This window comes from Triturus cristatus, chromosome 4_1 (genome assembly GCF_964204655.1).
Source record: "Triturus cristatus chromosome 4_1, aTriCri1.1, whole genome shotgun sequence".
NCBI classification, from domain to species: Eukaryota; Metazoa; Chordata; class Amphibia; order Caudata; family Salamandridae; genus Triturus; species Triturus cristatus.
In genome coordinates, this window is record NC_140585.1 from 1185189045 (window position 1) to 1185477402 (window position 288358).

At 47.8% G+C, this 288358-nt stretch overlaps 1 protein-coding gene across 1 annotated transcript; it reads left to right on the plus strand.

Annotated features, from left to right (window-relative positions):
* The first annotated feature begins 30477 nt into the window (after positions 1-30477).
* LOC146856328 (uncharacterized) lies at positions 30478-176323 on the plus strand. Its single transcript, XM_085651241.1, has 5 exons — positions 30478-30487; positions 52476-52549; positions 123287-123560; positions 124890-125321; positions 175968-176323. The coding sequence occupies exons 1-5, from the start codon at positions 30478-30480 to the stop codon at positions 176321-176323; spliced, it is 1146 nt and encodes a 381-aa protein (XP_085507367.1).
* Positions 176324-288358: the final 112035 nt, after the last annotated feature.

The following is a 288358-nucleotide window of genomic DNA, read 5'->3' on the forward strand; positions in this document are numbered from 1 at the left end:
ACTCCCTCTCATGCTCCGGGCCTCTAAATACTTTAGCAACATTTTGCGTTAAAACCTGTAGCTGTGCCGCCAGGTAGTACAATTCAAAATCAGGGACCGCCAATCCTCCCTCGAATTTGGGTCGCACCAAAGTAGCCAGAGCCACCCTCCTCCGTCTACCCCCCCACAGGAAGCCTACCACCAGTGTCCTCAGCTCTGCAAAAACCCGCTGGGGGACCCAGACCGGCAGGGTGCGGAAATAATAAAGCAGCCGTGGCAGGGCCACCATCTTTAACAGCGCCATGCGACCCAGCACCGACAGCGGTAGGGAGGTCCAAAAGGTCATGCATCCCCTCAGAGCCCGCACACTATGCCCTATGTTACCATCCATCAAGTCCCCGATGTCGCGGTAGATCCGAACCCCAAGTAGGTGAAGCACGTGGCCTCCCACACCACCTCCACAGTGAGTGGGGGGTATGGCACATCCGCCCGCAGCGGGAAGACACAAGTTTTAGTCCAATTGACCTTGAGGCCCGACAGCCCCCCAAAGCCCGACAGCAACTCCATAACCCCCCCCCCCCAGGGCTTCCTCTGAGTTCTCGAGATACAGCAAGAGATCGTCAGCGTACAACGAAATATAGTGCGTCGTTTCCCCACACCGGACCCCACCGTACCGTGATCCCGTCCTCGCCCGCGTCGCCAACGGCTCCATTGCCAGGGCAAACAACAGGGGAGACAACGAACAGCCCTGTCTCGTGCCCCTGTGCACCGGATATTCTGAGGAAACCACCGATCCCAGGCGTACTCGGGCCGAAGCAGAGGAATACAGGACCCTCGTCCGCCGCCCAAAACCATCCCCCAGACCCATTCGCTCCAGTACCGCATCAAGGTAGCCCCACTCTATGCAGACGAAGGCCTTTTCAATATCCACAGATAACACTACCGGTTTCTGGGTAGGGTCCCAAACACTGTCCATTATGCGGACCAGGCGCCGAATATTCATGGCCGTGCTCCTAGTGGGGATAAATCCAGCTTGGTCGTCATGAACCAGCCGGGTCATGTGTGGGAGCAATCTAGTAGCCAGGATGCGACTCAATATTTTATAGTCGACCGTCAGCATGGACAATGGCCTATACGAAGTCACATCAGAAGCGTCCCTGCCCGGCTTCAGCAACGGTACCACCAGCGCCTCCCTCATCGACTGGGGCAATCTCCCTAGCGTCAAGGCCTCCGCATAGACCAGCAGGAGCCTGGGCGCCAGTACATCTACATACTGCGCATAAAATTCGATCGGCAGGCCATCTACCCCTGGCGTTTTGTTTCTAGCCATGTGCTTGATAGCCACCCTGATTTCCGAGAGCGTGACAGGTCCACCCAGTTCTTTCGCAGTCTCGGCCTCCAGCCTCGGGAGGTGAGTAGTCTCCAGTAAGTCGGCCGGTGGACGGCCCTCCCCCACCGCTGGCTCTCATAGAGGCCCGTATAATACGACCGGAAGCGCTCCAGCACCGCTGTTTGCGTGTAGACTACCTCCCCTGTCTCCGTGCGAATGCTCATGACCGGGCAACCTCTAGGTTCCGGATTAGCCAGCCGGGCCAGGAGCGTCCCAACCTTATCCCTCTCCGCATGCACTCTGGCTGCGTACTGCTTGTAATCAAAGCACCTCAGCCGCTCCGTCTCAGTCGCAACCAACTCCTTCGCCTCTAGCAGCCTATCCTGTAGTTCCGGTCGCTCAGGCCTGCGCCGCTCCAAGTCCCGCAGCAACCCCTCCGCCTTCGCCAGGTCAGCCAGGACTGTCGTCCGCACATTCGAGAACCGGCCCATACAAACACCTCTGGTCACCACCTTCATTGCATCCCATTCAATCGCTCTCGTGGCAGTGGACCCTTCATTCTCCCTAAAGTAAAGCTCAATGCCCTGCAGGACAGCATCACTAAACACCGGATCTTCTAAGGTCGCTGGCTGTAGCCTCCACGTCGGGATTGCCGACCGCGGCCTCTGCCACTGCAGCGTCAGCAACAGCGGATTATGATCGGAGATGGTCCTAGTCAAATACTCCGTGTGCGCCATTTTGGGAGCCAGGGAGCCACTACACAGAATGGCGTCTATCCTAACGTGCAGCGCATGTAAAGCGGAAAAAAAGGAGTAGTCCCTATCGCCAGGATGCTGCTCCCTCCACACATCGACCAATCCCCACCTCTCCTGCCAGTCCGCCCTGTGCGCCGCTAACCGGCGCACCGGGGAGTCGGCCAGGGGCGGATGCGACCTATCCAATGCAACATCAGTTATGGAATTAAAGTCCCCTCCTATCAGAATGGGGCCCGCTAGGAAGTGCGCCAGCGATCCCGTCAGGCCAGCAAAGAAGCGTGCCTGATCCACATTAGGAGCATAGAGACTACACAGAACCACATCCTGGCCATACAACCGCCCCTCCACCACCACATATCTACCCTCAGGGTCTACCAACTGAGTCGTAGCCTGGAATGGGATCCCCGCTCTCACCCACACCAATACTCCCCTGGCAAACGCCGAGTACGTGGTGCCAAACACCTGGCCATGCCATCTCCTCTGCAGCGCAGTATGTTCCTGCCTGGTTAAATGAGTCTCTTGTAGGAAAGCAATTTGGATGCCTCGCCTCACCAGCTGAGCATGCACCTTATACCTCCTCGTCATGGTCCGGAGTCCACGGACATTCCACGAGAGGCATTTCAAATTAGGCAATGTCCCCATTGTAGCCAGTCCTCAACCAATGAACCAGTGCCCAATGACCACCCCCAGCCATGCAGTATTGCCCCTTAACCAAAACTCCCCAACAAACTCCCCCCACCCCTCTCCCCAGAACAGGACCCAATAACACTATATCAGCCCCCATCCAAACCTGCAACCCTCCAAACATTCCCTACTCTGCGGCCGTCACCACAGCAAGCCTTAAGGGCCACGAGAGGGTGCTTCAGAGCCGACCCGGGGCAGGCCCAGCCCTCGCCCCCAGCTCACGATCCCACAGGTCTCTCAACACAGTACCTTCCAAATCGCAGAGCATCAGGGCGCCCCTCCGGACTCGGGGCTGCGAATAAAATCCCCTACTCCAAGTGTTAGTCGTTGAAGAGTCCATCCGCCATCTGTGGGGTGACTGCCGGCCTCCCTGAGCTCTCAGCCTCCGAGACTTCACCACCGGACTGCCCGCCATCGTCACCAGATTCTGTGCCCACCGATGTCCTGTCCTGCGAGGAGCCCGTTATGATCGCTGTCGCCGCCAGCGCTCCCCGCCGGTCGTCCGCCATCTGGTCGTCCCGCACCCCTCTCCGGAGGTTATCTCGTTTGCGGATGCGTTGGGATTTCCGCACCCTCACCGGCTGGCTCTTCGCCCTCGCGCCTTTCCCCGTGCGGTCCGTACCAGCGCGATGCAACTCAAGCCATGCCCACGCCTCGTCAGGGGTCTGGAAGAAGTGAGCCGTTCCGTCCACAATCACTCTTAGTTTCGCCGGGAAAAGCAAGGAATATTGTAGACCCTCGGCCCTCAGTTCCTTTTTCACCGCCAAAAAGGAGGCCCTACTTTTCTGGACCTCCTGCATATAGTCAGGAAACACCATTACTGGGCTGTTCGCCACCTGAAATGGGCCCTCTGATCGTGCCCTCTGGATCAGCAAATCTCTGTCCTTGTAATGCAATAGTCTGACCAACATCGGCCTGGGTGGGCGGCCCGGCAGCGGCGGGCGGGCCGGAACCCTATGTGCGCGCTCCAAGGAGAAGAAGGTGGAGAGCCCCTCCGGAGCCACCACCGTTTTAAACCAGTTCTCCATGTATGCCACCGCATCCCCTCCTTCGCTGTTTTCCGGAAGGCCCACCACCCTTACGTTGTTCCTTCGATTACGGCCTTCGGCATCCTCCGCCCGCCTCTCCAGCGTCGCCAAACGGCTCAGGATATCAGCGAGTTTGTGGTCCGCGGCCACCACCGCCGGCCGGAGCTCCTGTAGCTGCATCTCATTGTCCTTAACTCGGTCCGACAATTTGGCATGGTCCGCCCGCAAGAGACCCAGCCCAGTGGCGACCTGCGCTATATCGTTGTGCAGTGCCTCCTTGGTCACCGTGATCGCCTCCAGGATGCCATCCAGCCGTTTGTTCAGGCGCCGTTCCAGCACTGATCCCTCCGGGTCAGCCTGGGCCCCGCCATCCGTGGCCTGTGCCGGCCCCCGACCGTGCCCCACCGGCATCTGCAGCGCGGAGCCCTTAGTCGCCATCTGCTCGATGGGCACCCCCGATCAAGGTGAGCGCGAGGGTCCCACGCTCAACTGTGCCAGAGTCCGCCGCCCGGCCTGGCCGCCACCCACGAGGGCCACCACAATCGCAGCCCGTGTGTTTCCCTCTGGCAGCCAGAGGGCCCCTCCTGGGTCGCCGCCTCCAGCCCCGGCAGCACTCGCCACTCTCCAGCCGCCGATGAGGGCCACGCAGTCCAGGGCCTTCCACCGTTCCCCACAGCGTCGGCAGCCGCTCTGGACCTCCTTGTCTTTAGGCCCTCATCAAAGCCATCCAGGGCTATCCGCCCAGCGGGGTCAGCCCCGTGTCCCAGGGGGGGCGCCCCTCTGCGCCCGCCCGCCGCTCTCCTCCGTCCCCGCACTGTCAGCCTCCGCTCAGCGCCGGGACCCGCACCACTCCGTAGCCGCCGGCGGGGACCGTCAGTCCGCCCCGATGCCGGGCGCGCTGTCCAACAACGCCCTGTCAGGCTTAGCCCCTCCCGGGCAACACCGCACTCGCTCCGGCTGCCTCCGCCGTCCCGGGTCCCAGCCAGGCTCCTCGCCAGCCCAGGCAGGCGTCTCTCTCCACGTGGGGGGAGGGGGGCAGCTCCGGCGCTCCGCGCCTCACCCAGCGAGAGGAGCCCCGACCCCCAGCCCGCAATACCAGGGGCACCGGAAAGTCTTCCTCCTGCAGCCCAGCTGGGGTAGTCCCCTTCTCCTTCCGGCCCCGATCCTCCGTCCTCCACCCTCAAGACTCTGAGGTCGAGGTTGCCGCCATCTTGCCTGCCGTTCTCCGCGCTCCGCAGCCCCGGCGACAGGCTCCAGCACCGCTCCTAGCCCTCCTCAATCTCGTTGCCAGTAGCCCCGGCAGCCCTGGTGCTCCGCGCCGGCAGTCCGTCCCACTTGGAGCCCCTTACGGCAGGTATATCAGGATTAATGCCGGGATCAGGCTCGGAGCTACAGGCTCACGCCGCCATCCCGATCGGCGTCCAAGCCACGCCCCCGTTTCATGCAATATCCATTACAAATGTTTCATTTAGATCCAAACAGGATCTCAGATATGAGGATGGAGAGGGTGCCACAGTGATTATTTGCAGTAGTATTAGTGAGCTTCTACTGTGTCACAATATTGAAAAAATACATCACTATCCCTAAGTTTTTATTGGCATTTCTCATTACATCAGTACATTTTCAGTCAAGTACATTACAGTAATATTCGCGATCAGCTCTGCTGCATGCAGTGTTACAACCGCTATAACTCACGTATTTTGATTCTAAAAGTATTTACGATATAAATTACAGCATAATTCTATATATACCAATTACCAACTGTTACATAGTCATGACATTTAACTTAACGTATCCCTCCGCCCTCCCCTCCCCTAAGGTCGTGTTGTAGTGTGTCATTTTGGGAAGAATGGATGAAATCATTCTGTGTGTTTCACATTTCTATGGAACCCTCAACTATGGAAGAGTCTTGTAGTGTTGGGACAACTATTGTCTCCCCTATTCCTGACTGGACTGTGGCTGTCTCTTCTTCTGAAGTCATTCTTTTTAAGATATATCTTCGAGCATGAGAAACCAGCCCCTCACATCTTCCTCAAGTTTTTCATCTCTTCTAACTTTTCTCATTCGGAGAGGCTCCGCCGTGGCTCACTCGTATGTATCTTTAACCCAGCTCTCAGGTGCAGGGGGGTTCAGGCTGTGCCATTCAATTGCTATTCTTCGTTTTGTTAACACCAACCCCAACTGAAGAAATTTTCTGCTCAATTTTTTGTTCTTGGGCATGGGGAGGAATCCCAAAATAATGGTCCTAAGATTAAGTGTTTTTTTTCCATCCTGTGGCTGTCTGCAAACTGTCTATCACTTTCTTCAAATAGGGTGAGAGTTCTGGGCAATCCCATACCATGTGCATGAAGTGGGCATCCGCACCCTTACATCAAGGACAATGACTCTGCCGATCCGGGTAGATTTTATGCAGTACTCGCGGGGTCAGATACGTTTGGTGAATTAAGTTCTATTGAGTGAGTTTAAACCTAGTATTTGAGCTAATCAATTTGAGTCCCTAGTGTACCTTCTTCCAATCCATCGGCATTAGGAGTTTGCCCAGTGCGACGTCCCATTTACTGTGAATGGGAAGAGGACCGGTGGGAGTGTCTTCAATAAGTGCTTTATATTATGTGTGAGACAAGTCTACGCCCTCCCACCAGACTGGATATCGTCTGCAGGACTGCCGTAGTGGGTGGCTCCTGCGGAAACACCGGCCATAGGTGACGGGCTACCGCCGAGATCTTTGCGTATTGTTGGTATTGTCCCTGCCAAACCCAAAAGCAGTCTCTGCCTCTCCTCTTGTTATAAACCACTGTGAGGTATACAAATCCCCCATCACGTGAGAGCCTCCCTCAATCCATTTGTTAATTGTCATTGTTAAGCCTATCTGTTTGAAGGGTTGCACACTTCATAATGGTGCATCAGGGGCATAAGGCGCCCGTTTAATTACTCTTTGAACTGCAGTTTCCCAGGTAGCGGCACCATGTCTGATAATGTACGGGAAGGATTCAGGGACCCTAGACCCCAGGATGAGGAGTTCAAGTAAGGGGGTCTCCCGGTGAGTCCCTGCAATCAGTTGTTTCTCCCAATTATCTTGCTCATCTAACGATTGCACTGCATGTTGGAGCTGTGTAGCCATGAAGTACAGGTCCAGACGAGGGACTTCCAGTCGCCCCTGTTCCCATTTTCTCTGTAGGGTACCCAATTTTATCCGTTTTCTCTTTGATCCCCATAAAAGCTCTACCATCAGGCACTCCAACTGTAAGAAATACCCATGCGGAATACTATATAAGATGTTCTGGAGGGCGTGTAAACAGCGTGGTAGGATGACCATTTTGGTCAATGCTGTTCTGCCCATTAGTGACAATGGCAACTCCTTCCAGAATGCAATCGATTTCTTAATACTCTCTATGCACTTCATTATGTTCTTTTCCAAATAAGCTGTTTGTGTGTGTGCCAACTTGATCTACAGGTATCGTACCACGTCACAGACCCACTTCATTCCCACCAGAGGCAGTTCGACTTCACTTTTCCCTGCCAGGCTGCCCATGGGAAAAAGCTTGGATTTCCGTAGGTTATGATGTAATCTGGACAGTGCCCTGAATCTCTCCAGTTCCGTGATAAGTACTGGTACTGCTTCTTTAGGGTGGCGAAGGTATACCAATGTGTCTTCGGCATACATAGATACTATGTGATTCGTGGCCCCCAGGCGGATCCCCCAGCCTTCCATCCTTTCCCGGAGAGTAATTGCTAGAGGCTCCATCGCAATGGCGAACAAATGCCGGGACAGGGGGCAACCCTGCCTGGTACCCCTCTGCAGCACAAAACTATTCATCACTTGGTCTCAAAGCCGCACTCTCACTGTTGGTCCTTTGTATAGGATCTTTATCCATTCTATATATTTCTCTCCGAGTCCCATCCCTTCAAGTACCGCCCAGATATAGTCCCATTCAGTGGCGGCTCCCCCATTGGGGCGTGGGGGCGTCGCCCCACTGCTTTCTCGCAGTGCAAGAAGGCAGAAACATAAATGGTAACAAGCATTTGCAATGCAATAGGTCTCGCATTTACTTGAGTTTGAGCTATTGGCATTGTAAATGACAATGCCTTTTATTTATGTTTTGGTTTTTAAAACAGATAAATAAAAGGCATTGTCATTTACAATGCCAATAGCTTAAACTAGGGTAAATGGGAAACCTATTGCATTGCAAATGCTTGTTCTCTTCTGCACACACAAAACATCAATCCTTATAGTGATAGCCAGGGACAGCTTTTAGCGCTAGTGGGGCACAATTGGGTTGCAGTTGAAGTCAGTGTGAGTTTCTCTCTGTGGGGCAGTATGATGTTCAGTGGGGGAAAGGATGTGGCACTCTGCCGATGACAGAAACTGCAAGGCTCTGAGACAAATAGCTTGTGATAGCACTTTTAAGCATATTTGGGACATTTTGCAAATGGCAAAGTTTTCAGGTGAATGTATAGTGTTGACCAATAACAACTGAGCGCATGTGTGCATTGTCAATTTAAATAAATGTGGAAAAATACTAGCTGTAGCGTGGTCTTTTGCTTGTGGCAAAAATAAATGTGGATAAATACAGAAAAAATGCCTGAAAAATAAATATGGATAAATACAGACGGAAATGGCAAAAAAATAAATACCATAAAACCGGGAGCCCTACTTATAAGTATTTAGGTAAGCAGCACAATATCCTATAACTGTTGCATGGCTAAACACTTATAAGGTCTCAAAGGCGAGAACTATTGGCTATGCCAATGCTTGTTTTCTGATGCCGTGAACTGCTCCAAGATTGTTAGGAGGACGCCTGCCTTGCCACCGGAGACATCTTCACCTATCTCTGGAAGGACCGCACTAGCAAAGCATTGCATGGACTTGCCCCTCATGGTCTGTTCTTCCATCACGAAAAACAAGAGCTTGAGTTTTCTTCCATCTGTGCGGTTACTATGTAACCTTCTAGCCATCATCGGTATTTAGAAAACAAAATAAGGACAAAAGCAGAGAATGGAAGCCCTCAGCCTTGGGTACCAGAAAATGCTTCATTGTGCCAGTGGAGGCCATTGGCAGCTGCTCCACAGCTCTGCTCATACCTCACACTTGCAGTCACCATGACATTTCACAAGAGCAGGCGGATGGAAAGAGAGTAATGTTTAAAGGGTACTAGAATGTTTAACTGGGGAGAGAAGACTGAACCCAACATTGCACCACGAGCACATCAACCAAAAGGATTCTTCCTCCCAATTACCCGTTCCAGAATGGAAACCATGCAGATGTTATTGTTGCCTCCATGTCTGTCCTCTAATGTAGGCGTGTGGTTGTGGTAGCTGCAGCAGTGTTTCAGGCCACTCCGGTCTGAAAAGACCACTATCTCTTGTGCTTCACTACCCTTGTTGACTTGCGATGGACGCCTTGCTGTTTGGTGCCTGGGATAGGTTAAGGGAACCACCGTCATTTTGATTTTTTGCTGAACCAATAAAACTAGCTGGACAATTACAAGTTGGACACTTTCATTAATTATTATTTTTTGGTCCTTCACAACAGATCCATCTCAATATGTACACTCGAGCAATATGATTACCATGAATCTGGCGGACTGTTTTATTTGTGGACAATTGACTCACTAGTGCAATACAGCAAGTTTTTATAGAAAAGAAAAAAAAAATAACAATTGTTAACTCGCAGATTCTACACATATTGCCGGAGTTTTCCATGTTTATGCATTTACATATGGGTCTTTCGATGAGCGACGGGGCCACAAAATGTTCTGCTTTTTCCACCATCTCCAGCATGCCTCCTTGACAATGTGATGTTGTTTCCACCTGCAGTTCTGTGAACCTGTAGTCCTGCTGTTCTGCGTCGCCCCAAATCGTTCACCATTTTCAATCACAACGACAGTTACTGCTCAGTGCTCACCGTTCTTGTGATCTATAACGCATTCAATGGCGTTGCTTGGAGCTGTGGTATAAAGGAGACACCTGGAGCTGTCTTTGGGAGTACCCACGTTTGGAGAAGTTTTCCGAAATTTCTAAAACGTCTCTCTTATTGTGAGGGAGAGAATTCCACCGCTAGAGGGCGGGTGCTTGGTTTGTTCTGCACCAAATTATGATGACGTGTAAGCCTGGCTAAATGACGCGTGGCAGGTCCTGTGTGTTTGCTTTGCTCACTCCTTTGTTACTAGTCCTTAGCGCCATGAAGTCTTTTTAAACAGCCGAGCGCTTTATGAATATATATATATATATTTTTAATAGCTTCACATTTTCTCCTAATATGCATCGTAGCGTTTTTCTATGATATGCCGCTCGTTTAAAAATTAAACCCATGAATAATGGCCTTATTTATTACTGGGCTTCAGTGCTGAATTTGAACCCGTGGTTGCGGGGGCGGTTAAAGTGAAATGGGTCATCCAAATTAAAAGCGTGAGAGCATGGTCTGAGATACAGAAAGGGAGGTGAGTGGTGAGAGATGAATGTGTGAGGCTCGTGCATTTCAAAACGGAATGCGAAGGAATGATAGAGGAGCTTGAGTAAGAATGGACATGACAGACAAGAGAAACTGGAGCAGTTTCATAAAACGAGAACGCTAGGTGAGTGCCTAGACTCCCACCACTAGCCGCTCTAATACCACCAGTGCAAGCAGCTAATGTGGCACCATGGCTAGTGGGGAATGGTACAGAGAGAGGCGCCTTCGCCTAAGTTGGAAAACATTCTGTACCAGTCCTAGGTGGTGGAGAGGGAGGTACAAGTAGGAGAAAGGTGGGAATGACGCAGGAGGCAGATAGATGTGTGGGGTGGGAGAGTGGGGTAAATGAGAAGAGTGTGATGAAATATATGCATGAGACTAGATCAGGAGGGGAAATAGAGAGCGAGCATGTGAGGAAGTGAAGATGGAAAGAGAAAAGTAACGGCCGCGCGGCCGTGAAAACGAAAGTAATAGCGATCGCGATCAAAGCGAAAGTGATCGCGATCAAAGCGAAAGTGATCGCGATCGCTTGGACGGGAGCGCTGTGTGGCAAGCACGTGAGTGGTGCGTGCGCAGCAGTGATTGGCAGCTGCGCGTGTGCACGCTCACGTGCACTCAAGCTTTAGGCCACAGGCAGCACTTTAAAAATCCCAACTACAAAATGTCTCTCCAAGCCAGCGCATGCGCTGGCCTCAGCGAGACCTAAAAACGACCATTTTATGTTTCTGCTTCTCGCACTGCGAGAGCAGAAGTGCCTGGTTGGGGTGGGTGGATGGACGGTCCTGCTGAGGGCAGGGGGGGAGTGGCTTGCCCACTGTTGTGCGTACTGACTGTTTGGTTGGCCCTGGGGCCGACCAAGCAGTCAATACCCACAACAATGGGCAAGCCACTCCCCCCTGCCCTCTAACAGGACCGCCCACTCTCCCTTATTCTCTATGTAGGCAGCCTACATAGAGAAAATGGCCCGGCTGGGGCGCGCTCCGCTGCGCCTTACCGGTTGTGATTGGCGGAGGGAGGCTGCCTGTGATGACGCTGAGACCTGGTGCTGGAGGAAATCAAATTGGAAAATGCGGGAGTTGGGACTCGGGACCCATCTGAGGTGGCGCTGCCACGCGGGATGGTAAGTTTTTAAAAAAAAATTTTTATTAAACCCCTCCCGCCTACCCCCCGTGACGACCTCGTCCATAGTCAATTCCAAAACTGTTAGGGCAGATAGGTTCCTGGTAAGAGAAATGTACGGACGGACTCTTTTAGCTGTGGGGACGGAGGCAGCTTAACACGGCAGGAATGCATTTTATGTCCACCTGCAACACATAAAAAACATGGCCTGGTCCTGCGGTCTAAAATATAGGGTAAGCCTGTGGGACACTGGTGGATTCGGATAGGCAGAAATCGGGTGTCACGGATAGAAATCGATAAACAAATTTGTTATGAGACTTCTGGGTGCTTTGATGATTTGTTAAGAAAATGTCTGATGGGTCGAAAAATATAATAAAAGGTAAGCCAACTTCTACATAAGGACAGTCTAGGGAAGGCGGCGTGCGCTGAACTGTGATTTCAGTAACCATGTGTGAGTTGGCCTTCTGTTTTAGTGGTTGGCGTGCAGCGGTTACGCTGGTAAACATGAAAGACACAGCTCTGCAGAGAAAAATACTGTCACCCTAAACATAAGTGATTAAAACGTGATCTTCCCATGCGCCTCTCTTCTCTGGGTGTGAGGGTGTTTGCTGGGGGTGGAGAGGGGAGGAAGCTGACGGATAACCATTCCCTTGTAGTGGGATCAGCAAATTAGCGAGGGTGGGGGGGATTGTAAGGATTTCTTTCGCCATAAAAGTGAATCCCTGAGATGAAAGCCTAGCCAGGCACACAAAACACAAAGAGATCGCATACGGCAAACTTGTACGTCCCAGGCAACGAGTGGGTTAATTAGTTGTGCTTGTGGGATGAAAAGAAGAGAAAAAAAGTGACTGAGAAAGATTTGTTTTTATTATTATTCAAGCGTCTGGAAAAGTGGTTGTTATTGAAGACTTGCTGGGTTCTACACTGCATTGTAATAACGCATAGGCCTACATGTCTGTGCACACACACACCGGCGCCTTTCTGCACTTGCCACTGTGCACTACGAGACCAGACATATGGTTTGTTGTGTCGCAACGCCACAAGGAGGACACAGTACACGGTATGGTGTATACAAACTTTATTCTTCTTCTCTCCGCGTGCCCACGTCTGCCCTGCTCCTCTGCTTCCTGCCTTCTGTCCCCTCCCCACACCCTGACCGGATGTGGTGTCCGGTGACCTCCCTGCCCTTCGTCCAGTTCAGGGTCCTAGTGTCCATTCCCAGAACACTACATCTCCCCCCTTTGTCACAAAGTCATGACGAGAAATAGCAGTCGGAAATCAGAGATGCGCAAGTTTGGTGAATGATAGTTCTAGTTAGATAACGTTTGATAACATAGATGGAACATAGATCGATACATAGATAGATACATCGAATAGGTGTATCACATTTCTTCTATTAGTCTTTTCGGTCTATTTGTTGTTCTTCTTGGCCGTTGCCCCATGTCCTGGCCCCCTGCTGTCTCCCGGTCACCTTCTGTTTCTGTGTCGTGTCGTTCCCGCTCTGCAGTTCCTTCTGTGCTTGGTATTTGCTCTTCTTTCACCTCCTCTTTTAGTCCTTTGAAGTGTGAGCTGTTTCACGTGATCCTTTGGCGTCCTGACTCTGCCATGATCATTGTTCCCTTCACCTTGGTTATTGTCAGCGGATCATGTGAAAATGTGCTGTCAGACTTCCGGTGCTGTCGCTGTCGCACTATCACGGCGTCTCCCTCTTGTAGGTGTGACGTGGTGGCATTTCGTCTGCTGTCCGCATACTCTTTCATTCTTTCTTTGGCCTCCTTGTCTCTGTCTGCTATGCTCTCATGCCCTGATGTTGTTGTTGTCTCTACTTGCGGGAGTCTTGTCCTGCTTGTCCTTCCCAATACTAGCTCCGCTGGGCATTTTCCTGTGGAGCCATGTGGTGTGTTCCTGTAGTCGCGTAGCACCTGGCAGAGTGCTTGGCCTAGCGAGATCTGTGACAGTTTCGCTCTCTGAACCGCCTTCTTGATGTTCCCCATGAACCTTTCGACCATGCCATTTGCCTGGGGCCACAGCGGTGTTATTTTCTTATGTTGTATTCCGAGGTATGTCATGAATCTTCTGAATTCATCCCCTGAGAATGGGGGACCGTTGTCTGTTTTCAACGTTTCTGGGGAGTCCCATGCTGCAAAGATGTCATCCAAGATCGGTAAAGTTGCTGTTGCTGACGTTGAGGAGACTGGCCTCACGATGGGGAACCTGGAGTACTCATCAATGACCACCAGTAGATAATTTCCTGTATCCAGCGGTCCAAAGAAATCAGCTGCTAATGTTGTCCATACCGCTCTTGGCAGTTCTGACATGTGCAGTGGTTCTCGCCTTGCTGGCTGTCCTGTCCCTTGACAGAGGTGACAGGTCGCGATGGTGTCTTCCACTAGATGGTCTAGCCCAGGGAACCATACTTTCTCTCTCAGCAATTTCTTGGTTGCAACGATGCCTCTGTGCGATTCATGTGCAATGTTGACTACTTGGCACCGTAGTGAATACGGTATCACTATCCTGGTGCCTCGCATTATTATGCCCTGACTTGCTTCCGACAGTTCTTCACTTATTTTCTGCAATGCAAGCATCTCTTCTTTGTTCACTCCCCTTCTCCATGTGGAGTTGTTGTTCACATGTCTCCACCGTTGTTGTCTCATTGTCTCTTTGGCCATTTGTAGCGTGGCGTCTTCCTCAGTCTCCTTTCCTATCTCCGCTAGTGTTATTGGTGCTGGAGCGCTTTGTTTTAGCAAGAAGTTGAGGTATTCCTCTGCTACTGACGCTTTCTCTTCTCCATTCGGTAATGGGTGTCTCGACATGTAGTCTGCTGGATTGTGCTCACATGCATAGTGCGGAAAAGGGAACATGTCCAAATGAAGTCATGTCAATATACTCCATACACAAGTACAGTGACCACCAAGGATGCCACAAACGATGCAGGTGGAGACATTGCCCAGCATGCATGGCCAAAGTTGAAGGGATCCGTCACACACCCAGCAAATGTAGACACAGCTCAGAACAACATTTTGAAAACACCCTGCAGGGAAGATGTCAGGCTCCACAGAGGAAGGAACACACCTTGGGACAATGGCACCATGCAGTAACAGCTAACATGACCAAAGATTATTTGCAAATACCTTCTGATGGCACATAGATACCAGGGTAGACCCCATGAGCAGCACACTACTACATTTCCCAGACACCTAACACATTATCACCACCCAAAATCATGTAGCAGCATCACCAACAGCAATTCCAGAAAAGCATTCGTGTTCAAAGGGAAAAAAAAACTGCTTTATTCAGCATGAAAAATATTTGTCTCGTAAAAGTGCAATATTTACAATGCCCATAGGGCAGTCCATAGTTCACATCCTGGTGGGGGACACATTGGGACGCGTGTCCCCTAGCTTGCCTGCACTTTTCAAAGTTCCTTTACTTCCACAGGAGGGGATGCATCATGTGGGGGGGAAGGACAAGGCACCACAGGGACAGGAGGGGCAAGGGTAGGTGTTGTGGGTGCAGGGATGGAGGACTCCACCACAGGGGTGGGGCAGCGCCAAAGGTGGTGGTGAGGATGGTGCTGTACACGGTTGCAAGGTCCCCCAGTGTCTCCCCTGCACCCGAAGGAACCACAGGCCCCAAGGAGTGGGGGGGGTCGGAGGGATGGGTTGCAGCGCTACTGGGGGAGGGTGTTGACAGGGGGGTGGACTCAACTACCCTGCCCGGGTCCTTGCGCCGGCGCTTGCGGGGTGGTTCCACACTGGGGCTGATGGAGAGACTGGCCAGGAAGGACTCCTTGTCCGACCGTTGGGCAGGAGAGCTGAGGGGTGTGGATTTGGAGGAAGTGGGAAGTGAGGACTGCGGACTCCCACTGTGGCTGCGTGTTTTCCGTTGGTCCCCCGACCCAGTGGGTGTGCCTACTTCACCCTGTGCGTGCGTGACGGGAGGTGTGCGCTTTGGCTTCCCTGGAGGTGTGCTGCCTGTGTCTGGTGGGGTGCGTGCATGGGGACGTCTGGGTGTGCTGTGAACAGGCATGGGAGTGGGTATTGCGGATGGTGCAGGGGTAGGGGGGGACGCAGCGCTGCAGGAGACCCACTGCTGCAGTCAGTGTCGAGTCTATGGACCTCAGCAACATGCGTTGGTCAGACATCGCAGCTGACATGCCCTCCATGTACGCCTCCATCTGAGTGAGCACTCGGGTGTGGCCATGGAGGACATTAAGCATCGATGTTTGACCAACCTGCAACTGCCGCAGAATGTCCACAGACTCGGCATTTACGGCAGCAGTGGAGACAGGGGCAGGGGGTGCGGTGCCTGGCACGAAGGAGACATGCGGTCGCCTAGCACGGCTGGAAGGGACCTAAGCAAGTGGGAGGCCGGTGATGGGAATGGAGGGGGCGGCGATGGATGGAGTGCTGCTTTCAGCTGTCAGAGCAGCCTCCGCCCCCTCTGGGAGCTCAGCCTCGGACCCGTCTGCGTCATAGTCGGTCATGGGGCTGGACAGGTCCTCCGCTTCACTCCCCTCGGCCTCCGTGCCACTCGCCGCGCCGGACTCGACAGCACTGCTGGCACTGGTGCTCGTTCCCTCCTCAAGGTCCGTGCCAGTGTCTCCCTCGGTGTCCCCCGACGATGCTGTGGGCAAGGTGAAGAGACAGGAAATAATCAGACACCTGTATACATATGTCACATGATTCAAGTCTACATAGGTCACAGTGCATAGCATGAAAAGCAACATGAGTAACATCTACAATACTACACACATATGTAGGCCCTGCACCACACAGTAGGTTGACCCACCATGCCACTGACAAACAATGGTGAGAATGACACAACAGCAAAGAACTTGATATCAAATGAGACAGAGGAGCCAGGCTCTGGGGACACTCGAGCACAGCATCTGCACCACACACCGTTGCCAGAAAAGGGATGAGCAGGAAACATGTCTTTTAAGTTTTGGTACATGCTGCATAGCAAATACATTAAACCATGCCCAACATGACTGGCTCACTGCATGTCGAGTGTATGTCCAGCCAAACTACACACACAGGCCAGACCTGGCAAGGAGACATAAGGTATGGACATGTAGGCCTTGCCCACACAAACCCCCCCCCCACCTGAGACAATGTGAGTGAGACAGAGGAAGTACTCACACCTCTTACTCTGGGATGAAAACACATGCCCTGAAATAAATCCATTATGTACACTAAATACCCCTCGTGCGCCTGTCCACATATATCATTGACAAACAACCTTCATCAGACAGTGGTACACAGACACACAGGCACTGGCCACTATGAGTATGCACAAGCCAAATTGAGTCACCCTGTACAGTGGACACATGTAGCACACTTCACGTAAGTACAAAGTAGGCTAGGGTACAATGCCACAGCACACAACCTATGCTGAAGACACAGAGAATGTCCACATTGTTGGATGACACACACGATACCTAGGAAAAGGTGCCCCAGGGGACTGTAGTGCCCACACTCCTCCATGGTCCTGGATGGATATGACTGCAACTGAATTACCCGTCCCTGCACTATGCATATCTCCCACTCATGCACATCATGTCTGAGGGCACAACATTGGTCATGCCTGCTGTAAGGTAGTACACTTCTAAGACACACTCCTATGTCGGGAATCACCATCAGTGCCAACTAACATGGACCCCACTATGACTGAACTGGACAGGGCACAGGCAAGGTGCCAAAACCTGTTACACACCACCCCCATACATGATGCTGCAAGCATTGGGCACTTGGATTAACTGGCAGCCTAGATAACCTTGTGCAAGAGTGTCTACACACAGACCAGGGAACACATGTCAAGGAGGGGAAGGGAGGAAGAACAGCACCGGTTTACTTTGGGGAACAGGATCTGCACTGCACATTTAAACCCTGGCAGTGTATCCATGCAACTGCGCACTTACAAAAGCTGGTGACACACAACAAAAACACATCTACCTACCCCCTTCCTGCTGCTGCTTCTCCTGTAAGCGCCTATCCACGTCCGGGAATACCACCGCCAGCACACGCTTCTGGATGTGGGTCAGGCGATGGCGCCCACGGTTATTGTGGCTCTCAGGTGAGTCCCCCAGCAGGACCCGTGCAATCCTCCTCGTCCAGCACCGGATGTCCTGCCAGCGTTTCCTCACCTGGGCAAGGCGCCGCTTCCGACCCTCCACCTTCCTCACGGCACTGACGGCTCTTTTCCAGATCTCCCCCTTGGCATAGACGCCTACCTGTGAGGATGCAAAAGTGAGAATACTTTAATACACAAGCTAAATGTCACAGAGACACACATTAGAAAAATGTGGCAGGTTTGAACAGGGCATAGTATGCAGCCAACTCCTTGCAAATTTGTCATAGGGACATTATCCTCTGGGGAAGGGCAAATGCACTATGTGTCATTGAAAGTACACAGTTGGCATGAGGGGTGCGACACAATCAATGATCCAGGATCACACTGTGCATCACAAGCTACACCAGGATTCTGTACAGCACCTTAAAGCAATCACATGCCCCAGGCCACTGACGCAACCTCAGCAAAGTACACAGACACGCACAGACACAGGAGAATCAACTGCCATTGCCAAATGCAGGTACAAACCTCACTCTGCACATGTGCCACTAGACTGGGGGGTGTCACAGGTGTGGGGCTGGCTCACCACGGCAGACACACAGCACTGCTCCCTGCTCACATCAGATGGGCAGGGTATATCCATCCCTCGTGCAGCTGGGCTGCAACACACCACATAGACACTCACCCACATGACAGGGGCCTTACACACACACACCAATGTCCAGGGGATGACCACATCATTTGAAGACTCTCACCACAGGTACACTGAACAAACACACATCTGTGGGTACTGTCACCTGTCACACTCTGGGGACCACCGAATCACATCAGGACTGTAGAAACAACATTCCCAGGAGGATTAGCCAGGCTGAATGTGGCATGCACCATGCAGTGATTGTCACAGTAAGCACTATGCAAGTGAGGAGTGCACACAGGGAGTGCTGCCGTAGGGGTACGCCATAGTAATACGGACTGTACATGCGTGTGTACGGTCCCTATCACTATGGGAGTGCTTGTGTATGCGTACGCCATAGGAATACGGACCGTACACGCGTGTGTACGGTCCGTATTCCGTAGTCTCTGGTAAAGGTTCAAGGCAGGGACGTATCCGGCGCACAGCTCACAATCCTCGAGCTGGGGGATAGGGTTGTTGTCGATGGGGTCCAGCGGGACCGTGGAAGTCTGTGGAAGCCGCGAGTCACTCAGCGGGCTCAAGTACAAGTTCGGAGGTCTTACGATCTTCGGGGAGCCGCGAGTCACTCAGCAGGGCTCAGGTACAAGTTCGGAGGTCTTACAATCTTCAGGGAGCCGCGAGTCACTCAGCAGGGCTCAGGTACAAGTTCGGAGGTCTTACGATCTTCAGGGAGCCGCGAGTCACTCAGCAGGGCTCAGGTACAAGTTCGGAGGTCTTACGATCTTCAGGGAGCCGCGAGTCACTCAGCAGGGCTCAGGTGGTTCCAAGTTCCAGGAGCCGCGACCGCGTCAGCAGGCTCTCGTCGTTCCAGTGTCGAATCTGCCGGACAGACCCAGAGCACCCCTTGTTATAGGTCGACCCCTCTTTGATGTCCGGAGTCTGTCCAGGCAGGGGTCTGGTCGCCTGGGGGTTGCTTGTCGAGGTTTCCTGACATTGTCTTTTGATCCTTTCAGGGCCGGGTCGGGAGGAGTCCCAGACACCCAGCAGGCATGGAGCCAGCCCTCAGGGAGGCCGGAGGGCCGATCGAAACCCATCGTCCCAGGGGAGTTCAGAGGTGCGATAGAAACTGCTCCTCCCTCTCTCATCCCCTGGCAAGCGTGATGTCCTCCAGCCGGAGTGGCGCCGCTAGGCCCGGGTCGCGCTGGGGCCGGGCGGCCATCTTGGTGCCTGAAGTGGGCACGCGGGCCCGGGGTGGCCGAAAGGAGAGAGGCCATGGACGAGGATGCCCGGGTCGGGTGCGTGTATTCTGGTGGGAAGGATCGGCTAGGCCGTGTGCTTGGGGCTGCAGGTACCAGGTTATGTGGTGCGGGGGCAAGTAGGGCCATGCTTACGAGGCCGGGTCCAACAGGGAACTACACATATGACCCCATTGCTGAATTTCAATTTTTTTCTACTTCTCTCAAATCTATAGCTTTCCTAGATCACCCGAGGGTTTCACACTGGTTTCCACTACTAACTGGAAGTAGGTTGAGAGCACATAAAATAGGGAAGATAGGACCACCTCTGCGAAAAATGCAAAAACTGTGATACAAAAGTAGTTTTTCTGATTCAGCTCTGCATATCCCCGAAATATGAGAAGATGGTGAATTTAGCACAGTAAACTGTTTGTAAATGCCACGTCTAGGAAGAAATAGCAGACACTTTTATCTGGAGTACTTTTTCCCTATTTGTTTTTAAAACTCAAAATTATGGTATATTTTACCTATTTTCTCGGTCCCCTCCAGGGGAATTGACAAACACTGGGTACATTTAGAATCCCCAGGAGGCTGGAAAAAAAGGACACACGTTTGGCATTTGTACCTTATAACTAAGGAAAAAAAGTTATGGTCCCCTAAGTGGGAACTAGCCAAATAGCCAAAAAAGCACTCAGCACTGGGGGAAAAAGGCCCTGAATATAAGGGGTTAAAAACGTGTTTGATCATTATCTACCTTAATGAGATATGCCTGTTAAATAATTCATATTACATAGAATATTTTAAGTCAGTGGCTTCACATCAGTGCATTATTCATTGACAGTTACCTGGTGATACCTGCCCCTGATAATGTATACACAACCAGGTGATATTCGCCACACTTTACACTTATTCCTGAAAATAGCAGAATAGCTTACACCATGAGAACAACGCTCACATTCATACTGGCCTTAAACAGTTGGTAGGTGAGCCATCCATTCATTGTACATTCTTGTATAATGTACAGTGTCTCAGAATATCCACTGAACTTCTTCAAATAAATATCTTCACCATATAAGATCATGCGCAGTGGGAGGGGGGTTAGCATACCATACACCCAACTCCACGGTGTCTAACCCATCGCAGTCTGCCCTCTGTGGTTAGCTTGCGGCCAGATCATGCCTGTCTTTTTTGTTCTCTGTTAACCTGCCCTTGCCTTCTCCCTGCTGCCCTCAGTGGTTTGCTTGCTGCCCTCTGCCCCCTGTCCCCTGCCACTTGTCTTCCATTCTCTTTGATTATACGTCTAACCAAACCCTCCACAGTTCCCTTCCTTCCTTCTTTGGTCTTTTATGCTGCCATTGTCCATCCTGCCTGCCCTCCCTGGTCATCTTGTTGTCCCCCTTGCACCTTTCCCCTTCCCTCTGTTCTCTGTGAGTGTGCCCCTGACACAATCCTCCATAGTTCATACTGCTTCCACTGCCCCTCCATCCTGGCTCCATTGCTGCCCTTGCCTCTGCCCCCATTCTCCGTTTCTGAGCCACTGTCCTCTCTATCCCTGATCTACTGAACTGCCAAAGTTATTAAATGTATAGAGCGCACATTTACCCTGAGGTATCTTGGTGCTAACTGCACTGGAGCACGGCCTGAAATGCCTATAATTTCTGGAAAGCCATGGTTTAAGATCTTTCCTGAAAGCAAGTAGGGTATTCCAAAGTTTGGTTGTAACAGTGGCAAAGCTTTTTCCATCCCAATTAGCTTTCCTAATTCTGGGGGTCGTGAGTGTTTTGGCACCCAAGGAGCGCAGTGGTCTAATAGGAATATACCACTGAAAAATAGTTCTCAGAATCTCAGTGCCTGCATTGTGAAGTGCTTAATGGGTAATGCAAAGTGCTTTGAATTTAGTCCGACTTCTCACTGGGAGCCATTGACGCCTCCGGATTCCAGGGGAAATTGAATGCAATTTAGGCACTCCTAATATCATTTTTGCTGCTGCGTTTTGTACCATCTGAAGTCTGTTGGTATGTTTTTCCTGCATGTTCATATAGAGTCAGTTACAATAGTCTAGTTTGGAGTGTACTAGAGCGGCGATAAATGTTTTTGGGATATTTGTAGGAATGTAGGGGAGGATTTTTCTGATCATTCTGAAGGTGTAAATGGATGAAGAGACTTCATCCGGTACCTGTGCGCTGTAGTGAAGGCTGTTATCAATTAGTATATCCTTGGCTTTGGGTCCTGGAATGGAGGGGGGGCCTAGCTCAGCCGTCAACCAAGAGGGAGACCAGGCTGGCGAAAGGTTGCCAAATGTTATCACCTCTGTTTTGCCCAAGTTCAGCAGCAGACAGTGCCCGCTCGTCCATGAGCTTATATCTCTCATACAGTCCTAGAAGCGCGGTGAGTTTCTAGGGTCATCGCTGAATGCTGACACAGCTAATTGAGTGTCATCAGCATAAGACATTATTGAAAAGTCTATACTTTTGATAAGAGTAGCCAATTCAGAAACATAGATGTTATAAAGTGTGGGGTTCAGTGAAGATCCCTGAGGGACCCTGCAAGGAAGTGAAAAATGTGAGGACTCGTAAGAGCCCATGGCCACTGATTGTTTCCTATTAGACAGGAAAGAGGTCAGGAGGGACAGCGCCTTGTCCTTAACACCATATTCTACCAGAATCTTATGATCAACTGTATCAAAGGCTGCTGACATGTCGGGGAGGAAAGGGCTGCAGAACTTCCTTTGTCTAGTGCAGCCCTCGTGTTTATGTTTATGTTTGTTAGTTTTATAAAGCGCATAGCTGCCCGAGGGATTCCCAGCGCTATGGAGCAGGAGTGAGCATGATCCGGGGATCAACCTAGGAATAGCCAGGTTTTCAGTTTCTTTCTGAAGGCCATCTCATCTAGGATGAGTCTTAAAAATCTGCTGGCATAGAGTTCCATAGTTTCAGCACTAAATGCGTAAATTATCTTCCTCCCCATCTGGATTTCCCAATACTGGTGGTTTGGGCCAGGTGCTCTGAGGAGGATCTTAGGGCTCTTTCTGGTATACAGGGTGTGATCAAGGTCCTTAGTACGGTTGGTTCTTTTCCATTTAGTGCCCTGTGTGAGATGCACAGCGTTTTAAACTTGATCCTGGCCTGCACTGGCAGCCAATCGAGTGATCTCAGAGCCTGATTTGTGTCTTGGTGTGTTTCTAAGTAGTCTGGCTGCCGCATTTTATACGACCTGTAGTCTATTCAGCACATACTCGAGTGAACACAGGAAGAGAGAGTTTCTGTAATTGAGGCGCAAGACCACCAGAGCTTGCATCACGATTCTCTGGGCCTCCTCTGAGATGAGGTCCATGATTTTTCGGAGCATCCTCAGGGTCCGAAACAGGTGGCTGCTAGTTTCATGGCTTGGAACTCCATTGTGAGGGTGCAGTCTTGCCACACTCCTAGGTTTTTTATGGAGTTCTTATGCCCCTGGGGTGTCCTAGTTCTTTTGTCCAGTTCATAGTGTCTTGCGGTGTCAACTTGTTGCCTAGGAACATTAGTTCTGTTTGTCCCCCATTAAGTTTTAACCTGCTGCGTGTCATCCATCTGGCTACCTTTTCCATATAGAGAGACACTAAATTATGCTTAGAGTCAGAGCCCTCTGTTACTGAGACTATCAGTTTTGTGTCATCTGCATATGTTATGATTGACAACCCAAGTTCCTGGACAGTTTTGGCTAGAGGTTGCAGGTACAGGTTAAACAGTGTGGGGCTGAGGGAGGAGCCCTGTGGCAACCCACACGTGACCTTGAAGTTGTCCGAGAAGTGTCCACCTTCTGTGATTTGGAAGTATCTGTCCTTCAAAAATGATACTATCCACCTTGACACTTGGCCTTGGATCCTTGCTCTCTCTAACCTGAGAGTGAGTGTCTCGAGATCCACCGTGTCGAATGCTGCGTTCAGGTCGAGCAGCAGGATGGCGGCATCACCCTCTTGGTCAACAATTCTCTTCAGTTTATCTGTGACAAGCAGTAGGGCAGAATCGGTGCTGTGTGCTGGCCTGAAGCCCATTTGAGTCTGGTGAAGAATCTCATTCTCCTCTAAGAACTGAGACAGCATGTGGTTAACATGTTTTTCAGCCATTTTTCCCAAAATGGGAAGGAGTGATATGGGGTGGAAATTCCCTAGATCTTTTGGGTCTAAATGAGGCTTTTTGAGCAAAGGGCGAACTATGGCTTGTTTCCAGGATTTCGTCACTAACCCTTGTCTGAGGGAAAGGTTAAGTAACTCTGTGGCTGTTGTCGGGATGGTATCTCCCCCCCTGTTTATAGGATGTGGGGGGGGAATGGGATCTACCGGGGACCCTGATTTAATGCCTTGTAAGATCTTAGTTTGTAGTGTCTCTGTTCATTTCTGGAAAAGCATTTATTGTAGGTCTCGCTGTGGGCTCAGCAGCTGACTTGTTTCCATGAGGGTCTTGTTTTTGAAAAAAGCTGCCATTTTGTTGCATCTCTCCTTAGAGGAAGAATTTGGGGAGGCCTCCGGTTCTATTTATGTGAGGGATTTCACTACTTTAAAAAGTTCTCTGGAAGAGTTAGTGTATGTCTTTATTTTTTCCTTGAATTATCTAACTTGAGCTATGTTGATTTCATTATGGTAGTGTCTGATCTCTTTTTTGTATTGTCCCTTTAAGGTGATATCATGTGATTTCCTCCAGGTTCTTTCGTTTTTTTACAGGTTCTTTTTAGGGAGGCCAGATGACTATTAAACCATTTTTTCCTTTGTAGTTGGTTTGTTCCTATTCTCACTTTATTGCCACAGTGCTCTACCGATTTCGTAAGCCATTCGTCCCAGATTGCATCTGCACCCTCCCTGGAACGGAAACAAGCATCCTAGGACCGGTTTCGGGGTTTCACCCCTCTTCATCCAGGATAGCTTGATTCCAGTGGCACAGTGAGCCCAGGACCCACGTCTGGGCATACCTGGCGCACTTAGGGCAAGAAAGCAAAAGACACACAATTAGTGGACGGAATGCAGAACAAATCAAAACATTCACCCCAGTCAAGAGATCTGGGTTAAATCCATCATTTTTTTGCTCACCATGCCACCCCAGTTTAGCCCTGGCCATATGCAAATCAGTCTTGACCCTGTGCCTCATGGAAACAGTTCAGCCCGAACTGCCAAGCCAGGTCCTCCCTGGACCGGGAACAAACATCCTAGGACCGGTTTCAGGGTTTCACCCCTCTTCAGCCAGGATAGCTTGATTCCAGTGGCACAGTGAGCCCAGGACCCACGTCTGGGCATACCTGGCACACTTAGGGCGCAAAAGACACTCAGTTATGAATAAAGCATCCAGCTGCTCTTCCTCAATTAAGCATCTTATCTCGATTTTATGTGCTGGGATGGACCTACAATTTGTTAATCCCATTTTCCAACTAGCTTTTTCCTTTAAGTTCATCGGGGGCCCTGTGAGCGGTCATTTTCCTCCCTTATTGACCATCTACAGTGAGCACATATGGCCTTGCTGCATATCAGGTTTTGCAGCGTGATCGAGTGCTTACATAGGGGGCTGGGAGCTGGTCTCAGCTCTATCATGTCTAGCACTGTGTATCTTATTGCCCCCTGGGCGTCTGGTTGAAAATGGGCAGGATTTGTGGTCCCTTGGCCCCGGCCAGATGCGGACGGGCGCAGACGGGCTTGCCTTAGGCGGGCCCACTACACGTGTCTGCTGCATGTCCGCACCTGCATCCAACTAAGTAGGTAGCCGGTCCGCACAACTAGAGGGCTACCTGCTCCACGTCCCCCGCCGGAAATGCCAAAACGGAAGTGGGAACGTGGAACGTGCTCTCTACCTTCCGCACAAATGGCACATCAGCTGCGACGGACCAGAGTAGGGAGGACGTGAATGCTGAGAAGTAGGTAGGTGTTTGCAAAAAGTCCTGAATAACTGTGTATTAAAATACCAATGTTGGTTGCTAAAATCACTTAAAACAATTTAAGAGTCACCTTCGCGAATGGCTATGGTGTCAAGATGCCGGCAGACTCTGCTCCTGTCCGCTGCGCAGCCGCACCTGCATCCAACTAAGTAGGTAGCCGGTCCCCACAACTAGAGCGATACCTGCTCCCCTTCCCGCGCTGGAAATGCCCTTACCTCCTCTGTGACGTTAATAAGGGCTGTTTCTGTACTATGCCCAAGTCTAAAACTAATTTGGGCCAAGAATATGTTTTTTGTGGATGAATTAAGCTAGCTGTGTATTCATTGTTTTCTCCATAATATTTTCCGGGAGTGGAAGACAGGAAGTGGGGCGATAGCTCATGGGGTCAGCCGGATTCAGGCTAGGCTTATTTGTTAGGGGAATGATGGATACTTTTTTCCAGATAGATGCCCTCCGTTGTAGACCATGCCCCTTGTTCTGTGTGTGTGTGCACCTTCCACATCTCTCCATAGTTTGTTGTGGTGCCACTGTCCCTGTGCTGCCACTTGCTTCCAGTGGGAAACAGCGAACACATCGCATGCGATATATCGCATGCCATTACAATGCGGTCATTACAACGACTGTGTTGTTATATCACAAACCATTACATTGCAAGTCGTTACGACGACTTGCTGTAGGGGGCAGAAGGTGTTGGATCTACAATCCAACACCTTCCCTGCTGTTGCACAAACTGGAGTAGGAATAGTAAATTATACTATTCCTAAGTCCAGTGCGGCCCCTACAGCAAGTTATTGTAACGACTTGTGATGTAATGGTTCATGACGTAATAACGCGGTCATTGTAACAACCGCGATGTAATGGTATGCGTAGTAAAGAGATGTATTCCTTCCATTGCAACCCCTGCCCTCTTCCTCATACCACCTCTCTCCCTGGTGTCTTTTGCACCGTTCATTGCTGACTTTGCCCCTGATCCTTTAACCCTGTCTCACCATTCTCCATGTGCCCCTGTACTGCCACTTCCCACCATTACTGTCAGTGCCCCCTGCCTACCACCCCCCTTGTTCTCATGTGCATGCCACTGTTCCCTCACTTTCTTGGTTATTGTGCTGCCACTGCCCCTCCCATCAGCCCTCCATTTCTATAGCTATCCTTTTCCCCAGTTCTTTCACCATGTGCATACTATTGCCTCCTCCCTCCCTGGTCTGTTATGCTGCCACTGCCCCTTCTTCCTGCCCTCCAAGTTGCCCTTACCACCCTCACTCATGCCCTGCCATTGTCTGTGTGTGCCTGTGTCACCTACCTCCTTAGACCGATTTACTTCCACTGCTGCTGTAGTGTCATTGCCCTAATTTGCTCTCCCTGTTGCCCTCCTCTGCCTCCCATTTTCCATGTGTGTGCCCCTGCCACCTTCCTTCCTGGCCTATTGTGGAGCCACTGCCCCTGTCCTCTCATACTGCCAGTACCCCCTCTCACTCCCCCTCTTTGGACTTGTGCATGGTTCTGCCTGTTCCCTTCATGTCTATTGTGTTGGTGCTGTGCTGCTACTGTCCTCCATTGATGTCCTACCCCGTGCCTGCAGCCCCGACCCCGGTCTCCTTTTTCAAGTCCATGCACCCTCCCTCCCTAGTCCATTTGGCTGTCCCAGTTCCAGTACTGCAAATGAACTCTGCTGCTGCTCCTGCCCCCTCCACCCTGGCCCCAATCTCAAGGTAGATGCCCGTGACCCCTCCATCTCTGGTCTGTTTCACTGTCACTGCTCTCTGTTTCTGCCTCAACACCTGCCTCACTTCCCATCTCCCCTGTTATCCAAGTCCATGCCGGAGCCTCCTCCCTCCTTGGTTCTTTGCACTGCTGCTGCACCTGTGTTGCTACTGCCCTCTGTTGCTGTCTGTGTCCCTGCCCCATACACCCTACCCCCATTTTTCATGTGCATGCCCCTAACCATTCCCTCCATGGTCTGCAAACATGCCCTTGTTGCTTCACCAGTCCCCAATGCCCTCTCGACTCTCTTCTTCTCCCAGTGCATGCCCCTGTCCCCTCTCTTTCTAGTCTTTTGTGCAGCCACTGCCATCTATAGCTGCCCGTGCCAACCTCCCCTCATTCATCATGTGTGTGTGCCTCCCCCTCCTTCCCTGGTCAAATGTGCTACAACTACCCTGAGGCTGTCCCCTCTTCTAGTCTGTAATTCTCCATGTGTGTGCCTCTGCCCCCTCCCTTGCTGCTGTGCTGTGCTGCCACTGGCTCTGTACCCAACTGCTCTCTATTCTTGCCACTTCCTCCTCCCTATGACCCCCGTTCTTTGTGCACATCTCCCTGCAAACTCTCTCCCTACTCTGGTATACTGCAATTGCCCTATGTTGCGGCCACTGCCCCTCCCGCTCCCCATCCCCGTGCCTCTGTTCTCTGTGTGCATAGCCCTGCCGCTGTCTTCCCTGGTCCCACCACTACAATCCCCACCTTTCTTCTCCACGTGGATGCCCGTGCCCCCCACCCTTCCTAGTCTTTTATGCTATCTCTGACCAAGTCATTAGATTTCCTTTACGTCTTAAATGCTCAGTAATGGGCACTATAATATCATGGCACCCATGAAATGACTATACACACTGAAATACAGCCCTAAATCTTATGAACCTCCATGACAGAATAGTTTAACCTCAGGACCACGTGGTCGTACCAATTCCTTTTTTTACATTTTGTTTACACTGGATTCTAATGAGGTTCTCTGGTGGCAGCAGGAGCAGTACTATGCCGCTAAAGAGCCTGAGGAGAACTCAGCATTTTAAATTGTACTTACCTGCTGTGTGCCACAGGTTACAAGCTGAAAAACATCATTGATAATGTGACTCAGCCCGTGGGTCGATTAAGAGACAGCATGGCCTGATTTGGCTGTGAGACAGTGAGACAGTGGTAGGAACATACAGCTTGCTATATCTGGGTGGTTTAGAATGTGAGATGCCAAGATGGCTGCAAGGCTTGTTTTTTTTTCTTCCAAACCCATCATGGTAATCTCGGCTGAGTGCTACGTGTCTTCCCAATCTTCGTAGTCCCTGACTCCTCCTTTTCTAGACTGTTGTGCAGCCACTGCCAAGGTGGCTAACTGCCCTCCTCTGCTGCCCCTCCCTCTGCCCCTTGATTCCCCAATTTGCATGCCCCTACCCCCACATTCTCTGGTCTGTTGTGCTGCCACTGTCCCTGTGCTGTCACTGTCCTCTAATACTGCCCTTGCCTCTTAACTCCCTGCCCCTTGGCCCCAGCTCTCTTTGTGTGTACCCCGTTTCCTCCCTTCCTGGTCCGTTACACGGCCACTGCTCCTGCTCCTCTGCTGCCAGAGCCCTCCCTTGCTAACACCGACCCTGCACCCTCCCCATTCTCAGTGTCCATGTAATTGCCCACTCCCTCCCAGGTCTGTGGTTCTGCCACTGCCCTGTCCTGAGTAGTCCTCATTTGCTGTCCCTGGCCCCAGCCCTCGCCCCATGTCCATTGGCAGCCACTGTCTCTGTGCTGTCACTGCCTGCGGTTGCCATCCCCGCCCCTCCCCTTTCACCGTGTGCATTCCCCTGCACCCTCCTTGGTCTGTTGTGCATCCACAGTCCCAATGCATAAGTGCCCTCTCATGCCCCTCCCTCCACACACTGTTCTCCGAGTGCATGCCCCTGCTCCCTCCTTCGCTGGGCTGTGGTGCTGCCATTGCCCTACATTGATGCCCCCTGCCCTCCTCCCTCCAACTCATTCTGTGTGTTCATGCCCCTGCTACCCTGGTCTGTTGTGCTGGCACTGCCTTAGTGCTACTGCCCTCTGCTGCCCCTGCCCCCTCCATTTCTAGTCTATTGTGCTACCGCTGGCCCTGTGCTGTACTGACCTAATTTGCTCTCCCTGCTGACTCCCTGGTCGCCAAGTGTGTTCCCCTGCCCCATCTCTCCCTGGTCTGTATAACTGCCATTGCCCCTGTGCTACCAATGCCCTCCATTGCTGCTACAACCACCGCCTTCATTACCATGCCCCATGTTATCCGTGTGCATGCCCCTGCCACATCCCTCCCTAGTCCACTGTTCTGCCACTGTCTTCCATTTCTGCCCTTGTGACTTACCCCCTCCCACTTGACCCTCAGTTACCCTTCCATGTGCCCCTCCTTCCTGCCTCTGTCCCTGTTCCATTGCGCTGCTGCTCCATCTGGTGTGTCACTGCCACTCCCCCTCCACCCTGCCCCCATTCTCCATGTGCATGCCTTACCCACTCCCTCCCTGTTTTGTTGTGCTGCCACTGCCCCTGTGATGAATTGTACTCCTTTGCTGCCCGCCACCCTTCCTCCCTGTCCTCTGTGTGCATATGCATGCCCACTCCTTTCCTGGTCCATTATGCTGCCACTGCCCAACACCTGCCCCTGCCCTCTGTCACTGCTCCTGCCTCAATCCCTGGCCCCCGTTCTCCATGTGTGTGCTCACGTTCCCATCCACCCTGGTCTGTTAAGCTGCCACTGTGCTTCCCCTGTCCCCCTTTGGTACCTCCCACTCATTTTGATTGTGTTACTATTGTGCTGTACTCTGGTTGTTGGTTTGTGTCCTGGGAAGATATTATGGGTTTGTTCTTTTGCTAATTGTATTTGTGTTACATTACTGTGTGTGCTTTGTTGCACTCAACACTTACTTTAGAAATGTTATAAATGCTGTTATATTTCAAGGGACAAGCTGCACATTCCTTTAAAGTTCTATTGGCCATCAACCACTTTTTAAAGAGACAGTACAAACCCTCCATCATTTTGGCTGTTTGAAAAACCGTTCTGATTGAAACTGTGGCAGAAATGTATCTTAAATTAGAATCTTCAGTGCATAGTTTATATAATATAACCAACCCACAACTTTCTGCTTTTGAGATCCATGCAGGGCCACATGTTTTAAATGCCATCCTGCTGACATAGTCGTCCATCCTCCCAAAGTTGATAAATACCATTCTGCCAAACCTGCTCAATTATACAAACAGATGTTTTGTATTTTTTATTCAGTAACAATAAAGGCCTTCTCCTCCTTTGTACCCTGGATCTGTAAGAGCATTGCCGTGTGCATCAGCATTACCCAAAACTGCACCAATTTCTAAAACAGCTGATGACACAATTCTTTGAAGTAATCTACATTAAAATACAGTCACTGTAAACTTCCACTCATAGAAACTAGCCCCGCTACCAATAACGCATTGAGAGTATCTTTGCCTTTGTAATTGAACAGGGGATTGCTGCCTTTCGGCTAGATTCATGCTGTTCAAATACCACCTATATGCAGTGCTTAATTTGAGGTGATGGTTGCAGGTGAGGCCCACCATCACTCACCTTCTGAGACCCAGGCTTATATTTCATTATTAGACTTTGACCCAGAAGAAGATAGAGAAAGGGAGAAAAAAGAGAAGGAAGAAGGAAGAGAAAGGATGAAAAAGAATGACATAGAGAGAAAGCGAGAATTAAAAAAAATCCTGCAAGAATGAGATAAAGGGGCAAGGAATGTAGAGTAGTGGATTAAGGAAGCATGAGGGAATATCAAGACTGAAATTCTTTGGTATTCCGCATCCCTGGCGCTCGGTAGCACCATCCATGTGCGTCTAACCAAAACTGTGGGCCTGGGAACTTTATCTTTTACAAATTAAGCACTGCCTACGTACACATATACTTACATAAACACATAAATACATAAATGACTCGAACTAGACAAAATGCAAACCTAGCAGAATAAAGTAAGGGCATATTTCAATTTAAGAAGTGTGATTAAATTACTTCTGTTGCTTCTCTCACCGTGGTTTTTCATCCTCCGACATTAGTAAGTAGTGGGACACCGGTACGGGGATTTGTTGAGGATAGGGATTGGACGAAATTTAAGCGGCGCATGGGACTGTTAGTAAGATCTGATGTGGGAGATGAAGAGAAACAGGTAATAGCCAATCAGGCTGCACAGTGGGCCCGTAATCCTATTTATAATGTAGAGGATGTCTGGGCATCTATGTGAGATTTTAAGCTCATTATACAGCAGCATGCTCTTAAATACATGTCCGCTTCTTTGATTGGTCTTTGGCAACAGTACTTTGAAGCGGAAGCACCTCAAATTTTATATGACATTAGAGATCAAGTCTTTGCTAATGTCACAACAATAATAGCTTATGGGGAAGAATACATGAGAAAAGTCCCAGGTCGGTGTCCCAGTTTCCAATGAGAGAGGTTCATCCTATATATTACCCAGGCATCCCAGAGATACCAGAGTTAACGGATGGGCGAGCTAATGTTACTCGAGCGGCAGGAGCAGCCCAGTTTCAAGAACAATGGGTTTATACTCTGTGGAAAAGAAGTGAGGTTTTATCTCTTAAGACTCATTTGCCAGATCCTAGAAAAAATGCTACAGCTTAGTATAAAGAATTGACTGAATCTGCTTCTTCGATGGTAATGACTCTCACTGATATTGAAATGTTTTTTGGTCTTCTTGTTCTGGTTGCTATTTGGAGAAAGGTCCATACTTCGGATCATGTTCCGGAGCTGGGTGGTACATGGGATCAAATTAAGGCATGGGACCATGAAAGAAAGCCAGGTGATAAGCCCCGAGCGGAAATTTCAGCGTTGCCAGGCCGCATTATTACGTATATGCATTCTCTTATTCAGCTGAGAAAGGTAGACTCGGATAAATTGTCGGCTTGTCGACAAAAAAAGAAGAGAGTGTGTCTGATTTCTTCACCCACTTTGAAGATACGTTTTTGGATTACAGTGGGCAGGATTTGTCTATTGAGGGAGGTGTTCGGTTGTTTGTTAATAGAATTGTTTCTAATTTGCTTCCTGAAATTGCGACTCAATTGCAGGTTTCTGAAAGTACTCACTCTACCTCTTCTCCCTCTGTTATTTTGAATATGGCACAGTATTATGAGCATAGGGATAATGAGGAAAAGGAGAGGACAGAGAAAAGGCATAAGGATTTGTAGACGAAGATGTTGTTACAACAGGCTTCATGGGTGAATGGGAGAGGACGTGGGGGTCCTGCCCAACAGCTTCCACCCTCTAGTAGGCAGCCAACAACCACACCTTTGGGTCCGAATCAGTGTGCGTACTGAAAAGAGGAGGGACATTGGCTTAGCGAGTGTCCTGTGCTTTTGCAGAAGGTAGAGGTCCAGAGAGGACGAGGTTCCTGTGGACGGGGTCATGAAGCTGGTGTGGCTGATAGGGCACAGAACACTGCATCCTCAAAGGGTCGTTCTGATAATAATTATTTTGATGACCCTCATATTACCAGTATTACCATGATGATTATGACATGGAGGAAGTGACAGGAATGTCTTACAGCTAGGACATTGAGGGATAGAGTGGGGGACCAGTTATGATGCCTGTAGACCAGCGTGGTCCTTATGTAACAGCAGAACTGCAAGGTTCGACTACTGAATTTTTGGTGGACACAGGTGTGACAAAAAGTTCTAGTTCTTGAAATATGGTCCCTGGGGTGGCTCTGTCTGGCCATAATAATGTTTCGATAGGTCTTTCTGGTGTACCGGTTGTAAGCCCCATTTCAAGACCCCTTGCGTTTACTATTGGTCCTTTCACTGTGAATTCGCCATTCTTGTTGACATCCAACTGTGGTGAAAATTTGATGGGTCTGAATTTGTTGAAGAAATTGCATGCTACTACTTATTGTTCCCCGGCAGGTGTTTATAGGACAAAGTGACCAGATGTAGTACATTCTAAACAGTGTTTCTCCAAAGATGCGCCTCTTCCTGTTGAATTTGCTGATGTGCCACCCACTTTGTGGGCGACAGGTGATACAGACTTGGGACTGCTGCAGACACCTCCAGTCTCGATACAGGTTAAAAGTGGTGCTATTTTGCCCCGTATCCCTAAGTTTAAAATACCACAGGCAGGAGAGGGAGCCCTATTGCAAATTATTCAGGATTTGATTAAGAAGTGAGTGGTTGAAGAGACGACTCCCAATATTTGTAATAGCCCTATCCTTTCAATTCTTAAATGGACACCCTTAGGTTCCCTTGATGAGCATGAAGATGTTTACAGTTTTGTGATTGATTTGCGCAAAGTTAATAAAATAGTCGTTCCTCAGTTTCCAGTGGTCCCTGACATCACTACTCTTTTGACAATAATTCCTTCTACTGCTAAATTCTTCTCTTTCATTAACTTGAAAAATACATTTATAGTATTCCTATTCATCCAGATAGCAGGTACTTGTTTGGGTTCACACTAGCCGGCAGAAGCTTTAGGTTCTGTCGAGCTCCTCAGGGAGAGTCCAAGTATTTACAGTCAGGCTTTTAAGTCCCAATTGGATTCCCTTTCGCTTTCAGCAGGTAATGCATTGGTGCAGTATGTTGACAATCTTCTCATTGCTTCTGACTCAGAACAGTGTTGTCGAGCTAGTACAGTTAAATTGTTGTTGCATTTGGCTCAACATGGACATAAGGTGTCTCTTTCCAAATTTCAATATTGTCGACAGAAGGTCACCTATTTAGGTCACCTACTGTCGAAGGAGGGTAGTAGATTGATCCCGGTGCGCATCAGTACCATTGTTAAAATGCCCATCCCACAAACTCAGAAACATGTGCATGCTTTTATAGGTATCACTTCCTAGTGCCGGCAGTGGATACCTAACTACTCTTTATTAATCAAACCCTTGCTTGCACTAACCACTAAAGACGTGCACAAGCCCCTACCTTGGACGCCTGAATGTCACCAGTCTTCTAAGCAATTGAAAACTGCGCTTTGTTCAGCTCCAGTACTTGGCACCCCTGACTATAACAAACCGTTTGTGTTGTTCGTCCATGAGATGGCTGGTTGCGCACTTTCTGTGTTAACGCAACAATTTGGAGATAAGCAACAGCCGTGTGCGTATTTCTCTGCTGTTCTTGACCCTGTTGCACAAGCTCTCCCGAGCTGTGTAAGAGCGGTCACGGCCGTGGTAGTCTCCATAAGATAATCAGTTGGACTCGTACTTGACACTGATCTCACAGTCATGGTACCCCATGCTGTGGATACACTTTTGAATAAGACTAAGACACACTACCTCATCAGTGCACATCTGATTGGCTATAAATTAACATTGTTTGCTAAACACATCATGATCAAAAGATGTGCCAATCTGAATCCAGCCACGTTACTGCCCCTCTCTTCTGAGAATGATGAGATTGATAAACATGACTATATCTCCGGATGGAAGAAAAGACGAAAGGACGGGTAGACTTGACTGATGTTCCCTTATCTGACCCACAAGGGGAACTATATGTTGATGGCTCTTGTTTTAAATGACCAGATAGCACTACAACTGCTGCGTACACTATCACCACTCTGCGTACAGTAGTTGAGACATCACGAGTTCCCTGTCAATCGGCCCAAGCTGCTGAGCTTGTTGCCTTACTACGAGCTTGCGAATTGAGTGAGGGACTGGTTGTCAATATTTACACTGACAGCCGGTATGCCTTTGGAGTTGCACATAACTTTGGGCGACTCTGGGCTGAGAAAGGGTTTCTTACTTCGCATGGCACAAAATTCAGCATGGGCACCTTATATTGAGGCGTTTGTCTGCTTTGACACTCCGTAAGGAATTAGCCATAGTAAAATGTAATGCCCATTGGAAAGTCACTGATGATGTAGGTAGGGGAAATGCTTTTGTAGATCAGATAGCTATGGAAACAGCCTGGACTAAAATGAAAAGAATGTTCGTAGCCGGTCCCGCTAGGTGGGTGCCTGAAGTTAATATGTGTGAGGATACACTTGAGAATGTGAAAGATATACAAAGTGAGGCCATGACAGAGGAATTAGCAATGTGGCAAGAAAGTACAGCACATCTGAAAGATTACGGTTGCTGGATTGATAGCAGAGATGGATGTTGCCAGATGCATGTGTTCTTCCTGTAGTCACGATGGCCCATGGCCCAGCCCATATTAGTGCTAAGGGTATTTGCAAGTTGTTAGACCCTGTGTAGGAGAGTAGGATCTGCTTCACATGGGTACCCCCACTTTTTGCTGGTGTTTCACTGTTTTTCGACCTTAGTCTGGCTGTGGCCCTGCTAATGAGGACCACAGCCTAGCTACTTCCTCTCTAAAATGGTTTCCATGTACATTAGGTACATATCTAATTGGATTCTGGAGTGCCTTATAAGCCCCTAGTATATGGTACACAATGTGCCTAGGGCATAGGTACCTCAGAGGCCTACTAGGGGCTGCAGCATGTATTATGCCACCCCTGGGAAGCACTCCAAAATGACACCACAGGTCTGCTACTGCAGCCTGAGTAAGGGTGTGCTTACACACCTTACTGTGGTATAGGCTATCTATATCACTACCTTATACAGACACATGTAAACCTATAAGCCACTCCTATGGCAGGCCTTGACAATCCTGAAGGCAGAGTGCTTGGTTTTATGTGAGAGGATGCCCAAGCATGAGCTGAGCCCCTCTGCAGCATTCGGAAATACTCCCTTATGGCTGTTCTGTGATACAGCCATACTATATACTCTTAAGTGCATTATAACCTCGCGGTAAATGCTAACTTTGGAATGGCTGCATCAAAACATGTAGTGTTTGGTGTCAAACGCTTTGGCATACTACCCCCCCCCCCCCCGCCAGTCGTGGCGGCGGGGTAGCATTCCACCCTTCTAGAGCGAGAGACATGTTCACACTGGCTAAACCCATTTAAAACTTTCCAAAGCCCTGGCATCACAAAATGGATGCCAATGCCACAGACACGGGTCTGGCCTCCTGCTGCTGAGGGAAACTCTGGCAGGGGAGGCCTGGACAATAGGTTTCCTGTCCATGAGCACCTCCTGCACCGAAGATTGTTGGCCTCCACTCCACAAGTGACCCATGGGCCAGCTTCAAGTGCGACCGCTCGAGGCTCCTTCACGATCACTAGCCCGTTGGCTAGCAGGTCCCCACGAAGGCAACTCCTTTTCTAATTGGGCGTTCCTGGTCGCTCCAGATGTGCCCTGACTTACCCTTGCTGGGTGAGTCCCTCAGACCTTGATGGTCTGCACCGCAGTCCTTTCTCTGCATTCCTGTGACTTGCCGTTGCCAAGGCTTGTTGGGTCCTTTTTGGTCGCCGACACCGCAGCACTCGACAGACTTCATGGGACAGCTCGAATCCGGCTCGTGGACTTCGTCGACACCTCCTGGACCTCGTGGCTGAAGAGTCAAGACACCCATCAACTCACCTGAAGCACCCGACATATGTGGGCATTAGTCCATCCTGCACTAGGTCACTGGCAAGTGACCCAGACTCTGTCCCCTCTGCTTTCAGGTTCCTTACATCCTAGATCCAGGCTTGGATCTCTCCGGGGACTTCTCCTCTTCACGGTAGCAGCAGTTCTTAGCAGGCGTCCAGCGATTCTAGAGGCAATAGGCCTAGTGTCTATTCCAGTCGTAGTTCTTATACCACTTTTTTAGTATATGGTTTGGTACACCCCTAGGGCCCAAACGTGTATTTGTGCTTTTACTGATGCTTGATCACTTGTAACTTTAGTACTTCGAACTCCAGTCTCATAAAGAGACTAGAGGGGTGTGTTTAACCTTAAATACATATATTTTGAATATATACCTGGTGTGGTTGTCTTTTCATTTGATCATTCAAGAGATTATAGACTGGTAAAACAAGCTGCTTTACATTCCTTCAAGACTTAGCCTGAAGGCTGCTCTCCATAGCTACCACTAGGATAGCTTTCAATAAAGGTTGTCTTTAACCTATCACCATAAGGGGTTGTTTGGACTTATACAAGGTGCCCACTAGAACTAGCGGACATCATATATCAGGCCAACTTCTCACATTGGTGTGCAGCGTGTGGGATTCCAGCTTGCTATTGTTTTACCAGATAATCTCAATTGAATTGATCAACTGAAGACCACTAAAGGTACCTGAGGTACATACAATATCAAGTTTAGCTACAGTAAGTTCTACCAAACTTAGAGTTGATTGATTGATTGATAAGGGATTTGTATTGCGCTACTTTGCCCAAGGGCGTCAAGGCGCAGATGATGGAAAACAATCAGTCAAATAGCAGGAAAGAGACATTAGGGATAGGCCTCAGAGAAGAGCAGAGTTTTAAGTGCTCGACGAAACAAAATAAGGGATTCCTGATTCCTAAGGTCAGGGGGAAGCTCATTCGAAAGTCTGGGGGTAAGGGCGAAAAAGGCCCTGCCTCCCCACCTTGCTTTCGCAACGCGGGGGACGGTTAACAACTTCAGACTAGTGGATCGCAGGGCCCTGCCTGGGGTGTAGTAGGACAAGAGAGACCTGATGCCCTCGGCCCTTGCGTCATGAAGAGCCCGATGAGTAAGGATCAGAGTTTTGAATTTTATCCTGGCATGCACCGGTAGCCAGTGAAGATGTTTCCTGATCGTGGTTCCAGAGGAGCGCCTAGGGGCATTAACAACGAACCTTGCTGCCGCGTTCTGAACCACTTGCAACCGAAGGACCAATTTGTTGTTCATCCCGAGGTAGAGGGCATTACAATAGTCCAGGCGCGAAGATAAAAGGGCAACCGAGACTAGTTTCCGGGCGTCGGGCGTGAGGTAGTGGGTGAGCTTTCTCAACACCCTTAGAACCCCACAGCAGGTGGAGACAGTCCTATTCACCTGCTTGTCAAAGGTGAGAGAGGTGTCGAATAGGACTCCCAAATTACGGGCAGCCAGGGATGGCTGGGGGCAGACTCCCAGAGTCGATGGCCACCAGTCGGCTAACCACACCTCGTTGTTGCTCCCGAACACCAGAATCTCCGTCTTTTCCCCATTCAATTTTAGGAAGCTAGATGTCATCCAGCCTGCCACGGCCTCCATACAGTTCCTAAAATTTAGGGCTGTAGATCCAATAGATTGTGACAGGGAGACCATAATTTGGGTGTCATTGGCGTACGAGAGTACTTCCAGACCAAAAGATCTAACAAGCCTAGCAAGTGGGGCCACATAAACGTTGAAAAGAGTCGGGCTCAGAGAAGAGCCCTGCGGGACCCCACAATGCAAGGGCTTGGCAGTGGAGAGGAAGTCACCCAATTTGACCCTTTGCTCCCTGTTATTGAGGAAGGAGGTAAGCAGACTGAGGGCCAGACCTTCCACCCCCATCTCACTGAGACGGGAGGCCAAGATGGTGGGGGACAGGGTGTCAAAAGCCGCGGTAAGGTCGAGCAGGATCAGCAGCGTAGTCTGACCCCTATCGACCTTGGTGCGGATGTTGCTAACCACCACCGTAAGGGCTGACTCAGTGCTGTGCTCCTTTCTGAAACCATGCTGAGATGGATCAAGCAGGCGGGTTTTATCAAGAAAGGAGCTAATATGGAAATTCAGATGAGCCTCCAACATCTTGGCCGGGGCAGGAAGGAGAGAGATGGGGCGAAAGTTTTTTAAGGCCTCAGGGTCCAGGGTGGTCTTCTTCAGAAGGGGCTTTACAATAGCTGTTTTCCAGGAGGATGGGAAAATCCCACTGGATATGGCCCTATTCATGACTGCCAGCATGGGGGGCATTAAGGTAGCCTTACAATTTTTTGAGATTTTAAGTGGGCAGGGGTCAAGAGGCGAACCTGATTTAAGGGAGTCCAAAAGTCTCTCTAAGTCCAAGGCCGTAAGGGGAGGAAAACTGGAATAGGTGTCCGCAGGGAGAACAGTATTCCCCAAGTCCGAGGAGAAAGGCCGTGTAAGATTATCTGCCTGGAGGGCTGTGTGAATATTTAAAATTTTAGTGTGAAAAAAGGAGGAGATCTGATCACAGAGTTCTTGTGAGGGAACTATAGGGTCTGGGTGATGAATAAGAGATAAGGTGTCCACAATTTTAAACAAGTCTCCAGGGGAGGTAAGAGAGGAGGTAAGGTTGGAGAAATAGGATTGCTTTTCAACCAGCACCGCCGCTTTATAGATCTTAAGAAGCTTTCTATGTTTGGTCCGGCCTTCGGCAACGGGCTGGGATCTCCAAAGCCTTTCTTGCCTCCTGCATGCCTGCCTCTGAGTTCTAAGGGAGTCAGAATACCAAGGGGCCATAGGGCGTTTCCTAGCACAGTATACTGATTTAAGAGTTGTCTGTTAAGGGATAGCACACCCTTTTTACAACTCAAGAGAGTTTAGTAGGCCACACTAGTGTAGGTAGTGCAATACACCACACCACATTTGTAATGTCTAACCAGCCAAGAACCAGTGGGTCCCTACCAGGAACCAGTGAGCTCCTTCCCTATAAATATGAGGATCTCTCCTTTGCTCAGCTTAGGGCCTTATGTACCATTAGGAAGCTGAAGACAGGCAAAAGCCCATCCACCCAGCATCTCACAAAGATAATGAAACTGGATAATATCACAAGTCCTAGTGGGCCTGTAGATGGAGACAGTGTGGGTGGGGCAGCACCTGAGGGTGGGTCCAGGGGTGGAAACTCCCCTGACCCTAACTCAAATGCTGACCAGACTGGTGACAATGACCAGACTCTGATGAACACAGATCATCAGGATGAGGATGAGGATGATGACAATAATGCCACTTCCTTCATTCCTCCTGGTAGGCCTGAACACAGGGTTAGAAAGGATAGATCTCTGTCAAGGGGATCTATTCAGTCTAACTCCTCTATTGGAACCTCTGTTTCTTCTCGCAGAGGGAGGAAAATCTCACAGGAGAGAAGAGAAAGACTGCTGAAGTATGAGCAAGACAAATTCAACCTCAGAAAGCAGCAGATGGCCTTAGATAGGGAAGCCCTGGAGCTCTACAGTGCTGGTAAAAAGGAGGGACTAGAGTCCCTTGGTGGCAGCAATTTCCCTAGAGATAGGGAGAGGTTTTATGACCATAGAAACCTAAGTAAGATTGTCCCTCCCTACCAGAGTGGGCATGACATCCACAAATGGATAACTGCCTTGGAGAGGGCCTGTAAAGTACATAAGGTCCCTCAAGGTCAGTGGGCAGCAATCGTATGGCTCTCCTTTGCAGACAAAGGTAGAGACCAGCTCCTCACTGTAAGAGAATAGGATGCTGATGACTACAAAGTCTTGAAAAGTGCTCTGATATATGGTTTTGGCCTAACCACTGAACAATACCGGTTAAAGTTCAGAGATACCCAAAAGGCACAAAATCAGGACTGGGTTGACTTTGTTGACTGTGCTTCTAAGGCTCTGGAAGGTTGGTTATTGGACAGTAAAGTGTGTGACTTCATAGGATTGTACAATCTGATAATGAGGGAGCAGATTCTTAATAACTGTCAAAATCAGCTGTTGCACCAGTACCTGGTAGACTCGGATCTGAAATCTCCCCAAGAATTGGGAAAGAAGGCAGACAAATGGGTCAGAACTAGGGTGAGGCAGAAAGTACAGAACCAAGGTGATGACCCTAAGAAGCAAGATTCCAAAAACTCTGATAAGGGTGGGGACAAGGGTAAAGACCAGAAGTCTTCACAAGGGCCCTAAACATATTCTTCGGGGGGATTCACAGGCTAACAAAGGGAAAGGCCAAAAGAAGCCCTGGTGCAAAATCTATAAGCAGAAAACTCACTGGACTAGTGACTGCACCAAGGCTAAAGGAAATACTCCAACCACCACCAATGCCCCTAAGGCACTTGTTCCCCCTAGTACAGTTACAATTGGTGGTGGGAAGACACATAATAAGGGTGTAGTAGGGTTGACCCTGGGTTCTGAGATGGACTCTGACCTAGTCAGAGTTCCAACTCAGGCTGTGCTTGTCAGTGATGGGGGCATGGATATGTCCCCCTTTGTGTGCCCCAGTAACCTGGGCAAATACAGACAGCAGCCTTTAATTAATGGAGTAGAAGCTTGGGCATTCAGATACACAGGAGCAAGTGTCACAGTGGTGACAAAGGATCTTGTGGATCCTGGGCAGATTATACTTGGTGAAATGTACCAAGTGACCAATGCTAGCAATGTCAGAACAGACCATTCTCTGGAAGTTGTTAACTTCTCCTGGGGAGGGTTAACTTGCCTTAAGAAGGTTGTGGTAAGTGCGGACCTACCAGTACAGTGCTTGCTTGGCAATGACCTGGAAACTTCAGCTTGGGCTGAAGTGGAGCTCAGGACACATGCAGAAATCTTAGGGATCACTGCACATGTCTTTGCTCTGACTAGGTCACAGGCAAAAATGTCGAAAGCTGGACAGGCCCTGGATTCTGGAATAATGGACCAGGTGCCTCACAAGAGGAGGAGCAGTAGGGTTAAGGCAGAGCCTTCCCACCTGACTCAGGATACTGATCGGTCTCCTCAGGGAGATGATCTTGAGCCTGCAGAAGGAACTGTCCCAGAGGAGCTTGAACCTGACCAGGTTGAGTTCTTGGGGACAGGGGGCCCTTCCAGGTCTGATCTGAGCCAGGAGCAGAAAACCTGCCCCTCTCTTGAAACCCTCAGACAGCAAGCTGCTGATGAGGCTGTTGGGAATGCTAGTGGCACACATAAAGTTTATTGGGATGATGGACTCCTATACTCAGAGAGTAGAGACCCCAAGCCTGGTGCATCCAGGAGGTTGGTTATAAGTTTAGGGGTTTCCTATTGACACTAGCCGATGATATTCCCCTAGCAGGACACTTAGGCCAGAACAAGACTTGGGACAGAATTGTTCCTCACTTTCACTGGCCCCACATGTCTGAAGACACAAAGGAGTTTTGTCGCTCCTGTGTAACCTGCCAAGCCAGTGGCAAAGCAGGTGGCACTACAAAGGCCCCTCTGATACCACTACCTGTGGTGGGGGTTCCCTTTGAGAGGGTTGGGATTGACATTGTTGGTCCCATGGATCCTCAAACAGCATCTGGGCACAGATTTATACTGGTGGTAGTGGATCATGCCACCAGGTATCCAGAAGCAATTCCCCTAAGGACTACTACAGCACCTGTAGTGGCAAGAACTCTCTTGAGTGTGTTCTCAAGAGTAGGTTCTCCTAAGGAGGTAGTATCTGACAGAGATGGAAACTTTATGTCTAGTTACTTAACTGCTATGTGGAAGGAGTGTGGAGTGAATTACAAATTCACCACACCCTATCACCCACAATGCAATGGTTTAGTTGAGAGATTCAACAAAACCTTAACGGGCATGATCAAAGGACTCCCAGAGAAGCTTAGGCAAAAATGGGACCTGCTCTTGCCCTGCCTTTTATTTGCATACAGGGAGGTGCCTCAGAAGGGGGTTGGCTACAGCCCATTTGAACTTCTGTTTGGTCACCCTGTCAGGGGTCCATTGTGTTTGGTGAAGGAAGGATGGGAGTTACCTCTCAAGACCCCAAAGCAAGACATAGTGGACTATGTACTTGGTCTCCGCTCCCCGATGGCTGAGTACATGAAAAAGGCAAACAAAAACCTTGAGGCTAGTCAGGAACTGCAAAAAAGCCTGGCATGACCAAAAGGCTGTACTGACTGTTTATCAGCCAGGACAGAAAGTGTGGGTGTTGGAGCCTGTGGCCCCAGCAGCTCTCCAGGACAAGTGGAGTGGACCCCACACTATTGTTGAACAGAAAGGGGAGGTTACCTACTTGTTAGACCTTGGAACCCCTAGGAGTCCCCATAGGGTTCTCCATGTCAACAGGCTAAAGCCATATGTGGACAGGGCTGACATGGGCTTGCTCATGGCAACTGATGAGGGACAGGAGGAAGAGAGTGACCCACTCCCTGATCTCCTCTCACAGAACCCTGATGATGGGTCAGTTGATGGTGTAGCCTTGCTAGGCAGCCTCACTGCCCAGCAGCAAACTGATTGCAGACAGGGTCTCAATCAGTTCAGACACATGTTCTCACTGACTCCAAGTCAGACAACCTGGTGCACTCATGAAGTGGACACTGGGGACAGTCTGCCTATTAAAAATAAGATTTATAGGCAACCTGACCATGCCAGGGACTGTTTCAGGACAGAAGTCCAGAAAATGTTGGATTTGGGTGTGATGGAACCCTCAGATAGCCCTTGGGCTAGTCCAGTGGTCCTTGTGCCAAAATCTCACACCAGTGGTGCGAAAAGAGAGATGAGGTTGTGTGTGGACTACAGGGGTCTCAATGCAGTCACTAGGATTGATGCCCATCCAATACCAAGGGCAGATGAGCTTATAGATACTTTGGCCTCAGTCAAGTACCTTAGCACATTTGACTTGACAGCTGGCTACTGGCAGATCAGACTAGCTGATGATGCAAAGCCAAAGACAGCATTTTCTACCCCTAGTGGGCACTAACAATTTGTGGTAATGCCCTTTGGTTTGAAGAATACACCTGCCACTTTCCAAAGGTTGGTGAATACAGTTCTCACAGGCCTGGAAGCCTTTAGTGCAGCATATTTAGATGATATTGCTGTCTTTAGCTCCACCTGGGAGGATCACCTGGTCCTCCTAAGGAATGTTTTGGAGGCCCTGCAAAAAAGCAGGCCTAACTATCAAGGCTACTAAGTGCCAGATAGGGCAGAGTCAGATTGTGTACCTGGGCCACCTTGTAGGTGGAGGCCAGGTTCTACCATTGCAGAGCAAGATCCAGACCATAATGGAATGGACTGCTCCAACTACCCAGACTCAGGTGAGAGCCTTACTTAGGCCTGACTGGGTACTATAGGAGATTTGTCAAAGGGTATGGATCAATAGTGACACCCTTGAATGACTTAACTTCTAAGAAAATGCCCAAAAAGGTTCAGTGGACAGCCAGCTGTTAAAAGGCATTTGATGACCTGAAGCAGGCCATGTGTACTGCTCCCATTCTACAGAGTCCTGACTACTCCAAAAAGTTCATTGTTCAAACTGATGCATCTGAATTGGCGGTTGGAGCTGTACTGTCACAATTGAATGAAGAAGGTCAGGACCAGCCAGTAGCTTTCATAAGCAGAAGGCTGACCCCTAGAGAGAAACGTTGGTCAGCCATTGAGAGGGAGGCCTTTGCTGTGGTTTGGGCTCTGATGAAGTTGAGGCCATACTTGTTTGGTACTCACTTACTTGTTCAGACTGACCATAAGCCCGTCTTATGGCTAAAACAAATGAAGGGTGAAACCCCCAAACTGCTTAGGTGGTCCATTTCCCTACAGGGGATGGACTTTACAGTGGAACATAGACCTGGGAGTAACCATGCCAATGCAGATGGACTCTCTAGGTATTTCCACTTAGAACATGAAGACTCAACTGGTCAAGGTTAGTTTAATGTCCCTGCGTTTAGGGGTGGGGGGGGGGGTTGTGTAGGAGAGTAGGATCTGTTTCACATGGCTACCCCCACTTTTTGATGGTGTTTCACTGTTTTTCGACCTTAGTCTGGCTGTGGCCCTGCTAATCAGGACCACAGCCTAGCTGCTTCCTCTCGAAAATGGTTTCCATGTACATTAGGTACATATCTAATTGGATTCTGGAGTGCCTTATAAGCCCCTGGTATATATGGTATACTATGTATCTAGGGCATAGGTACCTCAGAGGCCTACCAGGGGCTACAGCATGTATTATGCCACCCCTGGGAAGCACTCCAAAATGACACCACAAGTCTGCTACTGCAGCCTGGGTAAGGGTGTGCTTATACCCCTTACTGTGGTATAGGCTACCTATATCACTAACTTATACAGACACATATAAACCTATAAGCCACTCCTATGGCAGGCCTTGACAATCCTGAAGGCAGAGTGCTTGGTTTTATGTGAGAGGGTGCCCAAGCATGAGCTGAGCCCCTCTGCAGCATTCGGAAATACTTCCTAATGGCTGTTCTGTGATACAGCCATACCATATACTCTTAAGTGTATTATAACCTCACTGTAAATGCTAACTTTGGAATGGCTGCATCAAAACATGTTGTCTTTGGTGTCAAACGCTTTGGAATACTACCCCCACCAGTCCTGGTGGCAGGGGTAGCATTCCACCCTTCTAGAGGGAGAGACATGTTCACACTGGCTAAACTCGATGAAAACTTTCCAAAGCCATGCCACTGCCACAGACACGGGTCTGGCCTCCTGCTGCTGAGGGAAACTCCAGCAGGGGAGGCCTGGACAATAGGTTTCCTGTCACAGGGAGGTGTAACCACCTCCCCAGACAGGCAGATGTGTACTGGGGCAGGGTGGGTGCATTCAGAGAATGCTTTTGAGACTCTGCCTGGGGCACATAAGGTGTCTCTGTGCATAGCCCAGTTCAAACCGGTTGCAGGGGCACTCACCCCCTGCTCTGGCGTGAAACTGGACAAAGGGGAAGGGGTGGGGCCTTAGAGTTAGTCCATCCCCTAAACTTAGTATAAGTATATGAATCCAGTCCCTAGGACTTTAGATTACCCTGGACGAAACTCTGAAACATATATCCTGGACCTTCGACTTTCTATTTCGACTAGAAGACGGAAGAAATCTCCCTTGGGGTCAAGGAGGGACTCCCCTGGTTGGCAGGCACCAAAGAAGCAACTGACCATTCTGCAATTCTGAAGCTCCCACCGGACACCAAAGGCTCTGCATCCCCAGAGGTGGATTTCCAGACTTCCCCGAGGCTACCCTGAGTCCACATCAAAGCTGAAGCCCGTGGCTATCGTGGGTGACGTGGAACCGTGAACCCTGTACACCGTGAACTTTTGCAGCAACACTATCTTCCTGGTCATCCTCGAAGTTGTGCTTTGGGCTCCGAGTAGCCCCAGCCTTGAGCACCTTCTGCACCGGAGATTGTTGGCCTCCACTCCACAAGTGACCCGTGGGCCAGCTTCAAGTGTGACCACTTGAGGCTCCTTTGCAATCACTAGTCCGTTAGCTAGCAGGTCCCCACGAACGCAACTCCTTTTCTAATTGGGCGTTCCTGGTTGCTCCAGATGTGCCCTGACTTACCCTCGCTGGGTGAGTCCCTCAGAGCTTGCTGGTCTGCACCGCAGTCCTTTCTCTGCATTCCTGTGACTTGCCGTTACAGATTATCACAATACATATTATTGTCACAAGCTGGATATCCCTTTCTCTGTGGCTTCCTGTAATATAAACAAGGACCAGAATACACCAATCCAAACTCACCCCTTACCTCTACAAATTGGGCTGGGCGGGTATACGTATAATTGACGAGGGACAATGGGTAAGCAGTCCATAACGTGGCTGAAGAGTCAAGACACCCATCAACTCACCTGAAACACCCAAAATCTGTGGGCATTGGTCCATCCTGCCCTTGAAAAACTGGCCATAGACAGTCTCAGCAACAACAAAAATATAGTCATAATCAAACCCGCCGATAAGGGTGGAGGTATAGTTGTTATGGATCATGATAAATGTGAAGTAGAAATTCTCCGCCAGCTTACTAATACCAGCCATTATCGTCAGTTGTCTTCTGATCCACTCACTTCCATTCAAAATACAATATCAGTTGTCACCTCTCAGGCTCTTCAGGAAGGTATCATTAATAAAAAAGTACATGCTTTTTTAAATAACTTACATCCCAGGACACCGGTTATTTATACCTTACCTAAAGTGCACAAGAATTCATCCGCCCCACCAGGTCGACCAATAGTCTCTGGGTGTGGCTCCATTTTGGAACCTCTGGGTAAATTTATTGATGCCATCCTTAAAGATTTTGTACCATTCACGAATACCTTTGACAAAGACAGTACTCATTTGATCAACATTGTAGAGGATCTTCCATACAATATAGATACTGATTTTATGGCCGGCCTTGATATAGAATCGCTGTACACTAACATCCCCCAAGCTGATGGTCTGGCCGTTATTGAACATCTTTTGAATACACGGGAGAGACCAGTGCAGATTCCTACCGAGGTCATAATCCAAGTACTCAATATTGCATTGACCAAGAACTATTTTCTGTACAAAGAGACATTTTACCTTCAAATCAAAGGTGTCTCTATGGGTGCTTGTTTTGCTCCGAATTTTTCGGTTCTGTATGTCCATCATTTGGAGTCTACTGTTTTTTTGTCTGCCCGTAATCCTTTCCTGAATAAGATTCTTTTATGGCGTCAACATATCGACGATATTTTGCTTTTATGGCAAGGACAACAAGAAGACCTTTCCTCCTTTGTCATTTGGCTTAACGATAACCAACCTCATCTCACATTCACTTCTGATATCTGAAAAAATGACCTGCCCTTTCTGGACCTTACATTACATGCAGAGGACGGTACCAAAGGCACAATTTTGTACCGCAAACTGACGGAAAGAAATACTTTGCTCCTATATTCCAGCTACCACCCACGGGGCTTACAGAATGGATTACCGTATGGGCAATTTTTGCGCATACGACGTAATTGTAAATGGCGAAAAGATTATTTTCGCGAGGCTGCCATCCTTTCTGAAAAATTGACTAACAGAGGTTACCTTAAACATCTTGTTAAAAGAGCACTCAAATGTGCATGGTATAGCCATAGGGAGATTATCCTTGCCCCATCTACAAAACGGGAAAATACACGCATTCCATTTGTTTCCACCTACAGCCCCTGTAGCAACAAGGTTGGCACAATAATCAAAAAGAACTGGACACTGCTTCGCTCCTTGACACCTTTTTCTGAACCACCATTGTTGTCTTATAAAAGAGGTAATAATCTCGCAGACAAATTGGTTCATGCCATTACATGGCCGCACATGGAAAAGAAAGACCCATCTATTACTACACTATGGGGCCTACCGCCCATTGTTGGCCATTTTAAATCACAAAATTGTAATGTTTGCGAACTCACCAATAAGTAACACCAAGGTTATTGTTACTTGTGAGCGCACATACCAACTTAAGCATTTTTCAAACTGTCGTACCAAAAACGTGATTTATGCGATTCGCTGCCCATGTGACCTATTATACATAGGGCAAACGACACAAATGGTGAAAGAACGCATTTCTCAACACAAGAGTCGCATCAGATGCAATATAACTACGGCCCCAATGGTAACACACTACAAAGAAAACAATCATTTGGAAACTGAGATGACTTGGCAAGTCATAGACTGTCCATCCCTACTGCTTCGTGGTGAGAATTTGCAACTTCTACTCAATAAATCTGAATGCCATTGGATTGCACGTTGCAATTCTGTCACTAAAGGCTTGAATTCTCTTGATGAATGGAACACTGTTACCAGTACAATGTAGATCTTGTGCAAGAGTAATATACTATAATTTGCATTTAATCCAGTTATTGCGTTTTGGTTTCCCCTGCGCATAATGTCATGATGTATAAGACCTGGTTTTGTATCCCTGTTTTCTATCTTTGTAATTCCCCCTTTTTAGGTCTCGGCTAGCGAAGCAGCGCTTGCGCAGTCTCGCTTGCGAGAGATAATGACTTGGAGTAGAGGGGCTTGAACCCGCCCCTCTTCTCCCCTGTTCTCCATTGGCTGGCCTCTTGAATGCTGGCCAGCCATTGGAGAAGAGGTCCGTCACTCCGAACAGGCCCCGTCCTTTTCGGATTCGGGGGCGTGTTTTTTTCAAGAAGTCTAATTATCTCCTCCAGCCAATGGCAAGAGGAGAACACGCCCCCGAATCCGAAAACGACACTGCGTTTCTCAGAGGCATTTCTGCTTCGCCTCGGAGAAAGGCAGTGGTGTGCTTGTCCTCTCAGCTCCATAACAGGGTTTGTGAATCCAGACGGGCGCCTCCTCCGCATTGCAAAGCTGCGATTGGCACAGCGCTGGCCGGCTGCCACCTGGCTGCTAAGAGCCGCTGCCTCTAATCCCCGGGAGCCCTCTTCCCAAGGAAAGAAACAACTTTATTGTTAGATCATCAGTAAACCTAATGGTGTGCATGTTTATCTTGTACTCCCATGACTGCGTTGACGCCTTTGTAAACTAGGCTGCGCACGATTTTTGGTGGTCGGAGGCCATTGCGTCAACAATTGACCTAGCGAGGTACGTCTTTAACTGTAACCCACACACTGCGTTGCCCCGCTGATTCCTGCCCAAAACTCAGTTTGTGTGTGCAGCAGCATTATGACAATAATTAATCTGCGTTGCTAGCTAATTTAACGTTACCTCGCATTATAGCTTTTTCTCGCTGATACGTGACGAAGACTTCGGTCCCGTTTCTTTTTTTGTGTGCGCGGCGGCCATGCTTGTTTAAGGTGTATCAATTTAAGACTACGAACATGGAGTCCTACTTGTACGGCCATTCGGAGATCGGTTTACAGAAACGAGGTTCAAGAAAGTAGGCAAGAGATTCTATTCATGTTAAAACTAAATAAAAAAAGTACGATAGCATATAGGCGGTTTAGCAGGCAGCAGCACTGTCCTAAAATAACGAATACCAGATATAGACCGATTACCCATCATCTAATCAAAGCTACGCATACATGCCAACATTTCAGAAGAGCAAAGTGGGAGATATTTTAGAAAAAAAACGGGAGAATGGGGCCTTGAATCGGTTTACTGGCATGTATGGGCTTTGGAAGCGTGCTGCTTCAGGATCGGACATTTGAAACGCAAATGCACGTTTTTTTTCTTCATGGAGCGCAATGGCAGGCAGAGAGGGGGTGATGCAAGCAAGTGTTGTGCACTGGCCTGGCAGTGCATACACCCCCCCCCACCCCGTGTGTGGCAGCCCGGGCTGAAAGAGCTTCCCGGGCCCAACACAGCGCCCCTGGGTACTTCACAGGTCTTTTAAAGACCATTCGATTGTTAATGAGGCTTTGTTGGTTTTTAACCCCTTCTAGAGCCCCTGCACCCCACTCTAACTATTGCTGGAAGAATTAGCACCTTACACAACACCAAGCCCTGTCAGCTGAAATCCCGAGGAATCGGGTTTCTGGACGCTTGAATCGGGACGCGGGAGACTAGTTTTCAAATCGGTAGTCTCCCGCCTGAATCGGGAGGGTTGGCATGTCTGCTGCTACGGGCCTACGACACAGTTGAGCGGGATACGCAGTGTGATAACGTCTTAAGTTGGGCTGAAAGGTGTAGGCCACGCTTACTGGGGGAAACCACTTGGGTGTACTGCAATCTTTTTCTTTATGTGAATCATGTCTTTGAGTCCCAATGAGTGACAGACGCATGCATCGCACACTGTAGAACAGATATTTATTCTTTGAAGCATGCTCCATTGGTTAGTCACTTGCTCAGCTAGCTCAACGCTCGAGGATGAGACTTTTGTGGTGGCATACCTATGGGTTATTGTTCTCAGTCATGGTACCATATTATGTCCTGTCACTATCAGTTGCATGCAGATTGAGGTATTTACACATTATGAGTGCTTGTCTGATGTAGATGGGGTGAATACATTTACTGTAGTTAAAGGCATAGTAATGCTCAGAAAGCAGCTTGCAGCTACAGCAGAGATATTAATTGACCCACAATAGGTTTTTTTCGATCAAGCCCTGTTTGTGGAGCAGTCTTAGGCTATTGTTTGAGAGTTGATGCTGTGTGGTTGTGTCTACTGTTCATCATTGCTGTCTTAGTGAATTGTTGGCGCTGTCCGTGGTTCGTTGGCAGTATCAATGTTGGGTACTGTTGTTTGTCACTGGTGTCTCTAGTATTCAAGTATGGTTGTGCTTCAAATTAATAACTCCAGTTTCTCCATGTAAGTATTTTACTCTCTCATGGTAGTGAGTTTGAGCAGTGAAGGCTTTATGTTCAGAGGTTAATTGATTAGAAATGTAGATTCAAACGAAGCAATAAATAACACACTCACAATGGAATGTCCAGTCCAAACTATCAGCTTGTGAAGAGCAGCTTTACAGTTGAGTAAAATCTATCAGTTAAAATTCAGTACTGTGGAAGAAATTTGCTCCTTAAGTACTTGATATTTTAAATAACAAAAGTTTGTCTCGCTCATATTATCTTCCCCTCCCCCCGCCCCCACAGGAACCCTTATCCTGCCTCAGAAACCTTTCAGTTAATCTGTAAATTGTTATTAGTCATTTATTTTTTAAATGCTTAATTTTTAGTGATAAATGCAAAGATCTAGAAACAACGGTGCCACTTCTTCTTTGGCTTCCAAGATCAATGTGTATGTGTCTAGATCTATGTGTGTGTGTGTGTGGTTCTGTATGTGTGTGCGTGTGGCTGTGTGTGTATGTGGCTCTGTGTATAAATGTGTGGCTCTGTGTGTGTGTGACTTTGTGTGTGGGGCTCTGTGTAAGTGTGGGGGGCTGTGTGTGTGTGTGTGGGAGGCTCTATGTGGTGCCTCTGTGTGTGTTGCTCTGTGTGGGTGGCTTTTTTTGTAGGTGGCTCTATGCGTGGGTGGCTCTGTGTGTGGATGGCTCTATTTTTGTGTGGGTTGCTCTATGTGGATAGCTCTATGTAGGTGGCTCTGTGTGTGTGGGTGGCTCTGTGTGTGTGGGTGGCTTTGTGTGTGTGGCTCTGTGTGTAGGTGCAAATGCAATAGGTCTCGCATTTGAGAGAGATTAAGCTATTGACATTGTAAATAACAATGGTGTTTCTTTAAATGTTTTAAAAATAAAACCATAAACAAAAATAATGTCATGAGCAGTGCCAATAGCTTTAACTTTAACAATGCCGAGACCATTGCATTGTAAATGCTTGTTTCAAATTGTCATTCTTTCCAAACTGGTGTAGGTATTCCAAACAGATAACACTGTACCTTTTGATAATTGTTGTCCACTCTATTTTCCAATTTTTAAATGTACTGGTCCAAGTTGTCCAGATGTAAATCGATGATCAAATACTGTAATTATTACCTTTACGTATATGCGTGCAATAATTCGCCATTGCTTTCTATTGTGATTTCAATCCCGTGCCTATCTCCTTAGGTACTTGATTGAACCATTTTGTGGTTATCATTACACATCTTTAATTTAAACATGGACAATACGGTTGGATATCCAATGTGATGTTTGTTTACTGCATTTTTTCGAAATATTTTTTTCAAAATATAGCTTTATTGAATATGCTGACATGCCAATCGGAAGTATATGTATTCTATGCACTGATCGGGTGTCCCTTTTCCTTTTCTCTTTAAACTTTGGCCGATTTCTTCTTGCCTTGGTAATTGTCCCTTTCTGTCCTTTCCCCTATCACATGTTCCTTCGAGACACTCGGTCCCCGCTTTTGTGCTCTAGTCCTTTAATTAGGTTTCTGGCCATCACGGTTCTGTGACCGGCCCTAGTCGTCAGGACCTGATTCCTTTGTCCTTTCTTCATTTTTGCATCATTCCCGCTCCTCCCCCGTATTTGGATTCAGTCCCCCTGGGGCATTTTGTCCCCGTTTTTGCCACGTTCTAGTTTTTCCATGGAGACTCTTCCTCGGAACTATTTCCTGAAACACTTGGATTTCCGCCATACTGCGGATTTCTACCCAGTCGCTTGGATTACTGCCAGTGCGCATATCTGTTACATTGTAATTAACGAATCTTGATCTCCACTCCGTGTTCCTGCTTCATTTTCTGGTAGGTGCCATTAGAAATTGGTCTGTCGGACTGTCCCGATGTTTTAAAATAATTTTTCATTCATAATCCCCGTTCTTTTTCCCATCCTGCAGGTCACTTCCTCCACTTGCGTGTACCCTCATCCCTTCTTCTCTTTTCCCTCTTCTTGAAGCTGGACTACGTGTTGGTAAGTCCCCATTCTCTCAGTTTTTCTCCGCCCTTGCCCTCTTTTCCTTTCATCCCGAATTTTGGCCCTGACGTTGTCCAATTGTTTCTCCTTAGGAGTTTGTCCCTGAAATTAGACCTACCTGTGGAAATCGTTATTCTCTGAACCCCATTTATTGATATCAGGTACCCTACACCCCCCCCCCCCTTTTTATTTCACTTCTTCCTCCTTTCTTTCTTTACACTATTATCTTGGGTGTATTGTATTGATTTTCTTCCTATCTCCTTATATCTATAGAGCACTTTTAAAGAGTTATGTAACCTTCGTCCTGATGATGACCTTGAGTGATAGAGGTTGAAACGCCGTCGACCCTACAACGCAATTTATGGCTTGTTTAATGGTCAACTTCGAAATGGAGAAATCATGTCTATGAATGCATAATAATTTTGTTGACTTACACTATTGTATTGACTGTTTTGCGCCGCTGGTCGTTGTTTTTTCACCACAGTTGTCACTGCGCCGTTTATTCACCCTACACTTTCAGTGCACTTTGGTTGATATGGTTACTGCAATTTAATTTGTATTTATGTGCTCCTATGTGTGGAATAACATCCTTTCATTCTCCTTGGTCTCCCTTGTCCTTCCTTGTGCTATAGGATTGATTACTTATTGAACAGTCCCTTTATTTGAATTACCTGTTGAGACATTGTTTATTGTTGCCATATATTACCCGGTCTCAATTGGGTATACAGGTGTACTCCTGTTTTTGTTTGACTTGACAATCCTGAAGGCAGAGTGCTTGGTTTTATGTGATAGGGTGCCCAAGCATGAGCTGAGCCCCTCTGCAGCATTCGGAAATACTTCCTTATGGCTGTTCTGTGATACAGCCATACCATATCCTCTTAAGTGCATTATAACCTCACGGTAAATGCTAACTTTGGAATGGCTGCATCAAAACATGTTGTGTTTGGTGTCAAACGCTTTGGAATACTACCCCCCGCCAGTCCTGGTGGCAGGGGTAGCATTCCACCCTTCTAGAGTGAGAGACATGTTCATCCCCTAAACTTAGTATAAGTATAGGAATCCAGTCCCTAGGACTTTAGATTACCCTGTACGAAACTCTGAAACATATATCCTGGACCTTCGACTTTCTATTTCGACTAGAAGACGGAAGAAATCTCCCTTGGGGTTAAGGAGGGACTCCCCTGGTTGGCAGGCACCAAAGAAGCAACTGACCAGTCTGCAATTCTGAAGCTCCCACCGGACACCAAAGGCTCTGCATCCCCAGAGATGGATTTCCAGACTTCCCCGAGGCTACCCTGAGTCCACATCAAAGCTGAAGCCCGTGGCTATCATGGGTGACGTGGAACCGTGAACCCTGTACACCGTGAACTTTTGCAGCAACACTATCTTCCTGGTCATCCTCGAAGTTGTGCTTTGGGCTCCGAGTAGCCCCAGCCTTGAGCACCTTCTGCACCGAAGATTGTTGGCCTCCACTCCACAAGTGACCCGTGGGCCAGCTTCAAGTGTGACCACTTGAGGCTCCTTTGCAATCACTAGTCCGTTAGCTAGCAGGTCCCCACGAACACAACTCCTTTTCTAATTGGGCGTTCCTGGTTGCTCCAGATGTGCCCTGACTTACCCTCGCTGGGTGAGTCCCTCAGAGCTTGCTGGTCTGCACCGCAGTCTTTTCTATGCATTCCTGTGACTTGCCGTTGCCAAGGCTTGTTGGGTCCTTTATGGTCGCCGACACCGCAACACTCGACGGACTTCATGGGACAGCTTGAATTCGGCTCATGGACTTCGTCAACACCTCCTGGACCTCGTGGCTGAAGAGTCAAGACACCCATCAACTCACCTGAAGCACCCAACATCTGTGGGCATTGGTCCATCCTGCCCTAGGTCACTGGCAAGTGACTCAGACTCTGTCCCCTCTGCTTTAAGGTTCCTTACATCCTAAATCCAGGCTTGGATCTCTCCGGACACTTCTCCTCTTCACGGCATCAGCAGTTCTTTGCAGGCTTCCATTGAAATCGACGACGCGACCCGACACCAAAAGACACCTATGCACCCGGCATCCCTGGGTGAGGTAACTCGAGTACTCCGGTGCTCTCGTGGGTGCTAGCCCTAGAACTTCTTAAGTCCAAAAGGGTTTGGTCCTGACTCGATTAGAAGTGTCCCTAATGTTTCCACACTGCATACAGCTCCCGTGGGTACCCTGTGTCACTACCTTGGGTGGTTCCTTGGGGTCCCAGCGATTCTAGAGGCAATAGGCCTAGTGCCTATTCCAGTCGTGGTTCTTGTACCACTTTTTTAGTATATGGTTTGGTACGCCCCTAGGACCCAAACATGTATTTGTGCTTTTACTGATGCTTGATCACTTGTAACTTTAGTACTTCAAACTCCAGTCTCATAATGAGACTAGAGGGGTGTGTTTAGCCTTAAATACATATAATTTTAATATATACCTGATGTGGTTGTCTTTTCATTTGATCATTCACGATATTATAGACTGGTAAAACAAGCTGCTTTACATTCCTTGAACACTTAGCCTGAAGGCTGCTCTCCTAGGATAGCTTTCAATAAAGGTTGTCTTTAACCTATCACCATAAGGGGTTGTTTGGACTGAGACAAGGTGCCCACTAGAACTAGTGGACATCATATATCAGGCCACCTTTTCACACCCTGTATGGCAGAGTGATAATATTTCAAAAACAGCTGCACATCTAGTGAAGTACTGTATGGTGTGCATGATGCCCAATCCTGGAAAACGTACCCCTACACCACCTGGTAATTTCCCACCACCCACTTTTCCTTTGGAGGTGCTTCAGATGGATTATATAGAACTAGACAGATGCAATAATTTGAAGCATGTTCTGGTGGTTTTCTGTGCATTCAGTAAATGGGTTAAGGCTTATTCCACTAAAGACAATACAGCCATTACAACTGCAAAGGTACTCCTGAAGGAGTTCTTTCCTCGTTTTGGCTTGTCCCGTTTGATCTGGAGTGATAACGGAAGTCATTTTAATGTCAAAGTGATTCAGTTAATTTGTGATGGTTTACACCTAAAACAGAGGTTCCATGCTGCCAACCACCCACATTCAGCAGGTTTGGTTGTAAAGTACAATGGTACTCTCAAACTGAAATTGGCTAAAATACAGGAGACAACAGGGTTACAGTGGCCAGATGCTTTAACATTAGCTCTTGTGTCGACAAGAACAACAGTCCATTCTAGGACAGGATTGTCACCCTAAGAGGTTGTGTTTGGACACCCGGCAAATGTCTGGTACGTCCTGCGCTCTCGGCGGTTTTCCGATATTGAGTACCCGTTGTTGGTTGACTATCGTGCTCAGTTGACTGAAGGTTTGCGTTCTATTCACCAACAGGTCCGGGAAGCCCTGCCAGCTACACCACAGAGGCCCGGACATGATATTCAGCCTGGCGACTTCGTGCTGGTGAGGAAATTCCAGTGGAAGAAGAGTTTGGAGCCATGGTGGAAGGGACTGGAGCAGGTCCTACTGGCTACATGCACAGCTGTCTAAGTCGCCGGCCAAAAGAACAGGGTGCACGCAACTCATTGTCGCAGGATACCTCTAACCTTGCCCTACGATCAATGGGTGAGGGATGGAATAGGGGACTTCGAGTGTGAGACGGTGCCTCAGTTTGTCCCCTTTAGTGACACAAAGCTGACCTGGACCAAAGCGGATGAGGAAAATGAAGAAATGCTGAATGCAGCAGTTCCTCCTGAAATACGGGCTATCTAAGAGCCCCTTTTCATTGATCCCTCTGTGCCTGAAGTCACTAGGTACAATCTACGCCCTTGGCTGAAGAACAGTGCACCAAAGGAGAAGTCAGATTAGTTAAGATGGACTGTGTAATTTAGGGTGTACTTTGCTATAGTACCAACTGAGTTAGTTTAGGGTGATGTGAGATTTGTGCGGGGAACTACCTTTACAACGCAACTTTTACAACGCTATGCTATTACAACGCATTTTTTACAACGCAAAAGCTTTTACAACGCATGCTTTTACAACGCATGCTATTATATGGTAAGTACTTTTACAACGCATATACCATTACAACGCATTCTTATAAAATGCCTTTACAACGTATGCATTTACAACGCATGCATTTACAACGCATGATGTTATATGGTAAGTACTTTTACAACGCATATACTATTACAACGCATTTTTTAATTTTGGGATTTTAATTTAAATAAATATATATCGTATAATTTAATTTTTTTTTATAAAAAATAAAATTAAAAAAGTGAGTAGTTTAACATAATATTAATACTTGAGTATTTTGCTAATATAAAAGAGTATTTTTTAAGTTAAATTAATACTTTAGTATTTTTCAAAATAGAAAGAGTATATTTTAATTTAATTTTAAAAATATAAGTGTGAGTAGTTTAACTAAAGATTAATACTTGAGTATTTTTCTAATATAAAAGAGTATTTTTTAAGTTAAATTAATACTTGAGTATTTTTACCTAAATGTTAATACTTGAGTATTTTTCTAATAAAAAAGAGTATTTTTTAAGTTAAATTAATACTTGAGTATTTTACAAAATAGAAAGAGTATATTTTAATTTAATTTTAAAAATATAAGTGTGAGTAGTTTAACTAAATGTTAATACTTGAGTATTTTTCTAATATAAAAGAGTATTAATAATAATAATAAAAGAATTGTATTATGAGGATTTAATATTTGATTAATTTTAATTTAAATTAAATATGTAAATAAAATTGAAATAAGGATTATTATTAAATATTAATACTAGACCAATAATTTAAAATTAATAACAGTAAATTATAGAAAAAATTAGTATTAAGAAAGATTAATACTAGAGTATTTTTAAGTTTCTTATATAAAGTTTAATGTTTGTCCAAAAAACAGGAAGAGTACTTTTGGAGTATTATAATAAAAAATTAGAGAAATGTTAAAAAAAAATATATATATTTTTAATATTAAAAGAGTCATAAGAAATGCATTTCAAAAATAATAATACCTTAAGAAAAAAGAGCAGGAAAAAAAGAACTTACTTTAAAAAAAAATTCCCACGCTTTTGCATTGAAGTCTATGAGCTTATTTGTCCTTCATTTATTTTGGCAGCTTCAGAATATAGAACCCGCGGAACAAGAAAAGAAGGATCAGAAAGCGAAGAAAGAGCAAGTTTTGAAGGAAAAAGAAAATAGAGTCGAGGTAAGGAACACATTTAGTAAATTTACATTAAAAAAGTTACATTTTTAATGAATAAATTACAATGTAAAAAATAATAACAGTAAACAAATAATGTTTTCAAAATATTTATTTATTGAAAAATCCTTAAAAAATAAACCATATTTTTATTTATTTTTGCATAGCAAGTAACATTTTTTAGAAAACATATAAATATTTTAATTACATTTTTAAACATTTATTTACAGATTAGTTAAATAAAGTAGTCCGTTATAAATATTGATGCACGCGATGACGTAATGACGTGAGCGTTGACGTAATGCGCCATTTTGAAGAGCATCGGAGGAGGAAGCAGCAGGAAGCTGATCTGCGTCCAGGTAGGAAATATTTTCACTTTAAATTATAGATTAAACCTTTAATAGTGATACATATATAGTGAGGAAAGAATAAGGAGAGGTTGCGGGAAAACTAATTGATGTTTTAAATGTTTTTAAACATGTCCACAATAATGTCATTAATGTATGCCTATGTCGGGTCGCGAAAAGTTATTTGTTTATTAAAAAAATGTATGTAACTTGTAAAAAATTTAGAGTTACTGTTCACAAAGTTTATTTCTTTACTTCGGAACTAAAAAAAGTGATTTTGATCTTCATTTCTAAGTGAAAAAAAAAGTAGCGTACTCGTAAATTTTGGGAATTAATGATTGAATACAAATTGGTGTTTATGCAGCAATGTGCATTTTGGATTATGGCTTGACATGTACAATTTAGATTGGTTTGAGTTTTGGTGATTTTTTAGGTCGGAAATTAAAAACGAAGTTTTGTGTAATTATATTAATGGCGTTCGGATGTTGAAAAATTGGTCCAATACTATGGGACAGTAAATTTGTTGACATTGGTAGTTTTGATAGAAATGAAGATTTGAAAAAAAAAAAAAAGGACCCGACTTGTATGTTTGAATTTTTTTTTAGAAAAACATTGTATGCCAATTGTAATTTGAAAAATATTTAAATTTGAATCAAAGCAAGAAAGTAAGTAAAAAACTAATTTTAGAAAGAAAGAATGTTAGAAAGATTTTCCAGGTAGTCTATAGCCACACACAACGAAAATTGTTGTACAATAGCCAATAGTCTCTCCGACATTTCCCTTGTTTTGACTGTTACTCGTGGGTTTAGACTACCTGCGAGTGTTTGGGCTATTCTCATTTCTTGAAAACTTTGCTCCTTCTTCAAAGTTTCCAAAAAAGAGTAGAAGTTTGGATGAGGTTTGCCAATTGTGTGGTTGAAGGAGTTATGCCATCCCTCAATGGCATTGTTTGTTTTTGCTTCTCCCTCTAAACAACTCGTGTAGCAGTTCCACCACTCCACATGGAATCGTGGCTTCCTCCTGCGACCCGATCTGCTTAGGTGTCCAATCCATGTGTCCTCGAAATAATTTAGAATGGGTGCCAATTTTTCTTCGTTACTCGTATAATAAACAGATTCTATAATTGCAGTGTAGTACTCGTCCACACTATCGGGAGCAACAAAACAAAGTGCAGTTAATTTTTTTAGTTCAAATTGTAGTTTGCTATCACGAGAATATTCTGCAACTAGGGATGTTTTTTGTAATTTACGCCAAAATGCCTGGGAAAAATGAAAAAAACATCCCTGAATTTGGGTATCCGTGTACGTTTTAGTGATCACATTGATCATGCTCAATTCAAAATCAATAATTATTTTCCGAGGACTTTGAGATGTTTTACTTTTAATCACTGATAAAAGTTCAGTGTATGTTGCAGAAGTCTTATCAGGTAGCAAACTATATACTAAGGGAATTACACTATTGTTAATTTTGGCATGTATAGTGTAAATTTGAGTGAAAGGATGGGGTGTACTTTTAAACGTCCCATCCATCATCCAAATTTCACTACTTTCTAACTTAGCAAGGTTACGTGGGGTACTAAAAATGAGAATTCGTTTCTGAGGGTTTTCGTTGTCATGCAGAAGGAAAGGTTCATCAGAAAAAGAAATAGAAAGATCATGTGGAATTCTAATGTCAGAGAAAGAATGTGGTGTAGATAATTGAATGTTACTTGCCTGCTTTTGTCTTTGAATAATTCTTCTCAAATTAGGAATTATAGGCATGTTACTAGCAACATGACTGGGGACATGCTGTGCAACCTCTCTTAAAATTGATCCTGTAGAATCATTGGAGGTGCTTGCAATAGCTTTCATTTCGTTCACTGTTTCTCTAATTTCTACCTCCATTGCAGAGGCAGAGTGGTTATGTTCTGTGGTTTTCACAACTAAATTATCAACAGTAACCGCTCTGCCACTGCAATGGGTAGTGTAGTATTGCACACACCTCCAATGATTTCTAGTTAAACTTATTCTTTCCTTACTATATATGTATCCTCCATGGTTTAATAAATTTTTGCCCTTCCTGGATTTAATATACTTTGCAGCTTCCAGACTAGACATTATCTGAAAAGATAAGAGAAGAAAAACAAATTAGTCTGAAAAATTAAATGACATACCTAAAATATAACAGTTACACTATCCAAAACTCTCCCTACTGCTGCACCTTCCTGGAGTTGGAATAGTAAATTGCACCCCTACACCATCCAACACTTTCCCTACTGCTGCACCTTCCTGGAGTTGGAATAGTAAATTGCACCCCTACACCATCCAATACTTTCCCTACTGCTGCACCTTCCTGGAGTTGGAATAGTAAATTGCACCCCTACACCATCCAACACTTTCCCTACTGCTGCACCTTCCTGGAGTTGGAATAGTAAATTGCACCCCTACACCATCCAATACTTTCCCTACTGCTGCACCTTCCTGGAGTTGGAATAGTAAATTGCACCCCTACACAATCCAACACTTTCCCTACTGCTGCACCTTCCTGGAGTTGGAATAGTAAATTGCACCCCTACACCATCCAACACTTTCCCTACTGCTGCACCTTCCTGGAGTTGGAATAGTAAATTGCACCCCAACACCATCCAACACTTTCCCTACTGCTGCACCTTCCTGGAGTTGGAATAGTAAATTGCACCCCTACACCATCCAACACTTTCCCTACTGCTGCACCTTCCTGGAGTTGGAATAGTAAATTGCACCCCTACACCATCCCACACTTTCCCTACTGCTGCACCTTCCTGGAGTTGGAATAGTAAATTTCACCCCTACACCATCCAATACTTTCCCTACTGCTGCACCTTCCTGGAGTTGGAATAGTAAATTGCACCCCTACACCATCCAACACTTTCCCTACTGCTGCACCTTCCTGGAGTTGGAATAGTAAATTGCACCCCTACACCATCCAACATTTTCCCTACTGCTGCACCTTCCTGGAGTTGGAATAGTAAATTGCACCCCAACACCATCCAACACTTTCCCTACTGCTGCACCTTCCTGGAGTTGGAATAGTAAATTGCACCCCTACACCATCCAACACTTTCCCTACTGCTGCACCTTCCTGGAGTTGGAATAGTAAATTGCACCCCTACACCATCCAACACTTTCCCTACTGCTGCACCTTCCTGGAGTTGGAATAGTAAATTGCACCCCAACACCATCCAACAGTTTCCCTACTGCTGCACCTTTTTGGAGTTGGAATAGTAAATTACACCCCTACACCATCCAATACTTTCCCTACTGCTGCACCTTCCTGGAGTTGGAATAGTAAATTGCACCCCTACACCATCCAACACTTTCCCTACTGCTGCACCTTCCTGGAGTTGGAATAGTAAATTGCACCCCTACACCATCCAACAGTTTCCCTACTGCTGCACCTTTTTGGAGTTGGAATAGTAAATTGCACCCCTACACCATCCAACACTTTCCCTACTGCTGCACCTTCCTGGAGTTGGAATAGTAAATTGCACCCCTACACCATCCAACACTTTCCCTACTGCTGCACCTTCCTGGAGTTGGAATAGTAAATTGCACCCCTACACCATCCAACACTTTCCCTACTGCTGCACCTTCCTGGAGTTGGAATAGTAAATTGCACCCCTACACCATCCAACACTTTCCCTACTGCTACACCTACCTGGAGTTGGAATAGTAAATTGCACCCCTACACCATCCAACACTTTCCCTACTGCTGCACCAACCTTGAGTTCTGAAAAAAAATTCTTCAAACTGCAACTCTTTTTATAATTATTGTTGAATTTTATTTACATTAACAATTAAATGGTTAGTCTAACATATTGAAGGTTTAAAAACAATGCTGTATAACAATACCTTGTTTTTTTGAAAATGCTTTTCTTGGTGAGGCTTGTAAAGTTGAATTGGCCTGTTGGCTGGAGTTGTAAGGTATGTGATCGAAAGAATCTTTCAGCAACGAAACATACAATTGTCTTTTGAAAAAAAAGAGGAAAAAAAAAAACTTAACGTTGTTTTAAAATGTAAATTCAGATTAACTTTTAAAAATTATGACATAGAATATAACTAATACTACATAACACTTTCCTAACTACTGCATCTTCCTGGAGTTAAAATAGAGAAATGTACCCCTACACCATCCAACACTTTCTCTACTGCTGCACCTTCCTGGAGTTAGAATATTTAATTGTACCCCTACACTATCCATCAGTTATCCTATTTCTGCACTTTAGTGGAGTAACAATTGCAAAAGGAATGACTATTAAATTGTGGAAATTATAACACTGATAATGTAAAATACCTTTTTCAGTTGTTGTTTGTTCTCGTGCCTTTAAGGTAATGCTTGCTGCAGGATAAAGTTATTTTTTTGTAACCGATTTACTCTGGAAAAAAAATATTTTTTATAAATTAATGTTACTTAGCCAACGTTGGTTAAAAAAAACAACCCATTTTTTAAAAATATGATATTTGACAAATGAGTATGAGTAACAATTGGTTAAGCAAAACATAATACACATTGAATGCATTTTAAAATAAGAGTAATAATGGATACACCTACACTACCACTCTATTACTGTACTGCTGAACATTCTGAGACTAAGAAAATTAATAGTTACCTCAGTAACATGAAACGCTTTTTCACATGTAGTACCTAACTGAAGTCTTATTAGTAATTGTTACCCCTGCACCATGGTATAATTTCGTTTTTGATGTAGTGAGAATGAGGAAAAAAAAATTTACCTTTGCAATACAACACTTTAGCAAATGCTAAAAATATATTTTTAAAGTAAAAAAATTTAAATTAAATTACTTTTACCTTCACAATAGTAAAGGTGAGTCGATTACGTGGAGGTGATGCAAAATTAGGTACACCAATTCTTGATTCTCAATGTTTTGCAAGTTTCTGTTTTTGGAAAAGAAAGTAGTTGTTTTAAGTTGGTATATATTTTTAGTGATAACAAATTAGAAACAGTACATTTTAAAAGTTAATATTAAAAATTTTAAAATACATTTTGTATGGAAAGCAAACATATTTTACGCAAAACCATGGTATAAAAATATTTTACTGACTTACTAGTAGTTGTCTACTAATAATGCTTTTCCGAACGAATTCAGTGCTCTCTCTGAGGAGGTCGCAGTGGAGGTGACAGAGGGTCAGGTTTTGACGTCTGGTCTCTCTGGTAGTTGATAATCAACTGATTGCAAAATGGTGTCTTCCTGGTATTTATAAGTTTTACTCTGTGTCACTATTAATTTTTTTAAAAACTGCGTTCGTTGTGTTTTTTTTTATACTTTATTTTACTGTGGAAAATGATAATTTAAAAAAGCATTTAAAAATGTATTGTTTTCATTCATTTGCTCCGTTTTGGCATCCATTTTGGAACATGTCTTTTGGTATTGTTTTCATAGAAAGTGTTGTAAGACAAGTTTTACAAGTGAGATGAATAAAATGGCGCCTATGTGTATGTGTCTTCTGTTTTACTCTGTTTACTTACTTTCCGATGTAATCATGATAAAAATGTGTATGTACTGTTGTTAAATCTTTCGTTCTTTTTGTAAAACTTTGAAATGTGTGAAAACGGAATTTTAGGGGGGATTTTGAGTATTAATTTTAATACTCGAGTATTAATTTTAATACTCGAGTATTAATTTGGTAATGCATTTCAGTAGATTTACGTACAGTTTTGCTCCACATTTTAATACACTTCCCCACCCTAAAACCCCTAATTTCCCTGCATCCCGTGCCAGATTTTATTGTACTTTTAAATAAAAATTAAAAAAAAATGCGTTGTAATGGTATGCGTTGTAATAGATTTCGTTGTAACAGCACTTTTCAGTATTTTAATAGGTTTTGCATTGTAAAAGTATTCGTTGTAAAGTAATGCGTTTTAGTAGTACTTGCGTTGTAAAAAATGCGTTGTAATGGTATGCGTTGTAATAGCATGCGTTGTAACGTCATACATCCATTTGTGCACTGTTTGAACATTAGACAGGATAGATCGAAAGTATCCCCTTGGGGGTACATTATCCTGGTCGACGTGGAAATACGAGCCTAGGAAAGAGCAAGCTCCACCGCCGGTGTTCAAGAGCGCCAACGTTTTGATGGACAATAGGAGCCTGTACCAGTGAGGCTCTGACGGACATTGGGAACTTGTATATTCCTCTTGCTGGCATTTTTCCCCCTTACTTTATCATTTGCTAGGCACCTCTTTGGCAGAATGGTTGCATATGAGGAGCAGCCAGTGATTTCCCTTGTTCGTACATGCATATTTTGGTCTACCATGAAAAAGATATTATGTGCTCTTCTTGTGATAGTACTGCTATTGATTCTGGGTGGGGTGTACTAAACATAAGGTTATTTCTCAAATACACACAAAAAAAGCAGCCAGAGTAAAGTATTTCTAAACACACATAAAAGATTTTTTGGCGAGGGTACAGCTTGTTATTCCACCGAATCTGTCACAAGTTTATGGACTGCTTACCCATTGTCACTCGTCAATTATACGTATACCCGCCCAGCCCAATTTGTAGAGGTAAGGGGTGAGTTTGGATTGGTATATTCTGGTCCTTGTTTATATTACAGGAAGCCACAGGGAAAGGGATATCCAGCTTGTGACAATAATATGTATTGTGATAATCTGTATATGAGAGAGCAGAACATTACGTTAGTGGGCTGGCATTACCAAGATTTAATGGTCACCCGGAAAGCTGGTTATTATCCTGCATGTTGCCCGACAGTAAACAGTACTGACACATTTTTGTGTGTCAATTGGAATGATATTGTTTAAAAATATGATGTCTTTAGTGAAAAAGAAGGATCTGAGTATTTTTGGAATGAACACCAGTATGCTTCTGTAGATTATCAAGGTCCACTCTATGCACATCCAGGATTTTAATTTCTGTCTAATGGTACTTATTCAAATGTTTATAACGGTACAGATGATGTTGCTCCAGGGATGATGCTCCCTCTAGGTGTGCCTTGTAAGTACAGTAAGCCAAATATAAGATGGGTAAAAAGAACGTTGACTGCAGAGTTCTGTGATGGAGTGACAGATTTGGAAGTCAATAATTATAGTATTGGTATCACCTGTGGGTATATTCTTTCCTCCATTATTACCTTTGGTGGTACTGCAATGGATAGGGGTGAAAAAGCTAGAGAATATTTTGGATGTAAGTTGCAGACACTGTCTAACTCCACAGTAGCTGCTTTGCGTGTCATCACCACCCAATTGGAAAGTATGCAGACATATTCTGAGCAAACTAGATATGCTGTTGATTTCATCCTAACTAAGAGAGGTGGTGTGTCCGTGGTAGTGGGAGACCAGTGTGTAGTCGGGATCACATATATGGAAAGAATATTTTCAAACACATTTTAGACAACAATTATTAAAGGAATGGAGAGTGGGAACTGGAGTTGGTCACTTCTTTGGTGGATGTAGTTGGATCCTTGAAAAGGTGATTTATTTAATTGTGATTTTGATTTCTTGCTGTGTCTAGGTTCAGTGTCTTCCCTTATGTTGTTCTAATTGCACCACCTTACTCGCTCCTAAGAGAATATCGATTCATGATACTAATGCTACAAATATGATTCAAAAGGAGGTAGAAGACCTCATTCAAATAGATGAGGGTATTTTGAGACTTCTTCCGTCCTTACTGTTTCCCTTCCCGAAGCTGAAAATATGGAGTGCTCGTCAACTAATTTATTCATGATTTATTGCATAACATGTCTTTTTGCTATTACACAAAGGTGCCGATCACGATCCGGTAAAAAACGGGTACGACCGTCGGACGGAGCATATTCTCCGTCCGACGCGTACCCGGTCGAAGAAATATACAAACATGGAATTACGATTCGCACGGAAATACCATTTCCGTACAAATCGTACAAAACCCCGACCGACGAAAATAAACATACAAATGTGATCCGGGAAAGCGCCGACGTGACGTCGGGACGCACGCAGCCTGCCATTCACGAACCAGGAATTACGATTCGCACCGACGTCATCCCGCACTGTGAATATTTTCCGGCAGCCAAAAACTGCCGGGAAATCAGGACGACGCGAACAAGGAGTACCTGCACGCGACGGACAGACATGGACCCGAACCTACGTGTCATCCCGGCCCTCATAGCAGTCGACCTCCTCTACAGGTTACGACGCAGACGCCGCAGAAGGTCAGAACAACAAAGGGAGGGGGGAAAGGGGGGGGGGCAGGACCAGGGGCAGGCCACAAAACCCCCACCAAAGTCACACAGCACACATGCCCTGGACCTACCTGACCCCCAGGCCCTGGTCACTACGAGGGGGTGGGGGCGTGTCCAGCAAAGCCAGCGTCCGCCACAACGGAAGTGCTTGACGACGCGAACCGGCAACACAACAATACAGGTACGTCCCATACCCACGCCTTAAGAGCGTGGGTACGAGTCGTACCACGCCCACACCTACGTCATCCCAACAATGGCGGGACGGCTGTACCCACGTGGCAAAGGCCTGGGTACGGGCCGCACAAGCATCACATAGCGTGGGGACGGATATGTACGGACCGTACCCCCACCCCGTATGCATGGAGCGTACCCCCAACCCCAACAGTGTAAGTACGACCTGTACCCTCACCCGCGTACGTATGGAGCGTACCCCCGACAGTGTAAGTAAGACCTGTACCCTCACCCGCGTACATATGGAGCATACCCCCACCCCAACAGTGTAAGTACGACCCATACCCACACCCGCGTACGTATGGAGCATATCCCCAACCCCAACAGTGTAAGTACGACCCGTACCCACACCCACGTACGTATGGAGCGTACCCCCCACCCCAACAGTGTAAGTACGACCCGTACCCACACCCGCGTACGTATGGAGCGTACCCCCAACCCCAACAGTGTAAGTACGACCCGTACCCTCACCCGTGTACGTATGGAGCGTACCCCCCACCCCAACAGTGTAAGTACAACCCGTAACCACACCCGCACACGTATGGAGCGTACCCCCAACCCCAACAGTGTAAGTACGACCCATACCCACACCCACGTACGTATGGAGCCTACCCCCTACCCCAACAGTGTAAGTACGACCTGTACCCTCACCCGCGTACGTATGGAGCGTACCCCCCACCCCAACCGTGTATGTACGGACCCTACCCCCACCTCGTATGCATGGAGCGAACCCACTCCTGTGTATGTTCTAAGCGTACATATCCTGAAATAGGAGGGGTGTGTGCAGAGTCCTCCCAGCAGTGCCCAGTCACAAGAGTGGTGTGTGCAGAGTCCTCCCAGCAGTGCCCAGAGACAGGAGGGGTGTGTGCAGAGTCCTCCCAGCAGTGCCCAGAGACAGGAGGGGTGTGTGCAGAGTCCTCCCAGCAGCGCCCAGAGACAGGAGGGGTGGGTGCAGAGTCCTCCCAGCAGTGCCCAGACACAGGAGGGGTGTGTGCCTATCACTCCCAGCAGTGCCCAGAGACAGGAGGGGTGTGTGCAGAGTCCTCCCAGCAGTGCCCTGTCACAAGAGTGGTGTGTGCAGAGTCCTCCCAGCAGTGCCCAGAGACAGGAGGGGTGTGTGCAGAGTCCTCCCAGCAGTGCCCAGAGACAGGAGGGGTGTGTGCAGAGTCCTCCCAGCAGTGCCCAGAGACAGGAGGGGTGGGTGCAGAGTCCTCCCAGCAGTGCCCAGACACAGGAGGGGTGTGTGCCTATCACTCCCAGCAGTGCCCAGAGACAGGAGGGGTGGGTGTAGAGTCCTCCCAGCAGTGCCCAGTCACAAGAGTGGTGTGTGCAGAGTCCTCCCAGCAGTGCCCAGAGACAGGCGGGGTGTGTGCCTATCACTCACAGCAGTGCCCAGACACAGGAGGGGTGTGTGCCTATCACTCCCAGCAGTGCCCAGAGACAGGAGGGGTGTGTGCAGAGTCCTCCCAGCAGTGCCCAGACACAGGAGGGGTGTGTGCCTATCACTCCCAGCAGTGCCCAGAGACAGGAGGGGTGGGTGCAGAGTCCTCCCAGCAGTGCCCAGACACAGGAGGGGTGTGTGCCTATCACTCCCAGCAGTGCCCAGAGACAGGAGGGGTGGGTGCAGAGTCCTCCCAGCAGTGCCCAGACACAGGAGGGGTGTGTGCAGAGTCCTCCCAGCAGTGCCCAGACACAGGAGGGGTGGGTGCAGAGTCCTCCCAGCAGTGCCCAGACACAGGAGGGGTGTGTGCCTATCACTCCCAGCAGTGCCCAGACACAGGAGGGGTGTGTGCCCATCACTCCCAGCAGTGCCCAGACACAGGAGGGGTGTGTGCCTATCACTCCCAGCAGTGCCCAGACACAGGAGGGGTGTGTGCAGAGTCCTCCCAGCAGTGCCCAGACACAGGAGGGGTGTGTGCCCATCACTCCCAGCAGTGCCCAGACACAGGAGGGGTGTGTGCCTATCACTCCCAGCAGTGCCCAGACACAGGAGGGGTGGGTGCCTAACACTCACAGCAGTGCCCCTGCAAAGAAAAGGGTGGAGTACCCACAGATCCAACGCCCACAAATGTCAGTCAGGTGCACAAAGATCCTGCAGTACATGTACCACATGTGTGCGAGGCTGGAAGTACACATATGCATAGCGCCTAAAAGAATACATGTACACATGAAGTCATGGCAACAGTCTACATACACAAGTACAGTGACCACCAAGGACGCCACGAATGATGCAGGTGGAGACATCGCTCAGCATGCATGGGCCAAGTCTAACGAGTCCGTCACACACCCAGCCAATGTAGACACAGCTCAGCACCACATATTAGAAATACCCTGCAGGGAAGAAGTCAGGTTACACAGAGGAAGGAACACACCTTGGGACGAGGTCCTCCCAGCAGTGCCCAGACACAGGAGGGGTGTGTGCCTATCACTCCCAGCAGTGCCCAGAGACAGGAGGGGTGTGTGCAGAGTCCTCCCAGCAGTGCCCAGAGACAGGAGGGGTGTGTGCATAGTCCTCCCAGCAGTGCCCAGACACAGGAGTGGTGTGTGCCTATCACTCCCAGCAGTGCCCAGAGACAGGAGGGGTGGGTGCAGAGTCCTCCCAGCAGTGCCCAGACACAGGAGGGGTGTGTGCCTATCACTCCCAGCAGTGCCCAGAGACAGGAGGGGTGGGTGCAGAGTCCTCCCAGCAGTGCCTGCCCAGACACAGGAGGGGTGTGTGCCTATCACTCCCAGCAGTGCCCAGAGACAGGAGGGGTGTGTGCAGAGTCCTCCTAGCAGTGCCCAGAGACAGGAGGGGTGTGTGCAGAGTCCTCCCAGCAGTGCCCAGACACAGGAGGGGTGTGTGCCTATCACTCCCAGCAGTGCCTAGAGACAGGAGGGGTGGGTGCAGAGTCCTCCCAGCAGTGCCCAGACACAGGAGGGGTGTGTGCAGAGTCCTCCCAGCAGTGCCCAGAGACAGGAGGGGTGGGTGCAGAGTCCTCCCAGCAGTGCCCAGACACAGGAGGGGTGTGTGCCTATCACTCCCAGCAGTGCCCAGAGACAGGAGGGGTGGGTGCAGAGTCCTCCCAGCAGTGCCCAGACACAGGAGGGGTGTGTGCCCATCATTCCCAGCAGTGCCCAGACACAGGAGGGGTGTGTGCCTATCACTCCCAGCAGTGCCCAGACACAGGAGGGGTGGGTGCAGAGTCCTCCCAGCAGTGCCCAGACACAGGAGGGGTGTGTGCCCATCACTCCCAGCAGTGCCCAGACACAGGAGGGGTGTGTGCCTATCACTCCCAGCAGTGCCCAGGGACAGGAGGGGTGTGTGCAGAGTCCTCCCAGCAGTGCCCAGACACAGGAGGGGTGTGTGCCTATCACTCCCAGCAGTGGCCAGAGACAGGAGGGGTGGGTGCAGAGTCCTCCCAGCAGTGCCCAGACACAGGAGGGGTGTGTGCCCATCACTCCCAGCAGTGCCCAGAGACAGGAGGGGTGGGTGCAGAGTCCTCCCAGTAGTGCCCAGACACAGGAGGGGTGTGTGCAGAGTCCTCCCAGCAGTGCCCAGACACAGGAGGGGTGGGTGCAGAGTCCTCCCAGCAGTGCCCAGACACAGGAGGGGTGTGTGCCTATCACTCCCAGCAGTGCCCAGACACAGGAGGGGTGTGTGCCCATCACTCCCAGCAGTGCCCAGACACAGGAGGGGTGTGTGCCTATCACTCCCAGCAGTGCCCAGACACAGGAGGGGTGTGTGCAGAGTCCTCCCAGCAGTGCCCAGACACAGGAGGGGTGTGTGCCCATCACTCCCAGCAGTGCCCAGACACAGGAGGGGTGTGTGCCTATCACTCCCAGCAGTGCCCAGACACAGGAGGGGTGGGTGCCTAACACTCACAGCAGTGCCCCTGCAAAGAAAAGGGTGGAGTACCCACAGATCCAACGCCCACAAATGTCAGTCAGGTGCACAAAGATCCTGCAGTACATGTACCACATGTGTGCGAGGCTGGAAGTACACATATGCATAGCGCCTAAAAGAATACATGTACACATGAAGTCATGGCAACAGTCTACATACACAAGTACAGTGACCACCAAGGACGCCACGAATGATGCAGGTGGAGACATCGCTCAGCATGCATGGGCCAAGTCTAACGAGTCCGTCACACACCCAGCCAATGTAGACACAGCTCAGCACCACATATTGGAAATACCCTGCAGGGAAGAAGTCAGGTTACACAGAGGAAGGAACACACCTTGGGACGAGGTCCTCCCAGCAGTGCCCAGACACAGGAGGGGTGTGTGCCTATCACTCCCAGCAGTGCCCAGAGACAGGAGGGGTGTGTGCAGAGTCCTCCCAGCAGTGCCCAGAGACAGGAGGGGTGTGTGCATAGTCCTCCCAGCAGTGCCCAGACACAGGAGGGGTGTGTGCCTATCACTCCCAGCAGTGCCCAGAGACAGGAGGGGTGGGTGCAGAGTCCTCCCAGCAGTGCCCAGACACAGGAGGGGTGTGTGCCTATCACTCCCAGCAGTGCCCAGAGACAGGAGGGGTGGGTGCGGAGTCCTCCCAGCAGTGCCCAGACACAGGAGGGGTGTGTGCCTATCACTCCCAGCAGTGCCCAGAGACAGGAGGGGTGTGTGCAGAGTCCTCCTAGCAGTGCCCAGAGACAGGAGGGGTGTGTGCAGAGTCCTCCCAGCAGTGCCCAGACACAGGAGGGGTGTGTGCCTATCACTCCCAGCAGTGCCCAGAGACAGGAGGGGTGGGTGCAGAGTCCTCCCAGCAGTGCCCAGCCACAGGAGGGGTGTGTGCAGAGTCCTCCCAGCAGTGCCCAGAGACAGGAGGGGTGGGTGCAGAGTCCTCCCAGCAGTGCCCAGACACAGGAGGGGTGTGTGCAGAGTCCTCCCAGCAGTGCCCAGACACAGGAGGGGTGGGTGCAGAGTCCTCCCAGCAGTGCCCAGACACAGGAGGGGTGTGTGCCTATCACTTCCAGCAGTGCCCAGAGACAGGAGGGGTGGGTGCAGAGTCCTCCCAGCAGTGCCCAGACACAGGAGGGGTGTGTGCCCATCACTCCCAGCAGTGCCCAGACACAGGAGGGGTGTGTGCCTATCACTCCCAGCAGTGCCCAGACACAGGAGGGGTGAGTGCAGAGTCCTCCCAGCAGTGCCCAGACACAGGAGGGGTGTGTGCCCATCACTCCCAGCAGTGCCCAGACACAGGAGGGGTGTGTGCCTATCACTCCCAGCAGTGCCCAGACACAGGAGGGGTGGGTGCCTAACACTCAGAGCAGTGCCCCTGCAAAGAAAAGTGTGGAGTACCCACAGATCCAACGCCCACAAATGTCAGTCAGGTGCACAAAGATCCTGCAGTACATGTACCACATGTGTGCGAGGCTGGAAGTACACATATGCATAGCGCCTAAAAGAATACATGTACACATGAAGTCATGGCAACAGTCTACATACACAAGTACAGTGACCACCAAGGACGCCACGAATGATGCAGGTGGAGACATCGCTCAGCATGCATGGGCCAAGTCTAACGAGTCCGTCACACACCCAGCCAATGTAGACACAGCTCAGCACCACATATTGGAAATACCCTGCAGGGAAGAAGTCAGGTTACACAGAGGAAGGAACACACCTTGGGACGATGTCACCATGCAGTAACTGCTTACATGAACAAAGTTATTTAGCCAACAGCTTGTGATGGCACACAGATACCAGGATCCACCCTATGACCAGCACAAGACGACAATTCCCACAAACCCAACACATAATCACCACCCAAAATAATGGGGCAGGTCGACCAACAGCAATACCAGACAGACAGTAGTGTACTAAGGAAAAATAAATTGCTTTAATCAGCATCCAAAAATATGTTTGTCCCTTGACAGTTCAAAAAGTACAATGCCCATAGGGCAATCCAAAGTTCCAATCCAGGTGGAGGACACAGTGGGACGCGTGTCCCCTAGCTTGCCTGCACAGTCAGACTCCTTCATCTTCCAGAGCGGGGAGGGCATCCTGTGGGGGGGAAGGACCAGGCACCGCAGGGACATGAGGGCGAAGGGTAGGCGTCGTGGGTGCAGGGATGGAGGACTCCACCAAAGGGGGTGGGGCAGGGCCAAAGGCGGAGGCCAGGATGGCACTGCACACCTTAGCAAGGTCCTCCAGCGACTCCCCTGCACCCGAAGGAACCACAGGCCCCAAGGAGGGGGGGGGGCGGAGGGATGGGTCGCAGCGCCACTGGGGGAGGGTGGGGACAGGGGGGGGACTCAACCACCCTGACCGGGGACTCCCTTGACCGCTTGCGGTGTGGTGTCACAGTGGGGCTCAGGGACAGAGCGGCCATGAAGGAGTCTTTGCCGGATATGTAGCCAGGAGAGCTGAGGGGAGGGGATTTGTTGGGAGTGGATTTGGTGGAATGCGTACTCCCACTCTGGCTGCGAGGCTTACGTTTGCCCCCCGACCCAGTGGGTGTGCCTACTTCACCCTGTGTGTGTGTGCCAGGAGGTGTGCGTATGACCTTCCCTGCTGGTGTGGTGCCTGTGTCTGTTGTGGTGGGTGCATGCTGACGTCTCGGTGTACGTGGGACAGGCATGGGAGTGGGAAGTGTGGATGGTTCAGGGGTAGGGGGTTGGACGTAGCGCTGTAGGAGACCCACTGCTGCAGTCAGTGTCGAGTCAATGGACCTCAGCAAGTTGCGTTGGTCAGCCTGCGATGAAAAAATGCCCTCCAAGTATGCCTCCATGTTGTTCAGCACTTGGCTGTGGCCATGGAGGACATTAAGCATCGCAGCCTGACCAACCTGCAACTGCCGCTGGATGTCCACAGACTCGGCATTGGCGGCAGCAGTGGAGACAGGGGCAGGGGGTGCCTGGCAGGAAGGAGACATGTGGTGACCGGGCACGCTGGGAAAGGACACGAGCAAGTGGGAGGCGGCTGATGGCAATGAAGGGGGCAGGGTGAGATGTTGTGCCGCTGTTGGCTGCTGGTGCAGCCTCCGCCCACTCGGAGAGATCATCCTCGGACCCGTCAGCTTCATATTCTGTCGTGCCAGTGGACAGGTCCTCGGCCTCACTCTCCTCCGCCTCAGTTCCACTCAATGTGCCAGCCACGATGTCAACGCTGGCACTGGTGCTCGGTCCCTCCGCTCCGTCTGTGCTCATGTCTTCCTCCGTGTCCCCCGACGATGCTGTGGGCAAGGTGAAGAGACAGCAATTAATCACACACCTGTATACATATGTCATATGAGTCCAATCTACATAGGTTACAGTGCATAGCCTGAAAAGAAAGATCAGTAACATCTACAAAACAAGGTACAGATGTAGGGCATGCAACACACAGTTGGTTGACGCACCATGCCACTATGAGTACGCATACGCGAGAACACCCATAGTGAAAGTGAGCGTACAGGCGTGTGTACGGTCCGTATCACTATGGGTGTTCTCGCGTATGCGTACTCATAGTGGTACGGACCGTACACACGCCTGTACGCTCACTATCACTATGGGTGTTCTCGCGTATGCGTACTCATAGTGGTACAGACCGTACACACGCCTGTACGCTCACTATCGCTATGGGTGTTCTCGCGTATGCGTACCCATAGTGGTACGGACCGTACACACGCCTGTACGCTCACTTTCACTATGGGTGTTCTCGCGTATGTGTACCGATAGTGATATGGACCGTACACACGCCTGTACGCTCACTATCACTATGGGTGTTCTCGCGTATGTGTACCGATAGTGGTACGGACCGTACACGCGTGCGTACGCTCACTTTCACTATGGGTGTTCTCGCGCATGTGTACCCATAGTGATACGGACCGTACACGCGTGCGTACGCTCACTATCACTATGGGTGTTCTCGCGTATGTGTACCCATAGTGATACGGACCGTACACACGCCTGTACGCTCACTATCACTATGGGTGTTCACGCGTATGTGTACCCATAGTGATACGGACCGTACACACGCCTGTACGCTCACTATCACTATGGGTGTTCACGCGTATGTGTACCCATAGTGGTATGGACCATACACACGCCTGTACGCTCACTTTCACTATGGGTGTTCTCGCGTATGTGTACCGATAGTGATATGGACCGTACACACGCCTGTACGATCACTATCACTATGGGTCTTCTCACGTATGCGTACTCATAGTGGTACGGACCATACACACGCCTGTACGCTCACTATCACTATGGGTGTTCTCGCGTATGCGTACTCATAGTGGTACGGACCGTACACGCGTGCGTACGCTCACTATCACTATGGGTGTTCACGCATATGTGTACCCATAGTGGTACGGACCGTACACGCGTGCGTACGCTCACTATCACTATGGGTGTTCTCGCATATGCGTACTCATAGTGGTACGGACGGTACACACGCCTGTACGCTCACTTTCACTATGGGTGTTCTCGCGTATGTGTACCCATAGTGATACGGACCGTACACGCGTGCGTACGCTCACTATCACTATGGGTACACATACGGCAGCACTCCCATAGTGATAGGGAACGTACACAGGCCCTCTGAGCGAATGTACGGTACCTTTCACACATCACAGTGGTGACAGGCAGCACACCGGAAGGAATAGGGCTGACATACTTGTCCATGGATGGACATCAAGGCATTGTCTGGGCAGTACTACATGTGTGGGGCACAGGTGTGACAGGCTGTGATGTGGCACATTACTCCTGAGTCGAGAAGGCACCAGATGTATGATGAGATGTGTACAGATGTTATGTGTGACGGTGCAATGTGTGCCAGGCATGCCCTTAACTCCTTTGACATGTGTGCATGTCCTACTGCACACTTGGGATGAGCGTCACTGGCATGGCACAGTCAACAACACACACAAGTGTCCCCTGATGCCCGCTACAGGGGTTACCACACCAGACATGTCAGTACCCACGGTGCACGATGTGACTATGTCATGTATGTGTGGGGTGTCCCCATTAGCTTGATGTTGGTGCTCCCTCAAAAGCATCAGCTGTTGCAGCAACCAACATGTGTCTGTGTGTAGATGGACATGGCACACTGTTACGCACACCAGGCCACATGTGGTATCGGATGTGAGGTGTGTATTTATGCATGGGACACGGAGTAGCGTAACAAGGACATGTCTGCATCCTCTCTATGAATGTGTGGTGAGTCATTACATGTACACCTTATTGGCAAGGTGTGTGGGCTGTCCTAGTGTCATGTTATGTGACCTGTGGCTCTAGTGTTCCGCTACTAGTCTCTGAAATCGACAGTCTACTTCAGATGATGTGTTGATGTATGTCACTCCTGTGTTGCATCTGGCTGTTCACTTACACTGGGACACAGCTAATCCCATGCCATGGCATGTGGAGGTTCACAATCTCCGTGTGTAGCTGGGTCTTGGTAGGAGTGTCACCTGGCAGCCATACGTTTCCAGGGCATGTGGCACATACCTGACTTCGTATGTCGCATATGTGTATTGTCAGATTAACATGTGCTTAGCACCAAAAAATTGTTGTTGTAGTGCACTCACTCTTCCTTGTCACTTCCAAATTACTGCAGAGCGCCGCCTCTTCCCCGAGCAATTCCGGACTTGGCTGACATGCGGGAGAATGACTGTATCCGGTGCTACCGCTTCCCCCAACCGTTGATTGAGGAGTTGACGGCGAGGCTGGCACCAAACCTGCAACCGCTGCACAGGTATCCTACAGCACTGACACCCAAGCTGAAGGTAATGGCAGCCCTACATTTTCTTGCCACGGGTACCTTTCAAAATACCATAGCTCATGTTGGTGGCATGTCCCAGAGCATGTTCTGCCGTGTGCTGCATGATTTCTTAGAGGCCATGTTGCTTCACCTGGATGAGTTAATCCATTTCCCAACCCCTGAAATGTTGACTGGGGTCAAGCGTGGATTCTATGCCCTGGGAGGGATGCCCCATGTCATTGGGTCCATAGATGGGACACATATGGCTTTGGTACCACCACAGGCACAGGAGGTAGCGTCCAGGAATCACAAGCACTACCACTCCATCAATGCCCTTGTGGTGTGTCTGTCCAACATGGTGATTTCACATGTCTGTGCTCGTTTTCCAGGATCAGCACACGATGCCTACATCATGAGGCGTAGCAGGGTGCCTGAGATGATGACGCAGCTGCGCAACGAAAGAGCATGTGTTGTTGGTGGGTACACTCTGTCTGTCCTGTATTTTGCGTAGACTTCCAGCACGACCGCTTCTCCTGTCCTACTTAAGTCCATGTGCACACCTCTCCGCAACCCCATCACGCCGGCCCAGCTCCACTACAACACCGCCCATGGCCGGACAAGGCGAGTGATAGAGAGGACATTTGGCCTCCTGAAGAGCCGATTCAGATGCCTCCACAAGACCGGCGGCGCCCTCCCATATGCCCCGGCGAAGGTCTGCAAAATCTTCATGGTCTGCTGCATGCTGCACAACATGGCAGTTGAGAAAGCTGTGCCACTCATCCTGGATCAAGATGATCAGGACCATCCACCCGTGGAGGACCAAGGTCTTGGCAATGGGGCTAGTGATGTGGAGGATGTGGTTCCGCAAGTGGACATCCGGAGTTGGCTCATACGCGACTTCTTTGCTTAGTGGTGAGTACCAGTGTCTGTGTGTGCACGCATTGGTCCCCGTGTGGCATGTGTTGCCATGTGTGTGTCCATCTGCATGTATGGCACGTGAGTCAGAGGTGTGTGTGGATGTGTCACTGGAGTGATGGTGCCAGTGATGGGTGTATTTCCCCAGTCATAATTGTGACCTAGCATGTTGTCATCCTTACATGTGTCGAGTACATGCACATGCAAGTGGCTGTGCTTTTTGTGGCTGACTTCTTGTGTCTCTCTCATCCCTAGGTACTTGCGCATGCCGTCTGCTGGTTGCATTGTTGTGGCACTGCTATTCCTCATGGACACGTCATCGTGTGCTGACTCAGCGTTACACGCACGGACAAGTTTGGAAGTCTCCGTAGGGTAAGGGATGCATCAGGGGTGTATTGGGTGTGGCAGTTGTTTACGATGTGTGCACACTGCCCCTGTCGATGTTTGGTTCCTCTGCAGACATGTCGCATCACCATGGGACACATGACATGCAGCTGGGTACACCTGAATAGATGGTCAGACTTGTTGACAGTCATCAGTGATGGGATTGTGGATTGTGATGATGGCATCTATGTGTGTTACACTGCCCTCGGACACATACGGTTTGCATTGGCTTGACATGGTGTGGGACTTCCACATCAGCGGATCAATGGTGTATGGCAGCCTCTCCGTGAGCAGCAGGGGGTGTTTAGCTGTTAGCCGACACTTGCGTGCCAGTTCCATGGCTATCACGCATTTGTGCTGCAGAAGGGGGGTTCCAGTGTTGGACCCACATGTTATTCCACATGACCCGTTCATGTGTACTCCGAGTTGCCTCTGCAATCCCGAATACATGACTAATAAAGGTGTCCCTATGCCTCCAAGGTGCCTCTTCTCAGTCAATGCTGGTGTGTTGCCACGGTGCATCCGGCATGTCTGGCATGGTTTTCCGTGATAGTGGCTATGTGTCTATGTGTAGAGTAGCAAGATGCAAGCTGTTTGTGTGGGATTAGACTGTGTATTGTGCATGATGTCCATGACTGTGTGGGTATTGTGACATGTGCCATCCCCATGCATCCAACGTTGGCCAGGCCACCATTCTCTGCATCCACCTGACTCAAGCTTGCAGGACATGGTTCTGCCACCTGTCCACACATACCTGGGTGCCCCACAGGACACTCCACATGATCCCTGACCTCTGCGCATGGCTGTCGCTGTACTCAATATGTCTGTCGGCACGGTTGTGCGGCCACCCCCTCAGCTGGTTGGGCCCATCACGGGTGTGTATGGTGCTCCATGTCTGTCTTGCCTAATACAATGTGACCCATGTGTGTCCTGTGCCAGACTCAGGCCCCAGTGTGTGGATGGTTGAAGTCAAATGAGAACTCAGGCATGGTTAGACTTTACAAGACACATGTAAGGTAATAATGCAATATGTAGGCATCTTCTCTTTATGGTGTAACTTTTTATTTTGGTGGGGGTACGGGGGGGGGTATGACATGAGGGGCTTTCCGGGTGTGTGGAATCCAAAGTTCACTAGGGGAGTTGGTGTCCTTGCCATTTGAAATCCTCGGAGTCCATGCCACAGTCTTTGTCAACATTGGTCAGACAGTGACCAGCAAGTCCATGTGGCAGAGAATGTCTTTTGCTGCTGTGCTGCTGTTGGTCCAGTGGGCCAGGTGCCAGGCCAGGTGTCCTAGGATATGGTGCTGTTGCGCTGACCCTCACGGTCTTTTCCGTGGACGACCCGCCCTCCTGCGGGGACCCTCAGAAGCAGGCCGTGACGATGTTTGGGATGCTCCGTCGGATGTCTCCTCCTCCTCCTCATCCCTCCCTGTGGGTGGTGATTTTCTACGCCTGCTGGCACAGGGAGGGTTGCCCATGTTGTCGGCTATCCGACGGAGTGTACTGTGAATTCCCATGAACACCGTCACAAGCTCAGCCTGTCTGTCCTCCATCCGCCGTTGGTGTCGCAGTAGACAGGCATGTTGCTCCGCATGTTGCTGGGCCTGTGGGTCTTGATCTCCTCGAGGATGGACACAACCTGGGCCATGCCCGTGGTGTCCTGCCGGTATGTGTCCAGGATGTTTCTGACATGGGAATATACCGGTTCGCAGCCAACCAGTCAGGCTCGCGCCTCCGCCATCCTCCACTCCCACCACCCCTGCCCACTTGCACCTGGCCTGCCCTTGTGGGCACATCGGATCTCCGGGACCCCTGAGGGGTGGCATTGGCGTTGTCGCCTGCCTCCTCCTGGGTGCCCGGTACACCGTGTCCCTCCTGGCCAGCCTGGCTGCATTGTGGTGGTGGGGCAGGGATCCTGGGTGTCTCCTGGGATGTGGCAGGAGTGGGGGTGGTGGTTGGCCCAGTTGTACCTGACGCAGGTGCTGCAGGTGGTTGGACACCAGAGGGGCCAGGTTGGTCGGGGTCGGGTTCGTCCACAGAGTGGTGAGAGTCGTCGCTGCCGGTGGGTCCGTCATCCCGCCGAGCCGGGTCCTGTGAGTCTTCCCCCCCCAGTGTTGGGGGGTGATCCACGACGTTGACCTGTGTGTGAGAGAGACAATGTTAATTTTGTTCCATGCAACATCCATGTTTCATTCGTTTCTAAGTTGGCACATTTCCTCTGGGAATTTGGATATGTCTTGCATTTCACTCACAGTGCACTTGTGCATGGGTATGTCCCTTGGCCACAGCTTTTGCGACTTTACCTATGTGTGGCACAGTCTTACTTGCTGCGTCAATTGTGACTGCAGTCAGCAGTGGAATGAGCAGGTGTGGCGAGCCATGCATTGGCGCCTTCCGTGTTGCACTGTACGTGGGCACATGGAGTTGTTCCACACACTTAGATAATGCAGGTAGCTGGCGTTGTGCTCGTGCACAGGTTGACACATGGCCCAGTGTTTTGCCATGGAGAAGAGGGAGGATTCAGGCACTGGCCACCCTTGTCTACATGCACGCAGTCCACCTGCTGACGAGCAGACATTCCCACACCCGCCATGGCTGAATTGGTCTCCCTCTGTGTCCATTTCTCACTCCCTCTCTGTCCCACTCTCCCTCCGTCTGTGTGTCAGCCTCCTCCCTCTGTCCGTCTCCCTGTGTCTCCCTCCCTCTCTCTCCCCCTCTCCCTCCCTCTGTGTGTCACCCTCTGTCACCTCAGCCCAGCTTCCTAGGCACACACTTTTTGCAGATCTTTGACTGGCCCTTGGCTTGTTGATGTGAGTTTGTTTCTGATCAGCAGGCACCCATTGGGTGTAGTGTCTGTGTCTTCGCTGCTGCTGTGGTGGTGTGTGCTGCCACTCTTTCACAGTGTTGGCTGTTCATTAGCTGCTGTCATGTGCAAAAACGTGCCGTCACCCCCATGTGTTAATGCAAGGCGTCCGCCATTTGCTGGCAAGTCTTTCCTGTGTGGGGACACACTGTTTGTCTGGCTGTGACCTAGGCCATATGGGCAGGGGGCATTGTTGTCTGCTTCTGAGTTGCACTATGTGATTTTTGTGGCCCACACTCCCGCCATCCAGCTTACCGTGTCTTGTGTTGGTGTTTTCTGTGGCCTGTGACTTTGCATTGTCCAGCTGGGTGCATGGGGCATGGTGGCGCCAGTGGCATGTGCGTGTTCATGGAGTGTGGTTGAGTCATGCAATAGCTTGGGGTGGTTGCGTGCCTGTTTGTGAGTTTGGTTGTGGATGACGTTCCCCCCATGTGAGGTGAGTTGTTTGTGTACTCACCCGGGTCTCGGAGTCCGTCTAATCCGTCCACTGACACCACCGGCAGTATGGCCATCACCCTCTCCTCCCAGGGATGGTAGTGTATGGGTCTGCGGGGCGGCCCTCCTCCAGTGACGTTGGCCTGGTTGTGGTCGTCGGTCATTTTGACTCGGACCCTCCTCCGCAGATCGTACCACCTGGCTTGGCATTCATGCCTGGTCCTTCTGGTGGCCGCAACAGCATTCACAGCATCCACAATCCTCTGCCACATGGCTGTTTTTTCGGTCATGCAGGTCTGGGTGACCAATGTTCCAAAGAGGTGTGGCTCGACTCTGAGGATTTCGTCGACAAGGACCTCCAACTCTTGGCTAGTGAACTTTGGATTCTTGTTAGTGGGCATGGTGAGGGGTGTGGGTGTGGATGGGGGGGGGGAGTGTGTGGATGGTTGTGGGTGTGTGTGTGTGGTTGTGCAGGTGTGTGTGTGAATGTGATGAGGGGGTGTTTGTGAAGGTGTGTGTGTGAAGGTGTGCAAGTGTAAGGTGTAGTAAAGGTTCTAGTATGGTGCTGTAGGTTGTCTGCGGGGTCTGGCAGCAGTGAGTCTGTTGCAAAGGCTCATGGTTTGTGTGTGTGGGCCCTTTTTATTGGTCCATTGGTGGGTGTGGCTGTGTTTGAAGTTTGGGTGGGTGTGTTATAAGGAGTGGTTGTGTTTTGGGCCTCTGTTTTGGATTTTGGCAGTTGCAGGTCAGTGAATGTGTTGTTTTTGTGCTTGTTGGACATGTTTTGTGGCTTTGTGCCATTCGAATGGTGTATTCTTGTGTTGTTTTGCTTTGTCCTGGTTGTGTACGTACGTTTTTAGCGTGTGTACGGTGTGTACTTCGGGAATTTTGTTGTACAGTGCTGTCCTTGTGTCTGGCTTGGTACGACTCGTACATGCGCGATGTTGTGTGAAGGTGCTGGTGTTGGGGCCTGGGGTGCGCTCCGTACTTACAATGTTGTGGTGGGGGTACGCTCCATGCATACGCGGGTGAGGGAACGGGTCGTACATACACTGTTGGGGTGGGGGTACGCTCCATACGTACATGGGTGAGGGTACGGGTCGTACATACACGGTTGGGGTGGGGGTACGGTCCGTACATACATGGTTGGAGTGGGGGTACGCTCCATGCATACGCGGGTGGGGATACGGGTCGTACATACACTGTTGGGGTGGGGGTATGCTCCATACGTATGCGGGTGAGGGTACGGTCTGTACATACACAGTTGGGGTGGGGGTACGCTCCATGCATACGCGGGTGGGGGTACGGGTCGTACATACACTGTTGGGGTGGGGGTACGCTCCATACGTACACGGGTGAGGGTACGGGTCGTACATACACGGTTGGGGTGGGGTACGCTCCATACGTACACGGGTGAGGGTACGGTCCGTACATACACGGTTGGGGTGGTGGTACGCTCCATACGTACGCGGGTGAGGGTACGGGTTGTACATACACGGTTAGTGTGGGGGTACGCTCCGTGAGTACGCGGGTGAGGGTACGGTCCGTACATACACGGTTGGGGTGGGGGTACGCTCCATGTATACGCGGGTGGGGGTACGGGTCGTACATACACTGTTGGGGTGGGGGTATGCTCCATACGTACGCGGGTGAGGGTACGGTCCGTACATACACAGTTGGGGTGGGGGTACGGTCCGTACATACACTGTTGGGGTGGGGGTACGCTCCATACGTACGCGGGTGAGGGTACGGTCCGTACATACACGGTTGGGGTGGGGGTACGGTCCGTACATACACTGTTGGGGTGGGGGTACGCTCCATACGTACGCGGGTGAGGGTACGGGTCGTACATACACTGTTGGGGTGGGGGTACGCTCCATGCATACGCGGGTGAGGGTACGGGTCATACATTCACGGTTGGGGTGGGGGTACGCTCCATACATTCACGGGTGGGGGTACGTCTCGTACATACACGGGTGTACATACATGGGTGGGGATTCGACTCGTACATAGGAGGGCTGGGGGGGTGTTTGGCTCGTATGCGGGCACATGTCTCCATGGTTGCTATGGGAGTTCGGTGCGGACGGTGTTTTTTCCATAGGGTTGTAACATCGGACGCACGGGATGGATCGTAATTCCGCGGTCGGACTTCACTTTTCACATTTGTATGGTAAATCATCCGGGGACGTGTCGGACACATTTTCCGACCCGAGGACGTGTGAGGAATGATTCCCAATGCGATTCGTATGGACTTTTTCCAATGCGAATCGTGATTGCAAGTTTGTACGGCACTTGTACGATTCGTACGGTAAAAAGACCGGATACGAGTCGTACGGGGAATTTTTTTTTCCGGATCGTGATCGGCACCAAAATGTTTAGCTCATGCTAAAAGGAGTGTCTGTTGGAATAGAAAAATATGTTTAGCATTGTTTTACGGAAGTTAGCATTCGCTGTGCCATTATGTGTATGGGCGCCATTTTGTATCATGATCAAAATGAATTAATTCTTAGCCATTTCTGAGAAACACCCTTCTCGAGGTTATGTTTCTTTAGAGCTGAGTTTTGCTACACTAATTCTACACTGTTCTTATTAGCGCATACCTTTCCTTTAGATGTAAGCCTTCTCCCACTTATCTAGTGGTGATCATGCAGAGTGACCTTGAATAGTAGATAATGTGTGACTGGCCTCAGAATCAAAACTTACACTCCTTTGTAATTTACTGTCCAGCTGCATCTCTCTGGATAATTCCATGGTGGGGGCGCTTTCATTGGTTTCGAAGTGTACATAAAGTATCGGTATGCTTGCTGATGTCAGTCCGTCTACAGCACTCCTAGCGACTGGGCAGACAGGGCTCCGCTCTGAATGTACTTTGAATAAACTGTTATTGGTTTGTATTCTCTACTGTCTGACCGACTGTTCATTTGGTGCAGAAGGCTGCAAGGGGGTCGTGAGTGACCCGGATGACCCGAATCGGGTCACTTCCTTCACAGGAGTCGCAAGAGGACCTCCAGCAGCTAACCAAAGTCAGAGGCCCACGATGCAGGAGATGCAGGGAGGACTCTGTTCTCCGCGAAGTGAGGTGCTGTAGGCTGGAGCGTCTTGTAGCCTGCAGATCTCTGGAGTGCAGTGCCAACAAGCCTTGGCAACAGCAAGTTGATGCAGTGCACAGGGGTTTGGTCCCAGCAGCACAGACTAGGAATACTGTTCTCCAAATTGGTAAGACAGGTCAGGCCTCTAGGGAGCCACATAACCACCACCTGTGTTGCTGAGCCTTTGGATGTCCATGGGACGTCAGGAGCAGCAGATCGGTCAGCTTCATTGCGTTGCCTACAGATACAGGCGAGTGTCTTATTCACTCCATTGGAGATTTCTTTGGATGTCCTTGATGCCCACCGGTCTTTTAGAGAACTCGGAGGAAGCACAGCACAGATGATGTAGAAGACTTGAAGAACAGCGAGACCAGGGGCAGCAGGGGAGCCCTTAAATACCCTAAGGAAAGGGTTGGGATGACTCAGGGGTCTCTCCCAGAAGAGGAGATGGATAGAGGGAAATCACTCCCCTGTCCTTTGTCCAGTTTTGTGCCTGAGCGGGAGCCAAGGTTTCTGAACTGGGTAAAACTGGAGTACGCAAGGAGGGCACTATCTGTGCCCTAGAAAGCAGTCTGGTAGCACTGGTTAGCGCCCCCACCCCAGCTCAATACACTAAGTCTTGACCAGGAAGTGGTCACATCTCCGTGTGACAGGAAATATATTGTTCTACCTTTCCTTGCTTGAAGTGGCTAAGCAGCATGAGGGCTGATTTGTGTCTGTCGTCCACAGCAACACTAGCTTGCTTGCAAACCCTGAAAGGCTGTTACCCAGAGTAAAGGGGGTCCCCTATGCGGCCTCCCAGTACATGGGATCATACTTCCAACACTGGAATCAGTGTTAGGGTATGATTCCAACATGTTTGATACCTAACATGACCATGTTCTGTGCAACCACGCCAAGAAATTGCTATGGTTCCCTGACAGAAGCAACTGTAGATAATTTTGTTAAGCTCCCAGGTTCTGAGGGGTAATGGATTACCCCATTGTTTACAATTGATTATATAGTTAGGCATCTTGTTATTACTGATGTCCACTATATGTCTTAAAATGGCTGACCACACTTACAAACCTGGAGAATCAACTCCGGGGTTTGTAGCTATGTCCTGCTCATGCAGGGGCACCCTCACATGTATAACCAAACACCTTGCCCTCAGGACTGAATAGCCTGCCATAGGGGTAACTTATAGGTTTTAAGTACAGTGACCTCAGATATAAGGAAACTTATATCTGTTGTGACAGGTGCACGCATCAACTCACACAGGTTGTAATGGCAGGCCAGCAGTCACAGTTTAAGTGGCACAATACATGTTTAGCCCATGATAGACCGCTGGTGTACCTATGCCCTGGGTACCTCTGTACCATATACTTGGGAGGTACAAAAGTACTTACCAGCACCATTTTGGGAGACATAGCACACTTGCTGGGGTACTTCTTAGCAAGTTCCCAGCAGGCTAGTTCAAAACCACACTGACACCAGGCAAAAAGTTAGGGTAAGCATGAAAGCAGATCCTACTTTCCTACAGGGTTCTAGGTTTTTCACATTTAAGTAAGAGATACTCTTCCCACTCAAGGAGTCCTTGTTCCCTCCGAACTATGAGCATTTCAGTGTATCTCTTATTGGCTGCGGCTACTTCAGAGTTGTTGATATGCTGTAACATTCTGTGTCCGCCAATTGCCTCAATCCCTCTTCCAGATAAAAAAAATCCAATGCACGAGTAGTTCTGGCTAAAGACAGCAAACATTAAGTACATTAAACCAGAAAAACACACACAAAAGGGAGTAAATATAAATATTTGCGTCGTATTATTCAGTCAGAGTTTACAGAACCCAATGGAGTCTGGATATTAAGCTGTAATATTTATATATGGTCACCTGGTATTTCCCTACAGCAATATAGAAGCAGTACGAGTGTTCCAAGAACTTCATAGAGAACTGATGTATTTTACACTTAGACTTCGATGTGACATTGGTGTAAAGAAATATATTAACCCAGATGAAGTCCTCTCGGAGGACAAAACGTGTTTGCCGGGCTGTTTCTTTGATGTATTGAAGAATAATAAAGAGAATTGTTATGAGGCTTCATAAGATGGCTCCCATGTTATTTTGATTTTGGAGAAAAGTAAATTGATATTGACACTATTGAACTATGTGCACTGCGTGAACGGAGGAGAGAAGAAACAAAGAGACAAAGCTCTAGAGTACCATTTTTGGACTCTTGAGGCACTCCCTTTTGTGTGTTTTCCCTCTTCCAGATACACCTGTTTATTAAGCACAACAATATACCCCCTTTATCCAATTAGCAGATAACCACACTCAGATCAGATTTAAGATTCTCAAGCGCAAGGGGATATCCACATTTTTAATAACTGCAAGCATGCAGTAACAGCTGTCTCCAATCTCCCTATTCCGAATTCCACCAGATACTTTGAAATCAAAAAATGCACCAGTTGCACGACTGATTTCTGCATCTATTGCCTCATCTGTCCGTGTAACCTTTTATACATTGGTAGCCCGATTCACAAGGCTTTGAAGCATATACTTGAACATCTCATAACAATCAGACACAACAACCAGCAATACCCAGTCGCAAGACACTTTTTTGAGGTACATTTTGGTAAAGAAAAACTTCTATGCTTTGAGGTTTTGGATACAGTTGTACTGACCAGTAGGGGAGATGATAGGGTCAAGACACTCCGGCAACTGGAATCTAAATTAATTCTTGATTTCCATAATGTAACCCTGCATGGCTTGAATTCTGATGAAGAACTGTCGGTACATTTACAATAGAGTTCACTATTATTGATGTCTGTCCTTCCTTGTAGCTTCTTGGAAGTGTTTCATGTTTTCTATGGTTTTAACTTCACTGCAATTTGGTCTCTTTTTCACCCAGGTCCCCGCAAACTATATTACGGGGCGCTGCAACCTAGACTGCACTTCGGATATGATGAATAATTTATAGTCTGCACTGGCACTTTATTCACATGGCATCTGTCGCTTTGACCCATGTGATCACGGCACATCTTAGAACCCTGCACTTACACAGTCTTATTTGCACTTCTTGAATATGGTCTAACTACTAATGAAGCTAGGATACTGCCCAATTGGGCAAGACTCAGTATTGGACTCACTATAATGCAACCTGGTGTTGGCCGTTATTTGGATGTGCACCCTGAACCTAGCATGACACAGCCCACGTGAGCTAGAGTGTGGTATGCAGTTTGTATGATCCTGATATTATTTGCCTTTACTTTAACCGGTGATTCAGTGTTGACACATTATATGTGGTCCCGACCTATTCCAATAGCACAAACACCTTTCACTATTGGGCAGGTGGCAAGTGGCGTAGTGGTCACCATTTGCCTAGACTCAACCCGCTATCTACATGTCTTGACCAGCCACTTTTGAGCATTTATTTTTTGGGAAGTTGATCCATATCTGTGGGATTGTGGCAGCCTGTGTGATATTAAGGCACTAGCCTATTGGATGTATTCAGCAGGGATGACATATTGTGGTTATTCCAAGTTGACCAGGAACCGCGTGACATGATATAGATGCGCCATTGGTGGGGGCACTGCGCGTGTTATATATATATATCTTTTGGTTGCTTTACTGAGACATTACGCTTTGCAAACTGTGGGGCAAATCAGACTGGTATGACGATTGGGATTATTTAGATTTATGCCAGTACAAACGACAGTTATATGTCTGCTATTTAAACTGGGGGCAATGGTGGTGCTGTGTGTTACCAGAGCACTTCTAGTATCCCCTTGCCTGTCTCCCCCTCTAAAGACTTAGAGAACCAGCAGGGCCCTGTGACTGAAGTTGGCGATGGAGGACCTTTACATAGGACTGAGGATTCTGGAGTAAGTAATGTGCCCCTACCTGAGGATCGGGCATTGGCTCGCCGTCCATTAGGGTCAAAACAACTACTGTTGTCTAACAGAGTGCTGAGCGCTAGTCAGATTGAAGGCCCGCAAGAGGGTACTGCTGCTCTAGATTTAACCTCAATATACCATACAAGGGGGAATCATGACACAATAAATAGGGGAAATATTCTCAAATTGATCAACACCTTACAAGGCTTTTCTTAAGTAACTTCAAATGACTTGCTTAGTATAAGTTTTCACCAACGGGGGATATGCAGGGGAGGGAGCAGATATTAACACTATGAAATAGCAAAGCAATGGGGGATGTGGCTAACCGCCTAAGATGGCGGACACACTCCGATGAGACTCCGGACCTCAGGGGTAATTATCCTGATAGTCGCTGAACCGGGGGCTCATTATATCACTGCAGGCACGGGAGGGATGCCGTCACAGCCTCTGGAAGAGATCCTGTAGTCCCTGTAAAACTGGGAGCCGCTGGTGCGGCCGGCCGCTACACTCGGCTGTGACTGCGGGGCTTGCGGCCTACCCATGGAGTAATTTTCGGCCGGTGAGCTGCACCTGAGGCCCGCACCCTGCGGCCTGGACACTGTGCGGGTCGCTGCGGACACCAGATGATACCAATCGGCCGGTGGATGGGGCCGGTATTGTAGAGCTGCCGTGCTGGGGAATGCCACGGCGGGGCCGGATCGCCGGTGCAGCGTGACCTGTGCCAGAGGGCGACTGCTGAGAAATGGTGAGGGGGCGCTTCGTGGCTGGCCCTGTGGGAGCGGTGGTGGCTACCAGCACTGAGGCCCCTGCTGAGTGGAGGTTCGCTGGGGCGGGGCCTGTGTGGCGGTGGGACTGGACTTGCAGAGCGGCGGATGGTGGTCTGAGGGCGGAGGAGGGCGTCTAGTAGTGTTACATGGAGCTTTGCAGGAGCCTGTTTTTTCCCCCCTTTGCCATGCTGATGCTATTACTTTGTGGGGGGGAGATGGTAGTGGACACTCCCCTTGGATGCTGTGGGTGCCTGCTGCGTGAGGGGTGTGAGGAACGCACCAACATACACCCACGGCCTCGCCCTGCGTGTTGTCCTGAACTGTCCCTTGCACACGCTCGAGATTGAATACGGGCGGCAGAGTGGGAACATCCAGGGCCTCGGGAACGGCGGAGAGAGCAAAGCATTGGCCTAGCCTTGTGGAGCGGTAGGGCTGCTACAGGGGGTCGCGGTGGGGACCTGGAGGTGGTCTTTCCTGTGTATTCTGGTTGTTGGAGCGCAGAATGGCAGAGGACCGCGGACAGACCTGAGTGGAGCTGCGCTCGGCGGGCTCACTGGAACCACCGACGTAAGCCACTGAGGCTATCACCGACCGGTGGTGAAGTAGGGTGAGTGACACACAGAAGACCTCGCTCATTTCATGTAGGGGATCACCTGGCAGACTTAAAGGGCAACACTGCCTACCTACACCCACATATCGAATAGCAGAACTTGAGGGAGACTTGGGCGAGTGGACCTGGGAGTATCCGTGGTAACACCCGTGAACCCGCTGGGTGTGATCAGTAGGAACCTGCCGTCATTGGAACTCATACCATCCAGGACTGCGCCATTGGGTTGGAGCTACGCTGAACCGCATCTGCTATACCGATATATTCCCCTCACGCACTGCCAGCGCTCGTTAATGCCTGACAGCCATCATGGGAAGACTTGAAGGGAAGGTACTGGACACTACCACGGCTGCAGGGGGCCCTCCGGGATGCCCGGGGATATGGATAGGCCCCCATCTCCTGGCGCCTCCTCCTCAGAGCCGGGCAATCTACCCTCTGACAAACTCGACCTGATTCTAAAGGAGGTCAGAGATTCGCGCAGAGCAATAGAGCAGCAAATTGGGTCTCTCACGACTGGCCTAAACCTCCTTCGAGCGGATCATGGGAAACTCGCTGATGCAGTCCGTGAACAGGAGAAAACATTATCCAACATGGATCCTAAACTTGCAGAATATGATACGCAAATAACACAGCTGCAGCAGCAGGTCGCGGCTTGCGGGACAGAGTGGAAGATGCGGAGGGAAGAAATTGATGCAATAACATACGCGTGATTGGTCTTCCGGAACGTAGTGAAGGCACCAAACCGGCAGACTTTATGGAAACATGTTTCCGAGAACATGTGGCTTCAGATGGCCTATCACCAATACTTTTGCGTGGAAAGGGCACATAGAATTCCTACTGAAGCGCCAAGGGCGGGTTCGCCCCCCAGACCGTTGATAGTCAAAATACTTAATTACAGGGACCGTGATGTACTCCTGCAAAAGGCAAGAGAAAAACAACAGATCCAATACGAAAACTAGAAGATTTCGCTTTACCCCGACTATACCGTAATGGTGCAGCACCAACAGTCCTCTTATCAAGCAGTCAAGAAGAAATTACGTGCTGCCCAACTCAAATATGCACTCCTATTCCCAGCACGTCTAAAAATAATTCACAACCAGAAAACGTATTTCTTCGACAGCCCTAATGATGCGGACGAATGGCTGGAGGTAATGGGCCTGGAATCTAGTCAGGACAGACAATCCGGCTCATCGCGACGTGGCCTCACTCACTCACAGAAAAGCGAAACCCAGCGTTGCGCTAAGAGCAAGTCAAACACCAAGATAGTTGGCCCAACATGTGACCAGTGGTTGACCGGCAGAGCAGAGGCGCTGGCCCTGGCTGGCTCCTTTTGGGAGGACAACGCCAAGATCTTGTCAGACTCAGAAGACAGCAATACCATTCACTCAGACTTGGATCACAGCATCACCCTGTTCCCCTCCGTTACACCCCAAACTGTGGATGATTTAGTAGACAATTGACATGGCCCACTATGTCGCTTTGACTGAACACGTTGAAGAAATACTAAAAACTTTAGTGGGACTACACAGCAAACCTGTATCCTTTTGGTCCTTAGCTTAATTACGCTGTATGTTGAAAGTGTGGGATTGACCATAAGGTTACACCCCGACATGCTATACTGCTCCTCCTCATAATTGTGTAACCGGAGCATACAAAACATGATAATAGCCTTTACTTACAGCCGGAAAGGCCCACCGCTTTTCGGATTAAAACCCCAGAGGCCCCCTACTAGGCGATTATGATTGTTTACTGATATATCATGTTTATCCCCCTGGGCTCTGTCGAGGTACCGGAGCTCAGTAGCTGAACTATTCTAATATGGCTGGTGGCAACGACCCTCCACATGGCAAACGCACCGTAGTATTGTATACAAATGTTGCAGTTAATTGTTTGGCCCAGAGCTGTTCAATGGCTGTGCTGAGTATTTTTGATTTAAGGGGAAGGGGTGCTCCTGGTCTGCTAGTATTAATTGGCTCTGTGTTAGGAGGAGTCCTGTTCACATTACCCACCTATGTCCAATAACATCACTAATTTGGGTTCTTATGACCTGTTGACCTGGAATGTGCGTGGTCTGGGGGCAGTGCATAAAAGGCACCGAGTTCATGCCTGTCTTCTAAGGCGGAAGGCCCATATTGTCTTCCTTCAGGAATCACACCTTACTGACTCTGAAGCCTTGAAGACTCGCAAAAAATGGAGAGGTCACATGTTCTCCACTAATTACTTGGCCTTTGCACGTGGAACAACAATATGGATTCCCCATGGGGTCCCTTTCAAAGAATTAGATTGCCACGTAGAAGATCAGGGTAGATATATACTGTTGAGGGGTACACTGGACGGGCTACCTGTGGTACTGGGCAGTATTTATGCTCCGAACTTCGATCAAGACAATTTCTTTCAACGATTAAGCACTGCTCTAGTTGGGTGGGACACGATTACCTGGATCCTGGGTTGGGATTGTAATGCCGTTCTAGATGTAGAGTGAGATAGATCTCATCCACCATTAAATGGCGCTGGCGCCCGCAAACAAGCTGATCTTCTCACACCCTGGTTGAATGGTTGGGAACTGACTGATATTTGGCGGATTTTGCACCCTACACACAGGGAATATTCCTTTTATTCACCAGTCCACCAACTTCACACCAGGATTGACAGGTTCTTAGGGTCTCGCATACTTACTGCACAAATACACCACTCCACTTATTTAGCTAAGACCTTCTCTGACCACAACCCTTTGGAACTCATGCTCACATGGGGTAGAGTCCCCACCCCAGTCCCCACTTGGAAACTATGGCTTCAGCTCCTTGAAGATACTCTGTTCCGTAACACTATCCACGACCATCACAAATTATTTGTCCGAAAACTGGAGTACAGCCTCCTCCAACCTCATTGATTGGGATGCGCTTAAGGTGGTGGTGCGGGGTTCAGTAATTGGGACTATAGTAGGGGCTAGACAGGAAATACACCAATGCCTCCTTGATATAGAAGCCCAAATGACAGACCTGGAGCAAGCAGCGGTGTCGAACCCAGAAAAAGGGAGTCCTTGCAGGAGGCCCTCATTTGACATGCAGAGATACTAGAAGATCTCCGTGTCATAGATCACCAGGCCTTTACATAGCAGAAGCATACTGAGGCCGACAAGTCTGGTACGTTGCTGGCCCGGAATCTGCAGGACAACCTGAAATCGCCAATGATCACCAGCATTCTGGCACCCATCAGGGGTCTGGTGCATACCCAAATCTTGATAAACGAGGCTTTTTGTTGCTACCTCAGTGGGCTCTATGCTGCCCCCACACATACTAATGACACGCTATTAGAGGACTTCTTAAACAAACTAACGTTCCCCAGTATTACAGATGACGCAAAGGAAGAGCTTTCTGGTCCCATCACCCAGCATGAAATAAAAGCGGCGATCAAGGGCCTCAGCCATAATAAATCCCCCGGGCTTGATGACCTACCCATAGAGTTTTACGAAACTTACTCAGACACTCGTGTCTCAAAATTTGAAGAACTATATAAGACGGCCCTAGAAATTGGTCATTTACCACAATCCACTATGCAAGCTCTGGTCGTCTCCCTCCCCAAACAGGGACGAGATGGCACTGACTTATCCAGCTACCAGCCCTTATCGCTTCTAGCGACTGAATATAAAATCCTTAGTAAGACCTTGGCCAACCGCCTACTACCCGCCCTAAATACCATAATACAAAGGGATCAATGCGGATTTCTCCCGGCCTGCAGTACTTCGCTAAACACCAGACGGCTACAACACGTCATGGCGGCTACTCCACTGGAATACACCAATGCAGGCTGCCTAGCATTAGATTTTCGCCAGGCCTTCAACTTGGAGATATATGTTTGCAGCCTTGTGCCGATACGGACTCCCTCCAGGGTATCTCCAATGGGTACGTCTGTTCTACACCAATCCCACTGCCAGAGCACGTACTGGGAAGCATATTTCCCACGAATACACCATACATAGAGGCGCACGACAGGGGTGCCCTCTATCCCCCATATTGTTTGTCTTGGCGCTGGAGCCCCTAGAGATAGCGCTTCGGCAATCGGCCGAGAGGCTAGGGATACCGCTCGATGGTACTGCGCATTTAATTTCAATATACGCAGGTGACATCCTCATTTATTTATGCGACATGACAGCTAGTGCGGAACCCCTTCCCAGTATATTCTCTACCTTTGAGCGTCAAACTCCTTTTATTTTCGTGACGGACCTCGCCCAGACACACTTCCTTTTGGCACCTACAACTTGCCGATAACGTACACTACCTTTATATATCTGGGGATCCGTGTATACAGGGCGCACTCGGATCAACTTGATGGTACTTTAATGAGGACAATTACAGCCATACGCTCAAGTATATCTTTTTGGACTTCCCTGCCACTATCGGCGATGGGGCGGATAGGCATTTCCAAAATGGTGATGCTCCCCCGTCTTCTATATTTCTTTGTTAGTTTGCCCCTAATAGTACCACAAGCTGTATTCAAAACATTAGATGTACTTCTTCTGCAGCTTATATGGGGGAAAGGTCGGCGCAGGGTTAGCCTCAAGAAATTGCAGCTGGAACCTCACAAAGGCAGATTAGGGGTTCCAGACTTCAGGGCCTACTACTATGCATGCCAACTGCAGTGGTTATCCTTCTGGACAGCAGGGAGAAATCTGCAGGAAATAGGCTACGGACCCCGAGATTTAGAGAGCGGGACACTTCACAGACTCTTGCTCCCCAAAATCAAACCCCCGTTGCAGAGACCCCCCCTTACTAACAACCGCACTCCAATGTTGGCAGAAGGCCCTACAATATACCTCGGGGACAGCCCCATACATGAGGAATATCCCGTTATTAGGTATACCACTTCCTGGGGGGAGGCTAACGAAGGTAAGACTACAGGACTGGGGGGAGGCGGGAGCGGAAGAGATCGGCTCGCTCTTTGGGGATGGCACTCTACTAGATCATGACATGTTTGTGCAAGCCACAGGAGCAACAGATTGCCATTATCTGCTATACGCTGCAGTCGCCCACTACACTAGAGAGACTTGGCCACCCCAGCGCATTGAACCTCCACAACATGAGCTAGTACACTTGCTTTACTACATGGGGAAGGGAGGCCACCTAGTGAAATGGCTGTACACTGGTATCAGGGCGCAAGCCTCCATCACTCTCACTGATCTCTGGGCAAAGTGGGCAGAAGACACAGACACGGATGTAACCAACAAAGCCTGGGCGAGTATTCTAGAACACCCCAAACGGGTATCCCGTAACGCCCGACTTAAATTTATACACACTATGGTGCTACATAGGAAATATTTAACCCCGAAGAGAATCCAGCGTATGTTCCCTGAGGCCCAAAATTGCTGCCCCCGATGCAGGGCAGAGGAAGCGGGATTTATCCACATGTTATGGGCTTGCCCCCGCCTCGGCGCTTACTGGGGTAGGGTTTGAAGAACACCTAAAGAGAGCACACATTTAACGATTTGTGACAGTACTGTGGAATGCCTACTGGGTCTCCGCAAACGTACTAAGGTTCCAGTTGCGATTCCTTGACTTAGCTCTTATCTTAGCCATACAAGGGATTACCATGAGATGGAAATCTCCTCGATGCCCTCCATTAACAATGTGGCAGGAGAATACGATACAATGGTGTGGGGCCAAGAGTGCGGCAATTAGACGAGAGGAGGCGAGAGGTTTACAAAAGCACTCCATCTCCCTAGAATGGGACCGCATGCTAGAAGATTTTAGAAAGTCTGATCTTACACCTGGGCCCGTCACTCCTACTCCATAATATATCCGTAATGCCACATCACATGCGACACAGACTAGTTAAGGCCATCTTCGAACCCAGGCAGCGCGCCACCAACAACTGGTAGCAAAGTGACCTCGACAGATGTATGGTGATAGGCTGAATGATACAACAACAAAAAAGCAGACCAAGAGAGAGGGTGGTGGGAGGGTAAGGGAATGTTTTAGTTAATGTAATAGGTTAAATTGTATTTCAAACTGTAATTGCTGCAGGTAATAACGTTGTACCTAATAAGCATGCGTTACTGGTTGTACATGTGCACAGAATTTACTTTGATGTATTGTGATCTAGACTCAAACGTCTTATCCGACAAATTTGAAATTATTTGGCTAAGATGCCTCAACAAAAAATGAAAATGCCGTACTGTACCTAGTAATAACATTGGAACCATTTTTCTGGTGCTCAATAAAGTTTGCATTAAAAAAAAAAATGAAATAGCAAAGCAATAATAGACCATTTACTTAGGCATGATAAAACTATTGCGTCCTGGGGTGCTTCAGTTGATAAACAATTTGCTGGGTCCTATCCACCAATGTTCATGGCAGGTTTGGAAATGTATCAAAATCAGAGCGCCAGAGTGTGACTAAGCCACCAGCCTCTTTAAATGGGAGCTTGTGGCCTTACACTCCCTCTTCCACCCATAGCTGATCTTAGAAAACTAAGGTTCCAAGTAACACCATGCCATGCTGTAGTGGGGGATGCTCCATTCTTGTCCCATTTGCCCTGCTCATTACATTTGCTAAACACGCATTCAAATGTTGCTTTTAAAGCTTTCCAACAGCAAGCCCATTCAGGAAGGGATCTCATTGGTACTGCTGGGCAACCAAGCAGTCACTTATAAGTAATACAGAGATCCCAGCATGTAGTGCTTCATTGCATGCAAATAATAAGTCGAAATATTGCGGGTTTAAGCAAGAAAATGGAAGATCAAGACTGGGTTGCGTATATGAAGTTGCAGGATATATGCTGTTTTCAAGAAGCCTGGGCAGTGGAAACTATTGACTTAGAGGGGTTTGTGTCTATTAACACACCTGCTATAGCCCATTTGATAGGAAGGGCAAAGGGAGACCTACACATTTGGGTTAGGGCGTCATGCACACTTAATGCTATATTATCCTTCTCTTCTATAGGTAGAAATATTCAGCAGTTGAGGCTCGAAAGAGGCATACACTAAACCCTGTCTGGGAGGTGGTCGCTCCTCCCTGTGACAGGATATCTTTTGTTATACCTTCCCATGCTCGAGCTTGGCTCAGCAGTAGGAGGGAAGAAACATGTCTCTGGTCGGCAGCAGCCCTAGCTTGCTGTCTGGTTCTGGAAGCACTGAGGGCCTCCTATGTTTCGAAACATGTTTGATACCAAACATGAGAGGGTTCATTCCAGCCAGTTTAGAGATGGTCATCGCGTAATGACCCATGGCCACTCTATATATCGTAATGGCTGATGCACTTACAACCCACGAGAATGGACTCCGAAGGTTGTAGGGGTGTCCAACTCATGCAGCGACACCCTCGCACTTAGAATTGAGGACCCTGCGTTCAGTACTGAAAGGCTTGCCTTAGGGGTGACTTATAGGTTTTAAGTGCAGTGACCTCAGATATAAGGAAACGTATATCTGTCGTAAGTGGTGCTTGCACCAGCTTACAAGGGCTGTAATGGTAGGCCTGTAGCCAAAATTTGAGTGGTCTTCCTTGGCTGGAAAAATATATGCTTCAGCCTATGGGAGACCCCTAGTGTACCTATGCCCTGGGTACCTTGGTACCATATACTAGGGACTTATAAGGGTGCTCCAGTGGCCAATCTGGGGTGTACCCAAGTACTCACCATATCCCATTTAGGAGAGAAAGCACAGAAACTGTGGTCCTGATTAGCAGGATCCTAGTCAGGCTAGTCAAAAACAGCATAACACCAGGCACAAAGTGGAGGTAATCATACATAAAAGCAGATCCTACTTCCCTACACACGTTAGTTTGGTTGCTTTTGTGTTTCAACCTGACAAAGACTGTGGTTATTGTTGGAGAAGGGTTTTCACTCCCTTCAATCAGAAATCCAATTTGTAACACCTACTTTAGTAGATTCCCAAATAATGATCCCCAGGTTGGTTAGATAATGGTCCAAACCAACAACAAATAAAAGATTTCAAAATGATCTCTCAGCCTCCATCCAATGTTCTGAGAGCCTGATATTGTTAGGGATGTTGGCGTAGTACGAATGGGGAAGATCCCCTAGCCGGCTGCTCTGTGAGTAATTTTAAGTATACATTACATCCACTGTAGGCTGGTCTCATCACTTCAGAGCACAGGACTTTAGTTATCGCTATTCCGAGAGGCATACTAAGATTATCAAAGTAAATCATCAGCATTTGTGGGTGTTACATCTGGCATGTCTGTATCTTTTACTGTTGATTACACTGAGATCAAGTGTCCAACAGTGCTGTCTGATTTTGTGCCAGTGGGAACTTTCAGCTGCCAGTGACAGCAGGTATTGCAGCACCCTTTTCATTATGTACTTTTGCTTGCAATGGTTGTCCAGCTGATTGGGTCTGTGTTTCTGGCGTCATCTGCTCTTAGGTGGTTGAGGCCCCATAGTGAAAGGAGGCCCCGGGTCACCATTGGGCATTTCTCCCCAGGCTTCTATTGGATCTATGAAGAAGCTTATTTAGCATATACCTCCTCACCCATGTTGTGCAGTCTGTATTTGACCATCAGGAAAGAGGCTGTCTGTTGTTACTCTGCTGCAGTATAATCTGGGAACATTATAAGATATTTTCTACTCTGTAGTGTATGGCTTTCCTGACCTTTCTTGGGATCATGTCCGTGTCTCTAAAGTTCGATATTTGGGTAACCGTTGGCCTCAGTAGCCCCCCTGGTAGCAGCAATTCAACAGGGGCCTTGTGGGGTCTCTTGACTATCTAGAAACTTAATTGGCCTTGGGGTGCACTGCTTGATAGAGCCAGTCCTCCAGTCACATTGCTGATGCTTTCAGGTAGGCCCACTACGACTATGTTGCTTCACCTGTCCCACCCTTCTGAAACTTCTGCCCTATATTCTAAAAATCTCATAAGTTTGGTTAGATTCGATATTTGTGTTTGTATCGTTTCATTGATAGGCGGAAGTCCACTCTGCAGATTTTCATTGTCCTTCATGCACTCTGGAAGTTTCCTCTTGTCATCCCTTAAAAGACCAACATCCACCATCTTAGAGTCAATTTCTGCTTGTGGACCAACCTGAACGTTGCTTTGGCTTCAAGTACTTTATTGAGTTTCACTTGCACAGCCCTCAGGTGCTACATAATTACCTGGTAGCCCTACTATAGACTCCAAATCTGCATATATGTGGACCCAGGATGTGCAGCCCAGTTCGTGTGTTTGGTCTTTGTTTGATTTAGGTCTACCAGTCATACAAATCTTAACATTGGTTCTTGGATGTGGGCTTATCTGTGATGGGTCCCTGGAAGCAGATGCTGATAATTGCGTCAGCTGTCTCATCAGCACGTTAGCCCTGGACCATCCAAGAAGCTCTTATGAAGAAGAGGTCTTATTCGGGTTGATGTTCCAGCGTGCTACCTCTCAGTGTGCTTGCGCTGTGCTGGCTTACCCAATCTAGTGTTTTATTTTGACTCTATGGTACTCTAGGGCTTCACCACATAGCAGTCTTTGGTAATGGTAGTCAATGATAGTAAAACATGTGTCAGGGATTGCTTTTATTCATTTCAGGTTGGCTTGGATGGTGTTTTACCAATCCAAAGCTGTAATACTGTGCCTGGAGTAATAAACAGCTTTTGTCATTGTACAGCTCTGCGTGGATGGTACTGTGCTAATCCTCTGCTTAAAGACTTTGCTGTGGAAATGATAAAAGACTTTGTCCCATTGTAGCTCGGCATGGATGGCACTGTGGAAAGGTTTATGAGGACCTTGAACAAAGCCCTCCACATTGCAGTAGACCAAACCATGGACCTGGAATAGAGTTTGCACCAATTTCTAAGTGTATAACTGCAACACCCCTCACTGCAGACCCAATGCATCCCAATACTCCTGATGTTACAAAGGCATGTAAAGGACAGCATTTCGGCCAGCCCAGGCTGGAGTCTGGCCACGCTGGAAGCAACAGGCATGCAAGTAAGGCACCGGAAAACCAAGAAAGACTAAGCAAGGAAGTCTGTGGAAAGACATGTAGATGTGGGGGACGAAGTCCTGGTGAGGGACTGCCACCCGGGTTGGAAGTTGTCCACCACGCTCTAGAGGAGCGTGTACAGTGACAAAAGTGAATGGTACTAAAATAACTGCCTAGCGAGGGCATTAGGTCACCACATGAAACATGTCATGAGATGGACCAACTGATGCACATGAGAAAGAGGAAGAAGAGCACAAGGACATACCAGGGACTGACACCCATACATCAGAAGGTGCAGAGTCAACGGAGGGCTCTGGAGGCCAGGGGGGTCCCCCAACAAGGGGCTCAGAGAGGGAATGTGACCCACACAACATCAAGAGTGCTATTGGCTTCACTGATTGGGAAAAGCTAATCATAAGGACTGAGACCCAATCTGACCCCCCAATGAGAGACTCTGTGATTGTGTTTCCTGCCATCTCACGTTGGATGGAATGTACTGAGCTACCCGGGCAATACGATATGCCTTGATGTCCGCACGCACCACTATGTCTGGTCAGGTCGGGGTCATTCCCGAAGTAGTAATTGCCGTGCAGTGCGATTCCTTTGCTCACGCCGAGTGAGTGGTTTGATCTGTGCTGAATACTTACCGGGCAGGGGTGGCACCCCAGCACAGTGTCAGCATCACCGTACTAAAATGCATCAGTCATTCATATTATAGCACTCTGAAACCACACCACGAGGCGCACTCTACGATGAGCTGCAGGAAGCTGCACTGGAGATGTGTGTGCTCTGTCAGAAAACACTGGTATAACTCAATCTTTTTTACTTTGATTCAGTGAGAAAATCTACATTACTTGTGTTCTTGGAGACAGTTAGATGTATTGCGTGGCTGAAGTGATCATAAGTTGGAAAGGGTATGTCAAAGGATTGAGGGTAGGTGTAATCCCCCACCTGGTCAAGGAATTGATCAAAGGAACTGATTATCTGGAGTTCCCCCTACTTTTATCCTAAGCCAGGGGAGATTGCGCTGAGAAGGATTGGTTGGAGGAGGCACATCGTCAGGGGGAAACTCTTGTTGGGGGTAAGACCAAGGGGAAAATGTGTAGGAATAAAAAACGTGCAATTAATAAGTTCTATGTGCTAGCAGGAGACCCTAATCCTCCTCTGTTTTTTTACCTACAGTTGAACAGTGGGGGGAAGCAGTGTAGCTTCGGAGCTGTCCAGAGGGAGGAAGCCAACCTAGTACAGGCATGTGCCATGTAGTGGCAGAAGAAAAAGGACAGTTTGGTCTCCCAACTGGCCATCCCCTTCCCTTTAGGAACCAGGTTCTCCATTTGGCCCATTGTTAGGTTGGGGGTAGACATTACGAGAGGAAAAAAAATGGAGGAATATTTGTTAAGAAGATTATATTGGCCACAGTGTTTTCCGATATCTGTTGGTTTTGTGCTTTCTGAGGCAGGTGTCAGGTGGTTAACCCACTCACGCATCCAAAGCACCCTTAAGACCGCTACCCATTATCAACTTCCCCTTTACGAGGGTTGGGATGGCCCTCATGGGTTCCTGGTAGCCTCGGTCTGCGGCTATCAACACATATTAGTCCTTGTGGAATATGCAACAAGATATTCTGAGGCATTACCACTATCCAGTATGAACACTGCCTCATATGTACTGAGTTCTTCCCCAGGATGTGAATTCCAAAGCAGCTCTTCACCGATCAAGGGACCCCATTCATGTTGAAGTTAATGTCTCATGTATGTAAGATACTGGGGATTAAACAAATCTGGACTTCTGTTTACCACCCCCAAACGGAGGGCCTGGTCGAGCAGTATAACCGCACTATCAAGACCATTCTAAAGAAATTGGTCTCAGACACAGAGGGATTGGGATATAAACTTGCCACATGTCCTGTTCGCCATCTGTAGGCTAGGCCTGGGCGGAGTTCTTAGAGCTTTGCGTACCAAAAAACTCTGCCACGCTACGCGGAGTTCCGCAAGTGGCGGGGTGCATTTGTCACGCCGTTCGCACTGATTTTCAGCACCAGGTGTTTGTCCCGCAGAGTAAAATTAGTGCACCATGTGCATCGCATGAGGGCGCTGCTTCTTTTCTGCTGCTTGAGTAGATTTTCTACTCGAGCTGCAACTTTCTCAACGTGAACGGAAGATTACTCAACGCGAGCGGTCGCGAACATCTGCAACTGCCCACGTTGAGAAATCTCGCTGTGATGTGGATTATCCTCGCTCCTGGTCGCCAACTTGACGTTGGTGAGCACGAGCGATAAAAACTCAACTCAGAGTCGGAGCCCAGTCCTCCACTGGCTACAGTCCCTTCGAGCTAGTTTATGACCGTCAGCCAAGAATATTGTTGGACATGGCAGCTGAGTGTTGGGAATGGGAGGAAGATGAAGGTCTATGGTTACTGGAATATGTGGCCAGCCTCAAGGCAAAGGGTACCAACCCCTGGGAGGAGATTAGATAAACTATGGCAAAAGCACAGCAAAAAAAAGGTATTAAGTCCATTAGGTTCTGCATCGATTTCTGCCAACTCAACAGTGAGTCCAAATGTAATAATATTCTATGCCCCATGTGGACAAGCTGCATGAGATCCTAGGAAAAGCCGCACATATAACCACTCTCGATGCACCAGATCTTTCTGGGAATCTGTTGAAGTTTCAGTTCAGGTCTTATAACTATCCCCACTGTGCAGCCCTTCATGAGAGAGAAATGTGGGTACCATCCATGGTAAAGGGTGGGGGGGCTAGAGCAAGATAAAGCACACCTCTAAACTGGCTCACAGAACCCTGCTCTTCCATCTACCCCACCTCAGCACCACAAATGGGCCAAGAAACCCGATACGCACAAGTCAAGGGGGTAACCTAGAAGCCCCAGACTCTCCAAAACAAGGAGTGACCCTCCTCCTCGCTACAGATGGCGCCTGAAAGGCACAGACCCTCGGAGTCAATGGGTGCTGCTCCTCCTTGCCATAGAATGCACCTAGAAGACCCGGGCTCTTGAAGACAAGAGGTGCAATGTCGCAATCTCTCCAGAAACTATTTATTTCTCTCAAGAATCGCGCAGGCGGTGATTTCACAATAGGGACAAAGGTCACATTTCATAACCACGAAGAAAGAAGTTGAAGATCAAGAACTTCTAACACCCTTTGCATAATGATAGTAAAATAGGCTCTATCTTCTGTGGCAGGCCCGCGGGTACGGGATATTCCAGTGTCTGGGGAGGTATCCAGACCACTGGCAGCTTGGAGGTCTTCCTTTCAGTTGTCCTCTTGGTAAGGTTGTGGAATCTTACCCCCAGCATCACAGCTCCCATCATTAGAGTCTGTGCTGAAGAACTCATGAAGGAAATTAACCCTAGAGTAGGGCAGGCTCTGGCTAGGAAGACAGCCATGTTGAATCAACAAGGGGGGGGGTCAAGGCTTGTGATGCTCAGGAACGTAAGGACACCTGGGATCCTCTTCTCCACGGCCTAGAGGTGAACGGCTGCAGAGGTGTCTTTAGGCGTTGGGTTTCTCTTAGTAGTCGTGGTCGAGGGGGTCTTCGTGCAGAGGCTGCCGGGCACATGTCGGGGAGACCACGAGGGGTGAAATCACGATGGACTTGAGCTTTGGAGGGCTGGGGAACCTTGTAGGCACCGTTGGCCCACTTCAACTCGGGCCCGAGATGACGGTTGCAGTTGTTGCCTTAGTGTCGGGTTTTGACGGTTCCGTAGGCCTCAGAGTCTTCTCCTTTGGAGTTCTTTAGAACAGGTCAGCTGTTCACTAGAGTTCTTGATCTTTATTGAATGCAGGCAGTCCTCCCAGGTTTTGGAACTGCAGGACAAGTCATTTTTGGTGTAGGGTCGACAGAGAACAGCAGACAGGACAGCTGGGATGGAGCCAAGTCAGGTTCTCTCTTCAGTCCTCTGCTTTTGCAGCTCTTCGTGTACTTCTTCTTAGGTCATCAGGATCTGTTTCTCTGGAGCCAGGGACTCCCCTAAATATGGAATTTTGGGGTGTTAGGGGAGTGTAGGGTAGTAGTCAATGGGCTACTGATGCTTGGGGTCAGTACTCCCCGTTATGACCACTTCCTGTGGGAAGTGGGCATAACCCTGTCTCAGAATTCCAAAGTATGCTATCATAAACATGGCTACTTTTGAAAAGTTGACTCCACTTCACAGTAGCCCACCTTAGGGGTGGTACTAACCTGGGAGTGGCACGCCTATCTGACTAGCTCATTTTCTTGCCTATATGGCGCCAAGGAGGCTCTGGATAGGGGTTGGCTTCTTCTCCTTTGAGAGGAGTAAGATTTGCATTCCAAAGGTGGCAGCTTCTTTGAAGCTCACCGGCCCAACAAGGATAATCAGCAGCTCATCCTGGGGAGGAGGTGTTACTCCCTCTTCTCAAACAGCCTTTCCTCCTAGGTCTCCTGAGAGTAAAGGGCTCTCGTACTAGGAGGTCAGAACAGCTTCTCAGGTGGCAGGCTGGCAGAAAACAATCAGCAAGAACACCAGAGGCTGGTACGTTTTCAGGAGGCACCTCTAAGGTGCCCTCTGAGTGCACGTATTAATAAATTCAACATTGGCATCAGTGTGGGTTTACCAATACGAGCTGTTTGATACCAAACATACCTATTTTCAGTGAAGCCATCATGTAACTGTGGAACCTATTTTTACCAGTGTCCAACACTGTCACGTGGTCGCTAGGAACATTGTCGACATCTTTAAGTTAGCATGAGCCCGGTAGCCATGATGCTGCTTTTGCGCACGTTCCTACATGCCTTTATTTTTGAACCGCTCTGTTTATACCTTTCACATGAAAACTCTCTGCTGTGCTCGTTCTCTGCCCGTTCCTGGAGCTTAGTCTGAACATTGTGAGCAAGGTCGATAAACACTGCCCCTTGTTATTCTGTTCTGGTCTGGCCCTAGCACCTAGATAAAACACTCTAGGAGTGGGCCCTTTTCAGGGAGAAGAGCAACATGCAACTGTGATGTAGAAATACGATTTATGGCCTGGGGTAAGGGGTCTTCTGACAAAGCCCAGAGATCTTCTATTATATAATAATCCTTTTTCTTACCAAGGGGAGAGAGCATAGGCACTATAGTCCTTTCCCCATAGTCTTTGTATAATAGTTCTGTGTATGTGCAGAATCCCTGAAACAACACATGTTTTAAAATGGCTTCTTCGGTTACTGGTACTGGCAGTAATGAAACTGACCGGCACAGGAGCATATCTGCTCAAGCACGTATGCCCTTGCATGTAATACTAACCACCCTGCCTTAGAGCTGTCAGGCCTGCTGTACAGGTGACTTACAAGTATCACATGAAGGGATAGGAGACATGGCACGCAGGGATGTGTGACATCTCGTCTTTGCACATTTGTCTGCACCAAGACATGAAGCCTGCAACGGCACTCGTACCTGTGCTTGGTGAGGGATCCCTTAGGGTGACACGATTCATGCTGCAGCCCATAGGGACCTTCTTTAGTACCTTAGGCCCTACGTACCAGGGTCCCATTTACTAGGAACTTACAGAGGGTGCTAAAGGTTTTGCCAATTGGAGGAAGAACTGTAAAGTTTTGGGAAAGAGCTCTGATCCTGGGGACCTGGATAGCAGGAACCCAGTGCACTTTCAGTCGAAATCACATTATTTACTAGACAAAAGTGGGGGTAACCATGTTAAAAAGAGGCCCTTCGCTACACCCCAAAAATCTGTTTGTCATGAAACAAGAGTTGGAATCAACTCCAAAGTAGAACAGCTTTGGGAGCGTAACCTGAAATCACGATGACACCCTTTCACCTTCACAGGAGAGCAAGAGTGATGGAACGAGGCCAAGTCTCACTTGGACTTCTTGTGTTTTTTCTGAGATTTGATAGTGGACTTACACTGTGCAAACAACCTGTTGTAGGACCAATCTCAGGAGCAGCTCAGGGACCTACCTTTAGACCTTAATCTATACCGCGCAGGGTATTGCTGTGCCTCGCGAAAAAAGTACTTTGCTGCCAGGTTTTGAATGGCCATAGGGTCGTGTTCCGATCCCAGGAACATGGAAACCACATGTGGGTCAGTGACAGACATTTATTTAGACATTTCCCACAGGATTAACCCCTTCAGCGCTGCGCGGATTCCCCCGCGGTGCTGAAGGGTTCGAGCACGGGCGGGGCCATGACGGAACGGTTCCGTCATGAGCATGGAAGGGGTTAAAACCCTGTAGATTAGGCAGGTAACATAGTTACCCTGTATACTGAGAATTTTCAGAAGAAATTGTTAATGGAAAGAGTCTGAAAGAGATCAGTTTTCACTCCAGAGCCACATCTGTTTGTGAATTGATGTCAGCGCACATGGATGGTGCCTATATAGCCCCGCGCAAGCTACAACTGTCGCGGAAACGATCTCAACATGGAGCTGCTGGTGCAGCTTCAGGGGCATAGCTTCAGGAGGTTGCGAGGGGTGTTACACCCCCTAAAAATGTATTCTGTAGTAAATAGTTGGGTAAAAGTACTTTCAGTCTGGTAATGTGAGGTGTCCGTCGTATTTCACCTGTAATTTATACATACAGACTGATATAAACACCCACACTCTCGTCTCTGTCTCAAAGGTCTTAAAGAAATGTGGGTTAGTGTGAAAAATATTGTTTTAAACTGCTAACAATACACATTGCCTCTTAAGCACCTCTTTTGCTCTGCTTCTCATATAATGTATTTTAACAAGCCGTTAGTCTACTAATTCAAACAAAAGAGTTTATGTACAGCAGAAATGCTGAACTCGCACATTTGAAGGTGCTCTCGTATGTGATAATGAAGAAAATGGCGGCTCAATGAATTAAATTATTTGCCCACGATCACATCATTTGAAACCAGTTTATGGGTCAAGAGCATTGCCTAGGTGTGGCCTTTGTGTGACGCATGCGCACACGCAGACACACAGGTGTCCACAAACCAACACATGACAGACACCCATGTCACATGGTTCACCAGACATCCTCACACACACTACTAACACCACTCACAGCTCTCCGTTTTCTGTAGTCAGACTTGTGTTTGCAGTGTGGCGTTTTCCCGCCATATCGGACTTTTAGCTTCACACTTAATGCCGATCATAAAAGGAGGGCCATGCTGACATCTCCAGGCCTGCTTTGTCTTTGCCTTGAAGGGATATCGTTTTGTGGTCATAGTGAACATAATGAAAAAATCAGAACTACAAGTACCAGAATGCAATTTTAAATAAATTAACTGCCTATATATCTTTTACGTTGGTCTGTGCTAGGTGGGGTTAGTTCCAGTACTGTTTTGTCTTGCATTCTGATATGTTTAGCATTTCCCTTTCGTTATCGAAAACTACAGGTGTAACATTTTAAAGTATAAATTGATGATGTATTTAAACGCGATCAGAGGTGGATAACTCGTGTTCTGGTTTCTGCACAGATCTGTAAATATTCCGTTTCTGGAAGCCTTGGGCATACGATCAGTGCTTGTTTATTACACTGCTGCTGCTCTGTCGTTCAATCGCATTATTCCCCGTTGATCTTTTAATATGTTATATCATTAAATCTTTTAGATTAAACGTTTCAGTTTTCTCCTTGAAATACACTCTCCTACTTTCAGGCCCAAAGTATTTACACGTTTTAAGAACAAATATACTCCCGTGGAACAGAAAACAAAGAGTTCAAACCTCGTGATCGAGGGCGTTCAGCAACAAACACACATCCATTTCACTTTGCACCTCATTACGTGAATAAACCGTAAAAACACGGCCACACAACAAGTACCTACTTACTGAGGGAGCAGCAGTGTATTAATTATCCCAGCCCACCTGGTGACGCCACCGAGCCCCAGTACCACCGGTATTAACACAGTAGTAGTAGTAGCAGCAGCAGGTCAGGGTGGGAGCAGTTAAGCAAAACAAACCTTTACATCCGAGGACTTCATCCAAACAACACAACCGGGATCTGGTCAAACTGTTCCAGCCGGGAGTACTTTTTTTTCCCCCCAATGTAAACAAAATGTAAATCTTAATTCATTTCTAATGTGTGTAAATTGGGTTATAAACTCACACAGAAACGTACGTCAAAACATTAGTGAAGTAAGTCAGTTTAGTTATTCAACCCTAGGATATATGTTGTTAAACTGGTCACTACACTTATGTAATATAATTTACATTTTTTCAAACAGATTTTCCAGTTTTAGTTGATCAGGGAGATGTTTAGTTGGCTTTTAATCGCGTGAGTGCATTTCTAGCCCAAAACGCTGGTTTTGATTTAAGTAGCTACGGACTATCTGGTATTTCCTTTCACAAAAATATGTTTTCTGAAGCTGCCAAAGAAATTACAATTATTTACCAATTAATTATTAATTAACAATACATTAATTAGCAATAACAACAAATAAAATGAAATAATACATTATTTATATTTACTATATTTAACTAACTAATAACAATTAATTACCAATTATTAATTAATTAACAATTAATTAATAATAAATACAAATAAATAAAAATGATCATTAGTTATTTTTATTTTATTACATCCCACCCTATTCCCCTATAAACCCACAACCCACTACACATAAAAATTCACATAATTAATTTAATTATCAATTAATCACTTAATAAAATTAAATCACCAATTAATTAGTAAATAACAATACATTAATTAGCAATAACAACAAATAAAATGAAATAATAAATTATTTATATTTACTATATTTAACTAACTAATAACAATTAATTACCAATTATTAATTAATTAACAATTAATTAATAATAAATACAAATAAATAAAAATGATCATTAGTTATTTTTATTTTATTACATCCCACCCTATTCCCCTATAAACCCACAACCCACTACACATAAAAATTCACATAATTAATTTAATTATCAATTAATCACTTAATAAAATTAAATCACCAATTAATTAGTAAATAACAATTAATTAACAATATCAATAAATAAATATTAATAATAAACTAATTTTAACTTATATAATTAACCAATTAATAAAATTATTTTACAATTAATAATTAACAATTAATTAATCAAATAATATAAATAATTTACAATTAATAATTAATTAATTAATTAATCATAAATACCAATTAAACAATACATATTAATTCATTAATTATAAATAAATTACTTCCCACCCTATTCCCCTATGAACCCACAACCCGCTCTGATACTAAAACGCTAAATTAAATTAAAAATAATTATTAATCTCTAAACATTTATTTTTAAATGTATTATAAAATACATTACAATAATCTTTAACATACAAATAAAATACATATTAAAATAGATAACACTAAAAAAATATCGATATTATTGAGATCGAAATTTTTGCTTACGATATTACTTACATCTATATTAATTACTTCGAGATTATTTACTTCGATATTACTTACCTTGGGGTCGATATTCTGTCCATCGATATTCTTGACTTCGATATTCTTTCCCTACGATATTAAAAACTCGATATACTTGTAGGTCGAAATTAAAAAGTCGATAATTTGGCTAACCACCTCCGAAATGGAGTGCAATTTTGACAAAAATTAGTTTGGAGGTTAAGGATGGTGGCCCTGGGGCAGTTGAATCTTTCAGATCACTGCTTACCCTCACCAAGCAAGTCTTGCTCGAGCATAAAGCTAGCAGGGGTAGGTTAGTGCAAGATGTTCATTACAACTGGTATGAAAAGAAGAAAGCGCTTACTTCCACACTAAGAAATAGAAGGAAGACGCCAGCGGGTGTGGTAAAATTAATGGAAGCTCGAAGAGTCTATAAACACCTTATCCGATACAAAAAGAAGATCCATTGTATCAAAGCTTGGAAAGCCTTGCCGTATGCAATTGACACAAGGGATGCTAAAAGGTTTTGGGGGATTGGAGGATGGGGTAGCTCAGGTATGTGCAAGAATCTAGAACACAATATAAGTTCCTAATGATGGGTAGTGCATTTTTCTTCATTATGTCAAGTAATCTTGGTGGATGGCGCAGGTGAGGAAAAACAATCCCAAAGACCTGTGTTCATAAACAAACCGTAAGTGTCGCACCATGGAGGAATTATCTCCCTGATGGTGTTGCATTTAGTAAATTGGAGATGGCGCAGGCCATTCAGTATCAAAAGCCAGGAAAGGATCCAGGCCCTGATCAGGTTCCCACAGATGTTTTCAAACAGAATCTAGATGTGTGGTTGGGCCCATGACATATGTTTTTAATACCATTTTACTGGAAGAAGTGGTCCCTGACTCATTTAAAACATCTATTAGAGTCCCTATTTACAAAAAAGGGCCTAGGGACAACCTCTCGAACTACTGTCCACTTTCATTACTGGATGGTGTGCATAACATTTTTGGCAAATTACTGTTGACCTGCCTGCTAACATGGATGGAAATCCAAGGCATATTGTCTCCTCTGCACGCTGGCTTCTCCAGGTGCCAAGGCAAAATTGATCAAGTTTTGCCCTGGTATCTGATCTGTTAAAATTACGTTATCTTAAGGAATGTATCCACTTTTTTAACTTTTATCGATTTAAATACCGCTTTTGATAGCGTGGATCGGACTACAGTCTGGCTGATCTGGAAGATCATCAGGTTCCTAAGTACTTACTGAAGTTGTTAACAAGTCTTCATATCGGAAACACAGCAGCCATAAAATATGACCCTAAAGATGAGTGCAGAAATATATTTGGAATACGTTCAGGGGTCATAACGGGATGTGTGCTAGCCCCAGCCCTTTTTAACATCTACATCAACAATATAGGGGAGACAGTTATCAATCTTGCACAGGATGTACCTCAGCTGGGAAACTAACAAATCCCAATTCTTATGTTCGCGGATGATGCGGTTCTCTCGGTACGCACCGAACTGTAAATGCACCACCTATTGGAAGGCTTGAACACTTTTGCACTTCCAGAAAATTAACAATAAATGTAAAAAAAAGCAAGTTTATTATAATAAAGCCAAGGGCCAATCTAAAATTAAAATCAACTTTTATGATTTATGGCAATCAAGTAGAACAGGTACGAACTTTTGATTATCTAGGCATATGGATTGATGACAGTTACTCTGGGGCAGTCAAGTTATAAAGTACAAAATAGTTTTTTCCCAACAATGTGGTGCAGTAAGGAGATAGTGAGCAAGTGCAATCTTTGTTTGATAAAACCAACCCTGACAGCTTATAAAGCCAAATCATTAGCCCCAAGTATCTATGGTGCAGGTATATGGGGATATACTGATGTAAAGGACATTTAAGTAGTAGAAAATGCCTTCCTGAGGCGTTTCTTGCACCTTGGCCCAGGAACTCCAATGGTGCCACTCAGAGCTGAGCTTGGAATAAGGTCTGTGGTAGACTATATTGATTTTCGCCCTGTAAGCTACTAGACCTGTCTTTGGCCAACACTGGATCTTGTAGAGTACCAAAAGGGTCTGAGGGACATTTTGTGTTTAACAAACTGCAACAAATTGCAGTGTTTTAGGCATATGTAGCAATTATTAAAAGCAAATGGTTGTTTAGACCTTTGGTCTCATCCCAAAAACATAAGTAAATGTATATTACCATTGGTGAAAAGGATATACTGGGATTTTATGTGGCTAAAATCTGCGGATACAAGTAGTGTTTTGTTAACTAAATATTTGGTGCTAAAGGACGACTTTGTTTGGAAACCTATATAGGTGCCGATCACGATCCGGTAAAAAATTCCCCCGTGCGACTCGTATCGGGTCTTTTTACCGTACGAATCGTACAAGTGCCGTACGAACTGGCAATCACGATTCGCATGGTAAAAAGTCCATACGAACCGCACTGGGAATCATTCCCCACACGTCCTCGGGTCGGAAAATGTGTCCGACACGTCCTCGGACGATTTACCTTACAAACGTGAAAATCCAAGTCCGACCGAGGAATCACGATCCATCCCGTGCGTCCGAGGTTACAACCGTATGGAAAAAACACCGTCCGCACCGAACTCCTACAGCAACCATGGAGACATGTGCCCGCATACGCGCCCAACACTCCCCCCAGCCCCCGTACGTCCGACACGTACCCCCCGTATATGTATACCCCCACCTGTCTAGGTACACCCCAGTACGTTCCAGTCAAACCCCCACCCCAGTAGGTGTCATAGCCCCGTCTACCTACACCCCAGTACGTTCCAGTCGTACCCCCACCCCAGTACGTGTCGTACCCCCGTGTACCTACACCCCAGTACGTTCGAGCCACACCCCCACCCCAGTACGTGTCATAGCCCCGTCTACCCACACCCCAGTACGTTCCAGTCGTACCCCCACCCCAGTACGTGTCGTACCCCCGTGTACCTACACCCCAGTACGTTCGAGCCACACCCCCACCCCAGTACGTGTCATAGCCCCGTCTACCCACACCCCAGTACGTTCCAGTCGTACCCCCACCCCAGTACGTGTCGTACCCCCCGTGTACCTACACCCCAGTATGTTCGAGCCCCACCCCCACCCCAGTACGTGTCATACCCCCCGTGTACCTACACCCCAGTACGTTCCAGTCGTACCCCCACCCCTGGACGTGTCGTACCACCGTGAACCTACACCCCAGTACGTTCGAGTCGTACCCCCACCCCAGTACGTGTCGTACCACCGTCAATGTACACCCCCCCACCCCAGTACGTGTCGTACCACCGTCAATGTACACCCCCCACCCCTGTACGTGTCGTACCACCGTCCATGTACACCCCAGTACGTTCCAGTCGTACCCCCACCCCAGTACGTGTCGTACCACCGTCAATGTACACCCCGCCACCCCAGTACGTGTCGTACCACCGTCAATGTACACCCCCCACCCCTGTTCGTGTCGTACCACCGTCCATGTACACCCCAGTACGTTCCAGTCGTACCCCCACCCCAGTACGTGTCGTACCACCGTCAATGTACACCCCCCCACCCCAGTACGTGTCGTACCACCGTCCATGTACACCCCAGTACGTTCCAGTCGTACCCCCACCCCAGTACGTGTCGTACCACCGTGAACCTACACCCCAGTACGTTCGAGCCCCACCCCCACCCCAGTACGTGTCATAGCCCCGTCTACCCACACCCCAGTACGTTCCAGTCGTACCCCCACCCCAGTACGTGTCGTACCACCGTCAATGTACACCCCCCCACCCCTGTACGTGTCGTACCACCGTCTATGTACACCCCAGTACGTTCCAGTCGTACCCCCACCCCAGTACGTGTCGTACCACCGTCAATGTACACCCCCCACCCCTGTACGTGTCGTACCACCGTCCATGTACACCCCAGTACGTTCCAGTCGTACCCCCACCCCAGTACGTGTCGTACCACCGTCAATGTACACCCCCCACCCCTGTACGTGTCGTACCACCGTCCATGTACACCCCAGTACGTTCCAGTCGTACCCCCACCCCAGTACGTGTCGTACCACCGTCAATGTACACCCCCCCACCCCAGTACGTGTCGTACCACCGTCAATGTACACCCCCCCACCCCTGTACGTGTCGTACCACCGTCCATGTACACCCCAGTACGTTCCAGTCGTACCCCCACCCCAGTACGTGTCGTACCACCGTCAATGTACACCCCCCACCCCTGTACGTGTCGTACCACCGTCCATGTACACCCCAGTACGTTCCAGTCGTACCCCCACCCCAGTACGTGTCGTACCACCGTCAATGTACACCCCCCACCCCTGTACGTGTCGTACCACCGTCCATGTACACCCCAGTACGTTCCAGTCGTACCCCCACCCCAGTACGTGTCGTACCACCGTCAATGTACACCCCCCCACCCCAGTACGTGTCGTACCACCGTCAATGTACACCCCCCCACCCCTGTACGTGTCGTACCACCGTCCATGTACACCCCAGTACGTTCCAGTCGTACCCCCACCCCAGTACGTGTCGTACCACTGTCAATGTACACCCCCCACCCCAGTACGTGTCGTACCACCGTCCATGTACACCCCAGTACGTTCCAGTCGTACCCCCACCCCAGTACGTGTCGTACCACCGTGAACCTACACCCCAGTACGTTCGCGCCCCACCCCCACCCCAGTACGTGTCATAGCCCCGTCTACCCACACCCCAGTACGTTCCAGTCGTACCCCCACCCCAGTACGTGTCGTACCACCGTCAATGTACACCCCCCCACCCCTGTACGTGTCGTACCACCGTCTATGTACACCCCAGTACGTTCCAGTCGTACCCCCACCCCAGTACGTGTCGTACCACCGTGAACCTACACCCCAGTACGTTCGAGCCCCACCCCCACCCCAGTACGTGTCATACCCCCCGTGTACGTACACCCCAGTACGTTCCAGTCGTACCCCCACCCCTGGACGTGTCGTACCCCCCGTGTACCTACACCCCAGTACGTTCCAGTCCTACCCCCACCCCAGTACGTGTCATACCCCCCGTGTACCTACACCCCAGTACGTTCCAGTCCTACCCCCACCCCAGTACGTGTCGTACCCCCCGTGTACCTACACCCCAGTACGTTCCAGTCGTACCCCCACCCCAGTACGTGTCGTACCCCCCGTGTACCTACACCCCAGTACGTTCGAGCCACACCCCCACCCCAGTACGTGTCATACCCCCCGTGTACCTACACCCCAGTACGTTTGAGCCACACCCCCACCCCAGTACGTGTCATACCCCCGTGTACCTACACCCCAGTACGTTCCAGTCGTACCCCCACCCCAGTACGTGTCATACCCCCCGTGTACCTACACCCCAGTACGTTCCAGTCGTACCCCCACCCCAGTACGTGTCGTACCCCCCGTGTACCTACACCCCAGTACGTTCGAGCCACACCCCCACCCCAGTACGTGTCATACCCCCCGTGTACCTACACCCCAGTACGTTTGAGCCACACCCCCACCCCAGTACGTGTCATACCCCCGTGTACCTACACCCCAGTACGTTCCAGTCGTACCCCCACCCCAGTACGTGTCATACCCCCCGTGTACCTACACCCCAGTACGTTCCAGTCGTACCCCCACCCCAGTACGTGTCGTACCCCCCGTGTACCTACACCCCAGTACGTTCGAGCCACACCCCCACCCCAGTACGTGTCATACCCCCCGTGTACCTACACCTCAGTACGTTCCAGTCGTACCCCCACCCCAGTACGTGTCGTACCACCGTCTATGTACACCCCAGTACGTTCGAGCCCCACCCCCACCCCAGTACGTGTCATACCCCCCGTGTACCTACACCCCAGTACGTTCCTGGCGCACCCCCAACACAACCTCCTAAGTACGGAGCGCACCCCATGCCCCAACATCACAACCGCATGTACGAGTCGTACAAAGCCACACACAAGGACATAATCGTACAACCAAATGGCCCATGTACACACCGTACACACGCTCAAAACGCACGTACACAACAAGGACAAAACAAAACAACACAAGAATACACCATTCGAAAGGCACACAGCCACTAAACATGGCCAACAACCACTAAAATAACACAATCACTGACCTGCAACTGTCAAAAACAAACAGAGGCCCAATACACCACCACTCCTTATAACACACCCACCCAAAATTCAAACACTGCCACACCCACCCATGGACCAATGAAAAGGGCCCACACACACAAACCATGAGCCTTTGCAACAGACTCACTGCTGCCAGACACCACAGAACCAGACTACAAGCTACACCACATCTTCACTTGCACACCTTCACACGACCACCCTCACAAACACCCTCTCATCACATTCACACACACACACAACCATCCACACCCCCCCCCAACATCCACACACCCCCCACACCCACACCATCCCCACCCACACCCCTCACCATGCCCACTACCAAGAATCCAAAGTTCAGTCACCGAGAGTTGGAGGTCCTTGTTGATCAAATCCTCAGAGTCGAGCCACAGATCTTTGGAACATTGGTCAGAAGCACCAGCCAGGCAGCCAAAACAGCCATGTGGCAGACCATCGTCGATGCTGTGAATGCTGTTGCGGACACCAGGAGGACCAAGCAGGATTGCCAGAACAGGTGGTACGATCTGCGGAGGAGGGTCAGAGCCAAGAGGCAGGAGGAACACGACCAGGCCAACGCCACCGGAGGAGGGCCCTCCCGCAGAGCCGTACAGTACCATCCCTGGGAGGAGAGGGTGATGGCCATACTGCCGGTGGAGGCAGTTGAAGGAGTAGAAGGACTCTGAGACCCGGGTGAGTACACAAACAACGCACCTCACATGGGGGGAACTGCAACCACAACCAAAATTAATAACAGGCACGCAACCACCACAAGCCATCGCATGACTCAACCACACTCCATGAGCAGGCACATGCCACTGCTGCCACCATGCCCCATGCACCCAGCTGGACAATGTCAAGTCACAGGCCACAGAAGACAACAACACATGACACGGTAACCCGGATGGCGGGAGGCTGGGCACCAAGAATCACATAGTGCGACTCCAAAGCAGACAACAATGCCCTCTGCCCATATGGCCTAGGTCACAGCCAGACAAACACTGTGTCCCAACACAGGAATGACTTGCCAGCAAATGGCGGACGCCTTGCATCAACACATGGGGGTGAAGGCACTGTTTTGCACATGACAGCAGCTAATGAACAGCCAACATTGTGAAAGAGTGGCAGCACACACCACCACAGCAGCAGCGCACAGACACACAGCAGACAAAATGGGTGCCTGGAGATCAGAAACAAACTCACATCAACAGGCCAAGGGCCACTCAAAGATCTGCTAACAGTGTGTGCCCAGGAAGCTGGGCCAAGGTGACAGAGGGTGACACACGGAGGGAGGGAGAGGGGGACACAGAGGGAGGGAGAGGGGGACTGAGAGGGAGGGAGACGGACAGAGGGAGGAGGCTGACACACAGAGGGAGGGAGAGGGGGACAGAGAGGGAGGGAGAGGGGGACAGAGAGGGAGGGAGACACAGGAAGATGGACAGAGGGAGGAGGCTGACACACAGAGGGAGGGAGAGGGGGACAGAGAGGGAGGGAGAGGGGGACAGAGAAAGAGGGAGACGCAGGGAGAGCAAATCAGTCCTTTGGTGTGTGGGAATGTCTGCTCGTCAGCAGGTGGACTGCGTGCATGTAGACAAGGGTGGCCAGTGCCAGAACCCCCCCTCTTCATCATGGCAAAACGCAGGGCCATGTCACAACCTGTACACGAGCACAAGGACAGCCACCTGCATCATATAAGTGTGTGGATCCACTCCATGTGCACATGTACAGTGCTACAAGGAAGGCGCAAATGCATGGCTCGCCACACATGCACACTCCACTGCTGACTGCAGTCACACTTGACGCAGCAAGTAAGACTGTGCCACACATAGTTAAAGGGGCCAAATTGGTGCCCAAGGGACACACCCATGCACAAGTGCACTGTGAGTGGAATGCAAGACAGATCCTAATTCCAAGAGGAAATGTGCCAACTTTGTAACGGATGAAACATGGATGTTGCATGGATCAAAATTAACATTTTCTCTCTCACACACAGGTCAACGTCGTGCTGCACCCCCCAACACTGGGGGGGAACACTCACAGGACCCGGATCTGCAGGAGACCGATCCCACCGGCAGCGACCACTCTCACCACTCTGCGGACGACCCCGACCGACCTGGCCCCTCTGGTGTCCAACCACCTGCAGCACCTGCGTCAGGTACAACTGTGCCAACCACCACCCCCACTCCTGCCACATCCCAGGAGACACCCAGGATCCCTGCCCCAACACCACAATGCAGCCAGGCTCGCCAGGAGGGACACGGTGTCCCGGGCACCCAGGAGGAGGCAGGCGACAACGCCAATGCCACCCCTCAGGGGTCCCGGAGACGCGATGTTCCCACAAGTGCAGGCCAGACGCAAGTGGGCAGGGGTGGTGGGAGTGGAGGACGGCGGAGGCGCGAGCCTGACCAGTTGGCTGGGGATCCGGTATTTTCCCATGTCCGTAACATCCTGGACTCATACCGGCAGGACACCACGGGCATGGCCCAGGTTGTGTCCGTCCTCGAGGGGATCAAGGTCCAGCAGGCCCAGCAACATGCGGAGCTAATAGCCTGTCTACAGGTACACCAACGGAGGATGGAGGACAGACAGGCTGAGCAAGTGACGGCGTCCCAGGGGATTCACGCTGAACTCCGTCGGATGGCCGACACCATGGCCGACCCTCCCTGTGCCAGAAGGCGGAGAACATCACCACCCACAGGGAGGGATCATGAGGAGGAGGAGGAAACATCCGACGGAGCATCCCAGACGTCGTCACGGCCTGCTGCTGAGGTTCCCCGCAGGAAGCCGGGTCGTCCACGGAAAGGACCGTGAGGGTGGCTGCTACATCACCATCTCCCAGGACACCTGGCCTGGCACCTGGCCCACTGGAGCAACAGCATCACAGCATCAAGAGACATTCTCTGCCACATGGCCCTGCTGGTCACTGGCTGACCAATGTTGACAAAGACTGTGGCATGGACTCTGAGGATTTCCAATGGCAAGGACACCAACTCCCCTACTGAACTTTGGATTCCCTGATCCCGGAAAGCCCCTCACTTTGCCCCCCCCCCCCAATAATAAATCACACTATTAAGAGTAGATGCCTGCTGGTAGCATTATTACCTAACATGTGTCTTGTACAGTCTAAACATGCCTGAGTCATCTGTTCACTTCAACCATCCACACCCTGGGGCCTGAGTCTGGCACAGGACACATGGGTCACAGTTTATTAGGCAAGACAGACATGGAGCACCATACACACCCGTGATGGTCAGAACCAGCTGAGGGGGTGGCCGAACAACCGTGCTGACAGACACATTGAGTATAGCAACAGTCATGCGCAGAGGTCAGGGATCCTGGCCCGTGTCCTGGGGGGCACCCAGGTATGTGTAGACAGGTGGCAGAACCATGTCCTGCAAGCTTGAGTCCGGTGGATGCAGAGAATGGGGTCATGGACAACGTTGGATGCATGGGGATGGCACATGTCACAATACCCACACAGTCATGGACATCATGCCCAATACACAGTCTCAGCACACACACACAGCTTGCATCTTGCCACTCGACACATTGACACATAGCCACAATCAGGGAATACCATGCCAGACATGCAGGATGCACCGTGCCAACACACCAGCATTGACTGAGAAGAGGCACCTTGGAGGCATAGGGACACCTTTATTAGTCATGTTTTTGGGATTGCAGAGGCAACTTGAAGTACACATGAACACATCATGTGGAGTAACATGTGGCTCCAACACTGGCACCCCCCTTCTGCAGCACAAATGCGTGATAGCCATGGAACTGGCACACAAGCGTCGGCTAACAGCTAAACACCCACAGCTGCTCACGGAGAGCCTGCCATACACCATACATCCGCTGATGTGGAAGTCCCACGCCATGTCAAGACAATGTTAACCGTATGTGTCCGAGGGCAGTGACACACACATTGATGCCATCATCACAATCCACTATCCCATCACTGATGACTGACAACCAGGCAGCCCATCTATTCAGGTGTACCCAGCTGCATGTCGTATCCCATGGGGATGCCACATGTCTGCAGAGGAACCAAACCCCGACCGGGGCAGTGTGCACACATCGTGAACAACTGCCACACCCAATACACCCCAGATGCATCCCTTACCCCATGGAGACTTCCAAACGTGTCCGTGCCTGTAACGCTGAGTCAGCCCACGATGTCATGTCCATGAGGAATAGCAGTGCCACAACAATGCAACCAGCAAACGGCATGCGCAGGTACCTGGGGAAGAGAGACACACAAGAAGTCAGCCACAAAAAGCACAGCCACTTGCATGTGCAGTTACTCGACACATGTATGGATGACAACATGCTAGGTCACAATTATGACTGGGGAAATACTACCATCACTGCCACCATCACTCCAGTGACACACCCACACACACCTCTGACCCACGTGCCATACATGCAGGTGGAGACACACATCACAACGCATGCCACACGGGGACCAATGCGTGCACACTCAGACCCTGGTACTCACCACTAAGCAAAGAAGTCGCGTATGAGCCGAGTCCGGATGTCCTCTTGCGGCTCCACATCCTCCACATCACTAGCCCCATTGCCAAGCCCTTCGTCCTCCACGGGTGGATGGTCCTCGTCATGTTGATTCAGGATGAGTGGCACAGCTCTTTCAACTGCCATGTTGTGCAGCATGCAGCAGACCATGAAGATCTTGCAGACCTTCGCCGGGGCATAAGGGAGTGCACCGCCGGTCTTGTGGAGGCACCGGAATCGGCTCTTCAGCATGCCAAACGTCCTCTCTATCACTCGCCTTGTCCGGCCATGGGCGGTGTTATAGCGGAGCTGGGCCGGCGTGATGGGGTTGCGGAGAGGTGTCAGCAGCCAAGGCATGTTGGGATAGCCAGCGTCCCCTACATGGGAAGCACATGGACATCGTTAGAACTGGTGTAGCGGTCGTGCTGGTCGGCTATACAGAATACAGGACAGACAGACTGTACCCACCAACAACACATGCCCGTTCGTTGCGCAGCTGCATCATCATATCAGGCATCCCGCTACGCCTCATGATGTAGGCATCGTGTGCTGATCCTGGGAAACGAGCACAGACATGTGAAATCACCATATTGGACAGACACACCACAAGGGCATTGATGGAGTGGTAGTGCTTCCGATTGCGGTACGCCACCTCCCGTGCGTGTGGTGGTACCAAACCTACATGTGTCCCATCTATTGACCCAATGACATGGGGCATCCCTCCCAGGGCATAGAATCCACGCTTGACCTCAGTCATCTGTTCAGGGGTTGGGAACTTGATGAAGTCATCCAGGTGAATCAACATGGCCTCCAAGAAATCATGCAGCACACCGCTGAACATGCTCTGGGACATGCCACCAACATGAGCTATGGTATTTTGGAAGGTACCCGTGGCCAGAAAATGTAGGGCAGCCATTACCTTCAGCTGGGGTGTCAGTGCCGTAGGATACCTGTGCTGCGGTTGCAGGTGTGGTGCCAGTCTCGCCGTCAGCTCCAGAATCAACGGTTGGGTGAAGCGGTAGAGCCGGATCCTGTCATTCTCCTGCATGGTAGCCAAGTCTGGAATTCTTCGGGCAACAGGAGGCGCTCTGCAGTAATTTTGAAGTGACAAGGAAGAGTGAGTGCACTACGAGAACAACTCATGTCTACTGAGCACATGTAAATCTGGCAATACACACATGCCACATAGGGAGTCAGGCATGTGCTACATGCCCAGGACACGTATGGATGCAAGGTGACACTCCTTCCAAGACCCAGCTACACACGGTGATTGAGAACCTCCCCATGCCACGCCATGGAAATAGCTGTGTCCCAGTGCAAGTGCACTGCCCGACGCAAGACAGGAGTGACATACACCCACACATCAGCAGAAGTGTGATGCCGATTGCAGAGACTGGTAGCGGAACACTGGAGCCACAGGTCACATGACATTACACTAGTCCAGCCCACACACCTTGCCATGAAGGTGCACATGTCATGACTCACCACACATTCCTTGTGAGTTTGCTGACATGGCCTTGTCACGCTACTCCGTGTCCCATGCATACATGTGCACCTCACATCTGATAACACATGTGGCATGGTGTTGGGAACAGTGTGCAATGACAATCTACACACAGCCACATGTTGGTTGCTGCAACGGCTGCAGCTTTTGAGGGTGCTACAACATCAACCTGATGTAAATCCCGGACACATATATGACATAGTCACATTGTGCACTGTGGGTAGTGACAAGTCATGTGTCATGACCCCTGTACCGGGCATTATGGGACACTTCCGTGTGTTGGTGTCCGTGCCATGCCAGTGACGCTCACCCCAAGTGCGCAGTCCCACATGCACACATGTCAAAGGAGTCAAGGGCATGCCTGGCACACATTGCACCCTCACACAGTACACATGTACACATCTCATCATACATCTGGTGCCTTCTCCACTCAGGAGGCATGTTCCACATCACAGCCTGTGACACCTGTGCCCCACACATGTAGTAATGCACAGACGATGCCTTGATGTCCATTCCTGGACAAGTATGTCCATCCATGGACAAGTATGTCCGCCCTATTCCTACATGTGTGTCGCCTATCACCACAGTGATGTGTAAAAACCGCCGTACTGCTGCTGAGAGGGCCTGTGCATGTTCCCAAATCACTGTGGGAGTGCTGCCGTATGTGTACCCATCGTGATGGCGAGCGTACAGGCATTTGTACGGTCCGTAGCACTACGGGTACGCATACGCGTGCAGACCCATAGTGATAGTGAGCGTAGATGCGTGTGTACGTTCCGTACCACTACGGGTACGCATACGCGTGCAGACCCATAGTGATAGTGAGCGTAGATGCGTGTGTACGTTCCGTACCACTACGGGTACGCATACGCGTGCAGACCCATAGTGATAGTGAGCGTAGATGCGTGTGTACGGCCCTATCACTATGGGTCTGCACGCGTATGCGTACCCGTAGTGGTACGGACCGTACACACGCATGTACGCTCACTATCACTATGGGTCTGCACGCGTATGCGTACCCGTAGTGGTATGGACCGTACACACGCATGTACGCTCACTATCACTATGGGTCTGCACGCGTATGCGTACCCGTAGTGGTACGGACCGTACACACGCATGTACGCTCACTATCACTATGGGTCTGCACGCGTATGCGTACCCGTAGTGGTACGGAACGTACACACGCATCTACGCTCACTATCACTATGGGTCTGCACGCGTATGCGTACCCGTAGTGGTACGGACCGTACACACGCATGTACGCTCACTATCACTATGGGTCTGCACGCGTATGCGTACCCGTAGTGGTACGGACCATACACACGCATGTACGCTCACTATCACTATGGGTCTGCACGCGTATGCGTACCCGTAGTGGTACGGACCGTACACTCGCATGTACGCTCACTATCACTAGGAGTACGCATACGCGTGCAGACCCATAGTGATATAGAGCGTACATGCGTGTGTACGGTCCGTAACACTACGGGTACGCATACGCGTGCAGACCCATAGTGATATAGAGCGTACATGCGTGTGTACGGTCCGTAACACTACGGGTACGCATACGCGTGCAGACCCATAGTGATGGAGAGCGTAGGCATGCATGTACGGGCCGTTGCCATGCATTTGGGGTGCCCTAGGGCCCCGAAACACACCGTACCTGTGTGTGATGCTCCAAATTACATAGGGGACAAGTATTAAGGCCTACATGCATGCTGGTTGTCATGGAGACCAAGTTCAAAATTCGAAATTGTTCTGGAAGGTGCACAGCAGAAGTCAGTTGGAATTCTTCTACTTTGTTGCAATGTGTTTGTGGGGCTGACATCATGCAGGAGAATGAAACCGATAGAGAACCCACAGACTGCTAGGTTTGAAGGGATTGGTGGAAACATAGGATGCAAATGTGAGTGACCAATCACTCTGTACTCCTGTGCATGAGACTGGGCAGAAGGGCACATATAAGGCAGCCAGGTCCCATGAGGGAGCACTTGCCTGCACATCTTTGCATTCGTCGACCCAGCTGCTGCTACTGATTCCCTGGAACCATGTCAAGGGCTGTGGAGAGGACACAGCCATTCACCCTGGAGGAGAACATGGCTCTGCTGGATGTGATCCTCCCACAGTACTCCATGCTGTATGGGCGACCAGGGTATCAGGTGAGTGCATAGGCCACTGCCACAGACTGTCCCTATGTTGTGACTGTGACTTCTGCCATTGCGTCCAGGTGTAACACACATGCCATGTACTGTCGGGGGGGTCCCAGGGGGGGGGTGCCTGATGTCTCCCAGCAGTGCCCTGAGACAGGAGGGGTGGGGGCCTATCACTCACAGCAGTGCCCTGAGACAGGAGGGGTGGGGGCCTATCACTCACAGCAGTGCCCTGAGACAGGAGGGGTGGGGGCCTATCACTCACAGCAGTGCCCTGAGACAGGAGGGGTGGGGGCCTATCACTCACAGCAGTGCCCTGAGACAGGAGGGGTGGGGGCCTATCACTCACAGCAGTGCCCTGAGACAGGAGGGGTGGGTGTGATGCACAGTGTGAGCCTTGATCATTGATTGTGACATTGCCATCATTCCACCTGTGTACCCACTGTGGCACGTACTGCTTTTTCCCTCACCAGGGGATGATGTCCCTATGACAAAGGTGCAATGCGTTGGCTGCATGACATGCCTTGTTGTAACCAGCTAATTTGTACCCATATGTCTCTCTGTGACATGTGGCTGGTGTATTGATGTGGTGTCACTTGTTCCTCCTCACAGGTAGGCGCCACTGCCAAGGAGCAGATCTGGCTGACCACCGTCAGTGCCGTGAGGGGTGTGGATGGTCGGAGGCGGAGCCTGCCCCAGGTGAGGAAACGCTGGCAGGATATCCGGTGCTGGACGCGGAGGATTGCACGTCTCCTGCTGGGGGACTCACCTGAGAGCCACAAGAACCGCGGCCGCCGCCGTCTGAGCCACCTCCACAGGCGTGTGCTGCCGGTGGTCTTTCCAGACCTGGAGAGGCGCTTACAGGCGATGCAGCAGCTGGAAGGGGGTAGGTACATGTGTGTTTGTTGTGTGTCACCGGCATTTGTAAGGGCACAGTAGCATGAATTCACTGGCAGGGTTTAAAGGTGCTGTGCAGATCCTGTTTGCCCCAGTATAGCGCTGTGCCCCTGCCACCCTTCCCCTCCTTGCAATGTGTTCCCTGGTCTGTGTGTAGTCACTCCTTCACAAGGTAATGTAGGCTGGCGCTTTGTCCACGAGAACAATGACTGTAGCATCATGTGTGGGGGTGGTGTGTAACAGGTTGTGGGACCTTGCCTGTGCACTGTCAAGTTCACTGCATGTGGGTTCCATGTCAGTTGGCACTGATGCTGACTCCAGACATGGGAGTTGGTCTCTCATGTGTCATGCCTTACAGCGCGCATGTCCTATGTAGTGGCCTGTGACATGATGTGCATGAGTGTGCGATACACATATTGCAGGGATGGTGACGTGTGTTGCAGTCATTACCATTCAGTAGCATGTAGTTGTGTGCCCACTACTGTCCCCTGGGGCAGCTCTTCCTCAGTGGTGTATGTGTCATCATAAACGTGGCCAATCTCAGTGTCTACAGCGTAGGTTGTGCTCTGTGCCATTGTCCCCTGTCACCATGTATATTGATGTGCTATTTTGTACAGGTGTCCACTGTGCAGCCTGACCTGATTGTCCTTCTTCATACTCACAGTTGCCAGTGCCTGTGTGTCTTGTTATACTCATCTGAGGATGGGCACTGGTACCTCATTATTTGTACAGGCGCACCTTGGCTGTTTGGCGTCCAATCTTGCTTTTTGCCTGCCCCTGTGTGTATCACCCAGACTATGAGATGTTGGTGCCACCTGTGTCTCAACAATTTGCCTCGTGTAGGGTCTTGTTGGGGCGGGCAATGCCTATGTGTCAAATCCTGATTTCCACTTGCTGGGTCTGGGCAGTGTGTGATGTGTCTGGACACACACGCAATGTGCAGTGACCGAGTCATGTTGGGCATGTTTTCAGCATTACCTATGCAGCATGTGTCTCAAGTTCATGGATATGGTCCCTGGTCATCGGTATTTTCGCCAACGCTGTGTGGTGCAGATGCAGTGCTGGATTGTCCCCAGGGCCTGGGTGCTATGTCAGACTCCGTTTCCTGTCTTTAGCTATTGTCTCATGCTCTCCATGGTATTTCAGTGGCATGGTGGCTCAACCAACTGTGTGTTTCATGCCCTACATCGGTACCCTGTTCAGTAGATGTTAGGGATCTTCCTTTTCAGGCTATGCAATGTTACCTATGTAGATTGGACTCATGTAACAGATGTGTACAGGTGTCTGATTAATTTCTGTCTCTCCACCCTGCCCACAGCATCGTCGGGGGACACAGAGGGAGACATGGACACAGACCAGGCGGAGGGACCGAGCACCAGTGCCAGCCGTGACATCGGGTCTGGCACATCGAGTGGGACAGAGGCGGAGGAGAGTGTGGCCGAGGACCTGTCGACTGGCACATCAGACTACGAAGCTGACAGGTCCGAGGAGGATGTCTCCGAGTGGGCAGAGGCTGCACCAGCAGCTGACAGCGGAACAACACCTCGCACCGCCCCCTCAGTTTCCATCAGCCGCCTCCCACTTGCTCGTGTCCCTTCCCAGCGTGCCCGGTCACAGCATGTCTCCTTCCTGCCAGGCACCGCACCCCCTGCCCCTGTCTCCACTGCTGCCGCCAATGCAGAGTCTGTGGACATCCAGCGGCAACTGCAGGTTGGTCAGGCTGCGATCCTTAATGTCCTCCATGCCCACGGCAAAACCCTCACCAACATCGAGGCTTTCTTGGAGGGCATTCATTCATCGCAGGCTGACCAACGCAACTTGCTGAGGTCCATAGACTCCACACTGACTGCAGCAGTGGGTCTCCTGCAGCGCGACCTCCCCCCACCTACCCCTGCCCCATCCACACTTCCCACTCCCATGCCTGTCCCACGTACACCCAGACGTCGGCATGCACCCACATCAACGGACACGGGCACCACACCAGCAGGGAAGGTCCACCGCACTCCTCCTGACACGCACACACAGGGTGAGGTAGGCACACCCACTGGGTCGGGGGGCAAACGTGTGACACGCAGCCATAGTGGGAGTCCGCATTCCACCCAGTCCACTCCCTCCAAATCCCCTCCCCTCAGCTCTCCTGGCCACATCTCCCCCAAGGACTCCTTCATGGCCGCTCTGTCCCTGAGCCCCACGGTTACACCACCACGCAAGTGGTCAAGGAGGTCCCCGGTCAGGGTGGTTGAGTCTCCCCCCCTGTCTCCACCCTCCCCCAGTGGCGCTGCGACCCATCCCTCTGACCCCCCCCCCCCTCCTTGGGGCCTGAGGTCCCTTCGGGTGCAGGGGACTCCCTGGAGGACCTTGCAAAGGTGTGTAGTGCCATCCTGGCCTCCGCCTTTGGCCCTGCCCCACCCCCTGTGGTGGAGTCCTCCATCCCTGCACCCACAACGCCGCCCCTTTGCCCTGATGTCCCTGCGGTGCCTGTTGCTTCCCCCCCCCCTGATGCCCTCACCAGTGTGGAAGACGATGCCATTTGACTGTGCAGGCAAGGTAGGGGACACGCATCCCACTGTGTCCCCCATCCAGCTGAGAATCATTGACTGCCCTATGGGCTTTGTGAAGATTGAACTGCCTGCGATCCACGGACATTGTGCTCATGCTGAATAAAGCTTAATTTTTTTTTCATTATCACACTACTGCTATGCTGGTATTGGTGTTGGTGGGGCTGCTACATGGTTTTGGGTGGTGTGTAAGGGTTTGGGTGTGTGGGATGTGTAGTAGTGTACTGCTCATTGGTGGGACCCTGGGATCTGTGTGCCATCACAAGGTGTTGGCTAACTTTCTTTGTTCATGTAAGCAGTTACTGCATGGTGCACTTGTCCCAGGGTGTATTCCTTCCTCTGTGTACCCAGCTTTCTTCCCTGCAGGGTGTTCCCAATGTTTAGCGCAGAGCTGTGTCTACATGAGCTGTGTGTGTGACGGAGCCCTTCTACTTTGGCCATGCATGCAGGGCCATGTCTCCACCTGCAACAATCGTGGCATCCTTGGTGATCACTGTACTTGTGTGTGGAGTCTGTTGACATGAGTTCATGGGGACATGTTCCCTTGTAGCCAGTATGCATGTGGATAATTCTGGCCTCACACACATGTGTTACACCCCTCCTGTCTCAGGGCACTGCTGGGAGGACTCCACACACACCCCTCCTGTCTCAGGGCACTGCTGGGAGGACTCCACACCCACCCCTCCTGTCTCAGGGCACTGCTGGGAGGACTCTGCACACACCCCTCCTGTCTCAGGGCACTGCTGGGAGTGATAGGCACCCACCCCTCCTGTCTCAGGGCACTGCTGGGAGGACTCCACACCCACCCCTCCTGTCTCAGGGCACTGCTGGGAGGACTCCACACACACCCCTCCTGTCTCAGGGCACTGCTGGGAGGACTCTGCACCCACCCCTCCTGTCTCAGGGCACTGCTGGGAGTGATAGGCACCCACCCCTCCTGTCTCAGGGCACTGCTGGGAGGACTCTGCACACACCCCTCCTGTCTCAGGGCACTGCTGGGAGGACTCCACACCCACCCCTCCTGTCTCAGGGCACTGCTGGGAGGACTCTGCACACACCCCTCCTGTCTCAGGGCACTGCTGGGAGTGATTGGCACCCACCCCTCCTGTCTCAGGGCACTGCTGAGAGGACTCTGCACCCACCCCTCCTGTCTCAGGGCACTGCTGGGAGGACTCTGCACACACCCCTCCTGTCTCAGGGCACTGCTGGGAGGACTCTGCACCCACCCCTCCTGTCTCAGGGCACTGCTGGGAGTGATAGGCACCCACCCCTCCTGTCTCAGGGCACTGCTGGGAGGACTCTGCACACACCCCTCCTGTCTCAGGGCACTGCTGGGTGGACTCTGCACACACACCTCCGATTTCAGGATATGTACGCTTGGAACATACACGGTGGGGGTACGCTCAATGCATTCGAGGTGAGGGTACGAGTCTACTTACACTGGTGTGGTGGGGGTACGCTCCATGCATACGCGGGTGGGGGTACGGGTCGTACTTACACTGTTGGGCTGGGGGGTACGCTCCATGCATACGCGGGTGGGGGTACGGGTCGTACTTACACTGTGGGCTGGGGGGTACGCTCCTTGCATACGCGGGTGAGGGTTCGAGTCGTACTTACACTGTTGGCATGGGGGGTACGCTCCATGCATACGCGGGTGGGGGTACGGGTCGTACTTACACTGTTGAGCTGGGGGGTACGCTCCATGCATACGCGGGTGGGGGTACGGGTCGTACTTACACTGTTGGGCTGGGGGGTACGCTCCTTGCATACGCGGGTGAGGGTTCGAGTCGTACTTACACTGTTGGCATGGGGGGTACGCTCCATGCATACGCGGGTGGGGGTACGGGTCGTACTTACACTGTTGGGCTGGGGGGTACGCTCCTTGCATACGCGGGTGAGGGTTCGAGTCGTACTTACACTGTTGGCATGGGGGGTACGCTCCATGCATACGCGGGTGGGGGTACGGGTCGTACTTACACTGTTGGGCTGGGGGGTACGCTCCATGCATACGCGGGTGGGGGTACGGGTCGTACTTACACTGTTGGGCTGGGGGGTACGCTCCTTGCATACGCGGGTGAGGGTTCGAGTCGTACTTACACTGTTGGCATGGGGGGTACGCTCCATGCATACGCGGGTGGGGGTACGGGTCGTACTTACACTGTTGGGCTGGGGGGTACGCTCCATGCATACGTGGGTGGGGGTACGGGTCGTACTTACACTGTTGGCATGGGGGGTACGCTCCATGCATACGCGGGTGAGGGTACGGGTCGAACTTACACTGTTGGGGTGGGGGTACGCTCCGTACGTCCGCGGGTGGGGGTACGGGTCATACTAACACTGTTGGCATGGGGGGTACGCTCCTTGCATACGCGGGTGGGGGTACGGGTCGTACTTACACTGTTGGGCTGGGGGGTACGCTCCTTGCATACGCGGGTGAGGGTTCGCGTCGTACTTGCACTGTTGGCATGGGGGGTACGCTCCATGCATACGCGGGTGGGGGTACGGGTCGTACTTGCACTGTTGGGCTGGGGGGTACGCTCCTTGCATACGGGGTGGGGGTAGGGTCCGTACATATCCGTCCCCACGCTATGTGATGTTTGTGCGGCCCGTACCCAGGCCTTTGCCACGTGGGTGCGATCCGTCCCGCCATTGTTGGGGTGACGTGTGTGGGCGTGGTCCGACTCGTACCCACGCTCTTCAGGCGTGGGTACGGGACGTACCTGTCTGGTTGTGTTGCCGGTTCGCGTGGTGACGGACTTCCGTTGTGGCGGTCGCTGGCTTATCAGGACACGCCCCCACCCCCTCGTGGTGACCAGGGCATGGGAGTCAGGTATGTCCAGGCCATGTGTGGTGTGTGACTTATGTGGTTGTTTTGTGGCCTGCCCTCGTCGTGCCACCCCCACCCCACCCCACTTTCCCCCCTCCCTTAGTTATTCTGACCTTCTGCGGCGTCTGCGTCGTAACCTGTAGAGGAGGTGTACTGCTATGAGGGCAGGGATGACTCGTAGGTTCGGGTCCATGTCTGTCCGTCGCGTACTGGTACTCCTTGCTCGCGTCGTCCTGTCGCGTACGGGTCCTCCTTGATCGCGTCGTCCTGTCGCGTACGGGTCCTCCTTGGTGGCGTCGTCCTGTGTGTCCGTCACGTACTGGTCCTCCTTGTTCGCGTCGTCGTCTGTCCGTCGCGTACTGGTGGTCCTTGTTCGCGTCGTCCTGATTTCCCGGCAGTTTTTGGCTGCCGCAAAATATTCACCGTGCGGGGTGACGTCGGTGTGAATCGTGATTCCTGGGTCGTGAATGGCTGGCTGCGAGCGTCCCGACGTCAGGTCGGCGCTTTCCCGGATCGCATTGGTAGGTGTTTTTTTGTTCGGTCGGGCTTTTTTACGATTCGTACGGTAATGGTGTACCCGTGCGAATCGTAATTCCTTGTTTGTGAAAATTGACGACCGGGTACGCGTCGGGCGGAGATTGTGCTCCGTCCGACGGTTCGTACCCGGTTTTTGCAGGATCGTGATCGGCACCATAGACTTTATTTTTCTGCCTAAAAGAAGGGATATTTTAATTAGTTTTGAGCAAGCCACAGTCTTACATGGCAGCAATCTAAGGACCTCACTCAATTCTGCCACTAGACTCATCACTGGCTCAAAAAGATATAACCACGTCACCACGGATCTTAAATCCCTTACGTGGCTCCCTTACGAAGCAAGAATCCAACACAAAATTGCCTGCTTGACTCATAAAGCCCCTCACAATACCCCCAACTATCTCGCTCAGAAGCTTGAGTATTCTGGCGGATCCGGAACATCCAGAAGCTCCAAAACCTTTCTTCCGGAACCTCATAGATTCCACAAGAAGAAAACCTACAACCGTGTCCTCTCTGGGATTGCCCCAAGAATCTGGAGCTCACTAACTCTCAAAATCAGACCGAATCCCTCTGTCATATCAGTCACGAAAACAGTCAAGGAACTCCCTATGAACAAACTCCTTCCCCAGATCCTAGTCTCCTCAGGCGCTCACATGATTACTTATCTACGATTACTTTTTTGCGCTTTTCCAAGCAGTAATGTCTTTACTTCCCTGATACTCCACACTGCCTGATATTTGCATTGGTCTGAACTATGACAATATGACGGAACTATGATACTCGGTTGTTAGTTCATTTTGAATTTTTACTGTATCGGATATTACTGTTTTACTACTCTGCTTGCTGAATCTCTGGAAAGCGCTTTGATACCTGCAAGGGTCATGTTCGCACTATAAAAAACTATTCAAATAAATAAATAAATCATATCAATGGCAAAACATCGGAGAAATTGAACCTGGCTTTATGTTGACCAAAAAGTGTCTTGCCACTGGATGGGTCACATCATTATTCTTGATAGCACAAAAGTGCTTAAATATCCTCTTGTAGATGGGAAATTTTGGACTGCCTACATACCGCAGTCCACACATATATTCTAGCACATATATGCAAAAGCCTGACCTGCAAGATAAATGTTTGGTAATCCTGCATTGAAAATCCACTCCTTGCTTCATCCAAAAAGGTCCTGTGTTGGTTCTTGGAAATTACTGTGTGCTAAATAATCCCTCAAAGATTTAGCCTTTCTAAAAGTAATAGAATGATGAGGGGTGATCAAGGAATAGATCATATTTTCAGATCTTAAAACACCCCAATATTTACAAAAAATCTGTCCAATCTTAGTGGCCTGAGTTTTATAGCTTGCAATGAAGTATATCTGAATTTGATGCTGTCCTAAACAGAATGTCCTCTCGTCTTTTCTGTTTCATTTTTTAGTGGCCTGTGTAATACCTTGCGTGGTTACCCAAGTTTGTTCAAAGCAGGCTAACATGATCTGTTCCTCCTTCTTATACACTTTGTCTACACTGCAGTTTATTCTTACGTTGAGCAGCTCCCCACATGGGATGCTCCACTTCAAATTAGTGGGATGATGACAATCCGCGTGCAAAATACTGAGACCTGAAGTTTCTCTTCTGTATAGTTGTGTGGTCAATTTACTATTTTCTATCAGCAGAATGTCAAGACACTCAATCCTGTCGGTATCCATTTTTTATGTAACACTCAAATAGAGGTCATTTTGTTGCAGACAATCTATGAAATAAACTGCGTATCCCCTGTCGCCTTTCCAGGTCAGGAAGAGGTCATCAATATACTATATCCAGATTGGTATAAAAGATGTCATATGTGGATTGGCTTCAGTCCTGACCACCTGCTTCTTCCACCAGCCCAAAAACAAATTTGCAATGCTGGGAACGTAGCAGGTGCTTATAGCTGTCCCAAAAATGTGTCGGTAATAGGTGATGGCACAGGGTCACAGGGCAGCAGAGTGTCTCATGGAACCGTACCAGGAATCTAGCACGAAAGGTAAACCTAGACCAAAGAAGACACAATAAGAGCTTGAGGTTTTTGCAATACCTACAGCTCGGATTTTGTGCTCTTCTTGTGGGGTGGGGTAAAAGACATCACATTGCCATGGAATGATTGGATGCAGGTATGGGGAGGTTTTGGCTTTAAGGGGGCCCACGCATCATCACTTTACACCATTCTTACACATTCAACATTGACAATACATCAATACAAATGTGTAAATCGATGTACAGGATGTGTTACATCAGGCACTGAGGGTTACAAGGAGTAAGAGTCACATGTCCTTCATAGCTCACTGTGCTAGATTCTTTGTTACTTGCAGTTCATAAATTGTAATCCTTCTAATATATGTGTTAAAAAGGCAAAGGCAGTAACTCACTTACCTATCTACCTAAAATAAAAATGTAATCTGCACGTTACATGATATGCTTTGCAGGAGACACCTTAACTCTCCATGCTACGATAATTCAAAACTGGGACTAGACAAAACACAGATCTCTCCAGCCAATATGTTAACCTCCAGAGTTATCTTACCATTATTATTATTCATTGAGATTTAATGGACACACAAACATCTCTGCAGCAGGTGCCTTAACCCCATAAGATATTTTAAAATGCAGACTTTGTAACCAATTAAGCTAATTTCCAATTTTTGAAACTTCTTGTGATGTCACTTCCTTTGATGTTTGGGGCTGAGATGCCAGTTCCGGTGATGCCACGTGCTAAATGTCGTCCCTTAATGCCACACACTATGATGCCACGTGCCATGATGTCATTTACGTCCTGCCTAAGTTAGTCCCCATCTTCTCTTTTTTAGGATTTCTGCCATGGTCACACCCAAATGCCATGCTGGGACCGCAGCTGCATCCAAAATAAATGTACATAGAAGACCTCATCCTCCCCCAAACCGGTCACTCAGCCCCAACCCCTCGCCCTTTGGTGTTCTTCTAAATTTTACACTCTGCTCCTAACAACTCATGAAGCTTCTGCACTTTGTACCCAGAGTGTACTCTCTCTTTCAGCTGGTGTCTTTCAGTCACTGCTTAGCCATCTGTTAAAGCTGAGCTGATGGTGGAAGGGCCTTGTTTGGGGGATCACAGCCTGTCGGTCGAAATAATACTTTATGACTCCTATGGCTCACTATGAAAACAGGGAGACACACTCATGTGCAAATACAATAAAAAATAAAGGTGTAAAATGCTTTCTAAAAGGTTTCATGTACATTGACGCTGGGGTGTGTGATAGAAGCATGTGTAAGGATATTGACATTTGCATAGTACCCCGTGGCACTCCTGAGACATGGTGGACTGCACCTGCTGAACAATTGAAACCTACTCTCCAGGATAGAGACTCATGGGGGGCATTAGACAATTGGCAAATACAGGAGTATCCTGGGGGACGCTGTCATTCTCAAAGCACCTTTCATGGAGCCCCCTTCATTACATCACTGTTCAGCGGTCAGCGGCCTTGGTATGACAGAAATTCGAGGAGGGCACACAAGCTGCAATCATGCTTTCAGAGACTGGCACTTATGTTATTGCTGCCTGCAGGCTTCAGTCCAGGAGAAAGCACTGCTCAGGTAGCTTTCACCTGACTTTGCCTTACGCACTGACAAGCTACTTTCGTGTAGGGGAAGAATTGTTGTGTGGGCTTAGAACAGTGTCAATCTGCAAAGCGTTTTCGCTCAAACTTGGGCAGTTAAGCAGTGTCCATCTGCCCTCTTGCTCGCTCTTCATCTGTTTACCTAAACCAGGTGACCATGTCACAGTGACTCCTTTCAGTCCGAAATCAGATTGCCAACCTTTCCTGCCTTGTGCTACCAATGAGTGAGTGGATACTGGACCCTGGACGAGGAGCAATATGGCACTACAAAAATCTCTTACATACCAAGCAATTAGTTGTGGAAATAGCCATAACGAGGCCTGGTTCACATACAGGAAGTACATGCACGTGCCTATGTATTTTACATTTAGGTCACCGTGAAAGTGCATGGCAACGCTCCTTCACTCATAGGGCTGTTTGTAAATGACAATGGCAATAGTGCTTTAAAAGCAGCATATTTATTTCTGCAGTTCAATGAATATGTGCTGGAGATAGACAAAATAGAGTCTGCAAAAGCAAAGAGATGGAGGGAAAGCGATTAGGAGAGCCTAAACCAAGATAAAATAGAAAATTGCAAATGTAAGTGAAAGAAAATATTGGTGTTACATTCTGAATGAAGACGATTGAAGCAGTGGCCCAAAAAATTCAGAACTACTGAGCACACACATTTAAATTTCTTTTACTATGGGAGCAGTGAATATAGATCTACAATTGAATGGCAGAAGTATGACTAGGGAAGGAAGATTAGGGATATGTGGATAGAGAGATATTTATGGCAGAAAGAGATTTAGGATAGCCAAAAGTAGTGTGGTGAAAATGCGATACATCAAGGGGAATGAAAAAAATGAGTATTATTACAGAAAACTTGAGTAAGAATTTGAGCTTACATTCAGCTAATTGCAAAGTAATGTATTTTCTACTACAATCCCTAAATATGAGTGATAGTTGAGAGTCTGTTTATTGACACCCATCACACAGATGCTTGATTTTATGGTTCTCAAACTCAATGGTTTTGGAACAGTTTAAGCAAGTGAAGGATTACAAGTGTAGATCTAGACAGGTGCGCAGAAAGGAACACAAGATTTATTTTCTCTTAGAGGTGTTGCGTCCAAGGCTACCATAGCATTACAAATGAAAAGGCATGTTTTTTCAGAGGGTATAATGGTTGTGATCAGCCTTCAAGGTGCAAGGAAGAAAAGTATAAAGTTTGGTACTCAGTAAGCTCTTTCACTCCTTCTTCCATATCAAATGCTAAAGAATGGGTGGTTACAGACCTGCTGGTATGAATGCATTTTTTTAACTAAAGAAAATCAGGCTGCAGTAGTTAAACATCATATGTATAATGCACAGCGTTATTATATTTTTTTAAATAAACAAATTGCAAACATCCAAGAGAGAATACACAAAGGTGCTGTGCACAACCTTTTTTGTTCAACAACAAGCCTGTCTGCATTGAAGCCTGGCCCTTTATTCCCATTGCACATCATATCCAGACATTCAAGAAGTATCACAAATTTCACAATATACTGTACCAAGTAGCTGGATGAGAACGGTCAAACTAGACAATAGATGGACAGTTTGATTTTGGATAACTGATAATGACATGTTGAAGCGACATCAAAAAAATGTCAGGCCAAGTAATGGAAATTTAGTCTTGCCAAGTTTCCACTTTCAGATTTCCAATACCACAGTGGCGGCTTTGAGAGATTTTACTACCCAAATGGAAAGTATGCTGGTGTATTTGGAACAGACTAGATATGCAGTAGATTTTATATTGTCCAAGTCTGGTGGTGTTTGCGCTTTAACCTCTTCAGCGCTGCGCGGATTCCTGCGCAGTGCTGAAAGATCTGAGCGCGGGCGGGGCCATGACGGAACGGTTCCGTCATAAGCACAGCCCAACCGGCGTGCATGACGGAACCGTTCCGTCATCGGCATCGAAGAGGTTAATTGGTGATCAGTGTGTTATGGGCATAGAAATCTTTGAGAGAAACTTAACACAGCACATTTTGGACCTCATTGAAAATGTCAAGGGTATGGAAAGTGGGATTTGGAGTTAGTCTCTGTTTGGTAGTTGGGGTTGGATTTTCAAGGAACCGATTTACCTCATAGTTGTGTTGGTGTCTTGCTGCATCCTTAGTCAATGTCTTCCTTTCTGTTGTTCCTATTGTGCCTCTGTTTTTACGCCCAAACAGAAAATATCAGCTCATGCTACAAATGCCGCTATGATGTTGCAGACTGACATTGATGATTTAATGCATATTGATGAAGGAATATTTGAGGATTCCTCCCTTCTCGCTGTACCCCTTTCTAATGACGATTGTCAGGAATGCCCATAATTCCTTCTCATTTACATTTCGATTATGATGTTTCATTACTTTCTGATATGCTTATATTGCTACAGTACTATTGTCTTTATATCCTTTTATTCCCTTTTTACTTCTTAGAAAATATTTTTAGCTCATGCTAAAAGGAGGATTTGTTAGATTAGGTCCATTAATGCTCATGCAATTTCATGTTTTAGTTAGCATTCGCTACACCATTTTCTTTGCAGGCACCATTTTAGGCTGTTCGAAACTGATCTCCTCTATTTTTGAGAAATGGTCTTTACTAAGTTTTGTTTCTGAACATGTTAGGTTTTGTTTTGGTAATGAATAGACTGTTCATGTTAGCACATATCTTTCTCACTGATAGAGGCCCTCTCCCACTTGTATAGTGGCAGGCCCAGGGTGAAACAAGTTGAGATGGTATGAACGGCTTGTTTTCCCAATGGGGCAACTCCAAGTTCCATCAGACAGCAGGACGCCTCTGCAGACAGTGCACTGTTTGTGCACAATACAACACTGGGAAAGGTATACCCACCCCACCTGGCAGCTTTCCACCTCCACATGGGCCTTTTGACAGCCTCCAGCTAGACTTCAAGATGCCTCCCACTCAAAAGTACAAGTACGTGTTGGTCATCGTGTGTGTGCTCAGTAAGTGGGCAGAGGCTACCCACCAAAAAACTGTGATGCACAAACTGTTGCCAAATGTCTTTTGAAAGAATTGATTCCATGTTCTGGGGTACCAGCACCTCTGAGCTCAGACAATGGACCTGTGGTAATTTCCCACGTGATAGGAGAATATGCAAAGGGCTTGGGGTTACACAGAAGTTGCACTGTGCGTATCACCTACCAGCAGCAGGAGCAGTGGAGAGAAAAATTGTGTGCTTAAGAACAAAATAGGGAGGCTTTATGCATCCACTGAACTATCCTGGGTAGATGCACTGCCACTGGCTCTGTTGGCAATGAAAAGCACCCATGACAGAGTGACTAAACTGATCCCACGCGAGATTCTGCTTGGCTGACCCATGAACATTCCAGGCCACATGTCTATTGGGCCACTGTCAATATTAGATGATTTCTGTTATACTACTTTAAGAAATTAAAAAGACATTGCATTATCTTCATTGTCAGGTTCTCCAGGCTCTCCTAGGGGCAGGCACACCACAGGCGCATGGACTTCAGTAAGGAGATTGGGTTTGGATAAAAGCCCACACCAGACGACACTGCCTCCAGCCAAGTTGGAAGGTCCTCAACCAAGTTCTTCTGACATCCACCACTGCAATCAAGTGTGAAGGGCTGGCTTCCTGGATACACAGCTCCCACACCAATAAAGCTGCCAGACTGGAAGAAGAATGCCAAGCACCACCTGCACTACCAGCAGCTCCAGCTGTACCCTGCAGATACAACCCCTGCTCCAACGAAGCAGCAAGTAGGAGTTAAAGAGGGCCACCTGTGCTGCACACTGTCACAGGATCAGCGGAATACAAGCGGGCCCAGTGTCTTGATACCTACCTTTCAAGGATCTTCGTGTTTCTCCAAGTATCCTGTGTGCATTAAGTGCTGGCTAACCTCTGATGCTAGACAAAGGGGGTACCAGCGGCTAAAGAAATAGCATTTTCATCCATATTCAACAAAAGATTAGGCCTGGGCGGTAAATTCCGTTCCGCTCGCGGAATTTGCGGAATTTGGGTAATTCCACGTTCCGCAGAGAACGCGAAATTGCCCAAAATTCTGCTTTCCGCAACTTCGCGAAATTTTTTGCTTGTTCGCGTTCTCAAAAAGCGTGTTCGCGACATATTTCTCCCCGAGCACGCAAACAGAGATCGTGAACAGGAAAAAAGCATCGCGAGCAAGCAATTCCGCGTGTTCGTGGAATTTCTGCGTGTTCGCGGAGATTTTTTACCGTTTCGCGGAGATTTGCGTAACGCGATTACGCAAATTCCGCCCACCCCTACAAAAGATGCTAATGCCCGCCTCAATACGAGCATGGGACCTGCTAGGTAGTTATAAAGATTTACTCACTCCACCCAAGAACGACAACGTTCCCAATTTCATCATTTGAAACCAGTGGCTAGGGCAATGCAGAGAACAAGGAAAGAGGAAAGTGGCTAGCAGTGTTGACAGCAGTACTGAACAATACTAAGATACTGTACGAAGAGCCCCAATTAAACATGACAGAGCAAGACAACATGGGTAGGTTCTGGTGGAGGAAAGAAGAAAAAGGACTTTGGGATGAGTATGAAGGCAACAAATATGTAGAAATGTTGAATGAATGAATGAATGAATGAATGAATGAATGAATGAATGAATGAATGAATGAATGAATGAATGAAGAAGGTATTTAGTAGAGCGCACTGTGGCCAAGCGGCTTCCTGGCGCTAAAACCTGATCAAGACTCACATAAATCCATCCGAAGAATTAGGGAGAAAAAGCCTGAGAGAAAAGGAAGGTCTTTAAAGCTTTGCGAAAATGGGAATAAATGGGGATAGAGCGAATAGAGAGAGGAAGACTGTTCCAGAGCTGGGGGGCCAAAACCGAAAAGCGAGTGCCCCCGGTTCTGGATTTGCGGAAGCGAGGGATGTACAGGAGAGACAGAGAAGAAGAACGAAGGGTGCGACAAGGGGCATAGGAAGAGATGAGAGAGGTGATGAAAAGAGGAGCAGAACGGGAATGAGCCTGAAAGGCTAGACAGGCCAATTTAAAAAATGATCGGAAGTGGACGGGAAGCCAGTGAAGGGATTTGAGTACAGGAGTGATGTGAGAAGATTTGGGAAGGGAAAAGATGAGGCGGGCAGCTTGGTTTTGAATGGCCTGAAGTCGGCGAGATTGAGTGGCAGGGATGCCTACATACAGGCCATTTCCGTAGTCAATGCGGGAGATGACAAGAGCCAAGACTATAGTTTTGAGGGCATCGATAGAAAAGAACCGTGAGATCTTCCGGATGAGACGGAGGGACAAAAAACAAGAAGATACAACGGAGCTGATCTGACTATGCATCGAAAGGTCATGACTGACTTTGATGCCAAGGGTGCGGACAGAGGAAACGGGTGAGGGAGGGGGACCGAAAGAGAGGGGCCAATGTGCAGGGGACCAGGGATTAGAGGGGCCACCCGTGAGGACAAGTTCCGTCTTGTCAGGGTTGAGTTTCAGATGATTGGCGCTCATCCACTCAGAAATGAAAACTAAAGTGGAACAAAATTTGGGAAGGGAGTCAGGAGAGGAGGACAAGTCAAAGATGAGCTGAAGGTCATCGGCATAGTTATATACAGAGACCCCCTGCTCAAGAACGGAAGTGATGAGGGGTTGGATGTAAAGATTGAAGAGTAGGGGGGAAAGAGAGGAGCCTTGGGGAACACCACAGGTAACCGGGCGGGAAGGGGCCGAAAAGCCAGAGAGATGGACCGCCTGGGACCTGTCCTGAAGAAAGGACGCAATCCAGGAGAAGGCCACACCCCGAATACCAGCTGATCTGACACGGTCGAGAAGGATGGAGTGGTCGACCGTGTCAAATGCAGCGGACAAATCGAGGAGGACCAAGGCTTGGGGGAGTTTGAGATCAGCTTTCCCCTTGAGCTCATCCAGGACCGCGAGGACCACCACCTCCGTGGAATGGCCCGGACGGAATCCGGCCTGGTGAGATGCCAGCAGGCCATTCTGCTCGACATAAGAAGAGAGACAGGAGGTGACATGTGCTTCAAGAATTTTACCAAGATATGGGAGAAGGGAAATAGGGCGAAAGTTGGAAAGAAGAGAGGGATCCAAACCAGTTTTTTTTAAGGATAGGAAGGACAATAGCAGATTTGAAAGAGGAAGGGACAGAACCCAAAGCCAAAGAAGAATTGAGAAGAGTAAGAGGGGGAACAGGGCAGCTGGTGAGTAGAATGTTGAGAATGCGGGCTGGCGCACAATCGGCAGGAGAACCTGACCTGACTTTGGCCAGGAGTTTAGAAAATAATTCAGGAGAAATAGGAGGAAAGGAGACAAAAGAAGAGAGAGGAGGGGGGGGAGAAGAGAGCAGGCAAGGTTGGGGGACAGAGGGGATGTTGGCTTTGATCTTCAAGATTTTGTCAATGAAAAAATCATTGAGTGAGGAACAAAGGGTTTGTGAGGGAACGGGGCCGGGGGTAGAGCGATCGGAAGTGGCTAGGGCGTGAACCAGGGAAAATATTTCCCGAGGTTTATTGGCAGCCAAAGCCACTCTCCCAGTAAAGTAAGAGGTTTTGGCAGCAGTGATCGCTCTTTTGTATTTCGTGAGAAGTGATTTGTATTTGACGCGTCGAGAAGGACTGTAGTTGCGTCTCCAAAGGCGTTCCGACCGCCTGAGATCGAGTTTGAGCGCTTTAAGCTCAGGAGAGAACCATTTATGAGCGTCGTGGGGGCGGACCGTTTTGACCTTTCTGAGCGGAGCAACTAGGTCGCAAGCAGAAGCGAGCCAAGTGCGAACGGTCTCAGCTTGGAAATCAAGAGAGAGATCGTTAAGAGCCGGAACAGAAGAGGCCAAAGTGAGCGTGAGGGCGTCGAGATCAATCGAGTTCCAGTTACGGGCTAAAAGATTTTTAGGAAGGGGGGGCTTAGCAGCCATGCCCAGTAAAATGGAAAACGAGATATTAAAATGATCCGACCAAACACAGGGGGAAATAAGGAGAGAAGAAATATTAGAACAGGTAGACCAGATTTGGTCTAAGGTGGTGCCCCGAACATGGGTGGGAGCTGTGACATAGGGTGTAAAGTTGAGGCAATGAAGAGTGGCAGAAAAATCTTTAGAGACAGGGTCTTCCCTAATATCGCCTGGCCAGAAGTTAAAATCGCCGAGCAAGAGGACCGAGGAGTTATTGACCACCAAGGTGGCCAGAAGGTCCTGGAGGGAAGGAACAAAGGAAGGCATAGGTTGGGGGGGCGGTACACGAGAACCACAGTGAGAGGCACCGAGAGATTAAGTGAGCGGGCCACCAGGTAGTCCACATTGGGTATAGGAGGATGAGTGAGGATTTGGAATTTAAGAGAGGAGCGAATGAGCATCGCCACTCCTCCGCCGGCTTTGCCTGCCGGGCGATCGGCTCGAAGGGCATAGTGAGAGTCGGGGAGGATGGCCAAGAGATCAGGGAGGGAGTCAGAAGAAAACCATGTTTCGGTCAGACAGAGAATGTCAAGGGAGTTTGAAGTCAAAAGATTAAAGAGGGCCGTCTGATGCTTGACCGCAGAACGGGTATTGAGAAGATGGACAGAAGCAGTGGTAGGAGTAGAATGAGAGGTGAACACGTTGGGGATGGGGCAGGGAGTGATGGGTACCGGATAGGAAGGGGGAGAGGAGAGAATACCATGTGAGTCGAGAAGCTGGAGGAGAGAGGGAGGCGGGGGAAGAGAAGACGATAGCGCTATGAGCTGGGTGGCCGAGTACGCCACTACAGGGGCAGAGTGTGAAGCCCCTGGTCCCGGCCCGTCGCGGACGGGCGCAGACGGGCTTAACTTAGGCGCAACTTCGGCGCGCCTTCGTCGCGCCCGCTGCGCTCGTCCGCTGCGCTGCCGAGGATAGGTGGCCATGTTATAGGGGCACATGAAGGAAAAAGGTCAGTGGGCGTGGCAGGGAGGGAGGAGCCAAACAACCGCGACGCGGCGCCCGGACCCGGCCAAGATGGAGGACCAGCCCGTCCCGCACCGAGAAGCAGGTGAGGGGGGGGCGGTCAGCAGCGGCGGTCTGGGGCGCGTGCGGGGGCAGGGCTGCAGGGAAGATCCAAGAGCGCTGGGCGCTGGAGCGAGAGCTCGGGAAAGTGCAAGTGCAGGCACAAAGAATTAAAAGCAGCAAAGTCTCGTGAGGCGATGTTGCTCCCGGAGACGCTTCGGGAGATTAGTGGCAGGAAGCAGGAGTGAAGGCACTCTCTAGCGTCCGCCAGAAGTACTTGCCAGGGAGGGAGGAGCCAAACAACCGCGACACGGCGCCCGGACCCGGCCAAGATGGAGGACCAGCCCGTCCCGCACCGAGAAGCAGGTGAGGGGGGGGCGGTCAGCAGCGGCGGTCTGGGGCGCGTGCGGGGGCAGGGCTGCAGGGAAGATCCAAGAGCGCTGGGCGCTGGAGCGAGAGCTCGGGAAAGTGCAAGTGCAGGCACAAAGAATTAAAAGCAGCAAAGTCTCGTGAGGCGATGTTGCTCCCGGAGACGCTTCGGGAGATTAGTGGCAGGAAGCAGGAGTGAAGGCACTCTCTAGCGTCCGCCAGAAGTACTTGCCAGGGAGGGAGGAGCCAAACAACCGCGACGCGGCGCCCGGACCCGGCCAAGATGGAGAACCAGCCCGCCCCGCACCGAGAAGCAGGTGAGGGGGGGCGGTCAGCAGCGGCGGTCTGGGGCGCGTGCGGGGGCAGGGCTGCAGGGAAGATCTAAGAGCGCTGGGCGCTGGAGCGAGAGCTCGGGAAAGTGCAAGTGCAGGCACAAAGAATTAAAAGCAGCAAAGTCTCGTGAGGCGATGTTGCTCCCGGAGACGCTTCGGGAGATTAGTGGCAGGAAGCAGGAGAGCTTAAATGTATGCGCTTATAATGAACATATCAGGATGCTATGTCTGCACACATCTGCCAACAGGCACAGGGGATAGGATGAGTTACAATGCTGTACCATTTTCAAAATATGTTGGATGTGCTCTAGTAAGAGACATGCTTATTAGGCACTACATGTCGATAGCGGTAGGACGCACAAGGAAAGATAGCACAGTTTCTGCTGAGCAAGCAACAACAGCCCCTAGGCCAAATAAACTACTCTGCATGAACATGCAGCCAACAAGGAAAGATCAGGTGATTTGAGATGCTTTCGACTAAACACCAAGAGAAGGAGAGGGGAAGTGGGAGGAGAAAGCATGATGGAATCCCTTAGGGAAGCAGCAGGGGGAGGAACTAAAGATACCAAGACACAGAGTAGAACAAAAGATCACTGCCGGTCTTGCATACAAAATGCCAAAGAAGAGTCTTGTAAAGGCCCCATGCACAATATAGCAACTAGTGGGAGGCAAGAAGGAATGGAAGAAATTTATGTTTGAGTGCACCATCAAGGAGCTGGCAGGGCGGAAGGAGTGTGAGAAAAGAAACAACGAATGTGAGAAGTTGTCCTGGCATATGCTGGTCACTAGTTATAGTGGCCACCTTGCACCAGTCCAATTCAACTCTTATGGTAGATAGGTTTAAGACAACCTTTTAAAGAAAGCTATCCTAGTGGTAGCTGTGGAGAGCAGCCTTCAGGCTAAGTCTCAGAGGAATGTAAAGCAGCTTGTTTTACCTTATAATCTCTTGAATTACCAAATGAAAGGACACCACACAGGTTTACATATCAAATATATATGTATTTATTACTAGACACACTCTGCTAATCTCTTTATGAGATTAGAAGTCAGGAACATATGCAAATATCAACGTTTCACAATAAGTTAAGCACAAATGTGGCTGGGGCCCTAGGGGCGTACCAGACCATATACTAAAAAAGAGGTTTAGGAATGTCGACTTGAAAGGGGACAAGGCCTAGGGCCTGCAGAATCGCTGGAGCCTCACTAATCCACCAAAGGCAGGTAAGTAAAGGACCCACAGGAGACGCGTGCAGTGTGAGAACACAGCTGTGGGTTCCCTATTGATTTCAATGGAGCAAGTCGCGGTTGGATTTTTAAAGTTTTAGGGTACTTCTAGAGAGTCTACAAGCAAGCCACTTACAAGGTAAGTAGTTTGAGGGCCAACACCCACAGGAGCACTGGAGTGCACGAGTTACCTCACCCAGGGAAGCCGGGTGCATAGGTGTCTTTTGGTGTCCGGTTGCGTCGTCGTTTTCAATGCAAGCCGAAGACGTTTTGCTGCTTGTGAAGACTGGAGAAGTGTCCGGTGGAATCCAAGGCTGGATTCAAGATGAAGAAGACCTGAAAGCAGAAGGGACAGTGTTCACAGTCACTTGCCAGTGACTCGGGGCCAGGAAGATGGATGCCCACTGAAGTCGGGTGATTTCAGGTGATTAAGGGTGTATTGACTCTTCAGCCACGAGCTCCAAGAGGCATCGACGATGACCAGGAGCTGGATTCGGAGTGTCCCATAAAGTCTGCAGCTTACTGAGGTATCGGCAACCGGATTGGAGCCAACAAGCCTTAGCAACAGCAAGTCTTGAGGAAATTGAAGAAAGTCAGCGGTGCAGACCAGCAAGGGGACCCACAAGCCAGCCGGTAAGGGATTGCAAAGACACCTCATGAGGATTCGCTTCACAAGAGCCCACGGTCACTCAGGATGAGGTAGGCCTTTGATTTTCAAGGGAAATCCTGCTGGAGGCTTGGACCACACGTGGACCAATGAACAAGTTTGTAGAACATCGTGAAGGGGTTGCACTCAACAATAATACACAGTACCCGGGTATTGCTGTTCCTCATCACTCGTGGGGTCCACTCACCTCAGCTCTGCTGGGGACTCACAATGGCTATTGATAAGTCAGGAAATCTACTTCTGGGGCTGCAGGAACTTCGGACTCCAGCAGGAGCGGGAAAGTTTGCGACCCTTGATTCAAGTTTTTGATGCCTGCCAAGCAGGAGAGTCAGTCCTTGACTCCAAGGGAGGTTCTTCAGTCTTCCAAAGGTAGTGGAATATCCAAGGGCCAGGATTATTCTTGTAGAGCGTCGTCCAGGGATATCTGATTTGCAATGGCAAGTTTTCCCTAACTTATACTAACGGAAAGGGAGGGACTATCTCTATGAATACTCCTCTGGAAGGGTCAGGGGAGTGGGTGGTTACACCCACTTCCCTTTGTCCAGTTTCATGCCAGAGCAGGGGCAGGTAGCCCCTGAACTGGTTTGAGCTGGCATATGCACAGAAGAGCCTACTGCTCCCCCAGTGCAGGACTTCAAAGCACTCTAGGAGTGCACCCACCCAGCCCTAACACACTAAATCCTGTCTGGAAGGTGGTTACACCTCCCTGTGACAGGATGCCTATTGTTGGGCCTCCTCCACTGCGAGTTTCAGTCAGCAGCAGGAGGGCAGCCCAGTGTCTGTGCTGGTGGCATCCATTTTGTGATGCCAGGGTTCTTTCAGATTTCTACTGTGTTTCCAAAGTAGGTACATGTTTTCCCCTCTAGAAGGGTGGTATCATACTCCCACACCAGTTACTGGTGTGGGGGTATGATTCCAAGTTGTTTGACACCAAACACAACTTGTTTTGATGCAGTCATTCCAAAGTTAGCATTTAACGCTAGGTTATAATGTACTTAAGAGTATATGGTTTAACCGCATCCACAAACAGCCAGAGAGAATAGACTCTGCCAGCTGCAGAGGGGCCCTGTGCATGCAGAGGCACCCCCTCACATTGTAAACCAAGCACCCTGCCCTCAGGATTGATAGGGTCTGCCTTAGGGGTGACTGATAGGTTTATATGTGTGTGTAAGGTGAGATATAGGAACCTATACCTCAGTGAGGAGTGCTAACACTACCTCACCCAGGCTGCAGTAGCAGGCCTGTGGTGTCAGATTTAGTCTGCTTCCCAGGGGTGGCATAATATATGCTTTAGCCCCTGGTAGGCCTGTGAAGTACCTATGCCCTTGGTACCCAAGGTACCATATACTAGGGGCTCATAAGGTACCACAGTATCCAATCACTAGTGCATCTAATATGCAATACAAGTTGTTTAGAGAGAACAGAGAGACTGGGGCCCTGATTAGCAGGGACCCAGCCAGACTATAGCCAGAAACCAGTGTTAACATCAGAAAAAAAGTGGGGGCAACATAAGTGCAGATCCTACTCTCTGACAACGAGGCACTAAGAATAGGAACAGACACAGACAGGCCAGCTGTTTTTGTGGGTGAGATCTCCTACACAACCCCCCAAATGCAGGGACACTAAACTAACCTTGACCAGTTGAGTCTTCGTGTTCTAAGTGGAAATACCTTGAGAGTCCATCTGCATTGGCATGTTGGGTCCCAGGTCTATGTTCCACTGTATAGTCCATCCCCTGTAGGGAAATGGACCACCTTAGCAATTTAGGGTTTTCACCTTTCATCTGTTTAAGCCATAGGAGGGGCTTGTGGTCAGTCTGAACTATGAAGTGAGTTCCAAACAAGTATGGCCTCAGCTTCTTCAGGGCCCACACCACAGCAAAGGCCTCCCTCTCTATAGCTGACCAACGTTTCTCTCTAGGGGTCAGCCTTCTGCTTATAAAAGATACTGGCTGGTCTTGACCTTCATCATTCAGTTGAGACAGTACAGCTCCCACACCCAGCTCAGATGCATCTGTTTGGACAATTAACTTTTTTTTGTAGTCTGGACTCTGTAAGATGGGGGCAGTGCACATGGCCTGCTTTAGGTCATCAAATGCCTTTTGACAGCTAGCTCTTCACTGAACCTTATTTGGCATTTTATTTGAGGTAAGATCATTTAAGGGGGTCACTATAGATCCATATCCCTTCACAAACCTCCTATAGTATCCAGTCAAGCCTTAGAAGGCTCTCACCTGTGTCTAGGTGGTTGGAGCAACCCATTCCATTATGGTTTGGATTTTGCTCTGTAAAGGCTGAACCTGGCCTTCACCTACAAGGTGGCCCAGGTAGTCAACCTGACTCTGCCCTATCTGGCACTTAGTGGCCTTGATAGTGAGGCCTGCTGTTTGCAGGGCCTCCAAAACATTTCTGAGGTGGACCAGGTGATCCTTCCAGGTGGAACTAAAGACAGCAATATCATCTAGATAAGCTAAGCAATAAGTTTCCAGAACTTTGTTCACCAACCTCTGAAAAGTGGCAGGTGCATTTTTCAAACCAAAGGGCATCACCACAAAGTGGTAGTGCCCACCAAGGGTTGAAAATGCTGTTTTGGCCTTGGCATCATCAGCTAACTTGATTTGCCAGTAGCCAGTTGTTTGGTTAAATGTACTCAGATATTTGGCTGAGGCCAAAGTATCTATCAGCTCATCTGCCCTGGGAATTGGATAGGCATCAGTCCTGGTGACTGCATTGAGGCCTCTGTAGTCTACACAAAACCTCATTTATTTCTTACCACCCTGGGTATGAGGTTTAGGCACAAGGACTACTGGACTAGCCCAAGGGCTATCTGAAGGCTCAATTACACCTAGTTCCAACATTTTCTGGACTTCAGTCCTGATGCAGTCCCTGACATGGTTAGGTTGCCTGTAGATTTTACTCTTGACAGGCAGATTGTCTCCAGTGTCCACCTCATGGGTGCACCAGGAAGTCTGACTAGGGGTCAGGCTAAAGACATGTCTGAACTGCTGCAGAACTTGTCTGCATTCAGTTTGCTGATGGTCAATGAGGCTGCTTGCCAAAGCAACACCATCTACTGACCCATCATCAGGGTTCTGTGAGAGCAGGTCAGGTAGAGTGGCACTCTCCTCCTGCTCCTCATCAGTTGCCATGAGCAAGCCCATGTCAGCCCTGTGAACATATGGTTTCAATCTGTTGACATGGAGCACCCTAAGGGGGCTCCTGGGAGTTCCAAGATTCACCAAGTAGGTGACTTCTCCCTTTTGCTCAACAATTGTATGGGGGCCACTCCACTTGTCTTGAAGAGCTGCTGGGGTCACAGGCTCCAAGACCCATAGTTTCTGCCCTGGCTGGTATACAGTCAGCACAGCCTTTTGGTCATGCCAAGTTTTTTGTAGTTCTTGGCTTGCCTCCAGGTTTTTGGTTGCCTTCTTCATGTATTCAGCCATCCGGGAGCGGAGACCAAGTACATAGTCCATTACATCCTGTTTGGGAGGTTTGAGAGGTAACTCCCAGCCCCCCTTCACCAAACATAATGGACCTCTTACAGGATGCCCAAACAGAAGTTCAAAAGGGCTGTAGGCAACCCCCTTCTGTGGAATCTCCCTATATGCAAACAGAAGGCAGGGAAGTAAAATGTCCCATTTTCGCCTAAGCTTTTCTGGGCGGCCTTTAATCATTCCCTTTAGGGTTTTGTTGAACCTTTCAACTAACCCATTGCATTGTGGGTGATAGCGAGTAGTGAACTTGTAGTTTACACCACACTCCTTCCACATTGCTTTTAGATACCCTGACATGAAGTTTGTACCTCTGTCAGATATAACCTCCTTAGGGAAACCCACTCTGGAGAAAACCCACTCTGGAGGGCTCTTGCCACCACAGGGGCTGTGGTGGTCCTGAGGTGAATTGCTTCTGGGTACCTGGTGGCATGATCCAATACCACCAGGATAAACCTGTGCCCAGATGCTGTTGTAGGGTCAAGGGGATGAACAATGTCAATCCCTACCCTTTCAAAGGGTACTCCCACCACAGGTAGTGGTATCAAGGGGGCCTTTGTTGTGCCACCTGACTTGCCACTGGCTTGGCAAGTGACACAGGAGCGACAAAACTCCTTGGTGTCCTCTGACATGTATGGCCAATTGAAATGTGGAACTAGCCTGTCCCAGGTCTTGTTTTGGCCCAAGTGTCCTGCTAAAGGGATGTCATGTGCTAGGGTCAAGAGGAAACCCCTAAACTTCTGAGGTATTGCCAACCTCCTGGTGGCTCCAGAGGTAGGATCTCTAGCCTCAGAATATAGGACTCCCTCATCCCAATAAACTTTAAGGAACCCACTAGCACTCCCAGCAGCCTCAGCAGCAGCCTGCTGTCTGAGGGGTTCAAGAGAGGGGCAGCACTGTTGCTCCTTACTCAGATCTTCCCTGGAAGGTCCCCCTGCCCCCAAGAACTCGACCTGATCAGGCTCAAGTCCCTCTGGGGCAGTTCCTTTTTTAGGATATGCTTCTCCTCACTCAGGAGGGGAATCTGAAATCTGAGACAGAGGGGAAGGCATTGACTTAACCCTACTGCTCCTCCTCTTGGGAAGCACCTGGTCCATACTTTCAGGATCCAGAGCTGGTTCAGTTTGATGCATTTTGGCTTGGGACCTGGTCACAGCAAATACCTCTTCAGGTATGCCCAACATCTCAGCATGAGTTCATAACTTTACTTCAGACCAGGCTGAAGCCTCCATATCATTGCCCAATAGACATTCGACAGGGAGGTCTGCACTGACTACTACCTTCTTGAGGCCAGTTACACCTCCCCAGTAGAAATTCACAACTGCCAGACTATGGTTGGTCCACACATTGCTTGCATTGATAACCTGGTACATTTCACCCAGGATGATCTGCCCAGGGTCCACAAGATCCTCTGCCACCATGGTGACACTAGCACCTGTGTCCCTGAATGCCAAAGCCTGTTTACCATTTATTATAGGCTGCTGTTTGTATTTGCCCAGATTACTGGGGCTCACTAGGAAGGACATATCAATGTCTCCATCACAAATCAGCAGTGCCTGAGTGGGTACTCTGACTAGGCCAGAGTCCACTTCAGAACCCAGGGTCAACCCTAATACACCCTTATTCTGAGTACCACCTCCACCAGCAGCTGAACTAGGGGGAACATATGCCTTAGGGGCAGGAGTGGTGGTGGTTTGGTCTTTGGACTTGTTACAATCAGAAGTCCAGTGCCTTTTCTGTTTACAGAATTTGCACCAGGGCTTCTGTTGGCCTTTTCCCTTTGTAGACTGTGAATCCCCACCAGATGCAGATTTGTGGGGCCCTTGTGAAGACTTCTGGTCTTTTGACTTATCCCCACCTTTCTCAGAACCTTTAGGGTCCTGCTTCTTAGTGTCACCCCCTTGGTTCTGGGTTTTCTACCTCACCCTGGTTCTGACCCATTTGTCAGCCTTCTTTCAAAATTCTTGGGGAGAGGTCAGATCAGAGTCCACCAGGTATTGATGCAACAACTGGTTTTGGCAATTATTATGGATCTGTTCTCTCATCATAAGATTATACAATCTTTAAAATCAGTAACTCTACTACCAACCAGCCAACCCTCCAGAGCCTTGGTTGCACAATCTACAAAGTCTGTCCAGTCCTGATTCTGTGCTTTCTGGGTATCTCTGAACTTCAACCTGTACTGCTCAGTGGTTAAGCCAAACCCATCTATTAATGCACTTTTCAGGACTTCATAGTCATCAGCATCCTCTGCTCTAACAGTGAGGAGCTTGTCTCTAACTTTATCTGAAAAGGAGAGCCACAGGATTGCTGCCCACTGTTTCTGGGGGACCTGTTGTACTCTACAGGCCCTCTCCATAGCAGTTATCCATTTATGGATATCATCCCCACTCTGGTAGGGAGGAACAACCTTGGACAGGTTCCTATGGTCTGGAATGTAATCTCTGACTCTAGGGACACTGTTAGTGCCACCAGGGGGTTCTAACTAGGGGTGGGCGGAATTTGCGAAAGCGACTTTCGCAAATTATCGCGAAACTGTTAAAAATCTCCGCAAACAAGCGGAAATATCGCGAAAATGCAGAAGTTTTTCCCCGCCCGTTCGAGATATTTTCTGCATGGTTGCGGGCCGCTAACTTACCCCTGCGGTAGCTCGCGGGCGCGGCCTTCTTGTTTTCAGTTGCATGATCGCGAGAAGAAAGACGTGATCGCGCGACACATGACGTCACTGCTGGCGCGAACTGTCGCGAGACAGCGCAAATGGCTAAAACAATACAACATCTCATGGAGAACGCGACCGGATCGGGAAAACTTGTAGGCGAACGCGGGGATTCAGGTAAGGCGATCGCGCGCGCGCGAGAATGTATTATTTTACAGCGCGAGCAAGAACCAAATTATCGCAAAGCTGCGGAATGCGGAAATTTTGACATTTCCGCGCTCTCCGCGGAACGCGGAAATGCCAAATTATCGCAAATTCCGCAAATGGAACAGAAATTTTGCCCAGTCCTAGTTCTAACCCCTCTTTTCTAGAAGCTGTCTGGAGCTCAAAGGCTTCTTTATCTAATGCCAACTGCTTGGCCTTAAGGGAAAACCTTGCTTCCTCATACTGCAGCAGTGTGTGCATTCTTTTAGTGGAGGTCTCTCTTCTATTAAAGTATGAGCTCCTCCGATAGACAGATTCTCTGCCAGAGTGATGTGAGTGGTCAGCGTTCCTAGAAAAGGACCTAGGCCTCTCCTCCACTCTGTCAGTTCTCTTAGGGAGAATTCCTCTGCCCTGTTCAGACCCATGTGGGTCTGGCCCTTCAATCACAGAGTCCTGGTCATCTTGATTTTCATCATCTGACCTAGACACTGTAATTGACCCACTCCCTGATTCAGATCTGTTAGCTCCTGGAGCCAACCTCAGATCATCTGCTGTCAGCAGATCTATCAGGCTTAGTGTGGAGGAACTCTGTCCTAGCTTCAGGTGTCTTGCAACACACATGGCCTTCAAGTCAAAGAAGGTCATGTCCTTATACTGAGGCTGGGTGGACCCACTGGCTCCATCCCTTGAGGACATTCTAGTGCTGTGCAGTGTTGGACTACCTACACTAGTTTGTGGCCTACTGATCCTAGCTTCAGCTGTAGCAAGGGTGTGCTATCCCTTCACTCACAGCTCTAAGTTCAGTAGAACTTATTGATACTAAGCTTGACTTTTATATGTACCTTGAGTACCTTTAGTGGTTTTCAGTTAGTAATTCAAATAGAGATTTTCTGGTAAAACAATGGCAAGCTGGAATCCCACACGCTGCCCACCAATGTGAGAAGTTGGCCTGGCATATGCTGGTTGTTAGAAATGGGGGTCTCTAGTTGGCAATGGCTGGCCACTGTCCATGTAGGGACCCTTCTTCCTAAGTCAGAGTAAGCAGACTACACCCTTTGACAACCCCTGCTCAAACCTGTGGTAATGTAGCACAAGCAACTAGGCTTATCTCAGAGGCAGTGTGTGAAGCATTTATGACCATACACAGTAACACAGTGAAGAACACTACAAAGGGACACCACTCAAGTAGTTATAAAAATAAGTATCTTTATATATAGACTTAACACAAGACCAATACCAGTACAAATACATAATACTAGAAAAATAGGGTTATTCTTAAAATGCTGCAAAAATAGTTCAAGGTGTGCAAAGAGGAGTTCAGTTCAAGGCAGTGGTCTCTGCAACCCTTTTACTCACAAGATACCTGGATTCTGTAGCAAAGCAACAAAAATGTCGCTAAGGAGTTGTAGCGATGATTTTCCTCACGCTAACCAGCGTTGAATCCTTGCCACAAGGGAGGATGATGCGCTGATTTGTGTGCAGGACAAAGCGACAAACTTCTGCACGCTAAGCCGGCGATGTGATAAAATCCTTGCCGATAAGGGAGGATGATGCGCCGAGCCTGTTGCGTGTGCGATCTTGTAGAGATGGAAGAAAATGGCGCTCCACGAGGGAGTGACGATCCTGATGCGCTGAAAATGGCGAACGCTCGGCGTCCGCTCTGCGATGTCGTGAAGCGATGAACTCAATGCGATGATCTTTGGTTAGCGAGCGCTTTCAGGCCCGCAAACATGCAATGCGATAAATTTCAGGTTAGCGAGCCATTGGCAGCCTGCAGACAGGTGATGCGATGATCTCCGGTAGCGAGCACTCAGCGGCAGCAGCGCGATGATTTTCCTTACGCTCTCCAGCTGCGGCGGCTCGCTAACAGGCGTTAACAACGATTTTCAGCACTCTCTTCTCCACAGTAGAACTAGAGGCCCTGGAACTCACAGGAGCCTCACCTGCAGATATAAATCCTCGCTGGGAGGAAACAGGAGGCTGGTGGTGGAGTCTGGTGTGCCTGAGACTCCTGCAGGAGACTAGCTCTCTTCTAGCCCTTGGGTGATTGCTGTAGCAAAAATAAAAGTTCCTTCAAAGTCTTTTTCCTCTTCTTCCAAGTCCAGTAGTAACCACTGCAGGCCAGTCCAAGAAATAGCACACAAGCACAAGGACAGTCCTTCTCCTGCAGATTCCTTCAGTTACACGGACAGAGGTTCTTCTTGTTGTCCAGGAGCAATACCAATTGTAGGGGTTTGGGCACAGATATTTATACCCCAACAAACTTTGTTCTCAAGAGTCACAAGTCACTGAACCCAGCCAGAACCAGTTCTGCCCAGCCCTGGAGCACTTTGTTTATCAGGCTGCATCTTTCCTTTCAGAAAGAGGGGGTCTGCCATCAGACGCACAGTGGGAGGTGGAGCCAGCATTCACCTTGCCAGGCACAGCCCTATTCAGGTCCAGGAGCTACCCCTCCCCATACTCCAATGCAGATCTCTCTATTCAACCCAGGTCTGACTCAGCCTGCCCTGTCCCTCCAAAACCAGACAGCCAATACACATAACAGCAGGGCACACTGGAAGGCTTAGGCAAGAAAATACTTTCTAAAAGTGGTATTTTCAAACACAGAACATAAAAATAAACTTCACTAAAAGATGTATTTTAATATTCTGAGCTCAAGCATACTAAAACCTCCCATTCTGGACTATGGAGATCAGGTAGCCTTACAGTAGTGAAAAACTAAATTGGGTGTAATTCACTACCAGGGCACGCTACACACATCAGAGCATGTCCTACCTTACAAATACAATGCACCCTACCATAGGGGTGGCTTACATGATGCCAAGGAAAGGTTCAGGGGCTGTGAAGTGGGTGCACTTCACAGCCAAGATGGCAGTTCTAGACTGCACACAGACATTGCAGTGGCAGGTCTGAGACACAGTTTACAAGCTGCTTCTGTGGGTGGCGAAAACCAGCGCTGCAGGCCCACCAGGAGCATTTGGTTTACCAGCCCTGGACACACACAGGCCACGCTACTAGGGACTAACAGGTAAACCAAATAAGCCAAATAAGCCAATCATGGATATACCAATTCACATGTTATCTTTACACAGGGAGCATTCGCGCTGTGGCACTGAATGGCAGTGGCACAGCACCCAGAGCATCTATTACCAGCATAAACAGAGGAGACAACAGCCAAAAATGGAAGGGAGACCCACGCCCCAGTTATAGTGGCCACCTTGCACCAGTCCAATTCGACTCTTATGGTAGATAGGTTTAAGACAACCTTTTAAAGAAAGCTATCCTAGTGGTAGCTGTGGAGAGCAGCCTTCAAGCTAAGTCTCAGAGGAATGTAAAGCAGCTTGTTTTACCTTATAATCTCTTGAATTACCAAATGAAAGGACACCACACAGGTATATATATCAGATATATATGTATTTATTACTAGACACACTCTACTAATCTCTTTATGAGATTAGAAGTCAGGAACATATGCAAATATCAACGTTTTACAATAAGTTAAGCACAAATATGGCTGGGGCCCAATGGGCGTACCAGACCATATACTAAAAAAGAGGTTTAGGAATGTCGACTTGCAAGGGGACAAGGGCTAGGGCCTGCATAATTGCTGGGGACTCACTAATCCACCTAAGGCAGGTAAGGAAAAGGACCCACAGGAGACGCGTGCAGTGTGAGAACACAGCCGCGGGTTCCCTATTGATTTCAATGGAGCAAGTCGTGGTTGGATTTTTAAAGTTTTAGGGTACTTCTAGAGAGTCTACAAGCAAGCCACTTACAAGGTAAGTAGTTTGAGGGCCAACACCCACAGGAGCACCGGAGTGCACGAGCTACCTCTCCCAGGGAAGTCGAGTGCATAGGTATCTTTTGGTGTCGGGTCGCGTCGTTTTCAATGGAAGCCGAAGACGTTTTGCTGCTTGTGAAGACTGGAGAAGTGTCCGGTGGAATCCAAGGCTGGATTCAAGATGAAGAAGACCTGAAAGCAGAAGGGACAGTGTTCACAGTCACTTGCCAGTGACCCGGGGCAAGGAAGATGGATGCCCACGGAAGTTGGGTGAATTCAGGTGATCAAGGGTGTTTTGACTCTTCAGCCACAAGGTCCAGGAGGTGTCGACGATGACCAGGAGCTGGATTCGGAGTGTCCTACAAAGTCTGCAGCTTACTGAGGTGTCGGCAACCAGATTGGAGCCAACAAGCCTTGGCAACAGCAAGTCTTGTGGAAATTGAAGAAAGTCAGCGGTGCAGACCAGCAAGGTCTGAGGGACTCACCCAGCAAAGGTAAGTCAGGGCAGGCCTCGAGCAACCAGGGCAGCCCTTTGGTTTGATAAGAAATTCTTCAGCCGGCAAGGGATCGCGAAGACTTCTCATGAGAATTCGCTTCACAGGAGCCCACGGTCACTTGGGATGAGGTAGGCCTCTGATTTTCAATGAAAATCTTGCTGGAGGCTTGGGCCACACGTGGTCCAATGCACAAGTTCATAGAATGTCGTGAAGGGGTTGCACTCGACAATAGTGCACGGTACCCGGGTATTGCTGTTCCTCGTCACTCGTGAGGTCCACTCGCCTCGGCTCTGCTGGGGACTCACAATGGCCATCGAGAAGTCAGGAAATCTGCTTCTGGGGCTGCAGGGACTTCGGACTCCAGCGGGAGTGGGAAAGTTTGCGACCATTGATTCAAGTCTTTGGTGCCTGCCAAGCAGGGGAGTCACTCCTTGACTCCAAAGGAGATTCTTCAGTCTTCCAAAGGTAGTGGAACGTCGAAGGGCCAGGATTCTTCTTGTAGAGCGTCGTCCAGGGATATCTGATTTGCAATGGCAAGGTTTCCCTATCTTATACTAAAGGAAAGGGAGGGACTAGATCTATGACCACTCCTCTGGGAGGGTCAGGGGAGTGGGTGGTTACACCCACTTCCCTTAGTCCAGTTTCACGCCAGAGCAGGGGCAGGTAGCCCCTGAACCGGTTTGAGCTGGCATATGCACAGAGGAGCCTATTGCTCCCCCAGTGCAGGACTTCAAAGCACTCTAGGAGTTCACCCACCCAGCCCCAATACACTCAATCCTGTCTGGAAGGTGGTTACACCTCCCTGTGACAGGATGCCTATTGTTGGGCCTACTCCACTGCGAGTTTCAGTCAGCAGCAGGAGGGCAGCCCAGTGTCTGTGCTGGTGGCATCCATTTTGTGATGCCAAGGCTCTTTCAGATTTCTAACGTGTTTCCACAGTAGGTACATGTCTTCCCCTCTAGAAAGGTGGGATCATACTCCCACACCAGTTACTGGTTTGGGGGTATGATTCCAAGTTGTTTGACACCAAACACGACATGTTTTGATGCAGTCATTCCAAAGTTAGCATTTAACGCTAGGTTATAATGCACTTAAGAGTATATGGTTAACCGCATCCACAAACAGCCACAGAGAATAGACTCTGCCAGCTGCAGAGATGCCCTTCTCATGCAGAGGCACCCCCTCACATTGTAAACCAAGCACCCTGCCCTCAGGATTGATAGGGACTGCCTTAGGGGTGACTGATAGGTTTATATGTGTGTGTAAGGTGAGATATAGGAACCTATACCTCAGTGAGGAGTGCTAACACTACCTCACCCAGGCTGCAGAAGCAGGCCTGCGTCGTCAGATTTAGTCTGCTTCCCAGGGGTGGCATAATACATGCTTCAGCCCCTGGTAGGCCTGTGAAGTACCTATGCCCTTGGTACCTAAGGTACCATATACTAGGGGCTCATAAGGTACCACAGTATCCAATCACTAGTGCATCTAATATGCACTCCAAGTTGTTTAGAGAGAACAGAGAGACTGGAGCCCTGATTAGCAGGGACCCAGCCAGACTATAGCCAGAAACCAGTGTTAACATCAGAAAAAAAGTGGGGGCAACATAAGTGCAGATCCTACTCTCTGACAATGAGGCACCATGAATAGGAACAGACACAGACAGGCCAGCTGTTTTTGTGGGTGAGAGAAAGTGCTCACACATTATAAGAAGGGCAAGAGTGCGAAAGAGCCTACAGCGATCACCAGGTTTAGTGGAGTATAAGGGATTGTTTTTCGTCTGCAGTGAGTGGCCATACTTCCATTTGCCCCTGAATGAAACACCAGTTGCTACCCTGCCTCTACCCTGCCATAGAGGACCCATTTTACTGACCTATTACAAATACAACACCAGGGTCACCACCCAGCAAGGAGAAAAAGGACATCAGAGTGGGAAGACAATGAGATGATAGGCATTGGTGTAATGATACCCTGTGCAAGAATACTATACACAACAAATCGAATACACCAGCTAGGAAGGATGATTGAAATTTAGCAAGCTCAACAGCAGCAGCTCTAGGTAACATTACTGAGGAGCTTACCGCCATGAGAGTTGTAGTTTTTCACAACTGCATTGCGGTAGACATCATTCTTGCCAAGTAAGGAGGGGTGTGTTGGGTCATCCACCAAACGTGCTTCCCTTATATACCAGATAGCAGCAACAACATAAATAAGACGATCAATAACATAAATAAAGGATGAAGCACATGGCATACACACAGGGGGAATGTGGGAACAAGTGTCTTTCACTAGCCTGCCGCCGCTGCACCCGCTGATACTTCCCTTGCCGGCCTGCAGGAGGGGCCGTGATGACATGTACAGGTGCCTGAGCACCATAAAAACAGCCCGGAAGAGGCTGGGCTGGGCCACCCCCCTGATATTTGCTTTTGGAGATCTGCAAGCACACTTGAGGGAGTAGTGCCATTTCAAACACTGTGATTCTCTTGTTTTCATTGATTTTTTCTTGGGGAAGGTCGCAAAAAATCCACCACACCAGGGGAGAGAATCACAAGCTCCAGGCTCCCCGGTTCTACTGATATTGCCTGGTAGAGTCTGGATTGGGCCACCCCACTTAATTCTGGACACTGGACCCTGTAAGTGGGCATGCTGCAGTGGTATATTCCTTGACCCTGTGGCCCTCCAGTACTCTGGGAACTGTTCTTCCCTACGTAACCTGCTAGTTTTGACCTGTAGATTGGTGGCAATTAGACTCTTGAGCATGGGGAAGAGAAAGGCGGAAACCATTAATGGGGCTGATAAAAGGCTGAGAGACAGCAAATCTATATTGTCCTTTTTGAACCAGGCCGTGGGGGTGCTATCGGATAAGATCACCAGTGCCGAAATAGAGCTGTCGGTCAACCACCATGCCATAACACAAGATGCAGAGGCTCAAATTGAGGAGGGTGCTGACTCTATCAATGCATCCCCTATGCTTCCCTCTATCACCGAAGCCCCATTGACGGGCCCTTCTAGCACTCAGGAATCACAGCCCACATCCAGTGACACCACACCAAAATGTTCTGATACACTTTGTAAAACGGGTGCCAGACGCAAAACATCTATTCCAGGTCAGCCTTTACCTGCTAAACCAACTAGGAAGGTTATAACTGGTCCTAGGAAGACTCCAGTTACACCTGCACTCAACAATCCCACAGCTTGTGGGCAGGATACATTTGAGGGTTCCCTTGTGGCACTTTTTAAAAACATGGAAAAAAGATCTCTGCAGCTTTAAATGCCTTTGATACTTGGATAACTGCACTGGAGCAAATAGTGGGATCGTTAAAAGGGTCTGTGGATAACCTACACACAAACATTAGCAGCTGACTCAATGACTTTCCCAGAACTATGCTGAACACAGGTACTAGAACTCTCTTAAGTGGTGCCAATGGCAATTTAGGAGCCGGAGCATCCCCTCAGCCCCAGGCTCAAGCTCTATCCACAGCCTTATTACAACCGCCCTCAAATGCCTGTACTCATCATCAAATTGCTCCACCTTGTATAACCAAGGGCAATCCTGGTCAGCCAGCTTCCGTTACAGGACAGCTGCTTACTCAGAGAAATTACACTACTCAGTATCCACCACTCTTGGCACATCCCAAATTGCCCCTCTAGTGAATCACCCCACTAACGTTACCATCCAACTGCCTCCGGTGGTCACCCCTTTTATTGTTGTGTTGGTGAATGGTTGAGGAAGGATACACAGGATAGCTACGCTCAACTGAAGAATAAAGTAGTTCATTGCCTGGCAACCAGGGTGAACGTTCACCAGCCCCCCACCCAGATATTGGCAGAAGAAATTATAATGGCTCAAAGGGTGGGCTGGATAGGCCAGTCCCATAAAACATCTCTGGGTGATTGCATATCAGTGAATTTTACCAACCCTGTATGAGCTGGCTCTATCCTTCATGTCCTTGGGGAAAAAGGTGCATCAATGGACCGCATATCTGTTCTTTCTTTGGGCTTTTTTACCCACCATTAAACTCTAAGTTCCCGGTCAGGAAAGACTGGCATGTGATTCAGAAAAAGCCACGCCTTGAGCCAACCAACCCCCGCCTTAACTGATACCACTACCTTACAACTAAGCAACCGTTTTCTATCCCTGAGTGAGTTGGAAGACCCGGACTGACTAGTCCCTACTCCAACCATTAACACTCTGAATTCTGACACTCTGAACCAGGAACCCGAGACCAAAAGTCTAGAAACAATTCCGGTTCTCAGTTGGAACATCGCCAGGGTACAGAGCCAGCTGCTGGTTGGCCGTGTATGCTGATGAACTTTGACTTTACTTGTCTACCAGGAATTGTAGGATATACAGGGTTGTTTACATTTAGACAGCTTCTCCTTGTTCTCAGTCCCAGCAACCCGCTCCGCTAGTGGAAGTGCAAGTGGTGGCCTTACAACTCTAATAAAACGAGAGCACAATTGTAAAGTAGAGGCTCTGAAATCTAACTTAAAGACTATTCCGAGTACCCTTTTATGATTACCCAACAAGTGCAGACTGCTTCTTGTCAATTTTTATAATGCAGTTACAGTGAAAAATGAGCAAGACGGTGTTACCAGTCTTAAAGGATTTATTGACAATTTTTACCAATCTGAACCCCCTTTTACCATAATCTTGGTAGCTGGGGATTTTAACTTGCATCCCTGTTACTCCTGCGCAATGTATAGAGATTCAGATTCTGAATATTTATTTGACAACCAGGTGCATTTTAAACACACTTGCCAAGGTAACGCTGCAAATAGCCTTATCTCTGAGTTTAATTTAATGAACCTAATGGCTAGGAATCAGGATCCCTTGAGTGAGAGAATACCCACAAATAATGGGGAGGACACTGCACTGTTATTGATTATATTTTTGTTTCCTGTTGTTTCTTTTCTGTACTTTTAGATTTTAAGACACAACCTGAGCGACCATAATCCGTTAACAGCCTTATTCTATTGGGACAAAAAATCTCCGGGAGTTGAGCACCTATATAAGGAGCCCATCACATTGACTGATCAGGGCCGAAGGGTGAGGTGGACTAGTATTGTTGCCTCAGTTTTTGTCCAAAACTTGATTATTTCTTGTCAATCTAATTATCTCGCGTGTTTGTCTAAACAGTCACCACAAAGAATCCTGGCATCATTTTCTAACTTAAGCAGGTTTATCAAATCCGCACTTTGTAGAAATGCCTCATCCCCATAATACATGCAGAAAGATGGTTTGACAGACCGTGTTCTAAAACCCACAAGGTCCTCTGAAACCTTCTTCAAAGTCAGAAGGACCAGGGCTGCGTTTAGAAAGGCTTTCAAGGATCACAAAGCCCAGTTGAAAGAGGAGTCTTAGGGCAAATTATTAACTGCCAGTTGGCAGCACGACAGCTCTGCTTTTTGGAGCGTCGTCAACTCGCCTCTTTTTAGCTCTGAACAACTTCCTAACCATGTCTGTACTAACAATATTTAGGCCTGGGTTGATCACTTTAAGGCCATCTACAGCCTAGATGAAGAGCAAGAACCACTGAAAGATCCCTGGACTGCCAAACATATAGTTTTTCACTGATCTGAGGTCTGAACTGCCATCTCTCAGTTACTGTCAAACAAAGCACCAGGCCCAGTCAGGGGACCTTTTTAAAACCTGTATAGATTTATGGGCCCACTGCTGACGTTATACTTAAACTCTGCAACCTCCTGTCCTCTCCCACTAACTTGATCTCAATCAACAATAGCCCTTGTTTTTAAAAAGGGAAAGAGGTCAGACCCTGCCAGTTTTAGACCTGTCTCCCTTATAGACTCAACGGTGAAAATCATTGGCCGGATTTTATTTAACCGCCTTGTGGATTGGGCTGAGGAGAGAGGCTTTTTATCTGACCTTCAGTATGGGATTCGCCCTGGCTGGGGTACTATAGAGCAACCCCATAATCTCTATTTGTTAATTTGTAAATACACGAAGGCCAAGTAGGGTACAATTCATCTGGCCTTTATGGACCTTAGGTCTGCCTTCAACAGAGTCAACCGTTCTAAGCTCTCTGGTCCATGATGGAGCAGATGGATGTCAACCCGGTTTGAATGAACTTTTGTCTGATTTGCACAAAGACCTTTCAGCCAGTGTCAGGTTTTGCCCTAATGGGAAATGCACTGAGCACTTTAAATTGCGGTGCAAGGTTCGGCAAGGGTGTATTTTATCTCTCTTTTAATTTATTTTTTATATCAATCACATAGAGCAAGCTTTGATAGTCCTGGGTGTAGATGTCCCTAAAGTGGGAGGCGGCTAAAGGCTTACAAAAACACCTTACCCTTTTATCAGTTTTATGAGTAGCCTTGACCTGACAACAAATTTTTCAAAGTCACATGTTATGAAGTTCAGTCCACCGAGAAAGAAAACTATGAAATATATAGTAGATGGTGTTAGAAATGGGATTTCTGGTTGGCTAGGGCATGCGCCTAAGCCAGGCAGAAACCACCACTCTAGTCAGGGCAAGGGAGTTACATGCTGAAGACACACCCTGCTCACCCCCTTGGTAGCTTGGCACGAGCAGTCAGGCTTATCCCAGAGGAAATGTGTAAAGCATTTGCACAACACACACACACAGCAGTGACACACTAGGCACACTACAAAAGACACTCCACAGAAGGTTATATCAAAAATAGCTTTTGTATTATCATCAATACATTAGAATCATAATCACACAATATACACTGTGCCAACTGGCACCAGGTAGAAATTCACAGGGGATTATATACATGACAGGGCCAATCGAGCCACTGTCAGAACCATCACTAAGCACAAGTAGCAAATATAAGACAACCAGCCTCTGCTGGTAAAAATACTGTTCTTAGCATCATATCACATCAGCATGAGGCATCATCCTAAGCATAAACATCATAGCATGACATTAGGCATCATCATCAGCATGAATACTTTATGCAACAATCACATTTAGGCATAAACATCTTAGGCATGAACACTAGGCAAAACCACATTATGCATAACCTCTTAGGCATAAACATTATTATGCATCACATTAAAGTGCACACCTTAAGCATATTCACAATCAGTGCCAGGGCCCTGTGGTGAGCACTGGTCACAGTACCCCTAGCCCGGGGCACATTTCATGAGCCCCTCTTGGGCGTAAACCTAATTGCACCTTAGGCCACACCAATGCACAAAATGACCCCAGGCCCACTGGCCTTCCTCGGCGGCCCGTCTGGGCTGTCCTCAATGCCCTTAGTCCTCCAAAGTCAGGGCATTCTGTACTCTGCATGTTTTTTACGCAACTGCCCGCGTCCCGGCAGTGCACCAATCTTTGCCCCTAACTCAGGGCAACACAAAAGTACCCCGGGCAGTCTCGGACCCCAAGGGGGAGGGAAGCCGACACTTTGCTCCCCCTCCTCTGCCATGGCCCAAAATGGGTAATGCTACCACCCTCACGTTGCACCTGCCTGCAAGCAGCGGTGCAGCTGTTGCAACCTGGACGGGTGCAAGGCAGGGAGCCCGCGTGGCTCTGCCTGGCTCTTGCTTGTGCTCCTGCTGGCTCTGCCGGCTGGTCTAATCTCCTTCTTCTGGGCACAAGAGCGAGGGGTAGGCTCCTGTCTGCTTTCTTTCACTCGCGGGTAGCCCCGACCACAAACAGGCACCGGGTTGCCTGACTTCCTTCTTATGCGACGTGCCTGCTCCCACCACGCTTAGAAGAGCCCACTCTCCTCCGGCATCAGAATGAGGGGTGGGCTCCCGCCGTCCCTCCTTGTGCAGTCATACTCTGGCGGCTCACCAGTTGACCTGGCAGCACGTGGAGCTATCTCTGGCCAGGGGAGCCCCGCCTACAGACAGGCACCAGCTGCTTGACTTCCGGCCCACAGATGATCCTCAGAGCGAAGTCTCTGACGATTTTTGCCAAATGGCGCAATCCCTTGCTCTGTGCCTGTCGGGCAATCTCCGACCGGGATCCCCTACCGCTGGGCTCTTCCTCTGCCACGCGGGACTCTCTCCACCACACAGGTGACCTGCCCTGAACCAAGCCCGAGCGGAATGTTGATCTCACTCCTAGGGCTCAAAAGGTAAAAGAAGAAAAAGAGCTCAACACACACTTTACCTGGGCAGTAGTAAGAAAAGTAAAGCGCTCATCCTGCGCCAAGTTCCCCCACCTACAGGGCAGACCACCCAGCCCTGGTAGGTCACCAGGCACCACAGGCAGGCCAGCACGCAGGACTCCTTAAGAAAAAGGTGGGGCAGCTCCCTCAGCCCCCCCAGTCAGCAGGGGCTTGGTCCCAAATGGTGGTTCCTCCTGGCAAAGTGTTCCTCAGGTCCCAAGTAAGCACACCGCAGCTTTCATGAGGTCACAGCCCAAATACTTACACCCCTTAGTGTCTTTGTTCTCCCCCTGCCACAGGGCATTGCGCCCAGTCCAAACCAGATCTGGGGGCACTCACACCATTTCCTAAAGATGCACCACCACCCCCTTTGTCAGTGTAGGCCCTGGCCCCAGACACACCACAGGGGGGCAAAGCCAGCATTGTGGAAGGTAGGCACTGTCCCATTCAGTCACAGGTGCTGTTCCTCCCACCACTCCAAATGCAGTTTGGCCTATTCAGCCTAGTGCTGACTCACCCTGCCCCTGTCACTCCAGAGCCAGACATGCAATAGACATCAGGCAGGCACAAAGACACATATCACACAGAAATGCCTACTTCTAAAAGTGGCATTTCGAAAATAGTGATAATAAATTTGTGAACATCATTGCGCACCATTTACTACCACTATTCCAAACATCCCAAATTTGACCACGCTACTCCTCTCAGATTAGGAATTACCACTGCAACATTTATCAGGGAATCCCCAAAGTATTCCTATGAGAGGGCAGCCTCACAGTATTGAGAAACCAAAATGGCTGTTTGTCACTACCACGACATGCCACATATTTAAGGCACATGTCCTACCTTTTACCTACAATGCACCCTGCCCATAGGGCTAGCTAGGGCTTACGTTAGGGGTGACTGATATGTAGTAAAAGGGGAGTCACAGATGTGGCACCCATTTTATGTGCCATGTCACAGCGGCAGTAAACTGTGAGTGAGGTTTTAAAGGCTACTTTGGTGGGTGGCGCAATCAGCGCGGCAAGCCCACCAGTAGCATTTAATTTACTGGCCCCGGGTATATGAGATACCACCTTACTGGGGACTGATAGGTAAATTAAATTAGCCAAACAGGTGTAAACCAATCTTACCACTTTTTACCATAGAGAGAACATGCACTTTACACTGGACAGCAGTGCTAAAGTGCCCAGAGTCCTAAAACCACCAACACCAGGTCAGAAAAAAGTATCAGGAGGAAGGCATAAAGTTCGGGGATGACCCTGCAAAAAGGGCCACGTCCAACAGATGGCCATCACATCAGCCAGGTAGACAAGTTTAGGTATGTGGGGGTCAAATTGGTTTCTAAGCTTAATTGGCACTCACTTATAACCCAGAATGTTTTGTCTTTAAACATAGCGATACTCAGTATAGGAGATTTTTCCCGCTGGTTTGGGCGCATTCATGTCCAATTGGTCCTGGAAATTTACAAGGACAAGTGCATCCCGCTAGTGATCTATTGCAGTGGAATATGGGGATATGGCCGGTACCCCCAATTCAAGTAGCCGAAAACAAATTCTTAAGGGGCCTTCTGGGAGTTCCTCGTAGTGTTCCTCATGGAATTGTCCAAAAAGAACTAGGCTTTGATTATATTATTGACCAGCTCCGTCTTTGCCTTCTAAACCTTTGGCACTCAATTTGGGTAAAAGAGGAACTCAGTTTTAGCAGATTAATTTTACAGGAATTTTTAAAATTAGACGAATCATCCCTGATCCAGTGGCTGGCGTATGTGGTGCATAAATGGCGGACTCTAGGGAGGCCCGACCTGTACAATAATCCCTCTATCATGACCCTCTCTGAAGGCAAATGGGTTGAAACCACCTTCAAGGACAAGTTGGCATCAGAACGTGAGGACTCCACATAAATGAAACTTATTTGACCTGGAATATGACACGTCATCAACGCCGCCTGTTGACTTATTTCAGGTTGAATTTATTCCCCCGTCCAGTCCCTTTTAATCATGTCTGTTTTACGTACTCGGACCTTCCCCTTTGTAATTGTGATAATGCATCGATCACCAACACATTACATATTGTCATGCTCTGCCCAAAATGTAATAGTCTGTGACATAAGCTTTTACTCCAAATTTTAAAACCAATGCATTTTACACAAGTTAGGCCTGCCTTACTGTATTTACAGCTGCTAAATTCTTCCACAGTTTGCTTTTTTCTTGCACGCTTTCTCATGGTGGTTTTAAAATAAACATTAGCATGGTAATGATAATTTGTATACTATCTTCAATTACTTTTATGATTTTATTTGTAAAACTGAATAAAGATTATTAAAAACAAGCATTTGCAATGCAATAGGTCTCGCATTTACGAGAGTTTGAGCTATTGGCATTGTAAATGATAAGGCCTTTTATTTATGTGTAGTTTTTAAAACAGACACCTTTCATTGGGAGGTGGTACATGCAGAGTCCCTTTCTGCACCCTGAAATAGCCTGCACCGGTCAGTTAGTCAGTAATACTATAGTTTATTATACATCCAAAAAAGCATACAATTAAAACAATATAAACATCCGATAATTACACTGGAATATATACTGAAAAATCCATCATAAAACACATGTCCGAGTAAAGTGCTTCAGTACAAATTTTAAAAAGTGAGCCTCATGATAAAACATCTAGAGAAAATTTTAAAAGAGAGTCCTAATAAAACTCATCATTAGTTCCCCACTAATTGCCTATATATAATAGCATGAACAAGAAATCTATATACCATAGTACACACTTGATCTGTCTGGTGCAATTGTATATACTCTAAAGCCTCTTTGCACTTCCTGAAAAAAAAACATTTGCATTTGAAATTAGAGAGTAACCACATTGCAGGGACTTAAATCCAAATCCTTCTCAGAGAAAACTTTAGAGGGGTAGTACGCCAAAGAATGGGACAAATCTATACTAAACCTCAACAAAAAAAATCTGAGCTGCTGAGGCACTCTGAACAAATATGGCTCAGTGCCACCAGTAGTACACAATGGAAGGTACATCAACACCCTACTCTTCTTCCTCTCAACCTCCCATCTCTGCTCCACTATATGATACAGTAGTTCATTTTTCACCAATAACCTGGTCTGACTATCAATGGACATTGGATTACAAAACAGCTCTAACCTACCAATTGCATGAAGTTCACTTTTTACATTGGTCAACCAAATTTATGTCCTTTATCCCCCATAAATCCTACAAAGGTAATCCAATGCTTGGTGGAACACCTCTGGAAAGAGTGAGTACCTTTTATTATCTAGGCGTTCGTCTCTCGGACAAAATTACATGGAAGCCCCAGCTGACCAAGCTGCTACTGGGCCATAAGCGAGTCAAGGGGGCTTTGGGAAAGGAACACTGCTCCTCAAGTAGCAGACCCATAGTTGCTGATCTGCAGGGTAAACTCAAAGGCAGTCAGCACAGCTCTGCATGTTGCAGAGCTGTGGGGATTTGAGAAGACACCTTAGCTCAGTAGATCTGACCATAAATTCCTCAGGAACCTCGTGATGTTTCCCCAAAGTACCCCCCTTGCTTCCCTAATGCTCGATATGGGCAAGCGGTCTATCAGCGATATAGCAAGGCTTCGTCCTCTGCTCTTCTGGGCACGCCTTAGGAGGACGCCGGAACTTCTACCCTCTGCGGAAGCCCTATCAGAGGTCATCCGTTTAGATATATGCAATAAGGTAGGGTGGATCAGAAATGTTAAGAAACTGGTGTCTGATGTAGGGCTTCAGCCTCTTTGGGAAAACCAAGATCAACAACTGTACCGAAAAGAAGTAGCAAAGCAACAGTTTTTTGAAATGGGTTGAGTAAAAAAACTTTCCAAGCCCAACCAGGGGAAACTGACCACATCATTTTATTTCCATAAACCGGCCAGGCTACTGGAGGCTTACCTAGACCTAATTCAGGCCCCCCAGGACAGGATGCTATACACCAAATTTAGGTTCAGCACTCTTCCTTTGGGCGAGGTAACAGCTTAGTGGAATTTAAATGTTTCAAGCCCGAGCACTTGTCCTGGATGCAAGGCACCAATGGAGTCCGTTGCCCATGATTTGTTTGCATGTCCAGCATATGTGCATCCCAGATCCAAATGGCTAAAACCGATCTGCCGGCAACTGGGCACACTGAGCCATAGGGATGCCTTGCGCATCTTAAAATCGGATCCTAGTCCACTCATTGTCTGTGGAGTGGCTAAGTTCTTAAGCCACATGTTTGGCATTAGGAAGAAGGCACTAATGAGAGAACACCACAGGCAAACATCTGGTAAACTCCCAGAATAAGATGTCGTAGGAATCACCAGTTTCCCCACCCATATAATCTGATATCTTCTTAGACACAACGCACATGCACTTTAACGCAAACAACTACCTTGCAGTTTTCCCATGAGAGGGCCCAAAAGGAAAATAACATGATAGCATGATATGAAAAGCAAACTATCATACTGCCATTATTGTAACGCCCTGATGGACACTTTTTCCCACTGAGATCGTTTTAGTATGTTTTATCTTTTGAATCAACTTGCTTGCTCTTTTTAATCCTTGTTTTCACTTCTCTTTTCATCGTTTTAAAGGTTGTACTTCCAAATCAAATGAATGTTATTACTGCTTGCAAAAATTAATCTGGATGATGAATTGTCTCTCAATCGGCTCTTGACGAAAGGGCATGGCACTGCTTCACTTGCCTATACTCTGGATTGCTCTTCTTTTGAGGTTTTGTATGTAGTTACTTAGCGCGTTTTAAATTACTGAACACCGTTTTGCTTTGAGGTCTCTTTATAGGAAGAACGACGCAGTAATAGCATTGTTGTGGAAGGAAGAACCTATATGTCCATTGTAATGGGTGTTGTATGTATCGTTTATTCCTACATTTTTATCTGTATCTAACTTTTTTTTAGCTTTTATGACAGGTGTGTCGAAATAAAGCTTATACAACAACATAGGTCAACCACATAATCTTGTTAGCCTTGGACAGTTGTAAACAATCACTAATTATAGATTGCGTTAGTGCTGCCTCAGGTCTATTGCAAATCAACTTCCATGTGCACAATTGAGGAAGGGGTGCTGCAGGGATGTAACAATCTACGCAGAAATTTGTTTTCACCATTTTGTAATGGTGTATGGTCTGTGGCACCATAGGTAGCTATAGCATTGGTCTTGCTTTATAAATAGTGAACGGAGCATCCAAAGTAAGTGACCCTAATTTAGAGTCAAAAGTGCTGCAATAGCCTGCTCCAGCTGGGTACCCCTTACATTTTTCAAGTACTCCGAAAATCAAGTGGGATCCCTAAATATGTAAAAGTGTCAACAGTTTTAAGAGCCTGGACTAATAAGGGTTGGTGTTTTACAAAATATGATACTTTTATACACTATTTGTCTTCAACTCCTGTGCATTATAATGATTTTGAATATTATAAAACAAATCAGAAATTATTAACCATGTTCAGTCGAAGGCTAAATAAAGCCTAAACCTATCTAAATTATGAGGATCTGACAAATAGCATGGCTGTACTAGGTACGAAGATACACCAAGTCATGTAAATCCTCTCTGTGACCCTTGTTGTGCCATCAGACATGACTTTTGAGCTCTGTATTCCAGCACAAAAGAGTAGCCAGAAAATTAATATCCCCCTCACTTTGAACCAAAGCAAGTGAGCCTGTCCCTCCCTAGAAGAGGTCCCTTGTCTCTTCTATCCAAGCATCAATCCATTCATACTCTCACCCTTCCATCCACCCTCTGATATCTACCATTTCACAGTTACATTTTGTCATCAAGCCATTCTTTCATCCATCATTCAATCTTTTACCATTCCATCCATCCATTGGCCATTCATTCCATCCATCCATTCATTCATATAGCCATCATCTATGAATAAATCCATCCACCAAACATTTAACTTGCCCATACACCAGTAAAGCTTTTCATCGGTCAATTGATACTTTTGTCCATCCTTTCAAATTGTCCATTTACTCGGTCATCCAACCATCCTCTAAAATTACAATTTACTTCAGATTTCCATTTACCCTGCTATCTTTTCAATCACCTGCCCATCCGCCCATCCTCTTAGATTTCCATTTACTTTGCCATCCTTTTATCCATCAATCTATCATCTCAGATTTCTATTAACTATACCATCCTTTTTCCCACCCATGCATCAATCATCTTCTCAGATTTTCATTTACGTTGCCATACTTTCACCCACACATCTATCTACTAATCATGTCCGATTTCCACTTACTGTGCCATCCCTAAATCTGTTTATCTATCCTCTCAGATTTCCATTTAAGCCAGCCATTCATCTCTCCACCCTCTCAGATTTCCATTTACTCTGAAATCCTTTCACCCACCATTCAATCTCTCAGATTTCCATTTATCCTGCCATCCTTTCACCCACCCACGCACCTATTTTCTCACCCACCCATTCCTTCACCCATCCCCACACACTCATATGCCTGTCGTCTCACCCACTGATCCATCCACCCTTTCACCCACTTATCCATTCATCCTTTCATCATCCCATTCTTTCACCCACTTATCCATCCATCCTTTCATCCACCCATCCATCCTTTCATCCACCCATCCTTTCACCTACCCATCCATCTTGTTACCCACACAGCCTTTCACCCTCCCATCCATTCAGCCATTCTTTCACCTAGCCATACTTTTGCCCAGTCACCCATCCATTCTTTCACCCACTCATCTATCCACACCCAAATCTGTAAATTACCCTTGTGATCAGGTAATGTAATCTTAAGGATTTTAGGGGCCCCGGCATGAAATATGTTGGGGTCCCCTATTTAGAATAACTTTTAATTTTGTTTTACTCATTTTCGGCTAATTCAAGCCCCATGATGCCAACCAGTGTTGAATAATATGGCAAAGGTGAGCTCAATAATTGAATAGAGTTATGATAAGAGAAAGAAATCACTTTCACAGGATCCCCTTAGATGGTGGGGGTCTTGGGCAGTTGCACACTTTGCCCTTACCTCAAGCCTTCTCTGGAATCAGACCCACACTCTCTCTGTCCCCAGCTGATGGAATTTATGGTTAATGGTTGAATGTCAGTTGTGGACATGTGCATTCTCTTAGCATAGAGCAAATGTGTGTGTGACTTAAAGATATAATATAGGCACAAAACTATGTTTTTTCATTTTTAAATAAACTTTGAAGTAACATAACTTTTTTAATGTTTATCCCCTTTTTATTAATAAAAGTTATTAACGATGACAAATATATTTTAAATTTGAAAAGTACTATGCATGTCCTTAAATCACAACACCCTCATATTTTCCCCATTGTGATACCAAAGTATCCTGTTTTGGGAATTTTGGAGCATAGGTAGGGTCTCCTCGTGTTTCACATGGTATAACATTTCAGGTTCTGCATAAACTGCAGTTTTTGGTCAAGCAAATCTTTCGTTTGGTTATGTACAGAGGAAAACAGCTTCAAAATCACCAGTGTAGCACTAGTCATATTTTAAGGTGGACCAAATCTTCAGGTAGCAATGATCATGCCAGTTTTATTGTTTTGCATCTATCCCTGAAGAGAACAGTTCTATCTTTCTTCTTCAGGGTCCTGATGCAATTGTTGATAAATTAAAATCCTTCAATTTTTAAATGTAAGAATACCAGAGCACTTTGTACTTACTGAGGATCAACAGGGAGCACAATAAAGAAGGCTTTTAACAGACTGAGTTCTACTGAACTTGATTTAGTGGCCTCTGAACACTGCATTTGAAATACTAGAATGAAGACTGTATTAAACTATAAGCACAGCCACTTGAGTTATTCAGCTATGTTTGACTAAATTATATAGCAAGGAATGACCATTATGTGGCATTATGCAGCACCTTCTGTGGCATTAATAGTTTACCTATTTTAACACACTTGCAAAATAGACCCCAACGCTAGAAAACTATCTTTTTAACATTGCCTTCTCTGAGTCGCAGAGTATATTAGCTTGTGTAAACTACACAATGTTTCACTCAGCAGAAAACAAGCAATTCACATAAAGGTTCACTTCTCTTTTTCTGTGCATCCCAACTGCTTTTAAACTAAGGCTCAGTTTGGGGGCTATTCAATGTTCACCCTATGCCCTTTGACAGCAGCTTGCCTCTGTCGTAAGAACATATGTGACATACAACTGTCTCACTAGAAGGCATTGTAATTTTCAAGAGATCAGACCTCAAAAACATAAGGAAAATGATTGGAAATGTTTCTATACGCTGAGGGTCTTATTGAAGAAATGGCTGTTCTCACTTTTTTTTGAAGAACAGCCCTTATGGTGTAACATGAATTTGCACGAGGAGTGTGGGGATTTTTTAAATGCAGCTGCCAAAGGCCTTTGCTAGTACATCAATTGGAGACAATAATACCAAATATGGAAAAATGTCACCTCTTTAGTGCCTGCTTAACACCTCAATACACTCTAAACAGAATGAGGTTACCATGTATTCCTCATATACATCGCCAAGAGTTTGGTTCTTTCGGAAATACTCAAAACATTAATTATACATTTTCAGGTAGTCTGCTTCAAAAAAATCCTCTCCTAAACACAATATTGTTGTAAATATATTTTGAAGAACACAATAACCATACAAAATAGTTTTTCTTTACAAATAGTATATTTGTTTGGCGGTAGTTCAATTCATTACATAGACGAAAATTCATTAAAACAAGGTACTCAGTCCGCAGTGTGAAATGTGCTTGTGCAAACAGTAAAACATTTAAAATACATAGTAATCAATATGATCTTATTTGAACTTGCCACTTCACTCAGATATGGAATCCCATTAGTGCTGGATAGGTTTAAAGAGTCCATTATTTTATTCTACCCATTTAGGCAGGAGATGGGAGGTGAGCCAAATGAAGCTACAGTGGTCTAATTTTGTGATGAGCTTTGAAAGGTTCAGCCAAATAGCCCTGTATTTGTTGACTTCTATATGATTTTTTTATGAGCCATACATGACGCTTTTTTAACAAGATGATTTTTATCCAAGGTGAAGATAATGTCTTTCATCACTTTATTTAACTGCTTCGTAAACAAAGAGTGTGATACATGTTCAACTCACTCCAGTTGCAACCTGGCAATCAAGACATTCATCCAGGAATTATTCTTTTTAGGTTGGGCAAGATTAGTTTCCCACCATCTGAGTGACCAATGTTGTACTTTTTGCCATTCTTAGTGTGCGCATTTATTTTTTAAAAAGCTGCTTTCTGGCTGATTGTTCTTTGATTAGGCATAACTCAAGCATGAACTGTGCTGGAGATGCATTATGGGGCAGGTTAAATAAAGAGAGATAGATTTCATGTTGGGAGTAGATTAAAAAAGTGCAAAAATTGTCCAGGAAAGTCTTGGTGTCAGATGCAATCGTAACAACAGCTTGGCTTCGATTACTTTTAAAACTGGCAGAACTGAAGGATTCTTAACCAATTTTAAAAATGATTGAAAAGCAAAGAGTAGGGATGTGAGTTTTGGTTTCAGGGTATGTTGAAGTTGCCCCCCTCGGTCATCTAGCCAGACCACCAAATATTTGTATTTATTGTTTTTTAATTGACGAAGTTTCCCCAGGTACCACTTTCCTTGCTTTGTTTGTGTTTTAAAGGTTAAAATCAAATTCATTAATATTGCAATCGTTTTTGAGAGTATCTATTAATCACTGTACACCTTCCCCAGTTTAATTCAGGAGGACCACATCATCAGCATATTGCAAAGATGCAATAGGCTTACCTCCTCTTTCTGCTGGATAAGTTTTGGCTGTTTTGAAATGAAAATTTAATTTGGAACAAAAAGATTAAATATTGTTGGCACTAAGACGCAGCCTTGCTTAAGGTGTCTTTGCATGAGTATTTTTTTATGGAAATCCCTCTGGTTATCTCCAAGCATGACCTGAGCCGAAGTTTCCGAATATTTCTTTATGGTATCAGGAGTGTCATGAAAATATCATGGTGAGCGTCTATAGTTCTCATCTCAATTGTGAGAGCTCATAGTTCCATGATATTTTCAGGACACTCAAGATACAATTAAGTAAGGGGAGAGTTATAGATTTGAAATGGTGAAATTCATGGGAAAATACAATTGTAGAACTGAGTCTTTTCCTTGAAAAAGAGGTGTTACCTCAAAACATGTGTTGATTGTTTTCTACTAGATCGTTTTGTCCAAATAAAAATTAGGAATAAAGAATGCAAGATTATGAAAAAATTTGAGTCCACTGTATATTTATTTGGAGCATCAAATCTATTGAATAATCAAAGGTTCTTCTTTTGAAGACGTATCAATTCTATACCGCACCAGTGGGGTCTTGTTGCTGGAAGTGTGAGGCGCCGGGCATACTAGCTCCTGACCCCTTCCTTTGTAACTTAGTAATGTCCATTAATGGCACTAAGGCCGTATTGGAATGGTGTTGAGGCTGTGTGGTGTCAAATTTTTGAAGATCTCTGTTAGCTCCAAAGTTTGTAATTTCCTTTCTTGCAGTTACTTGTCAGCTGTGTGAACCTGTGGTTGTAAAACAGGGCTTTTATTGTCTCTCCACACATTTTGATAATTTTTTCTGCCTAGTGCCACTAGGCTGAATGGTTATTTATGGATTTACTATTTGTGAAAATGAATCCTTTGGATTCTTGTGAGATACTTATTTCACTAAGAATGTATATTTCTTCCAGCTTATTTATTGCTGAAGATAATTATTTGAAAATCAGGAAAAAGTTTGCTATGAGATTTTTCTTTTACTTTTACTTCTTTATTGCACGTGGACAACATTGTATAAGGCTGATTTTGAATAGATTGTGTTTTATTATTTAAAGATATTGTTATAATTTGTTCCTGATAGTCGGTGATTTTAGCCGTATTGTCTACAACATCTGCGCTTGAGATGACTAGTACTGAAGAGATAACAAGTTTCTCATTTTTGAGAACGTTATCTTCCTGAACGAAGGTGCTGACAATGGATGGCAAGGTAGTGAGTTTTTTAATGATAAATGCAGAGCAACATTCCTGAGATAATAAAGAAGCTTGCTTCTCAGCATTTGCTAATAAGCTTTGTATAAGTGTATATACATTTTCAAGATGTGATGAATCAATTGAAGACTTGTATCTTGCACAGGTTTCAAGTAGAGATATTGGGAGATCACATTTGTTGGATTGATAGTCACTTGCATTTCCTGTGGTGGTAAGTGTGGTAAATAATTTTAAAACTGGTGGTTGTGAGTTGTTGCCAACAATCCAGTTCACTATCCTTTTCAGCATGACAGGGTGATTTTATCTCGGTTGATATTCCATTTCTGTGTAAATGGGAAGTGGGCTTTAAAAAAGAACTGGAGCGCCTATTTAGTGCAGGTTGTTGACTATGGTCTGCTTCATAGCCTGTGCTCCCTGAGCCCAAGACCCTTTACATATGTGTGTATTCTGTTTGCACCCTGAATAGCACGAATATATTGTCTCTGAGCTGTGAAAAGTGATAGAAAAATTGGTTTGCCTTGGGGGATCCAGAAGTGTCTGTTACCTGCTTTGGGATTTACTTTTCCATTATGCTCCCGATAATTATAGGTAGGTAATTTATCAGTCTGAAGTTTTAATGATATTAAGTCCTTCATTTGTAGGGCTACTCTAGCTCTTGTGCTGATGCCAGTTGAACAGCTGCCTGTTCTTTCTTTTAGGTTTTCAATAATAGCCCTTGATTTTAGCCCGGATGATCAGTGCTTAGTGTAAAAGTATTGCATTTTGTTTTATTTTATTTAAACTCAACTATTTAGTTTAGTTTTAATGCATGGCAGGTGGGAGTTTACCTGAATATTGTGCTGGGCCTTATTTTATGTGGGCCTTTCTCTGGACTTTTGTCTTGTCTTATTTACTGTGCCCTTTAAGTCAGCAGTTAAACGTAGCCAGAGGACTTGAATTGTAGAGGTGTCAGTTAACCTACCAATGGCTTTGCTCCCAGTTTGTATATTCAATTTAATTTAGTTTGTAATTTATCATTATGTACATTTCTGGACTGCCTTGAAAACGCTGGAGGTGTTACTAGCCGGGGGGTTGTTTTTTTTCTAAGAGTTTCTTAGCGGGTAGATGGTTGTAAATATTCAAGAAACAGATAACCCCAATGTTATTCTAACTGACGCTGCAAGGGGAAGCTGGGCTGAAAAAAACACCCACCAGACCCTATCTGGCAGCCTGGAGAGATATAGTAGTCAGACTGCCAGCAACCATCGATGACAAAAATGGGCACCCTGGGGGGACGTGGACAACCGCTGAGCAAAATGGCCCCTTCCTAAGGCGGCTCTGACCAACAGCGCCCGTCCCTGAGTAAATCCGGCCACATATCCTACCTATAACTGGTTTCGAGATCACCTTGCGACACCGGAATACGCAGCGGACCAATTGAGCTGTGAAACCGCTGATCCCACTGTGCGGTTCCGGCGCTGCTGCTGAATCCATGCCTGCTGGTGTACCAACCCTGATGGCCGTGATCCTGTGGCTCTATCGAGGGGGCCGGGGACTGCCTATACGCTGCGGGGTGGCCCTACGGTGGTAGCTGAGCCGTGTGGCGTCTAGCGGGCTCCCGTGAAACACCGCTGCTTTCCTCGGCGCCGGGCGGGCCTCTGGGCTTGGCCTGTGGGGCGTGAACGGCATGGATCGGCGCGTTGCTCACTAGGGCACCAAGTGTTGAGGGTGATGAGCAGCAGGAGTGCCCATCCATCTGGAGGCGATACTGGGGCCGCCCGCATAGCTGACCCAGGAGGTGTGGCCCCCCCAAGTCCAAGGTTGGGCCTTGAGGTGAGGAGATCCATCGCCTGTACCAGGACGGCATGAGCCAGCCCTTCTCTTCCCATACAGCTCGGGGCGGAGGAGGTGGGGAAGCACGCGCCCCTGTAATCCCGTGTTGCCCGGGCCTTGGGGGGGGCCTGTTTGGTAGATTGCGACCCTGTCGGCGGCCGCCGGGGGGCACGGAGACAGCAGTTCTTGGACCCCCTGAGGCAGCGAAAATCACAGATGAGAGGCCTCGTGACCGGCCCGAGCTTTGAACTGCTGCAGGGAGCCCTCACTGGCAATATTGCTGGCCTTGGCCCTGCTCCCACTGCGCTTTCATCGAGTCTACAGCGCCGGGCCTGTCACACATGGTCCTGGTGCTCTCCTGCAACCAAGCAGAGGACTCATCACCTTGACACCGGGGGTCTGTTTTCACAGCCTGATGACTTTGTCTGTTCCTGGACATCCCCCGGCCCACATCGCGATCTGCAGCCTATCGGGGGGAGCTCCACCGACGTTTGGCGGTGCCTGAAGGGGTACTGGCCTGGTCCCCTCCCTATTCCCCTGGTAATGTTTGGTTTGCAAGGGTCGGGACATGGCTGGAGGTCGAGGCGCGAAATCGGTGGTCCAGGCCAAGCTGAGTAAATTCGCATGGGACAAGGCGGCTGGTGCAGGGGCCTTGTCCAGGGGAGCGGCAGCAATCCGGAGGTGAGGTGAGGGAACCTACACTGCAGGATTTTCTCACTGCCATCACGTCTGTCCGTACATCATTGGAGTCACAGATTGATTCTGTGTCCTCTGAAGTCTCCCTCATACGTGCAGATATGCGCTCCATGAAAACCCGATTGAAGGATGTGGAACTTAAAGCGAGCTCCCTGGTTGAAGACACTTCTGACCTGCAGCGCAAGATGGACGACCTAAGGGTCCACACCGACAAACTAGAGGTGCAGCTGGACGACTATGAGGGATGCTCTCAACGCAACAATGTCTGCATACTGGGAGTCCTGGAGAGGGTGGAGGGACTGGTTGCAGACCTGTTCGTGGAAGAATTGATCACCACTTATCTCAAACCAAGCGGTCTCTCAAACTTCTTCTCTGTGGAAAGGGCGCAGTGGGTGCCGGGCAGCAGACCAAGACCTGGTGCCCCTCCAAGGCCTTTTGCTGGCTTGGATCTTTAACTTCAAGGATAGAGACATTATCCTTCAAGCGGCCAGATCGTTGCCCCCACTAGACTTCCAGAATAGCAAGATCACCTTTTTCCAGACTTCCCCCTCAAAGTACAGATACAGCGCCGAAGCTTCCTTGACTTCAAGAAAGCGCTTCGTGAAAAAGATCTGAAATACGCCACGCTCTTCCCGGCCAAGCTGAGGGTGGAATCCAATGGGAAAGCTTGGTTCTTTGCCACCCCGGTGGAGGCCTGGGACTGGTTGGACGGCTGGCGCACTGTGGGCCGGAAGGGCAACCGTGCCCAAGGAGTGAGGAGCGACAAGGGAACTGATGGATCTGACGGCGGCTCGCTGCCTGGGGAACTGGAGGTGGTGTCTGGAGGGTCCTAATGGCCGGTCTTTATGTTATTCTTCTTGGGGGCTGGGGACTCTTTATTGACCTCAGGACTGGGTTGCGGTCAGGCCCCTCTTAGTGACTGAACTGCTCCTGATCCAAGATTCCTAGTACTTATGGTGATGGTCATAACGTGTTTTGGTATTGATTGGTGCTTCCGAACGAGTAGTGTTTAACTGTATGATTACCAGTTACTTATTTCTCAGGGACGGTGCCAGGTTGGTTACATGCACCCATGAGTTTGAGGGGTGTGCAATAAGCACTCTGCAGGTTTGGGTGGGCGGGAGTTTCTGACACCGCCATGCAGGGAGGCAGGGAGGCAGGGAGGGGGGTTCCGGCTTGCGACTTCCGGGTGCTTGTTGGGGTGGGGGAGGAGATTGTTTTAATTTGTGTTGTTGTTTTTTTCCTGTTTGGATATAACATATTTGATATGCTTCAGGTATTGACAGTTATAGGCCCCATGCTCTCGGTATATCTATCCTTGAATGTCCACGGATCTCCGAATACGTCTCCTTCTGGGGGCCTTCCTCGTTGGTTTCCTCCATTACTGAGCATACTCTTACGAGGGGGTGATGGGTACAACAATTAGACACGAGCTTAGGTTGCTGTTGTGGAATGTCAATGGGCTGGGAGACAAGATCAAGCGAGGTGTGGTTCTCCAATTTTTAAAACATCACTCCCCAGATGCCATCTTCCTACAGGAGACCCACCTGCTTGGGAATGCTTGCAAGGCCCTGTCGCGATGGGGTCTCCAGCTGGTGGCCCACTCGGCTTTTGGCTCTGGTTCCCGGGGAGTGGGTATACATGTCCGGAAATCGTTCCCTATGACTTGACTCAGTCCGCACTGATGTCCTGGGTAGATTTGTGGCTGTCTCTGGGACCTGGGAGGGGCGTATACTCAATCTCCTCTCAGTTTACATACCACCAGGATTATTCTCTCAGGCCTTCATAGATCTTGGGGACCTCCTTCTGAACTTACCCGATGGCAGGCTGTTGATTGGGGCGACTTCAACTCCATTGTCTCTGACTCCCTTGACCGATGGCCCCAGAAGGCCCTGCCGCCCGCCCGCAGGCGTATACACAGCTTTTTGGGAGCGATGGGCCTGGTCGATGTGTGGAGGAACTTGCACCCGACCAAACTACAGTACACTTATCTCTCTGGCCCTCATGACAGTATGTCTCGCATTGACTATGTGTTGATGCTAGCGCATCATCTCCACATTGTCAGAGACATACACCATCTGGCTAGGGGGATCTCCGATCACTCACCCATTCAGTGTCGCTTAGAGGTTGGCGAGCCCACAGTCGGTCGTGTTGCCCCCGATTAACTCCTGGTACCTCACGACTCCCCACATCAGTGACAAGGTTCTGAGCGAGTCTGATCTTTACTTTCAGGAAAATGAAGGGTTGGTCGACTCGCTGATTACACTTTGGGAGGCCTAGAAGGTGTTTATACTGGAGGTGGTCTTTGGCTGGATTGCCGGACAGCGCAGGGAGAAAGCAGCAGATGCGACGCGCTTACAGGGGGATCTTAGACTTAGAAAACGCAATCCAGACACAGAACACGGCGGAAGTGCATCAGAAGCTGCATATTAAGATCAAGGAGTTCTCTGACCTGGCCACGGAGGCCGCCAAGACGCATTATAGGGCCACGCTCACCAGAATCTACGATGTAGGGGAAAGGCTGGTAAATTACTGGCCTGGTTGGATCGAAGAGATAGGGCTCAGCGGGTAGTGGTTGAGATAGAAACAGACTCACACTCTTGCCTCACTGCACCACAAGATATTGCAGACGCCTTTGGCCAATACTATCAGTTGCTTTACACATCCCACACGTCGCATACGGAGGAGGAGGCTTCCTCACTCTTATGGGATATCTCGATGCCGTCGCTCGCCGAGGAGGAGTGCTCAGAACTCGATCTTGACATTACAGTCACAGAGGTTGAAAAGGCCAGCCAAGACTTGCATGGGGGAAAGCATTGGGCCCTAACGGTCTGCCCATTGAGTTCTTCAAGCTCAAGGTGAGCAAGACGGCACATTATCTCACCGAAATGTACCGTGAAAGTAAAAAAGAGGACCAACGCCTCGCCAACATTATCGCAATCCATAAAGCGGGTAAGCCAGCCAATAAGTGCTCATCTTATCGGCCCATCTCATTGCTTAACAGTGAAGCGAAAATCCTTCTGAAAGTTCTTGCCACTCGCCTGCTCAGGGTCCTCGCATGCCTGGTCCATCCGGACCAATTGGGATTCATGCCTGCCCATAATACCTCCCTCAACTTGCGCAGGCTCCATGGAGTGTTGTGCCGAGTTGACACGATCAGGAAGGATGCTGTCGTGGTATCCCTAGATGCAACTTCGGCATTCAACACCATCGAATGGCCCTACTTGTTTGCAGTTCTTCATAAGCTCGGTTTTGGGCTCAAATTTATCAAATGGGTGCGGCTTCTGTATCATCAACCACTTGCTCAAGTGGTCGTTAACAATAGGAAATCTCCTGTTTTCGTTCTCAGCAGGGGCACCAGACAGGGTTGCCCCTTGTCTCCGCTTCTCTTTGCATTAGCCCTAGAGCCCTTGGCGACATGGGTTTGCCAGAACCCCGTCATATGGGGCCTTAAATGGATGGCAGGGTGGGAGGACTGCATCTCGCTGTACGCGGATATTTTACTTTACTTGGCCTCCCCGGCGGCATCCCTCAACGTGATTTGGGATATATTTCATGTGTTTGGTAGGGTTGCGGGGTATTCAATAAACTGGTCTAAATCGGTGCTCTATGTCCTTTATGGCAAACGGCCTTTACTTCCTTGGGGTTGCCAATTGGAGGAAGCCGCCGACGGCTTTAAATACTTAGGGATCTGGGTCTCTAAAGCGTCCAAGACTGGAAATCACTTCCGTTGACTCTTTTGGGACGAGTGGCCCTATTCAAAATGATGTCCCTTCCTAGACTTTTATATGCGTTACAGAACACCCCACTTTCTGTCGCAGCCTCGTATTTCAGGGAGATCGACGGTATCGTTCGGGACTTACTGTGGGAGGATAAGCCACCCCGCATTGCATAACATAAACTCACGTTGGGATGGTTTGACAGGGGAATCGAACTCCCGGATATTAGGAGATACTATTGGGCATTGCAACTTGCAGCAATTAACCAATGCATGTACAGACCACAGGGGGACCCGACCTTTTAGATCGACAGGTGGTTCCTCCTGTGTGGCGGCTTCGAGGGTGCTTTATATTAAAGATCTTTGAAACCTGCTCTGACTGGCCTGACCGGACACGCGGTGCACTTGTGGAGGGTGGCTACTAGGAGTCTGGAATGAGAGGGAAAGCTCACACAGGCCATGCCACTCTGGCACAGTGAGCAGCTAGGCAAATTGATCCGCTCGAAGGGCTTCCATAGATGGGATCTCGTAGGTATCTCCAGGGTGGGTGATCTATGGAAGTAAGGGGATGTGGTCCCTTTTCCCCGGTTACAGCAAGAAGATGACCTAGCCCAGTCTGAATATTTCAGGTATCTCCAAATTAGGCATGCCTTGCTAGCTGTGCTTCCCAGGGGTAGGGTAGTGAACTCCCCGAATCCTCCCCACTCGAAGATAGGTTCTTAGACGGTGATCTACCGGAGATGGCCATTTCACTTATCTACAAAAAGCTCATCAACAACATGGCGGACCCCTTGACCCACTTCAGAGCCAAATGGGACCATGATGTGGCTGGTCTAGATGATGAGGTGTGGCAGGCGGCAGTGGCCTTCCCTTGGGAGGTGGCCATCTCCTCCAGGCTTCGCCTGGTGCAGTTAAAGCTTCTCCACAGATCCTACTTGTCGGGCCCCTGATGGTCAGCATGGGTTACACGTTGGATGAGGCTGTGTGCGACAGTGTGGTCAGGAGAGAACTTTTATCCATACCCTCTGGGAATGCGCAGTTATCCAGAGTTACTGGGAGGGGGTGGTGCGCCAGATGGAGGAAGCGTTGGGGCAACAGATTTACTGTGGTGCGCCAGATGGAGGAGGCGATGGGGCAACAGATCCACTGTAATATTAAATTGGCCTTGATGAACATCTGGGACCCTACTGACTTGAACTCCAGGGAATGTATGTGGGTCACTTTGGGGCTGATGGTTGCTAAGAGGAATATTGCCCGATTATGGAGGGCACAGAAACCGCCTCATGTGGCTGATTAGGGCAAAGATATGGATTGGTGTATGGTTACGGAGAAGTTCATCTATGTAGCCAAGGGGTGCCCGAACAAATGGACGCAAATATGGTGGCAATGGAATGTCCACAGGGGAGAGATTTGTGAACCCCCGAGATCCAGGGAAGATCCTATTGGTGGGACCTAATTCTTTACAATTGAAACTGTCAATGTTGTGTGTGCTAAATGTTTTAAAGACCCATTCCATGTGCAAATCTTATTGCTATCTTGCATATACCTGTATAGCCTCTGTGTCATGCCTAATTTTCAATAAAAAGAATTAATTTAAAAAAAAGAAATGGGCACCCTGACCTCTGCCCATGGCTATTGCCCGCAAAAATAGGAGGAACTCAAGGAGCGCAAACAACCCATAAGAATGAGACCACCAGCAGCATTTAATGTGCTAGTTCAACTCTCTCCTCACGTATGCTTGGTGAAAGTGGAGACCAACACCATCTTCAAGGTCCGCTGGGACTGCCGGGGTGGGGATGCGGCTTGATCAGCCGTTAGCCATACATAGAGCAAGTAATTGGCAGAAAGGTCCTTCACTCTGTCCAGCCAGCATCAGCTACCACCCCCATTTTTTAAACCTCTTTTTATTGTTTACATTGTGCAATCTTCACAATAAGTGTCCACTGTACACATATGTGTCTGGGTTGTACATAAACAAAGGAGTCCCTCGATTGAGGTTTCTTAATTATGAATGAGCAAATGTATAACAAAACAGTTACACACACTGGTTCCTGTTTTTCAGTTCTCACAAGAAGTGGTCTTCATTTGTACAGGCTATAGTAGAGTAATAGGAAGGTTCGGACAGGCCTACTTTAGTCAGGTCCACCAAGGCCTGTGAGAGGTTATCACTTTTGGGGCTATCTGCTCCCCTTATCTTTGGCACTGACTGTGGAATCAATGGAGATATTCCTTGGGGTACTGGCTTGGTTACGGTATTCCAGAAAGGATTGGTGCCCCTCTCTCCATAAACTGGCTAGAGGACTCCTGTGCACTGCACTTGCTTCTTCTCTTAGGACCACTTTTTCCTCAGCACTAGACCAATAGTCTACCTCAGCGTTCCATCTCGTGTTGGTAGGGCCCTTTCTAGATTTCCATGTCCTCGTAGTCAGATTTTTGGAAAGAGCAAGGTCCAACAGTCTGTTTCCAGCTTTTTTGTTCTGTGTCCTATGGAACCACCCTCAAAAAGCGATTCTCTGGTGTCATCTCAATGTCCCTGCCCAGGGTCTCTCCTAGGTGTGTGACAATATTCAGCAATCAGTTTGTAAATTAGGGCAGCTCCAATTCATACAGAGGAAATTAGCAGATTGAGACGAACATCTGGGACAAAGTCTCTGGTCTCCACCATATATATGCCATATTTTCTAGGCAGTGATATAGGTTTGGTGCAGGAAATTATACTGGGTAAATTTCAGTCTTGTGTTACAGGACACCCTCTTTGTGTAATTCAATATCCTGCCCCATTCCCTGTCTACTATGGCATGCTCTAAGTCCTCTTCCCATTCATGCCTTACCTTTAGTGTGCCAACCCACATCACCCCATTGATTGCCCTATACAACAAAGCAATCAAATATCTCCCACTTTATATTGTTAGAAGCAGGTGCAGGACAGCCTGTTGTGAGGGTGTCCTGCTCTGTAAACGCATGTGTGAGTGCCTCATATGTCAGAAACTGAGGCCAAAGTCTTGTATCAACTGCTCAGAAGGCATGACAGTACCATTTACATAAGTCTCCCAACATAACGAGGGCAAGTTCAGTCCATTGTCCCAGATGGTGAGCCTTAAAAAACAATGAATTATTTCCTCCCGTGGCCCCCTGTGGAAGACCTGCAAGTGGTATAGCAGGGAATTATAGAGAAAATAGTATTAAGTCAGTTTAATGCAGTTGTTCGAGCACTTCAAGGCTATGGTGAGTAAGGTCGGCATTTTCTAGGATGGTTTTACCTTCTACAGCAAGAGGGCTGTCAGAGCTCTCTGGTTAAGCTCCCTTCTGACTTGTCCCATATCCCCATTCTTTTCTCTGTCTAACCAACGAGCAATCCAGTGTAGCTGTGCTGCTGGGTAATATAGCTTTAAATCAGGAACACTGAGGGGATTTGATACTTAAGGTTGTCTAGGGCAACTTTCTTTCTCCTTGTGTCCCAGATCAAATCCTGTACCAAGGAATCCACCTGCCGGAACCATTGCCAGGGGACGCGAATTAGAAAATTGGCAGAGAAATAGAGCAGCCTGGGTAAGAAAGAAAAATTTGTTAAGGCTATTCATGTCACATTTGGGAGTCTAAGTCACTTAGCCCTTGAGTGCCCAGAACACAACCCCCAAATTCTCATCTTTCAAGTCAGAAGGGGAGTAGTATATATTCACCCCTAACTATTTAAAGGTGCGGGGTCCATAGCATTCCCAACATCTATATATTAGGCTCCTCTCACTCCAGTGTTAAGGGGAAATGATCCATTTTGGAATTGTTTGCTTTCAGTCCCTAGATTTCTCTAAAGTCCCTTAGTAGCAGCTGAGTCTGAGTCAAGTCAGGTTCTCCATTTCTGATGTAGAATAAGATGTCAGTATTTAAGGATACCATATGGGTATTGTCCATTGTGAGAAACCTCTGCCCCCACCCTCCGCCCTACCCACTGCTGCTAGATATTCAATTGCTACAGCCGAAAGCTGCGGCGAGAATGGGCAACATTGTCTGGGGCCATGATATATTGGGTATTAAGAAGAGATTCACACTCCCATCTGAACCCTTGCCCTCGGATTTGCATAAAGTGTCTCAATCCAAGAGAGCTCTATCGTACCATATCATACACTTTCTCCAGATCCACTGAAGCAACCAGTGTCTGGGGGAAAGCATCCACGTCCGTCTTGTCCAAGACATGATACAGTTTACTCAAATTGTGCAACATGCCACGAGTCAGTAGAAATCCCTTCTGATCTCCATGATCCAGCATGTGATGGGAGAAGCATGTTGCCAGTATCTTGCTACGATTTCTTAAATCAAGGTCCCAAATAGGGAACAGTTGGTGGAAGAGACCGTATCTGGATCTTTCAAAGTTGGTGAATCTCTGCTGATGTACCCCTTTATAAGTTTTATGTGATCATGTTTAAGATAATACCAGAAAATGTATTACTTCTTGCAATATGAGGCTCAGTTTGTGTTTTAGTCAACCATACATGATTTTAAATGCTTAACATACAAGTTGTATGTATGTATATTTATTGACTTTTGTGGCCTAATGGCAGAATAAAGTACTGTTTGATTGATTGTCTGTATCTGTAGGTTTAAGGGGACCACTAGCTCCTCTTGGGTTGTCTCAGGGAGCTCTACCTTCTCCAGGGCAGCAGCATACATCTCAGCCAACTGTGGAACTTGGAGGTCAGAGTAAGTGTAATTAAATTCAGCCGGCAGCTCATCCAGCTCCAGCCTCTTTCCTCTGATCAGCTTTTTATTGGCACCTCGTATTTCATTCTTGGTTGGCAGACCACCCAGTGCCTTCCTATCTCCTCTTTCCTGTATCCTGAAAAAGGCCCTGTCAAGGAAAGCTTCTGCTGGATCGCAGGTAGCCACTTCCTGTGGACCATATAATGTCTTATTGTAGTCTAAGAAGGCATTGTCAATAAATCATGGAGCTTCTGGTCCCCTGGACGTGTAACATTGGAGAGCATCTTGACTCCGATCTAATAAGCCAACCCAACAATCTACCTGGACCGCCCTCCCTTTTGTGTACTCTAGTGAGATATTCACAATAATGGTGACATTGGAGCTTGTCAATAAGTTTTGTACATTCAGTTTTGCTACCGTCAAGCCTCTGTTTTGCATTTGGGTTTTATGCCACCTCCAATTCTAAATCATGAATTGTTTTGTCCAGCGAAACCAACTCAGCATCCAGTTCCCTGCCAAGTCACTATGAGGTTATTATGGTCAGAAATCGTTTTCCCCAGGTACTCTGACCGCACCAAAGATGGGCTCAGCTGGCTCGAGCATAAAACTCTGTTGAGGAGGGCATGGACATCATGTAGCTATAATAAAATATATAATCCTTTGTCATTCCGTGGTGTAACCTCCAAATATCTAGCAACTCCCAACTCTGTATCCAGCTGGTAAACCCCTTTGCCACTTTAATTGACTGTGCCCTTGACACTGATGGTATATAGTGGTAAAATTGGACATCGTTAACACAATTATAATTTCAATTCAGTAGCATGAGGAGGATGTCATAAATCCAAGTTGCAGTGAGAGGGTGTCTAAAAAGTCAATCTGGTCATAATTTGGGGCGTATATGCTACCCAGGAGAACCTGCTGCAAATCCAGCCTGCCTGATGCCAACACCATTCTTCCCCTGACAGAGCAAAATACCTCATTTTTTGCTGGTGAAGGATGTCCCAACCGCCAAAAATGTTTGGTGTATTATTACATCACTAAAACCTTAGACACTTTTATTTTCATTATAAGATGGCGTTTATCATTAAAAGATGGCATTAAAGGTTTTCTATTGTGTACTCTTTCTCCTAACAGACACACAAGTAAAACATCATTGTTCACATTCTTTTTTTTAATGTGTTTATTCAGTTCTCAAGACAGCACAGCAACAAATAGTGCAGCAAAGCATAATCAATTAAATACACATTGTGGATGCGGTAGGTTCGTGAGTAGGGAATCCCAGGTAGGAGCAAGTAAATGGGAAAGTAGAGACACAATCATTACTCAGATGTCTGCCTTCCAACACACATCTCCTGCGGGAGGCCTACAAAAGCCTAATCAAGTTACTCTCCAGAAATGTGCTTACTGGTGCCAGAGGGGGCAGGCTAATGTGCTTGTGAAAGTGGCAGTCCAGTTCCAGAGTTAGCCATTTCAGAGACTGCATCTTTCCTCCCAGGTCGAGCCTATTTCATGCCCAAAGGCTGTGTCATGTCAAACAATGCAACTAGCATGGTAGTCTAGTACTCTAAATCCCTTTCTGCATGCTTGTCTGTTTGTACCTTCTAGAGTCTGCAGTCCTCCGCAGCTGCCCATTCCAACGATTCAGCCCTTCATTTAAATAAACTCGGTGGGTTAGGGATGGCCCAGTGAATGGCAATACGTCATCGTGCTAGGACTAAGTCCAACTGTGCAAACCTGTATCTCATTTTATTCCCCTTTTTAGGTCTTGGCCTGGCGAAAGCAGCGCATGCGCAACTCTGCCATGCAGAGGGCTTCTTGGAATCAATACGAATTCCGAAGTCGTGTCCCTTCTCCGCCTTCAGCTTTCATTCGAGCGCGTTGTTTGGCATCACAAATTATGCCAGAGGCAGTGCAATGATTGCACCAAAGGCATGTCAATCCCTCCTTGTTGCCACCCTGTCTCCTTTTAGCCACGCCCAGCGGGATTGGATCTCTCACTTGCGGCGTGATACTGTCTCCTTCATTAGCTGGGACGCACTCTTTCTTTTTCATTGTGAGCACGGGCCGCAGCTTGAGCACTTGAGTCTCTCCCCGCTGCACACTGGCGACAGCTTGAGCACGTGATTGTTGATGTCGTTAATACCAGATGATTATTTAAATCCAGGTGAAGTACTGATTCTTGGATTTGGGAAAACAAACCATTTGCTTGTGGGAATTCATTCATCCCCACCCCCTTTCCCACGTGGTGTTGTTGTCATCAGCTCGGCCTGTGACCTCTTTCGACCAGGGTCGTAAGGCAAGCCTCTGCCGGCCGAGTGGGGAAGGGACTGCAGCCCTTCTAGGGCCCCCAAACGTCAGGGGGGCCCATTCAGCCTAAGGCCACTCAATGTACATCCAGGATATAGAAAATGTATTTAAAGTAACAAATGAGCCAAAGGGGGACGTGACAGGAACATGTATGTTTGTGAAATTATTAGCACCAAAAAACAAATTTCATTCTGTTGTAACGTGCGCATGGGTTAGAGCCAAGATTGTTATACTTTGAAGTACATCTCAACTTTGTTTAATCTTCATATTATATCAATAGTTGGTAGGTTTGGGAAAATCAGTGTGGGTTTTATTTTACAATGTTTAGGCGTTTCGGAGTTGAAAACGGTGGGGCTAGAGATGAAAGAGGGCTCATGGAAAACCGTGTCGAACAATGTTGTTTTACAATGAACATCAGGTTTGACAGCTATGTACTCTGGTATTATAACCATAAATAAGTACATAATCTTGTACTTCATTTGTCTGCCTTTCTGTGCCCCGGCAATGTTTCTTAAAAGGCATGTGCATTGATCTGTAGAAGATGAAATGCGGAGCTGCCCATGCAAACTGCAAGTTGCACACAGCTATATCCTCTGCATGTTCAACCCACACAGCTGTTCACAGTTACTAACCGATTGCGCTGGTTTGTCTCTTTTGTATGAGCTACATCAAGCCCTGGCGTTTGTTGAAAGGGGAGGGTGGCTTTTGTGTAGGTGCGTTTGAGAACTGCAGAGGGTGAAATCCCATCATAAGGCCACGTGGACGGCTCACTCCAGCCTGGCGTTCTTCATTTTATTGTGACGTCATGCCAAACCAAACCAAAACAGAACTGCAAGTCCCAGAATGCAAAGCGCTGTTGGCTTAAAAATGGCATGGAGGTGGAAGACGTCACACAGGATATCCAGCTGCTTTCCAAGCATGTGCACATAAGACCCTCATGCCCTAAATACCAACAGGATCTCACTAGAATTATTTAGCATTAATTTTTAGGTCACAAAAAAAATAAACATCCAGCGCTAGACGAATTCACACACGTCTGTGGACTGCTCTCTCTTTCAAGTGCGGCTCTCACGGAGGGTTCCCTGTTTGAACAAGCATTAAAAATGCAATATGTGTCGACGTCATGCCAAACCAAACCAAAACAGAACTGCAAGTCCCAGAATGCAAAGCGCTGTTGGCTTAAAAATGGCATGGAGGAGGAAGACGTCACACAGGATATCCAGCTGCTTTCCAAGCATGTGCACATAAGACCCTCATGCCCTAAATACCAACAGGATCTCACTAGAATTATTTAGCATTAATTTTTAGGTCACAAAAAAAATAAACATCCAGCGCTAGACGAATTCACACACGTCTGTGGACTGCTCTCTCTTTCAAGTGCGGCTCTCACGGAGGGTTCCCTGTTTGAACAAGCATTAAAAATGCAATATGTCTCTACCCCGTCAGTTTCCGAATGAATTTTGGCCCCCGGAGTTTAGAGACAAACCTCTGCCAGTTCCTTCGGTGCGCAACCTGGGAGCCATGCTGAACAACAAATTAAGTATGGAAACCCAGGTGATGAAAACTGTGGGGATCTGCACAGCCCTGCTTCGATCACTGCGGAAAATCATGCCTCTTCTCCCGGCACAAGCCAGGGCGTCGATAGTCAGGTGCACGATACTCAGTCGCCTTGACTATTGCAACGCCCTGCTCCTGGAGTCTCCAGTCACGATGATGGACCGACTACAGCGAATTCAGTCTGCCGCCGCCAAGCTGGCTCTTGGCTGGACGAGGAGGGCCTCGGCCACAGCGGCTCTGGCTGAGCTACACTGGCTACCCTTAAAACAACGAGTGGCCTTCAAGTCCCTCTGCATTGTCTTTAAGGCTCTGCACGGACTTGGACCCAAACCTCTGCAAGCCCTGTTTCTGTGGTACACTCCTGCCAGAGACCTACGTTCATCCTCTGCCTGTCTGGTAAAGGTGCCCAGATTCAACAGAACCAGAACAGGGGGCAGATCCTTCAGTGTTGCAGCGGCCAAGCTGTGGAACAGCCTGCCCACTGACATACGTCAGATATCACAGCTTCTTCCATTCAGGAGACGTATCAAGACCTGGCTCTTCCCCAAATAAATTGTCCGTCTGACTGTTCTCCCGGTTATCCGTTAACAGAGTAATTTCCAGCGCCAGGAAGCCTGCAAGGTGTCAGTCGCGCTTTACAAATTCTCAAAATAAATAATAAAATAAATAAATTAAGTTAAAGCCATTTGCTTTGCTATACAATACCATTAGCAAAGCAAATGACTGTAACTTAATCAAAGGCGAGACCTATTGCATTTTCAATGCGTGTTTGAAAGTTGCAGTAGCCCTAACAGACATTGCCGGGGGCTAAGTTCCATTGCCACTTTCATTACTTTACCTACCTCCTGTTGTAGCCCAGCCCAAAACGCTCGCCATTGCACACATTTTCATGCAATGTGAGCAAAGTCTGCTTGGCTCTCACCGCACCCGGCAGAATTATACTGGGTGTAACGGGTAAGCCCTGTGCAAGCACTTTGGAGTCATATATGCCCTATGAAGAAAGTAAAATTGCACCAATTTAAATCTGGCATTTCTGGCTACTTCCTGTACATGTACAAGAGCTCTATTCCACTCTCCATCTGTAAGCGGGGATGCCAGCTCCCTGTCCTAGGTGGCACATAGTTTCGCTGTTTTCAACTGCCTATCATTTTTTTAAGGCTGAAGAAAGCTGGGAGACGATGTACTTGAAGGAGCTGGGATTTAAAATCTCCTGCAGTACGTGCAACTACTCTAGCTCCTCTGGTACGGAGGTCCATGATTTACGTGCTGTGTGGGATTTGCTCACATATTGTAGAAATCGCCTCCGATCGACGCAATAGTGCGTTTCAACCTCTTCCTCAGAGTTGAAAGTACCATTTAGAAATAGATCACCGGCATTCTGGCAACCTCCCTTAAGCCATCCTGTGACAGCCATGGAGCCACGGATGTGTATGAAGGGCCGTAGCCACCGGACCTGAAGAAGTTTAGCATAGGGCACTCGTTTCAAAACCTTTTTAACTGCTCTTTCCCACACTTGGGCAAACTAATGAATAATAAACCATCCCCACAGGTATTCTTCCACTGGACAATAGCAACATGGGAAGGTCGGATACCTCAGTGAACCCAGTAATTCTTTCTTCCAATTAGGTCCATCGTCGCCACACATTGCAGCATATTGTAAAAGACCTGCTAAATAATACAGTTGAAGATCCAAGAGCCCATGTCCACTGCAGCTGAGATGCAATTTCAGGATCTACAGTCAGACTCTACTCCTCCTACCTGCCCAGATCAGACTAACCAACAATGTGTCGAGCTCTCTAAACAACGGCAGCACACAAAACAAGTTCTGCATCATATAAAGACAGCGAGGCAACAGGACCATTTCAGCCACCCTTTCCATTGACAACAGGGGCAATGTGGTCCAGAAACATACCACGGCTATTAAACCTTCCATTACTGTTCCCATATTTAACTTGTATTGGAGACGGCCTTCATGGGTTATCTGCAGGCCCAAATAGCTGAAACTCCGGGTCACCCAAGGAAGGCCCACCACCGGTAGGGCTTATTCATCCCAGTCTGCCAGGGGGAACAGTACAGTTTTGTGTCGGTTAACGCAAAGCCCTGATACTTCTCCGAAGTCTGTCATCAGCTGCAAGAGGAGAGGCACCGAGTGCACTGGGTCACGCATATAAACCAATGTGTTGTCTGCATACATGGACACACCAGGAGTCTTGTTGCCCACCTTTATGCCCCAGTTCTGCATCTTATCCCTAGGATAGGCCGCCAGCGGCTCTATAGCTAGGGCGAACAGAAGGGTCGTCAAGGGGGAACCCTGTAGCGTACCTCATACCTCACATAATACAAAAGGCATCAGACACTTCAGTACCCACTCGCAACCACGCCATATGTGCCGTGTATAGAAAATGCACTTATACCAGGAATCCAGTTCCCAGTCCCATTTGTTTAAGGACCTTACAGAGATAGGTCCAGGACCTGCTTATCGGATGCCTTCTCTATATCTCAGGCTATTATGGCTGCATTGATGTCTGTGGTTCTAAGATTTTGCATTACATGCAACAGGCATCGTAAATCCATATGTGATCCCCTTCCCGGCATAAAGCTACACTGATCATCTCAAACTAAGTGTGTAACAACCCATCTCATCCGCAGAACCTGGACCTTGGCAAGCAGTTTTATATCAACATTGAGCATTGATAGTGGTCTGTATGCTCCCGGATCAGTAGGGTCCCTGCCCAGTTTGTGGAACATAATTGTGATGGCTTCCCACATATGTGGTGGGAGTTCCTTAGCCCCTTGGAACTCCAGCAAAGTTTTGAGCAGTGCTGGGAGTAAGGTAGTGGAATTTGAATGATAATATTCAACCAGGAGATCATCCGGTCCCGGAGATTTTTCTCTAGCCATGTCTCGGAGGGCCTCGCCCAGTTCCTCCAGTGTTATGATTTCTCCAAGTCCCTCTGCCTGATCCTGTCAAGCAAGGCATGGCTTCTGTGCCAATAACACCTTGATTCAGGGGTCTCCCTCGCGCGTTCAAGCCATATACACTTGAGCAAGATGGTTGCGTAATAATTGGGTGATCACCACCTGACCCATGACTGCTGAGCCATTAGGCCTATATAGTGCAAAAATAAGTGGTGGGGGTCGTTCTCTTTTGAGCAGCCATGCCAGCATGCGTCCAGATCGATCACCCTTTCTATGTAGGTGCTTTCTATAATCTTGCTGAACATGTCAGTCCAGCCCCTCCCAGATGGCTGCAACCTTTCTATGCACCTCTGCCAGTGCTTCATCCCTCATCTTTCTCAGGGACCACCGCGGTAATCTTGCAATGTTCTCTTCACCGTCTCCCAATTTTCTTTCTAACCTTTTTCTTATGCCATAAGTCTTACCATGGCTTACATCTCTGATATCCACCTTTATACTTCCCACTCCACGCCACGTGTTCAGGCAGTATTCCAATTAGTAGCAAAGAAGTCTTGGAGGGTTTCTGCCATATCAATAGTATACTCTGGGTCCTCTGTGCTTCGGGTCTAAACCTCCATAAAGGGATAGTGGGCCTGTGTCCCCTAATTAGGAACCTCACCTGATAGTCAACCTACAATACATTAAGGTTCCCTTCATTAGTAAGGAGGAACCGATCCAACCTGCTATATGCCCTGTGGCTGGGTGAATAACAGGAATATTCCTTTACCGCAGGATGAAATTCTCTTCATACGTCCACGAGTTAAAGTCTAGTCATGGTTTGGAATAATCCTGCCACCATACGAGGTTTGGTACCCATACGGGGTGGGTGGCAGTCTAAATGACAGTCTAACACACAATTGAGAACCCCAGCCAAATAATTGGCAGATCAACATAGGGTAGTAACTCAGTTACTAGGGCCCCGAATAACTCTTCATCATCCGTATTAGGGGCATATACATTAAACATGCAGAGCTCTTGACCATCTAAGATATCATGTAGCAGCACATACTGTCCAGCCACATCAGCACCCTGCCCCCTCAAATGAAACGGGCCACCTATATGGACACTCCTTAGGCACTGGCGAAATAGGTGGAGGAATATATTTGCTCCCAACACTTCTTACGGAGTTTTGGGCTTCTTCCTCCAAAAGATGGGTTTCATGGAGGAACAGCATGCATGTCCCCACCCTCCTAAGTTATGTGTGGATCCTATATCATTTGATGAAATAAATATATCCTCTCATATTCTATGTGAGCATGCATTTCAAATCAGTCATCCCGAGAGGGTTACCAGCCCCGGCCCTATCCCTCCACAAGCCCCCCCCCCCCCCAGTAACTCACTCCCCCTAGTACCCACATAATATGATATGCAATTGCTGCTGTATAAAACTATAAATGTACCTCTAAACCATTCTCCATCGCCAACCCCGGTTAAACACCTCAGAACAAAACTAGTGTAATTTATAATCATGGAAACTAACCCTCCCTTCCAATCTAACAGAGTCCATAAAATGTCAGCATGTGTGAGAGGTAGTGTAGGGCTTTAAACTTGTGCTGTTGCTAAGGAGTAAGGGTGGTCTAGCCACTGATCCCCATGAGGGTATCATGCAGTGCTCCGCTCCTATGTGTCCTATGCTCACTTCTGCTTGACTCACCATCACTCACTCACCACATGAGAATAGACAAGAAAAACAACAAAAGCAAAAATCAGAATAACAGAATAACAGAAAGAGTGTCGAGAAAGAAGAGGCCGGGTGAACTAGTGTGTGCTTCCAGTCCTGTTGGATGATGCCACCCAAAGTCTCACATTGTGTCTGTCTGTCAGTCCCAACTGAGTGTAAACAACCCCTGGAACCCGTACAATCCACTTGAATACCCCGCCTCGCAGCCAAGTGGCATGCACTCTATTTCTTTTGTGGTACTAGGCTCACTGCTCTCAACTACCCAGGTTGGGTCACCGTTTCTCTCAGAAATCTGTGGCTGTGGCACTCTCAGCAAGTCCCCACCTGCAAGCCACATCACACCTCACCAGAGAACCCCGCACTGGCTCCCCATCAACAAGAGGATCACCTTCAAACTCCTCATCCACGCACACAAGGCCCTACACAGCGCCGGATCAGCATACCTCAGCGAACGTCTCAGCTTCTACACCCCCACCCGCAGACTCCGCTCTGCCAACCTCGCCCTCGCCACGGTTCCACGCATCCGGAAAACCGCCGGCGTTGGCAGATCCTTCTCCTACCTCGCCGCCAAGATCTGGAACACTCTCCCCACCAGCCTACGACAGACCGAGGACCTGCTGGCCTTCAGAAAACTCCTCAAGACCTGGCTCTTCGATCAGTAGCAGCACCCCCTCCTCCCCCCAGCGCCTTGAGACCCACACGGTTATGTAGCGCGCTTTACAAATGATTTGATTGATTGATTGATTGACTGATTCAGCCAGGATCCACCAACAAATCTGATTCTTTACTGGAAGATGTAGCCGAGGTGACAGTCTTGACAAGTGCACTGGCCTCTTCCCTTGCATGGTGCTGTGTCTCCAAATCCAATGCTTCATCCGGTCTCACCACCACCCTCATACTGGACAACAAACGTTGTCTGCATCTGCTTCTCCATCTGGAGGTATGTCCTCCACCTCCCCCTCCCCATCTGGGTGCCTTACGGTTTTGCCTCATGGCACCACAGGAATGTAGTCTCCACTGTGGATCTGTAGCCCATCCCACATCTCCTCTGGTGTGTCAAAAAAGTGTGAGCAGACATCCAGGATCACTTTCAACTTTCTGGGATACAACAGCATATAATGTAATCCCATTGCTCTAAGCTTTCGTTTAATGCCACTGTAGCCCTGGTATAATCTGGTAAAATAAGGATAACATGGTTCTCAAACTTTGGGTCTCTCTTCTTTTGAACCATCTGCAGGACTTTGTCACAATCTCTGTAGTTAAGGAATTTAGCAATTACAGTCCTGAGGGGAGCCCCTGGTTTGGGTGGTGAGGCAAAGGACCTGTGAGCCCTCTACACTGCCAAATATTTTGACAGGTTTGTTTCTGGGAGCGCCATCACGATCCACTCCTCCAAGAAGAACTCTGGTTTACTTCCCTCAGCATTCTCAGGAAATCCCACAAATCTGACACTACACCCACAGGAGTACGCCTCCACATCCTCCCTAGCCGTACCTCCATTGTACTTTTCGGGCTTCGAACACAGTGACCAACGACTTCAGGTGGGTGAGCTCCTCTTTTATTTCTGTGACCTGGTTCACTGTTTCCACAGCTCTTCAGCCACTTACGCAGGTCGGTACGGAGCAGATTCGTGTTGAGCGTCATGACTTAGATATTTGCCTGCAATGCAAGTCCTGAAGCTTCAATGTCTGCCAGGATCTGAGCTTTTGATGGTTCTGTAGCGCCCTGGGGTGCCTCATTTTCCCCGTTCGGTGGACCTATGCCTGTTCTCAAGGAGGTGAATCATCTCATCTGTTTGTCCTTGCCCATTTTCCACCAGGGAGTAGGCCCATTGTAGACACTGAAGGTGCGATCCTCACCCCTCGAGAGCACTCCTCCGATCAGGACCACTAGCTAGTAACAGAATGATACAGCACATGTGAGGAAGACAGCTATGGGCCAGTTACAGGTGCGGGGGAGGAGAGGAACGTCCACTCCCAGGTTTCAAACAGTTCATATCCTAGTGGGGGGGTGGTCCTCTCAAGTAGAACTTCATTACTGACACTAGAGTTTCCCAATATTAACTATGAAAAATACCTATGATTGTTAAATGTAGTGTATCCACCCGTCGAAGCTCCGCAGTAATATCTTCCAGCATTGGATCCAGTTTATTTGCCCACAGTGTATCAATATCCAACCCTACCTTTACCCCTAAGTATGTTGCCCACTCCACCTGTCGCTGATCTTGTAGGTTACATTGTGTGGTACAGATTACCTGAGTCTTTTCCTTATTGACGCGAAATCCTGACCTGCTCCCAAATTCCTCCGCCATCTTCTCAATTTCAATTAATGCTGTTACTGGGTTAGAGGTAACTACGGCAATATCGTCCGCATAGGCCAGTATCTTGGTCTCATATCCCCTTGTTTTAAAAGGCTCAATGGCAGAATTCTTAATTATCTGATTGATAAAAGGATCCAAATATATGGTGAAGAGAATTGGGGAACATGGACATCTCTGTCTAGTACCCCTCTCCACCACAACTGAATCTGAAGACTTACCCATCAGCTGTAGTCTTGCAAATGGTTCGTAATACATCGGTTGAAAAGCTGTAATCAATTTAGGGCCAAACCCTCTTGCACCTAAGGCTCCCCATAAATACTGCCATCCCACCACATAAAAGCCTTCTCGGCATCTAAGAGGATCACAGCCAATTCATCTCCCCTAACTTTAGCTATATCCAACAAGGAAATCACATGCCGGATGTGATCTTTGGTTCCCCTACCCGGCACAAATCCATGTTGCCATGGCGAAACTAACTTGGATATGACCCTCTAAAGCCGAGATGCCAATACATTTTCGCATTCTAATTTATTGGGACAGTATGAACCAGGCAGCATCGCCGTATTCCCCTTTCTATGAAATATTATTATGTCCGTTTCCTGCCATGATTTAGGAGGGACTCCCCGATATTGCACATCCAAAAAGAGATCGTGGAGTAGTAGAGCCAAATCCGCCTGGAGAAGTTTATATAGCTCAACCGGGATTTTATCAGGGCCTGACACTTTCCCTGAAGAAAGGGAGTTTAAAGCCGCCACAGTTTCCTCCAATGTAATCTCCTCTTCCAATTCCAAGCGTAGCTCTAAATCAAGTCTGCTCAATTGTGGATACTGCCCTGCCGTGGCTGAGTGTGTACCATTAAAAGAGGGATCTGATTGATACAATTTTTTATAAAACTGCTAAAAAAAACCATGATCTTTGCCGGGGTAGTTTCCAGCTGTCCCTCTGAGTTCTTAATCTCTATTATATTATTACGAGAGACCTTTTGTCTGATCCTAAGAGCCAAGAGTCTACCCGCCTTCTCTCCATATTCCTCCATCTCACTACTGTGCGCTTGATATGTCTGGGCTACTTGAGTTTGAAAATAGCTGTTTAGCTCTATTTTGACACATGTTATTTGATTCCTAACCTCAGTTAGTCTCGCTGATCCCCCCTGCAGCAGCATCTTAGTATGTACTGTCTCTAGCTGTGCCATTCTAGTCATGAGAGAGGTGATCTGATCCCTTCGCACCTTATGTTGCTGGCCAACATAGCTCATTATTTCGCCTCTTAAGCATGCTTTGTAGGTATCCCAAACAGTCATGCGGATGCACTATATCGATTGATTTAAAAAAAATCTCTAGACCATTTTTTAATATACTTTATAAAGTCTTCATCTACTAATAGTTACCTATCAAAGGTCCAGGAGCAATGTTCCCCTTCCTTGCCTTGGCGCCTTATTTACAGCAAAAGTGGGTTATGATCTGAAAAGAATTGCGGGAGCTTAGTTATCTCAACCTCGCCAAGATTAGTAGCTGAGGTCAAAAAATTATCTAAGCGAACATATTTTTAGTGAGGACATGAAAAGAATGTTTCTCCTGGGTCTGTATTATTTTTGGCTGCCCAAACATCCATCAGATCATGACTAATTTTCAGACTGTTTAAGGCCCGGTTGACCCGAGGTTTCCTCCCACTATACCCACTTCCGCTTGAGATCTCAAGATGAACATTAAAATCACCATATAATATTAGCGGGCATGGCCACAGAGCAAGTTCTATTTCCAGCTCTTCCCAGATCTCGGGATCATCCTGGTTTGAAGCATGGTCAGCCCCGAATTTAATGCAACAATGGCCCAACGACCCCACTTATCTGACATAGTCCGATTACTAATACCCACTTGTCGTTTAATAAGTATCGCTACTCCTCTTATCATGGTGGTCTGTGTTGAGCAAACCACCAGGTCATACCCATTAATCTGGATGAGCCCCCTGTTGTTCCATGGAATATGGGTCTCCTGTAGGCAAATAACGTCAGGATTAATAAAGCGCAAGACCTCAAATATCTTGGCTCTCTTTACTCTATCATTTAGACCAGCCACATTAACAGTAGAAATCCTTAATTTATCCATATCCTACTCCTTGAGAAAACCATCTATGTTGCCTACCACTCCATTTCTTATTTATTTCTTCCTTTTCTCTATTTTCCATTAAACTCAGCAATTCTCTGTTCCTTGACTGGCTTTTCTTCCCCTTGCGCCCTCCCTTCCCCCACCCCACCCCCTTTTCCCACCTCCCTCCTGACGACCCTCCCCACTCCCCCACCATTCCCCATGGAAGCTACTAGACCGCTGGTCTAGTTGTCGATGGGGCAGCATTGCGACATGATCCGTGAATACCCTTCATATCTTTTCATCAACAACATCAAACAAACCCAGCTTCTTACTACCAATATACCTTAGCCCGCACCCCTAAAGCAGCCCACCACCACCCAATATTATTCAAAGATTAATACATCCACAATCATGAATATTAAAGTCATTGAAATATGCAGTGCTCAAAAATAGAAAAAGGAACAAGACAGATAGCGAAGCCTCTCATCCTCACTATAAATCAAGTCCTTACCAACTCTAGAGGCTAACCCCACTTAACCTTTCCTATTTTAGCTCATCCAGGAATTCCTTGGCTTTCATTTCTGACATAAAATAGTGAGCTCTATCCCCAATTACAACTTTGAATTTAGCCGTATTCAGGAGGTATGCCTGTGCCCCCTTTTCTTGGAAGGGGTTTATCATTTGTCGTAGCCTCCAGCGCCTTTCCACTGTCACCTGGCAAAAATCTGGTCTAGTAAAAAACTCAATATCCCCCACTCTGCGTCTGCGGTCAGGTCTGGCCTTTTCAAAAACGGTCTGCCGGAGGAGGCAGTTTGCAAAAAAGCAGAGTACTGCACGGGGTTTAGTGTCAGCACCTGCCTGCTGTTTCATCACCAGCGGAACTCGATGAGCTTGTTGTATTTCCTGGGCCCAGTTCCAGCCTTCAACCTCAGGAAATGCCTTGGCCAGAAGATCCACCATATAAAGACGGACATCCTTTCCACCTAAATCTTCCGGAATACCTAGAAACCATAAATTGTTTCTACGTTGTCGATTCTCTTGATCTTCAAGTTTCCATTGCACATTCACTAGTCTGGCCTCATGAGACGTGGTCTGCTGCTGGACTGACACCAAATCAGCCTCAATAGTACCTGTTCTTGTTTCAAGCTCAGTTAATCGTTCCGAAATTTCACTGCATACCTTTGCTATTTTACGAACTGAGGCTTAGACTTTACGTATTGCCGCTTGAAAACGTCTATTGTCTTGCCTAGACTCTTCACGATGGGCCACAACTGATTGAAGAATGGCATCTAGGGTTGTAGTGGGCACTGTTTCCGTTGCAGGGACTGATTTGCTTATATCACCCATTAGCAAATTAGATGGTGAATAGTCCCAATTCCAATCCAGTTCCCCCACCCTTGTTCGGGCCAAAAGAGCTGCTACTTTTTTCGATTATCGAAGCGTTGCGGCAGAACCCCTTCCACTAGCATCATGAGGACTTTCACTTTCTTCTTCTTCACTGCCACTCGCCTGTGATATGGAGTCAACCATCGATTCTGTGCCATCCGAAAGAGAATAAAAATAGTCCATTGATTCCATATCTGTTTATTTCCCAGGATGAACCTTTTGGGCAAAATGCTTAGACTGCGTATGGGGTGGGTTCCCACACTTGAAGCCTATTGCCTGTGTTCTTTCCATTTGACTAGACCTTGGAGAATAGGTATGGTTTTTTCCTTTTCTCAAATCCAGTGGCGGTGCGTCCATTAAGGGCGCTCGGGTGTTGTCCCACAAGCCGCCCGCACCGGCAGCTCAGGCCCGGGAGAATTTTCTGACAATCAAATCATGTCAGTCACAGTCAGCAGACAGCATGAACTCGGACTGCCCACCCCCTTCAGATTCTGAAGGGGGAGGGCGGTCCGACGTCATGCTGCTGAGTGACTGACATGCAGCAGACCAGGGGTGGCGCAGAGCGCACAGCAGGCAGCAGTGCACATGCTGGGTGAAGGAGGCGAATTTTCGCTCCGTGCCCAGTCATGCGCACTACTGTCTGCTGTGGCTGGCGCATGCCCATTAGGAGAGCGAGGGTTGAGCAAAGGCTCAAACCTCGGTCTCCTAATGGACAGGCGGGCGGTGAGTCACCCTGCTCTAAGCCAATGCTGGCGCTGCTGGAGCAGCGTCAGTATTGGCTTAGAGGGGTTGCCAACGAACCAGGGCTGTTCCTTAGAAGAGGCGCCAACGGCACCCGGCCGAGAAGCAGAGAGGCGCCGCGCGGACCTGGTCTGGTAAGCTTAGCTTTCTTTTTTTAATTGTAATCCCCCCACCCCCGGCGACCTCCTCCTCTCTCCCGCTAGTATTGTAGTGAAGTTGTATAGTTGTATGGTCAAGCTGACTGTGTTTACATTGCCAATGCCATGAAAAAATGCAAACATCTTCAACAATCATGTCAAGGACACATGGTTGGCCTGTTGCACAGAAAATCCGTTGTTGCTAAAAATATACAGGACCGTTTTGTGCTTACTACAGGAAGACACCATTTTAATGACATTATGAGAAAAGCTTTTAAAATAAAACGGTGTCCTGTTGTTTTTCGACCAAGCATTCTGAATTGTGTTTTCATTTTCCAAGCTATCAGTGTATGCCTGAAAAATAATAAAGGACATTCTTTGTATGATTTTTATAGAGCTGCCTCAGTAAAGCCATTGCCACAGTATATTTCGTACATTAAATTGAAGCACAGAGACTTTAAAGGTCATTAATTTTGATTGTGTACAGAACACGAGAATATATTTTCGTATGTGATAGGTGTATACATTCTCTATTTTTCATAAAACGTTCTGGGATATCATTGTTGAAAAAATAAAAAGTGAATGTACAGCAGTTTTTTTTCAATTTAGAAACCACTTTCCCTTCTCCGAGAAGTGAAATGTATTAGTTCCTAGTCATAATGTTGTGTGCCATTTGATAACTCACTTTTCCAATTCCAAATTTCCTTCGTGAGCGGCATTGATTTGAATGTCTTTAAACCATTTGTGTTGTTTTGCACTTGCATTTACATACCACGTTATGCCCTTGACGAGCCGTTGAAACGCTTTTTAAGGGGGGGAGGGGGGTAAATTGCTACTTTGTGGAAGTGTTAGTCGTATTGTTTTTATGGATAATGATGCTGATGTGCGTGAGGGACAGAGTTGTGCTGTTATCATATTCTTGTACCTATGCTAATGCACTAGCCTGAGGCGCAAATGAGTGAGAAATAGATCACTTAAGCATAAGAAATGCAGTCATGCAGGCAGTCATGCAAGTGTATACCTACCATTGGTGTTGCCATCTAGACAAAGTGATTCAGTTCTATTCTGCAGAGAACAATCGCGGTTCAGCTCCTATGTGGGTAGTTTAATTACATTTCAGGTCAGTTGTAGGGGCTTTGATGAAATAGGTAAAGAGTAGTACGTTAAGTTACAAATTTCCTAGAAGCCTTTTTAATCCAATCAGTTTCATTACATTTCCAATCTAGTGGATGGGAGTAGAGTAGACATAGAAAGAATATTACAGTATTGTTAGAATAGGCAACATGAGCAGTTCAAACAAGATATAGGCAGTTTAATTACGTTTCAGCTCTAGTCTGGTTTAGTAGAATAAACATAAACAAATAGTACAGTAAAGTTACAAATTTCCAGTGACCCACTTCATGCAAACATTGTAATTACCTTTCATATCTGGTTAGTCATAGCAGAGTAGGTGGGGTAAGAGTAGTGCAAGTATTTACAATTTTCCCTAGGCCAGGCATGGTAACGGAGAGCCCCAGATTTAAGCATGTGTCCCTAGTAAGGCGCATGGTGATTGCCCTTTCCCTTGCCATCCAGAGCAGTTTGTGTGATGTAAATGACAGGGGGACATGAGAACCCCGAAACAATTGGTTTTTTAAATTTCTCCTTGATTTCGTCTCCTGGAAGCTCCCAGAAAGGGGAAGGTGTGACCAGGGGTGCTTATGAGGTTGCACAGGGCCCAGTATGTCTGGCTGCGGGTTTTGTGTTTATCACTTTGTGAGTAAATCGAGTATTTCACGTCTGCTTGCAGCTGCAGCGGTCTCTGTATACTTTTTTGTTTATGGGTCTTTAAGCCTAAACAAGTGTTTGTGACTCGTACTTTATGTGTGTACTTGAAAGAGTTTGAGTGTGTGTTTGTACTTGTGTTGGGGTAAAGTTGATGGATATAAGGATGTTATTACAGATCCTGTCATAATACTTTCGCAAGTGCTTTATCAACCTTCCTGCTTCCTCAAATTTGCTTGAAAATGCTCCATTTATCCACTCTTTTTTCAAAATTTTCTCAGAGGAGTTGTTAGGGCTTGCTCGCTCGCCTCAGTACAGTACCATGATAACTTTACGGCTCACCACTTTCAAATGTCACCAGCCGCCACTGCTCAAATCTTGTTCACCCTCAGCATCCGAACGGTTACTAGATTCATCTTCTGTCACAGGTGTTGCATCCACATTATCACCATCCTGAAAACACAAACCCATATCCTGCTGTACACTTTCTCTTCCATCCAGCACCCCCTCAGCGGCATTAATGGCAGTATTGGTAGTGAGGGCATCTAACTGGTCCCCCCACGTCAGTCCAATCCCTGCTACAGTTACTCCTTTAGGGGCATTTAATTCATATACCCTCTGCGCTCCCGTTATGTCATTTGTCTTCGGTAAATTAAACACAGTTGAGGCAACGTCCCCCCCTTCTCTATTACCTGCTGGATTTCTCCCATAGTTTTTACGTCCAGTAATCGACTCCTCTGCCACCTGCATTACCTCCTCCGGTGCATTGATCATTTCTTCTCCACCTTCCTCATTCCCCACATTCTCCGTCATATGTACTGCTTGCTTCTCTGGCCTTTTTGATCCGGCAAGCAGTTCTGCAATAGAGGGATCGGCCCGATGTCACTGGGGCGCTACCTTTCCCAGAAGGTCTTTCCGCATCGGATTTTGCCCACGTCGTCCTAGCACTCGAGATGCTCCTGCTCCAGTTGCTGCTCTGATTACCGCTTATCCATCTTCTACTATTTGGGGCTTCACTGGTGGGGTCACAGCGGCCCTCGGAGATGGATTCTCGGAGATCAAGTTTTTTCCTGTCTTTGAGCGTGTCGTTGCGGGCTTCATTGCCTTTCTATGTCCGTAACACTTCAGCCTCTGCAAGCAGATCGGGATCTTTATCTGTCCACAGCCTGAATCGTTACCAAGGCTCAAGGACTGCCAAATCCGTCAGCAGGTAAGGGCTGTTTCTTGTTTTACTGCCGCCGCTTCTGAATTAATAACACCGTGATTGATCTTCCCTTCAAGTATTTTCAGTATGAAGTTCAGCGTAGGCAAAATCATGTTCCAGAGGGTTTTAGGGCATCTATATTCTCACCGGGCTCACTGGATCATGCCGGTTGTGCTGCAGATGTAGCCTAGCCTGCCACCATCTTGCTTCCAGTCCGGTCAGGGCAAATTCCAGTGCGGGCCAAACAGCGCAACAGCCCTTGTTGTCACTTTCCTATGTGAGCACCTGCACGAGGATTATTCTCTGCGTACTATTGCAAATAAATAAGTATTGTTATCCTGATCATAACTTGTCCCTGGCCACACTTTTATTTGCTCCCTCCAACATTTATTGTCTCCATTTTTATAATTACTGTGTCCTCCATTTGGGCGCCTCACACTGCTTATCCCTTGGCCACCTTCTGAACCATTGTTTCTATGAACATTATTCCACCCTAGGTTCGATTACTGGGGTGCCCTTGTTTTCCTTTACCTCTCACAGGCAAGGCATGCAGGGTGGGACCCTGAGCCCCGCAAGCATCCCGCGTGGGGCCCCCTCACGACATACCTCCTCGCCTGGCGCTGTTTTTGCTCATGGCAGTCTGGCTTGCCTAGGGCCTCAGGATCAGCAGCTAGCCAGGCCAGGATCAGCAGCTTCATTGCCCTTCACCTTTGGCCTAAGGATCTGCCAGGGGAACAGGGTGAGAGATATCACCACCGGCTCCAGCACCATGGTATAGGTCCTTTGTCTCCCATATGGCCAGAACCACGCAGCTTGCACCAAGGTCAGCCTCCTCAGCTCTGGCTCCTCCAGTGTTCGTCTCCATTGGGGGAAAGGGGTTTGTGCCTCTTGCACCACTTGCCGGGCCCGCTATCATTGCTCACCCCTGGCAGACTGTTTTTTACCAAGAGGCTCCGAGTGCAACTAGGCCTCTAGTAGTCAGGAACGGGTGGCCTGCACATCACGGCTGCATCGCAGTTGCACCCCTCAATCTCCCGGGGTATCTTGCATGTCCACACCCTCCCCCCCAAGTATGCACCACGATAAGCTGACATAGTTTCAGACATTTTTGGGGCCCGGGGTGGTGGGAAATAATAAGATCTTATTTTTTGGGCCAGAGCGCACGTTTAGTGCTGCCGCTCAGCCATCTTGTTGGTCATGCCCCCATTGTTGACATTCTTTAAGCACAACCTGAAAGATCACTCCTTTGCTGTTTTGTTTGTTTGTTAGTAGAGTCAATAATTGAACTGACCAAGCAATGAGTTTAATTTACCAGATCCGGGTCCATGTCCATCTCTGATCTGTCATCAAGAACAAATATGGAATAAAAAATGATAAAAGAAACCAGTATTGACCTAGAATGGATTATGCATTAACTGGGCCCTCTTCCATGCAAATTTTATAGGCTTCAATATATACATATGGAAACCTTTCTAAATTACCTAAAGTCATACAACCACACCGGTGCAAAGGTGTGCCCTGCAAGTGCAGCTTTACAAACAAGTTTTATAAATCTAGGTCTATAGTTGTTAGACATTGATATTGGGTTACAAAGGACATCATTTCTCAGTGATCATTAATCAAGATATTCTTTTATAAAGGATGTATTTTACTAGAATTTATAATAAATTATCCTATTTCGTGCAGCATAGTCAACCAAGTCACAGTCCCAAGTATTGTACTCGGAGAAAGGTTAGAACCAGTGTATGATTGGGTTTAGAAATAACCCGTGAGTCAACATGTCTCATTGTGTGCTGCCTAAAGCAGTTTTAGATTTGAGGTGGTAATTCCTTAAAACTACACTTCACTCAGGTAGGATATTAGCAAGAGCTTAAGGCTGGTGGTACTGGCTGCATTCGAGACATGTACAATGCCCCATCCCTATATTAGAGTTACAGTTGACTGCATAGAATATAAAATCGCTCAGTGTGTTTTTTGCAGGGGATACACTTTCATATTACACAACAGTGGAAACAATGCTCTGCAACATTGGAAACTGATCATACATATGACACAGAATAAAATAGACAAAAGTGAACTTAGAATATTGTAACAAACTATTAACCACATTTGGAGATCATTCCACATGTGGGTTGTTGACAAAAACTAATTGGGAATTTAAGAGTGTTCGTCAGACTTTTCCTCTATGACAAAGTAAATGCTATAGTCTTAAAATGCTCTCTTAGGGTTCATTACATTTACTGCATCAGACACTCTTGTTGTCTTTATGACATGGTATTAAAGAGTATCTATTGTGAGCACTATCGCCAAATAGATACACACGTATGAAGTAGTTGTTGATTTTAGTGAGAGACATTTGTTCAAACCACCTGGAAAAATCACTATTTTACTGGTGTTCTTTATTAGTAGAGTTAATAAATGTGCAGTCCAAGCAATGGGTTTGCTTTACCTGATTAATGTCGATGTCCGTGTCTGAGTCAACAGAAGTACATATCTGGAATAAAAAACAATTACAAAACATAAAACACAGCTTTATCATTTTGGTCTAGAATGGATTATGATCATTATATTTCCTTCTTGATACTTAAATATGTGCACAAGTACTTTAGTGGTATTATTTTCGGGGAACAACCTTTACAACGCAACTTTTACAACGCACTATCATTACAACAAAACTTTTACAACGCAAGTGCATTTACAACGCATGCCATTACAACGCAAGTCTTTACATCGACTTACGCTAGATGGCGTGCTAACATTACAAATAGTGTAGTTTACTATCCAAACACCTTCCCTACTGTTACGTGGACTGGAGTTGGAATAGTAAATTACACTTTTCTAATGTTAGCACGCCATCTAGTGCAAGTCGATGTAAAGACTTGCGTTGTAAAAGCATGCGTTGTAAATCAACTTGCATTGTAAAAGTTACGTTGTAACAGCACGCGTTGTAACGTCATACATCCATTATTTTCACTAAAGAACACTCTTTCCCAAACTGTGGGGCGCAATCCACTGGTGGTTTCCCAGCCTATTTTTGGTGGGTGACAAAAGGCCAAGCAGTTAATAAAGTTGGTTTTAAATTCTGTATTTCTATTGTCACATTTGCTGCATTTGATAGACAGAGGTCAAATTTCAGGCTATGCCTTCTGACAAATTGCTACTTATTTTTTTAACTTGGGAATTGGTGTTTACAAATCCCTCTCACTTTGAAGTCAGAGAATGAAAAGTAAAGTGAATTCTGTGGCAATCTTGCTGCAGTGCAGGTAGTGTGAAAGAAAAGGCTCTATGATGTCAATTTTTGTAACACATAACAAAATGTAAATACCTCTAAGATAACTGTATACATTCAGCGCTTAGAAAAACAAAAATGAAGCACAGTTTTGTAATTCTGAAGTGTAATAAAAAAATATTTTACTAGGATCAAAAAATATCTAAACACTTTCCATTGTGATTCACAAATGATAAATATTAACTGAAACCCGACCACACATTATTATTGGTGTGCGATATAGATGTATCAGTAAAACTGCATGTCTGTGCAAATTTAGTGGCCACTTCAATGAAAAATGTGATGTAAGTAAATTACAGTGCCCAACCACACTATCCCTCAATTATATATAAAAAAAACACTGCCATTAAAGCAAGGTGGGTTGCAAATATTTGCCTTATAAAAATGAGGTTATGTTTCTGAAAACATTGGAAAGAACTGATATATAACATTAAAATTGTTAACTACAATGAAAGAGAAAGTGAGTACTATTCTTGCATTGTACCTACAGACAATAGACTAACTTATCTACCACAGTTATCTGTCCTTACTTAACACTTCAATCATAGACAAATATCCTACCTGGTTCCCTCAAGCTGCTATCCTCGGGCAGTGGAAAAATGAGTACCTCTGAGTTTAGTAACAACAAACCTCCACATGCATCAAAGTTTGATTTTGCGATTCCTTAATAGCGATTTTTAAGGAATCACTAATAAGGAATCACATAATCCAATGCTCCCAAAAAGTTGCTAAAAAATAGTAAATTGCTAATATTCGCAATCGCCATTAGTGATTACATATTACCGACTCATTAATAGTGAAATAGCAATTAGCGAGTTCGCAAATTGCGAGTCGCTTTTGGTGCAGCTTGATGACATCACAATCAGGAATGCTGATTCCAGTACACTGAGAGAGTCAGAGGAGGAGGCAGTGTGCAGGAGCCCAACTGAAGTTCCAATTTTTGATTTGACAAAACTGTCCTGGAACAAAAGCATGGCTTCAGGAGCAACTGCGAAGCAGGCAGCCAATCGAAAAAGGAAACTGAAATTCAGTGAGAAGTAGATAGAAATCCTCACTGAGGAGGTAGTGAGGAGCCATGACAAGGTGTTTGGCAAACTATCACTCCAGGTCCATGAGTCAGAGAAGTGAAAAATCTGGCTCAGGATACAAGCCAAAGTGAATGCAGTGGGGGTCACCCACCGCGCAATAGAAGACCTGCGCAAACGGTGTTATGACCTGTGTAGCCATGCAAAGGAGAGGGTTGCTGACAGGCTTTCGGAGGCAAAGCAGACTGGAGGTGGACCTGCAACACTGCCTGGGAATACACCCCTGGAGGACCTAGTGGAGTCCACACTCCAGCCTGAAGCTGTAGTCAGAGTGACGGAGTTGGACACCTCTGCACCGGCCAGAACATCACAAGGTAAGATGCATGCAAATGACAAATTAATATAGAATAGAAAATGAGAAACATCACATTAGATCAGGTTCAGTGTGCAGAATCCTACTCCAGCCCACATTTTACTTGCTACACCCAAATGCATTATGGGAGGAACAGTCAGGGAAGGGAAGTTGATCGGAAAATAGCATTGTTGCCCACAAGTACAACAAGGAAGCAAAACATATAGGCACTCTGTGTCAGTTAGTAATTTAATGGAACTCAAAAATGCACTGTATGTAAGACATAAATATTTACATAATAACTGAAAATTGCACTGTTTAACATCACAGATGCAGCTGTACAGGAGTCAGATGGAAATGAAGGCGGAGACACACAGAAGACTCCGGCTGAGGCAGACGTGGAGACACCCATGGCCCCACAAACCACAAACCCTGCATCCACTAGAAGCAGGTCCACAGTCCCACCACTACCTGCCATGGAAGTTGAGGAAGAGAGCGAACATGATACCCAGACATCTCAGCCTGGACCTACACCCACAACAATACCCCAGTCACAGGTCCGGTGCAGCAATAATCAAACCCGGAGGTGCAGGTCAAGGGCACAGAAGACAACACCAGAGGATGAAAATCCAAATGTCTGGGGTGTGCTGGAGAGACAAATGCTGAGGGTGCGGCACCTGCAAGCAAAGAACATGAGGCTAATGCAGGCACAGCATTGCACTATGTCTAGCAACATGGCAGACATAAGGGACTGCTTGAAAGAGCTGATTACAGCAGTGGTGGAAGGGCATAGACAGTCCAATGAGGCCATACAGGAGCTATGCAGGGTGATGCAGGAGTACCAGGTGTCCCAATGAAAATGGCATCACCAATTCTTAGGGTGCCTAGATGGCTACACAAGATCTGTCAACAGGCTGAGCACCAACACAGCTCTGCTGTCCCGTCGTTCTGGGGCCATGCAGGTGGAAATGAGCCATTGCTGTGGGGATGTGGCCAGGGGACTCGTCCTGGTCACAAATGCAGTAGAGTCATTTCTGATGGATACATCTGCCTGTGGATTCCTCACCTTATGAATATCTCCCTGCGCCAGCATTCCGGAAATGTTTCATAGCTCTCTGCGCCGACGAGGTCGTCACATCGTCATGGCTCCGCACGCGACTCCTCATGACTTCACAGGAGCCATAAGAAGACCACGTCGGCGTGATGACGTCAGTTCCACCCATTTCTTCCGTGCCACCGAGGCAAGACGGGCGGACCGAGATAGAGACAATGTATACATAGTATACAGAATTCACACAAATGCACTCAGTGTATAAAGAAAGAAGAAAGCTTGCACTTCAAACAAAACAATAGTAAATAAACAGAGGTAACAAAGTCTTGAGTGCACATAATACATCAAAAAACTAAAACCTCAGCTTTTATGGTATAAAAGGGTGGACAGCGGGTAGGTGGGTGGGTCTGTGAGAAATCCATAGGCAGATGATACTGTATCCACCAGAAAAAGTGTTACCGACGGTAAGTAACTTGTTCTTCTGATGGATACATCTGCCTGTGGATTCCTCACCCTATGACTAGAATCCCACAGCAGTACCTCTCCTGGAGGTGGGTGTCCACCCTTCTATACCAAAAAGTCCTGCAAAACAGAACGCGCAAAATGGCCATCCCTCCTCACTTCAGAATCTAAGCAGTAATGCTTCGCGAAAGTGTGGAGGGAGGCCCAAGTTGCGGCCTTACAGATGTCCAAAACAGGAACACCTCTAGACAATGCAGAAGTAGACAATTTAGACCTGGTGGAATGAGCTTGAATGCCTACAGGGGGCTCCTTACCAGCCATGGAGTAGCATATCTTGATGCACAAGATGATCCATCGTGATAAGGTGCGCTTGTGCACCACCTTGCCCTTCATACGACCAGCTTATCCAACAAAGAGCTGGTCATCCTGACGGAAGTCCTTTGTTCTGTCCAAATAGAAGCTAATCGCCCTCTTTGGATCTAAACAATGAAATCTTTCCTCCTCCTTGGAAGGGTGAGGGGGAGGATAGAAAGTAGGAAGGGTAATGGACTGACCTAGGTGGAAGGGAGTCACCACCTTAGGCAGAAAAGCAGCCCTGGTCCTAAGTACCATCCTTTCAGCATATATGGTCAGAATAGGCGGCTTTTAACTCAAAGCCTGGAGTTCACTCACCCTCCTGGCCAAGGTGATAGTTACCAGGAAGACCGTTTTAAAAGTTAATAGTCTTAAAGGACAACTATGCATCGGTTCGAATGATGAACCCATTAAAAAAGTTAACACCAAATTCAAGTCCCACTGGGGCATAATAAAAAGGAGTGGGAGGAAACATGTTTGTCAGCCCCTTAATAAATCTTAAGACTATAGGAGACTTAAATAAAGAAGGCTGATAAGGTAAACACAAAAAGCCGACAAAGCCGACAAATTCCCTTTTACAGTGGCCACAGCAAAACCCTGCTGGGCCAAATGAAGAGAAAAACAAAGAAGATCAGATAGATGACCTTTTAAGGGATCAATAGATTTCTCTCCGCACCATTTAACAAATTGAGACCACCTGTATGAATAGACAGACTTGGTGGAGTGTTGCCTGGCCAATAATATAACGTCCACCACGTCAGGCGGGAGAGAAAAAGAATTCAAGTTGCCCCGTTCAATCTCCAGGCATGAAGGTGCAGGCTCTAGAGGTGGGGGTATAGAACTTGCCCCTCCATCTGAGAGAGGAGGTCTGCCCTGAGAGGGAGACGGAGCGGAGGGTGTGACGAGAGGTGAAGAAGGTCCGTGTACCACACCCTTCTAGGCCAATCTGGGGCGATCAATATAACTTGGGCCCGGTCTTGGCGAATCTTCCTCAGAACCCGAGGAATCAAGGGTATGGGAGGAAACTCGTAAAGGAGTTGTGAGCCCCAACTCAATTGAAACACGTCCCCCAACGCTCCCTGCCCCGGAAACTGGAGACTGCAGAATGACGGGCAGTGCGCGTTCTCGTGAGTCGCAAACAGGTTCACCAGAGGAGTTCCCTACGTCAGGAAGATATGTTGAACTACCTCCGGATGAAGCCTCCATTCGTGACTTAGACTGTCCGCACGCACGTTCAGCACACCGGCCAGATTATTTGCCATCAAGCAAATCCGATGGTCCTGAGCCCAGGACCAGAGTCGCAACGCCTCTCTGCAGAGACGGTACGACCCTACTCCTCCCTGCTTGTTGGCATGCCACATCGCAGCAGTGTTTCCATCACGACTTGAACCAACTGACTGTGAAGGGAAGGAAGAAAGGCCTTGAGCGCCAAACGTATCGCCCGCAATTCCAAAAGGTTGATGTGAAACAACCTTTCATCTGGAGACCAAAGACCCTTGATCTCCAGATCCCCCAGATATGCTCCCCACCCTAGGGTAGAGGCATTCGTTATCACTGTGGCCACCGATGGAGGAAGATGGAAAGGTTTCCCTTGAGACAGATTGCCCTCCACGCTCCACCAAGACAGATCCGCTGCAGCTTCTCTGGAGATCCTCACAGACTCCCTGAGATCTCCGTTGTGCTGATAAGACTGCCTGCGGAGACACCACTGGAGCGCCCTCATGTGCCAGCATGCATGGTTGACCAACAGGATGCAGGAAGCGAACAGACCGAGTATGGCGAAGGACCTTCAGAACTGGAACAACCGCTCCATTGTAAAACAAGGGAATTATTTCCTGTATGTCGAGAATCCTTTGAGGTGGAGGGAATGCTCGACACACAGTGGTATCCAGTACTGCCCCTATGAACAGGTTGCGCCGTGAGGGCACCAGGTGAGACTTGGGTACATTTATTGAAAAACCCAATTTGTACAACAGCTGGGTTGTTACCTGCAGATGACGACACACCATCTCTGGAGACTCTGCCTTCAGAAGCCAGTCGTCCAGGTATGGGAAAACCGGAATCCCCAGCCTTCTGAAATGGGCTGCCACCACTGCCATCACCTTGGTGAAGACTCGAGGTGCAGTAGTAAGACCAAACGGAAGGACCGCAAACTGGTAATGTTGCGACCCAACCGTGAAACGGAGATACTTCCTGTGTGACTTCAGGATTGGTATGTGGAAATACGCATCCTGCAAGTCGATGGACACCATCCAGTCCTCTTGTCGCAGCGCCTGAAGAACCTTCGCTAGTGTGAGCATCTTAAACCTCTCCTGCTTGGGAAATAGATTCAAGATTCTGAGGTCCAGGATAGGACGTAGTTTGCCATCCTTCTTGGGAATCAGGAAATACTGGGAGTAGCATTCCTGACCCCTTTCCTGCTCCGGAACCACCTCTATTGCACCTTTTTGTAACAGGGTAAGAACCTCCTTCTGAAGGAGAAGCAAATGATCCTCCATGCAAAACCCTTGACAAGGAGGGTAAGGAGGAGGGAATTCCCTGAAGGGAAGGTCGTACCCATTTTCCATACGATCTAGAACCCAAAGGTCCGAAGTTATTCATTTCCAGTCTTGTAGAAAATGGGTAAGCCGGCCTCCCACAGGACCCACATGATTCAGGATGGCAGATCTAGGGCTGCTTTCCTGCATTACCGGGAGGGGGAGGGGATGTAGAGGAGGAGGAGGAAGAGGGATGTCGTCCAGCTCCACAAAGGCGACCTCTGCCTTTACCTCTGTAGGATTTATACAGAGGGTTTTGCTGCTGTTGTTGTTGTTGCTGAGGCTGGTGGGAACGAAAGGAAGATGTCCCAAAACCACGGTATCTTCTGTAACCATACCCTCTTGACTGAGACTGTAAACCCAGGGATTTTGCTGTGGCTTTGCTGTCCTTAAATCTCTGCAACGCCAAGTCAGCTTTTTCCAAGAAGAGCTTAGAATCGTCAAAGGGAAGATCCAAAAGAGCAGCTTGCACATCAGGTGAAAAGCCTGAAGATCTTAACCATGTATGCCTCCTAGTAGAAACAGACGAACCCATCACCCTTGCCACCGAATCTGCAGTGTCCAGACCCGACTGGATTACTTGGCGAGCAGCCACCTGAGAGTCCGTCAAGACCTCACTTAAATTGCTCCGACCCTCATCCGATAGCTTAGGGAGAATCTGCTTGGCAGAGTCCATAACGGCGTGAATATATCTACCCAATAGACAAGTTGCATTGGCGGATTTCAATGCCATACTGGCCGACGAAAAAACTTTCTTTGCTGATTGCTCAACTTTTTTGAGTCTCTATCAGCCGGTGCTTGGGCAAAAGAGCCTACCGACTGTTTTGAACATGAAGCTTGAACCACCAAACTTTGAGGTGACGGGTGAGAAGAAAGAAAATCAGGGTCCCCTGGTGCAGGTCTATATCTTCTAGAAACAGATCTACAAACTGCAGGAGCGGAAAGAGGATTACTCCAGACTTCTAATATCGGCTCCGTCAGGGCATCATTGAAAGGTCAAAGAGGTTCCACCACAGCAGAAGGAGAATGAAGCACCTCTGTTAGAAGATTAGGCTTTTATTCAGCGATAGGAAGCTGTAGATCCAACAGTTTAGCTGCCTTCTTGATGACAACATGATAAGGAGCTACATCCTTCGAAGGAGAAGCCTTCTGTAATGCAAAATCCCCTCCTGAAGAGACATCCAAACCACTTGCTTCACACAAGTCTTCCAATAAGTCCTCAGACTCATAAATTTCACCTTCCTCCATGTCACCAGCCCGATATTGCTCCTCTTCAATCAGCCTTTGAGCTTCTTTTCTAGAATGCATCCTCGGCAGCGGCGTCGGCGGAACAATCCGCGGCGTCAACGGCTCCGGCAACGGCGTCGAAGGAGGCTCCGTAACGGCGACCCCGCGTCGAACGAACCCTGGAAGAGGGGATGCCAGACGGAGCCGGGGACTGCTCAAACGGCGCCGACACCGTCGGCACCGGAAACTGCCATGACGGCGCCACCTGCATATAAGGCCAAATTAAATTAAATTAAAGGCCAAATTAAATGCCAAAGGGCCCATGGAACCCGAAGGTGTTCCAGAGGGGCATGTGGCTCTGGTAAAAATACCATACATCGCATTCATGAAGTGCGACGGATCCGAACCCGGCGTCTGGAACGAAGGATACTGCGCCAGTTCGACTTCCTTATGAGGAGTCTCCGGAGTCGGATCAGCTGGAGTCACAGGTGGAGTCACAGGAGCAGCAGGAGACCCTTCTTCCACTGGATTCGAATCCCCATCGAAAGCCGGAGAATCAACCGGCGCCGGAGACTGCGCCGGAGTACTAACATCAGGAGACCAGCCCAGCGACGCCTGTGGAGACTCAGAAGGTGAAGGAGAAACAAAGTCCTTGACACGACGTCGAGGAGCAGGAGAAGGCAACTTCAAAGCTCAAGACTTGGACGAACGACGTCGAGACCCATGTCTCTTCTTCTTCTTGTGCCTTCTCTTGGATCTATGCGAAGTCGACGACCTCGACTTCGATCTTTTACGACCTCTTTTCTCCTTTCTCACCTTGGACATGTAGAGCTATGCCTCTCTTTCCTTCAAATCCTTAGGGTTCATCTTCCTGCAGGATGAACTACCTTCGACGTCGTGATCACTCGAAATGCACCAAAGACAGTCATCATGCGGGTCAGTAATCGACATGTGACCTCTGCATTCCTTGCAGGGCTTGAAACCCGACTTCCTAGGAACAGACATAGTCGAAAACAGTAACAAGTAAAGTCTCGAAACAAAGTAGCAGTAGAAAGAAATGAGAGTCCCATAAAATTAGTTAGCTTTGTAGCGCGGAAAAAAAAGGAACTGACGTCATCACACCGACGTGGTCTTCTTATGGCTACTGTGACGTCATGCGGAGTCGCGTAGGGACCATGACGATGTGACGACCTCGTCGGCGGAGACAGCTACGAAAAATAATGAATAAAATTAATAATAATTAATAAAATAATGAATAAAAATTCGAATATCCCCCTGCGCCGGCATTCCGGAACTTTTTCGTAGCTCTCTGCGCCGACGAGGTCGTCACATCGTCCTGGCTCCGCACGCGACTCTGCATGACATCACAGGAGCCATAAGAAGACCACGTCGGCGTGATGACGTCAGTTCCACCCATTTTTTCCGTTCCACAGAGGCAAAACGGGTGGACCGACATAGAGACAACATATACATAGTATACAGAATTCACACAAATACACTCAGTGTATAAAGTAAGAGGAAAGCTTGCACTTCAAACAAGACAATAGTAAATAAACAGAGGTAACAAAGTCTTGAGTACACATAATACGTCAAAGAACTATGATGGTATAGAAGGGTGGACACCCACCTCCGGGAGAGGTACTGCTGTGGGATTCTATTCATAAGGTGAGGAATCCACAGGCAGATACGGTACCCACCAGAAAAAGTGTTACCAAAGGTAAGTAACTTGTTCTTCAGACTGCATCTAGGGGGGCAGCAATGTACTGGGAGGTGGGGAGAGCGAGGAGGCGTCCAGCCTCAGTAGTCTCTTGGTGCCAGTGACTACATGCCGGAGGCGCAGTACTAGGAGCACCACAGCTTCTGAAGGCTCCATGAGGGAGGTGGATGAGGCCACTGAAAGGCATTTGGGAGTGCTTGGATGATAAAAATAGGGTGGCGTTGGCAGACGACCTCGTATATGGTGATGTAACCATTATCATTACCAAAGTTGTGACTGACAATCAAGTCCAAGGATGATGTCTTGTTTTTAGTTTTTAGTTTACACCCACTGTGCTATTAAGCACCTGGTATGTGTGCATTAACACTACCACATTTCTACATTAAAATAAATCCCGTACAGTTCGACCATGTAGTGTCTTGTCTCATCATTACCCACCTCAAAAATAATGCTGTGTAATTTCTGCACGTCTCCTGTTCCCTTCTGCTAAGCTTGCCCCAGCTGCTGCTTGCAGTGGTTGCCCTGGCTGGTTGTCCTCCTCAGGCTCGCTGTCAGACATTTCCAGAGGTCTGTCTCTCCTACTAGCGATATTGTGCAACATGGCAGAGGTGGCCACAATTCTGCAGCAGGTCTCAGGTTGGTACTGCAATGGCCCACCAGTCTTGTGGAGGCAGCGAAACCTACTTTTCAGTAGGCCAAAGGTGCACTCGATGACGTTTCATGCTGCGATGTGCACTGCATTGTAACTCTGCTCCCTTGGGGTACTTGGGTTGAGGTATGGTGTCAGGATGTACTTGCGCACGGAGTATGTGCTGTCACCTACAGGGTAGTAAGCAAACAGTAAGTGACAGATATGCATTAACATTTGTACATACTGTCAGAGACATTGCAACATCTGTTTACCTAGCAGATATCCTTCTCCAAATTCACCCCCAAGGAGACGAGTGTGTATGCCACTGTGCCGGAATATGTACGAGTCATGTGTGCTGCCAGGGTATTCTGCCACTATGTCAGTGATGATGTTTTTAGCATTGCAGACTACTTGGATATTCAGTGAATGGTAGGATTTACGGTTCCTAAAGATGTATCATTCACTGATGGTGAACAAATGACTACATGCGTTCCATCAATGCAACTTATTACAAGGGGAAACCGGGCTACCAGATAGAAGTCTAGTTTTGTCTTAAGCAAATCTCGTGGGGTTGAGGGGAAGCTAATGTGGTGGTGTATCCTGGTCAACTACAACACCTTGGAAGCTACCTGACTAGTAGATGCAGGGAACATAGGACCTGCACATGAGTGGGAAGGGCATGTGTCCTGGGAGTCTGGCGCTGCAGTAGGGGATCCAGTTCAGCTATCAGATCATGGATCATGTCAGCATTTAACCTATACTTGCCTTATATTTCTTCCTCTGTCTGCCCCAACAACATAATGCGCACTCTAAAAATGAGCTACTGTATCCTCCTTCTCCTCTGTGCTGCTGCTCGTAGCCTCATCCTCCTCGCCATGACGTACAGTGCTGCCATTGTGAAACATTCTGAGGCCTCCTGGGCTTGTTTAAATACTTTGCTGATGTTCACCACCTGTTTTGATTGTTTTCACCTGTTTACCACCTGCCTGTAAAATTTGGTAATTTGCGATTGCAATTTTGCGATTTACAAGGAAATCGCTATTTGCGACTTTTCTAGCATTGCTTTGCGACCCTGTAATAGCGATTTGCAAATAAGGAATCACAATTTTGGGCCTCGCAAAATTGCGATTCCCTATTTTTGCGATTTTCTTATTTTTCGCAGATTTGTTTTGATACATTGCAAAGGGCTAATTTGCAAGCGCTAAGGGCCTGTTTTACAGATTTTCAATTTTTGCGCTCTCAAATTAGGTTGATGCATGTGTACCAAAATCTCCTATAGCTCCAAGAAATCCCCAGGTAGATGTGTGCTGTACAAACACACGTTGTTTAATTCCCAAACTACCATGGGTTGAAGACAGAAAACGCTTGGCAGCTCAACAATGCATGACCGTACAGAATGCTTGATACTTCAACTGGGCCCTTCTTTATGCGGATTTGGTTCACTTTAATATATACACATGGCAACCTTTGTGAATTAACTAAAATCTTACATCAACTCCTGTGAAAAGGTGATCTCAACAACTGCAGATCTGCAAACTAGTTTTGGGAATCTGGGTCAGTAAACGTTTGACATTGGCAATGAGCGAAAAGGTACATAAGTTCTCAGTGTTCATTAATCAAGATATTGATTCACATGTATTTTACTAGGACTTTTAACTCATTTTAAATCACAGGTGTATTACAACGCTCTATAAATGTTTGATGGATTTATTCAATCTTTTATCCTTTTTAATGCAGCACATTATCCCAATCCGAGAGCCTTATACTTCAGAGGACTCACAGTGCTAAGTTATGCCATTGGAAAATGGTTAGAATCAGTATATTATTGTATTAATGAAACACTGAACTTCAACAAGTCACATTGTGTGCTGTCAGAAAACGTTTCAGATTTGAGGTCCTAATTCCTTAAAACTACACTTCACTTAAGTAGCATATTAGCAAGAACTTGAGGTTGATGGCGATGACTACCGTCTAGACGCGTACAATCATTCATCTTACATTGGAGTTATAGTTCACTGGGTAGAACATGTCATCCTTCAGTGCATTTTCTTTGAGGATATACTTTCATATTGACAATACTGGAACGAATGATTTGGTCAATTGGAAACTGATCACACAAATGACACAGCATAATGTAGATGAGAATGCACTTTTAGTGCTGGAAAATACCATTAACCTCATTTGGAGATAATTTCTCACGTGGGCTCCTGACTCAAACTAAATCAGAATTTGTGCGTATTAATCAGACTTTCATAACAAGGTAAATGCTGCAATCGTAAAATGCTGTCTAGGCATTCTTTAAAAAGTAGTGATGAAATTGTCCAGTGTCATTATATCACTAGAACTTCAGACCCTCCTTTAGTAATTGTGAGATGGTATTAAATGTTATCTACTGTGTGCACTATCTGCAAATAATTATACAACTATAAAGTTGATCTTAATGTGGCATTCATTCAAACTCACCTGGAAAAATCACTCTTTTACTGATGTGCTTTTATTAGTAGAGTAAATAAATGAACCATCCGAGCAATGGGTTTGCCTTACCTAGCCAATGCCCATGTCTGAGTCATCAGAAGTCTGGAATAAAAAATAATGGAGAAACATAAAACACAAATGTATTGTTTTAGAAGATGATGTATTATGATAACTTCATTTCCTCTGTGAGACTCAAATATGTTCACAGGTTCTTCAGTGGTACCTTTCCACTATCGAACGGCGTTTAACAAACTGTGGTTCGTGACCTACTGGTGGGTCGCCAGTCAATGTTTGGTGGGTCATTAAAGTACCCGCATTAACAATGCCTTTAAATTCTGTATTCATTTTGTCACATTTGCTGTGTATCAAAGACAGAGGTCAAATATTTGGCTATATCTTCTGAAAAATGCTGCTTCTTTTCTTAACATGAGGATTGGGGTTCACAAACTCCTCTCAATTTCCTACCAGAAAAAAGTAAAATGAATTATTTGACAATATTGCTGGGGTACAGGTAGTCTGAAAGAAAAGGCTGTAGTAAGTCATTTACTTGTAATACACAACAAAATGTAAATACCTTTAAATGAACTGTACAAATTCAGCAATTAGGAAAGCAAAAATGAAGCACATTTTTATAAATGTTCACTGAAACCCGAGCACACAATATCATTTGTGTACGATATAGTTTTGTCAGTAAAACTGTATGCATTTGTAATTTGGTGGTCACTTCAAAGGAAAATGTGCTTTATGTAATTTATTGTGTGCTACCACACAATTCTTCTATTGTATTGATAAACACCACCTCATGTCCATTAAAGCTGGGGGGATTGCCAATATTGTAATCCTCTTCGCATTGTTCTTAGAGAATTTAGACTAACTTAACTCCCCCGCCACTCCCCTCCTGGGGTGGACATCTTGTAATGGAGCTCGTCGAAGAGGACAAACCACTCCCTTAATCCGACGTTACATTAATCATGGTATCCTTTTTTGGCTCGTGCAGCTTAAGCACATATTGCACTGAGGTTTGGTATATGTACATCTTTTGATTCAACCTGAGCAATTGTAGCAATTTTATTCTTCTTATGCTAAGCGCACCCAAATGTACTCACCCACCCCCACTCATCGCGCTACACACTCTCATAATTTCATATTTTATCATAGATTTGAATTGTTTTTCACCCTTTTATTGTTTAACTGTATTTTCGTTGAATCGTTATTAGTTGCTTTTTATTTATTGTTCCATGCACACTAATATTGATCTACCTCATTGTGTTGCTTTCACATTTCAATCATCTCTTCATCTGCTGCTTGACACTATGCATTTTACTCAGAGCTGCCCAAGGATGTTTTTAACTTAATGGGAGTTATGCACCAAACATTTTCTACCCCATCTTGACGCCTGTATAATTTTTAATGTTTCCTCGCTGACTGCTTCACAATCTGTTTGTTTCGGGGTTGGGCTCCTTGATGTTTTAGCCTAATGGCGCTATCTGTTTACAAATTAATCTACCTCATTGTGATACACTTTCATTTCATATGTTCCATGAACGGCGATAAGATGTTTTGAACCTATGGCACTACGTACACCCAATTTGAACTACCTCAGCGTGATGCTGCTAGATTTCAATTTGAACCTTAATCTGCTGCCAGTTTTTCTGCACGTGTACTCTGAACTGCTACAATTTGTTTTAACCAAATGCACTTCTTGCCCCCTAACAAACCCCCCCTTCGTGTTCTAATCAATGTTCTTGATTGTGGAATGTCTGGCTACTAAATTAGCTCTACAATAGCACTTTCCACTTTGCAACCTAGTATTTTACTGAACTGTTCCCTCTCATTGTTTCCCTCTCCTCTGCGTGTCCCTTTCCATCTCCCTCTCCGCTATACGAGTTGATCCCCTCTACCGGGGCACTTCCATTCCCTTCTCGCCTACCGCACTGGGCTGACGTTGATTTTTGACTCGACTGCTGGACCCCCCCCCCTTTTTCCCCGTCCGCCTGGCCCCCCAATGTATCTCTGTTTCATGCGTCATCTTATCACGGCCTTCGTCCTCGTTTGGGGCTACTTTCTCACTCACTGACCTCTCCCCTGTCCTCCATGTCCCCCCTTACCACTCTTCCCCCACCCAGTGCCCCCTTCCTTTTCTCCTTCCCTCTCACCCTTCCCTCTCCCCCGGATCTCGTGTCTCGAACGACCATGCCTCCCCGCAATCACACCCTCGTGGCATCAGACTCTCCCATCACTAAAAATGGCCCGAACTCCTGGACAATCCTTTACCCACCCAACCTATCCAAAAATGTTAAGAAACATTTTAAACACAAACTCTCAATAAGTCACAAAGAAACCTTATTCGTAGATAATTATCTTAGCCTCACTTCCCTTATCAAAACCAACTACATCTTCTACTCCAAAAGCCCCTCTAAATGAAAAGCATCCTTCTCCATCACCTCCCCATAACAAAATCTTGCAAAATCCCCTACAGAGTAAAATTGTCTACCTCCCCCTCCGCCACCTTTCAAGGCGAAATTGACATATCCATTTTCAAATCTGGAAATATCCTAATCCAAGCCTCCGAAAACCACCTCACTATCTTTGAACGCCACTTTAGCACTTTATCCTACCTTCTGTCTACGCCTGCCCATATCCCTTCAACCTCTTCATCCCAGGAAGTCCTCCCGTCTTCTCCCCCCGTAACGATAACCTCTCCGCTTCCTGACATAGCAATAACCTTGGAAACCTCTCAATCTCTGACTCAAGGTCCCCTTACCCCTTTAGAATCATCTCCCCTGTCCGACATTCCTACTTCATACCCAGTCGACCAAACCCTCTCTCCTCTCACCTCGCTTGTCTCTCCTCCTTCTCCTGACAGTCCTACAGCACACCCGGCTGCCCCAACCCGCTCTCCTCCATCTGACTGTTCCCCACGCAACCCTAATCACTCCCTTCTTCCCTCCCCTTCCTCCCAGCCCCTTCACACTAATCCCTCTACTACCCTTCTACGGACTCCAATTGATTGCAATCTACTTGACCGCCACCCCCACAACTAAGATGGCATCCCTCATCACTCGCCGTACACCCCCATTTCATCTCATGACCCCTTTGCGACGCCCGTGGAGGCGGGCCTTCCCATTACATTCAGGCCTCAATCTTGCTTCCACAACACCCATCCCGATCCGCCACCGAGGTTTCCTCCACGTCCTCCCCCAGAACCCCCTCCCCGGCTAAAATGATACATACCCTTCTCCCCCCATCCTCCCTGCCACCCTACCCTCATCAGCTCTAACCCAGTCCCTTCTAAATATTGAACTCCACCTCTTAATCCTGGCTTTGGAACTCTCATCCCTCAGACAAGACTTTAACTCCCTCTCCCTTAGCAATTGCATCATTAACACAGACATCGTTGGCTCCGCACAATCCAACACCTCCTTCCCTCAGCAACGGAGTACTACAGCTTGCGATACCTCTTCGTGCGGACTACCACATGGTAACTGTTCTCTTAGACCATCCGACGCCCCGAACCATCTCTCCTCTCCTGACCCCCAGGAACTCAATATTGCCCCCACATCTCCAAGACGACCGACTCTCCCGCTCTCTGTTCAACTATTCCTGTGATTCTGGGGAAAGGCCGCCTCCCACGCCCCCCAGTCTTGCCCAGACCCCCTTCGCAACTCACTACCATCCATTCTTGCTCCCCCCCTAAAAACAACCCTAAACCCCTCTGCTGCATGCTGGTCAATTGCCGATTGGCTGTCCGACATGCTTCAGAAATCTCTGCAACCATTCTTAATGAAACCATAGACATAGCATTTCTCACAGAAACCTGGCTCAATGCCCACTCCTCTTCGATTCTCGACCTGCTCGCTCCTCCGGGTTACTCCATTCTCAGAAAACATAGACGTGCTAAAATTGGAGGGGGCCTTGCCATTATCGAAAAGGATGAACTTCAACTCTCACTTGTTCAGATCCCTGAGCATCTTACTTTTGAATACATCGGTGCAGAACTCAGAGTACAGGGCTCCCCTCCTATCCGACTACATAATATCTACCATCCCCCTGGTGACCCTCTCCCCTTTGTGGAGGAACTGTCTGACCTCCTCATCCAATCCTCGATTTCCCACTCCAAAACCCTCTTCCTTGGAGACTTTAATATCCATTGGAACAAAAAAGATGTTTCTGCGGTAAACCTCCTCAATGACCTCCTCGACATTAATGACTTGATACAACTCTGCCAGGCACCAACACATTTCAAAGGAGCAACGCTTGACGCCATTGTTACAAGCAAAGATTTGGCTTCCCTCCCCCACATTGTACCCATTGATTGGTCCGACCATCACCTTATCCTCTTCACGATCTCCAGTGCCACGCCTTCCCCCACTCACAAAAGCATCAAACACAGGAAATTAACTAGAAATCTTCACCTTATTCCTCCAGGCCAGCTAGAGACTCAGATCAAAGCAAAACTTCAGCTTACCCCTCCCTCCCAAAACGCAAACGTCCTTGCCGAACATTACAACAAATCCATCATCGAAGTCCTGGACCAAATAGCCCCAGACAAATTAAAACTTAAAAAAAATAACCCCGCTAAATCCTGGTTTAATGCCGATCTCAACAATGAGAGACGCTCCCTTAGGCTGACCGAACGTACATGGAGACAACACCCTTCACCCTCTAATCTTGCTCTCCTTAGGACTGCAAGGGCTTATTACAAAAAACACATCCTTAAAGAAAAGGCCGCCTTCTTCTGTGCCCAACTTGACTGGGCTAAAAATAGACCCACGGAACTTTTCAGCATTATTAAAAACCAATCAGCTTCTGCACCACCTAAAATGATAGCAACTAGTGAGAGATGCAAAGAAATCGCGAACTTCTTCTCGGAAACAATCGCCAAGATTGACCAGTCCTTTGCCTTAACCCCCCCTCCACATTGCTCTTCAGCCGTCTACAACATTTCCGCCAAACCCCACCTCATCCCTACTCCTTCTCCGGACGCGGTTCCTCTCCCACTCGCTGTTGTCTCGCCCAAACCCTACTCCACCAACCCGAGCTCAAAAATAATGCATCTTGGCATAACTACTGCCCAGTTACTGAGAACGATGTCCTCAACATCATCACTAAGCTTAAACCTTCCTCTCATACCTGGGACCCTCTCCCCACTAACCTTGTTAAAGATTTAAAATACATTATTGCCCCACTTTGGACCACCATCATCAATGCCTTCTTGACCTCTTGCTGTGTCCCTGCTTCCCTCCAAATGGGGCAAATCACCCCCACCCTCAAAAATACTATAGCAGATCCTAATGACCTCAACAATCTGCGACCCATCTCCAACCTGCCTCTTCTTTCCAAGGCCCTTGAAAAATGCGCCCAGCTCCAACTTTACAAACACATCTACTCTTTCAACCTTTTGGACCCATTACAGTCAGGCTTTAGAAAGGGCTGCAGAACAGAAACTGCCATGCTCAACATTATGGATGACATTCACCACTCCCTTCTCATTCTTCTTGACCTCTCTGCTGTCTTTGATACTGTTAACCACTCCGCTTTACTCAACATGCTCAAAGATCGTTTTGGCTTCAGTGGTCCTGTTCTCAAATGGTTCACCTCCTTCTTCCAACACCAAACCCAACAAATTAAACTCAATGATTGCATTTCTAAACCTATGCCTATGCCCGTCTCCTTGGGTGTCCCACAGGGTTCTATACTGTCTCCCTCTCTATTCAACCTCTTCATGGATCCCCTCACCCTCATTCTCAAACAAGCAAGAATTAATTTCCACCTTTATGCGGATGATACCCAACTTTACTATAAGATTAAATCTCACGCGGACATTCTACACCTTAATGATACCCTGACTAAAATTCAATGCTGGTTCCATCATAATCACCTCAAACTCAACCCTAAAAAAACTGAAATCATTCTTTTCTCTCCTAAAAACAACAGGCTACCCATCCATCTCTGGATCCCTGACCTCAAACCTCTCAACTGCACTCTTTCCCTCTCTAACTCAGTTAAATCCCTCGGAATAAGCATTGACCAAAACCTCAGTCTTACTCCTCACATAAACAACGCGGGAAAAGGAGCCCTCTTCATTCTCCAACACCTCAAAAAAATTGAACCCTTCATTCCCGCTGATGACTTTAAACTAGTTGTGCAATCACTAGTTCTGTTTAGATTGGACTATGGTAATGCCATGCTTGCTGGTACGCCGAAAGTCCACCTAGCCCTCAATCAAATCGGACCTTGCGACTAGAATTTATTTCCGATTGTAAGCGGTTTGATCACATCTCCCCCGTCCTCAAGGGTCTTAAAAGGCTTCCCGTCGATGGCAGATCCATCTATAAGACCGCTTGCATTAAGCACAAAGCCCTCCATCAACACACCCCATTGTATCTCTCCGATAAACTCCATAACCATAAAACTGGCTGCTCTAGAGCATTGAGGAGCACCAACGCCCTCATCCTAGTGCCGACCTTGCTAAACAAGAAATCTGCGCAGTCACGCTCTTTCTCTGGAAATGCCCCTACCATCTGGAACTCCCTAAAGTCCTACATTGCAATCCCTCCTACCACAGCTTCGAAAAAGACCTCAAGCTGCATCTTCTCAACAGATTCTGGGGGCCTTAAGCCTGTTCACCCAACACAGATCATAATCCAACCCTGACTCGACGAGGCTCCCTTGACTGATTGCCCGTTCCATTCCCCCTTCTCATTCATACCTAATTTACTACTTCCCCCCTCTGTTTTCTTTTGTAGTTACCCCTCTCCTCTTCTTTTTATCACCTCTTTCATCATCCTCTTTAGCTCCAACCCCACCTTCTCATCTTCCACCCCCTCACCTCCTACCATCCTCACTTGTTTTATTACCCAACTCTTGTTATTGCCTAATGGTTTTCTTTATGTATGACCACCTGCAAGATTTGCAACGTTTATAATGCTATAACTGTTTTATATTTCTTATCTCCGCATTCAAATGTTTATTTGTATCACCCAGCCCTTGTAAAGTGCTCTGATACCCTCGGGTCTAGCCAGCGCTATATAAAACCTTTAAAATAAATGAAATAAAAATGTAAATTATTGTTGGCTACCACTATTCTTCTATTATATTGATAAACACCACCTCATGTCCATTAACGCTGGGGGATTGGCAATATTCAAATCCTCTTCGCATTGTACTTAGAGAATTTAGACTAACTTATCTAATGCAATGATGAACAAGTTACTTACCTTCGGTAACGCTTTTTCTGGTGGATACAGTATCTGCCTGTGGATTCCTCACCTTGTGAATATCCCCTGCGCCAGCATTCCACTGAACTTTTCTTTCCCAGCACTCCACGTCGACGTGGGCGACGTCATAATGCCTCGGCTCCGCTCGCGACTCCGTTCGATGTCACCGGAGCCATAAGAAGCCCACGTCGGCGTGATGACGTCAGTTCCACCCATTTCATTTTTTCCCCGTGCCTTCGAGGCAAACAGGTGGACTAACGACAGACTCAAAGTATACACAGTATACAATAAACCATAACATATATATATAATATACAAAGGAAAGGAATGCAAAGAAAAACAAGCATTTCCTACAACTGTACTATACAGCAAAAACACATATCTACAAGACCTTTTTCATGGCATATGAAGGTGGACAACGGGGAGGCGGGTGGGCCAGTGAGGAATCCACAGGCAGATACTGTATCCACCAGAAAAAGCGTTACCGAAGGTAAGTAACTTGTTCTTCTGATGGATACATATGCCAGTGGATTCCTCACCTTGTGAATAGATTCCCACAGCAGTCCCCACTCCCGGAGGAGGGTGTCCACCTTCCTATACCAGAAAGTCTTGCAGGACAGAGCGCGCAAAGCGGCCCTCCCTCCTTATCTCAGAGTCCAAACAATAATGCTTTGCGAAAGTATGGAGGGAGGCCCAAGTCGCGGCTTTACAAATATCTGCCACAGGAACACCCCGGGCCAGAGCAGATGTAGAAGACTTAGCTCTAGTAGAGTGAGCACGAATACCCTCAGGAGGAGTCTTACCAGCCAGGGCGTAGCAGATCTTGATGGCAAGGATGATCCACCTCGATAGCGTGCGCTTGTGCACCGCTCTACCCTTCGAATGACCAACGTAGCCAACGAAGAGTTGATCATTAAGACGAAAGTCTTTAGTCCTGTTCAAAAAGAAACTCACAGCCCTCTTCGGGTCAAGGCGATGGAGTCTTTCCTCCTCTTTGGAGGGATGAGGGGGTGGATAGAAAACAGGGAGGGTAATAGACTGCCCCAAATGGAAAGGAGTAACAACTTTTGGCAGGAAGTCAGCCCTGGTCCTGAGAACCATCTGTTCAGCATGTAAGGTAAGAAAAGGAGGTTTGGAACTAAAAGCTTGAAGCTCACTCACCCTCCTTGCCGAGGTTATGGCCACAAGAAAAACCACCTTAAAGGACAACAGCCTCAAAGGACAACTATGTAGAGGCTCAAAAGGGGACCCCATCAGAAAGGTCAAAAAAAGATTAAGGTCCCACTGAGGCATTACAAAGGGAGTGGGAGGAAACATGTTTGTAAGGCCCTTGATGAACCTCAGAACAACCGGAGATTTAAATAGTGAAGGTTGATCCGGGAGGCACAGAAATGCCGATAAGGCCGAAAGGTAGCCCTTGACCGTGGCCACAGCAAAGCCCTGCTGAGCCAAGGAAAGAGCAAACTGGAGCACATTGGCCACTGCCACAGACTGTCCCTATGTTGTGACTGTGACTTCTGCCATTGCGTCCAGGTGTAACACACATGCCATGTACTGTCGGGGGGGTCCCAGGGGGGGGGTGCCTGATGTCTCCCAGCAGTGCCCTGAGACAGGAGGGGTGGGGGCCTATCACTCCCAGCAGTGCCCTGAGACAGGAGGGGTGGGGGCCTATCACTCACAGCAGTGCCCTGAGACAGGAGGGGTGGGGGCCTATCACTCACAGCAGTGCCCTGAGACAGGAGGGGTGGGGGCCTATCACTCACAGCAGTGCCCTGAGACAGGAGGGGTGGGGGCCTATCACTCACAGCAGTGCCCTGAGACAGGAGGGGTGGGGGCCTATCACTCACAGCAGTGCCCTGAGACAGGAGGGGTGGGTGTGATGCACAGTGTGAGCCTTGATCATTGATTGTGACATTGCCATCATTCCACCTGTGTACCCACTGTGGCACGTACTGCTTTTTCCCTCACCAGGGGATGATGTCCCTATGACAAAGGTGCAATGCGTTGGCTGCATGACATGCCTTGTTGTAACCAGCTAATTTGTACCCATATGTCTCTCTGTGACATGTGGCTGGTGTATTGATGTGGTGTCACTTGTTCCTCCTCACAGGTAGGCGCCACTGCCAAGGAGCAGATCTGGCTGACCACCGTCAGTGCCGTGAGGGGTGTGGATGGTCGGAGGCGGAGCCTGCCCCAGGTGAGGAAACGCTGGCAGGATATCCGGTGCTGGACGCGGAGGATTGCACGTCTCCTGCTGGGGGACTCACCTGAGAGCCACAAGAACCGCGGCCGCCGCCGTCTGAGCCACCTCCACAGGCGTGTGCTGCCGGTGGTCTTTCCAGACCTGGAGAGGCGCTTACAGGCGATGCAGCAGCTGGAAGGGGGTAGGTACATGTGTGTTTGTTGTGTGTCACCGGCATTTGTAAGGGCACAGTAGCATGAATTCACTGGCAGGGTTTAAAGGTGCTGTGCAGATCCTGTTTGCCCCAGTATAGCGCTGTGCCCCTGCCACCCTTCCCCTCCTTGCAATGTGTTCCCTGGTCTGTGTGTAGTCACTCCTTCACAAGGTAATGTAGGCTGGCGCTTTGTCCACGAGAACAATGACTGTAGCATCATGTGTGGGGGTGGTGTGTAACAGGTTGTGGGACCTTGCCTGTGCACTGTCAAGTTCACTGCATGTGGGTTCCATGTCAGTTGGCACTGATGCTGACTCCAGACATGGGAGTTGGTCTCTCATGTGTCATGTGTCATGTGTCATGCCTTACAGCGCGCATGTCCTATGTAGTGGCCTGTGACATGATGTGCATGAGTGTGCGATACACATATTGCAGGGATGGTGACGTGTGTTGCAGTCATTACCATTCAGTAGCATGTAGTTGTGTGCCCACTACTGTCCCCTGGGGCAGCTCTTCCTCAGTGGTGTATGTGTCATCATAAACGTGGCCAATCTCAGTGTCTACAGCGTAGGTTGTGCTCTGTGCCATTGTCCCCTGTCACCATGTATATTGATGTGCTATTTTGTACAGGTGTCCACTGTGCAGCCTGACCTGATTGTCCTTCTTCATACTCACAGTTGCCAGTGCCTGTGTGTCTTGTTATACTCATCTGAGGATGGGCACTGGTACCTCATTATTTGTACAGGCGCACCTTGGCTGTTTGGCGTCCAATCTTGCTTTTTGCCTGCCCCTGTGTGTATCACCCAGACTATGAGATGTTGGTGCCACCTGTGTCTCAACAATTTGCCTCGTGTAGGGTCTTGTTGGGGCGGGCAATGCCTATGTGTCAAATCCTGATTTCCACTTGCTGGGTCTGGGCAGTGTGTGATGTGTCTGGACACACACGCAATGTGCAGTGACCGAGTCATGTTGGGCATGTTTTCAGCATTACCTATGCAGCATGTGTCTCAAGTTCATGGATATGGTCCCTGGTCATCGGTATTTTCGCCAACGCTGTGTGGTGCAGATGCAGTGCTGGATTGTCCCCAGGGCCTGGGTGCTATGTCAGACTCCGTTTCCTGTCTTTAGCTATTGTCTCATGCTCTCCATGGTATTTCAGTGGCATGGTGGCTCAACCAACTGTGTGTTTCATGCCCTACATCGGTACCCTGTTCAGTAGATGTTAGGGATCTTCCTTTTCAGGCTATGCAATGTTACCTATGTAGATTGGACTCATGTAACAGATGTGTACAGGTGTCTGATTAATTTCTGTCTCTCCACCCTGCCCACAGCATCGTCGGGGGACACAGAGGGAGACATGGACACAGACCAGGCGGAGGGACCGAGCACCAGTGCCAGCCGTGACATCGGGTCTGGCACATCGAGTGGGACAGAGGCGGAGGAGAGTGTGGCCGAGGACCTGTCGACTGGCACATCAGACTACGAAGCTGACAGGTCCGAGGAGGATGTCTCCGAGTGGGCAGAGGCTGCACCAGCAGCTGACAGCGGAACAACACCTCGCACCGCCCCCTCAGTTTCCATCAGCCGCCTCCCACTTGCTCGTGTCCCTTCCCAGCGTGCCCGGTCACAGCATGTCTCCTTCCTGCCAGGCACCGCACCCCCTGCCCCTGTCTCCACTGCTGCCGCCAATGCAGAGTCTGTGGACATCCAGCGGCAACTGCAGGTTGGTCAGGCTGCGATCCTTAATGTCCTCCATGCCCACGGCAAAACCCTCACCAACATCGAGGCTTTCTTGGAGGGCATTCATTCATCGCAGGCTGACCAACGCAACTTGCTGAGGTCCATAGACTCCACACTGACTGCAGCAGTGGGTCTCCTGCAGCGCGACCTCCCCCCACCTACCCCTGCCCCATCCACACTTCCCACTCCCATGCCTGTCCCACGTACACCCAGACGTCGGCATGCACCCACATCAACGGACACGGGCACCACACCAGCAGGGAAGGTCCACCGCACTCCTCCTGACACGCACACACAGGGTGAGGTAGGCACACCCACTGGGTCGGGGGGCAAACGTGTGACACGCAGCCATAGTGGGAGTCCGCATTCCACCCAGTCCACTCCCTCCAAATCCCCTCCCCTCAGCTCTCCTGGCCACATCTCCCCCAAGGACTCCTTCATGGCCGCTCTGTCCCTGAGCCCCACGGTTACACCACCACGCAAGTGGTCAAGGAGGTCCCCGGTCAGGGTGGTTGAGTCTCCCCCCCTGTCTCCACCCTCCCCCAGTGGCGCTGCGACCCATCCCTCTGACCCCCCCCCCCCCTCCTTGGGGCCTGAGGTCCCTTCGGGTGCAGGGGACTCCCTGGAGGACCTTGCAAAGGTGTGTAGTGCCATCCTGGCCTCCGCCTTTGGCCCTGCCCCACCCCCTGTGGTGGAGTCCTCCATCCCTGCACCCACAACGCCGCCCCTTTGCCCTGATGTCCCTGCGGTGCCTGTTGCTTCCCCCCCCCCTGATGCCCTCACCAGTGTGGAAGACGATGCCATTTGACTGTGCAGGCAAGGTAGGGGACACGCATCCCACTGTGTCCCCCATCCAGCTGAGAATCATTGACTGCCCTATGGGCTTTGTGAAGATTGAACTGCCTGCGATCCACGGACATTGTGCTCATGCTGAATAAAGCTTAATTTTTTTTTCATTATCACACTACTGCTATGCTGGTATTGGTGTTGGTGGGGCTGCTACATGGTTTTGGGTGGTGTGTAAGGGTTTGGGTGTGTGGGATGTGTAGTAGTGTACTGCTCATTGGTGGGACCCTGGGATCTGTGTGCCATCACAAGGTGTTGGCTAACTTTCTTTGTTCATGTAAGCAGTTACTGCATGGTGCACTTGTCCCGGGGTGTATTCCTTCCTCTGTGTACCCAGCTTTCTTCCCTGCAGGGTGTTCCCAATGTTTAGCGCAGAGCTGTGTCTACATGAGCTGTGTGTGTGACGGAGCCCTTCTACTTTGGCCATGCATGCAGGGCCATGTCTCCACCTGCAACAATCGTGGCATCCTTGGTGATCACTGTACTTGTGTGTGGAGTCTGTTGACATGAGTTCATGGGGACATGTTCCCTTGTAGCCAGTATGCATGTGGATAATTCTGGCCTCACACACATGTGTTACACCCCTCCTGTCTCAGGGCACTGCTGGGAGGACTCCACACACACCCCTCCTGTCTCAGGGCACTGCTGGGAGGACTCCACACCCACCCCTCCTGTCTCAGGGCACTGCTGGGAGGACTCTGCACACACCCCTCCTGTCTCAGGGCACTGCTGGGAGTGATAGGCACCCACCCCTCCTGTCTCAGGGCACTGCTGGGAGGACTCCACACCCACCCCTCCTGTCTCAGGGCACTGCTGGGAGGACTCCACACACACCCCTCCTGTCTCAGGGCACTGCTGGGAGGACTCTGCACCCACCCCTCCTGTCTCAGGGCACTGCTGGGAGTGATAGGCACCCACCCCTCCTGTCTCAGGGCACTGCTGGGAGGACTCTGCACACACCCCTCCTGTCTCAGGGCACTGCTGGGAGGACTCCACACCCACCCCTCCTGTCTCAGGGCACTGCTGGGAGGACTCTGCACACACCCCTCCTGTCTCAGGGCACTGCTGGGAGTGATTGGCACCCACCCCTCCTGTCTCAGGGCACTGCTGAGAGGACTCTGCACCCACCCCTCCTGTCTCAGGGCACTGCTGGGAGGACTCTGCACACACCCCTCCTGTCTCAGGGCACTGCTGGGAGGACTCTGCACCCACCCCTCCTGTCTCAGGGCACTGCTGGGAGTGATAGGCACCCACCCCTCCTGTCTCAGGGCACTGCTGGGAGGACTCTGCACACACCCCTCCTGTCTCAGGGCACTGCTGGGTGGACTCTGCACACACACCTCCGATTTCAGGATATGTACGCTTGGAACATACACGGTGGGGGTACGCTCAATGCATTCGAGGTGAGGGTACGAGTCTACTTACACTGGTGTGGTGGGGGTACGCTCCATGCATACGCGGGTGGGGGTACGGGTCGTACTTACACTGTTGGGCTGGGGGGTACGCTCCATGCATACGCGGGTGGGGGTACGGGTCGTACTTACACTGTGGGCTGGGGGGTACGCTCCTTGCATACGCGGGTGAGGGTTCGAGTCGTACTTACACTGTTGGCATGGGGGGTACGCTCCATGCATACGCGGGTGGGGGTACGGGTCGTACTTACACTGTTGAGCTGGGGGGTACGCTCCATGCATACGCGGGTGGGGGTACGGGTCGTACTTACACTGTTGGGCTGGGGGGTACGCTCCTTGCATACGCGGGTGAGGGTTCGAGTCGTACTTACACTGTTGGCATGGGGGGTACGCTCCATGCATACGCGGGTGGGGGTACGGGTCGTACTTACACTGTTGGGCTGGGGGGTACGCTCCTTGCATACGCGGGTGAGGGTTCGAGTCGTACTTACACTGTTGGCATGGGGGGTACGCTCCATGCATACGCGGGTGGGGGTACGGGTCGTACTTACACTGTTGGGCTGGGGGGTACGCTCCATGCATACGCGGGTGGGGGTACGGGTCGTACTTACACTGTTGGGCTGGGGGGTACGCTCCTTGCATACGCGGGTGAGGGTTCGAGTCGTACTTACACTGTTGGCATGGGGGGTACGCTCCATGCATACGCGGGTGGGGGTACGGGTCGTACTTACACTGTTGGGCTGGGGGGTACGCTCCATGCATACGTGGGTGGGGGTACGGGTCGTACTTACACTGTTGGCATGGGGGGTACGCTCCATGCATACGCGGGTGAGGGTACGGGTCGAACTTACACTGTTGGGGTGGGGGTACGCTCCGTACGTCCGCGGGTGGGGGTACGGGTCATACTAACACTGTTGGCATGGGGGGTACGCTCCTTGCATACGCGGGTGGGGGTACGGGTCGTACTTACACTGTTGGGCTGGGGGGTACGCTCCTTGCATACGCGGGTGAGGGTTCGCGTCGTACTTGCACTGTTGGCATGGGGGGTACGCTCCATGCATACGCGGGTGGGGGTACGGGTCGTACTTGCACTGTTGGGCTGGGGGGTACGCTCCTTGCATACGGGGTGGGGGTAGGGTCCGTACATATCCGTCCCCACGCTATGTGATGTTTGTGCGGCCCGTACCCAGGCCTTTGCCACGTGGGTGCGATCCGTCCCGCCATTGTTGGGGTGACGTGTGTGGGCGTGGTCCGACTCGTACCCACGCTCTTCAGGCGTGGGTACGGGACGTACCTGTCTGGTTGTGTTGCCGGTTCGCGTGGTGACGGACTTCCGTTGTGGCGGTCGCTGGCTTATCAGGACACGCCCCCACCCCCTCGTGGTGACCAGGGCATGGGAGTCAGGTATGTCCAGGCCATGTGTGGTGTGTGACTTATGTGGTTGTTTTGTGGCCTGCCCTCGTCGTGCCACCCCCACCCCACCCCACTTTCCCCCCTCCCTTAGTTATTCTGACCTTCTGCGGCGTCTGCGTCGTAACCTGTAGAGGAGGTGTACTGCTATGAGGGCAGGGATGACTCGTAGGTTCGGGTCCATGTCTGTCCGTCGCGTACTGGTACTCCTTGCTCGCGTCGTCCTGTCGCGTACGGGTCCTCCTTGATCGCGTCGTCCTGTCGCGTACGGGTCCTCCTTGGTGGCGTCGTCCTGTGTGTCCGTCACGTACTGGTCCTCCTTGTTCGCGTCGTCGTCTGTCCGTCGCGTACTGGTGGTCCTTGTTCGCGTCGTCCTGATTTCCCGGCAGTTTTTGGCTGCCGCAAAATATTCACCGTGCGGGGTGACGTCGGTGTGAATCGTGATTCCTGGGTCGTGAATGGCTGGCTGCGAGCGTCCCGACGTCAGGTCGGCGCTTTCCCGGATCGCATTGGTAGGTGTTTTTTTGTTCGGTCGGGCTTTTTTACGATTCGTACGGTAATGGTGTACCCGTGCGAATCGTAATTCCTTGTTTGTGAAAATTGACGACCGGGTACGCGTCGGGCGGAGATTGTGCTCCGTCCGACGGTTCGTACCCGGTTTTTGCAGGATCGTGATCGGCACCATAGACTTTATTTTTCTGCCTAAAAGAAGGGATATTTTAATTAGTTTTGAGCAAGCCACAGTCTTACATGGCAGCAATCTAAGGACCTCACTCAATTCTGCCACTAGACTCATCACTGGCTCAAAAAGATATAACCACGTCACCACGGATCTTAAATCCCTTACGTGGCTCCCTTACGAAGCAAGAATCCAACACAAAATTGCCTGCTTGACTCATAAAGCCCCTCACAATACCCCCAACTATCTCGCTCAGAAGCTTGAGTATTCTGGCGGATCCGGAACATCCAGAAGCTCCAAAACCTTTCTTCCGGAACCTCATAGATTCCACAAGAAGAAAACCTACAACCGTGTCCTCTCTGGGATTGCCCCAAGAATCTGGAGCTCACTAACTCTCAAAATCAGACCGAATCCCTCTGTCATATCAGTCACGAAAACAGTCAAGGAACTCCCTATGAACAAACTCCTTCCCCAGATCCTAGTCTCCTCAGGCGCTCACATGATTACTTATCTACGATTACTTTTTTGCGCTTTTCCAAGCAGTAATGTCTTTACTTCCCTGATACTCCACACTGCCTGATATTTGCATTGGTCTGAACTATGACAATATGACGGAACTATGATACTCGGTTGTTAGTTCATTTTGAATTTTTACTGTATGGGATATTACTGTTTTACTACTCTGCTTGCTGAATCTCTGGAAAGCGCTTTGATACCTGCAAGGGTCATGTTCGCACTATAAAAAACTATTCAAATAAATAAATAAATCATATCAATGGCAAAACATCGGAGAAATTGAACCTGGCTTTATGTTGACCAAAAAGTGTCTTGCCACTGGATGGGTCACATCATTATTCTTGATAGCACAAAAGTGCTTAAATATCCTCTTGTAGATGGGAAATTTTGGACTGCCTACATACCGCAGTCCACACATATATTCTAGCACATATATGCAAAAGCCTGACCTGCAAGATAAATGTTTGGTAATCCTGCATTGAAAATCCACTCCTTGCTTCATCCAAAAAGGTCCTGTGTTGGTTCTTGGAAATTACTGTGTGCTAAATAATCCCTCAAAGATTTAGCCTTTCTAAAAGTAATAGAATGATGAGGGGTGATCAAGGAATAGATCATATTTTCAGATCTTAAAACACCCCAATATTTACAAAAAATCTGTCCAATCCTAGTGGCCTGAGTTTTATAGCTTGCAATGAAGTATATCTGAATTTGATGCTGTCCTAAACAGAATGTCCTCTCGTCTTTTCTGTTTCATTTTTTAGTGGCCTGTGTAATACCTTGCGTGGTTACCCAAGTTTGTTCAAAGCAGGCTAACATGATCTGTTCCTCCTTCTTATACACTTTGTCTACACTGCAGTTTATTCTTACGTTGAGCAGCTCCCCACATGGGATGCTCCACTTCAAATTAGTGGGATGATGACAATCCGCGTGCAAAATACTGAGACCTGAAGTTTCTCTTCTGTATAGTTGTGTGGTCAATTTACTATTTTCTATCAGCAGAATGTCAAGACACTCAATCCTGTCGGTATCCATTTTTTATGTAACACTCAAATAGAGGTCATTTTGTTGCAGACAATCTATGAAATAAACTGCGTATCCCCTGTCGCCTTTCCAGGTCAGGAAGAGGTCATCAATATACTATATCCAGATTGGTATAAAAGATGTCATATGTGGATTGGCTTCAGTCCTGACCACCTGCTTCTTCCACCAGCCCAAAAACAAATTTGCAATGCTGGGAACGTAGCAGGTGCTTATAGCTGTCCCAAAAATGTGTCGGTAATAGGTGATGGCACAGGGTCACAGGGCAGCAGAGTGTCTCATGGAACCGTACCAGGAATCTAGCACGAAAGGTAAACCTAGACCAAAGAAGACACAATAAGAGCTTGAGGTTTTTGCAATACCTACAGCTCGGATTTTGTGCTCTTCTTGTGGGGTGGGGTAAAAGACATCACATTGCCATGGAATGATTGGATGCAGGTATGGGGAGGTTTTGGCTTTAAGGGGGCCCACGCATCATCACTTTACACCATTCTTACACATTCAACATTGACAATACATCAATACAAATGTGTAAATCGATGTACAGGATGTGTTACATCAGGCACTGAGGGTTACAAGGAGTAAGAGTCACATGTCCTTCATAGCTCACTGTGCTAGATTCTTTGTTACTTGCAGTTCATAAATTGTAATCCTTCTAATATATGTGTTAAAAAGGCAAAGGCAGTAACTCACTTACCTATCTACCTAAAATAAAAATGTAATCTGCACGTTACATGATATGCTTTGCAGGAGACACCTTAACTCTCCATGCTACGATAATTCAAAACTGGGACTAGACAAAACACAGATCTCTCCAGCCAATATGTTAACCTCCAGAGTTATCTTACCATTATTATTATTCATTGAGATTTAATGGACACACAAACATCTCTGCAGCAGGTGCCTTAACCCCATAAGATATTTTAAAATGCAGACTTTGTAACCAATTAAGCTAATTTCCAATTTTTGAAACTTCTTGTGATGTCACTTCCTTTGATGTTTGGGGCTGAGATGCCAGTTCCGGTGATGCCACGTGCTAAATGTCGTCCCTTAATGCCACACACTATGATGCCACGTGCCATGATGTCATTTACGTCCTGCCTAAGTTAGTCCCCATCTTCTCTTTTTTAGGATTTCTGCCATGGTCACACCCAAATGCCATGCTGGGACCGCAGCTGCATCCAAAATAAATGTACATAGAAGACCTCATCCTCCCCCAAACCGGTCACTCAGCCCCAACCCCTCGCCCTTTGGTGTTCTTCTAAATTTTACACTCTGCTCCTAACAACTCATGAAGCTTCTGCACTTTGTACCCAGAGTGTACTCTCTCTTTCAGCTGGTGTCTTTCAGTCACTGCTTAGCCATCTGTTAAAGCTGAGCTGATGGTGGAAGGGCCTTGTTTGGGGGATCACAGCCTGTCGGTCGAAATAATACTTTATGACTCCTATGGCTCACTATGAAAACAGGGAGACACACTCATGTGCAAATACAATAAAAAATAAAGGTGTAAAATGCTTTCTAAAAGGTTTCATGTACATTGACGCTGGGGTGTGTGATAGAAGCATGTGTAAGGATATTGACATTTGCATAGTACCCCGTGGCACTCCTGAGACATGGTGGACTGCACCTGCTGAACAATTGAAACCTACTCTCCAGGATAGAGACTCATGGGGGGCATTAGACAATTGGCAAATACAGGAGTATCCTGGGGGACGCTGTCATTCTCAAAGCACCTTTCATGGAGCCCCCTTCATTACATCACTGTTCAGCGGTCAGCGGCCTTGGTATGACAGAAATTCGAGGAGGGCACACAAGCTGCAATCATGCTTTCAGAGACTGGCACTTATGTTATTGCTGCCTGCAGGCTTCAGTCCAGGAGAAAGCACTGCTCAGGTAGCTTTCACCTGACTTTGCCTTACGCACTGACAAGCTACTTTCGTGTAGGGGAAGAATTGTTGTGTGGGCTTAGAACAGTGTCAATCTGCAAAGCGTTTTCGCTCAAACTTGGGCAGTTAAGCAGTGTCCATCTGCCCTCTTGCTCGCTCTTCATCTGTTTACCTAAACCAGGTGACCATGTCACAGTGACTCCTTTCAGTCCGAAATCAGATTGCCAACCTTTCCTGCCTTGTGCTACCAATGAGTGAGTGGATACTGGACCCTGGACGAGGAGCAATATGGCACTACAAAAATCTCTTACATACCAAGCAATTAGTTGTGGAAATAGCCATAACGAGGCCTGGTTCACATACGGGAAGTACATGCACGTGCCTATGTATTTTACATTTAGGTCACCGTGAAAATGCATGGCAACGCTCCTTCACTCATAGGGCTGTTTGTAAATGACAATGGCAATAGTGCTTTAAAAGCAGCATATTTATTTCTGCAGTTCAATGAATATGTGCTGGAGATAGACAAAATAGAGTCTGCAAAAGCAAAGAGATGGAGGGAAAGCGATTAGGAGAGCCTAAACCAAGATAAAATAGAAAATTGCAAATGTAAGTGAAAGAAAATATTGGTGTTACATTCTGAATGAAGACGATTGAAGCAGTGGCCCAAAAAATTCAGAACTACTGAGCACACACATTTAAATTTCTTTTACTATGGGAGCAGTGAATATAGATCTACAATTGAATGGCAGAAGTATGACTAGGGAAGGAAGATTAGGGATATGTGGATAGAGAGATATTTATGGCAGAAAGAGATTTAGGATAGCCAAAAGTAGTGTGGTGAAAATGCGATACATCAAGGGGAATGAAAAAAATGAGTATTATTACAGAAAACTTGAGTAAGAATTTGAGCTTACATTCAGCTAATTGCAAAGTAATGTATTTTCTACTACAATCCCTAAATATGAGTGATAGTTGAGAGTCTGTTTATTGACACCCATCACACAGATGCTTGATTTTATGGTTCTCAAACTCAATGGTTTTGGAACAGTTTAAGCAAGTGAAGGATTACAAGTGTAGATCTAGACAGGTGCGCAGAAAGGAACACAAGATTTATTTTCTCTTAGAGGTGTTGCGTCCAAGGCTACCATAGCATTACAAATGAAAAGGCATGTTTTTTCAGAGGGTATAATGGTTGTGATCAGCCTTCAAGGTGCAAGGAAGAAAAGTATAAAGTTTGGTACTCAGTAAGCTCTTTCACTCCTTCTTCCATATCAAATGCTAAAGAATGGGTGGTTACAGACCTGCTGGTATGAATGCATTTTTTTAACTAAAGAAAATCAGGCTGCAGTAGTTAAACATCATATGTATAATGCACAGCGTTATTATATTTTTTTAAATAAACAAATTGCAAACATCCAAGAGAGAATACACAAAGGTGCTGTGCACAACCTTTTTTGTTCAACAACAAGCCTGTCTGCATTGAAGCCTGGCCCTTTATTCCCATTGCACATCATATCCAGACATTCAAGAAGTATCACAAATTTCACAATATACTGTACCAAGTAGCTGGATGAGAACGGTCAAACTAGACAATAGATGGACAGTTTGATTTTGGATAACTGATAATGACATGTTGAAGCGACATCAAAAAAATGTCAGGCCAAGTAATGGAAATTTAGTCTTGCCAAGTTTCCACTTTCAGATTTCCAATACCACAGTGGCGGCTTTGAGAGATTTTACTACCCAAATGGAAAGTATGCTGGTGTATTTGGAACAGACTAGATATGCAGTAGATTTTATATTGTCCAAGTCTGGTGGTGTTTGCGCTTTAACCTCTTCAGCGCTGCGCGGATTCCTGCGCAGTGCTGAAAGATCTGAGCGCGGGCGGGGCCATGACGGAACGGTTCCGTCATAAGCACAGCCCAACCGGCGTGCATGACGGAACCGTTCCGTCATCGGCATCGAAGAGGTTAATTGGTGATCAGTGTGTTATGGGCATAGAAATCTTTGAGAGAAACTTAACACAGCACATTTTGGACCTCATTGAAAATGTCAAGGGTATGGAAAGTGGGATTTGGAGTTAGTCTCTGTTTGGTAGTTGGGGTTGGATTTTCAAGGAACCGATTTACCTCATAGTTGTGTTGGTGTCTTGCTGCATCCTTAGTCAATGTCTTCCTTTCTGTTGTTCCTATTGTGCCTCTGTTTTTACGCCCAAACAGAAAATATCAGCTCATGCTACAAATGCCGCTATGATGTTGCAGACTGACATTGATGATTTAATGCATATTGATGAAGGAATATTTGAGGATTCCTCCCTTCTCGCTGTACCCCTTTCTAATGACGATTGTCAGGAATGCCCATAATTCCTTCTCATTTACATTTCGATTATGATGTTTCATTACTTTCTGATATGCTTATATTGCTACAGTACTATTGTCTTTATATCCTTTTATTCCCTTTTTACTTCTTAGAAAATATTTTTAGCTCATGCTAAAAGGAGGATTTGTTAGATTAGGTCCATTAATGCTCATGCAATTTCATGTTTTAGTTAGCATTCGCTACACCATTTTCTTTGCAGGCACCATTTTAGGCTGTTCGAAACTGATCTCCTCTATTTTTGAGAAATGGTCTTTACTAAGTTTTGTTTCTGAACATGTTAGGTTTTGTTTTGGTAATGAATAGACTGTTCATGTTAGCACATATCTTTCTCACTGATAGAGGCCCTCTCCCACTTGTATAGTGGCAGGCCCAGGGTGAAACAAGTTGAGATGGTATGAACGGCTTGTTTTCCCAATGGGGCAACTCCAAGTTCCATCAGACAGCAGGACGCCTCTGCAGACAGTGCACTGTTTGTGCACAATACAACACTGGGAAAGGTATACCCACCCCACCTGGCAGCTTTCCACCTCCACATGGGCCTTTTGACAGCCTCCAGCTAGACTTCAAGATGCCTCCCACTCAAAAGTACAAGTACGTGTTGGTCATCGTGTGTGTGCTCAGTAAGTGGGCAGAGGCTACCCACCAAAAAACTGTGATGCACAAACTGTTGCCAAATGTCTTTTGAAAGAATTGATTCCATGTTCTGGGGTACCAGCACCTCTGAGCTCAGACAATGGACCTGTGGTAATTTCCCACGTGATAGGAGAATATGCAAAGGGCTTGGGGTTACACAGAAGTTGCACTGTGCGTATCACCTACCAGCAGCAGGAGCAGTGGAGAGAAAAATTGTGTGCTTAAGAACAAAATAGGGAGGCTTTATGCATCCACTGAACTATCCTGGGTAGATGCACTGCCACTGGCTCTGTTGGCAATGAAAAGCACCCATGACAGAGTGACTAAACTGATCCCACGCGAGATTCTGCTTGGCTGACCCATGAACATTCCAGGCCACATGTCTATTGGGCCACTGTCAATATTAGATGATTTCTGTTATACTACTTTAAGAAATTAAAAAGACATTGCATTATCTTCATTGTCAGGTTCTCCAGGCTCTCCTAGGGGCAGGCACACCACAGGCGCATGGACTTCAGTAAGGAGATTGGGTTTGGATAAAAGCCCACACCAGACGACACTGCCTCCAGCCAAGTTGGAAGGTCCTCAACCAAGTTCTTCTGACATCCACCACTGCAATCAAGTGTGAAGGGCTGGCTTCCTGGATACACAGCTCCCACACCAATAAAGCTGCCAGACTGGAAGAAGAATGCCAAGCACCACCTGCACTACCAGCAGCTCCAGCTGTACCCTGCAGATACAACCCCTGCTCCAACGAAGCAGCAAGTAGGAGTTAAAGAGGGCCACCTGTGCTGCACACTGTCACAGGATCAGCGGAATACAAGCGGGCCCAGTGTCTTGATACCTACCTTTCAAGGATCTTCGTGTTTCTCCAAGTATCCTGTGTGCATTAAGTGCTGGCTAACCTCTGATGCTAGACAAAGGGGGTACCAGCGGCTAAAGAAATAGCATTTTCATCCATATTCAACAAAAGATGCTAATGCCCGCCTCAATACGAGCATGGGACCTGCTAGGTAGTTATAAAGATTTACTCACTCCACCCAAGAACGACAACGTTCCCAATTTCATCATTTGAAACCAGTGGCTAGGGCAATGCAGAGAACAAGGAAAGAGGAAAGTGGCTAGCAGTGTTGACAGCAGTACTGAACAATACTAAGATACTGTACGAAGAGCCCCAATTAAACATGACAGAGCAAGACAACATGGGTAGGTTCTGGTGGAGGAAAGAAGAAAAAGGACTTTGGGATGAGTATGAAGGCAACAAATATGTAGAAATGTTGAATGAATGAATGAATGAATGAATGAATGAATGAATGAATGAATGAATGAATGAATGAATGAAGAAGGTATTTAGTAGAGCGCACTGTGGCCAAGCGGCTTCCTGGCGCTAAAACCTGATCAAGACTCACATAAATCCATCCGAAGAATTAGGGAGAAAAAGCCTGAGAGAAAAGGAAGGTCTTTAAAGCTTTGCGAAAATGGGAATAAATGGGGATAGAGCGAATAGAGAGAGGAAGACTGTTCCAGAGCTGGGGGGCCAAAACCGAAAAGCGAGTGCCCCCGGTTCTGGATTTGCGGAAGCGAGGGATGTACAGGAGAGACAGAGAAGAAGAACGAAGGGTGCGACAAGGGGCATAGGAAGAGATGAGAGAGGTGATGAAAAGAGGAGCAGAACGGGAATGAGCCTGAAAGGCTAGACAGGCCAATTTAAAAAATGATCGGAAGTGGACGGGAAGCCAGTGAAGGGATTTGAGTACAGGAGTGATGTGAGAAGATTTGGGAAGGGAAAAGATGAGGCGGGCAGCTTGGTTTTGAATGGCCTGAAGTCGGCGAGATTGAGTGGCAGGGATGCCTACATACAGGCCATTTCCGTAGTCAATGCGGGAGATGACAAGAGCCAAGTCTATAGTTTTGAGGGCATCGATAGAAAAGAACCGTGAGATCTTCCGGATGAGACGGAGGGACAAAAAACAAGAAGATACAACGGAGCTGATCTGACTATGCATCGAAAGGTCATGACTGACTTTGATGCCAAGGGTGCGGACAGAGGAAACGGGTGAGGGAGGGGGACCGAAAGAGAGGGGCCAATGTGCAGGGGACCAGGGATTAGAGGGGCCACCCGTGAGGACAAGTTCCGTCTTGTCAGGGTTGAGTTTCAGATGATTGGCGCTCATCCACTCAGAAATGAAAACTAAAGTGGAACAAAATTTGGGAAGGGAGTCAGGAGAGGAGGACAAGTCAAAGATGAGCTGAAGGTCATCGGCATAGTTATATACAGAGACCCCCTGCTCAAGAAGGGAAGTGATGAGGGGTTGGATGTAAAGATTGAAGAGTAGGGGGGAAAGAGAGGAGCCTTGGGGAACACCACAGGTAACCGGGCGGGAAGGGGCCGAAAAGCCAGAGAGATGGACCGCCTGGGACCTGTCCTGAAGAAAGGACGCAATCCAGGAGAAGGCCACACCCCGAATACCAGCTGATCTGACACGGTCGAGAAGGATGGAGTGGTCGACCGTGTCAAATGCAGCGGACAAATCGAGGAGGACCAAGGCTTGGGGGAGTTTGAGATCAGCTTTCCCCTTGAGCTCATCCAGGACCGCGAGGACCACCACCTCCGTGGAATGGCCCGGACGGAATCCGGCCTGGTGAGATGCCAGCAGGCCATTCTGCTCGACATAAGAAGAGAGACAGGAGGTGACATGTGCTTCAAGAATTTTACCAAGATATGGGAGAAGGGAAATAGGGCGAAAGTTGGAAAGAAGAGAGGGATCCAAACCAGTTTTTTTTAAGGATAGGAAGGACAATAGCAGATTTGAAAGAGGAAGGGACAGAACCCAAAGCCAAAGAAGAATTGAGAAGAGTAAGAGGGGGAACAGGGCAGCTGGTGAGTAGAATGTTGAGAATGCGGGCTGGCGCACAATCGGCAGGAGAACCTGACCTGACTTTGGCCAGGAGTTTAGAAAATAATTCAGGAGAAATAGGAGGAAAGGAGACAAAAGAAGAGAGAGGAGGGGGGGGAGAAGAGAGCAGGCAAGGTTGGGGGACAGAGGGGATGTTGGCTTTGATCTTCAAGATTTTGTCAATGAAAAAATCATTGAGTGAGGAACAAAGGGTTTGTGAGGGAACGGGGCCGGGGGTAGAGCGATCGGAAGTGGCTAGGGCGTGAACCAGGGAAAATATTTCCCGAGGTTTATTGGCAGCCAAAGCCACTCTCCCAGTAAAGTAAGAGGTTTTGGCAGCAGTGATCGCTCTTTTGTATTTCGTGAGAAGTGATTTGTATTTGACGCGTCGAGAAGGACTGTAGTTGCGTCTCCAAAGGCGTTCCGACCGCCTGAGATCGAGTTTGAGCGCTTTAAGCTCAGGAGAGAACCATTTATGAGCGTCGTGGGGGCGGACCGTTTTGACCTTTCTGAGCGGAGCAACTAGGTCGCAAGCAGAAGCGAGCCAAGTGCGAACGGTCTCAGCTTGGAAATCAAGAGAGAGATCGTTAAGAGCCGGAACAGAAGAGGCCAAAGTGAGCGTGAGGGCGTCGAGATCAATCGAGTTCCAGTTACGGGCTAAAAGATTTTTAGGAAGGGGGGGCTTAGCAGCCATGCCCAGTAAAATGGAAAACGAGATATTAAAATGATCCGACCAAACACAGGGGGAAATAAGGAGAGAAGAAATATTAGAACAGGTAGACCAGATTTGGTCTAAGGTGGTGCCCCGAACATGGGTGGGAGCTGTGACATAGGGTGTAAAGTTGAGGCAATGAAGAGTGGCAGAAAAATCTTTAGAGACAGGGTCTTCCCTAATATCGCCTGGCCAGAAGTTAAAATCGCCGAGCAAGAGGACCGAGGAGTTATTGACCACCAAGGTGGCCAGAAGGTCCTGGAGGGAAGGAACAAAGGAAGGCATAGGTTGGGGGGGGCGGTACACGAGAACCACAGTGAGAGGCACCGAGAGATTAAGTGAGCGGGCCACCAGGTAGTCCACATTGGGTATAGGAGGATGAGTGAGGATTTGGAATTTAAGAGAGGAGCGAATGAGCATCGCCACTCCTCCGCCGGCTTTGCCTGCCGGGCGATCGGCTCGAAGGGCATAGTGAGAGTCGGGGAGGATGGCCAAGAGATCAGGGAGGGAGTCAGAAGAAAACCATGTTTCGGTCAGACAGAGAATGTCAAGGGAGTTTGAAGTCAAAAGATTAAAGAGGGCCGTCTGATGCTTGACCGCAGAACGGGTATTGAGAAGATGGACAGAAGCAGTGGTAGGAGTAGAATGAGAGGTGAACACGTTGGGGATGGGGCAGGGAGTGATGGGTACCGGATAGGAAGGGGGAGAGGAGAGAATACCATGTGAGTCGAGAAGCTGGAGGAGAGAGGGAGGCGGGGGAAGAGAAGACGATAGCGCTATGAGCTGGGTGGCCGAGTACGCCACTACAGGGGCAGAGTGTGAAGCCCCTGGTCCCGGCCCGTCGCGGACGGGCGCAGACGGGCTTAACTTAGGCGCAACTTCGGCGCGCCTTCGTCGCGCCCGCTGCGCTCGTCCGCTGCGCTGCCGAGGATAGGTGGCCATGTTATAGGGGCACATGAAGGAAAAAGGTCAGTGGGCGTGGCAGGGAGGGAGGAGCCAAACAACCGCGACGCGGCGCCCGGACCCGGCCAAGATGGAGGACCAGCCCGTCCCGCACCGAGAAGCAGGTGAGGGGGGGGCGGTCAGCAGCGGCGGTCTGGGGCGCGTGCGGGGGCAGGGCTGCAGGGAAGATCCAAGAGCGCTGGGCGCTGGAGCGAGAGCTCGGGAAAGTGCAAGTGCAGGCACAAAGAATTAAAAGCAGCAAAGTCTCGTGAGGCGATGTTGCTCCCGGAGACGCTTCGGGAGATTAGTGGCAGGAAGCAGGAGTGAAGGCACTCTCTAGCGTCCGCCAGAAGTACTTGCCAGGGAGGGAGGAGCCAAACAACCGCGACACGGCGCCCGGACCCGGCCAAGATGGAGGACCAGCCCGTCCCGCACCGAGAAGCAGGTGAGGGGGGGGCGGTCAGCAGCGGCGGTCTGGGGCGCGTGCGGGGGCAGGGCTGCAGGGAAGATCCAAGAGCGCTGGGCGCTGGAGCGAGAGCTCGGGAAAGTGCAAGTGCAGGCACAAAGAATTAAAAGCAGCAAAGTCTCGTGAGGCGATGTTGCTCCCGGAGACGCTTCGGGAGATTAGTGGCAGGAAGCAGGAGTGAAGGCACTCTCTAGCGTCCGCCAGAAGTACTTGCCAGGGAGGGAGGAGCCAAACAACCGCGACGCGGCGCCCGGACCCGGCCAAGATGGAGAACCAGCCCGCCCCGCACCGAGAAGCAGGTGAGGGGGGGCGGTCAGCAGCGGCGGTCTGGGGCGCGTGCGGGGGCAGGGCTGCAGGGAAGATCTAAGAGCGCTGGGCGCTGGAGCGAGAGCTCGGGAAAGTGCAAGTGCAGGCACAAAGAATTAAAAGCAGCAAAGTCTCGTGAGGCGATGTTGCTCCCGGAGACGCTTCGGGAGATTAGTGGCAGGAAGCAGGAGAGCTTAAATGTATGCGCTTATAATGAACATATCAGGATGCTATGTCTGCACACATCTGCCAACAGGCACAGGGGATAGGATGAGTTACAATGCTGTACCATTTTCAAAATATGTTGGATGTGCTCTAGTAAGAGACATGCTTATTAGGCACTACATGTCGATAGCGGTAGGACGCACAAGGAAAGATAGCACAGTTTCTGCTGAGCAAGCAACAACAGCCCCTAGGCCAAATAAACTACTCTGCATGAACATGCAGCCAACAAGGAAAGATCAGGTGATTTGAGATGCTTTCGACTAAACACCAAGAGAAGGAGAGGGGAAGTGGGAGGAGAAAGCATGATGGAATCCCTTAGGGAAGCAGCAGGGGGAGGAACTAAAGATACCAAGACACAGAGTAGAACAAAAGATCACTGCCGGTCTTGCATACAAAATGCCAAAGAAGAGTCTTGTAAAGGCCCCATGCACAATATAGCAACTAGTGGGAGGCAAGAAGGAATGGAAGAAATTTATGTTTGAGTGCACCATCAAGGAGCTGGCAGGGCGGAAGGAGTGTGAGAAAAGAAACAACGAATGTGAGAAGTTGTCCTGGCATATGCTGGTCACTAGTTATAGTGGCCACCTTGCACCAGTCCAATTCAACTCTTATGGTAGATAGGTTTAAGACAACCTTTTAAAGAAAGCTATCCTAGTGGTAGCTGTGGAGAGCAGCCTTCAGGCTAAGTCTCAGAGGAATGTAAAGCAGCTTGTTTTACCTTATAATCTCTTGAATTACCAAATGAAAGGACACCACACAGGTTTACATATCAAATATATATGTATTTATTACTAGACACACTCTGCTAATCTCTTTATGAGATTAGAAGTCAGGAACATATGCAAATATCAACGTTTCACAATAAGTTAAGCACAAATGTGGCTGGGGCCCTAGGGGCGTACCAGACCATATACTAAAAAAGAGGTTTAGGAATGTCGACTTGAAAGGGGACAAGGCCTAGGGCCTGCAGAATCGCTGGAGCCTCACTAATCCACCAAAGGCAGGTAAGTAAAGGACCCACAGGAGACGCGTGCAGTGTGAGAACACAGCCGTGGGTTCCCTATTGATTTCAATGGAGCAAGTCGCGGTTGGATTTTTAAAGTTTTAGGGTACTTCTAGAGAGTCTACAAGCAAGCCACTTACAAGGTAAGTAGTTTGAGGGCCAACACCCACAGGAGCACTGGAGTGCACGAGTTACCTCACCCAGGGAAGCCGGGTGCATAGGTGTCTTTTGGTGTCCGGTTGCGTCGTCGTTTTCAATGCAAGCCGAAGACGTTTTGCTGCTTGTGAAGACTGGAGAAGTGTCCGGTGGAATCCAAGGCTGGATTCAAGATGAAGAAGACCTGAAAGCAGAAGGGACAGTGTTCACAGTCACTTGCCAGTGACTCGGGGCCAGGAAGATGGATGCCCACTGAAGTCGGGTGATTTCAGGTGATTAAGGGTGTATTGACTCTTCAGCCACGAGCTCCAAGAGGCATCGACGATGACCAGGAGCTGGATTCGGAGTGTCCCATAAAGTCTGCAGCTTACTGAGGTATCGGCAACCGGATTGGAGCCAACAAGCCTTAGCAACAGCAAGTCTTGAGGAAATTGAAGAAAGTCAGCGGTGCAGACCAGCAAGGGGACCCACAAGCCAGCCGGTAAGGGATTGCAAAGACACCTCATGAGGATTCGCTTCACAAGAGCCCACGGTCACTCAGGATGAGGTAGGCCTTTGATTTTCAAGGGAAATCCTGCTGGAGGCTTGGACCACACGTGGACCAATGAACAAGTTTGTAGAACATCGTGAAGGGGTTGCACTCAACAATAATACACAGTACCCGGGTATTGCTGTTCCTCATCACTCGTGGTGTCCACTCACCTCAGCTCTGCTGGGGACTCACAATGGCTATTGATAAGTCAGGAAATCTACTTCTGGGGCTGCAGGAACTTCGGACTCCAGCAGGAGCGGGAAAGTTTGCGACCCTTGATTCAAGTTTTTGATGCCTGCCAAGCAGGAGAGTCAGTCCTTGACTCCAAGGGAGGTTCTTCAGTCTTCCAAAGGTAGTGGAATATCCAAGGGCCAGGATTATTCTTGTAGAGCGTCGTCCAGGGATATCTGATTTGCAATGGCAAGTTTTCCCTAACTTATACTAACGGAAAGGGAGGGACTATCTCTATGAATACTCCTCTGGAAGGGTCAGGGGAGTGGGTGGTTACACCCACTTCCCTTTGTCCAGTTTCATGCCAGAGCAGGGGCAGGTAGCCCCTGAACTGGTTTGAGCTGGCATATGCACAGAAGAGCCTACTGCTCCCCCAGTGCAGGACTTCAAAGCACTCTAGGAGTGCACCCACCCAGCCCCAACACACTAAATCCTGTCTGGAAGGTGGTTACACCTCCCTGTGACAGGATGCCTATTGTTGGGCCTCCTCCACTGCGAGTTTCAGTCAGCAGCAGGAGGGCAGCCCAGTGTCTGTGCTGGTGGCATCCATTTTGTGATGCCAGGGTTCTTTCAGATTTCTACTGTGTTTCCAAAGTAGGTACATGTTTTCCCCTCTAGAAGGGTGGTATCATACTCCCACACCAGTTACTGGTGTGGGGGTATGATTCCAAGTTGTTTGACACCAAACACAACTTGTTTTGATGCAGTCATTCCAAAGTTAGCATTTAACGCTAGGTTATAATGTACTTAAGAGTATATGGTTTAACCGCATCCACAAACAGCCAGAGAGAATAGACTCTGCCAGCTGCAGAGGGGCCCTGTGCATGCAGAGGCACCCCCTCACATTGTAAACCAAGCACCCTGCCCTCAGGATTGATAGGGTCTGCCTTAGGGGTGACTGATAGGTTTATATGTGTGTGTAAGGTGAGATATAGGAACCTATACCTCAGTGAGGAGTGCTAACACTACCTCACCCAGGCTGCAGTAGCAGGCCTGTGGTGTCAGATTTAGTCTGCTTCCCAGGGGTGGCATAATATATGCTTTAGCCCCTGGTAGGCCTGTGAAGTACCTATGCCCTTGGTACCCAAGGTACCATATACTAGGGGCTCATAAGGTACCACAGTATCCAATCACTAGTGCATCTAATATGCAATACAAGTTGTTTAGAGAGAACAGAGAGACTGGGGCCCTGATTAGCAGGGACCCAGCCAGACTATAGCCAGAAACCAGTGTTAACATCAGAAAAAAAGTGGGGGCAACATAAGTGCAGATCCTACTCTCTGACAACGAGGCACTAAGAATAGGAACAGACACAGACAGGCCAGCTGTTTTTGTGGGTGAGATCTCCTACACAACCCCCCAAATGCAGGGACACTAAACTAACCTTGACCAGTTGAGTCTTCGTGTTCTAAGTGGAAATACCTTGAGAGTCCATCTGCATTGGCATGTTGGGTCCCAGGTCTATGTTCCACTGTATAGTCCATCCCCTGTAGGGAAATGGACCACCTTAGCAATTTAGGGTTTTCACCTTTCATCTGTTTAAGCCATAGGAGGGGCTTGTGGTCAGTCTGAACTATGAAGTGAGTTCCAAACAAGTATGGCCTCAGCTTCTTCAGGGCCCACACCACAGCAAAGGCCTCCCTCTCTATAGCTGACCAACGTTTCTCTCTAGGGGTCAGCCTTCTGCTTATAAAAGCTACTGGCTGGTCTTGACCTTCATCATTCAGTTGAGACAGTACAGCTCCCACACCCAGCTCAGATGCATCTGTTTGGACAATTAACTTTTTTTTGTAGTCTGGACTCTGTAAGATGGGGGCAGTGCACATGGCCTGCTTTAGGTCATCAAATGCCTTTTGACAGCTAGCTCTTCACTGAACCTTATTTGGCATTTTATTTGAGGTAAGATCATTTAAGGGGGTCACTATAGATCCATATCCCTTCACAAACCTCCTATAGTATCCAGTCAAGCCTTAGAAGGCTCTCACCTGTGTCTAGGTGGTTGGAGCAACCCATTCCATTATGGTTTGGATTTTGCTCTGTAAAGGCTGAACCTGGCCTTCACCTACAAGGTGGCCCAGGTAGTCAACCTGACTCTGCCCTATCTGGCACTTAGTGGCCTTGATAGTGAGGCCTGCTGTTTGCAGGGCCTCCAAAACATTTCTGAGGTGGACCAGGTGATCCTTCCAGGTGGAACTAAAGACAGCAATATCATCTAGATAAGCTAAGCAATAAGTTTCCAGAACTTTGTTCACCAACCTCTGAAAAGTGGCAGGTGCATTTTTCAAACCAAAGGGCATCACCACAAAGTGGTAGTGCCCACCAAGGGTTGAAAATGCTGTTTTGGCCTTGGCATCATCAGCTAACTTGATTTGCCAGTAGCCAGTTGTTTGGTTAAATGTACTCAGATATTTGGCTGAGGCCAAAGTATCTATCAGCTCATCTGCCCTGGGAATTGGATAGGCATCAGTCCTGGTGACTGCATTGAGGCCTCTGTAGTCTACACAAAACCTCATTTATTTCTTACCACCCTGGGTATGAGGTTTAGGCACAAGGACTACTGGACTAGCCCAAGGGCTATCTGAAGGCTCAATTACACCTAGTTCCAACATTTTCTGGACTTCAGTCCTGATGCAGTCCCTGACATGGTTAGGTTGCCTGTAGATTTTACTCTTGACAGGCAGATTGTCTCCAGTGTCCACCTCATGGGTGCACCAGGAAGTCTGACTAGGGGTCAGGCTAAAGACATGTCTGAACTGCTGCAGAACTTGTCTGCATTCAGTTTGCTGATGGTCAATGAGGCTGCTTGCCAAAGCAACACCATCTACTGACCCATCATCAGGGTTCTGTGAGAGCAGGTCAGGTAGAGTGGCACTCTCCTCCTGCTCCTCATCAGTTGCCATGAGCAAGCCCATGTCAGCCCTGTGAACATATGGTTTCAATCTGTTGACATGGAGCACCCTAAGGGGGCTCCTGGGAGTTCCAAGATTCACCAAGTAGGTGACTTCTCCCTTTTGCTCAACAATTGTATGGGGGCCACTCCACTTGTCTTGAAGAGCTGCTGGGGTCACAGGCTCCAAGACCCATAGTTTCTGCCCTGGCTGGTATACAGTCAGCACAGCCTTTTGGTCATGCCAAGTTTTTTGTAGTTCTTGGCTTGCCTCCAGGTTTTTGGTTGCCTTCTTCATGTATTCAGCCATCCGGGAGCGGAGACCAAGTACATAGTCCATTACATCCTGTTTGGGAGGTTTGAGAGGTAACTCCCAGCCCCCCTTCACCAAACATAATGGACCTCTTACAGGATGCCCAAACAGAAGTTCAAAAGGGCTGTAGGCAACCCCCTTCTGTGGAATCTCCCTATATGCAAACAGAAGGCAGGGAAGTAAAATGTCCCATTTTCGCCTAAGCTTTTCTGGGCGGCCTTTAATCATTCCCTTTAGGGTTTTGTTGAACCTTTCAACTAACCCATTGCATTGTGGGTGATAGCGAGTAGTGAACTTGTAGTTTACACCACACTCCTTCCACATTGCTTTTAGATACCCTGACATGAAGTTTGTACCTCTGTCAGATATAACCTCCTTAGGGAAACCCACTCTGGAGAAAACCCACTCTGGAGGGCTCTTGCCACCACAGGGGCTGTGGTGGTCCTGAGGTGAATTGCTTCTGGGTACCTGGTGGCATGATCCAATACCACCAGGATAAACCTGTGCCCAGATGCTGTTGTAGGGTCAAGGGGATGAACAATGTCAATCCCTACCCTTTCAAAGGGTACTCCCACCACAGGTAGTGGTATCAAGGGGGCCTTTGTTGTGCCACCTGACTTGCCACTGGCTTGGCAAGTGACACAGGAGCGACAAAACTCCTTGGTGTCCTCTGACATGTATGGCCAATTGAAATGTGGAACTAGCCTGTCCCAGGTCTTGTTTTGGCCCAAGTGTCCTGCTAAAGGGATGTCATGTGCTAGGGTCAAGAGGAAACCCCTAAACTTCTGAGGTATTGCCAACCTCCTGGTGGCTCCAGAGGTAGGATCTCTAGCCTCAGAATATAGGACTCCCTCATCCCAATAAACTTTAAGGAACCCACTAGCACTCCCAGCAGCCTCAGCAGCAGCCTGCTGTCTGAGGGGTTCAAGAGAGGGGCAGCACTGTTGCTCCTTACTCAGATCTTCCCTGGAAGGTCCCCCTGCCCCCAAGAACTCGACCTGATCAGGCTCAAGTCCCTCTGGGGCAGTTCCTTTTTTAGGATATGCTTCTCCTCACTCAGGAGGGGAATCTGAAATCTGAGACAGAGGGGAAGGCATTGACTTAACCCTACTGCTCCTCCTCTTGGGAAGCACCTGGTCCATACTTTCAGGATCCAGAGCTGGTTCAGTTTGATGCATTTTGGCTTGGGACCTGGTCACAGCAAATACCTCTTCAGGTATGCCCAACATCTCAGCATGAGTTCATAACTTTACTTCAGACCAGGCTGAAGCCTCCATATCATTGCCCAATAGACATTCGACAGGGAGGTCTGCACTGACTACTACCTTCTTGAGGCCAGTTACACCTCCCCAGTAGAAATTCACAACTGCCAGACTATGGTTGGTCCACACATTGCTTGCATTGATAACCTGGTACATTTCACCCAGGATGATCTGCCCAGGGTCCACAAGATCCTCTGCCACCATGGTGACACTAGCACCTGTGTCCCTGAATGCCAAAGCCTGTTTACCATTTATTATAGGCTGCTGTTTGTATTTGCCCAGATTACTGGGGCTCACTAGGAAGGACATATCAATGTCTCCATCACAAATCAGCAGTGCCTGAGTGGGTACTCTGACTAGGCCAGAGTCCACTTCAGAACCCAGGGTCAACCCTAATACACCCTTATTCTGAGTACCACCTCCACCAGCAGCTGAACTAGGGGGAACATATGCCTTAGGGGCAGGAGTGGTGGTGGTTTGGTCTTTGGACTTGTTACAATCAGAAGTCCAGTGCCTTTTCTGTTTACAGAATTTGCACCAGGGCTTCTGTTGGCCTTTTCCCTTTGTAGACTGTGAATCCCCACCAGATGCAGATTTGTGGGGCCCTTGTGAAGACTTCTGGTCTTTTGACTTATCCCCACCTTTCTCAGAACCTTTAGGGTCCTGCTTCTTAGTGTCACCCCCTTGGTTCTGGGTTTTCTACCTCACCCTGGTTCTGACCCATTTGTCAGCCTTCTTTCAAAATTCTTGGGGAGAGGTCAGATCAGAGTCCACCAGGTATTGATGCAACAACTGGTTTTGGCAATTATTATGGATCTGTTCTCTCATCATAAGATTATACAATCTTTAAAATCAGTAACTCTACTACCAACCAGCCAACCCTCCAGAGCCTTGGTTGCACAATCTACAAAGTCTGTCCAGTCCTGATTCTGTGCTTTCTGGGTATCTCTGAACTTCAACCTGTACTGCTCAGTGGTTAAGCCAAACCCATCTATTAATGCACTTTTCAGGACTTCATAGTCATCAGCATCCTCTGCTCTAACAGTGAGGAGCTTGTCTCTAACTTTATCTGAAAAGGAGAGCCACAGGATTGCTGCCCACTGTTTCTGGGGGACCTGTTGTACTCTACAGGCCCTCTCCATAGCAGTTATCCATTTATGGATATCATCCCCACTCTGGTAGGGAGGAACAACCTTGGACAGGTTCCTATGGTCTGGAATGTAATCTCTGACTCTAGGGACACTGTTAGTGCCACCAGGGGGTTCTAACTAGGGGTGGGCGGAATTTGCGAAAGCGACTTTCGCAAATTATCGCGAAACTGTTAAAAATCTCCGCAAACAAGCGGAAATATCGCGAAAATGCAGAAGTTTTTCCCCGCCCGTTCGAGATATTTTCTGCATGGTTGCGGGCCGCTAACTTACCCCTGCGGTAGCTCGCGGGCGCGGCCTTCTTGTTTTCAGTTGCATGATCGCGAGAAGAAAGACGTGATCGCGCGACACATGACGTCACTGCTGGCGCGAACTGTCGCGAGACAGCGCAAATGGCTAAAACAATACAACATCTCATGGAGAACGCGACCGGATCGGGAAAACTTGTAGGCGAACGCGGGGATTCAGGTAAGGCGATCGCGCGCGCGCGAGAATGTATTATTTTACAGCGCGAGCAAGAACCAAATTATCGCAAAGCTGCGGAATGCGGAAATTTTGACATTTCCGCGCTCTCCGCGGAACGCGGAAATGCCAAATTATCGCAAATTCCGCAAATGGAACGGAAATTTTGCCCAGTCCTAGTTCTAACCCCTCTTTTCTAGAAGCTGTCTGGAGCTCAAAGGCTTCTTTATCTAATGCCAACTGCTTGGCCTTAAGGGAAAACCTTGCTTCCTCATACTGCAGCAGTGTGTGCATTCTTTTAGTGGAGGTCTCTCTTCTATTAAAGTATGAGCTCCTCCGATAGACAGATTCTCTGCCAGAGTGATGTGAGTGGTCAGCGTTCCTAGAAAAGGACCTAGGCCTCTCCTCCACTCTGTCAGTTCTCTTAGGGAGAATTCCTCTGCCCTGTTCAGACCCATGTGGGTCTGGCCCTTCAATCACAGAGTCCTGGTCATCTTGATTTTCATCATCTGACCTAGACACTGTAATTGACCCACTCCCTGATTCAGATCTGTTAGCTCCTGGAGCCAACCTCAGATCATCTGCTGTCAGCAGATCTATCAGGCTTAGTGTGGAGGAACTCTGTCCTAGCTTCAGGTGTCTTGCAACACACATGGCCTTCAAGTCAAAGAAGGTCATGTCCTTATACTGAGGCTGGGTGGACCCACTGGCTCCATCCCTTGAGGACATTCTAGTGCTGTGCAGTGTTGGACTACCTACACTAGTTTGTGGCCTACTGATCCTAGCTTCAGCTGTAGCAAGGGTGTGCTATCCCTTCACTCACAGCTCTAAGTTCAGTAGAACTTATTGATACTAAGCTTGACTTTTATATGTACCTTGAGTACCTTTAGTGGTTTTCAGTTAGTAATTCAAATAGAGATTTTCTGGTAAAACAATGGCAAGCTGGAATCCCACACGCTGCCCACCAATGTGAGAAGTTGGCCTGGCATATGCTGGTTGTTAGAAATGGGGGTCTCTAGTTGGCAATGGCTGGCCACTGTCCATGTAGGGACCCTTCTTCCTAAGTCAGAGTAAGCAGACTACACCCTTTGACAACCCCTGCTCAAACCTGTGGTAATGTAGCACAAGCAACTAGGCTTATCTCAGAGGCAGTGTGTGAAGCATTTATGACCATACACAGTAACACAGTGAAGAACACTACAAAGGGACACCACTCAAGTAGTTATAAAAATAAGTATCTTTATATATAGACTTAACACAAGACCAATACCAGTACAAATACATAATACTAGAAAAATAGGGTTATTCTTAAAATGCTGCAAAAATAGTTCAAGGTGTGCAAAGAGGAGTTCAGTTCAAGGCAGTGGTCTCTGCAACCCTTTTACTCACAAGATACCTGGATTCTGTAGCAAAGCAACAAAAATGTCGCTAAGGAGTTGTAGCGATGATTTTCCTCACGCTAACCAGCGTTGAATCCTTGCCACAAGGGAGGATGATGCGCTGATTTGTGTGCAGGACAAAGCGACAAACTTCTGCACGCTAAGCCGGCGATGTGATAAAATCCTTGCCGATAAGGGAGGATGATGCGCCGAGCCTGTTGCGTGTGCGATCTTGTAGAGATGGAAGAAAATGGCGCTCCACGAGGGAGTGACGATCCTGATGCGCTGAAAATGGCGAACGCTCGGCGTCCGCTCTGCGATGTCGTGAAGCGATGAACTCAATGCGATGATCTTTGGTTAGCGAGCGCTTTCAGGCCCGCAAACATGCAATGCGATAAATTTCAGGTTAGCGAGCCATTGGCAGCCTGCAGACAGGTGATGCGATGATCTCCGGTAGCGAGCACTCAGCGGCAGCAGCGCGATGATTTTCCTTACGCTCTCCAGCTGCGGCGGCTCGCTAACAGGCGTTAACAACGATTTTCAGCACTCTCTTCTCCACAGTAGAACTAGAGGCCCTGGAACTCACAGGAGCCTCACCTGCAGATATAAATCCTCGCTGGGAGGAAACAGGAGGCTGGTGGTGGAGTCTGGTGTGCCTGAGACTCCTGCAGGAGACTAGCTCTCTTCTAGCCCTTGGGTGATTGCTGTAGCAAAAATAAAAGTTCCTTCAAAGTCTTTTTCCTCTTCTTCCAAGTCCAGTAGTAACCACTGCAGGCCAGTCCAAGAAATAGCACACAAGCACAAGGACAGTCCTTCTCCTGCAGATTCCTTCAGTTACACGGACAGAGGTTCTTCTTGTTGTCCAGGAGCAATACCAATTGTAGGGGTTTGGGCACAGATATTTATACCCCAACAAACTTTGTTCTCAAGAGTCACAAGTCACTGAACCCAGCCAGAACCAGTTCTGCCCAGCCCTGGAGCACTTTGTTTATCAGGCTGCATCTTTCCTTTCAGAAAGAGGGGGTCTGCCATCAGACGCACAGTGGGAGGTGGAGCCAGCATTCACCTTGCCAGGCACAGCCCTATTCAGGTCCAGGAGCTACCCCTCCCCATACTCCAATGCAGATCTCTCTATTCAACCCAGGTCTGACTCAGCCTGCCCTGTCCCTCCAAAACCAGACAGCCAATACACATAACAGCAGGGCACACTGGAAGGCTTAGGCAAGAAAATACTTTCTAAAAGTGGTATTTTCAAACACAGAACATAAAAATAAACTTCACTAAAAGATGTATTTTAATATTCTGAGCTCAAGCATACTAAAACCTCCCATTCTGGACTATGGAGATCAGGTAGCCTTACAGTAGTGAAAAACTAAATTGGGTGTAATTCACTACCAGGGCACGCTACACACATCAGAGCATGTCCTACCTTACAAATACAATGCACCCTACCATAGGGGTGGCTTACATGATGCCAAGGAAAGGTTCAGGGGCTGTGAAGTGGGTGCACTTCACAGCCAAGATGGCAGTTCTAGACTGCACACAGACATTGCAGTGGCAGGTCTGAGACACAGTTTACAAGCTGCTTCTGTGGGTGGCGAAAACCAGCGCTGCAGGCCCACCAGGAGCATTTGGTTTACCAGCCCTGGACACACACAGGCCACGCTACTAGGGACTAACAGGTAAACCAAATAAGCCAAATAAGCCAATCATGGATATACCAATTCACATGTTATCTTTACACAGGGAGCATTCGCGCTGTGGCACTGAATGGCAGTGGCACAGCACCCAGAGCATCTATTACCAGCATAAACAGAGGAGACAACAGCCAAAAATGGAAGGGAGACCCACGCCCCAGTTATAGTGGCCACCTTGCACCAGTCCAATTCGACTCTTATGGTAGATAGGTTTAAGACAACCTTTTAAAGAAAGCTATCCTAGTGGTAGCTGTGGAGAGCAGCCTTCAAGCTAAGTCTCAGAGGAATGTAAAGCAGCTTGTTTTACCTTATAATCTCTTGAATTACCAAATGAAAGGACACCACACAGGTATATATATCAGATATATATGTATTTATTACTAGACACACTCTACTAATCTCTTTATGAGATTAGAAGTCAGGAACATATGCAAATATCAACGTTTTACAATAAGTTAAGCACAAATATGGCTGGGGCCCAATGGGCGTACCAGACCATATACTAAAAAAGAGGTTTAGGAATGTCGACTTGCAAGGGGACAAGGGCTAGGGCCTGCATAATTGCTGGGGACTCACTAATCCACCTAAGGCAGGTAAGGAAAAGGACCCACAGGAGACGCGTGCAGTGTGAGAACACAGCCGCGGGTTCCCTATTGATTTCAATGGAGCAAGTCGTGGTTGGATTTTTAAAGTTTTAGGGTACTTCTAGAGAGTCTACAAGCAAGCCACTTACAAGGTAAGTAGTTTGAGGGCCAACACCCACAGGAGCACCGGAGTGCACGAGCTACCTCTCCCAGGGAAGTCGAGTGCATAGGTATCTTTTGGTGTCGGGTCGCGTCGTTTTCAATGGAAGCCGAAGACGTTTTGCTGCTTGTGAAGACTGGAGAAGTGTCCGGTGGAATCCAAGGCTGGATTCAAGATGAAGAAGACCTGAAAGCAGAAGGGACAGTGTTCACAGTCACTTGCCAGTGACCCGGGGCAAGGAAGATGGATGCCCACGGAAGTTGGGTGAATTCAGGTGATCAAGGGTGTTTTGACTCTTCAGCCACAAGGTCCAGGAGGTGTCGACGATGACCAGGAGCTGGATTCGGAGTGTCCTACAAAGTCTGCAGCTTACTGAGGTGTCGGCAACCAGATTGGAGCCAACAAGCCTTGGCAACAGCAAGTCTTGTGGAAATTGAAGAAAGTCAGCGGTGCAGACCAGCAAGGTCTGAGGGACTCACCCAGCAAAGGTAAGTCAGGGCAGGCCTCGAGCAACCAGGGCAGCCCTTTGGTTTGATAAGAAATTCTTCAGCCGGCAAGGGATCGCGAAGACTTCTCATGAGAATTCGCTTCACAGGAGCCCACGGTCACTTGGGATGAGGTAGGCCTCTGATTTTCAATGAAAATCTTGCTGGAGGCTTGGGCCACACGTGGTCCAATGCACAAGTTCATAGAATGTCGTGAAGGGGTTGCACTCGACAATAGTGCACGGTACCCGGGTATTGCTGTTCCTCGTCACTCGTGAGGTCCACTCGCCTCGGCTCTGCTGGGGACTCACAATGGCCATCGAGAAGTCAGGAAATCTGCTTCTGGGGCTGCAGGGACTTCGGACTCCAGCGGGAGTGGGAAAGTTTGCGACCATTGATTCAAGTTTTTGGTGCCTGCCAAGCAGGGGAGTCACTCCTTGACTCCAAAGGAGATTCTTCAGTCTTCCAAAGGTAGTGGAACGTCGAAGGGCCAGGATTCTTCTTGTAGAGCGTCGTCCAGGGATATCTGATTTGCAATGGCAAGGTTTCCCTATCTTATACTAAAGGAAAGGGAGGGACTAGATCTATGACCACTCCTCTGGGAGGGTCAGGGGAGTGGGTGGTTACACCCACTTCCCTTAGTCCAGTTTCACGCCAGAGCAGGGGCAGGTAGCCCCTGAACCGGTTTGAGCTGGCATATGCACAGAGGAGCCTATTGCTCCCCCAGTGCAGGACTTCAAAGCACTCTAGGAGTTCACCCACCCAGCCCCAATACACTCAATCCTGTCTGGAAGGTGGTTACACCTCCCTGTGACAGGATGCCTATTGTTGGGCCTACTCCACTGCGAGTTTCAGTCAGCAGCAGGAGGGCAGCCCAGTGTCTGTGCTGGTGGCATCCATTTTGTGATGCCAAGGCTCTTTCAGATTTCTAACGTGTTTCCACAGTAGGTACATGTCTTCCCCTCTAGAAAGGTGGGATCATACTCCCACACCAGTTACTGGTTTGGGGGTATGATTCCAAGTTGTTTGACACCAAACACGACATGTTTTGATGCAGTCATTCCAAAGTTAGCATTTAACGCTAGGTTATAATGCACTTAAGAGTATATGGTTAACCGCATCCACAAACAGCCACAGAGAATAGACTCTGCCAGCTGCAGAGATGCCCTTCTCATGCAGAGGCACCCCCTCACATTGTAAACCAAGCACCCTGCCCTCAGGATTGATAGGGACTGCCTTAGGGGTGACTGATAGGTTTATATGTGTGTGTAAGGTGAGATATAGGAACCTATACCTCAGTGAGGAGTGCTAACACTACCTCACCCAGGCTGCAGAAGCAGGCCTGCGTCGTCAGATTTAGTCTGCTTCCCAGGGGTGGCATAATACATGCTTCAGCCCCTGGTAGGCCTGTGAAGTACCTATGCCCTTGGTACCTAAGGTACCATATACTAGGGGCTCATAAGGTACCACAGTATCCAATCACTAGTGCATCTAATATGCACTCCAAGTTGTTTAGAGAGAACAGAGAGACTGGAGCCCTGATTAGCAGGGACCCAGCCAGACTATAGCCAGAAACCAGTGTTAACATCAGAAAAAAAGTGGGGGCAACATAAGTGCAGATCCTACTCTCTGACAATGAGGCACCATGAATAGGAACAGACACAGACAGGCCAGCTGTTTTTGTGGGTGAGAGAAAGTGCTCACACATTATAAGAAGGGCAAGAGTGCGAAAGAGCCTACAGCGATCACCAGGTTTAGTGGAGTATAAGGGATTGTTTTTCGTCTGCAGTGAGTGGCCATACTTCCATTTGCCCCTGAATGAAACACCAGTTGCTACCCTGCCTCTACCCTGCCATAGAGGACCCATTTTACTGACCTATTACAAATACAACACCAGGGTCACCACCCAGCAAGGAGAAAAAGGACAGCAGAGTGGGAAGACAATGAGATGATAGGCATTGGTGTAATGATACCCTGTGCAAGAATACTATACACAACAAATCGAATACACCAGCTAGGAAGGATGATTGAAATTTAGCAAGCTCAACAGCAGCAGCTCTAGGTAACATTACTGAGGAGCTTACCGCCATGAGAGTTGTAGTTTTTCACAACTGCATTGCGGTAGACATCATTCTTGCCAAGTAAGGAGGGGTGTGTTGGGTCATCCACCAAACGTGCTTCCCTTATATACCAGATAGCAGCAACAACATAAATAAGACGATCAATAACATAAATAAAGGATGAAGCACATGGCATACACACAGGGGGAATGTGGGAACAAGTGTCTTTCACTAGCCTGCCGCCGCTGCACCCGCTGATACTTCCCTTGCCGGCCTGCAGGAGGGGCCGTGATGACATGTACAGGTGCCTGAGCACCATAAAAACAGCCCGGAAGAGGCTGGGCTGGGCCACCCCCCTGATATTTGCTTTTGGAGATCTGCAAGCACACTTGAGGGAGTAGTGCCATTTCAAACACTGTGATTCTCTTGTTTTCATTGATTTTTTCTTGGGGAAGGTCGCAAAAAATCCACCACACCAGGGGAGAGAATCACAAGCTCCAGGCTCCCCGGTTCTACTGATATTGCCTGGTAGAGTCTGGATTGGGCCACCCCACTTAATTCTGGACACTGGACCCTGTAAGTGGGCATGCTGCAGTGGTATATTCCTTGACCCTGTGGCCCTCCAGTACTCTGGGAACTGTTCTTCCCTACGTAACCTGCTAGTTTTGACCTGTAGATTGGTGGCAATTAGACTCTTGAGCATGGGGAAGAGAAAGGCGGAAACCATTAATGGGGCTGATAAAAGGCTGAGAGACAGCAAATCTATATTGTCCTTTTTGAACCAGGCCGTGGGGGTGCTATCGGATAAGATCACCAGTGCCGAAATAGAGCTGTCGGTCAACCACCATGCCATAACACAAGATGCAGAGGCTCAAATTGAGGAGGGTGCTGACTCTATCAATGCATCCCCTATGCTTCCCTCTATCACCGAAGCCCCATTGACGGGCCCTTCTAGCACTCAGGAATCACAGCCCACATCCAGTGACACCACACCAAAATGTTCTGATACACTTTGTAAAACGGGTGCCAGACGCAAAACATCTATTCCAGGTCAGCCTTTACCTGCTAAACCAACTAGGAAGGTTATAACTGGTCCTAGGAAGACTCCAGTTACACCTGCACTCAACAATCCCACAGCTTGTGGGCAGGATACATTTGAGGGTTCCCTTGTGGCACTTTTTAAAAACATGGAAAAAAGATCTCTGCAGCTTTAAATGCCTTTGATACTTGGATAACTGCACTGGAGCAAATAGTGGGATCGTTAAAAGGGTCTGTGGATAACCTACACACAAACATTAGCAGCTGACTCAATGACTTTCCCAGAACTATGCTGAACACAGGTACTAGAACTCTCTTAAGTGGTGCCAATGGCAATTTAGGAGCCGGAGCATCCCCTCAGCCCCAGGCTCAAGCTCTATCCACAGCCTTATTACAACCGCCCTCAAATGCCTGTACTCATCATCAAATTGCTCCACCTTGTATAACCAAGGGCAATCCTGGTCAGCCAGCTTCCGTTACAGGACAGCTGCTTACTCAGAGAAATTACACTACTCAGTATCCACCACTCTTGGCACATCCCAAATTGCCCCTCTAGTGAATCACCCCACTAACGTTACCATCCAACTGCCTCCGGTGGTCACCCCTTTTATTGTTGTGTTGGTGAATGGTTGAGGAAGGATACACAGGATAGCTACGCTCAACTGAAGAATAAAGTAGTTCATTGCCTGGCAACCAGGGTGAACGTTCACCAGCCCCCCACCCAGATATTGGCAGAAGAAATTATAATGGCTCAAAGGGTGGGCTGGATAGGCCAGTCCCATAAAACATCTCTGGGTGATTGCATATCAGTGAATTTTACCAACCCTGTATGAGCTGGCTCTATCCTTCATGTCCTTGGGGAAAAAGGTGCATCAATGGACCGCATATCTGTTCTTTCTTTGGGCTTTTTTACCCACCATTAAACTCTAAGTTCCCGGTCAGGAAAGACTGGCATGTGATTCAGAAAAAGCCACGCCTTGAGCCAACCAACCCCCGCCTTAACTGATACCACTACCTTACAACTAAGCAACCGTTTTCTATCCCTGAGTGAGTTGGAAGACCCGGACTGACTAGTCCCTACTCCAACCATTAACACTCTGAATTCTGACACTCTGAACCAGGAACCCGAGACCAAAAGTCTAGAAACAATTCCGGTTCTCAGTTGGAACATCGCCAGGGTACAGAGCCAGCTGCTGGTTGGCCGTGTATGCTGATGAACTTTGACTTTACTTGTCTACCAGGAATTGTAGGATATACAGGGTTGTTTACATTTAGACAGCTTCTCCTTGTTCTCAGTCCCAGCAACCCGCTCCGCTAGTGGAAGTGCAAGTGGTGGCCTTACAACTCTAATAAAACGAGAGCACAATTGTAAAGTAGAGGCTCTGAAATCTAACTTAAAGACTATTCCGAGTACCCTTTTATGATTACCCAACAAGTGCAGACTGCTTCTTGTCAATTTTTATAATGCAGTTACAGTGAAAAATGAGCAAGACGGTGTTACCAGTCTTAAAGGATTTATTGACAATTTTTACCAATCTGAACCCCCTTTTACCATAATCTTGGTAGCTGGGGATTTTAACTTGCATCCCTGTTACTCCTGCGCAATGTATAGAGATTCAGATTCTGAATATTTATTTGACAACCAGGTGCATTTTAAACACACTTGCCAAGGTAACGCTGCAAATAGCCTTATCTCTGAGTTTAATTTAATGAACCTAATGGCTAGGAATCAGGATCCCTTGAGTGAGAGAATACCCACAAATAATGGGGAGGACACTGCACTGTTATTGATTATATTTTTGTTTCCTGTTGTTTCTTTTCTGTACTTTTAGATTTTAAGACACAACCTGAGCGACCATAATCCGTTAACAGCCTTATTATATTGGGACAAAAAATCTCCGGGAGTTGAGCACCTATATAAGGAGCCCATCACATTGACTGATCAGGGCCGAAGGGTGAGGTGGACTAGTATTGTTGCCTCAGTTTTTGTCCAAAACTTGATTATTTCTTGTCAATCTAATTATCTCGCGTGTTTGTCTAAACAGTCACCACAAAGAATCCTGGCATCATTTTCTAACTTAAGCAGGTTTATCAAATCCGCACTTTGTAGAAATGCCTCATCCCCATAATACATGCAGAAAGATGGTTTGACAGACCGTGTTCTAAAACCCACAAGGTCCTCTGAAACCTTCTTCAAAGTCAGAAGGACCAGGGCTGCGTTTAGAAAGGCTTTCAAGGATCACAAAGCCCAGTTGAAAGAGGAGTCTTAGGGCAAATTATTAACTGCCAGTTGGCAGCACGACAGCTCTGCTTTTTGGAGCGTCGTCAACTCGCCTCTTTTTAGCTCTGAACAACTTCCTAACCATGTCTGTACTAACAATATTTAGGCCTGGGTTGATCACTTTAAGGCCATCTACAGCCTAGATGAAGAGCAAGAACCACTGAAAGATCCCTGGACTGCCAAACATATAGTTTTTCACTGATCTGAGGTCTGAACTGCCATCTCTCAGTTACTGTCAAACAAAGCACCAGGCCCAGTCAGGGGACCTTTTTAAAACCTGTATAGATTTATGGGCCCACTGCTGACGTTATACTTAAACTCTGCAACCTCCTGTCCTCTCCCACTAACTTGATCTCAATCAACAATAGCCCTTGTTTTTAAAAAGGGAAAGAGGTCAGACCCTGCCTGTTTTAGACCTGTCTCCCTTATAGACTCAACGGTGAAAATCATTGGCCGGATTTTATTTAACCGCCTTGTGGATTGGGCTGAGGAGAGAGGCTTTTTATCTGACCTTCAGTATGGGATTCGCCCTGGCTGGGGTACTATAGAGCAACCCCATAATCTCTATTTGTTAATTTGTAAATACACGAAGGCCAAGTAGGGTACAATTCATCTGGCCTTTATGGACCTTAGGTCTGCCTTCAACAGAGTCAACCGTTCTAAGCTCTCTGGTCCATGATGGAGCAGATGGATGTCAACCCGGTTTGAATGAACTTTTGTCTGATTTGCACAAAGACCTTTCAGCCAGTGTCAGGTTTTGCCCTAATGGGAAATGCACTGAGCACTTTAAATTGCGGTGCAAGGTTCGGCAAGGGTGTATTTTATCTCTCTTTTAATTTATTTTTTATATCAATCACATAGAGCAAGCTTTGATAGTCCTGGGTGTAGATGTCCCTAAAGTGGGAGGCGGCTAAAGGCTTACAAAAACACCTTACCCTTTTATCAGTTTTATGAGTAGCCTTGACCTGACAACAAATTTTTCAAAGTCACATGTTATGAAGTTCAGTCCACCGAGAAAGAAAACTATGAAATATATAGTAGATGGTGTTAGAAATGGGATTTCTGGTTGGCTAGGGCATGCGCCTAAGCCAGGCAGAAACCACCACTCTAGTCAGGGCAAGGGAGTTACATGCTGAAGACACACCCTGCTCACCCCCTTGGTAGCTTGGCACGAGCAGTCAGGCTTATCCCAGAGGAAATGTGTAAAGCATTTGCACAACACACACACACAGCAGTGACACACTAGGCACACTACAAAAGACACTCCACAGAAGGTTATATCAAAAATAGCTTTTGTATTATCATCAATACATTAGAATCATAATCACACAATATACACTGTGCCAACTGGCACCAGGTAGAAATTCACAGGGGATTATATACATGACAGGGCCAATCGAGCCACTGTCAGAACCATCACTAAGCACAAGTAGCAAATATAAGACAACCAGCCTCTGCTGGTAAAAATACTGTTCTTAGCATCATATCACATCAGCATGAGGCATCATCCTAAGCATAAACATCATAGCATGACATTAGGCATCATCATCAGCATGAATACTTTATGCAACAATCACATTTAGGCATAAACATCTTAGGCATGAACACTAGGCAAAACCACATTATGCATAACCTCTTAGGCATAAACATTATTATGCATCACATTAAAGTGCACACCTTAAGCATATTCACAATCAGTGCCAGGGCCCTGTGGTGAGCACTGGTCACAGTACCCCTAGCCCGGGGCACATTTCATGAGCCCCTCTTGGGCGTAAACCTAATTGCACCTTAGGCCACACCAATGCACAAAATGACCCCAGGCCCACTGGCCTTCCTCGGCGGCCCGTCTGGGCTGTCCTCAATGCCCTTAGTCCTCCAAAGTCAGGGCATTCTGTACTCTGCATGTTTTTTACGCAACTGCCCGCGTCCCGGCAGTGCACCAATCTTTGCCCCTAACTCAGGGCAACACAAAAGTACCCCGGGCAGTCTCGGACCCCAAGGGGGAGGGAAGCCGACACTTTGCTCCCCCTCCTCTGCCATGGCCCAAAATGGGTAATGCTACCACCCTCACGTTGCACCTGCCTGCAAGCAGCGGTGCAGCTGTTGCAACCTGGACGGGTGCAAGGCAGGGAGCCCGCGTGGCTCTGCCTGGCTCTTGCTTGTGCTCCTGCTGGCTCTGCCGGCTGGTCTAATCTCCTTCTTCTGGGCACAAGAGCGAGGGGTAGGCTCCTGTCTGCTTTCTTTCACTCGCGGGTAGCCCCGACCACAAACAGGCACCGGGTTGCCTGACTTCCTTCTTATGCGACGTGCCTGCTCCCACCACGCTTAGAAGAGCCCACTCTCCTCCGGCATCAGAATGAGGGGTGGGCTCCCGCCGTCCCTCCTTGTGCAGTCATACTCTGGCGGCTCACCAGTTGACCTGGCAGCACGTGGAGCTATCTCTGGCCAGGGGAGCCCCGCCTACAGACAGGCACCAGCTGCTTGACTTCCGGCCCTCAGATGATCCTCAGAGCGAAGTCTCTGACGATTTTTGCCAAATGGCGCAATCCCTTGCTCTGTGCCTGTCGGGCAATCTCCGACCGGGATCCCCTACCGCTGGGCTCTTCCTCTGCCACGCGGGACTCTCTCCACCACACAGGTGACCTGCCCTGAACCAAGCCCGAGCGGAATGTTGATCTCACTCCTAGGGCTCAAAAGGTAAAAGAAGAAAAAGAGCTCAACACACACTTTACCTGGGCAGTAGTAAGAAAAGTAAAGCGCTCATCCTGCGCCAAGTTCCCCCACCTACAGGGCAGACCACCCAGCCCTGGTAGGTCACCAGGCACCACAGGCAGGCCAGCACGCAGGACTCCTTAAGAAAAAGGTGGGGCAGCTCCCTCAGCCCCCCCAGTCAGCAGGGGCTTGGTCCCAAATGGTGGTTCCTCCTGGCAAAGTGTTCCTCAGGTCCCAAGTAAGCACACCGCAGCTTTCATGAGGTCACAGCCCAAATACTTACACCCCTTAGTGTCTTTGTTCTCCCCCTGCCACAGGGCATTGCGCCCAGTCCAAACCAGATCTGGGGGCACTCACACCATTTCCTAAAGATGCACCACCACCCCCTTTGTCAGTGTAGGCCCTGGCCCCAGACACACCACAGGGGGGCAAAGCCAGCATTGTGGAAGGTAGGCACTGTCCCATTCAGTCACAGGTGCTGTTCCTCCCACCACTCCAAATGCAGTTTGGCCTATTCAGCCTAGTGCTGACTCACCCTGCCCCTGTCACTCCAGAGCCAGACATGCAATAGACATCAGGCAGGCACAAAGACACATATCACACAGAAATGCCTACTTCTAAAAGTGGCATTTCGAAAATAGTGATAATAAATTTGTGAACATCATTGCGCACCATTTACTACCACTATTCCAAACATCCCAAATTTGACCACGCTACTCCTCTCAGATTAGGAATTACCACTGCAACATTTATCAGGGAATCCCCAAAGTATTCCTATGAGAGGGCAGCCTCACAGTATTGAGAAACCAAAATGGCTGTTTGTCACTACCACGACATGCCACATATTTAAGGCACATGTCCTACCTTTTACCTACAATGCACCCTGCCCATAGGGCTAGCTAGGGCTTACGTTAGGGGTGACTGATATGTAGTAAAAGGGGAGTCACAGATGTGGCACCCATTTTATGTGCCATGTCACAGCGGCAGTAAACTGTGAGTGAGGTTTTAAAGGCTACTTTGGTGGGTGGCGCAATCAGCGCGGCAAGCCCACCAGTAGCATTTAATTTACTGGCCCCGGGTATATGAGATACCACCTTACTGGGGACTGATAGGTAAATTAAATTAGCCAAACAGGTGTAAACCAATCTTACCACTTTTTACCATAGAGAGAACATGCACTTTACACTGGACAGCAGTGCTAAAGTGCCCAGAGTCCTAAAACCACCAACACCAGGTCAGAAAAAAGTATCAGGAGGAAGGCATAAAGTTCGGGGATGACCCTGCAAAAAGGGCCACGTCCAACAGATGGCCATCACATCAGCCAGGTAGACAAGTTTAGGTATGTGGGGGTCAAATTGGTTTCTAAGCTTAATTGGCACTCACTTATAACCCAGAATGTTTTGTCTTTAAACATAGCGATACTCAGTATAGGAGATTTTTCCCGCTGGTTTGGGCGCATTCATGTCCAATTGGTCCTGGAAATTTACAAGGACAAGTGCATCCCGCTAGTGATCTATTGCAGTGGAATATGGGGATATGGCCGGTACCCCCAATTCAAGTAGCCGAAAACAAATTCTTAAGGGGCCTTCTGGGAGTTCCTCGTAGTGTTCCTCATGGAATTGTCCAAAAAGAACTAGGCTTTGATTATATTATTGACCAGCTCCGTCTTTGCCTTCTAAACCTTTGGCACTCAATTTGGGTAAAAGAGGAACTCAGTTTTAGCAGATTAATTTTACAGGAATTTTTAAAATTAGACGAATCATCCCTGATCCAGTGGCTGGCGTATGTGGTGCATAAATGGCGGACTCTAGGGAGGCCCGACCTGTACAATAATCCCTCTATCATGACCCTCTCTGAAGGCAAATGGGTTGAAACCACCTTCAAGGACAAGTTGGCATCAGAACGTGAGGACTCCACATAAATGAAACTTATTTGACCTGGAATATGACACGTCATCAACGCCGCCTGTTGACTTATTTCAGGTTGAATTTATTCCCCCGTCCAGTCCCTTTTAATCATGTCTGTTTTACGTACTCGGACCTTCCCCTTTGTAATTGTGATAATGCATCGATCACCAACACATTACATATTGTCATGCTCTGCCCAAAATGTAATAGTCTGTGACATAAGCTTTTACTCCAAATTTTAAAACCAATGCATTTTACACAAGTTAGGCCTGCCTTACTGTATTTACAGCTGCTAAATTCTTCCACAGTTTGCTTTTTTCTTGCACGCTTTCTCATGGTGGTTTTAAAATAAACATTAGCATGGTAATGATAATTTGTATACTATCTTCAATTACTTTTATGATTTTATTTGTAAAACTGAATAAAGATTATTAAAAACAAGCATTTGCAATGCAATAGGTCTCGCATTTACGAGAGTTTGAGCTATTGGCATTGTAAATGATAAGGCCTTTTATTTATGTGTAGTTTTTAAAACAGACACCTTTCATTGGGAGGTGGTACATGCAGAGTCCCTTTCTGCACCCTGAAATAGCCTGCACCGGTCAGTTAGTCAGTAATACTATAGTTTATTATACATCCAAAAAAGCATACAATTAAAACAATATAAACATCCGATAATTACACTGGAATATATACTGAAAAATCCATCATAAAACACATGTCCGAGTAAAGTGCTTCAGTACAAATTTTAAAAAGTGAGCCTCATGATAAAACATCTAGAGAAAATTTTAAAAGAGAGTCCTAATAAAACTCATCATTAGTTCCCCACTAATTGCCTATATATAATAGCATGAACAAGAAATCTATATACCATAGTACACACTTGATCTGTCTGGTGCAATTGTATATACTCTAAAGCCTCTTTGCACTTCCTGAAAAAAAAACATTTGCATTTGAAATTAGAGAGTAACCACATTGCAGGGACTTAAATCCAAATCCTTCTCAGAGAAAACTTTAGAGGGGTAGTACGCCAAAGAATGGGACAAATCTATACTAAACCTCAACAAAAAAAATCTGAGCTGCTGAGGCACTCTGAACAAATATGGCTCAGTGCCACCAGTAGTACACAATGGAAGGTACATCAACACCCTACTCTTCTTCCTCTCAACCTCCCATCTCTGCTCCACTATATGATACAGTAGTTCATTTTTCACCAATAACCTGGTCTGACTATCAATGGACATTGGATTACAAAACAGCTCTAACCTACCAATTGCATGAAGTTCACTTTTTACATTGGTCAACCAAATTTATGTCCTTTATCCCCCATAAATCCTACAAAGGTAATCCAATGCTTGGTGGAACACCTCTGGAAAGAGTGAGTACCTTTTATTATCTAGGCGTTCGTCTCTCGGACAAAATTACATGGAAGCCCCAGCTGACCAAGCTGCTACTGGGCCATAAGCGAGTCAAGGGGGCTTTGGGAAAGGAACACTGCTCCTCAAGTAGCAGACCCATAGTTGCTGATCTGCAGGGTAAACGCAAAGGCAGTCAGCACAGCTCTGCATGTTGCAGAGCTGTGGGGATTTGAGAAGACACCTTAGCTCAGTAGATCTGACCATAAATTCCTCAGGAACCTCGTGATGTTTCCCCAAAGTACCCCCCTTGCTTCCCTAATGCTCGATATGGGCAAGCGGTCTATCAGCGATATAGCAAGGCTTCGTCCGCTGCTCTTCTGGGCACGCCTTAGGAGGACGCCGGAACTTCTACCCTCTGCGGAAGCCCTATCAGAGGTCATCCGTTTAGATATATGCAATAAGGTAGGGTGGATCAGAAATGTTAAGAAACTGGTGTCTGATGTAGGGCTTCAGCCTCTTTGGGAAAACCAAGATCAACAACTGTACCGAAAAGAAGTAGCAAAGCAACAGTTTTTTGAAATGGGTTGAGTAAAAAAACTTTCCAAGCCCAACCAGGGGAAACTGACCACATCATTTTATTTCCATAAACCGGCCAGGCTACTGGAGGCTTACCTAGACCTAATTCAGGCCCCCCAGGACAGGATGCTATACACCAAATTTAGGTTCAGCACTCTTCCTTTGGGCGAGGTAACAGCTTAGTGGAATTTAAATGTTTCAAGCCCGAGCACTTGTCCTGGATGCAAGGCACCAATGGAGTCCGTTGCCCATGATTTGTTTGCATGTCCAGCATATGTGCATCCCAGATCCAAATGGCTAAAACCGATCTGCCGGCAACTGGGCACACTGAGCCATAGGGATGCCTTGCGCATCTTAAAATCGGATCCTAGTCCACTCATTGTCTGTGGAGTGGCTAAGTTCTTAAGCCACATGTTTGGCATTAGGAAGAAGGCACTAATGAGAGAACACCACAGGCAAACATCTGGTAAACTCCCAGAATAAGATGTCGTAGGAATCACCAGTTTCCCCACCCATATAATCTGATATCTTCTTAGACACAACGCACATGCACTTTAACGCAAACAACTACCTTGCAGTTTTCCCATGAGAGGGCCCAAAAGGAAAATAACATGATAGCATGATATGAAAAGCAAACTATCATACTGCCATTATTGTAACGCCCTGATGGACACTTTTTCCCACTGAGATCGTTTTAGTATGTTTTATCTTTTGAATCAACTTGCTTGCTCTTTTTAATCCTTGTTTTCACTTCTCTTTTCATCGTTTTAAAGGTTGTACTTCCAAATCAAATGAATGTTATTACTGCTTGCAAAAATTAATCTGGATGATGAATTGTCTCTCAATCGGCTCTTGACGAAAGGGCATGGCACTGCTTCACTTGCCTATACTCTGGATTGCTCTTCTTTTGAGGTTTTGTATGTAGTTACTTAGCGCGTTTTAAATTACTGAACACCGTTTTGCTTTGAGGTCTCTTTATAGGAAGAACGACGCAGTAATAGCATTGTTGTGGAAGGAAGAACCTATATGTCCATTGTAATGGGTGTTGTATGTATCGTTTATTCCTACATTTTTATCTGTATCTAACTTTTTTTTAGCTTTTATGACAGGTGTGTCGAAATAAAGCTTATACAACAACATAGGTCAACCACATAATCTTGTTAGCCTTGGACAGTTGTAAACAATCACTAATTATAGATTGCGTTAGTGCTGCCTCAGGTCTATTGCAAATCAACTTCCATGTGCACAATTGAGGAAGGGGTGCTGCAGGGATGTAACAATCTACGCAGAAATTTGTTTTCACCATTTTGTAATGGTGTATGGTCTGTGGCACCATAGGTAGCTATAGCATTGGTCTTGCTTTATAAATAGTGAACGGAGCATCCAAAGTAAGTGACCCTAATTTAGAGTCAAAAGTGCTGCAATAGCCTGCTCCAGCTGGGTACCCCTTACATTTTTCAAGTACTCCGAAAATCAAGTGGGATCCCTAAATATGTAAAAGTGTCAACAGTTTTAAGAGCCTGGACTAATAAGGGTTGGTGTTTTACAAAATATGATACTTTTATACACTATTTGTCTTCAACTCCTGTGCATTATAATGATTTTGAATATTATAAAACAAATCAGAAATTATTAACCATGTTCAGTCGAAGGCTAAATAAAGCCTAAACCTATCTAAATTATGAGGATCTGACAAATAGCATGGCTGTACTAGGTACGAAGATACACCAAGTCATGTAAATCCTCTCTGTGACCCTTGTTGTGCCATCAGACATGACTTTTGAGCTCTGTATTCCAGCACAAAAGAGTAGCCAGAAAATTAATATCCCCCTCACTTTGAACCAAAGCAAGTGAGCCTGTCCCTCCCTAGAAGAGGTCCCTTGTCTCTTCTATCCAAGCATCAATCCATTCATACTCTCACCCTTCCATCCACCCTCTGATATCTACCATTTCACAGTTACATTTTGTCATCAAGCCATTCTTTCATCCATCATTCAATCTTTTACCATTCCATCCATCCATTGGCCATTCATTCCATCCATCCATTCATTCATATAGCCATCATCTATGAATAAATCCATCCACCAAACATTTAACTTGCCCATACACCAGTAAAGCTTTTCATCGGTCAATTGATACTTTTGTCCATCCTTTCAAATTGTCCATTTACTCGGTCATCCAACCATCCTCTAAAATTACAATTTACTTCAGATTTCCATTTACCCTGCTATCTTTTCAATCACCTGCCCATCCGCCCATCCTCTTAGATTTCCATTTACTTTGCCATCCTTTTATCCATCAATCTATCATCTCAGATTTCTATTAACTATACCATCCTTTTTCCCACCCATGCATCAATCATCTTCTCAGATTTTCATTTACGTTGCCATACTTTCACCCACACATCTATCTACTAATCATGTCCGATTTCCACTTACTGTGCCATCCCTAAATCTGTTGATCTATCCTCTCAGATTTCCATTTAAGCCAGCCATTCATCTCTCCACCCTCTCAGATTTCCATTTACTCTGAAATCCTTTCACCCACCATTCAATCTCTCAGATTTCCATTTATCCTGCCATCCTTTCACCCACCCACGCACCTATTTTCTCACCCACCCATTCCTTCACCCATCCCCACACACTCATATGCCTGTCGTCTCACCCACTGATCCATCCACCCTTTCACCCACTTATCCATTCATCCTTTCATCATCCCATTCTTTCACCCACTTATCCATCCATCCTTTCATCCACCCATCCATCCTTTCATCCACCCATCCTTTCACCTACCCATCCATCTTGTTACCCACACAGCCTTTCACCCTCCCATCCATTCAGCCATTCTTTCACCTAGCCATACTTTTGCCCAGTCACCCATCCATTCTTTCACCCACTCATCTATCCACACCCAAATCTGTAAATTACCCTTGTGATCAGGTAATGTAATCTTAAGGATTTTAGGGGCCCCGGCATGAAATATGTTGGGGTCCCCTATTTAGAATAACTTTTAATTTTGTTTTACTCATTTTCGGCTAATTCAAGCCCCATGATGCCAACCAGTGTTGAATAATATGGCAAAGGTGAGCTCAATAATTGAATAGAGTTATGATAAGAGAAAGAAATCACTTTCACAGGATCCCCTTAGATGGTGGGGGTCTTGGGCAGTTGCACACTTTGCCCTTACCTCAAGCCTTCTCTGGAATCAGACCCACACTCTCTCTGTCCCCAGCTGATGGAATTTATGGTTAATGGTTGAATGTCAGTTGTGGACATGTGCATTCTCTTAGCATAGAGCAAATGTGTGTGTGACTTAAAGATATAATATAGGCACAAAACTATGTTTTTTCATTTTTAAATAAACTTTGAAGTAACATAACTTTTTTAATGTTTATCCCCTTTTTATTAATAAAAGTTATTAACGATGACAAATATATTTTAAATTTGAAAAGTACTATGCATGTCCTTAAATCACAACACCCTCATATTTTCCCCATTGTGATACCAAAGTATCCTGTTTTGGGAATTTTGGAGCATAGGTAGGGTCTCCTCGTGTTTCACATGGTATAACATTTCAGGTTCTGCATAAACTGCAGTTTTTGGTCAAGCAAATCTTTCGTTTGGTTATGTACAGAGGAAAACAGCTTCAAAATCACCAGTGTAGCACTAGTCATATTTTAAGGTGGACCAAATCTTCAGGTAGCAATGATCATGCCAGTTTTATTGTTTTGCATCTATCCCTGAAGAGAACAGTTCTATCTTTCTTCTTCAGGGTCCTGATGCAATTGTTGATAAATTAAAATCCTTCAATTTTTAAATGTAAGAATACCAGAGCACTTTGTACTTACTGAGGATCAACAGGGAGCACAATAAAGAAGGCTTTTAACAGACTGAGTTCTACTGAACTTGATTTAGTGGCCTCTGAACACTGCATTTGAAATACTAGAATGAAGACTGTATTAAACTATAAGCACAGCCACTTGAGTTATTCAGCTATGTTTGACTAAATTATATAGCAAGGAATGACCATTATGTGGCATTATGCAGCACCTTCTGTGGCATTAATAGTTTACCTATTTTAACACACTTGCAAAATAGACCCCAACGCTAGAAAACTATCTTTTTAACATTGCCTTCTCTGAGTCGCAGAGTATATTAGCTTGTGTAAACTACACAATGTTTCACTCAGCAGAAAACAAGCAATTCACATAAAGGTTCACTTCTCTTTTTCTGTGCATCCCAACTGCTTTTAAACTAAGGCTCAGTTTGGGGGCTATTCAATGTTCACCCTATGCCCTTTGACAGCAGCTTGCCTCTGTCGTAAGAACATATGTGACATACAACTGTCTCACTAGAAGGCATTGTAATTTTCAAGAGATCAGACCTCAAAAACATAAGGAAAATGATTGGAAATGTTTCTATACGCTGAGGGTCTTATTGAAGAAATGGCTGTTCTCACTTTTTTTTGAAGAACAGCCCTTATGGTGTAACATGAATTTGCACGAGGAGTGTGGGGATTTTTTAAATGCAGCTGCCAAAGGCCTTTGCTAGTACATCAATTGGAGACAATAATACCAAATATGGAAAAATGTCACCTCTTTAGTGCCTGCTTAACACCTCAATACACTCTAAACAGAATGAGGTTACCATGTATTCCTCATATACATCGCCAAGAGTTTGGTTCTTTCGGAAATACTCAAAACATTAATTATACATTTTCAGGTAGTCTGCTTCAAAAAAATCCTCTCCTAAACACAATATTGTTGTAAATATATTTTGAAGAACACAATAACCATACAAAATAGTTTTTCTTTACAAATAGTATATTTGTTTGGCGGTAGTTCAATTCATTACATAGACGAAAATTCATTAAAACAAGGTACTCAGTCCGCAGTGTGAAATGTGCTTGTGCAAACAGTAAAACATTTAAAATACATAGTAATCAATATGATCTTATTTGAACTTGCCACTTCACTCAGATATGGAATCCCATTAGTGCTGGATAGGTTTAAAGAGTCCATTATTTTATTCTACCCATTTAGGCAGGAGATGGGAGGTGAGCCAAATGAAGCTACAGTGGTCTAATTTTGTGATGAGCTTTGAAAGGTTCAGCCAAATAGCCCTGTATTTGTTGACTTCTATATGATTTTTTTATGAGCCATACATGACGCTTTTTTAACAAGATGATTTTTATCCAAGGTGAAGATAATGTCTTTCATCACTTTATTTAACTGCTTCGTAAACAAAGAGTGTGATACATGTTCAACTCACTCCAGTTGCAACCTGGCAATCAAGACATTCATCCAGGAATTATTCTTTTTAGGTTGGGCAAGATTAGTTTCCCACCATCTGAGTGACCAATGTTGTACTTTTTGCCATTCTTAGTGTGCGCATTTATTTTTTAAAAAGCTGCTTTCTGGCTGATTGTTCTTTGATTAGGCATAACTCAAGCATGAACTGTGCTGGAGATGCATTATGGGGCAGGTTAAATAAAGAGAGATAGATTTCATGTTGGGAGTAGATTAAAAAAGTGCAAAAATTGTCCAGGAAAGTCTTGGTGTCAGATGCAATCGTAACAACAGCTTGGCTTCGATTACTTTTAAAACTGGCAGAACTGAAGGATTCTTAACCAATTTTAAAAATGATTGAAAAGCAAAGAGTAGGGATGTGAGTTTTGGTTTCAGGGTATGTTGAAGTTGCCCCCCTCGGTCATCTAGCCAGACCACCAAATATTTGTATTTATTGTTTTTTAATTGACGAAGTTTCCCCAGGTACCACTTTCCTTGCTTTGTTTGTGTTTTAAAGGTTAAAATCAAATTCATTAATATTGCAATCGTTTTTGAGAGTATCTATTAATCACTGTACACCTTCCCCAGTTTAATTCAGGAGGACCACATCATCAGCATATTGCAAAGATGCAATAGGCTTACCTCCTCTTTCTGCTGGATAAGTTTTGGCTGTTTTGAAATGAAAATTTAATTTGGAACAAAAAGATTAAATATTGTTGGCACTAAGACGCAGCCTTGCTTAAGGTGTCTTTGCATGAGTATTTTTTTATGGAAATCCCTCTGGTTATCTCCAAGCATGACCTGAGCCGAAGTTTCCGAATATTTCTTTATGGTATCAGGAGTGTCATGAAAATATCATGGTGAGCGTCTATAGTTCGCATCTCAATTGTGAGAGCTCATAGTTCCATGATATTTTCAGGACACTCAAGATACAATTAAGTAAGGGGAGAGTTATAGATTTGAAATGGTGAAATTCATGGGAAAATACAATTGTAGAACTGAGTCTTTTCCTTGAAAAAGAGGTGTTACCTCAAAACATGTGTTGATTGTTTTCTACTAGATCGTTTTGTCCAAATAAAAATTAGGAATAAAGAATGCAAGATTATGAAAAAATTTGAGTCCACTGTATATTTATTTGGAGCATCAAATCTATTGAATAATCAAAGGTTCTTCTTTTGAAGACGTATCAATTCTATACCGCACCAGTGGGGTCTTGTTGCTGGAAGTGTGAGGCGCCGGGCATACTAGCTCCTGACCCCTTCCTTTGTAACTTAGTAATGTCCATTAATGGCACTAAGGCCGTATTGGAATGGTGTTGAGGCTGTGTGGTGTCAAATTTTTGAAGATCTCTGTTAGCTCCAAAGTTTGTAATTTCCTTTCTTGCAGTTACTTGTCAGCTGTGTGAACCTGTGGTTGTAAAACAGGGCTTATATTGTCTCTCCACACATTTTGATAATTTTTTCTGCCTAGTGCCACTAGGCTGAATGGTTATTTATGGATTTACTATTTGTGAAAATGAATCCTTTGGATTCTTGTGAGATACTTATTTCACTAAGAATGTATATTTCTTCCAGCTTATTTATTGCTGAAGATAATTATTTGAAAATCAGGAAAAAGTTTGCTATGAGATTTTTCTTTTACTTTTACTTCTTTATTGCACGTGGACAACATTGTATAAGGCTGATTTTGAATAGATTGTGTTTTATTATTTAAAGATATTGTTATAATTTGTTCCTGATAGTCGGTGATTTTAGCCGTATTGTCTACAACATCTGCGCTTGAGATGACTAGTACTGAAGAGATAACAAGTTTCTCATTTTTGAGAACGTTATCTTCCTGAACGAAGGTGCTGACAATGGATGGCAAGGTAGTGAGTTTTTTAATGATAAATGCAGAGCAACATTCCTGAGATAATAAAGAAGCTTGCTTCTCAGCATTTGCTAATAAGCTTTGTATAAGTGTATATACATTTTCAAGATGTGATGAATCAATTGAAGACTTGTATCTTGCACAGGTTTCAAGTAGAGATATTGGGAGATCACATTTGTTGGATTGATAGTCACTTGCATTTCCTGTGGTGGTAAGTGTGGTAAATAATTTTAAAACTGGTGGTTGTGAGTTGTTGCCAACAATCCAGTTCACTATCCTTTTCAGCATGACAGGGTGATTTTATCTCGGTTGATATTCCATTTCTGTGTAAATGGGAAGTGGGCTTTAAAAAAGAACTGGAGCGCCTATTTAGTGCAGGTTGTTGACTATGGTCTGCTTCATAGCCTGTGCTCCCTGAGCCCAAGACCCTTTACATATGTGTGTATTCTGTTTGCACCCTGAATAGCACGAATATATTGTCTCTGAGCTGTGAAAAGTGATAGAAAAATTGGTTTGCCTTGGGGGATCCAGAAGTGTCTGTTACCTGCTTTGGGATTTACTTTTCCATTATGCTCCCGATAATTATAGGTAGGTAATTTATCAGTCTGAAGTTTTAATGATATTAAGTCCTTCATTTGTAGGGCTACTCTAGCTCTTGTGCTGATGCCAGTTGAACAGCTGCCTGTTCTTTCTTTTAGGTTTTCAATAATAGCCCTTGATTTTAGCCCGGATGATCAGTGCTTAGTGTAAAAGTATTGCATTTTGTTTTATTTTATTTAAACTCAACTATTTAGTTTAGTTTTAATGCATGGCAGGTGGGAGTTTACCTGAATATTGTGCTGGGCCTTATTTTATGTGGGCCTTTCTCTGGACTTTTGTCTTGTCTTATTTACTGTGCCCTTTAAGTCAGCAGTTAAACGTAGCCAGAGGACTTGAATTGTAGAGGTGTCAGTTAACCTACCAATGGCTTTGCTCCCAGTTTGTATATTCAATTTAATTTAGTTTGTAATTTATCATTATGTACATTTCTGGACTGCCTTGAAAACGCTGGAGGTGTTACTAGCCGGGGGGTTGTTTTTTTTCTAAGAGTTTCTTAGCGGGTAGATGGTTGTAAATATTCAAGAAACAGATAACCCCAATGTTATTCTAACTGACGCTGCAAGGGGAAGCTGGGCTGAAAAAAACACCCACCAGACCCTATCTGGCAGCCTGGAGAGATATAGTAGTCAGACTGCCAGCAACCATCGATGACAAAAATGGGCACCCTGGGGGGACGTGGCCAACCGCTGAGCAAAATGGCCCCTTCCTAAGGCGGCTCTGACCAACAGCGCCCGTCCCTGAGTAAATCCGGCCACATATCCTACCTATAACTGGTTTCGAGATCACCTTGCGACACCGGAATACGCAGCGGACCAATTGAGCTGTGAAACCGCTGATCCCACTGTGCGGTTCCGGCGCTGCTGCTGAATCCATGCCTGCTGGTGTACCAACCCTGATGGCCGTGATCCTGTGGCTCTATCGAGGGGGCCGGGGACTGCCTATACGCTGCGGGGTGGCCCTACGGTGGTAGCTGAGCCGTGTGGCGTCTAGCGGGCTCCCGTGAAACACCGCTGCTTTCCTCGGCGCCGGGCGGGCCTCTGGGCTTGGCCTGTGGGGCGTGAACGGCATGGATCGGCGCGTTGCTCACTAGGGCACCAAGTGTTGAGGGTGATGAGCAGCAGGAGTGCCCATCCATCTGGAGGCGATACTGGGGCCGCCCGCATAGCTGACCCAGGAGGTGTGGCCCCCCCAAGTCCAAGGTTGGGCCTTGAGGTGAGGAGATCCATCGCCTGTACCAGGACGGCATGAGCCAGCCCTTCTCTTCCCATACAGCTCGGGGCGGAGGAGGTGGGGAAGCACGCGCCCCTGTAATCCCGTGTTGCCCGGGCCTTGGGGGGGGCCTGTTTGGTAGATTGCGACCCTGTCGGCGGCCGCCGGGGGGCACGGAGACAGCAGTTCTTGGACCCCCTGAGGCAGCGAAAATCACAGATGAGAGGCCTCGTGACCGGCCCGAGCTTTGAACTGCTGCAGGGAGCCCTCACTGGCAATATTGCTGGCCTTGGCCCTGCTCCCACTGCGCTTTCATCGAGTCTACAGCGCCGGGCCTGTCACACATGGTCCTGGTGCTCTCCTGCAACCAAGCAGAGGACTCATCACCTTGACACCGGGGGTCTGTTTTCACAGCCTGATGACTTTGTCTGTTCCTGGACATCCCCCGGCCCACATCGCGATCTGCAGCCTATCGGGGGGAGCTCCACCGACGTTTGGCGGTGCCTGAAGGGGTACTGGCCTGGTCCCCTCCCTATTCCCCTGGTAATGTTTGGTTTGCAAGGGTCGGGACATGGCTGGAGGTCGAGGCGCGAAATCGGTGGTCCAGGCCAAGCTGAGTAAATTCGCATGGGACAAGGCGGCTGGTGCAGGGGCCTTGTCCAGGGGAGCGGCAGCAATCCGGAGGTGAGGTGAGGGAACCTACACTGCAGGATTTTCTCACTGCCATCACGTCTGTCCGTACATCATTGGAGTCACAGATTGATTCTGTGTCCTCTGAAGTCTCCCTCATACGTGCAGATATGCGCTCCATGAAAACCCGATTGAAGGATGTGGAACTTAAAGCGAGCTCCCTGGTTGAAGACACTTCTGACCTGCAGCGCAAGATGGACGACCTAAGGGTCCACACCGACAAACTAGAGGTGCAGCTGGACGACTATGAGGGATGCTCTCAACGCAACAATGTCTGCATACTGGGAGTCCTGGAGAGGGTGGAGGGACTGGTTGCAGACCTGTTCGTGGAAGAATTGATCACCACTTATCTCAAACCAAGCGGTCTCTCAAACTTCTTCTCTGTGGAAAGGGCGCAGTGGGTGCCGGGCAGCAGACCAAGACCTGGTGCCCCTCCAAGGCCTTTTGCTGGCTTGGATCTTTAACTTCAAGGATAGAGACATTATCCTTCAAGCGGCCAGATCGTTGCCCCCACTAGACTTCCAGAATAGCAAGATCACCTTTTTCCAGACTTCCCCCTCAAAGTACAGATACAGCGCCGAAGCTTCCTTGACTTCAAGAAAGCGCTTCGTGAAAAAGATCTGAAATACGCCACGCTCTTCCCGGCCAAGCTGAGGGTGGAATCCAATGGGAAAGCTTGGTTCTTTGCCACCCCGGTGGAGGCCTGGGACTGGTTGGACGGCTGGCGCACTGTGGGCCGGAAGGGCAACCGTGCCCAAGGAGTGAGGAGCGACAAGGGAACTGATGGATCTGACGGCGGCTCGCTGCCTGGGGAACTGGAGGTGGTGTCTGGAGGGTCCTAATGGCCGGTCTTTATGTTATTCTTCTTGGGGGCTGGGGACTCTTTATTGACCTCAGGACTGGGTTGCGGTCAGGCCCCTCTTAGTGACTGAACTGCTCCTGATCCAAGATTCCTAGTACTTATGGTGATGGTCATAACGTGTTTTGGTATTGATTGGTGCTTCCGAACGAGTAGTGTTTAACTGTATGATTACCAGTTACTTATTTCTCAGGGACGGTGCCAGGTTGGTTACATGCACCCATGAGTTTGAGGGGTGTGCAATAAGCACTCTGCAGGTTTGGGTGGGCGGGAGTTTCTGACACCGCCATGCAGGGAGGCAGGGAGGCAGGGAGGGGGGTTCCGGCTTGCGACTTCCGGGTGCTTGTTGGGGTGGGGGAGGAGATTGTTTTAATTTGTGTTGTTGTTTTTTTCCTGTTTGGATATAACATATTTGATATGCTTCAGGTATTGACAGTTATAGGCCCCATGCTCTCGGTATATCTATCCTTGAATGTCCACGGATCTCCGAATACGTCTCCTTCTGGGGGCCTTCCTCGTTGGTTTCCTCCATTACTGAGCATACTCTTACGAGGGGGTGATGGGTACAACAATTAGACACGAGCTTAGGTTGCTGTTGTGGAATGTCAATGGGCTGGGAGACAAGATCAAGCGAGGTGTGGTTCTCCAATTTTTAAAACATCACTCCCCAGATGCCATCTTCCTACAGGAGACCCACCTGCTTGGGAATGCTTGCAAGGCCCTGTCGCGATGGGGTCTCCAGCTGGTGGCCCACTCGGCTTTTGGCTCTGGTTCCCGGGGAGTGGGTATACATGTCCGGAAATCGTTCCCTATGACTTGACTCAGTCCGCACTGATGTCCTGGGTAGATTTGTGGCTGTCTCTGGGACCTGGGAGGGGCGTATACTCAATCTCCTCTCAGTTTACATACCACCAGGATTATTCTCTCAGGCCTTCATAGATCTTGGGGACCTCCTTCTGAACTTACCCGATGGCAGGCTGTTGATTGGGGCGACTTCAACTCCATTGTCTCTGACTCCCTTGACCGATGGCCCCAGAAGGCCCTGCCGCCCGCCCGCAGGCGTATACACAGCTTTTTGGGAGCGATGGGCCTGGTCGATGTGTGGAGGAACTTGCACCCGACCAAACTACAGTACACTTATCTCTCTGGCCCTCATGACAGTATGTCTCGCATTGACTATGTGTTGATGCTAGCGCATCATCTCCACATTGTCAGAGACATACACCATCTGGCTAGGGGGATCTCCGATCACTCACCCATTCAGTGTCGCTTAGAGGTTGGCGAGCCCACAGTCGGTCGTGTTGCCCCCGATTAACTCCTGGTACCTCACGACTCCCCACATCAGTGACAAGGTTCTGAGCGAGTCTGATCTTTACTTTCAGGAAAATGAAGGGTTGGTCGACTCGCTGATTACACTTTGGGAGGCCTAGAAGGTGTTTATACTGGAGGTGGTCTTTGGCTGGATTGCCGGACAGCGCAGGGAGAAAGCAGCAGATGCGACGCGCTTACAGGGGGATCTTAGACTTAGAAAACGCAATCCAGACACAGAACACGGCGGAAGTGCATCAGAAGCTGCATATTAAGATCAAGGAGTTCTCTGACCTGGCCACGGAGGCCGCCAAGACGCATTATAGGGCCACGCTCACCAGAATCTACGATGTAGGGGAAAGGCTGGTAAATTACTGGCCTGGTTGGATCGAAGAGATAGGGCTCAGCGGGTAGTGGTTGAGATAGAAACAGACTCACACTCTTGCCTCACTGCACCACAAGATATTGCAGACGCCTTTGGCCAATACTATCAGTTGCTTTACACATCCCACACGTCGCATACGGAGGAGGAGGCTTCCTCACTCTTATGGGATATCTCGATGCCGTCGCTCGCCGAGGAGGAGTGCTCAGAACTCGATCTTGACATTACAGTCACAGAGGTTGAAAAGGCCAGCCAAGACTTGCATGGGGGAAAGCATTGGGCCCTAACGGTCTGCCCATTGAGTTCTTCAAGCTCAAGGTGAGCAAGACGGCACATTATCTCACCGAAATGTACCGTGAAAGTAAAAAAGAGGACCAACGCCTCGCCAACATTATCGCAATCCATAAAGCGGGTAAGCCAGCCAATAAGTGCTCATCTTATCGGCCCATCTCATTGCTTAACAGTGAAGCGAAAATCCTTCTGAAAGTTCTTGCCACTCGCCTGCTCAGGGTCCTCGCATGCCTGGTCCATCCGGACCAATTGGGATTCATGCCTGCCCATAATACCTCCCTCAACTTGCGCAGGCTCCATGGAGTGTTGTGCCGAGTTGACACGATCAGGAAGGATGCTGTCGTGGTATCCCTAGATGCAACTTCGGCATTCAACACCATCGAATGGCCCTACTTGTTTGCAGTTCTTCATAAGCTCGGTTTTGGGCTCAAATTTATCAAATGGGTGCGGCTTCTGTATCATCAACCACTTGCTCAAGTGGTCGTTAACAATAGGAAATCTCCTGTTTTCGTTCTCAGCAGGGGCACCAGACAGGGTTGCCCCTTGTCTCCGCTTCTCTTTGCATTAGCCCTAGAGCCCTTGGCGACATGGGTTTGCCAGAACCCCGTCATATGGGGCCTTAAATGGATGGCAGGGTGGGAGGACTGCATCTCGCTGTACGCGGATATTTTACTTTACTTGGCCTCCCCGGCGGCATCCCTCAACGTGATTTGGGATATATTTCATGTGTTTGGTAGGGTTGCGGGGTATTCAATAAACTGGTCTAAATCGGTGCTCTATGTCCTTTATGGCAAACGGCCTTTACTTCCTTGGGGTTGCCAATTGGAGGAAGCCGCCGACGGCTTTAAATACTTAGGGATCTGGGTCTCTAAAGCGTCCAAGACTGGAAATCACTTCCGTTGACTCTTTTGGGACGAGTGGCCCTATTCAAAATGATGTCCCTTCCTAGACTTTTATATGCGTTACAGAACACCCCACTTTCTGTCGCAGCCTCGTATTTCAGGGAGATCGACGGTATCGTTCGGGACTTACTGTGGGAGGATAAGCCACCCCGCATTGCATAACATAAACTCACGTTGGGATGGTTTGACAGGGGAATCGAACTCCCGGATATTAGGAGATACTATTGGGCATTGCAACTTGCAGCAATTAACCAATGCATGTACAGACCACAGGGGGACCCGACCTTTTAGATCGACAGGTGGTTCCTCCTGTGTGGCGGCTTCGAGGGTGCTTTATATTAAAGATCTTTGAAACCTGCTCTGACTGGCCTGACCGGACACGCGGTGCACTTGTGGAGGGTGGCTACTAGGAGTCTGGAATGAGAGGGAAAGCTCACACAGGCCATGCCACTCTGGCACAGTGAGCAGCTAGGCAAATTGATCCGCTCGAAGGGCTTCCATAGATGGGATCTCGTAGGTATCTCCAGGGTGGGTGATCTATGGAAGTCAGGGGATGTGGTCCCTTTTCCCCGGTTACAGCAAGAAGATGACCTAGCCCAGTCTGAATATTTCAGGTATCTCCAAATTAGGCATGCCTTGCTAGCTGTGCTTCCCAGGGGTAGGGTAGTGAACTCCCCGAATCCTCCCCACTCGAAGATAGGTTCTTAGACGGTGATCTACCGGAGATGGCCATTTCACTTATCTACAAAAAGCTCATCAACAACATGGCGGACCCCTTGACCCACTTCAGAGCCAAATGGGACCATGATGTGGCTGGTCTAGATGATGAGGTGTGGCAGGCGGCAGTGGCCTTCCCTTGGGAGGTGGCCATCTCCTCCAGGCTTCGCCTGGTGCAGTTAAAGCTTCTCCACAGATCCTACTTGTCGGGCCCCTGATGGTCAGCATGGGTTACACGTTGGATGAGGCTGTGTGCGACAGTGTGGTCAGGAGAGAACTTTTATCCATACCCTCTGGGAATGCGCAGTTATCCAGAGTTACTGGGAGGGGGTGGTGCGCCAGATGGAGGAAGCGTTGGGGCAACAGATTTACTGTGGTGCGCCAGATGGAGGAGGCGATGGGGCAACAGATCCACTGTAATATTAAATTGGCCTTGATGAACATCTGGGACCCTACTGACTTGAACTCCAGGGAATGTATGTGGGTCACTTTGGGGCTGATGGTTGCTAAGAGGAATATTGCCCGATTATGGAGGGCACAGAAACCGCCTCATGTGGCTGATTAGGGCAAAGATATGGATTGGTGTATGGTTACGGAGAAGTTCATCTATGTAGCCAAGGGGTGCCCGAACAAATGGACGCAAATATGGTGGCAATGGAATGTCCACAGGGGAGAGATTTGTGAACCCCCGAGATCCAGGGAAGATCCTATTGGTGGGACCTAATTCTTTACAATTGAAACTGTCAATGTTGTGTGTGCTAAATGTTTTAAAGACCCATTCCATGTGCAAATCTTATTGCTATCTTGCATATACCTGTATAGCCTCTGTGTCATGCCTAATTTTCAATAAAAAGAATTAATTTTAAAAAAAGAAGTGGGCACCCTGACCTCTGCCCATGGCTATTGCCCGCAAAAATAGGAGGAACTCAAGGAGCGCAAACAACCCATAAGAATGAGACCACCAGCAGCATTTAATGTGCTAGTTCAACTCTCTCCTCACGTATGCTTGGTGAAAGTGGAGACCAACACCATCTTCAAGGTCCGCTGGGACTGCCGGGGTGGGGATGCGGCTTGATCAGCCGTTAGCCATACATAGAGCAAGTAATTGGCAGAAAGGTCCTTCACTCTGTCCAGCCAGCATCAGCTACCACCCCCATTTTTTAAACCTCTTTTTATTGTTTACATTGTGCAATCTTCACAATAAGTGTCCACTGTACACATATGTGTCTGGGTTGTACATAAACAAAGGAGTCCCTCGATTGAGGTTTCTTAATTATGAATGAGCAAATGTATAACAAAACAGTTACACACACTGGTTCCTGTTTTTCAGTTCTCACAAGAAGTGGTCTTCATTTGTACAGGCTATAGTAGAGTAATAGGAAGGTTCGGACAGGCCTACTTTAGTCAGGTCCACCAAGGCCTGTGAGAGGTTATCACTTTTGGGGCTATCTGCTCCCCTTATCTTTGGCACTGACTGTGGAATCAATGGAGATATTCCTTGGGGTACTGGCTTGGTTACGGTATTCCAGAAAGGATTGGTGCCCCTCTCTCCATAAACTGGCTAGAGGACTCCTGTGCACTGCACTTGCTTCTTCTCTTAGGACCACTTTTTCCTCAGCACTAGACCAATAGTCTACCTCAGCGTTCCATCTCGTGTTGGTAGGGCCCTTTCTAGATTTCCATGTCCTCGTAGTCAGATTTTTGGAAAGAGCAAGGTCCAACAGTCTGTTTCCAGCTTTTTTGTTCTGTGTCCTATGGAACCACCCTCAAAAAGCGATTCTCTGGTGTCATCTCAATGTCCCTGCCCAGGGTCTCTCCTAAGTGTGTGACAATATTCAGCAATCAGTTTGTAAATTAGGGCAGCTCCAATTCATACAGAGGAAATTAGCAGATTGAGACGAACATCTGGGACAAAGTCTCTGGTCTCCACCATATATATGCCATATTTTCTAGGCAGTGATATAGGTTTGGTGCAGGAAATTATACTGGGTAAATTTCAGTCTTGTGTTACAGGACACCCTCTTTGTGTAATTCAATATCCTGCCCCATTCCCTGTCTACTATGGCATGCTCTAAGTCCTCTTCCCATTCATGCCTTACCTTTAGTGTGCCAACCCACATCACCCCATTGATTGCCCTATACAACAAAGCAATCAAATATCTCCCACTTTATATTGTTAGAAGCAGGTGCAGGACAGCCTGTTGTGAGGGTGTCCTGCTCTGTAAACGCATGTGTGAGTGCCTCATATGTCAGAAACTGAGGCCAAAGTCTTGTATCAACTGCTCAGAAGGCATGACAGTACCATTTACATAAGTCTCCCAACATAACGAGGGCAAGTTCAGTCCATTGTCCCAGATGGTGAGCCTTAAAAAACAATGAATTATTTCCTCCCGTGGCCCCCTGTGGAAGACCTGCAAGTGGTATAGCAGGGAATTATAGAGAAAATAGTATTAAGTCAGTTTAATGCAGTTGTTCGAGCACTTCAAGGCTATGGTGAGTAAGGTCGGCATTTTCTAGGATGGTTTTACCTTCTACAGCAAGAGGGCTGTCAGAGCTCTCTGGTTAAGCTCCCTTCTGACTTGTCCCATATCCCCATTCTTTTCTCTGTCTAACCAACGAGCAATCCAGTGTAGCTGTGCTGCTGGGTAATATAGCTTTAAATCAGGAACACTGAGGGGATTTGATACTTAAGGTTGTCTAGGGCAACTTTCTTTCTCCTTGTGTCCCAGATCAAATCCTGTACCAAGGAATCCACCTGCCGGAACCATTGCCAGGGGACGCGAATTAGAAAATTGGCAGCGAAATAGAGCAGCCTGGGTAAGAAAGAAAAATTTGTTAAGGCTATTCATGTCACATTTGGGAGTCTAAGTCACTTAGCCCTTGAGTGCCCAGAACACAACCCCCAAATTCTCATCTTTCAAGTCAGAAGGGGAGTAGTATATATTCACCCCTAACTATTTAAAGGTGCGGGGTCCATAGCATTCCCAACATCTATATATTAGGCTCCTCTCACTCCAGTGTTAAGGGGAAATGATCCATTTTGGAATTGTTTGCTTTCAGTCCCTAGATTTCTCTAAAGTCCCTTAGTAGCAGCTGAGTCTGAGTCAAGTCAGGTTCTCCATTTCTGATGTAGAATAAGATGTCAGTATTTAAGGATACCATATGGGTATTGTCCATTGTGAGAAACCTCTGCCCCCACCCTCCGCCCTACCCACTGCTGCTAGATATTCAATTGCTACAGCCGAAAGCTGCGGCGAGAATGGGCAACATTGTCTGGGGCCATGATATATTGGGTATTAAGAAGAGATTCACACTCCCATCTGAACCCTTGCCCTCGGATTTGCATAAAGTGTCTCAATCCAAGAGAGCTCTATCGTACCATATCATACACTTTCTCCAGATCCACTGAAGCAACCAGTGTCTGGGGGAAAGCATCCACGTCCGTCTTGTCCAAGACATGATACAGTTTACTCAAATTGTGCAACATGCCACGAGTCAGTAGAAATCCCTTCTGATCTCCATGATCCAGCATGTGATGGGAGAAGCATGTTGCCAGTATCTTGCTACGATTTCTTAAATCAAGGTCCCAAATAGGGAACAGTTGGTGGAAGAGACCGTATCTGGATCTTTCAAAGTTGGTGAATCTCTGCTGATGTACCCCTTTATAAGTTTTATGTGATCATGTTTAAGATAATACCAGAAAATGTATTACTTCTTGCAATATGAGGCTCAGTTTGTGTTTTAGTCAACCATACATGATTTTAAATGCTTAACATACAAGTTGTATGTATGTATATTTATTGACTTTTGTGGCCTAATGGCAGAATAAAGTACTGTTTGATTGATTGTCTGTATCTGTAGGTTTAAGGGGACCACTAGCTCCTCTTGGGTTGTCTCAGGGAGCTCTACCTTCTCCAGGGCAGCAGCATACATCTCAGCCAACTGTGGAACTTGGAGGTCAGAGTAAGTGTAATTAAATTCAGCCGGCAGCTCATCCAGCTCCAGCCTCTTTCCTCTGATCAGCTTTTTATTGGCACCTCGTATTTCATTCTTGGTTGGCAGACCACCCAGTGCCTTCCTATCTCCTCTTTCCTGTATCCTGAAAAAGGCCCTGTCAAGGAAAGCTTCTGCTGGATCGCAGGTAGCCACTTCCTGTGGACCATATAATGTCTTATTGTAGTCTAAGAAGGCATTGTCAATAAATCATGGAGCTTCTGGTCCCCTGGACGTGTAACATTGGAGAGCATCTTGACTCCGATCTAATAAGCCAACCCAACAATCTACCTGGACCGCCCTCCCTTTTGTGTACTCTAGTGAGATATTCACAATAATGGTGACATTGGAGCTTGTCAATAAGTTTTGTACATTCAGTTTTGCTACCGTCAAGCCTCTGTTTTGCATTTGGGTTTTATGCCACCTCCAATTCTAAATCATGAATTGTTTTGTCCAGCGAAACCAACTCAGCATCCAGTTCCCTGCCAAGTCACTATGAGGTTATTATGGTCAGAAATCGTTTTCCCCAGGTACTCTGACCGCACCAAAGATGGGCTCAGCTGGCTCGAGCATAAAACTCTGTTGAGGAGGGCATGGACATCATGTAGCTATAATAAAATATATAATCCTTTGTCATTCCGTGGTGTAACCTCCAAATATCTAGCAACTCCCAACTCTGTATCCAGCTGGTAAACCCCTTTGCCACTTTAATTGACTGTGCCCTTGACACTGATGGTATATAGTGGTAAAATTGGACATCGTTAACACAAT

Bases quoted from the DNA above. Each gene is read 5' to 3' on its own strand.
- LOC146856328 (XM_085651241.1), top strand. The intron at 52,550-123,286 runs GTAAGTCCCCAT...TCCTCCTCACAG, and splicing joins TGAAGCTGGACTACGTGTTG to GTAGGCGCCACTGCCAAGGA. The intron at 125,322-175,967 runs GCAAAACCCTCA...TCATACGTGCAG, and splicing joins TAATGTCCTCCATGCCCACG to ATATGCGCTCCATGAAAACC.